Source organism: Myotis daubentonii, chromosome 5 (assembly GCF_963259705.1).
Source record: "Myotis daubentonii chromosome 5, mMyoDau2.1, whole genome shotgun sequence".
NCBI lineage: Eukaryota > Metazoa > Chordata > Mammalia > Chiroptera > Vespertilionidae > Myotis > Myotis daubentonii.
In genome coordinates this window covers 91,436,085-91,716,371 of record NC_081844.1, presented here as the reverse complement: position 1 = coordinate 91,716,371, position 280,287 = coordinate 91,436,085, and the positions used below count along the sequence as shown (strand labels likewise).

Sequence of the window (280,287 nt, the reverse complement as noted above, 5' to 3'; positions counted from 1 at the left end):
CGTCTTTAAAAGGTAACTTGTCAAACTCCTCTGTGGACACCCCCAGGATTTCCCGAAACAGTTCAAGGGCTCAGCGGCGCGCCGGCCGCGTCCAGTCCACGTCTCTGAGCCCATCGCTGGGCCCCCTGTTGGTGACCAGGAGCATTTTCCATGGAAATACAAAAGCACGCCTGGGGCCGTTCGCATTGCAGGCATGTGACCCTGCGGGAGGGGGGCTCCAGATAAGACATCGGATAAGTTTTGCAGAGCCACGTGGAAGGGAAGCACGTGGAGCGTCTCTGTTGGGTCAGAAAGGGGCGCGGGGCAGCCGCTCGGTGGCATCCGGGCGCGTTCCAGTTGGCCCCCCAACGCGGGCCTGGCCCCGGGAGCCAAGTGAGAGCGCCCCGCTGCCCCCCACCCACTCCATCCCCAGGCCTCACTCCGGCAGCGTCCTCGCGCTTTCAGCAATTATTGAGCTGCAGGGGCTGGAATCAGGGATGATCTTCTAGAATCTAGATGCTGTCCCTGCTTGCTGTCACCCCTTTCAACAGACCAGAGTGCTGCGCTGCGCTGAGCTGGGCCCGGCGCTCCCCAAACCGGGGACAGGTGTCTTGAGGCTGTGAAGACACCAGAGGCAACTCAGCCCAGAGGAGAGAAGGTTTTCTGGAGTAAGGAACCTCCGGGATGGTGTTAGCCATGCTAAGGAATTTGAACTTTATTCTGAAAGCAGTGGAGAGCTACAGAAAGGTTTCTTAAAGTTGGACTAAGAAATTTGCATTTTACAAGATGACCCTCCAAATTGAAACGCTAAAGAGAGCAAATTGGCGCAACTTTAAATTCACAGGTTGGTCATTTAAACCCAAGTGGTCTGTGACAGGGGTCGAGGCTATTCTTGATTTCATCTGGGGGGAATTTTAAGTGATTACAGCTCTTTTTGTAAGGCTACTTGGCAGTCTCTATTAAATCGTGTATATCCCACTTCTTGGTTGATGGCCACTTCTTTTTTTTTTTACAAAGAGGCATGTACAGTGTGTACATTACAGTATTGTCAGCTTTGTTAGACTATTTACACTGCAAAAGTAATTGCTCATCAGTTTACAAACTGTTGATATGCATGTAATATAGAATACTCTGCAGCAGTTTAAATTTTTTTATTTCTTTATTTAAGAGAGTGAGTGTGAGCGAGAGAGCAAGGGGGAGAGAAGGATCTATGTGTTGTTCCATTCATTTATGCATTCATTGGCTGATTCTTGTATGTGCCCAACCTGGGATCAAACCCCCAACCTTGGCGTATGGGATGACACTGTAACTGAGCAACCCGGCCAGGGCCCTCTGCAGCAGATTAAAAGAGAACGAGATAGAATTGTACAGATATGGATCCGTATCCAATTGTTAACGGGGGAAAATCTAAGTGCAAAGGGAAATTTCTAAATTTACAACAATAGAAAAAGCAACCATGTAGGTTGCGCTGGTGTAAAATTAAGAAAACTAAATAAGTAAATAAAACAATAGCCATTTCCCCTAGGGAATCCCCTAGGTTGGAAGCAATGAGTATTTGAAAGTTTTACATTGAGACTGTGTGTTATGTACTGTGTTGAGCAACAGGAGGTAAGAAGACAGGAAGAAAAGGAAGGGAGGGCCGGAGGGATTACCGGAGAGGGAATGTGGACAAGACCTCAGGTGGCTGTTGCTGTCTTCCATAGGAGAGAGGGGGTTGACATCTTGTGATAGTTTCCCTACTCACATCCTAAACCCTTAGGACCCAGATGCTAGATGCTTAGGAAATGTTCAGTGAGTAATTTACCACCAGTGAATTGTCTGGAGCACTGTTCTCAAGGTGGGGAACGCGGGGAAGATTTTGCCCTCAAGAGACCTATGGCCTCGTCACAACTGGGTAGAGGTGCTACTAGCATCTAGTGGGCAGAGGCCAGGGGTGCTCAGGAGAGCCCCCCATGACCACCTGTTATCTGGCCAAAAAGTCAATAGAGAAACCCCGGTCTAGTTGTTACTGGCGAGACGATGAGACCTCAGTTCTTGTCTTCTTGGAGGAAAGATTTCCATCAAGAGACAACATGTAGAAAAGCAAGCCAGAATGTATTGCCTGTAGCAGAAATATACTCAGGGGAGTGAAACAAAGAAGGGCATGGAAGAAGCAACAGGAGAGCCCAGGCTGGGCTGCTCTGGCTTCGCTGGGAAGTCAGAGAAAAGGGGGCCTTGGAGACAGGTTCAGGGGGTTAGCCCGGGATGAGCTACTACTCCCATTGCTCCCCTGGTTGCAGGTTTCCTGGGGGTCCTTTGAGGTTTAGGAGATACATGCCTGTGGGGAAGGGAGAAGGGGAAGGGAATGGCACGGATGTGCTCCCTGGAGGGAGAACTCCCAATGGGTCCTTTGCTTGGGGGTATGTATCTCTCTGGCCGGTGGGAATCTTTGGGGAGGTCTCAGGGAAGAGTCTCCATAGGATATTCATCAGCTTTCCAGGTGTGTCCTTTCAGGGTCATGTCTCCACCGATTGGTCAATGAAGCTGTTCCTGAGGCAGCCATGGCATCACTTATCTGGCTTTTCTGGGCCTGGAGCTGAAATACAGCTGAGGCCTAGATGTTATCCCCAGGGAGGAAAAGGCCTGGAGGTCTAAACCACATGACTGGTGATACTGCATCAGTATTCTAGGCAGGAAGGGCAAGGAATGGTGTCTGTTCTCCTTGTGAGAAAAGCAAGACCTTTCCCAAAAGCCTCTTCTAAGCTTCTAGACTCCTTCCAGACTTCCACTTCAGACTCCGTCCAGAGCCGTAGCAGATGGGCAGACTGGCTGCAAGGGAGGATGGGAAAGCAAGCATTGAGAGATCTAGCCTGTAGAGTAGCAAGAGTAAAAAGATTGGAAATAAGTGTTGGATGAGCCAACCAATGGTTTCTGCCATAGGGGCTGGTTAAATAGACTATGGAACAACGAAACGATAGAGCACTAGGTAGCCAAGATAGTAAGGTAGAACGCCTAAGGAAGAACCCCCCACCCCCACCCACACACACACACACACCCAACCCTACCACCACCCCTCGGCTGAGATCCAGGCTTGGCCCACTGAACTCCCTGGTGGTGGAACTTGCTAGACATTCACCCTCTGGGCTGGGAAACCACCTGGGAAGATGCTGGGAAAAGTTCTTCACAGAAAGAGGCATCTCATCGGAGGCACTGGGCTCTGAAAGCACACAAGGGGGGTAGGTGCCGGGGGAAGCTGCTGGCTGCTAGGTGCTGCTGGTCCCCCGGCACAGGAGGAGCCTGGTGCTGGAGAAGCCATGCTCAGACGCTGGGCCTGGGGCAGCCACACGTGCCTCAGGGAGCACTGAAGCCAGGAAGGAAAACCTTTCCCCTCCCAGTGTCTCTACAAAAACTTGCCTGAGGAAGCTTAACATCCTGCCAGTGGGCAAAGGAAAAAAATGTAATGGCCCGGATCCATTTTCACAGAGTAGGCAAAAAGGATGAATTGGAGCTGAGAGACAATAACCAGCACGCTTTCTCAAAAAGGTTTCATGTGTTAAGATTATAGTTTTCTTCATCTAGTGGTTCCCAAAGCCAAAAGGAGGAGGGGGACTAAAAGTAAGGCCTTGAAAATTCAGGGGCAATGTATCCAGGGTGAGGCCTAGAAATCTGAGGGTTTTAAAAAAAGTTTATATATTGATTTGAGAGAGAGAATATTGATTTATTTCCCTTGTTGATGCACTCATTGGTTGATTCTTATATGTGCCCTGACCAGGAATCAAACCTGCAACTTTGGTGTACTGGGACAGTGCTCTAACCAACTAAGCTACCCAACCAGGGCTAGAAATATGAGGTTTTTTGATGTGTGTGTGTGTGTGTGTGTGTGTGTGTGTGTGTGTGTGTGTGTGTTTAATTGATTTGAGAGAGAGGATGGGAGAGAGAGAGAAAGAGATTGATTTGTTCTACATATTTATTCATTGGTTGATTCTTTTAAAAAAATAATTTTTTAAAAATATATTTTTATTGAGGAAGAGAGAGGGAGAGAAAGATGGAAACATCCATGATGAGAGAGAATCATCGATTGGCTGGCTCCTGCATGCCCCCCAATGGGGATTGAGCCCGCAACCCCAGCATGTGCCCTGACCTGGAATCCAACCATAACCTGGTTCATAGGTCGACACTCAACCACTGAGCCATGCTGGTCAGGCAATGGTTGATTCTTGTATGTGCCCTGACTGGGGATTGCACCTGTCACCTTGGCATATCCAGACGATGCTCTAACCAACTGAGCTGCCCAGCAAGGGCTCAATCTGAGTTTTTGATAAGCTCTCCACGAACTCTGTGGATGGAGAATTCTTTGAAACTACATAGACTGAGCCCCTTTGGCAGAATCCTTGGATTCTCCAAGGACAGAACCACCTTGGTAGTGTGTGTGTGTGTGTGTGTGTGTGTGTGTGTGTGTGTGTGTGTGTGTCTGAAGTTCCAAATGTTGGCCTGTTTCTCTGGAAGTGTCCTACAGCACCTGCCTCCATCTGTCTTCACCCATGGCTGTTGTTTCATTTTCCCAGCTCTCTGGGTATGCCTCTCAGTCTGAATATCTCCACCTTTCAACCCATGCTCACACTTGTCTTCCAAGTTTTGTACTTGCTATTTTGCCTGCCTCCCTCCTTCCCAAATTTCTCATCTCTTTTCATCATGTAGGGCCTCGTAATGAGTTACCCCAAGAAGAGCCTCTTTGACATGTGGATTATTTTCTGCTAAAGGACAACGGAGTCCTGTTACACTCAAGAGAAACTTCTGTGCCCCTGCCCCCCACTACCTAGAAGGATTTAAATTAGGGATCTTGCCCATAATAAGATTTATGACCAGAAATAACTTTCTATGACCTATCTATATGTTAGGGCAAACTTCTAATTGCTGAACTTCTGCTCTTTTTTTTTTTTTTTTTTTTCCTGCTCTTCCCATTCTGAGAATGACCTTCCTTGCCTTTGGAAGCCCCAAATACTTGACCTCATCCTTAGCTCAGAATGTCATAGATTCGGCATTTCCCGTATCTCAGAACGCCCATGGACATGGGGTCTCTGACTCTCTCGTGTGTGTGGGGTTCCCATACATAGATACGTTACTACATGGGGTTATTTCTCCCATTAATCTGTCTCATGACAACTTAATTATTAGACCAGCAGAAAGAACCTTGGAAAGTGGAGGGAAGGATCTTCCTCCCCAGGCCAGATGAAGGTGTCCTCACTCGTCCCTTCGCTCAGCAATCACCTCCTGCGCAGTCTCCCCTCTTCCAGAACCACCTGCTCCTCTCGTGCCCCCACCACGCCCACTCAGGTCTGCGTTAGCTTTTCCTCCTCCCATGACACGACTCCGTTCACACTGCAACCCCACGCACGCTTCCTTGGCTCCCTACTCGGCTGTGTCTTTTCCACTTCTGCACTGTGGATGCCTCGCCAGCTGGGGACTCATAATAGTGACCGAGTGAACACATGAGATTGTCCCTTTAGGGAAGGACGGGGCCTGTCCGGGTCCCTAAGGGGCCCTTGCATCCCAGCCCCTAACGCAGCCCTGGAGGAAGCAAGCTTTCTAAGAAAGGCCAGCAGGCGGCGGAGGGCAGCCCGGGTCGCTCGCCGCCTCGCTCAGAAGCGGCGGGTGTCCCGGCCGCGCCCGCCGGAAGGAGGCGGAATGGCCAACCGCGGCCGGGCAGCTCGGGGCCGGGGCGGGGGGCGGGGCCTAACTGCCCGGGGGGCGGGGGCGGGGGCGGGGCCTGGCCTGCGGGGCGGCTCCCCGGCGCGCACGCCGGAAACAGCAGCTCCAGCGTTCGGAACCCCGAGAAGCTTGGCCGCCGCCGCCCACCGCCGCCCTCGGTCATGCCGGTAAGTGGCCGCCCGCCCCGGCCCCGCGCAGCCCGCCGCCCCGGCTGGCGCCTCGGCTGCACAGCTGCTTGGCCAGATGTTGCTCATCCAGGGCTCGGGCGCAGCCGGAGCGAGCGCCCCTCTTCCCAGCCCCCAACCCAGCCCCTGCCTCGGCGCCGCTCCGGGAAATCGAATGTGAAAGGGGTTTTATGTGGAAGTCAGGCTGCAAAGCATCGGAACTGCAAGGCCTCCAGCGATTGCAAGCCCAGTCCTTCCCTGGAGAGACGGGGAAAGAGAGCAGCCCGAGCTCACCCGGGGGGTGGGTGGCGAGCCGGACCTGGTCCCGGGTTGGGTCCCGGTCCCTGCGCCCCCCACCTGGACACGCCTGTCCGGGGAGCTGGCTGGGAAACAGGGGCGGCCAGGGGTGGGGGGGTGGGGGGGAGGTGGGGTGGCCATTGCCTTTCGGACGCGGCAGGTTTTCAAAGGTCCGTTTTTCTTCCCTTCCCCGCCCACTCTGTATAGGGAGACACTGAATGGACCCAGTGCTTTTACCACTTTCTGAACTTGATCCCATGAGCCCCAGAGAGGGTCAGGGACCTGCCCAAAGTCTCCAGTTGCTCAGTGGCAGAGTTGGGAAGGAATGAGCAGGTCTTCGTTGGTCTGTGCAGCTCACTCAGCCTTTCCGCATATTTCAGGTTGCTCCTGGCCTCATTTTGTAGATAAGAAATTAAGATCATGCCTTGGCCGGTGTGTCTCAGTGGGTTGGGCGACTCCCTGGCACCAAAAGATTGCCGGACCCATTACTGATCAGGGCACATGCGGTTGCGGGCTTATCCCTGAGGGGGCTTGCAGGAGGCAGCGGATTGACATATTGCTCTCACATTGATGTTTCCCTCTCTCTCCTTCTCCCTTCCTCTCTCTAAAAGTCAATTTTTAAAACTTTAAAAAAAAAAAGAAATTAAGGCCTCTGGCTCACTTTCCCTCTCGGGAGCACACTCCCTGCCTTTCCCGTCCCTTTCTTCATCCCCCCCTTTCCCCCCAGGCCCCCTACCTTTCTCTCCTAAGCTCCAAGGGCCCTTCTTTTGCTTCTGTAACTTGTTTCAGAAGCCCAGCTGGCTCACTCCTACTACCTCTGTAACTTTCTAAATAAACTTTCTCTTATAATTTGAAAATTTTAAAAAAAGAAATTAAGGCCTTTTGCAAATACAAAAAACAAAACACCAAAGCCCGTAACTGACTCAAGGTCTTGGGAGTCAGATGGAGCCAGCATTAATCCCCTTATCTTCAGACTCCCAGTCTCTTGTGGCCTGGCCATGCGCAGACAGAAGTAGTCACGCAGGCCAGGGAGGAAGCTTCGATCCCAGTTGCATCCTCGGGATCCTGGTTGGGTCACGTGGTGTTCAGCACTTCCCCCCATAGTGCCTAGTTCTCAGCTCTGCCCCCAGCGAGCACTCGGAGGTGTCTCACAGATGCCCTGTATCTTAGCAGCTGAGCTTTGGGGAAGCTGGCAGGTGAGCCAGAGTCCCCCTGGGCCCAGCCACAAACATCTCAGGTGTCATTTCCCTTGGGTCTTGGCAGGTGCCTTGAGACAAATCCTCAGACAACACAAAGTATGGACTAAGAGCCTGACAGGATCAGCCCTCCCAGTTGAGCAAATGTTAGAGAACAGCACTAATCACCCTGGGACCAGGATCATGGAGGCCACCAGGTTTCTCAGGGGCGTGACAGTGAGAGGAAAGCCAGCCGGAGAATCACTATTCTGTGTTCACTTCTGGGGATTTTGACAAACAAAAGACCCTTCAGAGGGATGACCGGAACAGAGGGCACTTGGTTCCATGTCACGAGATGAACAGCTGAAGGAAGGAGGCGGAGGACTGTCACCCAAGAGGTTTCCCAAGCACTTGGGATCTCAGAAACCTTTCTGAAAATCTGTGCTTCCGCTTGCCAGCCAGATGACCTCAGTTAAGCTGCTTTACTTCTCTGTGCCTTGATTTCTTCATCTGTAAAATGGGGATAAAAACTGCTCTCCCAGGCCCTTGATGGTTTGGCTCAGTAGATAGAGCGTCAGCCTGCCGACTGAAGGGTCCCAGGTTCTATTGCAGTCAAAGGCACATGCCCGGGTTGATCCCCAGTGGGGGTTGTGCAGGAGATAGCCGATCAATGATTCTGTCTCATCACTCATGTTTCTATCTCTCTCCCTCTCCTTCCTCTCTGAAATCAATCAAAATATATTTTTAAAAAAACACACACAAAACAAACAAACAAACCTGACCTCTCAGGAGAGTTGTTAGTGTTAACTGGAAAAATGCCACTAACATGGTTGGCACCCACTGACATAGCTAGTCCACAAGAAATGGTAGCTCCTGTGTAGATTTGGGATAAGTAGGGTAGAACTACAGGCAGGCAGATTTCAAACCCCAGTTTAACACAGGGATCACAGTGGTTAAGTTTAGGCTTTGGAGGCTATGTCCGGTGGGTGTAGGCCCTGGTACTCACTAGCTATGTCACACTGAGTGAGTGGCCAAACTTCTGAACTTCAGCTTTCTTATTTGTCAGGAAGGGATAATTATAGTGATTAACTCATGGGATTCTTGTGACGATTAGACGGTGTAATTCACAGAAGGTGTTTGGCACAGAGGAGGCACTCAGGTATTACCAGTGGTAAGCTCCCAGGATTTGGGGTGTTCAAACACTGACTGTCTTGGAGAGTTGAGAAAGAATTCCTTCTGGGAGGGGAGCTGGACAAGGTGACCCCACTCTAGTCCCGCCTTCCCAGTTTCTGAGATTCTGTGAAAGAGTTGTACAACTTATTGGATTTTTTCATCGACTTTAAAGGACCCATTTTCAGGTGACAGATCAGAGGCTTTGAGGGGCTGGAACTGTGCAAAGTCAAGCGTTCGGTGGTGGGCCGGTCTTGGGATTCTCTGTGAAGAATTGCGTATGCTGCCCGTTAAGTAGATTTTCCACCACCCCCAAATTTACTTTTGCACTTCGAGTGGGGGGGAGAACACTGGGATGTCATGTTTGCCACCCAGAAGCCTCCTGCTGGCTTCTGGCCACTGCACTGTGAGGATGAAAGGAGAGCTGTCTGTGGTCTGCAGAAGAAAGCTTCAGCTATCTGGTGATTTAGACCCTTGGGCAGGAGAAACTCATGCTACCTCACAAGCTGTGCCCACTCCCAGAGCTCCTGCTAAGAGTCAGGGCTGGGGGTGAAGGTGGGGGGGGGGGAGGAGTGGTAGGTGGCAGTGCTGATTGCTGGTCCAGAACCAACCGGATGTCCCTGGAGCCAGGAAAGCCTGGGTTCACATCCCAGCCTCAGCACATGCTTGCCACGTGACTGTGGGCAGTTGAACCCCTGGGAACCTCCGTTTCCTCCTGAGTAAAATAAGGTGACCAGCTGCCTTTCCAGGCAAAGATCACAACTTGCTTTATTGCGACACCCGCCATACTGTGCTGGTCTGGAGTCCAACTTGCAATATCTCCGAGCGGTGCCTGTGTTGGGGATGCAGCAGTGAAGTGGACGAAGTCTCTGTCGTCTGAGAGTCCAGTGTGTTGGATACCGTGGAGACTGTGGGTGTCGGGCCTGCATGAAGCAGCCAGGAGCCAGGGTTCCCTCCGTGGTCTGCCCTCCGACTCACTGGGAGCCCGTGCAAATCCACTCCCCAGGCTTTAGGGGCTGCCTCTGAGAATGAGGCATTTGGATGAGAGCAGTGGTCACTGTATATCAGAATCACCAGGGGAGCTTCCTAGCCCTTGTAGACACCCCAGCCTCCACTTGCTGATTAGAACCTATAGTTTTTGCAGGCTCCCTGGTGATTCTAATGCAGGTGATATTCGATGCATAAGTAAGACCACCAGACCAGCATGGCTCTGAGGATGGGTGTCTACCCATGTCAGCGTCGATGGTCCTGAGATAGCCACATAATTCAAGAATCAGGATTTTGAAGGTGAGACTAGAAACCAACACTTTTTAAAATATATATATATATTTTTTATTGATTTCAGAGAGGAAGGGAGAGAGAGAGAGAGAGAGAGAGAAACATCAATGAGAGAGAACCATTGATCAGCTGCCTCCTGCACGCTCCCTACTGGGGATCAAGCCTGCAACCGGAGCACGTGCCCTTGATTGGAATCGAACCCAGGACCCTTCAGTCTGCTGGCCAACGCTCTATCCTCTGAGCCAAACCAGCTCGGGCGGAAACCGACACTTTAAACTAGCTTCCCAGCTGATTGAACTCATTGAGTGCCAGGCACCGCTAAAGGAGTTGTAGGGATTATCGCACTTAGTGCAGCAGCCTGTGAGGTACAGAAATCCTTAGTTACTCCATTTTGAAGAAACAGGCGATGGGTGAGTCTGACGACAGCCAGACCTTGGCCCGTGAATGGGCCTGCATGCTGGTGGGGTATGGGGGTCTCCCTGCAGGTCTTGGCTCATGGTCCCCTTTGTTTATTTCAGAAGCACGAGTTCTTTGTAGACATGACTTGTGAAGGCTGCTCTAACGCAGTCGCTCGGGTCCTCAACAAGCTAGGAGGTGAGTGAGCAGCCCTCGGTTGGGGGTGAGGTGGGGGAGGCCGATAAACTTCAAATGCATGCAGACATGGAGCAGGAGAAGCTGGGGTTGAAGCTGATAGATAATAACAGTACAACTAAGATGTATTGAGTGCTTAGCATGTGCCAGGTACTCTGCTTACTGGCTTTCATTTCATCCTCACCACCATTTAGGGAGCTTCTTTTTTTATTTGGTTAATCCTCACCCAAGGATATTTTTCCATTGATTTTTTTAGAGGGAGTGGAAGGGAGGGGGGAGAGACAAAAAGAGAGAGAAACACATGGATTAGTTGACTCCTGCATGGGATCAAGCCTGCAACCCAGGTACATGCCCTTGACTGGAATCAATGCTCTACCCACTGAGCCAAACCGGCTAGGGCTAGGTAGCTTCTTACACTATCTCTGATATAGCAGGAGGGAACTGAAGTTCAGAGAGGTTGAGTAATTTGCCTGGGATCACACAGCCAGTAGCCAGTACGTGGCAGAGCTGGGATTTGGCCTTGCCATCCAGCTCCAGAGCCCTTGTCTGTACTAGTTAGTATGTTGGTGATCTCCACTGGGATCACTTTGGTTATATGACACATTGGAGTGTCATTTTCATATTCATTTTCTTTGAATCAGTCATGTGTAGAACTCCTAAAGCACCTCTTTTGGACACATTTAGAAAACCTGTATTCTCATTCAGCTCCCTCAACTCTCAGCTGGGGAAACTGAGGCCCAGAGAGGACTGAGGGCTGGCCCTGGGGCTCCATGAAGTAATGACGGAGCTGCGAACAGAATTCTGGTAGTGCCGGGCAGTCAGTCTTCCAAGATTTTCACTTTTAAAACCCTAGGTGATGATAACACCCCATTTCCGAAGGGCTTCCGCGTGGATGTGCTCTGGGCAGCCCTCCCAGCAGGCCCCCTGCGGTGCATTCCACCTGTGGAAGGGGATGTTGACACCAGTGCCCCCAGGGGAAGTGACTTGCCCAGATTCCCACAGTGAGTCACTGGCTGGTTTCTCGTCCAGTAACTAGAATCTTAATTTGAAAGAAACGGTGGAAAGAACCTAGCTGCTGACTTGTCACCCGACCGGCCTCTTCTCCCCCCGGCCCGAGTTTCCCGGCTGTAACGTGGGAATGTCAGCTGTGTGTGCTTTGGCTGTGGGTTCCCTGAGTGAGCGTCTGCTCAGAAGGGCCAGTCTGGACATGAGGACACCTGGCCAGGAACCTGGGCGGCGAGGAACACAATTTGAAATCCACTGTGTTAGATGGCCCCAGGGCCTCTTCCAGCTCTGTTACACCAAAACATTCATTCCAGAGAGCAGGGAGACACTCCTGAACCAAAAGACAAAAGCCCAGAGTGCAGCACGGATACATTCTAGCGCCCACCCGCCCACCCCAGGTCTCATTAGATACAAATTCAGGCACTAAACCTTGTGCCATGTGATTGTTAAGGCCCGTTGACAGAGGCTTGGGGATCTGCTCTTGAATTTGGGCAGGTTTCTCCCCACCTTTCACTACTTTCCCTCATTTGGGCGGCCTCTTGTGATGGGTCCGAAGGCTTTCAAGTTGGTCGGGACCCTGAGGAATCACAGACGAATAGCATACTTGAACTTGGAAAGACCATAGCATAGCAGCTGGCCAACCCAGCTCCTTCAGTACAGAGGGGGAAACTGAGGCCTATACTGGGCAGGACCCAGCAAGTCAGGGGTGAAGCCACACCTAGAACCTGCCAAGGGCCCTCCCTCTGCATTCTGTTGTCTCAACAAGACCCATTCTACATACTCCCCTGTGCCGCCCGGGGGCTTTAAGTTGGCACAGCCCTCGAAGAGGGCAATTTTGCAATAGCAATTAACATCGAGAAGGTGCCCCACGATTTCGATTCTGTGAATGCTTGGGACAGAAATATTTTCACAGGCTGTATAAGTTACATTCAACTACGCTTACTATATCATTGTTGTGGGAAGAGTGGGGAACTGGAAGCAACCTCAGTGTCCTTCAGCGGGGGATTGAGTAGACGTGGGTACGTCCACACTATGGGACACGGTGTAGCTGTTAGAAAAAGAATGAGCCCTAACCGGTTTGGCTCAGTGGGTAGAACGTCGACCTGCGGACTGAAGGGTCCTGGGTTCGATTCCTGTCAAGGGCAGGTACCTTGGTTGCAGGCACATCCCCAGTAGGAGGTGCGCAGGAGGCAGCTGATCGATGCTTCTCTCTCATCGATGTTTCTAACTCTCTATCCCTCTCCCTTCCTCTCTGTAAAAAAAAAAAAATCAATAAAATATATTTTTAAAAAAAAAGAAAAAATGAAATAGGAAGGGGCGGGGACAGGCTAGAAGGGGTCATTGGGGGGTGGGGGAGGGGGACATATGTTGCTTTCAACAATAAAAGGATGAAGTATGTATGTGCTACAAGATATCCTGGCCATTGGAAGTGGAATTCAGCAAGACCTGTTTATATGGTATGATGCCATTTGGGAGAGTCCTTTTTTCCCCTTTGTCTGTCAGAGAGAAAGATGGGACAGTGCCACACTGGTTGCAGTGATCTCTAGAGGTAGAAGAGAGTAGGGGCTTTACACTTCCAAAATTTATTCAGAAATATTTGGCTTTTTTTTTTAATGGTGTGTCTCTATTACTTTGTTGTTGTTAATCCTCACCCAAGGATATTTTTTTCCATTGATTTTCAGAGAGTAGAATTCGGGGCGGGCGGGGGGGGAGGCCAGAGAGAGAAAGAGAAGCAGCACTGTGAGAGAGACACATTGATTGGTTGCCCCCTGCATGCACCTGGACTGGGACGGGGTAATGAACCTGCAACCGAGGTACATGCCCTTGACCGGGAATCGAACCTGCAACTCCTGGGTGCCGGGCCAGTGCTCTAACCACTGAGAAGACCAGCCAGGGCTGTCTCTACTACTTTTGCAGTTAAAAAGACACTTAAAAGAAGCCCTGGGCCCTAACCGGGTTGGCTCAGTGGCTAGAGCGTCGGCCTGCGGACTGAAAGGTCCCAGGTTCAATTTCGGTCAAGGGCATGTACCTTGGTTGTGGGCACATCCCCAGTAGGAGGTGTGCAGGAGGCAGCTGATGGATGTTTCTAACTCTCTATCCCTCTCACTTCCTCCCTGTAAAAAATCAATAAAATATATTTAAAAAATAAGAGTTAACTTTATAACTTTAAAAAAAAGAAGAAGAAGAAGAAGCCCTGGTCTAGAGCAGGGATCAGCAAACTGATGCCTTACAGGGAGTTTCCCGACCCCTGCTCTGGGGGAAAGGGGAAGAGTGGTTGTGAGTAAGATTTTCAGAGCCTGAACTCTTTCTTCCTCTTCCTGCAGGAGTTGAGTTTGAGATCGATCTGCCCAACAAGAAGGTTTGCATCGACTCTGAGCACAACGTGGACACTCTGCTGGAGACGCTGAAGAAAACAGGGAAGACTGTTACCTACATCGACCCCAAATAGCGAGGGCCTGGGTCCCCGGCCCGCAGGATGGACCAGAGTGGGCAGGTGGGTGAGGCCCCAGCACCTCGCCAGGATAGTTCATTATCTAATGCCAATCACGTGTCAGGGAACCCTAGCAGCGCCTGTGAGTAGAGGTTGTCCGCAACCAAGGTACATGCCCTTGACCGGAATCGAACCCGGGACCCTTCAGTCCACAGGCCGACGCTCTATCCCCTGAGCCAAGCCGGTCAGGGCAGCAGTGTGCTTTCTGCTTTGATAAGCTGACTGTCCATCAGGGGTGACACCTGTGCCCTGGGCCTTGTGCTCTGTGCTGACCAGGTAGGTATGTAGACTGAGGCCGAACAGTCGTGTGTCTAAGCTGCATATTCCCACTGATTTGCTGAAATCCGGGAGGCCAGTAAGAGGCACTGTGTCAGTGCTCTTCCCCAGGGAGCCAGGGAGACAGCACTCGTCCATCCAGCATGCCCTCTGTGCCCAGCCACAGCCTCAGAACCCTTCACGGCACAGCCTCCTGGTGTCACGTAGTGTGTGGGCTGCGTGAATGGCAGTGATTGCCACCCCTGTGATTAAGGAAAATGAGGCCTGCAGAGGGGAAGTGGCGTGACTAAAGCCCCATCCAGGCGAGTGGCAGAGGCAGGATGGGCGTCAGGCATCCTGAACCCGAGATCTGTAATGGCTGGTGGCATTGTCCCCAGTGGCCCGTGGAGAGCTCCCCAGGTAGGGTGGCCAGCACAACTGACCGGTGGGCCATGTCCGTCCCCTGAGTACAGCCTCCTTCCTAAAGGTGCCCATTGGAATCTGAGCCAGGGCAGTGTCCTGTGCATAGAGTGAGCTCACATGCTCATGGCTACAACCCACATTCAGGATGCGCACAGGATGAACGGCCGGAATTCCAGCCCCGCCCTCATTGCACACAATGACTTGGACACTTCTGCTTACGTGCCCAGACTCAGCCTTCCCTTCTGTAAAAATGGGGCTACAGCTCTCCTCTGCTTTCCTGCCTGGCAGGGGTTACTGTGGAATCTCTCGAAGAGGCTGGCGGCTCCAGGTGCTGCGGGCCAGTGTTCGTCATTATCCCTGCATCCCTAGGGTTCTGTGTGTGTGTGTGTGTGTGTGGAGGGGGGGGGGGGCAGAGGGATGGATGGAGGGAGGGAAGACAAAAGCTTCCCGAGCTGGTCAAACACATGGGGAGCCCCAGTGCCCACAATGAATTGGAACCTCCTGGCCTGCCAGTTGTAAACCATGCTTGGCTTAATGTTTTTCTCCCAGTATTTTTAAAAATTGAGGTGAAATTCACATAACACGCACTTAACCATTTTCAAGTGTATCATTCATCAGCATTTAGTGTATTCACAATGTTGTACAATCACCACCTTTCCCTAGATTCAGAGTTTTTTCATCACCCCCGGAAAAATTCCCTGTACCCATTAAGCAATCTCTCCCCACTGCCCTCTGCCCACCCCATCTCCTGGCAATCACTAATCTCTCCGCCTCTGGATTCACCTCTTCTGAACATTTCATAGAAAAGGAATCATACAACATGTGACCTTTTGTGTATGGTTTCTTACACTTAGCGCCATGTTTTCAAGATCCCTCCAAGCGTAGCATGGGTCAGTACTGCATTCCTTTCTGTGGCTGGGTAATGCTCATAGTTTTTATTTATTTATTTTGGATTTTTTTTTTAATCGTAGGAAGTGTCACACATCCTCAAGTAGAGTTGTAAAAATGAATCCCCATGTACCCATCACCCAGATCCAACCATTGTCTAGTCACTGCCACCATTATTTCATCTATGGCCTCTCCCCCCGCCCATACTGTCCCACAGAACATTCCAGACATAATGCTTTTACCTGCACATAGGTCAGTAACCGTGTGTAGTACTGGAAGGCTCCCCAGATTCGGGTCACGGCACTGGGCGAGAATCGCCAGTCAAGCGCTTTAACCTGCACACCCAGGCAGCATCCCGTCTGTCTGAGTCTGCTTACGAGTCTGCTTAGGGGCCCCCAGGGGCTGATTTCAGGTTTGGGAACAAGAGCTAGAATGGTTGTTGGTTAGGAAGCCACCTTGATCATCTCTTGGCAGGTTCGCTTGCCCGATTCTGTTCGTTGCCTTCCCAGTGTACGTTGAAGCAGGACAGGGAGTGCTCTCCCAGCCGCCCCCAGAGGTCCCCAGAAGAGGCCTGGGCTGTGATTGGCTTAGCAAGGTTACCGGGCTCCAGTCAAGCTGGAAACCACAGATTGGGAGCAGTGAGCAGGGCCAGACACCGAGCTTTTGGGTCTTGTCCAGCACCTGGTTTCCCACCTCCCCTCCCACAACCGCCTCTTAGGGAACCTTTACTGCTTCTGCAATGCGTCCACGTGCACAGCAGATGGCGCCCTTGTCCCACCTAACGTCTCATCTCTTCCAGGACCCTGATCCTCTCCTGCCTTCCAGACCGATCTGGAGCCTGGCACCCCTGCCCAACGTTGGGAGTTCCTGCGGAGACCCTCCCTAGCTTCCCTGCAATAAAGTCAAACTGCTTTTGTTGATGTTGTCTCGTATGTAGTCCTGATGTCACCGGCTTACGCGCTGTGCTGTGCTGCTCACACGTTGCTATGAAGGAGGTAACTGCAGTGTTTACTTGGGTTGGAGCTCTGAGAGCTCCTAACTGGGAGTAAGAAACCCAGTGGATCTGGATGCTTTGCTGTGTGATATTTTACAAGTCACTCACCCTCTCTGACCCTCGCTTTTCCTCATCTGTAAAGTGAAGGTGTTGGGTCAGATTGGTGATCTTATTTCTTTTCACTACTTCCTTGGACTCTGTATTTTGAAAATCTTTTGTCCTATCAATGAATGTCACATCTTAAGAGAGAAAAAGTGGGAAGAGGCAGTGAAGACAGACTGCCTGGGACAGAGTCCAAGCACATGTGCTCCTCAGCCGGGCCACTCGTCCCCTCAGTGTCCACAGGATAAAATGTGATAATAGCATCTCCTGCAGATGGTGGTTGGAGATGAGATGAAGCGACACATGTAGCCCGCCCGTTAGAAATCACTCAGTAGCCATTCTCTACTCACGTGTGTGCTTTCCATTAATCTGTAGAAACGTTAGTTACAATTTCAGTCAGCCTAAGAATTAGGATTTCAATCAATGTAAAAATCAGTGCCTCGCCGCATAGAGTTGGTTCACCTAGATCAAAACAGGGATGTTTTAGTTTGGGTAACTTTATTTTTTGAAATATTTCTTTAAACCAGCAGTTCTCAAACTTTTTTTTATCCTAAAGCCCATTTATCCTCTTAAAAATTATTATCTCAGAGGGCTTTTGGTTATATATGAGCCATGTTATATTAGAAATTAAAACAGGAATTTTTGAAACACAAGAGAACAAGAGCATACATCCCATCAGCCATTGGGACAAGATGAGGTCACTGCACAGCACTTAGATTCTGGTAATTTCACTGTATGATTGTAGGAGAGAAAAAGGTATGTTGTGAAAATGGTTTTTACCTCCTGGACCTTCTGAAAGGTCTTGGGGACCACACGTTGAGAATCACTGTTTTAACCATTAACCCTTCATTGGGCAGAGACTGGGGGCCCTGGGGTAAGACCTGGCCCTGTGCTTGGCCAACGTGTGACCTTGGACCAGTCACCTAATCTCTCCAGGAGGCAGTTTCCTCATCTGCACAATACACAGCACCTGCACCTCAGGGACCCTGGCAGCCAGAAACAAGGCTTGGTTTTGACGCTAAAATGTATGCCGACATCACTTTGGTTCCATTGTGAAATTCAGTCCCAGCCATTTCTGGCTGTGTGGTCCCTCAGGGGCACAGGGCCTTTCCCAGCCTTCCTGGTATCTGGGTTTCTGGGCCACGAGATGGCAGTGTCCTTTGGATTTGCACATCCTGGGAGAAGTCTGTGTCTGCAGGCTCTGGGAACAGGAACTTGGGGAGGTTTTTCCATTTTCACAGCTTCCCCCGGAGACCTGGTTCAGGCTGGCTGGCCCGTTGGGAACGCCTGAGGGTTGAGACACCGGTGCCTCTTGGGGCGAGTGGTCTTGGGAGGAGCTCCTCTCCTCTGGCTCTTTGAATCCAAGTTTCCAGCTGAGGCCCCAGAGGAGCTAGAGACGCTCCCACGCCTGCCAGCAGCCCAGCTGGCTGTCCACCGAGCAAATGCGATCACACAGCAGGACGAGCGCTTCGGCAGGGGCAGGGGCAAGGGTGGGAGTGGGGCAGATGTGTGCTTCCCCCAGCCTGACCTGGCCCACCTTCCCGCGCCTCCTGTGTCTCCCAGGTGTCTGCCTCTCGTTCATGCTGCCCCACTGTGTGTGGAATGGTTCCCTCTACCCTCCCCGCCTCGGCCTCAGCCTTGTCTCCATGTGCAGATTCCTTTCCCTCCCTTGCATTCCACGGCCTCCGTGAAACGCTCCACAACTGGAAGTAATTTATTTCTCCTCTTGGCCCTCCCAGAGCTTGTCCCACCAGCTTGTGTTGTGGCAAAGCTCTGGTCCACGTGTCTTTCCCCGTCTTCAAGGATCAGGGCAGGCGCCTAGTCCCTCGGCGCACAGAACAGCCACTGAGGGGTATTGGATGGCCGTGCAATAACTGCCTTTGGGGGACATTTGTCCCTCAAGCCCTCGCATTAATCTCATCCCATCCTGTCTGGTCCCCAGGAGACAGTGGACCAGCCCAGCGACATCAAGCCTCGCTCCGACGTCAGCACATCTGTATTCAGTCTGTTTCCACCGCTTAATAATGACGCCACCTTGGAAAAGTCACCGATTCCTTTGTGCAACTCAGTTTCCTCATCGGTAAAATGGGGATCATAACAATAGCTAGCCCAGGCGACTACTTCAACTTAAGAGCCATCGCGTGCCTCATGCTTGATGATGGCATCCCACACATCAAATTTGAAAACCGAAACATCCAAATCTGGATCTGTTCAACCCTGGCAAACTGAGCCTTGGGCACTGCGCCATGAGGGGGGTGGGGGGGGGAGAGGGGGGCAGGGGGTGAGTGGTTGTTGTTCGGGACGTGGCCCTCTGGTGGCATTCTCCTTTAATTGGTGCCAGTCTCTTAAAAACCCCAGGTCTGTAATTTCTAGGGAGTGTCCCTTGGAGCCGCTTTTAGAATGCTTTGGGGGCTGTGGCCACATAGTTTAAGTGGACAAGTTTCTGACCTGCTTCCTGAGAGGGGAAGGTCTGCAAGTCTCATGACCGCCCACAGCAGCCTTGAAATAAAACATCAAAGCCTCTGGGAGTAGGAACATTATCGCCCTGGGTCTCCTTATCATGGGCTCCCAGCACCCTAATCCTTTAGCACTGTGGAGCCCAGCTGGAGGCAGGCTCTGCAGGCCGAGGGTCAGTCCAGCCCGCTGTGCACCAGCTGTGTGAGCTCGGGCACATCGCTTAAAGCCTAGGGTCTTGTTTGCTTGACTGTAAAATAGGAACAATAGCAACTAGACCTTCTTATTAGACTCAAGTGAGAGAATGTGTGCACACAGCGGGTGCCCAGCTGGGCTGCTGTCGTTATCACTGCAGGCTCTTAGGGACGGAGAAGACCTAGCTGGTCATCCAGCCCAGTGTGCACACCCCTCCCTCCGCCAGGTGGCCCTCAGTCTTGACCTGCATGCCACTCCTGAGAGAGTGCCAGGAGCGGCTTGCTGTACCCTGGGCAGCCCTGTGAGGGAAAATTCTGGCATTGAACTCACCCCTGTCTCCCAGGTACTTCTCACGACGGGGCTGGGGTTGTCGTGACACACGGGGCTTCCATCTGGCCCAGTGACGGCGAACCTTTTGAGCTCTGCGTGTCAGCGTTTTGAAAAACCCTAACTTAACTCTGGCGCCGTGTCACATATAGAAATTTTTTGATCTTTGCAACCATAGGAAAACAAAGATTTATATTTTTGATATTTATTTTATATATTTAAATGCCATTTAACAAAGAAAAATCAACCAAAAAAATGAGTTTGCGTGTCACCTCTGCCACGTGTGTCCTAGGTCCGCTATCACTGGTCTAGCCCTTCCCCATGGTGGTTCCTCGGAGGCCAAACAGCCTTCCCTTTCTCCTCCCACCTCCCTCTCCGCTCTACGCCACAGGGAATCCCCAAATACCCTCCTCAGCCCTCCCTCAGAGGCCGAGCCGGAGCTACCAGCCACCCCATCACTGGCCTCTTTGTCGAGGCCCTTTAGATAGTGGGAGCCGAGGAAACTGGGCAAAGGGCAAGCAGCCTGGGCGCCCACTGACCAGCTCACACGGTTTCTGACTCAGCATGGAAAAGCCGGACTAGTCCAGGGCACAAGGTCACCGACAGAGGAGCCTGGGCAGGTCGCTCAGCCTCTGCCCCCCGACGGCACCTGCTTCCCAGGCGCAGAGCACCAGCACGGGCTGCACCCAGGCAGGGCCGGCGCTCCATGTCACAGTTTGAGAAGGTGTCTCCGAACCCTGCCACTTGGCGAAAGGACCCTCAGCAAGGCCGCACCCCACATCAGACCAGGCCCTGCTCTGCTGTCCCTGCCCCTCCCAGGGCCCAAGTTGGAAACAGCCCTCACTGAGGCCAGCGCTTGTGGGTGTCTGACTCCTGGGTGTTTTTTGTTTTGGTTTGGGTTTTTGTGTGTGTGTGTGTGTGTGTTTTTTTTTTTTTTTTTTGGTCTAAACAGAAGCTGTGATTCTCTCTAGGTTCCTAGTAATTAGAGAGGCCAGAGAAGCCAGGGAGGGGGTAGGAAGGGCTGGAGGAGCAACCTGGAATCGCCAAGATCTCCAAACTCCCCTTCCTGGCCGGAGACCCCCTCAGGCCCTCCCACCCTCACCTCTTCCTCAGACCAGATACCTCTAGAGATGGCAGGTGCTAGAGGAAGTCTAGGAAGTGAGAGCTGGACAGGTCTCTCAAAAGAAAAAGACCTCTACCTCATTTGTTGGTGCTATTAGTAATGGGAGTAGCTAACTTCTGATGATACAGGAGAATTATAAACAATTTTAGAACCTTATTTCTAAACCACCCCTCCCCCATTCTCCACATAAGAAAGGAAATCCTTTTACTCTTTGGTGGATGTCCTTCCAGGTCCTCCTTAGGCTTGTGCAGTATGTATAGGTAAACATAAAAGGCAATGCAGCTTAGCGTTTCAAAGTTCAGGCTCTGGCGCCAGACTGGGTGGCTTCAGCTCCTCGCTCCAGATCTTACTGGTGAGGCATTTAAACCATCTACGCTGCTGTTTCCCCACCAGTAAGTTGGAGATCATTGCATTTCTATCTTGGAGTGGTTCTGAGAGTTAAACCAGATAATGCGCATAAATCATTGGGCCCAGTGCCTGGCACGTAGAAGTCTCAATAAGCATTAGCTATTCTATTAGTATTGATATTTGTAACTGGCTTCTTTCACTAAATAGTTCATGGACTCACTTTCATCTCAGACGCGTGTGTTATCTGGACCTGCTGCTGCACTACAGTGGCTCAGTTGATGGGGCAAAGACACCATGTGGCCCAAAGCCTAAAATGTTTACCATCCTGACCTCTACAGGAAAATTTTGTTGATCTGTGGTCTACGTTAGTGATTTCAAACTATCTTCTGTGGAAACCATACAGGTATCTCAGGGAAAAGAGAGGAGCAGATGATGGAATCCAGGCTCCCGGCACCTTCCTACCAAGATTGATCCTCTTATTGATTCAAATTAACTAATTGTTCCACCAAACACTTCAGGAAGAAATTATGCCAATTCTGTACAATCTCTCTCAGAGAACAGAAGCAGAGGGAATACTTCCCAACTCATACTATGAGGCCAGCATGATCCCCAAATCAAAACCAGGCAGACATTACAAGAAAACTACACCCAATGTCTCTTATGAGCATACACGCAAAAGCCTCAACCAAAGTAGCAAATCAAATCCAACAATCTTTAAAAAGAATTATATACCACAACCAAGTAGGATTCAGTCTAGGTATGCAAAGCTGGTTCACCCTTTGAAAATAAATTAATGAAATCCATCACATAAGCTAAACCAGAAGAATCACACGATCATGATTAAAACTCTTGGTAAACTAGGAAGAGAGGGCAACATCCTCACTTGATAGAGAATATTTTCAGAAAAAAACTAAAAGTAACATCATACTTAATGGTGAGAAACGCGAAGCTTTCCCACCCACCCACTAAGATCAGGTATAAGACAAGGATGGCCTCTCTCACCACTGCTTTCCAACATCGTACTGGAAGTCCTTGCTAATATAAGGCAAGAAAATAAAATAAAAGGTATACAGATTAGGAAGGAAGAACTAAAACTCTCTTTGTTTGCAGATGAAATGATTGTCTCTGTAGAAAATCCGAAAGAATCAGGGTCTGGAGACCTTCCATTGATGAACACATCCATGTACCAGAAGGTGTGCACCCCGACTCTATGGGGACAGAAGCCTCTGTGCTTGGGATCTGCCCAGACCCCACCTGTGGGCCTCTTCATCGGGCTGTTCAAGTGTGTCCTTTATCATTTCCTTTAATAAACTGGGAAACATAAGTAATGAGTTCTAGCAAATGATCAAATACAAAGGGGAGACGGTCATGGGAACCTTGTAGTCAAGTCAGAGAGAAGTTGTGGGCAACCTGGGGGCCTTCTACTTGCGAGTGGCATCTGAGTAGGGGGAGTCTTGTGGAACCGAGCCCTGAACCTGTGGGGTCTGAGTCTATCTCCAGGTAAATGGTGTCGGGAGTTCAGTTAAAGTGTAGGACGCCTGGCCAGCACTGCAGGTTTCCTTGGTGTGGGCAACCCCCCCCCATCTGGTGAGCAGGAGGGTCAGAAGTGTTCTGTATGGAAGTAAAGGGGAAAGACACAGGTGGGAAACTGCAGGCTCTCCTGATACAACCATCTATGCAAAATGGGAAGATTTGTCAAAGCCAGCAGGTAGATACAACGGTATTAACTCTATTATCCTCACTTTGTATGCTTGAAATATTTCATAAATAAGAAAAACAGACTTGCTATATAAACATGGGAAATATTGCCAATAGTTCAAAAGAGCACACGATGAAAAATAAATATCCCATTCATTTCAGGTCCCTGGTCCTTCTCCACACAGACACTGATTATTACCCGTTTCATACGTATCCGGATGAGTCTGCAAACGTGAATTTTAATGCTAAAAGAGCCACTCTACTGAGAAGAATCATGAACCATCCCCACCCATATGGCCTGCACACCCAGGCCTTCCTCTGAAGAGTCCACCTCGTGACCCTGTATTTAGGACGTTCACTGGAAACCACTCGGTGTCCTCTGTCATTGGACCTGAACCCACCGTGTGTGTCTTTTCCAGTGGGCAATTATGTGGGCTCTCTTGCTTAACCAGGGCCAGCTTCCCCAGAGCAAGACTGCTTGTCTCTCTGACACGTCCTCCCCCGGCTCCCCAGAATGAATTTTCACCAGCCAAACAACCTGTATTTTAAGTCAGACCATTGCAAACATATCTTCAAATCTTGGTGCAAATCAGTCTGCCATTTTCTTATGATGGGGTGCACAAGTAGACAGAAAGCCACGAACTTCACTTTGTTACATGGATGAAACCCCACTGTCCCCTGCTCTGACCTTTAGGAAAAATGAAAGAGAGAAACTTTCAAAGTGAGAGCACGCTTAGCACACGACTCTGTACCCTGCCTTTTCCTTCTTGCTGATCACTGTGTGTTGAGATGGTTTTGTGCCACACAGATTTGCCCTTGCAGTTATAGTATCCATACTGGTTCAATTCTGTGTGTGAATATACGGGGAGCTAAAATGAATAGTAATTTTATTCTTTCTAAAATAAAGTCTTCAAAAACAGAAAAAGAAATAAAAACGAATAGCTCTGGCCTCCGTGGCTTAGTTGGTTGAGCATCACCCCATGCACCCAGAGGTTGCCAGTTAGATTCCCAGTCGGGGCACATGCCTGGGTTGCTGGGCTCGATTCCCAGTAGCGGGGGAGGGTGCAGGAGGCAACTGATCGATGCTTCTTATCTATGTTTCTCTCTATCTCCCTCTCTAAAGTCAATAAAAACATTTTTGTTAAAAAGTCTTCGTTTCTGTTAAGTACAGTGTGAACAACCCATCCCTTTGCCTGGGGTTTTCTCAGTCTTCTCACTTAAGGTCCTGTGTGCTGGAAAGCCCTCAGCTCTGGGCGAACTGGGATGTTTGTCGCCATGTTTAAGGTCTATATACACATTAACCAAGTTTGAATAGGAGGTGGCACATGATCCTCATCTCTGCCCTAAAATATTTTTTAACCAGCTATTACCCACATAAAGTAAGGATTTACCTAGGACTTTCGTTGTTATTGTTGGAAATGGCCTCATGCTTTTAGGAGGCTGCATAATATTCCATTGTATGACTTCACCATAATTGTATTAAACTTGTTCCCCACCGATGGACATTTCGCTTCTTTCCAGTGTTTTGCTGGAATAAATAACTCTACCAGAAATGTCCTTATTTATTCTATAAACTGGCAAATCATGCAGAATCATTTGTTTAGAAAATAAGGTTTTCCTGCTAAAAACAAAACTCAGAAGGCCACGGGATTAAAGACCCTTTCATCTGGGGCCTTCTGTGAGTCTCTTTCTCTTCAGGTGACTGACTGGGCTGAGGATGAGTTTAAAATGGATTGGCAGCCAATGCCTGGGAAGGAAGCCAGGCCCGGGGCGGGCTTCCTGGGGTGCAGGAGGGAGAAAAACAGCCCGTGCTGTGGCTCCCAGCATGGAGGGGGTGTTTATCAAGGCGGTGGGAGATGAGTTGGCCAGACTTTGAGGGGTCCAGTGTTGGCTGGGAGCAGGGCCGAGAGACTGGACCTATTCAGCTATGTTCTAAAAGAAGCAGGGAGAGGAAGGAAAAACAAGCCCAGGCACACACTGGGTGGCTGCCGGCTGGCCAGGGCTCTTGGTACAACAAGCCCAGTGCCAGGCTGTGGGGCCCAGCCAGCTCGCCCCCCAGAGAACCCACCCCAGACTGGGCAGGTTTAGGTCAGTTCCACAATTGCTTCTTGGGCTGTTAGGAATGGATTTTTACAGAGGATGGGATAATTCAGTACTTTTCCAGAGAGATGGGCGACCTGGGCCAGAAGGGTGATTTTCTACCGTGTTCTATACGTGATGCTTGTGTATTCATGCATCTGCATCCATCAAAGGGATTGCAGCGTCACTTGCCACACTATTCTATGCAGAATGCTGCTAGTGAAACTCAAGGCCCCAAAGACAAAAAAGTTTGGGAAATGCCAGGTCATCAAAATTAAATGTAATGCTTCACTGTGGGAATTCTCAGACCCTTCAACATGCTAATACTGTACCTCATGAATTTTCAAAAAGGAGATCTATATGTGCCCTGGCTGGGTAGCTCAGTTGGTTAGAGTGTCGTCCCAGTACCCCAAGGTTGGGGGTTCGATCCTTAGTCAGGGCACATAAAAGAACCAACCAATGAATGCATAAATGGATGGAGCAACAAATTGATGTTTCTCTCTCTCTCTAAAATCAATCAATAAAATAAATAAGTAAGTAAAGAGTCTTAAAATAAAAGGGGATCTATGCGGAAAGAGCCAGGTCTGTTGTTGGTGGAGGAGGGAACATCTTGTACTAGAGGCTCTATGTGCAAGCCTTTCCCATCCTTCAGTCATTGGGTGAGGCTGGCACCTTGTCTCTAGGGTCCCTTCTCCTGGAAGAACCAGAAAATGAGATGCTAAAGAGTCAGAGAGAACCTGAGTCTCAATTAACTCCGCCACTAATTTGCTGATGGATGTTAGAAAGTCCTTTCCCCTCTCTGAGCCTCACATTCTGCCTCTAGAGCAGCAGTTCTCAACCTGTGGGTGCGACCCCTTTGGAGGTCAAACGACCCTTTCACAGGGGTTGCCTAAGACCATCCTGCATATCAGATATTTACATGACGATTCATAACAGTAGCAACATTACAGTTATGAAGTAGCAACGAAAATAATTTTATGGTTGGGTCACAACATGAGGAACTGTACTTAAAGGGCCAGAAGGTTGAGAACCACTGGTCTAGAGCATGAGGTGTTCAGACTATTTCAGTTATTTCCTAACTTTTTGATAGGAGGAGGCCTTCTGTCAGTCTTAAGCACCATCCCCTATAAAACAGATAAAAGTGGACTTTAACCAACGTGCTTTTAAGGTAATATTACATTATTCTAACATGGAAGTGTTTGCCATAAAAGTCAGGACGGAGGCACTTTCAGGAGCAAGGGGGCAGTTGTGATTGGGGCAGGGCACAGGCAGGGCGTCCAGGTGGCTGTACAACTCTGTCCTGACCAGAGGGGAAGTTACAAGAGGCGTTTTCCTTAGAATCATTCAGTAAACTATAAAAATATTGTATTGCTAATGCATTATAGAGTCCATCACTGAGACCCCCGAATGTGTCAATTAAGTTTAGCTGCAAAAGGCAGAAACTCCAAAGTAAGAGCTGCTTAGAGAAGATAGAAGTGTATGTTTCTTTCGTGTGAAGGATGTGTCGGGTGAGCAGTCCAGAGCACCCAATGAAAGTGAGAACCCAATGACCATCAAGGACGCCAGGCCCCTTCTCTCCTTTGTCCACCACCTTCAACATGAGACTGCCAAGGCCAAGGCCAAGATGCAGCCTGAGCGCCACCGTCGCGTCCACCCGGGAACCAGCAAGAAGAGGGATGAGAAGGGCAGAGCCTTTCCCGTTAAGGCCCCCAGAAGCAGCACTCACAGCCTTTACTCACATCCCATTGGCCAAAACTTAATTACACAGCCTGGCTGCAAGTGAGGCTGGGAAATGTAGTCTTTGACTTGGGTGGCCATGGACTCACCCAACTGCAGTATTCCCAAGGAAGGAAAAAGCGAAGGGTAGATTTGATGACAACCAGCAGACTCTGCCACAACACATTAATGGATCTGGGTTTCTGATGTGCTGAAATTTAATGGGTGACCCATGTCAGTGTCGTTGCTGCTTTTCAGTCACAGTTTGAAATACAGCTTGAGGTAGCCCAGCTGGTGTGGCTCAGTGGGTGAGCATTGACCTATGAACTGGGAGGTCACGATTTGATCCAGGTTAGGGCACATGCCAGGGTTGTCAGCTTGATCCCCATTAGGGGGTGTGAAGGAGGCAGCTGATCAATGATTCTCATCGTTGATGTTTCTATCTCTTTCTCCCTCTCCCTTCCTCTCTGAAATCAATATAAAAACCCATTAAAAAATTAATACAGCTTGAGGCATGCAAACCAAGAGGAATACTATAGTCTGAGGGACTGCAGAAGCACTCGCAGAATGTGGCTTACCCATCCCTGAACGGGAAACTCCCACAGAGCTTTCCAGCGTTGACATTCTAGAACGCCATGAGGGCCCTGCGCCTTCCGCGAGCTCGCAGAGGGCTTTCTCCCTGTCTCCCTGGGGACGGGCAGGGGACTTCAGTTACCTTTGGGACAGAACTGTGCTCATTGTTTCCTCTGAGTCAGCACAGCCCCAGCCAAATATCTTGAAAAGCTCTCTGTCACTCAGCAGCCTCCCCTCTCGGGCTGGGAGTTCCCCAGAGGAGGTGTAGTTTACTGAGGCATTGAAAACCAGGCTTTTAAAGCAGTGGCTGCTTCTCAGCAGGGAGTGGCTCAGACTTCTCCAGATCCTCCCAGATCTTTATGGCAGAAGGGCCCACCTTTGATTCAATCCTTTCATTTTGCAAAGGGGGAAGTATGGATCCTGAGAGGCTGAGAGATTTAATTAAGTCATCAGCAACTTAGAGCATGGCTGGGCCACATGCTCACTTGTCCTGATACATTCCATTGCCCCTAACGATAATACCTGAACTTAATGTACACTTTCTATGTGGCAGGCTCTGGGCTAAGCTAACATCACATGCATGATCTCATGTCACCCTCACAATAAACCTGAGAAGTAGTTACATTTTCCACCCTTTTTTGGTCATTTTGCAGATGAGGAAACTGCAGCCTAGACTTGGCCAAGGCCACATTGTCTCTCGGTGTGGATCAGAGCCCAGGCAGAGCAATGGCAGAGGCTGCCCTTGAACCTCTATGCTAGGAACTACTGCACCCCCTGGCTTGGTCTGAGGACGGCAGATCCTACTGTCACCGGAAAGGAGACGGGGCCTGGAGCGGGTCTGCCTCAGGCCTCGGGGCTGCCGGCAATGTGTGAGTTCTTCACTTCGTTCAGGAAAGATCTCACAACGCGAAACCAGGTGATTTTGAGAATATGTTTATTTATTTGTTTTAATTTTATTTTCTTGTTTAAAGTATTACAAATAGTAGTACATATGTCTCCTTTTTTCCCCATTGATCTCCCCCTGGCCTCCCCTACCCACCCCCCCACTCACACACACATGCCCTTACCCCACCCCCACCCCCCAGTGTCCTGTATCCATTGGTTATGCTTATATGCATGCATATAAGTCCTTTGATTGATCTCTTACCCCCCCCCCCCCCACAACCCTCCCCAGCCTTCCCTCTGTATTTATTAAAGCGGGACAGTGAAACAAAGGAAGGGCCTGGGAAGAAGCAGCAGGAGGTAATCCTGGGCGAGGCTCTGTCTGGCTCCCCAGAAATGTTCTAGGGAAGAAGTGGGCTGCTGTCAGCTCACTGAAAAGTCAGAGAAAGGGGGGCCTTGGAGGCAGGTGCAGGGCTGCAGCCCAGGACGAACTGCCGCTGCCATGCACCTGGGTCACTGCGAAGTGCAGCAACTTAATTATCTCCAATCAAAATAAGCAACAAACCAGTATGATCTCATTTCTGTTAACCTTTGAAGTTTACAGCAGTTGAAGTATTTTTGGCTTCTATGTATGAAGGTTAAAAAAGTATTTTTCATAAAATACAAGAGCAACCAATTTCACCACAGAGACGATGAGAAAAATCCATTGTCTCTTCCTTGGTATTCCATTCCCTGGGAGTCTACTCCGTACCACAAGAGACTCCAATTCCACCACGTCCTTTCGCAAACTGGGACCCTTCTTGTGACTTATCCGTGACAATTTCCAAATTTTTTATAGTTGTTAGCAAACCATTGCAGCAGGGGCGTGCTCTCAGTGAGTTCATGTCCCAGTCCTGTCTCTTTCCTGTGAAATGGGATTTGTCCTTCTCTTGTTCTGGAGTTAGATCGAGAATTTTCTCCTCTTCCATGCCGTGGCAGTGAAGAACGTATCTCATTATATCCAGATTTTCATAGACTATTAGAATTTCTACAGCTCCCGTTTCTAAAGCCTCTAGTGTATCTTCAACTCCAAAATAGTATTTGCCCACATCCTGGCTGATTTCATCAAAGTATCACCCTATTAATTTCTTCTCTTGAATGAATTTCACATTGGAGAGGACTTCAGTAGATAACTCATTAGCTCAGTTGAATCCATTATCACCATCATAGGCTATATCAACTAATTTTATAACTTGAAAACAATTTTTAACATTTTAATCCAGATCAGCCTGTCTCACCACTACTGAGCAGGTCCACTTCACCACGCCACTCGGACATCACACCCCCTCAGAGCACCCTTTGCCCCAGTGCTATGCTCCTTCATCAACCTCTTGATTCACAGCTTGGCCCAGGCAATACTATACCCTGCGCTGTGGATACAAAACTTTCCCTAGTATAAAAGCCCGCCCCCAGACGAAGTGGGCGTATTGGCATTTACCATGAGCACCTGTCTCACCCTGTGTGTGAGGCAATCAATCCTCCACAGTACAAAAAGGATCCAGTGGCTCTTCAGATCCTGCACCGGTTCTGCCACCGGCTCTGGGGACTACACTACAGCCCCCACCCCTGACACAGGGCCAGCAGCCACTCAGGTCTCTTGCCTGGCCGTGTCTGTGTTGTATACACAGTGGCGTTGCAGCAGAGGGCCTTTCTTTCTGCCTGTGTCACCCTTCCTCTGGGCAAAGAAGCAGAGGGATCGTCCAGCCTGATGGCCAGCAGGGCGCGCTCAGGATGAGAAGCACTGTGCAGGCCGTGTGCAGGCCGTGTGCAGGCTGTGTGCAGGCCATGTGAAGGTCATGTGGAGGCCGTGTGGAGGCTGTGTGGAGGCTTGGAGATGGGGGGCGGGGGGGTTGGGCTCCCTCCCAGCTCTGCAGGCTTCTCCTCCTCTCCTCCTCCTCCTCCAGCACCCGAGGATTAGCCTTTAATCTGTTCCAGAGGTGAGGAAGAATGGGATGAGGTAATGGGCCTGTATCTTAGAGAAGGTTCTAGAAAGGCCCAGGGGCAGAAGGTACTGCTTTTGTCCTTACTCAGACAGTTCTGCGAAGAATGTTGGCGGGGGTTGGGAATGCTGGCAGCCTGTTCAGAGGGCGGCGGTGTTGGGGCAGGGAAGGGAATCAGCACAGCTGACTTGCCTCTGTCAAGAGCGTAGCCCTGGAAAGCCCACCCCAAAACTCCATGCGGCCCAGGCTGTGCAGAGCCATGCGGAAGAAAACAGCCTCGCTGTCCAAGGCATTAAAAAGCTCTTAACCTTTACATTTATACCTGAAAGAACATTAAAAAGCTCTGATTACTAACCCATAGAAAACTCCATCTCCATTCTCATCAAATTCACTCATCTCCTCACTTTACTGTCCAAATTGCTAGGAAAATGCAAAACCCCACACCCAGAACTTGTGGGGTTTTGTCTCTTTCTTCCTCCCTATTAATTAAAAAAAAAAATGTTTTAAAGAATAGTTTATTGATTTTTAGAGAGAGAGGATGGGAGAAAAGAGAAACATCTACATGAGAATGTAACATCAATTGGCTGCCTCCTATTTGTCCCCACTTAGGATCCAGCCCACAGTCCAGGCATGCACTCACTCGACTGGGAACCAAACCAGCGACCTCACGGTGCACCGGACAATGCCCAACCAACTGAGCCACACCAGCCAGGACTAATTAGAAAAGACATTTTAAGAAATTTTAAAAAGTTTTTAATAATAGATTCACAAGAAGTTAAAAAGATAGTAGTATTCAGAGGTTCCCATACACCCTTTTCCCAGTTTCCCAAAATGGTTCCATCTTACGCAATTTGTTCCTATTAAATTCGAACAGCTCATCTGATCCTTGTAAGGACTCTGTGAGATGACAATTATCACCGCCGTTTTACCGGAGAAGAAACTGAGTCTCAGAAAAGTTAAATACATTTCTCAGGACCCCCCTCGACTCAGGGCTTAGATTCACGTGTACGGACTCCTAAGTGTGTGCATGCTCACACGAATTCTCATTCTTCCCCCATCCCGGCCCCAATCCCTCCAGGAAAGAGGAACAGTCCTGAGGAGGCCCAGCCGCTGAAAGAATGCAGTTCTCCACATGCCTCCGGAGAGTGAGGGCCAACTAGACTTTGCTGAAAGTTGGAGGAGCCTCCACTACATAGCTCGGCTGTAGAGTCATCAAAATTATGCTTGTGACCCAGACAGCAGCCCCAGACAGTACTTTAGCTCCTCTCCGAAGGTGGAACAAGCGCTTTGCTCCCCTGATGGCTGCTCGCCGCCCCTCCCGTGACTTCTCCCAAGCTCCCCTCCTGCGTGGCGTTCCTCTGAAGCCAGGGTGATGCTCCTCTGCCCCCTGGAAGGAAAGCATCTCTTCTGTCTTAAAGGCTGTAGCCCGTCTTGTCTCACAGACATGAGGAAGAGCTGTAGGCCCGCTGAGTAAACAGGAAATCTTGGAGCCAGAAATCTGATTTCTTCTGTGGAACGTGACAGACAACCCAACCCAAACCAGCGTAAGCCAAGCAGGGGGTTGACGGGCTCCTGTAAGCAATTGTCCAGGAGTAGGGCTGCATGTCACATAGGAACGCGCTCTGCTGGGCGTCACAGAAACGTAACTCGAAAAGCTTTCATCTCACTTAGCAAAGCCATCTGCCACCGTGGGGGGATGGAGGGTGCGAGCAGTGGGGGCTGCTGCAGGCCTCCCCGTCAGCCTTCCCAGTGCTATCTGTCCCTCTGCTCTGCTTGTAGTCTCCTTCCTGCAGCCCAAGGAGGAGGAGGGATAAAAGACAGACGCCCCTCCTTTCACAAGCTTCCCCAGAAGCCCCAGGCACTGACTTCTGCCTACACGCCATTGGCCGTAACCTGCACGGCCAGGGAGCCTGGGAAGCCAGGAATGTTCAGCTGGACATAGAGCTCCTGAGCTGACTAGCCTGAGGGTCTGTTGATTACATGGAAGAAGAGGATACAAGTAGGTGCGTCTCCTCCAGGCAGGCTTAGGCTCAGGACCAGTCCCTGTCTCTGTCAGTCTCTTCCTCGCTGTCTCTGTCTCTCAGTATCTCTCCGTGTTGGCTCCAGGCTCACGCGGGCCTCCCTGTGTGACTCAGGGAGGCTGCTGGTGCGCTGGCTCTTACATTCCCTCCTAGCTAAGCCTGAGGAAAAGGCCAGGTTCTTTACTGCCTTCCTGCACTCCAGCTCATGCTCCTCTTGAAGGAGTTACTGTGGCCATGATGAAAGGGAGGGCGTAGACTCGTCTCTTGCACTTTTTCTAAGCTGGGCTAAAAGGGCAGGAGAGGGTATTACCCAAAAGGGAAAAGCAGGCACGGTTCCCAAAAGAGGGGGAGAGGAATGCTGGTGGCTCCAAATCAAACACAAACTGTATGCTGGTGGCCCCACCCAATCATAAACTAATATCTACTGCTGAGTCTTAGGCATCATCATTTTCGGAGTTATTTTCCCCATTAATTTTTAGAGAGAGTGGAAGGGAGGGAGGTAGGCACGGGGAGAGGAGAGAGAGAAACATCGATATGAGAGAGACACATGGATTGCTTGCCTCCTGCGCTCACCCCCGACTGGGGCTGGAGATCAAACTTGCAACCCAGATACACGCCCTTGATCAGGAATCAAACTGGAGACCCTTGGGTGCTCGCTTCAGCAGCACATATACTAAAATCGGAACGATACCGAGAAGATTAGCATGGCCCCTGCACAAGGATGACCTGCAAGTTCGTGAAGGGTTCAGAGTAGTTTTTAAGAACGCAAGGGGGCCTTGAGACCAAATCTTTGAGAACCCCTGGAAGGGTAGTGGATAGGCCACCCCATTCCACTTTGGTAGGTTTGGGAGTGGCCTACTCTGCTACCTCAGCTCTTTTTTAGATATTAAGTTTACTTGGAAATCTTGAATAAGGAGCAGTAGACCCACTTGTAAGTGTCAATAACAAATGTTAATACATTCGAGGACATCATTAGTTCAGCGTTTATGTCAGTCAGGTTCGGGTAAAACCAATGTTGAAGCTTGTTTTGCTCTCACATAAACAGCATGTGCAGGCAAGTCATCGAGGGCTGGGAGAGTGGCTGCAGGAGTGCCTAAGACCCGGCCTAGATCCCTTCTCTTCGGGTGCTCGGTCACACTCAGCATGGGGTTTGTACCTCATGGTTCCAAGTGGCTGCTCCAACTCCAAACACCCCAACTGCATTGTCAGCAAGGTCTTTCCCAGGAATTGTATTTACAACTACAGTCCTGTACCGCTTAGCTTAATGACGGGATACATTCTGGGAAATGCATTGATAGGCAGTATATTTTATCCTGAGATGAAGCACCATAGAGTGCACTTACACAAACCCAGATTGCGTAGCCTACCATGTGATTGTAGGAGCTACACTTTCATACCACTGGCGTGCAAGAGGCTTGTTTACTCCAGCATCTCCACAAGCATGTGAGCCCTAACAGTAGGTTTTTCCTTTTGTAAGGCATTAAGAAATGTCAAATGTAGAGAACTTTCATGAGTATTTGAGCTAAAACTGACAATTACCAGTGTGGACGAAAGGGGCCACATGCTAACCTGACAGGCTCAGCGGAGGCCTGCATGGCAGTCTTGCAGACCCAGAGACCTAAAGTAACCACAAAGCATGGTCTGAAATTAAACTTTAACTAAAAGCAGTTATGGTGGGTAGTCACCTCCTAGGCCGGTATCTTCACTGACAAGGTCAACATTTACCTTAACTGAGCCTATCTGTCTTTTTGCATCTATAATAACATACCCTTTGAAATGTCTAGGTAACTTGTAACTTCCCTTTTTCTGGACCCCTTGGGGCACAACCCACAAATTCCTTCATTATCATGTTAATTGTTCCTGCACCCACCTAAGTATGTGTCCATCATTTTACTTTTTATCCAACCCCAGGGGTTTCCCTGCTTTGCTTTCTCCTGCCTCTCTAGTCTATCACCAATGGATTTCATGTAACCCAGCTATGTCCCTTTCCTTTGATTGAAATGTATAAATACAGATGTAACCTGCCAATCTCCGGAGCATTATCTCAATTCGTTGAGGTTCTGCTTCCTGGCATATGTCGACCGTTTGGCTCAAATAAACTCACAAAAATTATTTACAGGTTTCAATGGTTTTTACGTTAACACCAGGAACCAAGATCTCAAAGGCTCCGAAAAACGGCAATTTTGCAGTTACTTCTTATGCATTGGAGGTTAAGGAGGAAAGGTAGGAATGATTACATGAAGGTGATAGTTAATAAGGTTATGTGCTCTCTTCAAGGTGGTTAAGCTTATTTCAAAGGGGTGTTAACCTTGATGCACAGAAAACAATGGACAGGGCGTGGCAAAGGCAAAGATAACCTTCATATACTAAAGCAGTTCTATGCTGGGGCGTGACCACCCACCATGACCTGCCCACCCACCATGACCTGCCCTGTTAGGAATGTATGATCAGATCACCCTGTAAGGTAACTTTCAGTAGAACTCCTTTTTCATCCACATGCAAATCCACTCCAGCAAACCATCCATTTCAAGAAGGCTTTCCTGAACTAGCAAATGGCCGGGTACTCCATCAAGAGCCACAGCCCCTTCCTCCACCTCAGACTCCTTTGTTGTAGAGATTTTGGTTGAGTTTGATAACGGACCATTTGGGCTACTTGTTTTTTCCTTTTTCTTTCTGAGCTTTAAATTCCCATTCTTATGTTTTAAATGCACCAATAAAGAGTGAGCCCACTATGGCCCTGGCTGGGTAGCTCAGTTGGTTAGACCATCATCCTGATACACAAAAGGTTGCGGGTTCGATGTCCAGTCTGGGCATATACAAGAAGCAACCCATGAATGCCTAAATATGTGAATAACTGGAACAACAAAGCACTGTTTCTCCCTTCCTCTCTCTCTCAAATAAATAAATACATTTAAAAAATTTTAAAGAAAAATAATAAAAGCCAGTATTAAACAGAAAGAGTGAGCACACTAAACCCTAGACCCCCACCCTCAACCCCAATAAACACAGAACCCCAGGACCGGTGCTCGCCCTCCCTCTCTGGCCGCCACCTCACTGTGTGCCTCTTGGCCAGCATAGTCTGCTCCAGGGCCTGTCGGTAATAAACTCTTTCTCCAAATTTTCCTGAGGGTTATAGCTGAAGGGCTTTTTGAAATCGTGATAAGAAGAACTGCAAGGGTCTGTCCAGCCGAACACTGGGTTAGAAGGAGAGATGTCTGTGGGAAGTACACTGGGGCCCAGGTGAGTGTCCCTGGGCACTTCTAGCTGACAGAGTTACAGGAAGGCCACCTGGCCCCGGTGGGTCTGCCTCGGGCCGGCCGGCAGTGTGTGGGTTCTTGACTTTGTGCAGGAAAAATGTCACAACTCGAGTCCAGGAGATTTTTAGAGGATGTTATGAAAGCTGGGGACAGTGAAACAAGGAAGGGCTGGGGAAATGAGCCTAGGCTGGGCTGCTCTGGCTCACTGAAAGTCAGAGTGAAGAGAACCTGGGGACAGGCTCAGGGGGGTTGCCCGGGATGAGCTGCCACTGCCCAGTGCTGCCCTGGCTGCAAGCCTCATGGGGTCCCTTAGAGTTTAGGAGACCCATGCCTGTGGGGAAGAAGAGGGGGGAGGCACAGGCATACTCCTGGGAGGGAGAGCATGTGCCAGACCTTCGTTTTGAGGGGTTTTAAAGGCTGGGCGTTTAGGGCAGGTCTTAAGGGAGGATTGCCAGGAGTCTTGGAGGTGAGCTGAAAATTTTCACCTTGGTCATGTGGGAGGTGGGGAATCGCCGACCTTGAGTTTTAAAGGATTTGGGTTGTTAGGGAGGTTCTAGGGTGTGCCTCTTTAAAAGCGAGGGTTAAACAATTTGTTCTGAGGATGAGACTAGGAGAACAAGGGCAGGTTGAAACAGGCAGGTAGGAGTGGCCCGGGGTTATCATCAGTGGAGAGATGGACTGGGGAGTCTTCTAGGGAATTTCGGAGAGTTTTCAAGGAAAAAAGTGGGTCAGATCTCTCTCAGCGTTTAGGCTGTTTTTTATGGTTATTAGTTTATTGAGTTCCAAGCACAGCTCCTTGGGCCTTTGAACCCGGAGAATGACTCAGGGCCGTAAGGTGAATGACCAGGGTCAAGGTTGTTTGCTGGGCCTGTGGGGAGGCTGGAGCAGATCATCAACTGGAGGTCACATTCCAGGAAGCCTGGGCAGGACAGGAAGTTGCTTTCTGAGTCTGACGAACTGGATTGAGTGGACAACAGGTAGTAAAATAGTTGCCGTTTTGTTGAGCCTTTTTTTTATGTGCCAGCCATTGTGTTAAGCTTTTATATATATTGGTTTCAGAGAGGAAGGGAGAGGAGGAGAGAGATAGAAGCATCAATGACGAGAGAGAATCATTAATCGCTGCCTCCTGCACACCCCACCCTGGGGATTGAGCCCAAAACCCAAGCGTGTGCCCTGACCAGGAATTGCCATCCGTGAACCTCCTGGTTCATAGGTCGACCCTCAACCACTCACCCACGCCAGCTGGGATCTGTTAAGCTTTTTATATGAATTATCTCCCTGAATCTTCTTAGCTGCTGCATGGGGATAAATACCAACATCCCCATTTTGCAGAGGAGAAAAATGAGTTAGAAAGGATAAAACAATTCTTTGGAGTGATTCCTATTTGATGAGCTGAGTTTAAAAGTATAATTGGATTTCTTTTCTTTTTTTTTTTTTGTAATCCTCACCCAAGGATATTTTTCCATTGATTCTTAGAGAGAGTGGAAGGGAAGGGAAGATAGGGGGAGAGAGAGAGAGAGAGAGAGAGAGAGAGAGAGAGAGAGAGAGAGAGAGAAATCATTGATTAGTTGCCTCCTGAACATCACCCAGGGCTGGGAACAGAACCCTCGACTTTTTGATGCACAGGCTGGCGCTCTAACCACTGAGAAGCACTGGCCAGAGCTGGATTTCTTTATGTCACATCTTCTCAAAGTAAATGGAAAGTCTGGTGTGTTTATGCTGGTACTTGATGTGAGACGAGGAAGGCTGTGGGCTGTGGTGTTTTGTCCCTCAGCGTCCATTGACCCTTTCTCCACTTACTAGTATGGTGCCCTAGTTTTCCGCTGGAGGACTCCTCCTCCCACTCTCAGCACCTGTGTGGGGTGGAAAGACTATAGGTCCTGCTCCAAGGATAAGAATGCCCCTCACTTTGGTCAATCAGAGCATCGCACCCCCAGTCACAGGAAGCCAACAGCTGTTCTGTCAGCTGCTCTGAAATGCAGTTGGTCTGAAGAGGAAGAGTCAGGACATTTGAGTAGGCAGGAGAACAATGCTTCAGATTCCTCCCAAATGTACTGCTGGGCCAGTGTCTGTTCTTCAGAATAGCTGACATTCTCCTGGACATGGCAGCTCCCCGCTAGACTCTACGCTAGCTCTGTGAAGGCAGGGACTGTGTCCACCTGCATCCCAGGGCCAAGCTAGTCCATAGTAGGTGCTTGATAAATGACCGTTGAATGACTGAATGAGTTGTTACACACATTGATCATTCACTGAATCACAGCTTGACATAATTTGAGGAGTCCTAGAGATGTTTAGTTCGATCTCTCCCATTTTAGAGGAAGAAACCAGAACAGGGGGCTTCCAGCGAGACCAGACTGAGAGAGAATTAGATTCCAGGCCCCCAGCCCCCGTCCTGGTCTCACTCTATGATACCAGAGCGTCTCAAGGTGGACGCTTGCCATGTTTTTTGTTCTGAAGATGATTTAGCATGAAATGACACTTAATCCACAGGGTAAGTAAATTATTTCCTGTTCCAGTCTTTTCTTTTCTTAATATTTTTATTGATTTTTAGAGAGAGAGGAAGGGAAAGGGAGGGAGAGAGAGAGAGAGAGAGAGAGAGAGAGAGAGAGAGAGAGAGAGAGAGATGGCTGTGAGAGTGGAATATCGATCGGCTGTGTCCTGACCAGGAATTGAACCGGCAACCTTTTGGTGCATAGGAGGACGCCCAACCAACTGAGCCACACGGGCTAGGGCTCCAGTCTTTTCAAGCTTTCTGACCGCACAGAGGAGAAAGTTTTAGTTTGGAGCTATTAAACTGCTACCACCTTTCTAGCACTTGCTAATCTTTCTGTTTTTTTAACAAAGGAGCTGACTTTGGCTCAGAGCCTTCACAAGTAACAGGATTCATTTAAGGTTTTATGGAAATTTTCAAGCATACTTCAAAACAAATAAAATAACATATTAACCCCCCAGTACCCATCACCCAGCTTTAACTACTATCAATATTTTATCAAGCTTGTTTTACATAGCCACTCCCATCACACACCCAATCTCCAGTCAAGGCCCATACAAGAAGCAACCAATGAATGCATGAATAAGTGGAACAACAAATCGATGTCTCTCTCTCTCTCTCTCTTTCTTCTCTCTCTCTCTCAAAATTCAATAAAAATAAATGTAGTAGTTCCAAAGTTAGAACCATAGAACAAGGTATAGTCACAGAAATAGCTTTTAGCAACAACCTTTCCCCTCTCACTAAGGTTTACCTTTCCATTGGTTCTCTTTGAAAATATAAGCAAATACATATACCTATTTTTAGTTCTCTCTCCTGCACTCTGAACATTGTTCTGCAACCTGGTTCTTGTTGCTTGTTTTTCACTTGCTATGTCCTGGAGATCACGTGATAGCATCACATAGACATTCTTCCTGCTCCTTAGTAGCATACTTTGATTGGCACTGTGTCAATTCCTTTCTATTTGTGACAAGTATATCGGTCAAGGTCCTGGCAGGAAACAGATTGCATTTTCAAAATGGCCAACCTGAGAATTCAATCAAGGGGCTGTTTATGCAGACGTGGCCCCATGTGGGGAAGCCAGAGGAAGAGTGCCGTCCTGGGGGGGGCGGGGGATGGGGGGGATGAGGGGGGCGCGGCGGCACTGCAAGGGGCCTGAGGGGCACGGAAGCTGTGAGCTGTGGTACTAGAACCAGAGAGGGGCCTGGGGAGCAAATACTCCAACCTCGCTCTTCTTCCCCCTCTTCCCAATCTCCTACTGATGCGCCCACTGCCAATCCCAATGAGAGGCCACGGGGTCTCCTGGACACAGGGTAAAGGTCAGCCCTGGTGCTCAGAGCAGATGGGGAGGGTGGAGAGTGGATCCCAGGGGCCAATAAGACGCACTGGCATGGCAAGGGATGTTCTTTTTCATGTACTAGTGACCTATGTTTTCCTTTAAATGAAATGTACTTACGTTTTAGCCCAGCCCTTATGGCTCCATGGATTGAGTGTTGTCCCAGGCACCAACAGGTCACCAGCCTGGGTGGTGGGCTGGTCCCCAGTAGGGGCATGCGGGAGGCAGGCCATCCATCTCATCTATGTTTCTATCTCTCCCTCTCCCTCTTTCTAAAAAATCAAGAAAAACATATTCTAAAAACTGTATTTATGTCTTAAAAAATAAGTTTACATAGTACTAGGGATATGAGGATATGACGAAACGGAGAGGGTGGTGTGAGATGAGTGAGGCCTGGAGGCCCCTGAGCAGGACCACACTGCCGCCTTGTCTTTAGGTAATGGGCTCTCCCGCCGGCCCCTCTGGACCCGTGAGGGTTGCTAAGAACCATTAGGCAAATGGTTTAATTGGAAAGAGCAGGAGAGGCCCTGGCAAGTCGCTGTGGGACGGGGTTGGAGAGCCCCTGAAATGGAACCATCTCTCCTGGGGTGGCACCTCTCCCCACCCAGACCACTGCCTTGGCCTCCCTCCCGGGGAGCACAGGGCCCTCTTTCTTAGCCCTTGGCCAGCTGAGCAGCTGAGGGAAGCTGGACACTGCCTGTCCTTGGGCTGCAAGTCTGGGTTGGAAACTAGAGAAGGACCTTAAGGGGTGGAAGGATCCCAGGCCTGTATTCCATCCAAGACCCACCTGGCCCCGGCTCACAGCCAGTCATTCCTAAGGGCGAGGTTATGACCTCCAGATGCTCCCCTTTCTCTCCGAGGACCCGGGGCCTGGGGAGGCAGGAAGCTGTGCGACTGGGAGGTGAGTGGAATAAAGGAGACAGTTTTAACAGGAGGCATCCCTCTGCCTTTCCTTGCCTCCATCTCTCGAGCTAATGGCTCACTGAGCTGAGTGACTGAGCCTCTCCTCTGGGCTGGGCCCTGTGCAAACACTAGTGCCGGGAGCCGGTCCATCCTTGTGCTTGACACAGTCGCTGCAGGGAAGAAACATCTGCACAGCATATGTTTCAAGGGACCTGGCGTATATGGCATACTGTTCTTAATATGTTTGCTCCCCTTCTTGGCGCTATGTGTTTTAACCAAGGTCTCCTCTCTGAGAAAGGTTGTTTCCCCAGGTAGGGATTTTTCCCTGAAGTTAGGAAGGGAATAAAACCCCTTAACTAAGTGCCAGGCGGGTAATTAATCACTTTAACTACAAACAATCATGCTTAGGCTACACAATCTTTACTCCCTGGAATGGAAAAAAGAAACGCCCTAACCTTTGGAATAGAAATTGATAGGATTAAAATCAACTGGTATAAATACAGATGTAACAAGACAATAAAACACAGAACCTGGCTAGACTGCTGATCAACTGAACGCTGTCTCCGTGTCATTCCTTTTTCGCCGACTCCGTCCACACCTTTGGGAACCCCTGGACCTGCTGGGGTTGGACCCCAACACACTAGAGCAGGGGTGGGCAACCTTTTTGTGAGTGCGTGCCCAAAACAGCAAAATCTCTGACTCAGAATTCTTCTGTGTGCCAACCCTAATTTTTTGAGAACATGTTACGCCTGCTTGATATCTCTTAAGGTGTACGTATGTGAAGAACCTTGAAGAAATAATAAAATTCATTCGAGCGACAAAAACACAATATATGATGATGAAAAATACATTTATTTTTTAATGTATACATGTACACTGATAGTCCGACAGAAAACTTTATGACTCTGTTTGATGTTATCAGTGGGACTTTTGCTGCTGCATCACCAATGACAGAGATTTTACATCAGGTTTATATTTTCATGACATTCAGAGATATGCACGAGCTACTACTTTCATCCGTCAGGCTACTCCTATTACGAGACTTAACAAAATTCATCACTGAGAACAAAGATTCATAAGCGTATGTGGATGAAACCAAAACACTGGTCGGATCTAGGAAGGCAGGGAGAGTTAAGGCAGAGGCATAGAAATTGCTCTTCCCCTCTCTCATCAATCCATGTCTATGGTCTTTAAGATAACTTGTTATGTAAAATTATTTATTTATCTAAGATGCACCTAAACTGAATTTATCTGAAAAATAAAAAAGTCGATATTAAGAAAAAAATTGTAAATGGAAGATTATAAGAGAGGGTTTCGCGTGCCACCAAAGTTACTGGTGTGCCATGTTTGGCACGTGTGCCAGGGGTTGCCCACCCCTGCACTAGGGACACAAGGGAAACAGGTACCACTTCTCCCTGCATGACACTCCCAGTGCAGTGAAGACAGATGAGAAAACAGTGTGGGGCCTCCAGGGCAGGTACCTAACCCAGAGCTGGAGTCAGAGAAGCTTTCCAAAGGAAGTGATGTCTCAGCTGAGAACGGAAGGACGGAAGGACGGTAGGAGAGAGCAGTTTAAGTCCCCAGGGGAACTGCTTTCAGGCAGGGAAAACAAAGGTAGCAGGAGCATCCCCGACTGGCATGGCTCAGTGGTTGAGCATCGACCTATGAACCAAGAGGTCACGGTTCAATTCCCGGTCGGGACACATGTCAGGGCTGTAGGCTCAATCTCCAGTGTGGGGTGTGCAGGAGGCAGCCAATCAATGATTCTCTCTCATCGTTGATTTTCTATCTCTCTCTCTCTCTCTCTCTCTCTCTCTCTCTCTCTCTCTCTCTCTCTCTAGATTTGACTGGGTCTCAGTCCCTCTGCCTTCATCTCTTTCTGTTTCTCTGTGTCTCTTTCTTCTGCCTCTCTCTCAATGTCTCTATCTCTTTCCCTTTCTCTCTCTGTCTCTGCCTCTCACCCACTTCCTCTATCTTATCCCTCTCTCATTCTATTTCTGCCTCTTGTCAAAATACAGTTCTTTAGAAGTTAAAATCACCCTGGCCGGGTAGCTCAGTTGGTTAGAGCATCACCCCGATATACCAAGGTTGCAGGTTCAATCCCTAGTCAGGGCACATACAAGAATTACCAATGAATGCATAAGTAAGTGGAACAACAAATCAATGTTTTTCACATTCTCCCTTCCTCTCTCTCTCAAATCAATTGAGAAAATATTTAAAGTTAAAATCACAGCTCTCATACAAATAAAACATGAGTGCATGTCAGTCAGTGATTTCTTTACGCCATGAGGAATTGAGCAGAATGGTAAAACTGATTCAGAGAAGTCAAAGAGAGATCCTATATAGTAGGGTGTCCCCCCAAATATATATACACACCTTGAATAATTATAAAGACAGTGTTTATTAAAATACATTTCATTTTCAAAATTAAGCTATGAGCTGTTAGAGTGTGTATACATTTTTGGGGCACGCTGTAAAGGGTCTGAAAGAATGCTGGGGAAAGACTGCAAGATCAAATGCAAACCTGGTTAATGTCCTACACGGCATTACAACTAACCTCTGGGGTTCTTCTTCAGCTGGACAGAAACCTATGAGTTAATGTGTGCTAGTAACTGTAGCTTCAGTTCCCTAATCAACAGTAAGCAGAAGCCAAACAAGAATAAGAATGCATCCCTAGAGAAGAAGCTGGCCTGTAGGCCAGGCTCCAGGCTGAGGTCGGAGGACACGCAGGCAACTTTTGTCCGATTGCTAAGATCTGGGAACGTTCTCTCCACATCTGATTCTGTGTGTCTGTCTCTTCCTTTCGGTATCTCCTCACCTGTCTCTCTCTTGACCATGCCAGGCTCTGTCAGTGTCTCTGTCGTGATCTGACAAATGCACTTTAGTACCTTTTTCTGGGAGTCAACCGTGAGCCCGGACCTGGGCTCGGAGCTATGGGAAAAAGACAGCCTGATCCGACATGCCCTTGCCACTCTGTCTGCATTTCTTTCCAGGGCTGGAAGGAACTCAGATGGAAATTCTGAGCCCTTGGAGGAGAGGAGCTGAGGCTGAGGGACGTGGCAGGGCGAGGGAGGGCCAGCAGCTGCCGTGGGCCGCCCTGAGCTCCCGGCTTCAGCTGGCTGGGGCGGAGGTGACTTCACACCACAAGAATGTCTGAATCAGGAGTGTAACTCAACTTAGAATGGGGCTGGGAAGCGGGCAGCCTAGTGGGGGAGGGGAGAATTGGAGATCTGTGTTAGGACCAGGGATCAAGATGGGTGGCTGACTATGATCTATTGTGGCTCTTGGGTATCCCTCTCTGTTCTTGGATTTCAGGAAAGAAAGTTTTCTTTTCCTATGTTGCAAGGGAAAGGGCAGAGCCCGGCGGGATAGCAGGACAGGCTCAAGACTCGTAAGACTCCGCTGGCAAACCTGAGGATCGGAGTGGGGAATCCGAGGGAGGGAGAGAAGCAGGAGACAGAGAGGAAGAAAGAGGAAACCTTGGATTTGAAGGCTTTAAGTTAAATGACTTAGTGGTTTGCAAGTGGTTTGTTATTAGCGGCAGAACCCTTTGTTTACACGAGAGAGACCACTATTATTAAAATAGCCAAGCAGCTGCCTCTGAGGGCCCAAGGGGCACCCTGAGCCCTCTCATCTCGGTCCTTGGGAATTATGACCTAACCCAACACCCTCATCTTACAAATGAGCAAACAGAGGCCCAGAGAGGGGACGCAATTTGCCCAAGTCCTTTATGGGGTGGGTGTGGAGCCCCGGTCTCGTCCAGTGTTCTTTTCAAAAGGATGGGGAGGACAGAAAGAACAGGTTCCAAGCAAAAAGGATGGAGAGAAGAGAAATGAGAAGATGGAGGAAGAGAGGAAAAATCAGGAGAGAGAAGGAAGCAAGGGACTGTGTCTCAAGGGGCTGTGTGTCTTCCAAGTTTTCTAAACTGGGAGGTTGGACATTAGCCTTTCTTTCAGAAGAATACAGAAGAGAGAGGGTCAGTGCCTTTAAAGAAAGATGACTCCAACCCCTATCAGTAAAGGTACCAAACTGGTGGCTCGAGGAGAGATTTCCCCAGCAGGTGGGTTTTGTGTAGAGAAGGGACCCAAGCCTCAGGTGGGCACGCCCTCCCCCGCTTGGCACAGGCCCCATGAGTCCTGGTGTATCGCCTTCTATCACCTGCCTGCCCCTGAGGACGCTGAGTTTGCCTCCCTGGGAGCCCTGGCCTCTCCTCCAGGGATGTACCAGGCTGGTGGTGCAGCCCCTTCCTTTGGCCTGGGGAGGAAGCAGGGACTGCTGGCTGCTGGCCAGGCTGAGCAGACTGCACGCTCCCAGGGAGTGGGCCTCACATCCTCCGGGACTCCCGCTTGGTTCCTTCCCCTTTCCCATGGTGCCCGAGACGGTTTTCAAGTCTGTGATACTCCGTGTCCTTGAACAGATCGCCCTCCCTCTCCAGGGTCATTTTGTTTCACTAGTAAAGCCAGTGGCCTGAACATAACTTTGTGCATTTCAAAAAAAAACAGTCATTTTTTAAAGTAGTAAAACCATTGTAATAAACAAAATCTTGCCCGGCAGGTGTGGATCAGGGGTTGAGCATCAACCTATGAACCAGGAGGTCACAGTTTGATTTCCGGTCCGGTCACATGCCTGGGTTGTGGGTTTGGTCCCCAGTAGGGGGCTTGTCGTAGGCGGTCAATCAATGATTCTCTCTCATCATTGATGTTTCTATCTATCTCTCCTTCTCCCTTCCTTTCTGAAATCAATACAAATATATTTTAAAAAACATTTTTTAAAAAAGAAATGAAATCTTTAGCAAAGCCCAACATGTCAGACAGATAAATGTAGTTTTGCTCTGGTTGAAGGAGGGGTGGACTGGGGGCCTGGAGACGGCCCTCCTGGCCTTCCTGCTGCCCCCTCAGGGCTCCTGCAAGGAACTCCTAGAACTCAAGAGGGCTGCCTGCAAACCACTGACATGAAGAATCTCAAAGATTCATTACAAGAAGCTCCTGTCTTCATTCTCTTATCATTAATGTTTCTCTCTCTCTCTCTTTCTCCCTTCCTCTCTGAAATAAACAATATCCTATGTAATAAAAGCCTAATAAGCTAAGTGTCCGACCGTTCAACTGTTTGACCAGTCACTATGGCACACACTGACCACCAGGGGGCAGACGCTCTACCAGTAGGTTAGTCTGCTGCTGGGGTCCAGCCAATTGGGACTGGGCGAGAAGTCCTGGACACACCCTGGAGCCCTCCCTGGCCCGATCGTACACCGGTGGGGTCCCTCAGCCTGGCCTGTGTCCTCTCACAATCCAGGACCTCTCAGGGGATGTCGGAGAGCCTATTTTGGCCCTATCCCCACAGGCCAGGCTGAGGGACCCCACTGGTGCACGAATCCATGCACCGGGTCTCTAGTATATATATAAAAAGAAGAGGGCATTGAGGCCTGGCTTGTCTAGGAAATGGTGCAGAAAAAGACTTGGGTTGGAGAAGGAGGTAGGGGATCAGCTGCTTAATCCAGGTCTCCCTTCTCATTCCCCACCTACCCCAGCCTGGGGACCTGGAGGAGACCAATGGACTGTCCAGGCTGCCTCCCAGATCGGCTAAGTCAGCGCCAGCTGCCACGTCGCTGGACTGGCAGGCTGTCGTGATTTCTGGTTCCACAGCTGCTAAAACTGAAGAGAGGTTTGGCTTGTGGGCCACGTCAGGGGACAAGTAAGAGCTGCCACATCGTAGGGGTGGGTCATTAGGCTTTCCCCTCCTTCAGAAAAGATATCCGGGCGTGTGGGGTTTCAGAAGAAAATTGGTGCCTGCGTGTGAGTGTTCCCTGGACCAGGACCAGCAGCTGCAGTATTACAGAGCCAGGATGAGAGGAGACAGAACCAATCCATTGCTGAGCTCCTCCAACCCTGCCCAGGGCTGCGAGAGACAGCTCAGGCCAGGCCGGAGAGAGCGCTGCACTCTCAGTCAGAGATATAGAACCCCAGAGAAAGGCAAAAGGCTATGAAGCCTGCAATATAAACCTTTAACACTTAGGAGTGTGTTTCCACACCAACAGCAGAAGGTGTTTTCTCAGAGCAATAGGCCAAAGAATTCATTATCTTGAGTCAAATCTCAGCTCTGCCATTAACGTCCCAGGTGACCTAGGACAAGTCACTTCACCTTCCTAGAGAAGGGTGTTGGATCAAATAAACATTTCCCAAAGAGTTTTTCACAGAATGCAGGTTATATAGGATGAATGCAGAAGCTCATAAAATGGAGGGTCGGTAACAGTTAATTGGGGTTAATCAAGTCTCTTTTCTACAGAACTTTTCCGAGCCTTTAATGTTTTAATATCCCTCAGGAATGTATATCCGTGAGGAAGGTGATGAACGCCACATTAACCGGACTCACTTGAACCTAGGGTCCCCCCTTTTTTCTGAGGACTCATATTTGTGGAATACGCTTTGAGAAAGATCCAATGATTTAATGATCTAATGATAAGATAGCTAACATTGATAGATTATGTCACAATATGCAACAGTAAGCCAAATGCATTATACATATGATCTCATCTAATCCTCTCAAGAACCTAAAGCAGAAAGTTACACTTGATACTTGAGGAAACTTAGGCTGGAGGTTCAATGAGATGCCCCGAGTTTTCCAGAATTAAATAACTTGCTGCAGGACCCATTCCCAGAAATCAGATTCCAAAGCTGAGCCTTTGAACTTTGGTCTTGTGTTTACTGATTCTCTCAAACGCATGCTCACTTGAATTTTACACTGACTTTATACCCAAGAGGGTCAAGTATAATAATCATGCTCATTTTATAGGTAAGGAAGCAGAAGGAAGGGAGAGGTGAGCTGCTAACAACAGACTATAGGCAGGGCCTATGGGCACAGACCCTACTGAGGGCAGAACTGAACTCAGAATTCAAATCAAAGCATCGCTTGGGGTAGGTTTGCGTCAACACGAGAAAGAACGACGAACACATTATAAACCAGTCGCCACCTCAGTGACGAAGGGGGCTCTGTGAGAAGATGCCTTGGCAACTCTCACTGGAACCTGGATGGAGGCAGCAAATGCAGTGGGAAGAGTCTTGGACCAAATGTTGAGTTTGGACTTTCCATTTCCGATCCACGTGGGCCAGCTGGGTGACCTTGGGCAAGTTCCCCAGGGACACTGTCGACTCAAGCCCAAAATGTACTCGGTGAATCCTGACTTTTCTACCTGATGGACTAACGGTGCCACTCAATAAGATTATGGGTCTAAAGGTCCTTTGTGAACTGTAACAAGTGGAGGGCATAATCTGAAGCCACTCAATGGGAGAACTGTGAGTGGGAGGGAACTGCAGTGAAATTTCATCCTCCTCTCTGGCCTTGGCCTGGTCAGTGGCCACTCTGCCCAGGGGACCAACGGCCAGAAGACAATGAGGTCTTTGTGCCCTTCAGCCAATGGGAGGGTCCCCCTGGGGAAAGATACAGTAATAAGACAACGGGCTGAGCCAGTCTCTATACCCCAGCCTTCTTAGCTTGGCAGCCTTGACTTTGAGCCAGACATACAAAGGGTACATTTCAGAGTTTTGATACATCATCGTCAGCCTAAAGGGAGCAGCCAGTCCAGTTCCTGCCTCCACAGGCTAGGGGCAGCTAGAGCTGGACCTGGGAGACCAGGGCTCCAGGCCTAGCTGTCCACACTGTGACCTTGGCTCTAAGATCCTCAGTTTTCCCAGCCGTACAAAGAAGGTGTATAACTGGGTAGGGCCCAAGGGCCCTATCAGCTCTAAGCTTTGAGAGGATAGGAATTCAGCCTGGATTGAAGGATGGGTAGGGTTGGGGCAGATGGGGAAGAGGGCAGCCTTATCAAGAGTGGCAGAAGCAGAGGTATGCACAGGGAAGTAATAGAGCGCACGTGTGTGTGTGTGTGTGTGTGTGTGTGTGTGTGTCTGTGTGTGTAGAGTTGAGCTACTCGTGTGGATTCCTGGCTTCACCAATATGGGACTTTGAGCAAGTTATTTAGTTCTCTGAACCTCTGTATTCTCTTTAAAATGGGAATGGGACTCAGCAGGTGTGACTCAGTGGTTAAGCATCGACCTATGAACCAGAAGGTTATGGTTCCATTCCTGGTCAGGGCACGTGCCTGGGTTGCGGGCTTGATCCTCAGTGTGGAGCATACAGGAAGAAGCTGATCAATGATTCTCTCTCATCCTTGATGTTCTCTCTCTCTCTCTCTCTCTCTCTCTCTCTCTCTCTCTCTCTCTCTCTCTTCCTCTGTGAAATCAATAAAAATATATTTAAAAAAAATAATAAAATGGGCCCTAACCCATTTTGGCTCAGTGGATAGAGTGTTGGCCTGCAGACTCAAGGGTCCCAGGTTCGATTCCAGCCAAGGGTATGTACCTTCGTTGCGGGCACATACCCAGTAGGAGGAGTGCAGAAGGCAGCTGATCGATGTTGCTCTCTCATCGATGTTTCTAACTCTCTATCCCTCTCCCTTCCTCTCTGTAAAAAATCAATAAAATATATATATTTTTAAAAATAATAATAATAAGATGGGAATGGGCCTGGCTGGCATGACTCAGTGATTGAGCATCGACCTATGAACCAGGAGGTCACAGTTTGATTCCCATTTAGGGTATATGCCAGGGTTGTGGGCTCGATCCCCAGTGTGAGACATTCAGGAGGCAGCCGATCAATGATTCTCTCTCATCATTGATGTTTCTGTCGCTCTCTCTCCCTTCCTCTCTGAAATCAATAAAAATATTAACAAATTTTTTTAATGGGAATGGGAATTGTACCTACCTATGGTAGACCCAAAAAAGCGCCCGCCCCCCCCCCCCACAAGATGTCTGCATCCTAAACCCTCATAACCACAAATATATTACCTTAGATGGCAAAGAGAACTTTTCAGATTAAGTTAAGGAATCTTTTTATTTATTTATTTTTAATCCTCACCCAAGGATATTTGTCCATTGATTTTTAGAGAGTGGAAGGGAGGGGGAGAGACACAGAGAGAGAAACATCAATGTGAGACAGACACATCAATTGGTTGCCTCCCATGGGATTGAGCTTGCAAGCGAGGTACATGCCCTTGACCGGAATCAAACCTGGAACCCTTCAGTCTGCAGTGAGATGCTCTATCCACTGAGCCAAACTGGCTGGGGCAACTTAAGGATTTTGAGATGGGAAGATTCCCCCAGATTATCCAGATGGGTCCCTATACAAGAGTATAAGAGGGAGGCAAGAGGGTAAAGTGGACAAGGAAATGTGATGATGGAAGCAGAGGCTGGAGTGACGTGCTTAGAAGATGGAGGAAGAGGCCGTGAACCAAGGAATACAGGTGGCCTCGGGAAGCTAGAAGAGGCCAGGAGACTGATTCTCCCCTCAAGCCTCCTGGAGGAGCATAGCCTGCCAACACCTTCATGTGCGGACGTCTGACCTCCAGAACTAAAGGGATAAATGTCCACTTTCAGTCACCAAGTTTGTGGTAATTTATTATAGCAATAACGGGAAGCTAACATACTACCTACGTTTACATAGTAAGTGAAGATTAATTAAGATAATAAGTATACTGTGTTTTACCAAGTGTCTGCTCAATAACATTGGATATTATTTCTCTTCCCAGCTTAGTCATAATCGTTTCCACAGGCCATCAAGTTCCCACATGCAAAATGTGTTGTTGTTTTTACCTGTGAGGCCCACTCAGGATTTATGGCCTGGAGAGCTGCACCAATGAGCTCATGACAGTTTCTAATGTATGGCCTTAGGGGATGGTTCCTGGCACTGCTTTTATTTATTTGACTTTCTGCCTGGTTGCGTTCCTTTTTGCCAGAAGCCAAATCAACAGCCTCGCTGGTCTCTTTCCAGAGTTCAGATGTCTTGCTCCCTGTCCAGGTAGTCCTGCTCTCACAGGGAAACTGGTAGCCCACCTGGCCCCAGTCCAGCTCCCAGAGAGGGTCCATCAGGGGGTCCAGGTGACAGACTCGAGTCACCCAGCAGAAAGACAAGCAGGTTCCCAGTGGGGTTGAGAATCTGCCTCGTAGCCAGGAGTGAGGAGACCTGGTGTTATGCCCTGGGTGATTGGGGCCTCAGTTTCCCCATATCTACAATGGAGGTTCTAAGCCCCACCCTGGCTCCCTCACAGACTGCTCTGTCCTTCACTGAGACAGTAGACAAGGAAGCACTTTGGAATGGCCAAAGGGTGTAAAAATGGTAGGACTAAAGAGGAAGGAGAAAAGGAAGAGGAGAGGCAGGAGTCGCCATGTACCTTCCTGGGTTAAAGTCACCCATGCTTCAGAGGCTCCCCTTCCCCCAGGGGTGCTCTGACCCCGAGATATAAACCTACCCCGTTTTCCTCTGAGGGATCCCGGCCCAGGTGTCCCCACAGGGGCCTGGAAGTGGTCCCCAGATGGGATCACTGTCCCGGAGCTTTAGCTTAGCCCCAACCAGCTTTCCAATTCCTGAGCCAAAGGCCACCTTGGCACTCCAGCCACACATTAGACATAGTTCTGTCGGCTCATTTTCATCAGAATCATTATCTTAGTTTATGAAGAAAACACAAAGTTTCAGTTAATTTTAGTCCCCGCGATGCCTGGAAGCTATAGCAACCAATCCTATAAAAATATACATCTGTTCAGATGGCAAAACAGATCTCTGAGGAATCTGCCAGCACCCTGTATGGGCAGCCGAGCAGGGCATCATTAGCTCTGGCTTTGGGCCAGGGAGGGGCCTTGGTGGTCACCCAGAGCAGATCCTTCCTGGGATTTCTGACTAGTCTCTTTGAGGACCTGGAAAAAGCCAGGGACCTTCTCTGCCGAAAAACGCACAGATGCCCAAAATTTCCATCCAATTTTTGTAGGTTTGAGGATCTCTGAAGACCAGCGTTCAGCACGATTCCAGGCTGGAGCCCTATCAGAAGACAGTGCCCTCATTGATTCGAGCCAACCTTGTGTCGGCCACTGTTCTGGACACCGGAGCACTGCCGTGAGCAAGGCACGTGAAGCCCCTGCTCTCATGGAGCTTCCGTCGCGCGGGCGGGGAGCGTTCCTCACTGTGACAAGTTCCAGGAAGCAGATAAAACAGCGTCAGGTGATGCACTGTGCCAGTGAGAGAGGGAAGGAGGCTGATTTAAGTTGGGTGGTCAGGAAGGCCCTCTCTTAGATGACATCAGGACAGAGGCCGGAAAGATGAGGAAACTGGGGGCACAGGAAAGGCAGATGGAAGAATGCTCTTGCTAGAGGTGAGAGCAAGTGCAAAGATCCTGGGGTGGGAGTAACGTTGGGGCTGCTGAGGAACTAAAAGGAAGCTAGTGGGACTGAAGTAGAGTGAGCAAGGAGGGCAGTGAGGAGGCGAGGAGACTCTTATGAGAACGTTCTCCGCCTTCTCCCTTTGTATGTTATTCAAACCCAGTCCATGCTTCAAGATCCACCTCTTCCAGGAAGCCTTCTCTGCCCCTCCTCCCTGGCAGCCCTGCCATGAGCCCCCATGGATCCGCCTCAGAGTCTGTCCCACTCATGTATCCATGGGGCATGTCCTCTCAGCAAGACCCAAAGCTCCTGGAGGACAAGGACCAGGTAGTCATTCTGGTTCCCCCACCCAGGACCGAAAGCACTGAGAAGTCCATGGAGCACCAGTCTGAGTCACGCTGAATGTGGAACCAGCCTGCCAGGTGGCCTTGGGCAAGTGACCTACCCTCTTTGAGCCTCTGTTTCCTTATTAGTAAAACGGGCATCATAACAATATCCAGGTCAAAGAGTTGCTCTGAAGATTATTCAGGCCTCAGAGAACCTTGGCTACTGTTACTTCTCTGGTTATTTTCAATACCATCGATCACCTTATCTGTTCTATACGGATGACACAGATCTCCCAGCTAGAAAGCCGACCTCTCATGTGTCTATTTGTGATGTAACTAGAGTTAACAGTGATTTTTTTTAAGACCATATACCAAATCCTCAGCGAGGATGCCACCAGTGGCAGCTTCTCTTGTCTGTACAGAAGCCAGTCCTCCTGGCCTTGCCTGTGTTGCAGACACAAGGCCTTTCAATTGCTTTGCCCTTCTCGGCATGGCCTGATGTTGGTTGGGCTCCTGTGAAGATTGTTGTCATAAAATCAAGACACTTGGCCTTGGCTCTGCCCCTGGGGCCCTTGGGCAATCCCTTGCCCCCTCCCGGCCTCGGTTCCCCTTTGAACAACGGGGAGGCTGTTCTAGGTGACTCCTGAGGCCCTTCCAGCCCTGGCACTCGGTGAGTCCATTTAGGCAGCAGCCCCAGAACCCAGGAGGCAGGCGGCGGCATTGGGAAGTCTGGCCAGGACAGCCCACCACAAGGAGAGGAAGAGAGAAATGGGAGACAGAGACAGCTTTGGCTGGGGGTGGGGTATGGGCGGGGGAAGGAGGAGACAGAGGAGGGGGAGGGACCTCCCCAGCCCCGAGCTCTGAGTGGTTTCCTGTTGCCCCGCTCTAAACCCCTCCACATTCCCGCAGACCTTCAGACTGCCGGACCGCACTCAGCCTGCTGCCTGCCTGCCACTGAGGTATGCACGACCCTGCCCTGCCTCTCCCTTCTACATTCGACACCCCGGTTCACCCCTCCAGTGCCTGCACAGGGAGGGGAAGCTGTGCTAGGGATCTGGGTCGGGGAAGCGGGTGCGCATCTTCTTAGGGCTCTCCTGAGGGCAGGGGCTACACGGACTCCCTGAAAAGCCTGTTGCTTTTCAGGTGCAATCAGTGCAACTTCCAGGTTTGCAGGAAATAATCTCACTGGGTCCTGGAGGGGGTCGCCACTCTGTGTGGCTCTGGTTTGAGAGGCTGCCTGCCTGTCCCCTTTGCTCCCTTTGCAAATGTGGCAGCCGCCTCCTTCCCTGGGAATCTGATCTGGTCACAGCTGCAGAGGGGACCGGCCGGCAGCCAGGGTCTGCCCGGCTCCCCGTTCCAGGGGAAGAAACTTCCAGGACTCGGGTCTTGGTCAGGGGCTCTGTTTTCTAAAAGGGACTTTGCATGAACAATAAACTAATCTCCAGAAGGCTAAAGGGGGGGAGGGGGGTTACCTTTAATTAGCACCTTCCGGAAGGCTCCCGTTTCCTTGAATTCTCCCTTATCCACATCCCCACTCCCAGACACAGACACTGATTCCAGAGGCCCCCGTGTCTTGGGCTGGGCATTGCTCCCCCCTGGGCTCCTGGGGTGTAAACACAGACAACCACTAGCAGTGGCGCTTAGAGAGTCTAGATCTGAAGACTCAGGCGTCTGGTGTGGTCCAGCCAGGGTGCTGGGCCTAAGGTACGCTGCTGGGTGTGTGTGTGGGTGAGGGGGTGGGGGGTGGGGGGGATGTGCTGAGAAGGGGAAAGGGAAAAGGCAAGACCGAGAAGGTTCCAGGGCAGTCTTCCCACACCTCCCGGCTTTGAGAAGTCCAAACCCTACAGAGGACCAGTGCTTCGCCTTCAGGGTGTTAGGTCTTTTCCCTGCTGGCCCCGCTGGCTGGTGGAGGGGTGGGCTTCCTGAGTCCAGGGGGCACCGAGAGAAAAGGGGCCCTGGACTGAGGCAGGTCTTCCAGGAAGCCCAGTCTGCTCAGAAGTGCACAGAGAGGCGCACATTTCCCCCCGGAGAGGACCGTCTTCTGCACAGAACACAGAGGGACAATGTTCTCATCAGCCACACTCTAGGGCTGAGTGTCTATACACCCCAAGTGCTGATGGTAGCGTGAGGAGCTCATCGGAAGCAGAACAGCAGACGTTAGGCACACGTTCTGTGTGTGGTCGTGGGTAAGTGACTCCTCTGGACTGAGTGTCCCTGCCTGTAAAGTAAGGGTTGGCCTTGAGGGGCTGTGGGGCACCTGACATCCCATCCTGTGAGACCCTCAAAGGAAGGTCTCTCACGCTGGGATCCACAGAGTCGCCTGGGAATGGGCTTCAAGGTATCGGCAAGCCCCTTAAAACACTGGGCAGTGGTGTGGGTGTGTGTGTGTGCGTGTGCGTGTGTGTGTGTGTGTGTGTGTGTGTGTGTGTGTTAGAGAGAAATAGAGAGAGCACAAGAGGGTGTTCACAGCCTGAAAATATTGTCAGATGGACGCACGGCCTCCAAAATAGCCAGAGGGCATGGTGTGGGAGGTGGAGTGGAGGAGGACTGGGAGCTCATGTATATTTGCAGGAGGATGAAACAGTTTGAAATAGAAATGGTTGGGGGAAGAGAGAGTTAACTCAGCCATCAGCTGCCACATCGACAAAGCCTGGAGCAGAGGGAGGGAGGGAGGGAGGGAGGGTGGGGTGGAAGCGGGGGTGCCTGGAGAAGGAATCAACTTTTGAAACTTTCTCCAAGTCCCACCCACTGAAAGGCTCTTCTCTGCCTGACTCACTGTGGGAGGAATGCGAGTTGCCACGGTAACCCCTTTCAGGGTCTCTGCCTGCTGGCTGGGAGGGGATGCTGGGAACACTCCAGAGTACATCAGGCTCAGTCTGAATGTCCCCCACTCCACTGCAACCCCAAAACTAAAAAAGCAGGCTGAGGCCCTGCCCTGCTGCTCTCCCAGGACCCCAGGGCAGCTATGGGGCTGTGATACGCTTCCCAGTCAGGGTCTTGAAGACCTGAGTTTTAGTTCCACCTTTGCCCAGAAGATGCCATTTGATCTTGAACTAGTAACTTGTCCTTTATGAGCCCCCGCTTCCTCCTCGGTTAAAGAGCAGTAGCAACAGCCACCTGGCAGGGAAATTATGTGGGCGAAATGGGATACGGCGCAGGGAAGCACTTGCTAAAATGTGGCCCCCCACCTACTGCATGGATTTTTAGAACTGATGGATTTATGGCATCCAAAGGGTTGGTGAAATCGTCCCCAGCTTTTATTTTTTTGTGTGGCAGCTCCATCATCCTGGGGGTTGTATACAACTTCCCTTTACTAAAAGTTCAGACAGTCATTTTAAAAATACACTATTTAGATTCATTTTGATTTAGGCCTCTTCTTGAATATTTCCCAAGAGTATTGTATCCTCCAGTGCTGACCGAGCATTGGTCCAGGCACCAGCAGGGGTGGGTCCTAACTCACAATGAGTGACATTGGGACAGATCCTTCCCATCCCTTGGCCTCCGTTTCTCAACCTGTTAAACGGGAAATCTAGCCTAGATGGTCTCTAGTAGCCCTTCCTGCTCTGAAGTCCTGCAAAACGAAATCCAAGATGCTGCCTTCATTAGAAGGAAGAGCTGGCCTACATTTTTAACACCCTCTGTTCCCAAAGTTGAAAAGGAAACAACAGAGGAGGGGCTATAGCATCTTGGGTTGCATAACAATCCTGATAAAATCTTTATCCATCTGTAGAGACTTGTCAGCCAGTAGTATGACTGGGGCTCGCTATTCACAAGAGCAGCTTTTCTTGCTGAAAACAAGCTATAAATAGGAAAGGATGGTGGGAGAAAGGCAGGAGCTGAGGATGTGACATAAATAGGAGAGTGTTTGTTTTTGGGTGTTATTTAGATAGTTAGCTAAGTATGCAGAGATAAACAGGGACAGACACACGCACACAAGGATGCAGAGTATACCCATTATTTCATCAATAGGCACCTATTGGCACAGCCAAAAATAAATGCCGATCAATACATGAGCAAACCCAGAGGTCATGCACCCAAATCCCTGATACCTTGACTCACAGACAGGTTCCAGGTAAATATCCTGATGCATATGCAAACCCTACCCTCACCTGGACAGGCCGAAACAGACAGACGCTGTCAGGCAGACACACACACAGGCACACAGGGGCAGCTTCACACAGAAGTCCCCAGTCCATAGGAAACTTACACAGACACACTGGCAGGCGTGCAAACACAACTGCCATTTGCAGCCACATACAGATGTGCGCAGCCAGACACAACTATAGGGCATGATGGGAAGATAGACACATTACATCCATCCATCCATACAGCACCAGATCACTGTTACATTTCCCAGGTAGAGAAACTGAGACTCAGCAAGGGAAATAACTCACTCAAGGTCACACAGCAAAGTGTCTGAGCCAACCTTCCAGATGTTTGGAAATATCCAGATGTTCACCTTGCTTTTTTTCTGTTTTTCATCTGATCAGTGTTGTCACGTCTACACACCTCCCTCTAGGCAACAAGCCCCATGGATAATGAGCAGTATCTCCTCTCCTTTGCTGCCTGCCATGGCCTATCCCAGCCCCCACGGCGTTGTCACTGGGGCAGCCTGGCCATGTGGCTAATCGGCAGCTGCTCTTTGCTTCCTGCTGACTCCCTCCCCAGCCTCTGTCTTTAAAGGAGAGAGGGAGGGAGGCTGGAGCTGCTGAGCTTTCACTGACCAGGGGGATTCAGGAAGCTACCGTTCCTCTCCATCACAGAGCCTGACTCCCAGCCCCAGTCCTGAATCAGGGACGGCCGGGCTGAGCAGGGCCAGAGTCAGCAAGCAGTGACTTGACACAGTTATTTAGAAAAGCAGCCTCCTCTTCACCCAGGAGGAGGTGTCTTAGACAGGAATTTAACTGCTCTCACTCTTCAAGCCATAGAGCCTGGAGTCTGGAGGGGCAATATGGGTGGGATACAAACTCTCTCTGGACCTGGGTCCTTTCAGAAGCTTGGTATGAACCTCCCTCATCAGGAGGTCCCTCTGAATCATCTTGTGTTAGCTGTGGCATTAGGATTCCAGACTGACCAGATGAAAACGGAAACAAAACCAAACAAGGTTAACATCTGGAAGTTTGGCTCAGCCACCCGCTTGCTGTATGACCTGGAGTGAGCTGTTTTCCCTCTCTGATCCTCAAGGTTTCTGTTGCTAAAACCAGAAACATGACAAAGAGGTTTCATCACAGGTTTCATTATGAAATTCACAAGCCATGGGTAGTGGCTGCCAGAAAACTGTTCAGGATTCAGATGCCACTCTGGACTTCAGGGGGAAAGGTCATATCATTGATTAGTAATGTCTGCCACATGCACAGGAGGAGCAGGTGGGGGCATATATGTCACGTATTTGCCATCTTTAGGACTGGACATTTGGATGTTATTTCTCATCCCCTCCAGTTGTGATCACAGGGATACAGCAGTGGGCCCTAGGGGGAGCCAAGGAGCAGAGCCTGAAGCTCCACCCCTGGGCTCCTCCTAACCGTGGTGAAACGTGGCATGGTAGACGCCTGATTTCCAGGCTCAAACCCCAGGCCTATTTCTGAGTTGCCCCAGAACCTCTTCAATCCTAAGCTTGAGCACCCATCACACCCTAAAAATGTCCCTGCCTTCTTCCCTTCCAGCAAGAAATATTAGGAGTGGAAGTGGAGTTGAGGGCAAGGTGGGAGAGGTGATATTCCTAACCCGCTGCCTGAGTTGACTCAGAAGTCAAGAACCTTAGGGACCACCTTGCCCAGGGTGTTCAAACTGTGTTCATAGGCACCCCGAGACGCTCCGAGGCACCTCAGGCGTGTCCGAGTGTGCAGGGCTTCCGGCCCTGTCTCCACTCCACTTTTACTGGCTTTTCTAATTTCAAGCTGATTTAGTGAATAGATAATAATACATTCACATGTTTCAACAAAAGCAAAGGGGTTTTAGCTATTTCCTATGTTGGACTTCAGCAGGGAAGGAAGGGCTCTCTGAGTCACTGAGAGGAAGGGCTCTCTGGCAACCATAATTCTGAACACCACTGATCTAAACAACCTCCTCATTGTGCAGATGAGTGGGTAGGTGTGGTCCAGAGCATAGGGCAGCCTTCCCTAAGTTTGCTGGGCCACATCGTCAAGACTCGATCTCAGGACTCCCGGCTTTCACGTGGCCTCCAGTGGCTGTGCAGCTCCCCGGCCTGTGAGTGTCAGTGTGGCCTCACGGGCCGCTGTGGCGCCTCTCTGGCATGGCTCGGCTCTCTTTCCAAGTCCCAGCTCCCTGGCAGGCCTGGCTCACGGGTTCCTTTTTAGCCTCTCGACTTGTTTTCCTCTCTTTGGGCTTGTTTACCGTGAACGTGTGTTTTTGGAAGCCTTGTTTCCAAGCCAAACAGTGGGAGCGAGATGCTCCTTTTGCGTCAGCAGCCCAACGAAGAGGCCAGCCTGGAGGCGGGGCTGGTTTCCCCTGGACCCCGAGGAGCAATGTCTCCTTTGTTCCACCCTGACTGCCTTTCTCCCTGGGCCACAAAGAGCTGGGATTCCTGCCCTGGATTCTTGAGGGGGATGGAGATTTTGGGATCCTTGGGTTTTAAGATGCTTTTCCAGATGACATTAAGCAAGGGACTCCCTCATGAGTATCACCCGGGAGTTTTCCAAGGTAGGTGGTGAGCTACTTCCATTTTACGGATGGAGAAGTGAATTGAGGCCCAGGGAGCGAAGGTCACTCTTCGAAGGTCACGCAACTGCTAAGTAGCAGAGCCAGGATTTGAACCTGTATGTTCCGTCTCCCAAATCCTACGATTCTGAGATTCCCCCCAGTTCTGACGTTCAGCAACTTTTCGGTGTCCAGGGAGACCCGGAGGAAGCCCTTTATGTGCGAGGGAGATGAACTGGGGGGCTGGCTGTACTTTTCCATCCCCAGAGTCCTTTCAAAGAGAGAAGTGACCTCAGCCTCAGGTCCTGCTGGCAGCCAGGGTCGGGTTCTCAGCCATCTCCAGAGCAAATAAAGGCAAAGGAAGGGACTTGATGTACCGAACAGGAGGTGGCGGCCGCGGTGGGGTGGGGGGAGCGGTGTCTGCACTTGGTGACCACCCGGCCAAGGGAAACACACCTCCTCTGCCTTTCCTGGCCTGGGCCACCTTTCCTCCTTGCACCTGGGCCAGTTCACAGCCCAGCTGGGCCCCATTCAGGTGAGCACCCGGGAGGGAGCGGCCGCCAAGGGAAACTGAGGTGGAGAGCAGCCAGTGGTGCAATGGGGCCGTGGGTCCTCATTCAGCCCCGCCACTCACTACCAGGGGCTCTTGGCAGGTCCTTCCCGCCCTGGGCCTCAGTTCCCTCGCCTGGGCCATAGGGTAGAAAGACAGGCCATGAGGCCCCAGTGGGATGCTGAATTGTGAAAAGATGAACAGAGGCATCGTCACAAACTCAAGAGACGCACAGAAGGGAGTTTTCACTGACTACTGGCCATTTATATGAAGGGTTTATATTTTCACCAGGCCTCGGTTTGATTAGCAAAGGAGGTTGCACAGCTGAGAAGCTGAATGTCGGGGTTGGACCCTGTGTCCTGACCTTGCTGAGGTTACTGTGGCACCCCATGAGCTCTGTGGGATGGGCGCCTGGCCTCGTTGGCCAGGGGTGCCTTAGAGAACCTCGGAAATGGACTGATGGCTCTGCAGGGGGTGCAGCTGTGCATTAAGAACAGCCCGGCTGCTCCCCTTCCCTCGGTCCCATCGCCTGGGACTGGTGATGTGGCGCAGGGCGGGACCCAACATTTGGAAAACAACTCGTTCTCCAAGATTGTGGGTCCTTTTCTTTTTTAAAATATATTTGTATTGATTTCAGAGAGGAAGAGATAGAGGGGGAGAGAGAGAGAAAGAGAGAGAGAGGGAGAGAGAGGAACATCAATGATGAGAGAGAATCATTGATCGGCTGCCTCCTGCACACCCCCTACTGGAGACTGACCCGGTGACCTTGTGGTTCATAGGTCGACGCTCAACCACTGAGCCACTGTGGCCAGGCTTTCACTGTCTGAACTCCTCCCCCACCTCTACGCCAGTTTCAGAACATCATCCCTATCAGGCCCGTCCAACTCCATGACCTGGATGTTACGCGACTTCCTCTCTCTCAGCCGCAGACTCCCCACCAGGAAAGTGGGCCTAGGACCCTCCCATACCTGTCTGCCTGCCGTGTGTCGGAGGCTCTGAGGGGACAGCGTGTAAGTGAGCCTTTACTATAAAGCACGGCAGGATTTAGAATCCTTTTCTCTTCTGGCTGCGAAGCCGGGGACGGAGGAGGCAGAGAGGGTGAGCGTGCCGCTGGGAAAGTGCAGGAGGTGATGAGGCAGGACAGGTCCCACAGCCTTCCTCTGGTCGGAGAGGCAGCAGGGTTCCTCCGCTCAGATGAAGGACACGGACTCTGGAGACAGTCTTCCTGCCTCTCCAACCCGAGCTTATTGCATTTCCAGCCCTGGCTGAGCTGTCTCCAGTGACCGCACCCCTCTGTCACTGGAGCCCAGACACGGTGCCTTTTGTGCCCTAGCCACAGTCTCACGGTGGCCTTCAACTTCAGACAGCTCAGACAAGTCCCTCATTGACGCTTTCTCTCCTGCTCCGTCCGTCAGAAGCCACATGCAGGAGGTGTTTGACTTGTGTCTTCCAAATGGGGAGGCAAGAAGGGAGATTTTCCACCTCTAGGCCTGGAGGAACAAGCCTACACTGTGTGCGGGGGGAACGCTCCCAAAACTGCCTGGAAAGGGAAGACGGGACTTCCCTGGGAGTCGGGGCCATGGGGAAGCAGAGCCAAGGCCCCAGGTCCATGCCTTTACGTTTCTGTTAGTTTTCTATTACGCACACCCCAGGAAATAGGAGGTGAGATTTGTGTTTATTTTAATCCAACGAAGGAGCATTAGGGACTCTGCTCTCTCCTGCCTGCTTCTGCGACTCACAGACTGTCCGGGAGTCCAAGGGAAGATGCTGGTGCCGGAGCTGACGCTGGGTACCAAGCCAGCGTGTGCCTGTGGCATTGTAAGGGCTAGTTGCCACCTCCAAGGTCACCTAGTCCAACTCTCTCAGTTAAAGGAAGGGGGCAACAAGGCCGAGAGAGGATGAAGGACTTTGCCAACACACCAAAACACCATTGGGGTAGAATAAGAACCCCTGAATTTCATTCCAAGCCGAGTGGTTTTCCCACACCTCCAAGGTGGTTGGCCAGCTGAGAGGCCTTGGAAGGAACCAGGGATGATCAGCCTGAGCTGGAGGTTTGGGGGGACGGCAGAGGGAAGACAGGGCAACTGCTCCCCTTGTCCAAGAGCCGCTTGGGGCTGAGGGGCTGTGCTTGCTCTGTTTGGCCACAGGAGGAGGAAGAGAGTAGAACAGGCGAAGCCTGGGGGAGGCGAATTTAGATCAGTCTAAGGAAGAGTTTGAAAATGGAAGCACGTTTAGTGAGAAAAAGAAACAAAATGTCTTCACCACGGACCCGCTGTAGGGGTGGCACAGCTGGCATGGAATCGCTGGAGGGGGTCCTGCTTCCAGATCCTACCAGTCACGGAAGTCAAGAGTTGAGCATCGAAGGGGTGAGGTCTTAGTAGCGACCGTGGCAGGAGAGCTTCCCAGATCCAACGCGCACCCTTCAGCTGTGAAGGGGGAAGAGAACATGCAGCACATGTTCGCATTTGGTCAGCTTCCCTACAGGATCCAGAGACAAGCTGTCCGTTCTGGGAAGAACGGAGAAGAGTGCGGCCACCCTCACATTCCACAGGCCCAAGACTATTGTTCTTTGTTTTACAGTGTAGATCTCATTGTCCCAAATTGGCAAGAGGTTGCTGCCTGCTAACTTCTCCCATTGCAGAGGGAAAGGGAGGGGGGAGGAAGTGAAGGGAGAGGAAGAGGAGGAGGAGACAGGAGACTAATTCTAGAACTGCAGGACTGAAGGTCCCTTGGACAGGATCTGGCTCAGCATTGTCCAAACTGGCCAATCATCTTCCTGATCACCTTTTAAAAACTTAAAATAAATGTAATGAGAAGGGAGACTCTGTATCATTACTATAAATGGAAAAATCTGTGTACTGTTGTCATCAGTAGAAGGAAGCGATAAAAATAAATACAAAGAAGACAAAACGACTTTGTTGAATTCTACCTGGAAATAGTTTCCTGTGGAGGCTCTGAGCCAGGGCCTGCTCTCTGGTCAAAAGGAAGGTAGATGAGTGTTAGGTGCTAAAGATGCCTCCGCATCAACTAAGACGTTTCCATGTAATCAACGTGGAAAGAGAACTGAGTAGAAGCAGCTTTCTCCACGTCTTTCGCTATCATATAACATGTACATCCAAAATTATCTCGTAGGCCTGGCCGGGTAGCTCAGTTGGTTAGAGCGTCGGCCTGTGTTTCTCTCTCCTCTCTCTTCCTCTCTCTAAAAATCAATAAATAAAGACTTAAAAATAATAACAAATTATCTTGTATGTCACTGGAATTCAGCAACCGAAGGACCCTCCATCAGAAGCCTCCTACTCACTGAAATCTCTCTCCCGCAGGGTTCCCAGCACCATGAAGGCGTGGGTCTTCTTTCTCCTCTGCCTGGCCGGCAGGGCCTTGGCAGCCCCTGTAAGTAACTAAAGATCATCTCTGCTTGGTCTCACCTCCCACCACCAGCTCAGGGCCATCAAACCTGCCAGCCTGGATGCTCAGAGGGCACAGGCACTTCCCCATCTCAAGTTACTTATTTTATATTTTTAAAAGATTTTTTTAATAGGCTCAGGATAAAACTTGCAATGAGGACCACTAGTGGAGATTCTGGAGAAAAGAGATTTCCGTGTGATGAGATGAACTTTTTAGCGGTCAGTTTCTCAGAAGCAGACAGGATTGCTTTAAAAGGCGGAGACCACTGTGCCACATGAGCAATTGTAGGGGGAGCGGTGCTGAGGGGATGATTTAGAAGAGAGTCGAGCCACAGAGAGGGTGTGGGTCAGTTTCCGGATCAGTGAGAGCTCTTTGGTTGTAAGCAACAGACTGCAATCTGACTAAATTAGGGGGAGAAAGGATACAGAGGTAGATTATAAAATCAAAGGCCTTGGGGAGGAGTAGAAAAAGGAAGTTCCAGGACCTGGGAGGTAAGAACTAATGGACAGTCTCAGAGAGGTTGCCATCTGAATAGATCTGCTCCAACATTTTTCACTTTTTGGGAGAATGTGCCAAGATTATGAATGAAAAAAAAAAAGAGGAGCGCCAGTCTGGCCGAGCTCGGGTCCTGGGCCTGTCCTGGCCAGGAGGGTGCGGGGCCCCTTGGCTGATATGGTCCCTCCGAGAACTGCATGCAGAGGGCCAGGGCGGTTGTCTAAAGCTAAAGGGGAAGCCTTGGCCAGGGGAGGGACGGAGAAAGGTGGGCAGGCAGAAAGAACAGCTTCTTTCAACCCGGGACTCCCTTATTCTCTCGTCATGAGTGATGGCAGACTCTGGTGATCCTGATCGGGTGGTAGATTTTGGCAAACATTTTGACAAGGTTAACATTCTTTTTAGAAGCAGCCCCAGCCAGCTGGCGGTCTCCAAGTCATGTTATCTTGTTTCTGCCTACTCCAAGCTGACATGGCAAGAAGGAATTGCCTAATAATCATCACATCATATCACACTTGTGGGGAAGAGAGTGACATCTGTGCAGATCCACGGTGCCCTCCATCCCCTCGGGGTCTGCTTCCCCCTCTGCCATGAGAGGCGGTGCTCTGCCCCTGTGGTTTGCAGACTTTATTGGAGTCGAAGCAGTGGGAATGCGTTCCAAACCAAAGCTACACAGAGACTTCAGATAGCTGGCATGACCAGGAGGCGCTCGGTGTGCCATGGGGTCCGTGTCTGGCTTCTCCTTTGCCAGGTTGTCCTACCCGGGGCGGTCTCTGAGGCACGGCCTTGGAAATCTCCAATGAGCTGCTCCCAGCTTCACTGCTCCAGGCCAGAGGCAGTGCAGAGGGGAAGCTGGCCTTGGCTTTGGCCTTGGCCTCTCTGAACCCCATTTTCTCTTCCCAACAGCAGCAGGAAGCCCTGCCTGATGAGACAGAGGTGGTGGAGGAAACGGTGGCTGAGGTGTCCGAGGTAGGTGGGTGGGGGCCCCCGCCCCTCCCTGCTCCACGTGCTTTCCCTGAGGAACCCAGACGGGCTCTGTGGGTCTCCCGCTGGATCAGGCCTCCCCACTGTGCACACAGTGCAGATGGAAACCCTATACATCCTCCAATCTCGACAGCCTCCCGGGTGCTTCCCAAACCTTCAGTGGAACCCTGCAGGGGGAGCTATAATTTCGAAAGCTTTAATTTCTGAAGCTGTGGGACCATGTTTCTTAGATGATCACCCAATCTCCCCGTACATCCAGCTTTTGAAAGGGGAGCTGCCCGTGTTGCTGGCAGGGGTAGAGGGCTTGGCACTGCCTCTTGCCCTAACACTTGGCACTGCCTCTTGCCCTAACACTCCAGTGGCCCCAGATGCCGCTGGATAGAATCCAGGGCACAGCCAGCACAGCGGTAAGGTTGGGTCTAAATTCTGGAGCTGGCGTTGGTGCTCTCGGTGACCTGGGCCCAGCACAGCTCTCCGGCTTGTCATCTCACCATCCCCTGTGGGAACCTAAAGCTTCAGCCAAGTCCCCTCCAGCCTTCAGCCCTTTCTTCCAGGTCTGGGGTGGGGGTGGGGCCAATGGTCTCATTCTTCTCCCTCCAACCCAGGTACCCGTGGGAGCCAACCCCGTCCAGGTGGAAGTAGGAGAATTTGAGGAAGGTGCCGTGGAAGCTGAGGAGGAGGTGGTGGCTGAAAGTAGGTCCCTTCCCCATTTTTGTCACATCCAGTGTTTGCCCTCTGCCGCCTGGTCATGGGGACAGCCCACATGAGGTTCCTTCCCAGGGAAATGCAGGGCGGGACGGGGTGTGTGTGTGGGGGGGAGGTCCTCCCTCCAGGTTGGGCTGTGGAGGAGAAACGGCTTGGACTTGAAGGTTGGGAATATTCTCTGGAATCTGGGAAAGGTCTTTACAGCCAGGCTGTCCATGCTGGGAGCGGCAGGAAGGGAGGTTCCTCGGCTGGAAAGGGCCACTCCCTGCTCAGCTCTTCTCCTTGATTCCAAAGGAGGGTTCGCATTCTCACGGGGTCACTGGTCCACCAGCTCCGCAATGGCATCTGTCTGATCCCAGGCCCCACACAGGAGCAGACCTGAGCACACCTTCCACACTCCTTAGCTTATGTGATTTTCACGCAGGCACGAGGCCTGGATCCCTGGCATAATATCTGGAGGGAGGGAGGGAGGGAGGGAGGGAGGGAGGGAGGGAGGGAGGGAGGGAGAGAGGGAGAGAGGGAGAGAGAGAGAGAGAGAGAGAGAGAGAGAGAGAGAGAGAGAGAGAGATATCTAGGGCCCCTGGCTCCAGGCCACTGAACTGGCATCTCCATCTCCAGCGTGGACTTGGCAGACAAAACCACCCAGGTGTGCATTTCGAGTTGCAGGCCCCTCTGCGAGCACCCTGGGGCTGCTTGCTTAGCTCCTTGCCCGGCTTTGCCAGCCCCCACAGGAAATGATGCAGACGCAGCCTGGCCCCGGGGTTGTGGAGGATGGGAGATAAGGCATAAGAACACTTGGCCCAGTGCCCTGCAGAGCAGGCATCTAATAAAACGACTAAAATCCCCAAGTCAAGCGTCAGGAGGAAAGGCTAGATGAGCTCTCATCCTGAGGACACAGAGCTTTGCTGGGCGCAGGGGCGTCCACTGAACCCTGTTCCTTCCCCTCCGCGCCCACCTCCTCCGGTCTTTACCAGGCACTGCGGCTCCATTGTTCCCTGTGGCCTCGGGGCCCTTCTCCCTTTTCCTCTGCAGCCTCTCCAGCCGTGTTTGTTGGGCCTCGCAGCTTCCTGGCTCCATGATGGTTGACTTCCCCCATCGTTCTAGAGAGTCTATTCTAGAATCCAAAAATGCCTCACTGTGATCGATCACCCGAGAGCTCAGAACACAGTGCTTGCTGCGGTCCTCAGGGGAGCCATATGGCATCCCGGGGTCCTAGACTGAGCCTACAGCACCTCCAAACTGTGCCTGAACATGATCTCCGACTGACTCTCTAATCCCAAGACTGAGCTAACTGCTCCCCTAAATGCCAATCCTGGGCTCAGCAGAAGAGAGGGGAGGGCTCAGCTGCCCAAGGCCCAGGGTGAGGGGGCACAGGCGAGGGCTTCCGCCCAAGGATAGGACTGGATTGGGTTGGGGAGGATGTGCTAGGCCGGGTGGTGTGACTACATGCTCTGCACTCCCAGACCCCTGCCAGAATCACCACTGCAAGCACGGCAAGGTGTGCGAGCTGGATGAGAGCAACACCCCCATGTGCGTGTGCCAGGACCCCACCAGCTGCCCTGCCCCCATTGGCGAGTTTGAAAAGGTGAGCAGTGAGGGGTGAGGTGGGGCCGGGGGATTGGGCCCTTCCCAACACACCGTGTCTGACCAGCAACCTGTTGGCTTGGTGGTTCTACTGAGAAGCTCCAGTCTCAAAAGCCTCCCGGGTTAACTCTTCTGCACACTCTGCCTTTTTGCCATCTCCAGCTTTACTTCACCCCATCCACATCCTCCAGGTTTCCCATATCTCAGCCCTGACTCAGTCGTGCCTCTGCTCAGAGACCAACCATGGCCCTCAGCATGGCCTGAACATTGGCCTGGAGGCCAAAGACTGGGTTCTTTTTTTTTTTTTTTTAATAATTATATATATAACTTTTATTGATTTCAGAGAGGAAGGGACAGGGAGAGATAGAAACACCAATGATTAATCATTGACTGGCTGCCTCTTGCATACCCCACACTGCGGATCAAGTCCGCAATCCGGGCATGTGCCCTGACCGGGAATCGAACCGTGACCTCCTGGTTCACAGGTTGACGCTCAACCACTCAGTCACGCCGACTGGGCAAGACTGAATTCTTGTCGCAGCCCCACCATTAACTCACTGTATGACCTTGGACTAATTGCCAAGGTTCCTAGCGTGGCCTTCAGTGTCCCCATCTCTGAGATAGGCGAGGAGGGTGGTACCAGCAAAAGGCTTTGGGAGCGAAGGTGAGGTGCTCTATGCTTTGCCAACAGGTGTGCAGCAACGACAACAAGACCTTCGACTCTTCCTGCCACTTCTTTGCCACCAAGTGCACCCTAGAGGGCACCAAGAAGGGCCACAAACTCCACCTGGACTACATTGGACCCTGCAAATGTGAGTCTCCTTGGGCCCTCCAGCCTCCATCTGGGGAGAGAGCACTGAACTGGCATTGGTATTGACTCTGCCACCCCTGTGCTGTGAGATCTCCGGCAAGTCTCCCCTCTCTGAGCCTTTGGGTTTCCGTTTATGAAATGAGGTGATTGTCCATGAGCAGGTTCCTCTCAGCTCTGCATTCAGGACATCGCCCGGGAACGACTGGGCCGTTGTGAAAGCTCAAGAGCAGGGAGAATGTTTTTTCTCCAATGATGAGGAAGTTCTTCTGTAGGGCTAACCCGAGTCTCTCCTGCTCCAACATTGTAAAGCAAAAATGATGTCCCACCTGGTTCTATAACGTGTTTTTAAAATATTGAGTGCTTACAGAGGTATGCCTGTCAATTCCCCTTAGGCCCCTGCTACTCAGTATTGTCAGACCCTTGGCCCTCTTACTCCATTATATTCCTATCTGCTGCTTAAGACACATGATTAACCCATTCTAGAAACCTGGGAGTCAGGTGTTTGGGGGAAGAAATACCAGGGGGTTGTCTGGCTTTCTGTCAGTGATGCCGGTGCAGATTCAGCTGGCTCAGGTGCCTCCTTCAGTGTTGGCAGCTTCCCTATCATTTGAAACACCCAAGGCCACATCTGCTCCCCGGCCAAGACAACATCCACGCTGTGTGTATGTACATTCTGGCCCCAGATGGCCCTGGAGAGAGCCATGCACCTGCCGCAGGTGTGCAGAATGCAGACAGGCGGAGGGAGACCCAGGCTCTCCCGTGGTCAGCCCCCCTCTCCAGTTATGGGGCCCAGGGTGAGACATGAGAAGGCACAGGCCCGGACAAGGGGGAACGTTGGTAGGAGTTTTGGGCAGTGAGACCGAGGAGTGTGCCAAGGAGCCTTTTACCAAGTGGCTCCTGCTGTCCTCTGGGGCCTGCTGCTCGCTCGCTCCAACTCCCAGTGTTTCCATCACCGAGCTGCTCTTCCATCCCCAGCTGCGGGTGAGGAGACAGTGGTCCTAACCACCGAGGGGCTCTCCAAAGGCCCAAGGATGAGGGAAAGGCCCCTGAGCCCCAGGCAACCACATGCCCTGGATGCTGGATGAGGCTCTGATAACATGGCCTTGAGCAAGTCCCTTCTCTCCAAGCTCACTACTAATAAGTCACGGAAGAGGGGAGACTTTGATGAACTCTCCAGGTGCCACATTCTGGGATTCTAAGTTCCGAAGACCAGGATGGAATAATTATCACTAAGAATGTTCTGGTGGTTAAACATTCCTGACACCCCACTCCCCCCACCGCCGCTAAGCATAGCCTGTGGACAGATGTTATTCCTCAGCCTCCAGCTTCAAACACCTCCCAATGGTTGTCATCACCAGCCTGTGTCCTAGGCCCATCACTCAGCAAGGTGCAGGAGCCACTGGAGTGAGCCATTACCCTCAGAAAGGTCAAGGCCAAGGTCAAAACCAAGGGAGCAGCAGACATGCCTTTGAGCTTTTCGGTTTGCAGAGCGCTCTCCCCACACCTGGCCTTTGCTAGTGTGGTGTGCAGAAACTGACCCAGAGAGGCCGAGCCACTGTGCCAAGGTCACTGATAGAAGCAGTTGTAGGATGAAGGCATGAGGTGGGGAGAGCAGCCCAGCCAGCCTGTTGGCCCCAGGCAGGGAGAGTTGGAGTCTGTGCTGACCACCCTGGTATTCTGGACCCTAGACATCCCCCCCTGCCTGGACTCCGAGCTGACCGAGTTCCCCCTGCGCATGCGGGACTGGCTCAAGAACGTCCTGGTCACACTGTACGAAAGGGATGAGGACAACAACCTCCTGACCGAGAAGCAGAAGCTGCGGGTAAGTGGTCTCTTTCCAGGGCGCCTGCCTGGCCCTGCGCTGGCCCCAGCCTGTCTGAGATCCACAGTCCCAGTGCCAGAGCTAGGCCAGCAGGTGCAGGCCTACATCCCTGCTCTGGCAGGTGCCTTATCCTGGGCGCTAACGCAGACTTTTCCTCGCTGCCTGTGGAGGGTCATGTGCACAGTCCCCCCTCAAGGCTCTGAGAAGTCCTGTAATGAAGAGACCTGCTGCTCACTTGGCTTAGCTCACTGTTAAACAAGAGACACAAACAACCCTGGTACATTTCCCTCTGGTCTGTGGCTCTTGAATTTTAATGGACACATCAAGCATGCGGCGTATTGGCAAAATGCAGATTCCCAGGCCTCCTGGATCAGTGTCTCTGTGAAGAACCCTTGGGGATCACCCAGGCCCCCACCTTCGTGGATGCGATGCTGATACCCCGTCTATGCCACTCCCCTCATTTTGACCCTTGGGCTTGGCCGGTCTCTGCCTGCTCTGGCCTCCTGTCAGGGTGGGGGACCCTGCCTGGCCCAGACAGTGTCGCCAGGCCCTCCGTCACACAGTGTCTCTGCCCCGCAGGTGAAGAAGATCCACGAGAACGAGAAGCGCCTGGAGGCTGGAGACCACCCCGTGGAGCTGCTGGCCCGGGACTTCGAGAAGAACTACAACATGTACATCTTCCCGGTGCACTGGCAGTTCGGCCAGCTGGACCAGCACCCCATTGACGGGTAAGGCCAGGCCCCGGAGCGCACAGGCATGGGCCAGAGCTGGCAGGAGCATTAGGGATGGCCAACAACCCTCCCAGCCTCCTCTGATGCTCCCAGCCCTGGAGCCCACAGTGTGCCCTGGGGCTGGGGCAGGAAGGAGAGGCGTCCTGAGAAAGGATGCAGAACTGGGGGGACGAAAGCAATAGACACCCCGTAAGCCAGGAGAGGCGGAAGTCAGCGGAGCCTGACAGTCCTTCCTCAGCCCTGTGAGTGCTGGCCTCAGGCATGCATTCCTCCAGGGAAGGAGTGCCAGACTCCAGAAGGGTCCGAGGGCTGAGGTGGGGCAGTCCTTCAGCAAGACCCTGAGACCCAGCCCCACAGGGCAAACTGGCCCTGGGGGTTCGTAACAATTCACAAAGGCAATCCCGTCGCATCGCAGCCTGTGGTTTGATTGTTCCTGCCTCTCCTCCCAATGAGTTATGAAGGCTGTGCAACCGCCCGCAGAATAGGCAGGCAGCGGGCCAGTGAACAGCCGCTCCTGGGGGTCCATGTGCCCCGGTCTAGGCGGGGGCCTGAACGGTAATCGGACTGACACGGGCCCTGCCCCCAGGAGCGCACACTCTGGGGATGGTCTAGCTGGACCTCACAATGGAAGGGAAAAGGTAAAGACGCTCCGGAAGGTGCAGGCGGGGGCTTGACCACCTGCAGCCAAGCAGGGGTAGTCACCCTCACCGAAGCTCCTGGCCCTCCCTTGCTGTGCTCCTGGAGAAACACGTGGCCTGGGGAGCTCGCTGTGCCCTGGGATGCTCGACTCCGGGAGGCTCATCTCTCACTCGGGCACCGGCCCTTGTGCCCGGAGCCTGCCCGCCCTGTCGGTGATCTCCGTGGCTGGGGTCTCCTGAGCTCTGGGAACTCCCTGCTGCTTCTCTCCCAGGCTCTTCCCGTGGCTGGGATCCAACTGTGTCACTCCCCGGGGGAGGGAGGGGAAAAGTGAGGGGAACATCTGGAGCTGGGGCAGAGTGACCGGGTCCCACCACAGGGAAGGGGCCGGGAGGGAGGTTTCTGGGTGGGGCTGCAAGGACTTGCATCTGGAAGAGCAGTTCAGCCTGGGCCGGGGCCCAGCCTCCCCTCTTCCTGTCCCGGAGCTGCGGGGTGACTTGCCCGGGACCCTACCCTTCCCTGGGCCTCAGTTTTCCTGCAGATACACAACAAAGGGGAGGGGTGTTCCTTCCAGATCAGATGCTGTGGTTCCTTCCATGAGTTGGGTGGGGCACCGAGGGTCTGGGGATTGGAGAGAAAATTGGAGCCCCGTTGCACCCCCTTGGGAAGAGTGTTCTGAGGACAACCAGTTGAGGGCTCTGAGGAACGAGGGAAAATCCTACATGAGCTCTGGAGTCAAGGCCAGCGGGAGGAAGAGGGGCGGGGACAGGGGTGAGAAAGAGAAGGCCTCCCTCTCAGTTACATCCTACATAAACAAAGCTCTGTGGGGAAGGTTAGAGGCCCTTGGCCCTCCCTGCCAGTCCCAGTCCCTTCCCACGCTCCCCCCAGAAGTCAGCACTGTCATCGGTTTGATGACTCTTTTTAGACTCTTTCTGTGCATTTGCTGTAGAAATGTGTGTCCCTAGAAAACAGGCGTGGCTTCATACCAGACTTTGATCTACCAATAGCAGAGCTGCTGAAATTTTCATCTGAAGTTTCTGTGCCCCCGATTCTTGGCCAATTAGGAAACAAACGCACCCAGAGACCTTTGTTATGAGCCCATGGGACCTCAGAACTGGAAGGGCCTTAGACATTGTGGTCAACGCCTCCCCTTCTGATGGAGGGGGAAACGGAGGCTCAGGTGGGGCCGTGCTACTCTGCAAGTCCCACAGCAGACCAGTGGCTTTCTCACGCCTAAGGCCCTTCCCACCTCCCTCCTCCTCACCCCCTGCAGGTACCTGTCCCACACCGAGCTGGCCCCACTGCGTGCCCCCCTCATCCCCATGGAGCACTGCACCACCCGCTTTTTCGAGACCTGTGACCTGGACAACGACAAGTACATCGCTCTGGATGAGTGGGCCGGCTGCTTCGGCATCAAGGAGAGTGAGTGTCTGAGCAGAGGGGCTGCTGTCCTCCGCCTCCCTCCCCTCTTCTGTCATCTGTGTGTCTGTCCTCTGCCCAGCTCTGCTCTCTGCCGTACTGGGCCGTCTCTTTCTCTCTCCCTTCCTCGAGTATTAGCATTAGTGCTCACTCTGCCTCGATTAGGGAACTGGCAGGTACCTAGAGAGGAAAGAGGAAACATAACGTGGCCTGTGTGTAAGTGACAGGGACAGGGAGACTAGAGTGCTCAGTCACCGACTTCCTGGGTGACCTTGGGAGGTCACCTGGCCCTGGTCCTGGGGGTGGGGGATCCCCGACTCCTCGGGAAATGCGCCTTGTGCTCACGGCCTGGTGTCTAACTCTGTTCTCTCTTCTCATTTGCAGAGGATATCGACAAGGATCTGGTGATCTAAGTCCACACCTCCGTCCGCAGTACCGGATCCTCTCTCTTTAACCTTCCCCTCCCTGTTTCCCCCCAAATTTAAAATGTTTGGATGGTATATTGTTCTGCCTGGGGACAAGGTGCTAATATAGACGTAACTGAACACATTAACGGTGCTAAAGATGGAAATTGTAACCCAAATCATGACATTCTTAGCGGTAACTCTGCCTCTTGCTCACCCACTAACGGTCCCATTTTCCTCTGCCCTCATCGTCTTAGTGGCAAATGGGTGGGGACTTTGACCTGTTCACATCTGCCTTCAACACATATTGCATCTTCAGATTTGCTCTGAGTTCTCTGTTTCAAACTCATGCTCACCAATCAGATTTTGTGTCAATTTTATTTAGGGGTGTTGGCTGCCGGTGGGGTGGGTGGGGGTCTTCCCCACGCGGCCTGAAGGTGGCAAAAGGAAGTAACAGACACGTGATGTAGGCAGGAATGTTTCTGGGACTAGAGGACCAGGGGTGGGGGAAGTCCTGGAAACCCACCCAGGGAACAGCAGATAACCAGTCTTGCTTGCCCGGGGCTGTGCAGGGAGAGCCCGGGGCTGTGTTTGATAGCATGTAAGCTCTCACTCAAACGCGGCTCCTCACCATTCCCCTCATCTTTCGGTGCCATTTCCCCCCCCACACACACCTTAGGCTGTTTATTCAAACTTTTGGGAGCAGTGGACCACCAGTTCTTTGGATCCACCCAGCCTCTGGGGGTGAATCACCACATGCTACAGGGCCTCTCCCCTCCTAGCTGCTGGGAGAGGCAGGACTGGGATGCTATTCAGCCAGGCAAGCCAAAATCAGGAGTGAAGTGTAGAACGTTGGAAAATAGAAAAAGTGGAGTTAGTGAATTGGTTTTGTTTTCTGAGGTTGTTTTTTTTTTCTTCTTTTCATTTTTGAATGAGGGGTCTTTCCCTTGGTTTCTAGCATGTTTCTCCTTTTCTCCCCTCCCCCGTTTTCCATCTACTAACCAAGAGAAACTTCAAAATCAATGGATGGTCAGATCTCACAGGCTGAGAACTCGTTCACCTCCAAGCATTTCATGAAAAAGCTGCTTCTTATTAATCATGCAGACTCTTGCCCTGATGCGGAGTTTGACAAATCTTTCAAAATAAAAGTAACGACTTAGAAATTGCCTTCCGGAGTGATTGTGTATGTCTCAGTCACCTCACTACCCCAACATGCAGACCCGTGGACATGCGTGTGTGTACACACGGCTACACAAATGCAAACTTTTGCAAACACACATGCTTTTGAACACACACCTGTACACACACAGAGGCTTATTTATGCACAGGGAATGTATGGTTCCTATAAGCACGAATTTGTCTTATTTTTATGACTTGTGGGCTAACTCTTTTCATTATTGCACTTCATTATCAGGAACACCAGGCTATGCAACTATCTCCTTTCACTACTTAGTTATTCATCCATCCATTTATTTAACAAATGTTGATGATGAACCTGCTAGGTGCCAGGTCCCATGCCAGGTGCTGGAGATATCTGTGGGCAATGCAGACAAAGCATTTGTTTGTCTGGAACACATAGTTTATCGAGGAATAGATTAAACAACTGCACAACTAAATATAAATTACAAGCTGTGGTAGGTGCCGTGAAGGAATATAAGAAACCATGAGTGTAACAGGAGAGCACAGAATTATTCTGGAGTCACGCTGTCCCATTTGGTGGCCACTACCCAAGCGTGGCTATTTACATTGAAATTTGAATTAATTAAAAATTCAGCTTCTCGGTCACACTAGACACTTCAAGTGCCAATAGCCACAGGTGGTTAGCGGTTGCCTTACTGAGCAGGGCCGATGTAGACTTTTCATCACTGCAGGAAATTCTATTGGATGTGCTGTTCTTAGGGCATCTGGGAAGATTCCTTGAGAAAGTTTGAGTTGCGTCACAAAAGAAGGGATTGAGTGTGGGGGGTCGGGGAAGGGAAAAGGGAGGGGAAAAGCATTCCAGGCAGAGGGAACATCATGTGCACAGGCTTTGAGGTAGAAGTGGAGCGCGATGAGTCTCAAGCCAGCGTGGCTGGTGCACAAAATGTGAGGAGTAGGTCATACCGGGTGAAGCAAGAGGTGGGCAGAGGCCAAACCAGGCAGCCGCGTAGGCCGTGGTAAGGAGTTTGGATTTTATTTTTTGTGCAATGGAAGTCTTTGGAAGCTTTTAAGCCAGAGAGGAGTGGGTATTAAACTTTGCTTTAAGAAAACACCGATTCTGGAAAGATAATGGCATAAATCTGCAGAGCACTTCACAAAGCTCATGCATGCCATGATGTGATTTTTCAGGGTGGTGTCCCAAGACGCCCCTTAGAGCGACAGGCCCCAGATGTGGGCTCCACTGCAGGGGCCACACAGTGGGTCTTCAGGTGCCCAGCTCAGAGTTGTTTCTCCCCACCTCTTATTTTGAGTTGTTTTCAAATTACTAAAATAATACAAACTCATAAAAATCAGACTGTTTTCTGGTGTTCTTTTTTCTGCATAACAGGAGAGAGAGGCATGAGAGGGATTGGCCAGCTGGGTCTTGGCCATTTGTGGAATGCAAACCAGTCTCATAATCTCTAGGATTATCTCTCTCTCCAGGCAGAGAGACAGATAAGGTAAATTTCAGTGTTGGCTTAGCACTCATGCTGTGACGTTTATGAGGTGCCTGCAGTATGCTAGACATGGCCTGTGTTCTCGTCAGCAAGCTGGGCCGTGGTCCCTGCTGCCCTGGAGTTGCCATTAACAACCCCTTCAGGTAGAAAACATCATCATAATAAAAGCTTAATATGCTAATTAGACCTGAGGACATTCCAGATGAAGCCGGGGCTGCGAAGGAAGCCTGGGTCCCAGGTGCCTGCCAGCAGCTGGAGGGAAGCCTGGTCCCAGGTGCCAGAGGGAAGCCAGTGCCGGCAGCCAGGGGAAGCAAGGCCTCCTCTTGCACAAATTTCGTGGATTGGGCCTCTAGTAGAAACATAAAGCACAGGGCTATCGGGGAACAAGGACAGAACAGGTATCCCCTCAGGTCAGGAGGGAGATGTGACATTTGCCCTGCGGACTTTAGGATGCAGTCCCGGGCAGATCACCCCTGCGATGCCCAGCACCCATTATCCAACAGCTTTGCCACCACCTTACAGATGAGGAAAAAGGTTCAGGGAGGTTGAGTGACTTGGTCATGCAATGGGGCAATAAAAAACGGGGAAGGGGGGAACTAGAACCCAGAGCTTCCCCTCCTTCCCCTCCCCCAGCCCCCCACCCCCTATATCTGGGTGCCTCCTTCTAAGGAGCTCCTCAGAGTTTGCAAGGAAAAGGCAGCATCAAAGAAAGGCAGTCAGCCCGGGGCTCTGGGGGGTGGGGGTCGGGGTCGGGGCAGGGGAGGGCTGCACCGTGCTGGCTGTGGCCAAACTGATCAGCGGAATTAATAGGGGCCCTCAGAACCCAGAATCCTCCTATCTGTGCTTTCCTTCCCTTTAAATCAAATCACTTATTTGAAACAATTAAAGGAAACTGCATCGTTACTTTACGTGGAAAATCAGTATCATTTACTACAAATTGAGAAAACCTTAAAGATAAATACAATAAGCCCTGACTGGTTTGGCTCAGTGGATAGAGTATCCGCCTGCGGACTGAAGGGTCCCAGGTTCGATTCCGGTCAAGGGCATGTACCTTGGTTGCAGGCACCTCCCCAGTAGGGGGTGTGCAGGAGGCAGCTGATCGATGTTTCTCTCTCATCGATGTTTCTAACTCTCTATCTCTCTACCTTCCTCTCTGTAAAAAAATCAATAAAATATATATTTTTTAAAAAGATAAGTACAATAAAAATGTAAATAAAATTATGAATGTGCCCTGTGCCCGAAGGATCTCTGTTTCTTATTTAAAGGAGAAATCTAAGAGACTTTCTCTTTGATAATCAGATGGTCCAAAACAAAATTGAATTATGATGAATTCAATGCTAACTCATGCCTAATCTGCAACTCTCCCAAAATCATCCCTGCCTCTGGGCAATTCCTCTTCACCGGAAAGTGGGTGAGGGTCCTTTGGAGACCATCTAGGTCCTGGTAACAGGAGCCTCCCTCCTTCCCAACATCTGCGGCAGAACGGGATTGAGCCCTGTTAGTTTCCTCATCTGTAAAATCCTAATGACAGTGGTCCCTGCCTCACGGGTTGTTGTGTCTAGCATAGAGGAAGATCATCATCATCATCATCATCATCCCAACTTAAATATGAAGGGCCTGCTCTTCCCCCAGTGCCTAGGCTGGTCCTTCACCCCTGTCCTCTCTCGGCTGTAAGGTTGTGAGGCCACACTCCCTTTGTGAAGGGCCTCAGGCGCATCTCAGCCTTAGGCTGTGCTGGGCCACCTGGTGTCTGCACTGCTTACAGGACTGCAGGGGTTAAATATGTCCAGCAGGAAACAGAACAATAGGGCCCCCTACGGCAGTCTAGGCCCTGGACAATGACTCGGGAGTCCAGTTTCCAGGACAGTGTGTGAGCCTGAACAAGCGCCTTACCTCCCCAGGAGCCCAGTCTCCCTTCTAAATGATGGTAGAGGAGGAGCTGGGTGAGACGGTCCCTCTTCAGAGACCCTAGGAGAGCTCCCCTTCTCTCCTTCTGAATAGGTTGTCCTAGGAGTGAGTAAGACCTGGGGCCACGCAGGCCTCATAACCTGGTTTCCCGATGGCCCCCGGGAGCCAGAGGGACCAGCTTCCTCCCCAGCCACTGCCTGCGAGGCCGCGGAGGAGGCTCAGGACACCCCCTGGTGGGGACGGGGAGAAAGGTTCCGGAACTGTGGGATGCCTCTGAACTGACTTCTAGACCCACAGGCCCCAGAAAGTCGTCTAGCCCAGCCTCCTCATTTCCCAAGTGGGGAAACTGAGGTTCCCAGGAGGGGAAGGTACTCCCGTCAGCAGAAAATCAGTATCCTTTACCACAAACCGAGAAAACCTTCAAGATATATACAATAAAAATAGAAATACAAGGAAAAGACAATGTCATGCGATTATGAATGTGCCCTGTGCTTGAAGGATGCTCTGTTTCTTGTAGGGTTGCCAGAAACCCTACCAGGAGTCCCAGTTAAATGTGAGTTTCAGATAAACAAGGAATGATTCATTTTTTTTTAGTACAAGTATGTTCCGTGCACCATTTACAACACACCTCTATTAGAAAATTATTCGTCAAGTATTTGAAACTCAAGTTTAACCAGGTGTCCTGTCTTTTTCTTTGCTATATCTGGCGACTGTACTTCCAAGCCAACCCTCTGAGTTAAGGTCTGAGCTCGGACTGCAGCCCAGACAGGAGTCAGGGCTTCTTAAACTTGGTGAATCCTTTTCTTTTATAAAAAATATTTTTTTAATTGATTTCAGAGAGGAAGGAAGAGGGAGAGAGAGATAGAAACATTAATGATTAGAGAGAATCATTGATCAGCTGCCTCCTGCATGCCCCCTACTGGGAACTGAGCCCACAACCCCGGCATGTGCCCTGATGGGGAATCCAACTGTGACCTCCTGGTTCATAGGTCAAAACTCAACCACTGAGCCACGCAGGCTGGGCTTGATCAATCCTTTTCACTCAGCAGGAGCGAGGGGGAAGTTTGTTGACATTATTCTGGGAGAGCTCATGGAAGGATATCTGAGTACTGACTGTGATGATCCCAGGAGTGTTTAAAAGGAAGAAGGGAGATAGGTCCCCTCCCCCCTCCGGCACCATAGAGCCTGGACACCTGCATTTCTAAAAGCCCTCCAGGTAATCCTGATGCATAGCAAAGACGGAGACCCCCTGGGTCAGCTCTGAGGAAGAACGGAACACTGCCTGGATGGGGCAGATGGTAACTGATAGAGATCAGTAACCGTGGGTCTTCACTATGCATAGGAATCCGTGGGTGAGGGAGGAGGGCGGAGGATGATTGTTAAAATGCACACCCAGCTCTAGTTCTAGGGGTTCCGATTGAGTAGATCCAGCCTGGGGTCCTGGAATCGGCACTTTGGATAAGCACACAGGCTTCACCTTTCTTTCCCTCCCTCCCTCCCTCCCTCCCTCCCTCCCTCCCTCCCTCCCTCCCTCCCTCCCTCCCTTCCTTCCTTCCTCCCTCCCTCCCTCCCTCCCTCCCACTCTTTCTTTCTTTCTTTCCTTCTCTCTCTCTCTCTCTCTTTCTCCTCATCTGAGGATATTTCTTCCATTAACTCTTAGAGAGAGTGGAAGGGAGGGAGGAGAGGAGAGGAGAGGAGAGGAGAGGAGAGGAGAGGAGAGGAGAGGAGGAGGAGGTGGAGGAGGAAGGGAAGGAGGAGGAGGAGGAGGAGGAGAGAGAGGCATCAATTGGTTGCCTCCTGCACATGCCCTGACCTGTGCCTGGAATGGAACCTGAAACCCAAGTCCATACCCTTGACCGGGAATCTAACCTGCAACCCTTCGGTCCTTGGGCTGATGCTCCCACCACAGAGCAAACCCGGCTAGTGCTGTACATGTTTTATTTCTTAAAAAACAGAACCAGAACTGAAACAAATAAGGACATATGGTAAAGTTCTTAAAAATAGACAGGATACATTATTCTATTTGTGCAAGTTAAATATTTCACTAAAGTATTTTTAATTTTGAGGAGCATTTTTGAGGACTGTGATGCAGGTGGTCTAAAAGCCATTCCTTGAGAAGCACTGGCTTAGGAGGTGAGAGAATGGACAGAGCTGCCCACTTCCAAATACGTACCCCGCCCTTCATGTCTAAGAGCTGAGAGAGTCAGGGAAGTTTCTAGAAGGAGATGGGCAGGAGGACCTGGTCTTCAAGGGCAGGGGAGGTCCAGAGAAGTGGAGGGAAGTAGCATGGTAAGGAAGCAAGCAGTCTGAGCAAATGGGAAAGTAAAACACTAGGCTGTGTGTGTGTATACATACATACACACATACACACATACACACACACACACACACACAATGAACTATTACTCAGCCATAACAAGAAGGAAATGCTGCCTTTTGTGACAACATGGACGGACCTTGAGGGCATTATGCTAAGAGAGATCCATCTGACAGAGAAAGATAAATACTGTGTGTTCTCATTCATATCTTTTTAAAATATATACTTTTTTGTTGATTTCAGAGAGGAAGGGAGAGGGAGAGAGAGAGAGAGAAACATCAATGATGAGAGAGAATCATTGATGGGCTGCCTCCTGCATGCCCACACTGGGGATCGAGCCTGCAACTCAGGCATGTGCCTTGACCAGGACTCAATTGGTGGCCTCTTGGTTCCTGGCTCAACACTCAACTGCTGAGCTACACCGGCTGGGATATATATATATATATTTTTTTTAAATCCTCACCGAAGGAAATTTTTCCCATTGATTTCTAGACAGAGTTGAAGGGAGGGAGAGTAGGGAGAGAGAGAGAGAAACATTGACATGAGAGAGACACATTAATTGTTTGCCTCCCACACGTGCTCCTATCAGGCTTGGGGAACCTGCCATACGTGTCCTTGACTGGGAAGTGAACCTGCGACACTTCTGTCCATGGGCAGAAGCTCTAACCACTGAGCAGGCCAGCCAGGGCCTCACTTATATCTTGAATCTAACAAAGCTGAATTCATAGAAGTAGAGAGTAGAATGGTGGTTGCCAGGGGCAAGGTGGTGGGAGAAACGGGATCTTGGCCAAAGAGTACAAGCTCCCAGTTATAAAATAAGTTCTGGGGATGGTGACTATAATTAACAATACTGTGTCATACACTTGAAAGTTGTTAAGAGAGATTTTAAATGTTATCATCATGCACAAGAAAAGAGGTAATTTTATGAGGGGATGGAGGTGTTAATGTTATGTGGTAAGCATTTTGCAATACATACATGTGTCAAATCATCACACCATACACCTTAAACTTACATATGTTATATATTTTTTCCAGCTTTATAATACCGCTATAAAGCTGGAAAATAAAATTTTTAAAGGTGGTTTTTTTAATTTTAATTTTTAAAAAATATTTTTTATTGATTTCAAAGAGGAAGGGAAAGGGAGAGATAGATAGAAAATTCAGTGATGAGACAGAATTATTGATCAACTGCCTCCTGATGCCCCCCTACCAAGCCTGCAACCCAGGCATGTGCTGACCGGGAATCGAACCATTGACCTCCTGGTTCATAGGTCAATGCTCAACCACCGAGCCACGCTGGCAAGGCTTGTTTTTTTGTTTTTTGTTTTAAATACATTTTTATTTATTTCAGAGAGGAAGGGAGAGAGACAGAAGCATCAATGATGAGAGAGTAATTGATTGGCTGTCTGCTGTATGCCCCCCACTGGGGATCGAGCCCGAAACCTGGCATGTGTCCTTGATGGAATCAAACCTGGGACCCCTCAGTCTGCAGGCCAATGCTGTATCTACTGAGCCAAACCAGCTAGGACTGGAAAAAAATTTTAAAATAAAATCTCCGCATTTCATATATCTCTGATAATTTAGTAATGTTTTGCTCTCCATTTGTTAAAAGAAGTCTCAGGTCTTTTTGGTTACATATTTGCTAGGGGATAGGGCAACAAACGTGAGCAATTCAAGCAGATAAAAATGGGGACTGCACAACCACTCCCACGAGATGGTGAACAACTTGGTGAAGCTGTAGACAAAGCAAAGTGCAAGCATCGCGATTACTGGTTCGCTGCAGTCCAGTATATCTCGAAGCAAAACCCCAAACCCAAACAACTTTGTTAATGTTTGTGAAGTTCCATTCCAGGCTCAGGTCATTATAAACAGGATTTCTTTTCCTTTTAAAAACTAGACTTATTGTTTTACATATTGTTATTGATTTTAGAGAGAGGAATAGAGAGAGAAACATAGATAGAAACATCGATCAGCTGCTTCCTGCACGCCCCCTACTGGGGATTGAGCCCACAGCCAAGGTACTCAAGGTACATGCCTTGACCAGAACTAAGCCTGGGACTCTTCAAGTCCTTGGGCCTATGCTCTATCCACCGAGTCAACCTGGGAAGGGCTAATCAGGACTTCTTCATTTGTTCATTCAAGAGTCATGTGGGAGGTGAGACAATTCCTCACTGTGCAGGTCTGTCTCGTGTACTGCAGGACTTCTGGTCCCTCAGTCCCTACCCACTCACTAAATGCCAGCTGTGTCCCCACAGCCCCAAAGAACTCCACATGTCTCCAAAATGACCCCTAGGGGGCGCCACCGCGCCACTGAGAACCCCTTTCTGAGACGCTTACTGAGTGCTACCTAAGAGACCAGCAGGGGGCAGCCTGACGCAAGAAATGGGAACTCCTAGGCCTGTGCACCCCAACTCTGGAGATTGGCCAGGCGTGGCCCTTCCGTTCCAGAACATTGAGGGGTCATCGGCCTCCACCACACTCCTCCCACATACACCATTTACAAGTGGGGAAAACAGTCTCAGAGGAAAGGAGATGTGAGATTTGTTCCATATCTACTGAGTGGCAGTCAGAAGCGGCATTCAAGAAGCAGAAGCCCAGAGTCGTAGAATCCCTGTGCCCTGAGAAACACCATCATCAGATCCCCAGTTCTCAGCCAGAGGACAGACAGACGGGGGCCAGGGCCCGCGCATGCCCCAGGGCTGCCGCGGGGCTTGGAGGGAGGGCAGGGTGCTGGAGTGGGGAGAGACCAGCAGCCTGGTCCTGGTCCCCGCCCTGGTGGGAACTGGAAGACTACCCCTTCCCAGCCGAGGCCTTCCCGTCTGGAGCCCCCGAGTTCCTTTCGTAATGAAAATTATACACACGTGGTAAAACCTTTAAGCTGTGCAGAGAAGCTAAAATGTCTCCTCTTCAGCTCCTATTTCATTTCCTAAAGTAAACTGGTAATATTCCTTATGTCTTTCTGGAACTATATACACAGATTGGATTATATTATAAATTTTATATGCTGTTTTTTTAAATATATATATATTTTATTGATTTCAGAGAGGAAGGGAGAGGAAGAGAGAGGTAGAAACATCAATGATGAGAGAGAATCATTGATGGGTTGCCTCCTGCATGCCCCACACTGGGGATCGAGCCCGCAATCTAGGCATGTGCCCTGACCAGGAATCGATCTGTGACCTCCTGGGTCATAGGTCAATGCTCAACCACTGAGCCAGGCTGGCCAGGCTACGTGTTGTTTTTAATTAAAAATGTTGCAAGTAATCTTTCCATAACAATGATATATATTTGCCTCCTCCCTTCTGGTGCCTGCACAGCAAGAATTCCATAATTCAAATGCCCCTGTTTCATGCTGCACCTACTGCTAACCATGCCCTAGGCTTCCTTGTGAAGTGTCTTGCGTGACAGCACGGTATGGGAACAGCCTTGTACACAGATCTGTGCACACGTACAAGGATTTCTGTAGGAGGAATTCCAGGAAGTGGAATGCTGAGTCAAAAAATATGTGTGTTTAAAACATTGACAGCTGTTAGCAAGGTGTCCTCCAAATGCATCCGTTTCCCGTTTCAACTTTGTCCTCAGGCATAGGGTATGGCCATCTCTCCTCCAGGCCAGCAAGGGGAGGGAGTCACCTTTGGGGCCTTGATCTTTTCATCCATGTACTAAGAGGCTTGGACTGGGTGATACCCAGGGTCCCTTGCAGCCCTAACTTTCCAGGTCTGTGACTTGTTCCTCCAATGTCCAGCTTGGGAGTGGAACCGGGTCTCAAATTTGAGTAGCTCATGCAAAGGCCCTGCGATCTCTCTTCTTCATTCTTCCCTTGCATCCTTTCCTTTCTTTCCCTTTTCCTCTCCTCATCCAGTCCCAGGAAGAGTGGAAAACCAATGATGAAGATCAATAATGATTTTTTGTTACACTCATGAGCCACCTGTTAGCAGATCCAGTTCTGAATTGCTATGGGAACCTTGCAGGTCCTTCCCACCTGCCCATCCATTTTCCCACCTGGTTTAGAAACCTCAGCCTTCCCTCCCAGGGATCCCATGCAGGTCTCTTGAGATAACATCTTACAAAGGCCTTTGCCAAAAGCATGCCTTTTTCTGCCCCTGGAAGGAATTATTTTCACTTGTTCTGAAGAAGAGTCTCTGCATGTACTTGTAACTCCTGCCAAGAAACCTGAGAGGCCCCGAATTCCTCAGCGCCTGGATTCCAGAATCGCTTAATCTGCTGGCTGCTCCCTTCCAAGGGGCGCTGAGATGATGGAGTTATGAGCTGCTTAAAGGCTTAGAGAGTGTCAGTTTGAAGGGAGAGAGAGTGAGGGAGCGTCTGCTGCCACTTGGCTCGACCTCTCAGATGAAAGAGTTTGGGAGAAGGGCGTGTTTACAGGGATCACAGCAGACACCCTGGAGGGGCCAGAGTTCCCCTGGGACTTCTCAAAGATGACAGAGGATTGACATCATCAACCCCCCCCCCCCCACGCCACCCCCAAGATGCGAACTTGGGATCCTCAGAGCCTGAAGGCTCATGGGGGTTGGGGAGGGTGATGGGGGCTGCTTTGTGTTGCACAACTCCAGGGGGCTCCATTTACATTGGCTACACAGTAAATGGTGCCCCGGAGAGGTACAAAGTATTGCTGATGACAATAACACAGCAGCCAGCATGATCTTTTTTAAAATGCAAACCCCCCCCCCCCCAAAACACCCCTAATGACTTCTTGTTACAATCAAAATAAAACCCATAAATCTCTCTGCATGATCTAGTCCCATTTTCTTCTCCAACCTGTTGTCCTACCATCACCCTGGTTTACTAAGTTCCAAACACATTAACCTTCTTTCTCTGGACTCCAAACAGGCGGGCAGGTGGGGCACAGTGGCCTAGTTAGTTCCTGCCTCAGGGCCTTTGCACAAGCTGCCACCAGACCTTCCCAAGGCTGGCTGATTCTTGTTATTGAATGCTCATCTTACTTTCAGAGCTGGGCTCTTTCTATTCACTTCCAACTTCCATGCAAAGTCCCATCTGCAAGGAGCTGGGCCAGTGGACCCTAGTGTCTGTTGTATCGACAATGAACAGAGCGGGGAGCGTACTTTGAGCGGCAGCCTGATCTGCCCTGACAGACCTGTCACGGTGCCTGAAATTCCCATTTTTCTTTCATCTGAGTCCGGGCATTGTGTCTCTAGAAGACTCCTATTATTAACACAGAAATACTTCATCAAAATCTCACCCTTTAGGAGAGATTTGTTTCTCAGATAAGCTGAGGTGAAACAGCAAAGAATGGGACCCCGCGGGAGGAGGAAATTCCCAGGGAAGCACTGGTAGTACATTATAAAGGGGGAAGGTTGGGGGGCGAGGCTTGGGGGCAGCAGAGTGGAAGAGAGGTGTGGCCCCACGCCAACCTCTGCCAATCTCATTTTGCCTCGGGCTGGCCTCAAACCTGAACCACAGAGAGCCATTCAAATGCCAACAAACAAACATGACAGCAAACAAAGAGCTGTTTGTGTTGGGCTCACCAGTCCCACGGGTGGTTTGGGTGTAGTGGAGAGCAAGACCCGGGGTTTGGAACAGATGGCGTTTAGAAAGATGGCATTTAGGGGAAAGAGGTCCATCCCCTACCTCCCTGTACCCCTGCCCACTGCCCCTGTGGTGAGGACTCCACATCAGAGGCACTCCTGGGGGCTGGACCACACAATCGGAGCCCCTGTTCACTGGTCTGCCCTCCTGGGTGGGGGCCCCGGGGGCTGTGTGCAGTGCTTGGACAGCTGGAATGGGCAGAACACAAGCAAATCCAGCAAGACTCTGACAGTCTAGCTAGACTATCGGTTTCTATTGGATCAGCAAACTGCAGCCTGCTTGTGCAAAGAAAGCAGGGTGCCCACACCCTGTTCCTGCAGTCAGCTAGGAACACCCACAGGAAACTTAACAGAACGACCAACAGTGTCGCCAGTGGAACTATTCCTGAGCACCCCATGGTTCTGTCGGCAAGGTTTGTTCCATCCTTCCTCTGTTACTCTGGGGGGCAGGGGGTGTGTGTGGGGGGGTGGGGGCAGAAAGCCAGGGGCTGCTGCCAGAGCTTATTTCCAAGGCTGATGAGCAGGCCTCCAACGTGCAATCGTTTCCCTTTCTCTCCCTATTCAAAGGCTATCTGTCCTCCCCCCTCCCCCTTTATTTTTATTGATTTCAGAGAGCAAGAGAGAGGGAGAGGGAGAGGGAGACAGAGATGAAAATATCAATGATGAGAGAGAATCATTGATTGGCTGCCTCCTGCACACTCTGTACTTGTGATCGAGCCTGAAACCCAGGCATGTGCCCCGACCAGAAATCAAACCGTGATCTCCTGGTTCATAGGTCAACGCTTAACCACTGAGCCACACAGGCTGGACTGAAGTCTATCTGTTCTTAAAGGCTCAGCTCAAGTCCCGTCGAGTCCACAGCAGCTTTCTTTCCTTTGAGCTCCATTCGCCATTTGCTTCACCTGGTCCTTTGCACAGGCAGCCCCATGTCACTCCTGTTTATCGGATGCCTAATGTCTCTCCCCAACTCATCGTCAGCTCCTCGAAGACATAATGCTGAGCGCACAGTATCAGCAGGAGGGGGGTGGGGGGGAGGCGAGACACATGACCGCGCCTGCTCGCCACACTTCAGTTTATTGGTTTATAACAGGATCAGCCAAGTGCAGCCTGCTTGTGCAAATAAAGTTTTATTGGAATACAGCCACTCCTGTTTGGTTATAGGTGCTGTCTACGGCTGTTTTCATGGCACAACAGCAAAGTGGGGCAGTTGTGACAGAGACCGGATGGCTCACAGAGTCTAAAGTATTTGCCATTTCTGTCCCTTCACAGAAAAAGTTTGCTGACTCCTGGTTTAAATCCTGGCTCACCTCCAGCAGTCCCTCGGGGCCTGACCTTGAGCAAGGCCCTTTGTTCAGAAGCCCCTGCTTCCTCTTTTGTAAAGTGATGAGTTTGGGCTGTGCAGTCTCCACCTCTTCCCAGCTGACTCCATTTGGCCAAGCTGTTCTACAATTGAGTTGGTACAAAAGTTTGCTAATAAATAGTCTTAATTCACACCCACTAGGGTGGCTATTATCGAAAAAAGGCAGAAAATAATAAGTGTTGGTGAGGCTGCAGAGAAATTGGAACCCTTGTGTACTGTTGGTGAGAATGTAATATGGTGTAGCCACTGTGGAAAACAGTATAGAGATTCCTCAAAGAATTAGAATTACCAAGTGATCCAATTCCACTTCTGGGTATATACCTCAAAGAAGTGAAAGCAGGGTCTCAAAGAGATATGTGTATATCCATATTCATAGAAGCGCTACTCACAATAGCCAAAAGGCAGAGGCAATCCAAACGTCCATTGACAGGTGAACAGATAAATAAAATGTGGTATATACTGCAATGGACCATTACTCAGCCTTCAAAAGGAAGGGAATTCTGACACATGCTCCATCCTGGATGAACCCTGATGACATTCACTAAGTGAAATAACCAGGCCCCAAACCATCAACACTGTACGATTCCACTTCCATGAGGTACCCAGAGAAGTCAAACTGATAAAATAGCTGGTGATTGCCAGCCGGAGGGTATGGCAAAGGGGAGCTGATGTTTAGTGGGTACAGAGTTTCAGTTCTGCAAGGTGACATTGACTGGCTGCTCAACAGTCTAAACATCCTTAACACTACTGAACTGCACACCCCCAGATGGTTACAATGGTAAATTTTATGTTCTAGACCAGTGGTTCTCAACCTTGGCTGCACATTAGAATCACCTGGGAATCTTTTTAAAATCCTGATTTCTGGGCCTCATCCTCCGGAAATTCTGTTTCTTTGTTATGGGGTGGGGCCACAAGATTAGTAACAAAGAAACAGAATTTCCGGAGGATGAGGCCCAGAAATCAGGATTTTAAAAAGATTCCCAGATGATTCTAATGTGCAGCCAAGGTTGAGAACCACTGTTCTAGACCTAAATTTTTGTTTTGTTTTTTAAATAACTCTTTAAAGCTGTTGTGTGATTTAGTGACTGTGGAGGCCTCCAAGGGCAGCGTTAGTCTGTCTACCTGCTGTGTCCCTGGCCCCTAGAACAGTGCCTGGCGTGGAGCAGGTGCCTGGTACTCGTTCAGGACATGAGTGAACCCCAGTCCCTGCAGTGCTATTTTATGCACAACCCCTTTCAGTGTGAGGGTGACATCATAAGCCAAACCCCGAGGGTCCTTCTGGAACTTACTCTTTCACCTACTTTGTGCCGCCAGATGAATTGGCACAGCTGGCACTAGGGCAGGGAGCTAGCTGTGCGTGGGCTGTGACATCCCCATACCTACCCAGCGCCAGACCTCACCAGCACGCTTACAGGGAACTTAAATAAACAGCCGTGTCTCAAAGCACTCTTAGCAGATTTGCTCCACCAGACGTGAACATGTCAAACGAGATCTGAAGTTTAACGACGCCCTAGACGTGCACTTCTCCTCGTTTCTGTTCCAGTCACAACTGTTCTGGCCGTGCTGGGTCGGTTCCGTTTCTCCTCTGACATGCTCGACTCAAGAAGTGGGGAGCTAAGCTAAGACTTGCCTTTAACCTTTCTTCTGCTTTCTTACACAATGGTGGGAGCTACTCAAATGGGAGCATTTTAGAGAAAGAGGAGCTCTTATTTCAACTTTTGCTGTGGAAAATTAGAAGCATATGCAGAGGCACACAGGAGGCCATCATGAGCCCCGCCATATCATGCCCTCAGCTTCAGCAATGATCAATTCACATCCAATTTAGTTTCCTCTCTACTCACCCCCGTCCGCTCTCCTAGCTCTCTTAGGGTTTAAGTACATGTTTTTATTGGAGCAAAATATACATTCAGAAAAGTGCAGAGGTCATCAGTGTACAACTCAACGGATTTTCACAAGTGGAGCACATCCGTGTAAACTACCCCGCTCGAGAGCTAGAGCGCTCATTACCAGCTCCCCAAGGGCCCTGCGTGTCTACTGGGAAGATTCTTACTGATTTCTGGTCCAATATCTTCATTTTGCAGAGGAGAAAACAAAGGCCCAACAGGGAGAATGACTGTCCGAAGATGACAAAGTTCAAGGCGCTGCTACTACTTTGTAGACTTGGAAATGCGATGCCTCCCGCACAGAACACATCCCTCCGGGCTGTGGCCACAGTACCTGGGGAGCAGAGGGCTCAGGGCACCTAAGTCCCCTGGACCTGGAGGACGCTAGCTTCAGGGCGTGGTGCACCTGCCTTTGTGGGCAGTTCCCACACCCTGGCTGTTCCCAGAGTTCTGCAATGACCTCTTCCCTGATCACACGCTCCCAAGAGGCTTAGAAGACTGCGCCAGAGGGGCCCTTTGAGATATGATCATTTTACAGTTTGCTGAAAGAAAGAAAGGAGGAAAGAAAGAAAGGAAGAAAGAAAGCTATAAAGCTTTATTTTTAAAATTCCCTAAATTAGCGGCTTGTTATTGAAAAAAAATAATAATTCTAAAAATAGAGAAATATACCAAGCAAGCATACACTATTCCCTTGCCTGAATAGTGAATTAGTCAGGGCTACAGGTGGCTACATGGTAGATGGGCTTTATATGTGTATAATTTAACAGCTAGAGGAGAGAGCTGCCTTTTCCCCGTCCCTCCTCCGTGGCTTTCTCTCAAAGTCATATTTCTGCTGCCACAAGCAGGGGGAGAAGGAGATGAGAAGGGGGTAGAGAGACTGCCCCTGGCCATGTACCACAGAAGCCTAGCTATTTCTTTTGGGTTTAGCGTTGTGCCTCTGTGTGTGATAGAATCACGGAGCAGTGGGAGTATTCCCAGCACCAAGGTCTCTGTGACAGGATCAGTTCCTAGAGACATGGAAGGTTAGAGTGGGATGCAGCCCCGTGTTCAGCCACGTCGTCCTGTGTATGCATGACAGTGGGGAAGGCCAGAGAAGCTGTGTAGTTTCCTGGGGTCTCCCCACCAGCGCGTGGATTAAACCCAAGTCTCCTGACTCCCAGGGCAGTGCTCTTTGTACTCTTCCACTTGTACCCCAAACATACACATGTGCTCCCTGGGCTGAGTGTCGACTGTGGGTTTGTGAAACAAGGTCATCGTGGCAACAACTCAAAGAGCCTGCCCTTGGAGAATTGAGTTGGCTAGGAACATCCTGGCTAGTAGGTGGGTGTAGCACTCAGAACCAATTAGGTTGCAAGCGACAGAAACCGAGATGAAATGCGCTTTAGCAAAAAGGGAATTCATTGGCTCATATAACCAAGAGACTTCAGGCATGGCTGGACCAAGGGCTCTCTTCTCTCCACCTCTCGGCTCACTCGGCCTGTTGGCCGCTCCCTTTGGCTGCAGCTGAGCTTCCTTTGCATGGATGGGTGTGGTGGGCTGGACAAGGGCCCCCAAAGGTGTCCACGTCCTAATGCCTGAGTCATGCATACGTCAATGTACATGGTCCCAGTGATTTTACATGGGGGATTAAGTTGAGGATCTTGAGATGGAGAAATGATCCTGGATGAGCCCATTGTCATCATAAGGGTCCTGAGGGTGGGTCAGAGTAGATGTGAAGACAGAAGCAGAAGTGGAAGAGGAAGGGGTGGAGAGAGAGAGAGAACACTTTGAAGATACTGCCTGCTGGCCTGAAGATGGAAGAAGGAGGCATGAGCCCACAGGATGGAGTGGCCCCTGGGATCTGGAAAAGCCACGGAAACGTGTTCTCCTGAAGTTCTCAGCCAAGGAAGAAAGAATGTGACTCAGCCAGCACTTTGATTTCAGGACGTCTGACCTCCGGAGCTAACTGGTTACCACAGCAATAGGAAACTCATACAATGGGCTACGTCCCCAGGGTTCTATCTCCTCACTACTAACCCAGTGGTGCAGGGAGGGAAGGCTCTTTCTCCCCAAGTCCCCACCAGACCCCCACAGGAAGATTTCCACGGGACTGTCTGCTGTGATACCAATCACGGTGGCCGGATAGGGAAGTGAGAAAGGCGGCCCAGCCTGGGGCATGTGCCTGCCACAGCGGTTACCATGGGGACAATACAATCAGTGGGCCTCTCGGAGTCACATGGAATGGAGAGAGGAAGGCCTGCTGGCCAAATAAAAAAATAACACCAGTATCCTACAGTCAGGACTATTTGGAGAGCCACGTGAGGAGCAGAAACCAAAGACTGGAGGGAGTAGGAGAGAGCTGACCAGAGGAAGGGCTCACAGAATTGCCTGAAAGGTTCTAGAAGACCCTCTGGGAATTTTTGTTGCTACATTGCAGGGTTGTCAGTGTGGATATTGCTAGAGAAGAAAAGATTAGGGGTGTGTGTGTGTGTGTGTGTGTGTGCACGTGCATGTGTGCAGGTGGGGGATGGGCATACACAGGAGGTAGCAGAGTGCAGTGGTTAAGCTCTGAAAAGCTTGGGTTCCTTCGCTCAGCTCGGCCACTTCCTAGCTGAGCAACCCTAGATGAGGTTCTTTAATTCTCCCAGCGCTCAGACTCCTCATCTGTAAAAAGGGGACAAGAGTAATCCCGACCTCGTGGGACCTTTGTGAGGAGGAAATGAGATCAGGAGTGTAATTGCTTAGTTAGCATAGTGTCCAGCAGAGTAAATACCACATGTATGGTAGCTATGATTATTATTGTTATTATTATTATTATTACTTTAATTAAGGAGAAACACATTTGAAGAATGAAAGATGGTGAGGGGACCACTTGCTTGTGTGGTCCTGGAGGGCAAAACCAGAGCCAAAGGGTGGAAGCCAGCATTCAACAGAAGGGACTTTCTCTGGATCCTTCGGGGAAGGGCCAGGCTGCGGGGAGCTAGTGAGCACCGTCACTGAGATGCCCAGGTAGGGAGTGGGGGTCCCTGGGAGAGATGCCAAGGAGGGGGTAGACATTAAATTGGGGGGTGCAGGGTTTGCCTTTAAGTTCTCTCCTTGCTCTGAGAGTCCGTGGCTCTTGCCACTCAAGCCTTCCCCACGTGAGTTGGGCAGCTGTGGTTTCAGAAAGGCTCCAGGCTCCATCAAGTCCGCACACATTTGGGCTCTGACATGCCCAGCCTGGGCCTTCTTCCAGGCTTCCCGCTTGCAGCCCCAGAGCTGACTCTGTCCCTAACTTGTTCAGCTGGAGTTTAGGAAGCGCAGCAATTGGTCTGTGTTCAGAACCACGCCAGGGCTCCCACGGGGGAGGCTTGGGAATGTGGCTTCTGCTTCAGGGATAAATCCCGCACCCCATCGGAGAGCTGAAATTATCAGCTCCGACTCTGACCCCTCCTAAGTACCCAGCTCTGTGCTATGCATTTGAGAATTCAGCTCAAAGGCACAGCAAAAAGCCAAATAACTGTAGTTTACACATGGAAGTTTTGTGTCTTATGCATAAAAGAAGTTTGGACACGAGCAGTTCTGGTTGACGTGACGGCACCAGGCACATACCAGGGACCCAGGTTCTTCCGTCTTATTCTCTTCAGGGCAGATAAGTTTGGGACACACGACAGACTATAACCTCTTTGGAAATTCGCCGGGCAGCCCAGCACGCCCAGGACCTACACTGCATCCTCGGCACTTTTCATGGATAATTTTTTAAAAGTATTTGCTTTTCCACTCAAATAGTTCATATTTGCTATATTAAAACTAATTACGTACAGAGCAGAATAAAAGAAGACAATGTCCTTATCTTTGTTCCCAGAGAGCACCCTTACTAGGAAGCTGGTATGTTCTTTCAGACTAGATGTGGATAAGGCTTGAATCCTTTCTCCCCCACCCCTTACCTCCTGCCCAGTGCCCCTCCCACGGCCTCTCCACCCGGGCATCGCCAGGCCAGACCGAACAGGGTGTGCTGCACGGGGCACTTCGGCTCTCACCCCTGAGCAGGGGGCACAGGGCAGTGCAGCCTTTGCTCCAGCACGCCCGGGGAGGAGAGGTGGGTGGGAGGTCCCAGGGGGCCCATTCCCAGCGCTCCGTGATGCCCACTGGCGTGCTCTGTCCCAAGGGACAAGAGGGGCACAGCACTCTGGCTGTGCTGACGAGCTCAAACCCTTCCTAGTTCTAGAGACAAAACCTACTGCCACACAAAATCCACAAGCCCCCACACTCCTGGAGAGGCAGTCACTGCAGGTTCAGGCTGCTGCTGGTTGAAGTGTGAGACGAAGGAAAACGACAAGCAAAAAGCACAGGCGTCTGTAAGCTCGCTGCCCGAACGCCGTCACTGGTTGAACAGGCACAGGCTGCGAGAAGAGGAGACCCCACTGACTGTCCAGCTGTGGAAACCGAGGCCGGGCTGGGGTGGGGCGTGCTCACCCTCCCAGAGAGGCTTGGAGACGATGTGTCATGAATTTCAGAGCAGCCCGATATTGGTTTTTTTTATATATGATGTTATTTGGTCTAATTCTGTAAGAAATAGGTAACATTTGAAGACGGAAAAGTCTGAGATGCCACATCTGGTGGATTTGCTTGCTGGATTTCCTGCTCTGAGAATCTCCAGGGTCCAGGTGGCACTCTCCTCTCTGCCGCACACCTGGCCCTTCCTGTCCTCCAGCAGCCTGGGCCGGGCTGGGCGGGGGCAGGGCAGGCGGCACAGGGCAGGGCAGGCAGGGCAGGCAGGCAGGGGGGAGCTGGGCTCTGTTCCTCAGCGGTGTTAGATGACAATCAGCAAAACGCCCAGGCCCTGAGCTTCCCTGATGGCTCTTTCTGTTCCCTCCACGTTGGGAAGTTGGGTTGGGTCTAGTCCAAGGACTGGAGGTTACGTTTGCCACTAGTGGAGCCTGCCTTTCGGGGGCCCAGTTTGATTACCCACTTGTGCATCCACATGTCACAGTTACTGCTTCATTCCTTTGACTTAAGCTTGGGCCACGTTTCTCAGGTAGCCATGCCCACCTCGACAGTTCATCAGAAGATTGGGGTCGTTCTGTTTGTGGGAAGGGGGAGGGGCCTTCCTGCTTTTCTTTGTCTCACTCCCCAGAACCCCTTTGTTGCTTTTGTCAAGTGCACACCGAGCTCTCCTCGGGGCTGTCCCTGATGGGCCTTACCGTGATCACGAGGTGGGGCAAAGTGAGAACCTCTGAGGGCAGATACATTTAAGTTGTTTTACCAACTAGAACAGAAATAGCAAGGAGCCTAATGCTTACTGAGCTGTTTGGGGGCTGGGCATTCTGCTAAGTGCTTGGCATGCATGACTGCTTTTACTACTGCTGTTACTGCTCACGATGACCCTGAGAGGCGTGTGTTTCCTTCTCCCCGGTTCATTCCTGCAGAAGATCTGGCTAGAGGGCTTAGATTACATGCAGTGGAAAAGAGGAGGGTGGGGCGTGGGGGAGAGAAGGGCCAGGGATACAGACCCAGGTCTGGCTCTGCGGGGAGGAGGTCACCGTTGCGTCTGGAGATTGGACACCCACCAGCTCCTAGACCTTCTCTTGCACTGTTTCTTGCATTGGGCAAAGGCTTTGGCTCCATCGCTCCTCCAGCCCCCGAGCCCCACTCTCCGCTCAGACTGCTGCCAGGAGAGGCTTGGAATAGCCCCCAGGGCCGCCAGGTTGCGCAACTTTGGCGCATCATTTCTTGTATTCCCTGTGAGCGACTCTACTTCCTGCAGTTATGAAAGGCAGGGTCTGTGAGAGACAGGCAGGGACTAGCCCAAGTCACAAGGCCACTAGGAGAGCCAGCACTTGAACCCAGAGTAAGGCAGCCCTGTCGGTGTGCTTTGGAGAATGGGGAGGAGGGTAAGTCTCACTGGATGGATAGCTAGGAGGCTTGGTGTCCACTCCAGCCATTCCTTAGGGCAGCGATTTTCAACTGGTGCCACAGGAATTTTTTAAACGTGCAATTCCTGATTATTTAGTCAGGAGACATTGACCTCTTTTCCCTTAGATTTGAAAAAAAAGACAACAGCCAATAGAATGATTGCCATCTGGTGTGAATGAATGAAAGTTATACCTATTTTTGTGTGTCAGATCGGGGGAAAAATGTTTTGGTGTGCTGCAGAATTTAAGTAATTAGTGTATGTGTGCCATGAGATATAAAAGGTTGAAAATCGCTGCCTTAGGGGGAGGCCTTCCATGCAGGATCCACAGCCTCCTACACCTGGCCCCAGAGCACAGCTGCACAGCCTGACCGGGAGCCCCACTGCCCGGGCCTGGACAGCAATCCGGAAGGCTCAGCAAGCAGCAGGCAGTGAGGGCCTCCTCCCAGAGCCCGGCCCTGGCCCGTCCTTTCCCATGCCGCCAGCCAGCACGGCAGAGCAGGTCACTCCTCCCTTACAAAACCTGCCGCGGCGCCCACGGCCCGCAAGATGGAAGAACCCAGACGCCTCAGCCCGACTTTCAAGGCCTTCCTTCCACAGCCGGCTTCTGCATTTGCAGCTGCATCTTGGGCCACAGCCCTCTTTCTGCCCACCAACCCCAGACCACTCACAACTGTTATCAAGCACCTCGACCTTTCCTGTCCCAGGCCTTAGCGCAGGTTGTCCAAACAAACACTCCTCCTTTCTAACTTCTTCTTCTTTCCCTGCTGAAATCCTGCCCACCCTTAAAAGGCTCAGTCCAAACCTATCTGCTCTAAGAAGTGTTATCTTAGGCTGGCCGGCATGGCTCAGTGGTTGAGCTTCTACCTATGAACCAGGAGGTCATGGTTTGATTCTTGGTCAGGGCACATGCCTGGGTTGTGGGCTCCATCTCCAGTAGGGGGTGTGCAGGAGGCAGCCAATCAATGATTCTCGATCATCATTGATGTTTCTATCCCTTTCTTTCCCTCTCCCTTCCTCTCTGGATCAGATGATAGATAATAAAATGATCTTTTCTCTGGATTCTGAAAGTATTCAGCTGTCCATCCATCCATCCATCCATCCATCCATCCATCCATCCATCCATCACTACCACTAGTGATGTCTTAGATTAAAGCAGTGGTTCTCAACCTTCTGGCCCTTTAAATATAGTTCCTCATGTTGTGACCCAACCATAAAATTATTTTCGTTGCTACTTCATAACTGTAATGTTGCTACTGTTATGAATCGTAATGTAAATATCTGATATGCAGGATGGTCTTAGGCGACCCCTGTGAATGGGTCGTTTGACCGCCAAAGGGGTCACGACCCACAGGTTGAGAACCGCTGGGTTAAAGGATTAAATAATGCATACTGCTTGGTCAGTGCTCTCAATTACTGGTCAGTGACGGAGGCAGACAACTAAGCAAGGAGTGTGGTTAAGTGCTGCCCTGGGGGAAGGGAAGTCTGTAAAAGCCTCAGGAGACAGGACAGGTAATTCCCCTTTAATCAGTAAGGGAGACCTCCCTGGATCCAGCCCCACACCACACTGGACTTGCTGGTGATAGGCAAGTTGTCTAGCATGCACTGTTTGTCACCAACACTGCTGTGTGCCCTTGATTCCCCATATTAATATTTCCCTTTATTTATTTTGCAGCGTGATTTCTTATGCACTCTCCGGTGGGGCCCACAATTATCCTGCTGTTTATAGATGAAGACACTGAGGGTCAGAGAGGTGAAGTGACCTGCCCACACCACATAGCTAACAAGAGGCAGAGCTGAGACTAGAACTCAGGTCCCTTGATTTCTAATACACTGGCCTTTCATCTGTATCTCAGCTGTCTCCTTTTGTGCTTCTAGCTATACCCACTGCCTCCCTCTACCCCACAGCTGTTGAGGGACCACCTTTCCACAAAGCCTAATCTTGTGATGGCTTATTTCCTCCAACCCCAATCAAAATGGCCAATTTCTATTGCCTCCCATCCTTACTGGGGAGTTGGGGGCAGAAGGAAATCATGGCAATTCTTCTGCCATAAAAAATGGATCATTAAAAAATGTCCTCAACCTTCATGTCCAGTCTCCTTATAACTCCTTATGGGTCCAGTCTAAGTAAGCCCCTCCCCATCTCTGGCTTCAATTTCCCTGTCTGGCCTAGCTGGTCTACAAAGCCCTTTCTGGGGGCGATCACTGGTCAGCATTGTTATTCCTTATTCCTCTCTTCCTTCCAAATTTTCCAGGTGGTCAGCATGCACCGGACACGGGCCAGGAACTAGGGAAGCAGTCAACAGGACGGACATGGTCTCTACCTTTATAGAGTGGGAATTACAGTCTTCCACCTCTAGTTTTTGAGGAGCAGTCTCTTTTTTTTATATATAATATATACTAGAGGCCCGGTGCATGACATTCATGCACTGGGGTGGTCTCTCTGCCCGGCCTGCACCCTCTCACAGTCCAAGACCCCTCGGCAGACATCCCCTGAGGCAGTGGTCGGCAAACTCATTAGTCAACAGAGCCAAATATCAATAGTGCAACGATTGAAATTCCTTTTGTGAGCCAAATTTTTTAAACTTAAACTATATAGGTAGGTACATTGTTATTAACTTAATTAGGGTACTCCTAAGGCTTAGGAAGAGCCACACTCAAGGGGCCAAAGAGCCGCATGTGGCTCGCGAGCCGCAGTTTGCCGACTACGACCCTGAGGGGTCCTTAGTGCTGCTGTGGAGGGAGGCGAGAGAAGCTGTGAGCCTGGCTTCTGCCTGAGTGGCCTCCCGCTGTGGGGCCCCACTGAGCACCAGGGAGTAGCTCCTGCGTTGAGCGTCTGCCCCCTGGTGATCAGTGCGTGTCATAGCGACCGGTTGTTCCGCAGTTCAGTAGATTTGCATACTAGGGTTTTATTATATAGGCTATTTTTAAATATATGTTTTTAAGTGATTTCAGAGAGGAAGGGAGAGGGAGAGAGAGACAAAACATTAATGATAAGAGAGAAGCATTGATTGGCTGCCTCCTGCATGCCCTCCATTTGGGACTGAGTCCGCAACCCAGGCATGTACCCTGATTAGAAATCCATATGTGACCTCCTAATTCATAGGTGGATGCTTAACTACTGAGCCACACTGGCCAGGCGAAGCAGTCTGTTCTACTGGGAATTTGGAACTATAGGCCCCAGCGTCTGTTCATCCTTTATAAGGATTCTCTTTCTGGTTGGTCATGCTTTGGCTGTATGACCTTAGGCAAGTAACTTAACCTCTCTGAACTTCTATTTCCTTACGTATAAAGGAGAAAAAAATCATAACTTCCTCCAAAGGGAGTTGGGAGTTTTAAATAAATAAGTATTTTTATTTAAATGATTAACGATTCCTTTACATTTCATATTTTCATCAATTTAAATGACTATATACACACACAAAATACACTGATTTCGAGTTTGAATTCTGGAATCACCCAGATGTAGGTTCAAATCCCAGCTCTGCCACAAATCAGCTCTGTGACTCCAAGAAAATCACATAACCTTTCTGTGACTCTGTTTTCATGTCAACAATGTAGGGGTAATAATAGTAACCACTCGCAGGGATGCTGACAAGATTAAAGGAGATAATGCTCATAAAAAATTTAGCTCAGTGCCTGACATTTTATAAGCCCTCAAGCTTTCTGGTCCTTATCTCCTTGCCCTTCTCACAGGCTCCCACTTGCCCCCTTCCTTCTTCTATTAAATTTTAATTGTATTCTATGGACCATATGAGTAGTTGATTAACACAAAAGCACATATGAATTCCCCACTACGGACACTTCAATCTCCATGTTACTGGTTCTTTATCTCTCAAATGTGTGTGTGTGTGTGTGTGTGTGTGTGTGTACATAGATGAATTTGTTCCCACACTCTCTCTTTTATTTTTACACAACTGAATAGCTTTCTATAACATATATAGTTTTGCACTTTGCTTTTTAGTACTTAATACTGCAATATGGAGGCAATTGCATAGTATATATAAAAAGCTTTCCCCCCTCCCATAAAAAGCTGCACAGTGTTTCATCAGTGGACGCCACACTGTTGATCTAACCAGTCCAGCAGTGATGGACATACAGGCCATTCCCAGTCTTTCCCAGTTACCTAGAAAGAGTGCTGTCCTTCTGAAATTCCTTTAAGCCTCTCAGCCATGAGCACCATGAGAGAAGGGACGTGGGGACTGCAGGACACAGGCAGCACAGCTGGAGGTTAGGCGGGAGCCAAGAGCAGTCAGAACAGCATCTGAGTCCTGGATCTGCCACCTGCCGCTCTGGCACCTGGGGCCCGGTTCTCATTCTCTCTAAAGCCACGGAGCCTGGGAATTAGCATCTCTAACACATTTACATGCGACGCTGCTGCTGGTGTGGGAACTGCACTTCGATAGGGGGCTGCTTAAGCCACCCAAATGGGGAATCTGATCATTCCCATCGCATAGGCTTATTGTGGGGATTAAGGTATATAGGCCCCTCAGCGCTGTGCTAACACCAGACTAAGAACTTAATACGTCTTAGCAATTATGACTATATCTGCCGCTCACCGCAGAGAAGAGCGAACTAGACACAGGGATGGTGCAGAGCAATCCGCAGAGCCCTGGTTTAGGGAATGCTAGAGCTACTCCCCAAATCTCCTCTAAGCCCCGAGTCTGGAATGCTGGGGAACTCTGCCGAGCTGCCAGAAACCTTCCTTTTTGCCAGGCTGGTGTGGCTCAGCAGTTGCGCATCGACCTATGAACCAGGAGGCAACGGTTTGATTCCCGGTCAGGGCACATTCTCAGGTTGCAGGCTCAATCCCCAGTAGGGGATGTGCAGGAGGCAGCCAATCAGTGATTCTCTCTAACCATTGATGTTTCTATCTCTTTCTTCCTCTCCGAAATCGATAAAAAAATGTATTTTTAAGAAATCTTCATTTTTATGGCAGCTGGGAATGGAGAACTGGGGCAGAAGCCCAACCCAAAGCCCCAGGATTGACCATGGTGATGGATGCTTCTGTGGGCACCATCCTGTACCAGCTTGTTCCTTCGCGAAGGGGGTTGCACAAGAGGACAGAGAAGGGCCCCATCCCATCCCAGCCCCCACCCCGTGGCCATCAAAGGCCCCTTCCATCCTCAGAGCCCTTGTAATTTGCTCTCATTAACCACGCTTTGTTGGGGGGCGGGCAGTAGAGAATCCCAGGCGGCCACTGCAGGCCTGGTCATGTTCCCACTGCTCTTTCCTTCCTGCCCTGGGATGGGAAGCCTGGAGTGAAGGCACTGCCTTGCTCCTTCCCACGCCACCCTCTCTGCAGGGAGCCAGGGACTCAGAAGAGCCAGCCACGGCAGAAGTGTGTGAGTCTGTTAGTCAAGGCAGGGCACTAAGTGGAGACCAAAATTACTGGGTTGGGAGCAGGAGCTGGGCTGGGCGGGGCTCTAACTTGCCGTGTGACCTTGGGTAAGGCCTTTTTCCTCTTGAGCCTCACTGTTCCCTTCTGTGAAATGAGGTGCCCTGAGTCAGTGTCGGGTCCCAGAAATAAGAAGCCAGCAGTGTTTTCCTTTGGCTCACCTCTGCCCAGTCCCTTAGACATCAAACTTCCAGCACTTGGGCCTCCTCTGCTGCCTGGCACCCCAACCTGCTGCCCTCCCATCCCAGCTCCTTCCACGCTCCCCGGTTTGCATTCTATTTCCCAGGACTTTGGAAACACAGCACCAATGCTGTGCCACTTGCTGGTGGTGGGACCTCAGACGAGTCACCCCGCTCAGAGTCCCCACGTGTGAAATGGAAATAACACCATTATCTGCTGACACGGGGTGTGAGCATTCACAGAGATGTACATGCAGAATGCTGAGCATGGTGCCAGGCATGTGGTAAGCTCTCATTCATACCAGGGAATGCTATGCAGCTGTACAAAAGAAGGATCTCTTACCCTGAGAGACAGCATTGAAGGCACCTGGAGAGGATCATGCTAAGTGAAATAAGTCAGAGAAAGACAAGGATCACATGATCGCACTCATATGTGGAATCTAAGTGACAAAATAAACTGATGAACGAAGTGGGTCCAGAGACATGGAAGCAGGAACAGAGTGCAGAATCTCAGAGGGAAGTGAGGGAGGGTGGGAGGTAATCAACCAAAGACCTTGTATGCATATATGCATAACCCATGGACACAGGCAACAGGGTGCTGAAGGCCAGGGTGCGAGTGGGGGGCTGGAGGGAGTCAATGGGGTGAGAAGGGGGACATATGTAATACTTTCAACAATAAAGAATTATTTAAAAAATAAATATAAAATATCTTCAGTACTAATATATATATATATATAAGCCCTCTTGTGATCATTATCCCTATGATTCCTTTCAAAGTTAAGCAGACCCAGGGCTCTGGGGGGACAGCACCCTAACTCTTGAGACCATATGTCCCTGCCTGATTTTCTGTTTTAACATTTTGCCAGTCTCTTCTCTTCTCTCCCTAACATCTAATTATCTAGAAAAGCTGTCCAAGTTGTCTCTCTCTTTTTTTTGTGTCAATAAAAAGATATAATTTTATTTCTTTATTCCCTCAACAAATGACCAAATGCTTATACAGCCCCTACCACATCCCAGGCACGGTGGCCATCAAAACAAAAAAGACCAAGAGGGCCCCTCAAATAAGTGAATGTGTAATTTTACACCTAGAAGTGCTCTCTGGATGGCACGTTAGAGGGAGGAGAGTGCTCAGATAGCTTAAGCAGGGGTCCTCTGCAGCCACGAGACTGCAGATGTGGTGCACTTCACAGGGGACAACATCAGATACTGCAGGGATCTCCACCCACGTGTGCTCGGTGAGTTCGGATGCAGCTGCGTGTGGGGGTGGAGGAGGACGGAGGTCAGCTACTGCAAGCAAGCAGGGCTTGCGGAGTGCCTTGGAGGAGTCACTCGGCCGCTCTGATCTCTTTAGCTTATTTAACAGGGGCAAGAAACCCGACTTTACAGGAAGGGCTGCAGATGCTCTCACATGAGAATTGTTCATGTGTGCCTTCACTTACTTGTGAAAGATTCCTCGAGTGCTCTCTCGGTGCTCTGTGCTGGGGGAGAGATGGATCCATGGGTATTCTTTTTAAAAATATATATATATATATTATTGATTTTTTACAGAGAGGAAGGGAGAGGAATAGAGAGTCAGAAACATCGATGAGAGAGAAACATGGATCAGCTGCCTCCTGCACACTCCCCACTGGGGACGTGCCCGCAACCAAGGTACATGCCTTTGACCGGAATCGAACTCGGGACCCTTCAGTCTGCAGGCTGACGCTTTACCCACTGAGCCAAACTGGTTAGGCCATGGGTACTCTTAAAGGCTCATAGGAGCCGCCAGGATTTATTGAGCTGTCACTACGTTTCAGGCACTTTACCCACATTAAGTCATTTTATTGTCATAAGAGTCTTATGATAAGTTATTACTATCTGTATTCTATAGGCAGGAAAAGGGAGACACAAAGAGATTGACTGACTTGCCCAAAGTTCCCCCCAGTTTGGCTTCAGTCACTGCACACTGGTCTCCTGGGGTGGCCGGGGGACCAGGGGAGGCGCACCCTTGTCTGTGGTGCACAGGTCAAAACAATTTTCATGATCACTAAGAACTCCCTGGCCTCGCTCACTCTCATTCGCTCACGTGTGCACAGTGGTGTTCTCCTAAAGCAGTGATGGCGAACCTATGACACGCGTGTCAGAAGTGATACCCAAACTCATTTTTTTGGTTGATTTTTATTTGTTAAATGGCATTTAAATGTATAAAATAAATATCAAAAATATAAGTCTTTGTTTTACTATGGTTGCAAATATCAAAAAATTTCTATATGTGACATGGCACCAGAGTTAAGTTAGGGTTTTTCAAAATGCTGACACGCCGAGCTCAAAAGGTTCGCCATCACTGTCCTAAAGCCACATGCCTTGTGACAGCACAACAAGCAGCTCAGAGAATCAGATATTCGCACAGGAGAACAATGCCTATCTTTGCACTAGTTTTTCATTCTGATATTATTTTTTCATAAGAATATTTTATGTGACTATGTGATAGGCTTATGATTATTTTTAAATGATCACATAACTATTTAGAAGGTTTGTCTCATTTTAATTTCTAATAAAATAATGTGTAAAAGCTTGACAAACGCTGTACAACACCAAGCAGAAATGCTCCCCAGTTGCTATAACCCGGGTCCGATTCTCCAGGAGGGGCCTGTGGGGGGTGTGGCCTGGGTGCTGCCTGCCGGCACCATTAGCATTATTAAGAAAGAGATCCCTGGATCACGCCACATGGAGTGGCCCCTGGGAGAACCAGCCCCACCATAAGTCAACGCCTGTGATTCAGAGTGTCTGCCCCGTGACCTGCGATATGGGACTCAGATTTTAAATCCTCCTCGTGTTCCTTTCCTACAGCTTTCTGAGAGCTGTGGCATCTCGCTCCATCAGGCACCCCCTGCAAAATAAATTTTGTTTCCTACACAGCCTATGTTTCACACAAGATGCTCACAAACAGACTCTCCAAATTTGGCAACAATCCATCCAGCCGCTTTCATCTGATGTGGTGACCGATAGAAACTGAGCAATGAAAATGACAATAATACTATCGGGAATTTGGTCAAAATGGGTGGCATGGAGGTGAACTGCAAACCATGGCACATCTGGAGGAAATGTTGTTTACCTGTCCGTTCAGAGCTCCGTGGGAAGCTTCTTGGAGGAATTCCAAAGGGGATGGAGATATATGAAGAATTTCATTCCAGAAAGATTAAGTTACCATCTGACACAAACATGCTTCTAACTTTCAGCGTTTCTATAAAGTTTTCTTCAAAAGATGAAAATGATGTTTCTCTGCTGGATAGTTAAATGACCACAGCCGTGGGTGGCGGGGCGGGGCTGTGTTAATTCTCTGTACAGACCCCACAGAGCACTCTAGCCTATAGCATGCTTGGCAACTTGGCTCCGCTTGGCCCCACTTTGCACTCTGCACCCCATTCCGAGGTTTGCCTGAGAGCTGGTCTTGTTTTGGAAGCTCATGCTGGCATGGGGTCAAAAGGAATGAGCTTCAGATCTGACCTGAAAGGGTGGTGCGGGCCACAGATTTCTGCTCCTGAATCAGGATATTCCTGTGTGATCCTGGCTGAACTGTTGGACATTCTAGAGCTTCAGGTCCTCAGCTGTAAAATGGAAAAAGAAATCTACCCTCTTGCCTTTACAGCTTTGTTCTGAGGATCAGATAAGGTGAAATACTTTGAAAAACAGAAAGAGCTTGTCTCTCGCCTGAGGCCTTCGCGCATGCTGTTCTCCCTACCTGGAACCCTCTCTGACCTTTCCCTGTAGCTGGGTAACCCCAAATGGTCCTAAGACATGGCTCGCTCCGCTCCAGCCACGCTGGCCTGCCCCTGCAAGCCCGTCAGGGCCTTTGCACCTTCCATGCTCTTTGCATGGAACACTCATCCCTCAGATAGCTCCATGGCTGACTCCCCAGTTTCCTTCAGGTCCCTGCTAATCAGAGGCCTTCTCTGGGGACACACTATTTGAATTGACATCCAACCCCCAGGAGCTCTCCATTCCCTTTACCCCACGTCAATGTTTTTCAAAGCAAGTATGCATTTTATAGTTATTCATTTACCTGTTGATTATCTGACTAAAATGTCAGTTCCACGAGAGCAGGGACTTTGCTTTGTTCTGCTGCAATCCTAACGCTCAGAACCTAACATGCATGCCCCCCTCCACCCAAAATAAAAGACAATCAGCAGAGAATGGGTCAGGGCAGCAAGGGCGTCGAGAATGAAGAGGAGGAGACCCCATGCTCCTCCTGCCCCCACTCCCAGCTCCAGGCTTAGATGTATGAGAGTGAAGCCTCAGTATAATTATGGGCATTTGGATGGTTTGCTCCTTGTTAACCATCCTCTTTGCTCACTTAATTGATCCAAAGCCTGTGGCATGAGCAGCTAACTGTGCGGCGATTTGGCATGTGTGAGCCAGCGGCAGCGGCATGATTGCAGAGTGCTGCGCTTGCAGGAACCGTACTCTGGGCAATCCTCACGAGTGAGGAGCTCAGCCGGCTGCCGCTGCCCACAGCACCTTTGATGTTCTGGCAAACACACCCGTGGGACTTGCTCAACCCCGGCATCTTCGCTCTGGGCTTCTCACGGTGCCTAATTGGTCTCCATGCTTTCTATGCATTCCACCCAAGTGGGCAGAGCTTCACATCGTGGCTCCAGGGAGAATAAAACCCTAGCTGCGGAGGCAAGGTCTGGCCTCTGCCTATCTGGCTACCTCACCTCACATACCTCTCCTTCTGGGTTTGCTTTAGTTCCACTCATCTCCTCCCTGCTTTCTGGTACAGGTTCTGCCCCAGGCCTTTTGCACTAGCTTTTCCTCTCATATACTCACATGGCTACCTCTTCTTATCTATGCATCGGTTTACATGAATGACTAATAGTACTGTAGGACTTGATGCAAATCTCTCTCTTGATATCCATTTTCCATCAGATAAATAAAATGGATTCAAGCTCCGCGGTTCTCTCCAAAATGCATGTCTTAGCATTGTGCCCACCATTCAATGAGGCCACAGCAATTTTGGAGACTGAGCCCTGGGTTCTAGGGACAAGGTAAATAGTGGTAAAAATAATAAGCTAGATGGAGCATTTGAGGTCTTGCTCCCCTGCATGTGTTGCTAACTTGGCTCAAATAAACTCCTATAACATTTTTAAAAAGTCACACACACACAAAAAAATAAGATAGAAACCCTTCCCTCAAGGGGTGCACATGCATTCTAGAGGGAGGACACGGACAGACAATAAACATAGAAACAGGTAAACAAAATAATTTCAGTTACAATAAAAATAAAGGCATGTGATGGAGAGTGAGCGATGGGGAGGGGGCGGGCTTTGGTTAGAGTAGTCAAGGAAGACATCTTTGAGGAGGTGACTTCTGAATTGAGACCTGAGCGAGAGTGAGCTGGGACAAACGTTCCAGGAAGGAGCAGCAATTGCAGGGTCCCAGGGAAAGGAACCAGCATGTCATCTCCCAGGAGTAGAAAGAAGGCCTGTGCAGAGGGGAGGATGTCGGCCGCAGGGGACAGAGGATGAAGGTTTTGTTCAGGGGCTGTGAACAGTGTGTGTGTGTTTCATGCCCAGGGCCATGGATGCCCACGGAGGGTTTTAGGAGGAGAGAGACTTACATCTTAGAGCACATCATGCTGGCTGCTACTTGGGGAACTGACTACGGGGAGGTGAGAGAGGAAGCAGGGAGAATAGCCCCCCAGGGGAGAAAGGGTGCTCTGGGTCAAGGGCAGAGGGGCTGTGGAATTCAGGGTGGATGGTTTGGAAGCAGAGCCCAGAGCACTTGCTGATGGATTGGATGATGTGCTCAGGAGAAAGGGAGAAGCATGTGGGGCGCAGTTAATACATGTCTGATGAATAACAAACTGGCTCAGTGATCCCGGCGGGGTGCGAGTTTGCCACAGGGCTCAGCATTGGGGTTTGGGCACATGTGAAACGATAATAGAGTCATCTTGGTACTTCCCGCTTGTCATTGTTCTTGAGGGCGGGAGCCATGTGGGTTTTGTCACTTCCCTGCCGCCTAGCACTTGCCAGGTGCCGAGAGGCACTCCTAATGGTCACAAACAGTCCCTGGAGCTCGCATTTCCCCAGGGACCTCACAGGGAGGCTGGGCCAAGAAGACATTCCTGGGCTTGAGAGCCTCCTGCTATCCCATAGTCCCATCACCACAGTGAACCAATCCTGCAGGGGAGGCAGCTCCCTCTCCAGGCTCTGCCCCTCGATGGCAGCAAGAGCCTAGGCTCCCAATTTATTTTTTTAAGAAACTATATATATATTGATTTCAGAGAGGAAGGGAGAGGGAGGGAGAGAGATAGAAACAGCAATGATGACAGATAATCATTATTGGCTGCCTCCTGCACACCCCCTACTAGGGATCAAGCCCACAACCCCAGCATGTGCCCTTGACTGAAATTGAACCTGGGACCCTTCAGTCTGTAGGCTGATGCCCTATCCACTGAGCCAGATCAGCTAGGGCCAGGCTCCCAATTTGATGCAGTCTAGCTCCTTTCCCAGTTCAAAAATATGCCCACTGATGAAAATTCACCAACATTCTGGACCCCACCCCCTTCTTCCCCTGTAGGTCACAGAGGCCGTTGGGAGACCTGGGGGTCGGTCTGTTTCATACTAAGGGTGGAATGTCAGTTCCACGGAGAAGTGTTAGAGGTGGGGGGGGGGGGGGTACTTCGGGGAGGAGGAGGGTGATCTGCGTTCATCCAGACTTCTGTCGGCGAGGGGCTCCCATGTGGTCTACGACTAGGGCTGGTGCAGAAAAAGATATTCCTTCTCTAGAATGTGCCACCCTTCCCCAGGACGCCCTAGAGAGGAAGTGTGTTGCCGTGGAGCGGAGCGTCTCAGGGAAGGGACTCCAGCCCGGCATTCTTGGCTCGCCCTGCGCCCTGCGTGATTATGCAGGCTGCACCCTGTTCCGGGGCTAATAAGAAAGCACAGCCCCAAGGCACTCGGGCCCTGCATTAAATTTTTAATAGCCCTGGTGGGTTTGATCCCACATCCCTGGGAGAATTAGTCACTGCAGGTTCAAGTGAGGAATTTCTGAACAGGCCTCAACAATCTGCTCCTAATTTGAGGATGGAAACTTTGATTTCAGAATCCTAAAAGGCAATATGGTATCGACAAGGAGGCCTCGGTTTCTGCCATTCCAGTGGCATTAATTGAGGTGTCTGTACTAGTCCAGGCTCCCTCCTGTCCGTCGAAAGCTGTGTGATCTTGGGCACTCATAACTCAGCCTCCTCCTGACTTATAAATGACAGAGTGGGGCTCCTCCCAGCTCTTCCCGGCTCCCACGCCCTGCGTCTGGGGCTGTGGAGGACAAATGGCATCTCCATCTGCAGCTGCTCCCTGGGAGGCCTCCCTTATGGAAAGTTGGCTTGGAGGCAGAGCAGTTCCCTGAAGCCCTAGCAGGCCCTACCCTGGAACCCTGCTTGCCCTCTTGCTACTGGGGGAGGCCTGGAAGGGGTTAAAGTAGGCTCAGTGAGGCCAGAATAGACTAACTCAATCCCCTCCCTCCGCGGGTCCTCTGAGCTTTTGTTCTCAGGGATTTGCTCAGCCCGCTGAGGTTAGGTAAGCCTCCTCACTGGGCTGGGAGCTAGGCCTCTCGGCCGCCGCTGCCGCTGCTCCCTCTGCTCGGTGAGAGCTGAATTGTAGCAACTTGCCCTTGCTCTTCCCGCAGGCCAGAAATCTGAAGCTACCGCAAGGGGTGGAGATATCTTGGAACCTGGGACAATGAGTCTAGCTGGAGCCAGAAGTGGCTTTAGAGATTACAGAGTCCAACTAACTCCCTATGCAGAAGGGGAAACCGAGGCCCAAGAGGAGGGGACTTCCCTTTGGTTCACCCAGCGAGTTCGGGAGAGACTCAAATGCAGGTCCCCAGATTCCCAGGCCAGATCCCTTCGTTTGGGTTGATCGCTGGAGTTTGGGGACAGTCTTTCGGGGTGGAACTGTCAGGAACAGATAATGTTGCGGGTCCAGAAGGAAAGTGGAGGACGCATGGTTCCAGGTGTCGTGGAAGCAGGAAAAAGGGCCCGACTCTTTCATGATGCCTCCTGAGCTGATGCCCATCCCTGCCTTCGCCAGGTTGCTCCAGGTGTCCCAAATGTCGACCCCCTCGGATCCTCAGATGGCAGCTGGCAGTTCTGTTTTTACTACGAACCTGACTTGGATGGAGGCAACTTCGTTTAGGGCCTTGTTTTATAAACAGACCGCTCTCAACTCCTTAGCTTCTCTTATTAGCTGTGTGACCCTGGGCAAGTTGTTTAACTTTTCTGAACCTGAGCTCCCTGTCTGTGAAGTGGTGGTGCCAATAGCACCTTCTTCCTGGCGTTGTTGAGAGATGAACGAGATGACACAGAGTGGGCCCAAAGCAAGAGCGGGAGAAATGACAGCGGCGACTCGCCCCTCAGCTGTGTGCTTCCTCCCCTTTCTTACCTAGTCGGCTCTTCCCCTCCTGGCTTCCTCCTCTTCTCTTCCAGCAGAATGGACCTATTTCTGGGCCTGCCTTCCTCGCAATGTGAAACTCTAAGAGGACAATGGAGGGATAGGAGCGTTATAAAGGCCTGTGTGGAACAGTGGTCTCTGGTGCTGGTCCCTGTGGCTAGTGACCCGTGGCTCCATGGCTCCTGGATGATCCCTGGGTTGACCAGTTGTCAGTCAGCTCAGGCTGTGCTGTCGAGGAAACACATGCAGCCTAGACGTCTGGGATTCATCCTAGCCGCCTGTGAGCTCGATGGCTCTAGGCAGGTCACTTCACCTCTCTGACAGTTTTGCCCACTGCAAAATGGGGCAGAATCGCTGCTTTTCCCAATTCATATGTCTACGTTGAAAACCACGAGGCTATACCCGTTCTCCTTTCTCTGGTTCCACACTTGATTTTCATGAGGGATCCAATGCACTCTAACCTTCAGTTGTGACTACTGGTTTGGGGGCAGCTGACCCAACCTATGCTCCAGTGGCCTGAGACCTGGCCTGCCGATCAGAGCCCTGAATTCCCTATTGTCCACTGTGGTTGGTTCAAGGATGGGCCTGCTACCCAGTCACAGCCAACCAACCTTCATCCTGGGACTTTTGCTTTTAGTGACAGGGAGAAAGGGCTCACTCCCTTTTCTGCAGGACAGGAGCCTGGGAGAACGAGAGATTGGCGAGCCTAGGGACCATCAGGTGAGGAGAATCTACCTGATTATTAAGCAGATGCAAAGAAAAACAGAGAAAGGGTGGAGAAGGGCTTTCTTCTGCCAATGTTGTTTGCATATTTGGCCCTAGACTTGCCTAAAGCCAAATTATTCTTTTTATATTTCCTTCCTTTCTACCAGATCCTCTACCTATCCAATCCTTTATTTTTGCTTAAGCCAGTCTAATTTGGGTTTCTGTCACTTGCAACCAAAATTTCTTAATTAAGACCCCCCCCCCTAAAAAAATGATGATAGTTACTAGGATAAGCAATATGAGCTGCTGACCCAATACCCATTTTGCGCTCTTCCTCGCTAAAAGAACCCTTGATGGGGAAAGGGAGCAGGGAGAGACAGGCAAGTCCCAGCAGAGACGTTGCACTTGGTCTAAGTCAGTGATGGCGAACCTTTTGAGCTTGGTGTGTCAGCATTTTGAAAAACCCTAACTTAACTCTGGGGCCGTGTCACATATAGAAATTTTTTGATATTTGCAACCATAGTCAAACAAAGGCTTATATTTTTGATATTTATTTTATATATTTAAATGCCATTTAACAAAGAAAAAATCAACCAAAACAAGGAGTTGGCGTGTCACCTCTGACACGTGTGTCATAGGTTCGCCATCACTGGTCTAAGCTAATCATAACACCCTGATTCTTGTTTTTCAGGATCCCTTTCACTGACAGTGGCCATTGACCCACTTCTAGACCAGGAAACAAGGAGATATGTTTGCAAAAGGAAACATAAGGGGCATCTGGGAAAGCAGACATAGCCAGCATCACCCCACCTCCCCCTTTATGCCTTGAAAGAGGATGTGATGGCTGGAATTGCAGCAGCCAGACAGTGACCATGAGGCAGAGGCCGAAAGAATTGCAGTGCCACCAGTCCAGGTATCACTGAGCCACTAAGTTCATGCCAAAAGCCATCTGCCCGTGTGTTTCTTATAACATAATAAAAACAAACACCTACTTGTTTAAGCCACTGTTAGTTGGATTTTCTGTTATTTGCAGCACAAAACATTCTTTACAAATGAGTCATTTCACTCGGGCAGAACTCAAATAGCTCTCCAGCAATGACCCTGATCCAAAACTCGGGCAAGAATGCTAGTTAAGAATAAAACAAACAAAATCTCCTGAGTAGTTACCAATGCCAGTCACTGTGTTAAGTGCTTTAGTTGCATATAACCTTATGTCTAGTTGCAATAACTTTGTGAGGAAGATATTATTATTAGCCCCATTTTATAGGTCAGAAAACTGAGCCACAGAAAGATCTGTTTTAGGATTGCAGAGCTAATAAGATAACAAGGTTTATGAATAGCCACAGTGGATTCGAGCCTGTATTTCACTCATAGGAGAGCCCCTTGCCCACAGATGACACCCGGATGTTCTACACAATGTGGACATGTAGTTAACGGACAGATTCACTATTATAGAGAATAGAGAGAGAAGGGCTTCTGAAATAACTGATGTGCTGTCAATGAGCAAAGATAAAACATGAGGAAGGATAGCCTGGTCCTTCAGTATAGGGGCAAATAGCCTAACACACCTTCCCAGGCCTTGAGAACACCATGGTATTAAAACTCAACTCACTCATTCATGCTTTCGAATGGCCCTGAGTCATCGAATAAACATGAAATCATGCTTAGCCTTGTTTGAGGAGGCAGGGAAGCATGCAGTACATCTAGGGAAGATTCCCACCTCAGATACTTTGTAAAAATTTAGCATATTCATCAGCAATACTTCTCCCTCGCTGCTCCCCAACCCAGCTCTCTGGAAAAATGAGCTCAGAATGCTTCCTCCCCCAAAGGCCCAGAGGCCAATATGTTAAAGGACTGCATTTTTAAAATTATTATTATTTTCCCAAGATGTTCCCTTCCCAAGTCTATAACTGTCAACCAGCATGTTTTTAGCAAAAGTGATCTTAACTATACTGCCTAGGGGTTACCAGTGGGCACTCATGGCGGAGAACCTAGCGACAGCGTTGGGACCTCTGCTGACCTCCTGGGCTGGGATCAGGGGAAGTTGCACAGGAGCAGGAGAGGGATCTGACAGAGGAAACTGACCCAATGTCTAAATGGGCAGGGACCACTGGACAAAAGGCTTGAAGGCAAAAATCACATCACGCTGACCGGATGTGGCCTTGAGGTCTGTACATTCAACTGCTCTTTGAACAGATAGGGAAACCGAGGCCTAGAAAGAGGAAGTGACTTACTCAAGGTCACACAGCAAGGTTACGGCAGAGCTCAGGGTTTTGTTTCCTGACTTTTGACCAGGACAGAGGGGACACTAAGAAAAGGTCTGAGAGTTGGAGAGGTCAGCTGAGACCTGAGTCCTGAGCTAGGAATGGGATGGATTTGGTTCCTCTCCCACACGAGGCCTCCTTTTTGGGACTTTTGGAGATTCCTAGGGAGCCGGGCCAGATGAGGGCCTCTGAGACAATAATTCAATGTATATACACACTTTGAGTAATTATAAATGCAGTGTTTATTAAAATATATTTCATTTTCAAAATTGAGCTATCAGCTATGAAAGTGTGTATACATTTTGGGGGGACACCCTATTTGCACTGAGTATTTACTATGTTCTCACAATAGTGAGAAAAATCGGGCGTGGTGCCTGTCCTCAAGGGGCTGACAGTCAAATGTAGTGGTTGAGACGATAGGTCTGGAATCATTTGCCAACGCCAAGCTTGGGGAGCCCCCTGCTTGCTGCATTTAGACACACCCTAAGTTACAGAGGCAAAGACACAGACCTCCCCCACATTCGCATAAGCAGAGCGACCTAGTCATGCACACAAGATGTAGATACTGCACACTTCATTCAGGCAGAAACATGTAGATCTATGTATAGACATGTGCCCACATCAGACACACATCACACACAGATATGTGCACACGTGAACATGCACATGCGCGCACACACACACACCGCCTTCTTACATTCTCTTCCATAAGCAAATTGCAGTCTCAGCAACACCGGAGGCGACATCTACACAAGACTTTCTCAAGCTGCCTGACCCAAGGCCAGGGGTGCCTGGGTCCCTCCCCCACAGCCCTTGCTACTGCAGGCATTTGCTGAGTAGGGGCCGGATATCAGGGTGGGAGCCACTCCTGCCTGATTCACTCCTATCTGGGCTGCAGAGTTCCTCTTCCCAGGGCTCAGAGCCTGACTCATCCTACCTTAGCACAATGCAGAGGCCTGTGGTTTGCACAAGTCGGGGCAGGACCCTAGGTGGGGATGGGGTGATTTTGATGGGGGTTGGGGGGTCACTATTAAGTAAGGGCCAAGGAGGAGGTGTGGCTCTATGTCTTGTAGGCACCCAAGGAATATGTACCAATCAATCCATCTGGAAAATGGGCGTATGGGGCAGAGAGAGGGTCCCCGGAATTGTCTGTTGTTAGGATCCCCCTCACAGTGGAGGTACTGGGCCCGGTCCTGCCCCTCCTCCTGCTGCACTCTGCCCATGGGGCCAAGGGTCTCTGCAACCAAGGGGACAGTTCACCCAAGCCTGTGACCCCCACTTCCTGATCACATTCTGGTCACCCAAATCCAATTTCATGCCCAGAGGCCCCCAGCTAGCTTCCTAGGCCTGTGCAGCAGGCACCTTCCTCCAGGGGCAGGCTGTGCACCCCAGGAGTACTTGAGGGGGGTCAAGTTGGTGCTGTTCACTGGGCAGAGTTAGGGTGAAAGGTATAAGCCCCTTCCTGTGGGAAGGAAGGGGGGAGGAAGGGAAGGCAGGCGGGCCAGAGCCATGGGTTCTCCTTGGACTCTTGCTTGGTGCCCTGCAATATCAGGGGTGGACCTGCCCACATCCAGTCAGTCCTGGAGGCCTTCACAGGGGGATGCCAAGCTGAACTCCAGGTCTAAGGGCAGAAGCAGGGGCTGAATGTCAGAGAACCTGGGTTCTTGCCAAGTTCTGCCAACGAGTCCCACTGGATAGGAGTGTAGGCTCTGAAGTCAGCCACCTGGGTTTTAAATCTCGGGGAATTTTTAGCTGTGTGACCCTGGGCAAGATCCCTACCATGAGCCTCAGTTTTCTCATTTGTCACATGAGACCAATAATTGCCTCTACCACATGTTGAATAGTAAAGTGCTTAGCACAGTGGCTGGTACATAGTAAGTGATCAATTAGCATGATTATCTGTGATCTTGGTAAGTCCCTTGATTTCTCTGAATCTCAACTCCCTTTCAGAAAAGGAGGGATGATGCTAAATTCAATGAAAATGTAAAGTTTCTTTGGACGCTCTTAGTCTAGGATGAGGGCCGAGGGAGACACCGCTCAGTGCCCTGAAAGCCCCATGGAGAGAGCACAGCACGCACACTGGGCCTCCTAGCACCAGCCCTCTGCTCCTGCTGATGGTTCAGACCTGACCTGCAGATCCCCGTCAAAGGGCTTGGAGAGGAAAATGGCTCTCAGAGAACCATACTCCCTCCCACCCCAGGGCCGTTGCACAAGCTGGCCCCATCGCTGGGAACACTTGTCTTTCACTTCTCACCAGTTAACTGTCACTTACGTTTCAGATCTTAAATCAAATATCACTTCCGCAGGAAAGCTCAGATCCTCAGTTACAGGTTCTCATCGTTCCTTGTGTCTGTTCCCATTTATAATATACATCTGTGTAGGTGAGCACTGGATGCTGCTTCCTTCAAGAAGGCTTCCCTTAAGCTTCCACCCTAACCCCCAATATATTGATTTTTAGAGAGAGTGGAAGGGAGAGGGAGAGGGAGAGACAGAGAGAGAAACGTTGTGACACATTGATTCCCACAGTGCCCTCAACCAGGGCCTGGGACTGAGCCTGCAACCGAGGTGCGTGCCCTTACTGGAATCGAATCCAGGACCTTTCAATCTGAGCCAAACCAGCGAGGGCAAGAGGGCTTCCCTTTAATCCCATCGAAGTTTAGTGCCCAACTGGTGCACTCCCAAAGTGTCCTGCACTTTACAGTTCACATTTCATCTCTGAAATGTTTGCATTGCATCTTTGAGGGATGGATGAAATGTCATCTCATCCTGGAGACGCCAGATATAGGTTCCCAGCTGCATGTTCCCTCAGTGCTCCTTCCTCTCCTTTCATAAAAGGCCCTGCACTTGTCAAACTTGTCACGACTTATTCAATATCTGTCTTTCTCACCAGAACAGGAACTTCCTGAGGCAGGAACACACTTGCCGTATCCACAGTCGGTTGTAGCCCCAGCATTCAGAACAGTACTTAGCACACGGAAAGAATTCATAGCTAAGTGCCTACTCTTTCCCCTCTGCAAACACGCACACTCGCGCTCACACTCTCTCTCACAAACCTGCTTTTATCCTCGGCGCCTAAGACAGTGCCTGGCACAAGGTAACATTCCCAGCACTTGGTAGCTGCGTGAGTGAATAAGTGAGTCTCCTCTACTAGAGCTGAAGCTCTGGGAGGCCAGGGGTCATGTCTTCCACCATGTTGTGTTCTCCCTCCTTGTGAAAATGGGATCGAGTGAGTCCCCAGAGAAATGTCCCCGTCCCAGGACCAGGCCTTCTGACTTCCCCTCCAGGCAGATACAGCAGGGCCTCCACATCCTCACGTGTCAGCTGATTACAAGCCGTCCTGTTCTGCCATCCAGCCTCCATCTTTTTTTTCTTTTCTTTTCTTTTTTTTTGTTTTGTTAATCCTCACACGAGGGTATTTTTCCATTGATTTTTAGGAAGAGTGGAAGAGAGAGGGAAAGACAGAGAGAAACATCGATGTGAGAGAAACACATCGATTGGTTGCCTCCTTCATTCGCCCCAACCGGGCCTGGGAGGAGCCTGCAACCGAGGTCTATGCCCTTGACCCGAATCGAACCCGGGACCCTTTGGTCCACAGGCTGACACCCTATCCACTGAGACAAACCGGCTAGGGCCAGCCTCCATCTTTCTTGCGAATCATTTTCCATAACTTCCTTTCAACCTTGGGTATCAGCCACGGAGGTGCCCACATGGCACCTGACGCCACCTGGTTCTCTCCATTGTCCCACAGCCACCACGGAGGGCCTCATGCAATAGGAATAAGGGCAGGAGGGGGTGCACAGGTTCAGTGCAGAGCAGGAAACCTCACTGAAACAGTGACGTTGAGCCTGGCCTTGAAGGTGGGTGTTATCCAGCCAGGCTGAGAAGTAGGGCAGAGCAAGGGAGGAAAGGCATTTCAGGCAGAGAGAACGGTCAGCAAAAGCTCAAAGCAGAACCCGCGGAAATTCCTGGCATAGTGACAACTTCCTAAAAACACTGGGGCCTGGCATTTCAGGGGGCACAGAAAGGCTGCCAGGGCTGGAAAAGAGCCCGGACCTGGTATCGTTTCAGTGAAAGGAAGCAGGGGTATCACCAGCAACAGGAAAACCAAGATATGGCCTTTCCTTGTAAAGAGCCCATCGCCCGACCACGCCTGGGCCTTGCCTTTCCTGGGCCACAGTTTCCTGATCTACAAAATGAAGGTTTTGGACAAGGTGATCCCGCCAGCTCCTTCCAGCTGAAGTCCTGTGACTGAAACTGAAGTCTCCCCTTGGCTTCTTGGTCCAGGCTTGGGCCGGCCCCAGGACTTGTGACCAGATATGAGGTCAGTCTTGCAGATTTCAAGACAAATGAGGGCTCTGTCTGTGCAGCTGGTGCCCATTTCCTGTGCCCGGGGTTCTGCCCTCGTGCTTGGTGTGGCTGGCTGTCACCATGTCCATGGCGTCACCGGCCCCTACCAGCCTTTGGTCCACTAGGCTCCTGGAACACCCCCGCAGCTTGGCCAGGGGGAAGGTGGGACAGCAGGTCAGGGAGGACAGGTGGGCAAAAGGGAGCCTCTGGAGCCTGGCAGGGTACTGTGGGCATCCTGGCGATCCCTGGCTCGGTGGCCCAGGCTTCTGTCTTCCTTTCCTATACCCACATATGTTTCATGCAGCCAATAATTTGGGAATGAGTCAGACCTGGCTTTGAATTCCCTCCTTGACACAAGCTGTAGGCATCTGACCTAGTTAGTTTCACTTATTTGTTTACTAGTTATTTCATTTGTTCATTAGCTCAATTTGCTCATCGATTCATCCATTCATGCATTATTCAATATGTGTTTATTGAATACCTACTATTTGCCCACACAGTTCAAGGGGTTTTGTGGTAAACGAGTTGACTTCGTCACTGCCTTCATGATACAGGAGGTAACAGGAGTGTTGGCCTGCGTGTCCAATGAGATAGTCACTAACCACCCACGGCTACCAAGCATTTGAAATCTGGTTACTATGACTGAGGATCTGAATTTTAAATTTTATTTAATTTTTACTAATTTAAATTTAAAAGCAGATACTTGGTTCACTTTTAGGTATGTTTTTTTTTTTAAAAAAAAAAACCCCAAACCCTGGAATGGGAAGCTACTTTTTCAACTTGTGAAATCTATATACAGGTCAAATATTAATGATGAAAATTTAGCATTTGAGTCAAGATATGCTGAACATGTATAAAAACACATTGGATTTTAAAATGTTAGTAAGAAAAAAGAATGAAAAATATCCCACTAATAAATGTTTAAATATTGATTACATGTTGAAAATGATAACATTTTGAATATATTGAGTTAAATAAAAATATATTACCAGCATGAATCTCACCTGTTTCTTCTTACATTTTTTATTTGGCTCCTGGAAATTTAAAATCACATGTGTGACTCACATGATATTTCTATTCGACAGTGCTGTGTTAGGCAATTAAACAAGCGCCTACAACGTGAACTCAAGACTGTGGTGAACTCAAGACTGAGTTACCATAAACGAGATGCTGCATGCAAAGTGCTTAGTTCAAGGTAAGTACTCAGTCAGTATTTGCTACATCTGAACATCGGACATGGGCCCGGGTGGGCTCCTCCATCCCTCCTTGATGCCATCGTCTTCTTTCATCTTCCCCTCCTCCTCAGCAGTGCACACTCTATCCTACCTCAAAATCAGGCCCATTCTCTGCCGGGAGCCGGTCCATCCTTGCTGTTTCAAGGGACCTGGCATATATGGCATACGGTTCTTAATATGTTTGCTTACCTTCTTGGCGCTGTGTTTTAACCAAGGTCACCTCTCCGAGAAAGGTTGAATCCCCAGGTAGGGATTTTCCCCTGAAGTTAGGGAGGGAATAAAACCCCTCAACTAAGTGCCAGGCGGGTAATTAATCACTTTAACTATGAACAATCATGCTTAAGCTACATAATCTTTACTCCCTGGAATGGAGATAAGAAACGCCCTAACCTTTGGAATAGAGATTGATAGGATTGAATCAACTGGTATAAATACAGATGTAACAAGACAGAGAGAGACAGAATTTAGAAGAGAGCCAAGAAGACAGAACCTACACAGAACCTACAGACAGAAGAACTTCGCTGGAGAGAACATGGCAAAAGATCCTGGACTGAACCTGACTACAGAAATATGGCAAGAGAACCTGACTAGAACCTGGTGACCGAACCTGGCTGGAGATCTCAGACAGAACCTGGCTGGAGAACCTAGCGAGGGAACATGGCCACAGAACCTGGCTGGAGATCCAGACCAGAACTTGGCTGGAGATCCGGGCTAGAGATCCTGGCTAGGCTGCTGATCAACTGAACGCTGTCTCCGTGTCATTCCTTCTTCGCCGACTCCGTCCACACCTTTGGGGACCCCTGGACCTGCTGGGGTTGGACCCCAGCAATTCTCCAGGACTTTCTAAGTCACTTTTGGATTTCATAGACTGGCAGAATTCCCCACAATTTTTGGGGCCCAATATAAGATTATTTTCTTTGTCAAATAAGGTAATTTAGTTATTGTGTTCTATTACCTCTTTCATAAGTGAAAGAACTCTCTTAAAAGTGGGACCTAAATATTTTTTTTTGCAGAATTTAATAATTCTAAAATTCATATGGAAATGCAAAGGACCTAGAAAAGCCAAAAACAATCTTGAAAAAAAAAAAAAAGGAACAAAATTGAAGGGCTCATACCTCCTCAATTCAAAACTTTCTACAAAGCTGTAGTAATCAGGATGGGCATATAAGTCACTGGAAGATAATGGAGAGTCCAAAAATAAATCCTTACATCTATCATCAATTGATTTTGACAAGGGTACCAAGAAAATTCAATGTGGAAAAAAGAGTATTTTCAACAAATGGTGCTGGGACAATTGACTATGCAATGCAAAGGTGAATTTGGACCCCTGTATCTCATTATATACAAAACTTAGCTCAATATGGACCATAGACCTAAATTAAAGAACTATTAAATACTTAGAAAATGTACGGATGAATCTTTACAAATGTGGATTAGACAGTGATATCCTAGATACAACACCTAAAGAATAAGCAATTTTAAAAATTGATATATTGGACGTCGTCAAAATTAAAAACTTTTGTATTTGTAATGACATCATCGAGCAAATGAAATGACAACCCACAAAATGGAAAAAATATATCTGCAAATTATTTATATGATAGTAAAGTTGTACCAGAATTATATATATGATAGTAAAGTTGTATCAGGATAAAAACTTTTATAACCTAATTTTAAAATGGGCAAAAGATTTGAATAGACATTTCTCCAAAGAAGATTCAGGAATGGTCAATAAACAAATGAAAAGATGTTCAATAGCCTCAGTCATTAGGGAAATGCAAATCAAAACCACAGTGAGGTACCATTTCACACCTACTAGGATGGCTATAATCAAGAAGACAGATAATGACAAGTGTGGCAATGATGTAGAGAAATTGGATCTCTCATACACTGCTAGTGGGATTGCAAAATGGCTGCTTTGGAAAAAGTTTGGCAATCCTTCAAAACATTAAGGATAGAGTTACCAGATGACCCAGCCACGTTACTCCTCCATATCTGCCCAAGAAAAATGAAAACACACGTTCTCAACCCCCCCCCCCCAACAAACAAAGAAACAAACAAAACCCGCATACACAAATTTCATGCAACATTATTCCTAATGGCTAAAAAATGGAAAAAGCCCAAATGACCATCAACTGATGATTGGATAAACAAAGCAGGGTATACCCATACAGTGGGATTTATTTAGTCATAGAAAGGAATGAAATACTAATACATGCTACTGCATGAATGAACTTCAGAAAACATGATGCCCAGTAAAAGAAGCCAGTAACAAAAGAACACATATAGTATATGTAATTCCATTCATTAGAAATGTCCGGGATAGGCTAATCTATAGAGACAGGAAGTAGATTAGTGGTTGGCAGGAGCTGGAGATAGAGGGATGGGGATTGGGCAGTGACTGGTAATGGATATGAGGATTCTTTTTGGCATGATGAAAATGTTGTACAGTTAGATTATGGTGGTCATTGGATAACTCTGAAAATAAACTGAAAGTCATTGACTCGCACACTTCAAATGGGTTGACTTTATGTTATGTAAATTATCCTATATAATAAAAGCCTAATATGCTAAGTGTCTGGTAGTCTGGTCGGCCATTCAACCAATCAAAGAGTAATATGCTAATGATATGCTAAGACCGCTTAACCGCTCGCTATCATGTGCACTGACCACCAGGGGGCAGACAGTCGACTGGTAAATTAGCCTGCTGCTGGGGTCCGGTGGATTGGGACTGAGCGAGATGGGCTGCATACGCCCTGGAGCCCTGCTGCAATCCCTCCCCGCTGGCCAACCTCCCACATCCCTCCCCGACCCCAATCCTGCACCAGTGGGGTCCCTCGGCCTGGCCTGCAACCCCCCCCCCCCCGAGTGCACGAATTTTGTGTACCAGGCCTCTAGTATCTCAATAAAGCTGTTAGGACAGACAGCATATTGGTCAAGAGCGCAGAGCTCTGGTGTCCCAACGTCTTCAGTGTGAGTTCTAGCTGTGGACCTGAGACAATTAGGTGACAGTGCTGGGCCTCAGTTTCCTCAATGATATGGAGATGTTGTGGAGATTAAACGAGAACATTGTGTAAGGTGTACGGGACATAGCGAGTGTTCAAAAATCACCAAGCATTTTTACTGTTAGATGGGTTGTCATCTCTGATTCAAGGACAATCCTTTAAATGAAATAAAGTGAGCTTGATGAAATCTCACTGACTTGTCCTTTTTCTCATTTTGTAAAAACTGGCAGAAATGTCTTTACTGGCTAGCACTTCCCAGGAAGTGGGGTGCTGCCCGCCCACAGCACCATCCCTCCCTTTGAGAAGGTGACACTAGGGCTGGAAGGTCTTTAGGAATCAGCTACTCCAGTTCTTCCCAAACACATTTTAGAAGTGGAATCAGTCTTCACATGAAGTGAAAATGCTAATAATCATAATAATGGCTAATGACTATTGAGCCTTTACCATAAGCCATGTACTATGTTAAGCATCTCATGTGCATTATCTCCTTCAATAACCCCCGAGGCACTCGAGGGCACAGTGTTAGTACAAAGTAGAGCCCCCACGAGCCTGTCAGTTTAATACAAAGCATCTGTACGATTAATCAAAGGAGGGTTAAAAGTGAAGATTCAGGGGGCTCACTACAAGCATTTGTATCACAGATCAGACTCTAAATAAGTTACTTAATGGCTCAGTGCCTCAGTTTCCTCATCTGTAAAATTGAGATACAAGTACTTGACAGGGTTATTGCGCTAAGCATTTCATATGAATTATCACATATAATCTGCCCAGCAACGTGTGAGGGCTCAATATTTATTTTCATTATCATTGTGCATATCACCTGCTTATGAAGAAACCCAGCGTGTGAAACAGGTTCCAGTAGGGCCATTCTGGCTGAAAAGAGTGGGGTGTCACTTCTATCTGTCCCATCTACCTTCTACTGCCCCTTCCCCCAAAGCAGCCCCTAAGAACCCCTCTTTGGGACTCTAAGGCTTCATCAAGCATAGTTTGAAACCACTCTTTAGCCCACCTCGTTCATTGCACAGATGAGAGAAGAGAAGTGAGGCCCGGAGAGGGGGGGAAACCTGTCCGAGGTCACACGGTCTCTCAGGAGCAGGGACAGGACTAGAACCTGGCCTCCAGGCCTCCCTGCCTCCCCGACCTGACTGTTTTCCACAGTTGGGGTCTCCCTGTTGTCTTGGAGGAGGTTGTGCTGCTGCCAGAACTCCCAGGTCGGCCTCCACCCCCCTCCCATCTTGGGATAATCCTTTAATGAATTAAGTGGAGCAATTATGGCAGCTAAGAGGGGGGCTTTGTTACTTTTTGGTAACCAACTGGCATCTTGCAGAGTCTCATTTACTGTCAGTTGAGTACTTAGAGGTAAACACTCTTACTTTCCACATCTTCACCAGAATTCCCTCCCCTACCACTTTCCCCCTCAATTCACATCAACGCATGCCCAGTTGGGCAATGGGGTGGCGTGGTGAGCAAGACCCCACAGCGCCTCCTCTCTCAGAGCGCCCATCTAGTACAGCCCACGGACACCAACCGAGCAAAAACCAGAACAAAAACCAAAAAGGTAAATACCTCAAGCTCTCTTCCAGGCTGTGGTTCCCCAGGTTCGGAGTGGAGGAAGGGGTTGGGTCTTGGACGTAGCGCGAAACATGGCCTGGCTGCTGCTCTTCCTTCCGCCCGGACTGCTTCCTCTCTGACCGGTGTGGCCGGCTCCCTGTCACTCTGGGTGCCCTCCCGGGTCACCTCTCAGAGTGGCTTTCCCTGACCACCCTGCTGGAGCAGTTCTGAGCTACTGTGGCCCTTTCTCTGCTCTTTTCTCTAGAGAACACAGCTTGCTCAAATCATGCAGATTGATTAGCTGGTGTGTTTGTTTTCTGTTTCCTCCCAGTGGAAGGTCAGGAAGGCAGGACGTCTGTCTGTCTTACTCCTGCACTGCCTGCGCCCAGGGCAGAGTTTGGCCTCTGCAAGGGGCTCCATAATATTTGCTGAGTGAGTGAGTGAAGGAAGGGATGGAAGAGTAAAGTGCAAAGAAGTGTAAGCTGGGAAAGGATTCTACTTCCATTTTTGTCACTAGCTTGCAGTGTGGGGGTCTTGTTTACCACTCCCCCCCATTGCCCAACAGGGTGTATTGACGTGAATTGAGGGGCGAGTTTCTTACCCTCTCTGGTTAACCACATATTCTTCATTTGCAAAATTAAAAAACTAGAGCAGTGGTTCTCAACCTTGGCTGCACACTAGAATCACCTGGGAATCTTTTTTAAATCCTGATTTCTGGGCCTCATCCTCCAGAAATTCTATTTCTTTGTGATGGGGTGGAGCCACAACATTAGTAACAAAGAAACAGAATTTCCGGAGGATGAGGCCCAGAAATCAGGATTTTAAAAAGATTCCCAGTGATTCTAATGTGCAGCCAAGGTTGAGAACCACTGAAACTAGTCTCACCCCAAAGCTGCAAAGCTCCACAGGTGATTCCAATGAGCCGCTAGGCCCGAGTGAGCTGCTCTCCACCGGGTTTCTGTGGGCACTGAGCAGCTCGACTCCTCCTGCCTGGCCCCCAGGGCTCCACGCCTGGCACTTCAGTGTAGGCATCAGTGTGGTCTCCATCTGGGCAGCAGCCAGATGGGAGGAGGAACAAGAACCACTTATCTCCATTAGGCCTCCCTCATCCCCTGGTTTTCAACGATCCCAGCAGCAGCCCGGTGAAAGCTGGAGGGCTTAGCTCGAAATCCCCAGGCAACTGGAGCGGCTTGTGTCTGGGAGCTGCTGAGGAGTCTGAAATCCCTGAGCCTAAGGCCATGGAGAGGTCATTTGGGCCATTTCTTTGCCTGTGGGCAGGAGGCCCTGGCATAGGCAGGCAGCAGGAGAGCCAGGTTCAAGTCTCGACCCTGCCAGACTCCAACCAGTGAACCTGGGCAAGCAGCAGCAAAATGAGCAGGTAGTTCATGAACAATCACCGGGGACTGTGGTCTCATCAACCTGGGCATGTCAAAGTACTCTGATTTAGGGGACAGAGGTGGGACCCCTGAACCGCATTTGTCAGGCTCTGGATACTGACCTTGAGGCTGGGATATCACCATGATTTTGAGGAGGGAAGAAGAGCTGAGAATCCCAGCAGAAGGTGCTCTGTTCAGGGAGGAGGGGCGTGGTTTGGATGATGAGATAAAAGTAAGCCAGACACTGACCTCAAACAACCCCAAAACATCAGGCCCTCAGTTTGCTCACCCGTTACTTCATGGAGTAGGAGCTACTGTTGTGTAATATAAATTCCAGCTCCTACGTCTATTCCTCTATCAGTCACGTTACATACAGTTGTGAATCTCCTGCATTGTGCTACTGATGTATATCTAGGGCTGAGAAGTCCTTTAGATTTGCTCCCTCTCATCTGCTAATTACTCTCATAATTTTCTGGCCATCCCTTGTTTTCAGCACAAAATCCTTATGGTCACGTGGCCAGTACGAGTCAGTAAGCAGAAGGGCCCCAAATCAAACTTGGACATCTGACCCTAAATCCAATGATTCTGGACCAAGACTATCTGTCTGTCTCTCTGCTTGCCAATCCATTTGTCCATTATCTTCATCCATCTATCCATCCGTGTGTCCATCCATCAATGTATTGCTAGCTTACTTTCATCAGCTAATTTCTATCTGTCATCTGTTTAACACACTCATCTATTTCTTTCTGTTGTTGTTGTTAATTCTCACCCAAGGATATTTTTCCACTGATTTTTAGAGAGAGTGGAAGGGAGAGAGAGAGACAGAGATACATTGATTGGTTGCCTCCCACACATGCCCTGATCAGGGCCAGGGATTGAGCCTGCAACCAAGGTACGTGCCCTTGACTGGTATTGAGTCCCGGACCCTTTAGTCTATGGGTGGACACTCTATCCACTGAGGAAAACAGGCTAGGGCTCTATTTCTTGTATCCACTTATCATGATTTGGTCCCTATAATAATCTGTCTATTCACTTTAGCAAACATTTATGCAGAGCCTGCCTGTGGCACATGCTCTTCCCTGCTTCCACTCTCCATATACCCCATCTTCCCACTGATGCTTTCTCCTCTGACCTCTTTGCAGGACCCTTAATCTGTGTGACCATGACCTCCACTTGCCTCTCTCCTGATTCACACTCTTCCCTGATCACTTGTGAGTGGACCCCTTGTCTTTCTTTACTGCCTTGACCTGGCTCCGCTCCTGTCCCATGCTGAACTGCAGGGAAATATTCATCGACTGGATGACTAGACTGTTTGCAAGGAGCATGTCTTTCCCAGGGTTCTAACCCCCTCAGTTCCCAGTCTAGGGCTACGCACATGGTATGCATTTTGTTCCACTGGTTGGCCTGAATGCACCGTCCTTAGGAATTGGAAGACTTTTTAACTTTTATTCATTCTACAAATCTTGCATAGATTTGCTCACTAGATGCTCTTTCCAGGCATAGAAATGAAGGAGTGCCATCTTACTTTACAGACAGGGCGAGGAACACCCAGAGAAGGATGGGGGCTTGTCGAGGTCCCACAGCTGTGGACAGTGAAGAGCATGTCACTACGCAGGACCCAGACAGCTCCTGGGTTCCTCACAGAGCCTGAGGGTTTGTGCTTGAAGGTCCCCAGAGAGGAGGTATTAGGAAACCAGGCCCCCACTGCCCCCCCCCCCCAAGCCAAACCAGTCAGGCCCCGTCCAAAACCAGGGCAGCTGCCCTCGGGGTGGCAGAGAGAGCCTGAGTCAGCCTCACCTGCAGAGATGACATCAGAATGATCAAGGGCTGGCAAGGGAGGAAGGGAGTGGCCCTGAGGGTTCTAAGGAAGGGAAGTAGGAGGCCCTAGCAGCTAGGCTGGATCCCAGGGGACCACACCCTTGATAGGGACTATCTGAGCAGTGGAGACCAGCTTCAAGCGCCAAGGACACTCCATTTAGGTAGGACATCCTCTCATCCCTGAGAGATATCCCATTCCCCCTCCACTATCCTGTGTCAAAATCAGACTCATAAGATGTGATGTGAGAATTTATCTAGCTCAGAGGTTCTCAAACCAAACCCAGGTGAGCCCCAGAATAACCCTGGGGCTAGAAGAGTAAAGTGGATGTACGTGTACTCCATGAAAACGCTCTTGTCCAACCCTGTTGAGATACTGTTGAGAGAAAAGTTGCAGAATGACACACAAGATACTGTCTTAACAACCACCTCCCCCAAACAAACAAACCCCCAAATGCTATATACAGGGTGGGGCAAAAGTGGGTTTACAGTTGTGAGGATGCAAAACATAGAGTTTATTCTTGTATATTGTTTATTGATTATTGCATTATTTTCTATATGAACAACTGTAGACCTATTTTTGCCCCACCCTGTATTTCATACTGGTGGTATATTTGTATATGAAAACGATTACATTGGTTGCCTTTGGAGAAGGCAATTGGTAGCACCGGCAAAGAGAGTTTTAGCCTTTAATGTAATGTTTTATTATTTTATAAGGAAACTATATCATGTATTACTTGTCTAAATGCAAAATTTAAATAAGAAGGTTTCTCCAAATTTTTCCACCCATTTTATCTGATTGGAAGTCTGAGAATCTGCATTTTAGCAAAGTTTCTGGGGGCTTCTGTGGAGCTGATCCATGAACTGCACTTTGAGAAAAGCTGCTCTAGTCCACCATTGTGCAGATGAGTAACTTGAGCTCAGAGAGGGTAAGGAACTGGCCTAAGACCACCCAGCACGGCAGTGACTCAGTTGTCACTTGAGCCCAGGATGTTTTACTCCAAGTAGTGCTCTCTCTTGTACACAGTGATAGGAAAAGGAAAGCCGCTAGAAGAGAAGAGATGGAGGAGGGATGGATGTCCAGAGGTTGTACACGTTGCAAGATGGTAGAGCTGTATTTGAATCCAGCTGCCTAACTTCAAGAACAACCCCCACCCTATGCTCCACACCCCTGATGAGTGCAGTCGGGGGTGGGGGGTCGGGGAGGGAGGACCACACAGTGATATTCAGAGCCAGAGTGCCAGAGGCTGGGGCTCCATGCCCCCTGAGTTAGGCCAGTTAGCAGCCTCCGTGGGGGAGGAGGCACGGGGGGGAGGGGGGAGGATGGGAGGAGAAGGGGCAAATACTCCCATCTTTCTAACTTTGAGCTGCTCTGCTCTCAGCCCTCCTCCCTTCCTGGATTCCTCTGCCCTTGTGCAGTTTGCCTCTGAGCCCCTCCTGTTTCCAGCAGGGCAGTGGCTCCTCGTTGCTGGGTAACTGCGGGCAATCCCTTCCCTCTCTTGACCTTAGCTTCCTCATCTATCATTTACACGGTGGACTGAATCAGCCTCTTGGAGGCTCGTTTAGAAATGCAGAGTCCTGGGCCCCTCCATGGTCGGGGGGCCAAGGATGAGCATTTAGCCCCTGACCTCCACTCCCACCAGATGATTTCTACAAAGTCCGCAGTTAGGCAGCTACTGGGCTACTAGTCTATTTTCCCTGCACAACCCTCCCGGAATCTTGGGCCTTGGGTGGGCCTGAGGCCGGCCCAGTGAGGAGGGCTTGAAATGCCATGGCATCGGAGTGACCAGCAATCCCCGCTCAGCTCCTGGGCGACAAAGGCCTCTCTCCCGGGCTAGGCCAAGGTTCCGGGGTTTCCTCCCTCAGGGCCAGCCTCTTTCTAGCCTGGGCAGAATGTCTGGAATGTGCTGCCGAGGAGACAGGGCTGGTGGGGCTGCCAGAGCTGCCTCCGGAATTGGAATTCAGGCAGCAGAGAGCAGACCCTGCTCCCCAGGGCCTCTGCCCTGCTGGCCTTGAACTGACCCAGCAGGACCCAAGCACCCAGTGAGGGGGGAGAGGGAGGGCTGCGGGGCCTCAACAGGCCAGCAAATCTCACTGGGCCTCAGTTTCCTCATCTGTAAAACTAGGTCTTGTTTCTCCACACACGTGACACTGTGGCACTTCCAAAGGAATTTCACATCTATCCATCCTCTGCACCTATCACATTTCATTAGCAGGATACAAAGAGCTGTAGGAAATTCATGGATAAATTAGGTACTAAACTGATCCAGGAAACTGCCATTTTGCCCCAGGCACTGTGTTTAGTGTTTTACTGATTCATCACCTATTTAATCCTGAGGACACCCCCACCCCTGCAAGATAAGAACCGTTCCCATCTCCATTTGGCAGATGAGAAAACTGCTTCCCAGAGGGGTTAAGTAACTGAGCCAAGGCCACATAGCTGCAAGATGGCAGAGCTGGGTTTGAATCCAGCTGCCTAACTTTAAGAACAGCCCTCACCCTGTGCTCCACACCCCCCATGAGTGCAGCCAGGGGGGTGAAGAGCACACGGTGACAACCTGTCCTGACCTCACTGTGAGGCCAGAACAGAGCAACCTGTGTTCTACAAGGGCACAGACTCTCCACAGTCCCTACACTCATGGTGGGGAGATGAGGAGATGCTAACTGAGCAGTGCCAGGTAAGTGTGGGGGAACGGCGATCTGGGTAGACACCTCGCATGAGCAGATGGAGGGTTCTGGGCTGAGGCTGGGGAGCAGTAAACTGGCTGATCTGCAGTTTGACAATGTGAGAACCGTATTTAAAATTGAGATTTGCAAGGTAGAGACAACAGAGCATTGAATCAAGTGCAGGGCCTTCCAGATGCCTGTGGCCTGCTCATGGATCCCACTCCTGTGATCTGGTTGGGGCATAACACTAGGGTGGAGGCTCAGAGCTCAGGTTTGGGAGCCAGAAAACCTAGTCCAAATCCTGGTGCCGTTTAAGGGGAGGATGACTGTGGACAGGTCAGTTAAGTCTCTGACTCTCAGTTTCTTCCTCTGCAAAAATGAGAATGATGATAATAATAGTACTTCATTAGGACAATCTACTTGAGGATTAAATGAAATGATGTACCTAAATTATAACAAATATTAGTTATTAGCACCACAGTTGTTATTGTTGTTGCTACCATACAATAGGGAGAAATGGGAGATGATGCTGGAATGTAGTTCATGGTTGTGGAGAAGAGGACCAGGGAGGGTACTGGTTCCCTGGGCCAGGGCCACATCAAAGCCCCAAGTCTGGGGCAGGTCAGGGTGGGGATAACATCAGAGATTCTGTTTTAAGTCCACCTTCCAGGCTTCCTGTTGGGATGACCTAACCAAGGCCATTGACAAGACCTGCCGGGCTCCATTAGCTCCCACCACAGAGCCCCGCCCACCAGCACCAGCTTGGGGCAGGCCGAGGAGGGCGGGATTGGTGGCAGATGAGCTCATGCTCACCAGCCTGGCCAACAAGGCCGGACACTTCTCCTGGCAGGAGCCTGTCAGAACTGCCAGCTGGGGGTCGGGATGAGCTGGAGGGCCCGGTGGTATCCAGATGCCCATGGCCAGCGGGTCTGCTGGGTGTTTGATTACATTCCCGGGCACCCCAGGCAACGCCAGGGCTGGCCGTTCCCACTCCTGCTGGGTCCCGTCTGTCAGCGCAGAGCTGACATCCCAGGCTCGGCCCCCACGTCCCACCTGCCTTCCACCTTCTGCCTCTCCCTCTCGGCTGCAGCCTGCAGCCCTCAAGCAGCCAGGTGGCCTCAGCCTCGATGACTTCATCCTCCTTAAAGGCTTCATGTCCCTTTGACACCCAGGCCTCTGAGCCTTTTCTGTCCACAGAGCAGACTCCAGGGTCTCTGTTCTGGACTTGTCTCCCAACCTCACTCCCATCCTGTGGTGTGACCCTCCCCGGGGAGAACGCAGTCTGTCGGAGGAACCCTGGCCCTGGAAATGACAGTTTGCATTTCATGTTCATTGAACGCACCGTCTCAGTGTCACCAGTCCATCAGCCCACTGTTCCCAGTGAGCTGCATCTTCTCTCAAGGCTGGTCTTCCAAGATAGACCACACACACTTGGCACCTCCGCTGGGTGTGCAACAGGTGTGGGTAATGCAGTAAGGCAGCAGGTCCTGCCTCTAGGGTCACGGACTAGACCCCTTCCCCTGGGACCCTCCCAGTTATAGCACTGGAAGTCCCACGTCCTGGGAGCCCCCTCAGTCCTGGGCCAACCAGGCCATTGGCCAACCAACCCTGCACATGCATCTGTGATGTGCTGTTTCTGATGATGGGTATCTGAATTTCACCAAATAAACCTGAGCCTTTCGCCTGCCCCAGAAGGACTCAAAGGGGTTCAGTCTGTTAAAACTGAAAATAATACTATCGGTGCTTCCAGACTCTATGGGCACCTCAAATTTGCCACCTGCTTAGAGTTTTCATTGCTGCTCAGGCTCTCATTTATGCTCTCCACCCCACAATGAGAGTAGGAAAACCTAGGAGGCAGGGAGGGACAGCTCGGCCAGTCCACGGGAGAGAGCGGCTTTCCTAGGCAAGCAGGGGAGTGGATGGCGACTATTTGCTAGGTCTTTCGTTAGAAGCCTACAGCATCCTTGCAGGGAACAGTGGAACTGTGGAACCTCAGAACTAGATGTTAAAGATCAGAGTTTAATACCTGCTTCACTGAACTCAGGAAATAGGTCCGGATGGGGCATTCAGAATCAGATGTAATTCTTTAGTGCCTGCAACATGCCTGCCCCTGTGTAGCAACCCTGTGCGGGGCCCACCCCAGAGAGTTCCATGCAATTGGTCTGGGGTGGGGCCTGGGCATCAGGATTTGTTGAAGCCCCCACCCCCACCCCCACTCCCTGACTCCCAGGGGTACAGCCTTGGCTGAGAACCACGGGGTTGGACAGAGATACATTCCTGAGGAGGTGAAAATAAAGTGGGGCTGGGCTTGAAGGGAAGAGAGGAACACACAGACATGAGACACAAAGCAGAGGGTCACACAGGAAGTGCGGCCAGAGGGTTGCAGGTTGGAAGGAGAGACCTAGGAAGTGAAGCTCAGTGCTTAGATTCGGACAGACTAGGGTTTGAAACTCAGCTTAGTTGAGACCAGCAATGTCGGGTCAGTGGTTAAAACTTTTGTGAGCTTCAGATTCTTCATGTGAAAAACAGAGACTGATAACAGCACCTAATCCATTGTGGTGGTGTTCAGAGAAAGTAGATAATCCCCGCAGAGTGCTGAGTTGAATGCCTGACATAAAGATGGTTAATTATTAATATTACTAGAGGCCCAGTGCACAACATTCGTGCATTGGGGGTGGGGGGATGGGGGCATCCCTCAGCCCGGCCTGCACCCTCTCGCAGTCCGGGACCCCTCGGGGGATGTCTGCCTGCCAGTTTAGGCCCGATTCCCCCCTCCCCTCCACCCTGAGATCAGGCCTAAGCTGGCAGTAAGACATCCCCTCTTGCAGTCTGGGGCTCTCACAGTCCGGGACCCCTCACTCCTTACCGCCTGCCTGCAGCAGAGGTGGGAGAGGCTTTTGCCACTACCACTGCCACTGCGCTCACCAGCCGTGAGCCTGGCTTCTGGCTGAACAGCACTCCCCTGTGGGAGCACACTGACCACCAGGGGGCACCTCCTGCATTGAGCATCTGCCCCCTGGTGGTCAGTGCGCATCATAGAGACCGGTCATTCCGCTGTTTGGTCAATTTGCATATTATGTGTTTATTATATAGGATTATTACTAATCAATCAGATCTGGGGCATGGTCAGGGGGAGCTCACAGAGGGGAGGTGGCGTATGATTGTACCGAGACAGATAGGTACAATTTCGGATACCCAGGAGGCTGTGAGCAGGGGCCTGGGAATGAGAGGCTTCCAAGCATGATGCGGGGGGAGGGGCACTAAGGAGTCCATCTCCTGGTGCATGAGGGACTAGAGGCCAGCAGATCCCCAAGCTGGGTCCTGGGGCCAGCAGGGAGGAGAGGGATTAGGGCGTGGGTCAGGAGAGGAGAGGAGAGGATGAATGCTGGTAGCATTATGGGATTCTGCAACCCATCCCAACACTCACCTCCCCCTTTCCCCTGCCCCCCAGGGGGACAGTCCCTGCCCTGGGCAGGCTGGAGGCCACCCTTGGCCCAGATGAAGGCCCGAAGGAAGACAGTCGCCTGCCACTCCACACATGACTAGTCAGAGGGCTCGAGGGGCCGCTCAGCCACCCTCCCTCGGGTTAATGCCTAACCGGCCCAGACTCGGGGACTTGGGCGGCAATCAGCCAAGTGGATAATTACCCAGGGTGGCCTTCCCGCCGGAGTGCAGGGTGGATCGCAGTAGCTCCCCTCACACTGCAAACCTCTCATGCAGGGCTGAGGCAGCTTCGGGGAGGGGACCTGGGAGAGTCTTCCTCGAAGGGAGCTCCTCTGGGCACCTCGGGCAGCACACCGCAGCAGCCTGCTTGACACCTGTGGTCATCCCTGCTGCTAGTGACAGGTCGGCGGGGCACAGCCCACAGAGCCGCAGCAGCTCGGGAATGAACATGTCCCAAGAGCTGGGATGCAGCCAAGAGCCTCATGAACCTTAACGGTTCCACTTATCCATAGGGTCCGGCTTGAACTTCTAGGAAACCAGTCTGAGACCACAGACCCAGCTTCAGTTTCTGTCACATGGTAGAGGAAGTAGATCTGTTCTGAGTGGCCCCGGCAGTTGTGAGTCCATTTAACAAATAAGGAAACAGAGATTTTGCAAATGTAAGTCATTTGCCTTGGAACACATAATTTATACTAATAGTAATAACATGTAGAATTCTTGAGTATTAACCGGGTTCAAGGATGGCTGCTCACGAACATCAAGCAGAATTACTAACAATCAGAACTGACCTCTGGGAGAGGTAATGAGCTCCCTGTAATTAGAGGTGTGCAAGCAAAGACTCACTTATTTGCCAGGAAAGCTGCAGAGGGGCTGCAAGTCCTGAGGGAAGAGAGGGAATTAGACAGGATGGTTGCAGAGCCGATTTCAGCTCTGTGGGGCAGGAACTATTTCATTTCCCTCTAAGTCCCCAGTTCCTGGCCCAGTGCCTGGAAAAGGGGAGGTGTAGGGCCTTACCTGTGTGTGCACAAGAAACAAGCAAATGAATACATCTATAACAAAAAGAATGGCAATGAGAGAGAGAGAGAGAGAGAGAGAGAGAGAGAGAGAGAGAGAGAGAGAGAGAGAGACAGCGCTATTTTCTGTCTAATTCTTCTTCCCTTCCCTTAAAACATTGGTTCTCAACATGGGGAGCACATTGGAATATTTGGGAAGCCAGAGCAGAGAGGCAGCCTGTAAAATATGTCAAAACTAAGATGTCTTCGTTCCCAGCGCGATGCCAGGCTTTGTGCTTTGCCCTTTACGCACATCATCTGTCTCATGAATCTGCACGACCGGAGGAAGTAGAGATTCTTGTTCCCCCATTTCAGAGACAGAAGGGAAGCCAGCGCTCAGAGAGGCTGTTGTTTATGGAGGGAGTCACAGCCAATAACAGGATAAGAAGAGTTACCTTTTATGAGGGACTTTCTCTGCTACATGCTTTCCACCAACTTTATCTCGTCCAACCCCCACAACAACCTCGTGAGGTAGGAGTTACTGCCTCCATCTTTTCCAAAAAAGGAAACTGAGGCTCTGATGAAGTCACTCACCCAAGGTTACTGAGACAGGACATGGCAGTGCCAGGGTTTGGAACCAGGTGCTGGGCGGAGGGGTGACTGGTTGTCTCTCAGATCTGTAGCGTGGGGGAGGGCAGTGGCCCGAGAGCTAGCAGCCTGGGTCCTCTCCCAGTTCCGCCATGGCCTCTGTGTGTCCTGGGGCAAGCACTACCTGTCTGGGGTCTCCCTTGGTCCCTGTAAAACTGAGAAGGGAGGTGGAGATGGGCCTGATTTCTCAGCAGCTTTCCAGCCGTCATTTTCCATGACTCGATTCCCCACCGTGAGTTCTGGGCCACAACCCAGTTGGCTCCCTCCCTCCCTCTCGGTGAGACAGAGAGCTGGCAGGAGGGGATGATCCGCCTCAATTCTCCCACCTCCTTTTCCCTCCTCCTCCTGGGCTGGGACACACCTACTCCAACTTTCTCAGCAGCCTCTTCAGAGTGCAGTGCGCGCCTTCCTGCTCCCTCTCCGCACCTCTCTTCGGAGCCTGTCAGCCCCTGTTGCTAGCAAATTGCTAGCGAAAGGGGCTCCAGCCCAGCAGCCCAGCCGGGCACCCTCCCCTATCTGAAGGGCACAGGTAAGAACTGCTGGCGGATGGCAAGTTGGGGGAGGGGGTGCAAAGCAAATCCGTTCTTGTGCCTTGTCCCAGAGGAGGCGGGTATTAGGGACTCTTGGCAAGTGGGGACAGAACCAGGATGTGACCGAGGCCGGCATGGAGGGGTAGGACAGGGACACCTGGGCCTTAGATCGCCCAGGTACACTGAATGAAGCCAGAGATGTAGCAGCCTGAGTCTGGGGCCGGGGGATTGGGGCTCAGGAATGGACAAGGCTAGGACTTTGATCTCATGGAGGAACAAGGTCATATTTGCATGAATGGAAAGTTGGACTCCTGTCCCCGGAAGAATGGAATTCCCTACTTGGGCTTTCTGGGGATGAGCCTTCAGGGAGATTTGAGGGCCATGTTCTCCGTGGTCTTAGGGGAAATGCTGGGGCCAGGGAAAGGAGAGGTGCTGGCTGCTGTGTGTGTCCAGGGGGCACAGGGGCCCTATGACAGATAAAGCCACCTGGTAAGGCGGGGGGGGGGGGGGGGGACGGTTGGATAACCTGCCAGCCCTGGCTCTCCTGTGACTCTTTAGCTCACCCGGATTAGAACCTCAGCTTTCCTGGCTGTGAAATGGGGTGCTCACAGGGCTGTGAAAGGCTGTGAGTCTTCAAGGCACCAGAGGCAACACTGGGGTTGGGTGGGGGGAGTGGGGGCAGCTCTGTTCTCCCATCCTGGGGGAAGCAGGAATCCGATGCATATCTTTGGAGGCAGGAGAGCTGGAGTGGAACGCTGAGCAGAGCCACCAGGCCAGAGTTCAGCCCTCTACTGGGGAGCAGGGGGGGTGCTACCGGCCCCACCGTGGGGAACAGTGGGCTGTGCAAAGGTGTGCTGAGGGCTCGGAAGGCTGCCTCTGCCCCCAGCCACACTCTGGAGTTGGTGCCTGGGCTCAGGACTCCAGTGTTTCTGTGCCTCAGCTGGTTGCACAGATGGGAAGCTGAGCCCGGGCAGGTTGGCAGTGCCCTCCACGCAGGACAGTTCTAACAGCTATTATTACAGCTGACATGCGCTGGATGCTTTCTGTGCTGGGGGCCTGGGCCTGCACAGTCATTTGAAAAATTTGAGTTTTCAAAGCAGGCAAGGTGAAAAGAGAATTTCATTATTTGCGTCTCTGTGACTCACAGGCTCTGTGGCCTCGGACTATTTCTTTGGGCCTTTTTCCTTACTTGTAAAATAAAGGTGGTTGGATTATTAAGAGCCGGAATTAATCGATTCACCCTGACAAGCCTGTTAGGTAGGCAGAGCAGGAATGATTGCATTTTGCGGGCGAGGAACCCAAGGGGCTTAACGTCCCTAGTCAGTAGCGGCAGCTTGGGTCCCCCAGGAGCCCAGGTTACTCTCTGGCAGGAAGGAGCTGAGTGTACGATGTTGGCTAGCCCGAAGAGAGGGGCCCCTATTCCGTGAGCATCCGGGGCCTCAGTTTCCTCATCTGAAAAATGGGGGAATAACTAGAGGGAGTGAAGGTCTCTCTTGGGCTCCCCACTGATTCCATGACTCTTAGCGGCCTCCTTAGGGACTCAGGGAACCAGACCCAGAAGGACACTGATGTTCCCAGTGTGACACGTCAGCCGGGCCTGTGCTTTCTATGGGAGGGGCTGCCGGGCTGCCCCTGTTCCTGAGCTGCCTCTACACCCATCCCCTGCTCCACTCTCTGCACACTCTGCTCTGAACTCACCTCCGCCTGGAAAGTCTCCTTCCGGGTGCCGCACGACAGGCCATGGCACCGGCATTGCTGCTGGCCACGTGGGGTCAGGCGAGAGAGAATGTGGCGCAGCTTGAGAGAAAAGCAGTGTGTGCTGGGGCAACAAGGTAGGTACACTCAGGGGTCTTCCTGAGCTCCGGACGGGCCCTGCCTTTTGGATTTCTTCAGGATCGGACGGGCAGAGCCTCTGGGAGCGCCCCTGCTTCGTGGGTCCCAGCACAAGCTCAGCTAGCCCAGAACCCCAGTGCTACTATTTCTATGACTATTGGTATGAATGCTTCCATGCATAATGGGGTTCTAGACAGGCATACAAAGAAAAGTGTGGGTCCAAATCCTGGAAAGTATTCGTGTGTGACCTGGGCCACAGCTTCTCTAATGCTCAGCCTCCTCACTTGAAAAATGAGGATAATAATAGTCCTTTTCTCAGAGAACTGGTGTGAGAATTAAATGTAGTTCTCAGGGCCTTATTCACTATGTTCGCAGTCATCGGTGAAGTCATCACGGGGCTCCCCCTGCTCCCTCGGGGGTGGAGATCACCCACAGCACCCTAAAGTTCTTCCTCAGACACATCACAGTTGGAATTTTAGTTATTTGTATATTCTTTGTTTGATATTTTCTCTTCTACTAGGTGTTGCTTAGGCATGCATGTGTGTCTAGCATGCCTGGCACATACAAGAAGCTCATTGCATATCTGTTGAGAGAATGAATGAATCTTCATTTCTAAGTCATAGATGAGAACTGTCACTTACAGGGACTAAGCATTAGCCCAACCCAATCACAGATAAGAGCTGGGTGTGGAAGGGGCCCTAGAGACAATGAAATCAGACAGATGGAGACACTGAAGTCTCACCAGAGAAGGCTGGTAATTTGACTGAAGTCACACAGCAAGTGAGTGGGAAAGGCAGGCCCATTAGCCAGATCTTTTCACTTTCCTCTGCCTAATCCAGGTAATGAGATGATGCTGTTTTCTATAGGGGTGATCAGTCTTGGAGGCCAGTCAATTGTCCCCATATACTCTGGAGACAATTAGGGATTAGCAACAAGGTTAAGCTGCCCTTCAGAGGATAGGGGACATCAATCAGACCATTCCCCCAACACCCACCAACACCCCCTCACACACACACACACACACACACACACACACACACACACACACACACACACACCACTCCATACCTATTGCCAGCAAGTCTGCAGGAATCTGTAACTGTACAACTGCAAGGTCCTCAGGAGTTCCCTGAAATCTGCCTTCAAGAATAACTGGCCCCATTTTACAGATGAAACATGGATTTTGAATTTTTGCCTAAAGTCACTAGGCAGTTAGTGCTGGTGTCCTGGGTGGGTGTGTCATTTCTGGGAGCCATTTCTAAGCATACGATTTAAATGTTGGAAAGAAAACCTGATTTACTCAGCCCCTCTATGCACCTGCCACCAGGTTAGACTCACAGATAGCTGCAGCCATCTGTCACTGTCCACTACCTTTTCTTTTTGTTGTTGCTATTGTTTTCAGTGTAGAGACGAATAGACTCAGAAAAGCTAACCCACTTCCTTTCAGTCACACAGCTTCTGATTCCTCAACAAGCAATTCGTTCAATAGACACCGAGTAAGCACTTCTGAAGTGTCAGGCTCCCAAAGATGCACATTTGGTGGAGGCAGGCCCGTAGTAGGTGGTTAAAATGCCTTGAGGTAGGGGGTAAAATAGAGGCAAACTCAGGCTGGCATGGGGGCCCAGCGGAGTGAGTGAGCCCAGTTATAGAATCAAGGGAGGCTTCTGGGAGGAGCTGTCACTGACCACCCGTTTTGAAAGCCGAATAAGGCTTAAATAAGGAAAAGGCAATTCAGAAAGAGAAAGTAGCATGTGCAAAGGCACAGTGGTTCAGAGGTAGCGGCAGGTGTGTGCAGGAACTATCAGCCAAGCAGGGCCAGGTCATCATAGGCCTCGTGTGCCGGGCCAAGAAGTGTGGTTTAAAAAAAAAAAAAGTAATTTCTATGTAATTTTTTATTAATGGGAAATTTTAGAAATATACAAACGTAAGCAGGATAGTATTAAAAAAAAAAAAAAACCATCACCAGTGTCAACAATTACGCTTTCTCTCTCTCCCCACTGATCCTTGCCTCACCAGATTATTTTGAAGCATGTCCCAGATATCTCATTGCATCTGGAAATATTTCCATGTATAGCTCTAAAACATAAGGATTTCATAAAATCATCATAGGAGCATGGCTTTTATTTTGTAAATATTGGAGGACCGTGTTGAAGGAGTTACGGCAAAGAGTACCTTGGCTGGGTGTACGTGGCTATGAGTGGAGCATGCATTTAAAGAGAGGGGTTGGAATAGAAGTTTAAGATGTCCTGTCTCCCCTTGGCCAGTTACAGAGCCTGATATTCTACCATTACCCATTGATTATCAAATTATTTCCTAAAATCCATCTCGTTTTGAAAGAGGTGATGCCTTCCAGTTTGGAGCCTGCAGGAGAGAGAAACCCCTCCCTGCCCCCTCCTTGCCCCCTCCCTGCCCCCTCCCTGCCCCCTCCCTGCCCCCTCCCTGCTGAGTCTTCTTCCATTCCTGAGACTGGTGTGGCCCCTGCAAGGAGGAGGTGGGGACAGTGAGGTGGCAGGGCAGCTGTCTATCCCATGGCTGGGAGCCCACACTGGAGAGTTCTCCAGTTCCCAGTTCCCGTTCAGCTCCAGTGCCCACAGTAGTTGGCCTCAGAGTAAGCTGAGCAGGACTATACATGCCAGCTGTGGGGTAACGCCAGCGTGTGTGTGCGTGTTGGCCTGTGTGTGCTCACATGTCCCAGGTCAGAGCTGCTCGCTGTCTACCCCTGCAGCATCCCCTTCCCTCTGGGGTCCTCCCAGCAAATGCATGGCTAGATGGCACAGAATGCGTCCTTTAGACATTTAGAAGTTCAGCCCTGGGAAGGGGCAGAGCTAATATTAGTAGGCTCCATGGTTGGGTGCATGAGCTCTGGAGCCAGGGGTCAGCGGTCCTGTCCTGACTGTGACTTTGGGCCCATCCTTCCACCTCCCTGAGGGGTAGGGGTGCAGCGTGCTCTTCACCTCACAGGGCATGTAAAGCCGATAGTCACCACGCATTAAGAGCTCACCAAATGTTAGCTACTTTACAGATTTGGGCGCTCCTGAAATCTTGGGACTGACTCAGAAATCATAGGCTCTTGGGAAATTTAAATCCCAGAATCTCAAACTCTTGGAAGGGGACAATGAGAAGGCCCCTACTGGATTCCTAGTACAGCTCTCTACTCTGTGCAAGGACTCCTTGTACAGTGTCTCAGACAAGTGGTCAACCTTGATTTTTTTTTTCTTTTTGTAAATATTCCAAACCAGAGTGCATCTGTTTAAGTTACAGCGTGATGGATGTTTACCAAGTGAACAAAAACAATGGCCTCGCCAGCCCCCAAGAGCCCTCCTGGGATCCCTTGTCAGTCACCACCCCACCCCAAGTGTAGCTATTGCCCAGCCAGCCCGGCTGTTCCCAAAAACCTTCCTGTGGGGCGTGTCCCCTCGCTAGGAGAACTCTGATGACTGCAGAGGCTCAGTGAGTTAGTTAATTTGGAAGTTGCTACATTAAACTTCACCTTTAAATTGTTTTGTTTTCACTGTCATATTTCAGGGGTAGCCTCGTTAAGAGCTGAGCCTCCCAATGCCTAGGACTGTTATAAAAAATACTGGTTTCTCAGACCTATCCTAAGTCTACAAAATTGAAATGTGGGGTCTGGGGTGGGGTCAGGGAACCTGTATTTCTGCAAGTTCCACGGGAACTCCAGGTGAGATCCAACTGGGTTTGGGAGCCACTGGGCTAGTGGTTCAGGGCTCAGACTCAATTCAGACAGACTGTTCCAATCCATGCCCAACTCCCACCGGCCATTGACCTGGGACAAGGCATTGCGACTTTCTGACTCTCAGTTTTGTTGTTATTTTCATTTGTGAAACGGGGATGAGATAATAGTACCTACTTCCTTGGGTCCATCCACAGAGAAGGTGCTCTCAAAGTGGCAGGTGCTACAACCAGCATGGCTATTGCTGGGAACAGCACATATGGAAGGGTGGGATCTGGAAGTTGAGCCTGGTGTTTGAGTCCTGACAGGGCGACTTGCTTAGCAGTATGACCTTGGACAAGTCTTCTGACCCCTGCCTCTGGGTCTCAGCTTCCCCATCTATAAGATGAGAATACTCCTTGCTCCCCTTATAGGGTCTCTGAGGGGATCAAACAAGAAAATGGACCAGAAAACTGCTCTTAGGACAGAAAAATGCTGCATGCAGTGAACCCCAATGACCAGGAACTCAGCGGAACCTGGGAACCTAGTGGAAGTGGGCCTGCCACGGTGCTTGCGGTTCTGCAGAGGGCGGGCCCGGTGGGGGTGGGGACAGGGAACTGCTGAGGCTTCGGTTTTCCACAGCCCTGGTGTGCCCTGGCACGCCTCCGCGCTTCTTGGTTTTTGAGAACTGTCTCCTTCCTGGTTCCTGGGGCAGAAAGAGTCCAAGATCCCATAGCTATGAAATCCTGTGCAATCTGCCTGTCAGATGCTTTTATTATTTCAATGTCTTCCCTCTTTTTACAAGTCTTCTTTGAAGTCCTCTACTAGCACTTTTAGGAAACATTCTAATCAAGTATAATATGCATACAGGAAAGTGCGCAAATCCTGTGTCCTTACTTGCTCAATGAACTTTCCAGAAACTAACCAGCTTCCAGATAAAGAATCAGAACATTACCACCATTCCCTACACCTCCTTTGTGCAACCCCCTTCCAGTCACCACCTGCCCCACTAAGGGTAACTTTATTCTAACGTAATCCATAGCTTTTGCCTGTATTTAAACTGTATATAGTTGGGATAGCACAGTATGTATTCTTTGTATATGTGCCTGCTTTCACCCACATTATGTGAGTGTGATGCATCTATATTGCTGCCCAGAGCAATGCCTGTTATAAGGAGTGCTGCTCTGAACGTTCTCGTGCAAATCTTTTGGTGAATGTAGTAGGTACACACTTCCGTTGTGTGTTTAACTAGGAGTGGAATTGCTGGGTCACAAGGTATGTGGATGTGGACGGATCCCTTTTATTTTCTGGTTCAGTTCTATTCACTGCAAGTAGAACATGGTTCCTGGGGCTGGTGTCTATCTGGGAAGAGAAACAGCTGCCTCTGGGGTTTGAGATGCTGATGAACAGGGAGATTTTCAGACTCAGAGATTTCCAGGTGAAAGTCAAGTGCAAGAATCAGATCTACTTCTTTCCCTCTCCTGCATTCTTCTATTTGACCTAGAGATGACCTTGAGTCTGCTTTGCCTGAGGGCTAATGTTCCCCTAGGAGCGGTTAGTGGACCACCTACAGGGAAACGTGCACCCGAACCCACAGTGGCCCTACGAAATCATACATCAGACTTCTCCAGGACGCCGCCGTGATTTTTAACACACTGACTTTTGAGAAACACTTCTCTAGCCTATAAACGCCATGAAAATTGTGTTTTTTTCTTAACTTCCCACCCCCTCTCCACTGGGGCCTAGGGGAGTACCACATATGGGTCTGAGGTAGGCATGGTAGAAGGTAAGATCACAGAGAAAGAGATTCCCCTTTTCAGCGGATCCCAAACACCAGACGCACCAGGAACTTGTTAAACATCTATTCCTGAGCCCCGCCCCCGAGGATTTTAATTCAGTAGATCTGGGGTGGGGCTGGGAATATGTCTTTTGAAGCCCCACCCCCACGCCCTAGGGGATTCCCAATGGTGGGAACCGCTGGTTCAGGTCAATGGCCAGCCCTGTGGGTGAGAACATAGCTTGGCTGAATTCTGTGTCTGCCTGTGGCTGGTGGAGCAGTTACCCTGGGTAAGAGGAATCGTGAGGACAGAGCCCAGGGGGCTTAAACGTGGACTTGGGTCTGGGCCTGGAGCTCACCATTCAAGGTTTGTTTGCATCTCATTAGTATGCACCTTGATGCTCCCAAATCAGCCCTAACCCCTCTAGTGCCTCTGGCCCTCAGTCAGGTTGGGCCTGCAAAACGGCAAGCCCGGGTGCCTCAGACAGTCGAATTGCCTGCCTTGCCCCACAGATACTAGCCGCTCCCACCTGCCCGGGCCTGCCCGCCTGCCGGCTTTGTGCCCCTAAACTGTTCTGCTCAGAGGGGATTGGCCTTGGATTGACAGCCAGGCAGCTGGGCCAGGCCAGACCAGAGGGAACGGGATCCAGAGGGAGGACTAGAGATGAAGTCTTTGCTGAAATGCTGTGTTTGCTGATGTTGGAGGACCCATCATTATAGGATCCTGTTGTGGGGGAGGGATCATATACCCCTCCCTCCTCCCAAGCCCTCTCTCTAACCTGAGGACACAGGAGGCGGGTGAGGAACTGTTAGACACACAGGTGATCTGAGTTTTAATCCTTGCTGGGCCACATGTTGGCTGTGTGAACTTGGAGGTTAGGTAACCTCTCTGAGACTCATTTATCCCCCAAATGAGCATAATTATAGGGTTGCTGTAAGCTAGCTTACAAGTGATAATGTGTGCCAAGCGCTTACCGCAGGCCCTGGCACATAGTAAATGTTCAATAAAGGCCAGCTGTGACCAGTGCCTGTGCCTCTGTGAGCCCTTCATAGTCCCCAAACCTCGCCTTCTTCAGGGCACCATTGACAATAGCTCCATGGCGGGTTACTCAGTAAGACAGGAGAGCAGGGACTGGTCCCAGTGCCCAGGGGTCTCCCAGTTGGTCCCCTGCTGGGCCCTCTGATATGTTACTGAGGCCTCCTGGCACCAAAGGAGTAGGGCCTCCAATCCCTGCCCCTTCCTCAGCACAACAGTTACCGCTGAGGGCTCACAGGCTGGGCCTTGTGCCCACTGTCATCTTAACGGATCCTCACAGCAGCCCGATGATTACCTTCCTCAGTTTATATGTCAGAGACTGAGGCTCAGGGTCAACGATTTGCTCAAGGCCAAGCCCAGCAATGGGCCAAGACAGGACTCAAGTACAGACGGCCTTCCTCCAGAGTGTGAGCGGGTGGCCACCGTGCTATGTGGCCCCTGTCGTCTTGCACAGCTCTCATCTGGCTCTTATCGTGACCTCCCCACCTCCGGGGTGCCTGAGTTACAGGCTGGCCTGGCTGGGGTGGCCGTGGGTGGCTGATGGTCTCAGGCACAAGGAACTAGCAGAGGCTTTGGTCCCAGCAGCTTCTCAGCTAAGAGGAGCAGGTTCACCTCACGGGTGGCCACAGGGCCAGCGAGCTCCCTGGGAAGGAAGTGTGTTTTGTCCTGGATAGAGAGGGGACTATGCTGAATGGCTTCCTTTTACAAATCACGTTAAGATGAGGCCCAGAGCGGTCACCCCGGCAGCAGAATAAAAAGACCAGGAAACCCATGTTGTTGCAGGGTGTGCACGCCATTCTCTACCTCCTGTTTTTTCACTGCCCACCCTCTTCTCCCCACTTCATGCCCATGACCTGCCCCTCAGACTCGGGATGAGGTCACGTCTGTGACCTCTCTGCACCCACAGTGTGACAGGAATAGCAATTATTTTAATGCTACATAAGCTGTGGCTTGAGCTTTATTACAAATTGTTTAAAGGAGAGAAGGAATGTCACAAAACCCCACAGGTAGGGGTGTGTGTATGTGTGTGTGTGTGTGTGTGTGTAGAAGGGTGCTCCTGCAAGGGGCATGGGGTGGGGGTGGGGGGATCAGTACACATATAGACATACAGAGAATAGTTCCCTCATTCCACACATTTTTTGAAAACCTATTGTAATAGTTAATAACATTACTATAATTATTACAATAGCAATAGTAGTAACTAATAATAGTAATAACATTAACGATGTTTTGTGTTCCTGGCACAATGCTAAATGCTTTCCATGCATAAACTCACTAACTCCTCCAGTGAGGTAAGCATTGCTAGCCTCACTTCACACATGGGGAAACTGAGGCCAAGACAGTGGAAGCAAGGCCCTTAGATAAAAGCAGAGACAAGATTGAGGGCAGGTCTGACCCCGAAGCCTGGCTCCTTCCCATCCACCCTGGCTAATGAGTAGAAGGACCATGGAATTGTGGGCTCCCAAGGAGCCCCCAGGTTGGGAGAGGAGCTGGGTAGGGGGAAGCGGGCCCGTGCAGAGCCATGAGGATGGGAAGCCTGGGTTCCCATTCCAGTGATCCTGGGAGTCCATCTCTACCACCACTTCCCTCTCTCCTCTGTTCCTCACTAATCATCATGTAAATCCTGCAGTGGGCCCCACCTCACTGCAAGTCTTTTCTTTACCTGAAAGGACCTGGGCCACCTCCCTGATTTCCCTCCTTGCTCCTTTCTAGTCTGTCTGCATGACCTCCTTTTCCTGCCTCAGGGCCTCTGCGCTGCCTGTTTCTTCTCCCTGGAATTCTTTCTCAAGAGGGCTTTGTGGCTCTTTCCCTGCTCAGATGTCACCTTGTCAGGTGGGACTCCCCGACCACCCTTTCCAAAACAGTATTTCCCACACATCACTCTTTAACCTTGCCCTGCATAATTTTTCTTCATCTCACTTTTCACACCTGATATAGTGATACAGTGTATACTTTTTATTCTCTCTCTCTCTCTCTCCCTCTCCCTCCCCCCGCCTCCTCCCCCAGAATACAATCCCTACAGGAGCAGGAACCTCATCTGTCTTGCTCTCTGTTCTAGAATGCCTGTCACAGGGCAAGCCCTCCATTAAAAAAGTCCTGAATAAATTCACAAATGACTTTGGTATCGGAGGCCCAATAACAAAATGCTTCTCATCATCTCCCTCCTACTTTATCCCTTTTCTTCCCCAAAGCCCAGGCCCCTGGAAGCTCTCTGTTTCCTTCAAATGTCCATCTCCCAGGGTCACATTGTGGCTTTTGAGGGTCCTAGGCATTTTAACCTTTGCAGGTCCCTTCCTCCATGAAAAACAATATTAGAAATGTTTCCTGATGACATTAGTATAAGGGTGAATATCCTATCTAATAAAAGAGAAACATGGTAATTGGCGTACGACCGATACCCTTTTCATTGGCTAATCAGCGAGATATGCAAATTAACTGTCAGCCAAGATGGCAGCCGGCAGCCAGGCAGCTTGAAACTAACATGAGGCTTGGTTGCCTCAGTGAGGGAGGAAACCAACGTTCCCCGCCTGCCGCTGCCTCTGAGCTGGCAGTTTAAGAAACATTGTAACGAATACGCCCAACTTCAGCCAGCAGATTCGCAACATTGTAAGCAAAGGCCAGAAACCTACTTTCAGCCGGAGGCCTAAGAGCTGGAGCCAAGCCTCAAGCTAAAGCTGGCCCAGAATTAAAAAAAAAAAAAAAAAAAAAAAAAAGGAAAAAAGGAGCGTTTGGGAGTTCAGTCACCCCCAGCCTGAAAACAGCCCTCAGCTCCTCACCCAGACTGGCCAGGCACCCCAGTGGGGACCCCCACCCTGATCCAGGACACCCTTCAGGGCAAACCAGCCGGCCCCACCCGTGCACCAGGCCTCTACCCTATATAGTAAAAGGGTAATATGCCTCCCAGCACTGGGATCAGCGGAGCCGTGAGGCCTCCCGGCACTGGGATCAGCGTGACAGGGGGCAGCGCCCAAACCCCCTGATCGCCCTGCGGCTCTGTGTGTGACAGGGGGTGGGGCCACAACCTCCCTATCCACCCTGCTCTGTGCCTGATAGGGGGGAGCTCCCCCCCCCCCACGGGCCCTGCTCTGTGTGTGACGGGGTAGAGCCATAACCTCCCCATCAGCCCTGCCCTGAGTGTGAGAGTGGCGGCGCCCCAACCCCCTGATCCGCCCTGCTCTGTGGGTGATAGAGGGCAGCACCCCAACCCCCTGATGGGCCCTGCTCTGTGCGTGACAGGGTACAGAGCCCCAACCCCCCTGATGGGCCCTGCTCTGTGTGTGACAGGGGGTTGCTCCACAACCTCCCCATCGACCCTGCCTTGAGTGTGACAGGGGGCAGCGCCCCAACTCCTCAATCAGCCCTGCTCTGAGCCCGACCAGGGGCTGCACTTAGGGATTGGGCCTGCCCTCTGCCACCCAGGAGCAAGCCTAAGCCAGCAGGTCGTTATCTCCCGAGGGGTCCCAGACTGCTAGAGGGCACAGGCCAGGCTGAGGGACCCCCCCTTCCCCCCTGAGTGCACAAATTTTTGTGCACCGGGCCTCTAGTATTATTATATATAAAAACATTTTCTTCAACCAAATTGTTTGTTTTCTTTCTTCTGAATTTAGGAGACATTTTCATGGGCCCTCAAAGTACTGTGGGCCCTGGGGGTGCCTGCGGGATAGGGGGCCTGACTCCGCCTCCGCGCCTGTGCACGCTCGCCTCCTGTGCCGGGCTCGCTAGAGCCGTGCTGGCCATGTGGTAGCCACTAGTCGCATCTGGCTATGTGAGTCCAAATGCAATGCGATTACAAACTCACTTCCTCAGGTGTACCAGCCATGCTTCAAATTCTGGACAGCCCTCCGTGGCCAGTGCCTCCCACCTGGACAGCTGAGCACTAGAACACGGCCATCACTGCCAAGGGCTGTTGGAGATGCTGCTCTAGGGGTTCGCTCCAGCCCCGCCCGCCTTCTGAGTCTCTCTTCTGGGAACATGGGTTCAGTGACAATGAATGTTGGTACAGTAAGACTTGTACTGAGTGTATTCCAGCCCTGGGGGAACCTGGGCAGAACCTTCAAATGATCAGAGCCTCAGTTTCTCATTTACAAAACAAGAGCAACGATAAGCGTCATAATAGGATGACGTTGGTCCAGGACACGTGTGCTGAGTGTACCCCAGTCCTGGGAATTTGCCATGCGCTGACTCATTCAGCCTTCTCAACCACTCCATGAGATCAGGTGCTGTTATCCTGTCTCTTTTTCTGGGACCAGAAATGTTACACCACTGCCCACGGTCACACAGCTGGTGCGTGGTAGAGCTGGGATTTGAAATGAGGTCTATCTGACCCCAGAGTCCACTTTCTTCCTATTCCTTCTATCCAGGACTGTGCCTTCTATTCAAAGGCCAAGTGAGATAATCCATGAAGACTTCTTTTGAAAACGTATAGACTACCATACTGATATAGGACAGTATAACTTTTTTTGTCACCAATAATGATAATTGGAATGCTGATAAAGAAGGGGACCCCCAGTCCCAGCTCCCTTTCGCCCATGCCTAGGCGAGCACTTCCTTTTCTTTTCCCTCTAATTCCAGGCTGTGCAGGCCTGGCTCTTACAGACTCGCTCCTAAGGCAGCCTCTCCAGCTGCTGGTGGTGTGGCTGCCATGTATCAAGCCATTATTGGGCTTGATAAAGTGTATTCTGTGTCTTTCCTCCCTGTGCTCTCACCTATCATATGCCTTCCCTGCAGCCCCGGGAAGAAGGTAGGAGTGGCTATTAGCTCCACTTTACAGACAGGGAAACTGAGGCTCAGAAGAGGCTCTGTGGCCTTCCCGAGGTCACACGACCCATCACGGACTCAAGGCATGACTCTTTTCCAGTTCATATCCAGCTCTTTGACTTGTTTTGTTACATGAGAACCTAGCAGTGGCTGCTGCCTACAAACCAACAAATGACCCCAGTGTTCACCCAAGTTTCTTGGAGGGAAATCAAGTCCTCCCGTTCACAGTGAAGTCCAGTCGGCCTAAACCAATAAAGCTGGTGTTCAAACCCGGTCCACAGCAGACTGGGAGTCTTCAATGGGAAACTCTCCCTTTTGATCTGATGTCAGATTACTCTTCCCAGCATGTGGTTCTGTTCTGATCCTGCTTCTTCTCAAAAACCACCAATGGCTCCCTACTTCTAATGGGGAAATTTCATTTCAGTAGCTAAAGACTTCTATCTAGCAGCTACCTGGAATGTCACCATTCTATCACTTACGATTTAAATTCTGGTTCAATGGCACAATCCTTCCCAATCCCTCACCATCACTACCACCATTGCTACTTTTAAGCTTTTCTAACAAACTGAATATGTTTAGGATTCTTTCTTGACAGTCACAAAAGCCAGCCCTAACACTGGATGCCTGAGGCAGATGCAGTGGCGGGAGGAGAGCAGGGTCAGAAAATATGTACCGAGGTACCCAGGTCCACGGTCATTTTACCTTTAGATGTGGGGAGGGTAGAGTGTGAACATTCTCCAATCCAGAGGAATGAATCCAGTGGCTCTTTACTTCACGAAAAGCTCTCCAAACTTTAAAAAATATCTTATCACCCTGGCCGGTTTGGATCAGTGGTTACAGCATTGGCCCGCATACTGAAGGGTCCGCGTTTGATTCTGGTCAAGGGCACCCACCTCGGTTGGAGGCTCCTCCCCAGGCCCGGGCCCTGGTTGAGGCCACCAATCCATGTGCCTCCCTCACACTGATGTTTCTCTTTGTCTCTACCCTTCCCTTCCATTCTCTCTAAAAATCAATGGAAAAAACATCCTCAGGTAAGGATTAACAAAAAATAAAAATAAAATAAAAAATCTTATCTCATGCTTCTCCCAGAGCACCCAGGTTTAGGAAATGTGTCTGTCTTTTCAGTTCAGCCACCGCCTTCCTGGGTGGCCTTGGGTGTGTCATGCAAATCTCAGTTTTCCTTATCTTAGATATGGGAGTACAAGGGCAGAGGTGTTTCCCAGGAGTAATGTGTGGGTTATTAATTATCATCTGTGTCATGGCTAAGAAAAGGTACGGTGTTGGGCCACGAGAGAGAATGCCGTCGCCGAGCTGTGCCTGGGTACTTCTGGGAGTGACAGGAGGAATTTCATCCTCAGAAACTAAGCCTGTTGTTTTGAACAAATCCGGAAGAAGCTTCTTTAATTCAGTTTGGTTGGGTTTCGAATTCCTCCAAGTACATGTGGTTCCTCGTGGAGGGATAGAATTAGCCGGAGTCATAGACTTCTAGAACCAAAATGCCTGAGCGACTGCACGGGGACCAACCCTTACGAACACCGACCATAGAGCATTAGAATCTTAGCATATCCAATCGCACGTCTTAGAACCCTCCATGACGGGACACGGAATGTTAGACTAGCAGGGCCCCAGCTTCTCAGATGGAGGGGGCTCTCACAGGCCTTTACTCCAGGTTTTTAACCTGTGCTTCCCAGGGGGTGCGCACCAGGGGGATGAAGGTCTAGCCTGAGGGCAGAGGCCTCCAGCCCTGCTTCTAATAGTGCAGCTCTGCTTTGATCTCTTTATAGATTGTGTACAATTTCATGAGGGGAAAAAAAGACTCTGCCTCTGAAAGCAATAGGAGGGTTTCAAGACACTGATCCATCCCAGCCACTCCCTAACACACACATGTCATCACAGATGAGGAAAGAGGGCCTTGGTGATGAACTTGACCAAGGCTACACAGGGAAGAGTGACCTTAGATCTAGGTCTCCCCACAGCCAGGTCAGCTTACTGGCCTGATTGAACAACCCTGATCCACAGCCACAGGAAATCCCTTCTCTGCCTTTGAGAACCCAGTTAGGGTCTAACAGAGACCATAGGCTCGCACAGGCCAAAGACCTATACCTGCATAAGATCGAAGGCACTTTGGAGCCCTTCTCATCTTCCCCAAGGGCCACCTAGACTCTGCTTGGATGACCCCAGGCAAGGGGAGCTCTCCACATTCTGAGAGGACTCGTTCCAAGATTGCACCTGAGATCACTAACCAAGAAAACAGGGAAGGTCTCAGAGCCCTGCTCCTCGGAGCTCTGCTCAGACTCTCATCAATGACTTGGGTTAAGACATGGATGTTACAACCGCCAAGTTTCTGAATATCAGAATCGAGATTCTGAGGAGCGGGAGCAGTGGGCTGAAACACAGAGTGAAATTAATCAGGGTCTCACTAAAGCCCTACAGCAGTTACCTGCAAAAACCAGCCTGCACAGAAACAGAGAGGGGGTGACTTGATAATACGCCTGACAGTTTTCATTACCCACAAACTCAACAGCCAATAGTATGAGCCAGCTGGCTAGAAAGTAACAGTACTTTGTATTTGTTGAAAACCATGTTGCATACTATGTTTAGCTTTTGTGTACATTAACTAATGTCCTTATCAAAATGGTATTATGAAGAAGGGAAATTTAGGATCTGAGAAGGTAGCCATTTGCCCAAGGCCACACAGCCAGAACCTGTGTGTTGTGAACCACCTTCTGCTGTCTTCCCATCTTTGAAATGGGGTTGGAAGTGACAAGGAGGCAGAGTTTGAGTCACGCATATCCTAAAAGGGTCCATTCATGAACCCCCACCTGCACTTGCTCACACCTGTGCACACACAAGCCCCACCCTATCAATTTATTTACTCACATCATACTCATTCTGTCAAGTAGGCATGTACAACTAATGAACCCACAAAAATTATTCAAAATTTGCCCCCTAAGTGTGTGTGCCTCTTGCAAACGTGCACATTCACCCACATGCAGATCTCTCTCCGGGCCTGGGGAGCCAAAAGCGTGAGGCCCCACCCCAGACAAGCGCCTGCTCGCAGCTTCCCAGAACAGCCTGTGGCAGGGCCAGCAAGCTCAGACTCGACCAGCGACCAGCGACCAGCGGCTTCCTGCTCTGCCAGGGTGCAGGCTGGTCCTTCCCAGAGGGTTCAGGGGCCCCCACCCTCACCCCAAACAGATTCACTGAGTGCTTTCCTATGGGCCAGGCACTGTGCTAAGCACATCCAAGTGCATGGCCTTATTCGGTCTTCATAAACCCCATGAATAGTCCCATCTTACAGCTGAGAAAACTAAGGTTCAGAGATGTTGAGCAACTTACCCGATGTGATGCCGTTAGCAAGAGCCCAAACAGTTACATTCATGTGACTACAGCTTCTCTTTCTGGCAGCATGGTTGGGAGGAAAGAACCTGGCTTTAGTTCTCACCATGTGACCTTGGGCAAGTCCCTTTCTTTTTTTTTTTTAAAAAAAAATATTTTTATTGATTTCAGAGAGGAAGGGAGAAGGCGAGGGAGATAGAAATATCAATGATGAGAGAGAATCATTGCTCGGCTGCCTCCTGCATGCCCTCCACTGGGGTCTGAGCCCACAACCTGGGCATGTGCCCTGACCAGGAATCAAATTGTGACCTCCTGGCTTATAGGTTGACGCCCAACCTCTGAGCCACACCAGCTGGACCTTTTCCTTCTTTCTTTCTTTCTTTCTTTCTTTCTTTCTTTCTTTCTTTCTTTCTTTCTTTCTTTCCTTCTTCCTTCCTTCCTTCCTTCCTTCCTTCCTTCCTTCCTTCCTTCCTTCCTTTTCTTTCTTTCTTTCTTTCTTTCTTTCTTTCTTTCTTTCTTTCTTTCTTTCTTTCTTTCTTTCTTTTAAAAATATATTTCTTTATTGATTTCAGAGAGGAAGGAAGAGGGAGAGAGAGATAGAAACATCAATGATGAGAGAGAATCACTGATCAGCTGCCTCCTGCACGCCCCCTACTGGGGATCAAGCCCGCAATCCAGGTATGTGCCCTTGGCCGGAATCAAACCTGGGACCCCTCAGTCCGCAGGCTGACGCTCTATCCACTGAGCCAAACAGGCCAGGGCCGGACCCTTTCTTTCTTGAGGACTATTTTCCAGCTTCAAAAAGTAAGAGATGCTTGTTAAAGGTTCTTTCCGCTTTCATTCTGTCATTGCTTTTCCTAAGTCCAAATAGTTCAATTTTTCAACTAGTTCTTATACACCAGGCACTGAGCTAGGCACTGGGAATTCATTCATGAGTAAGATACACAAAGCTCCTGTCTTCGTGGAGCCCAATGTCTAGTGCAAGAGACAGTCATTAAACAAATAAGCAAGAACATACTGTGTGGTGATAACTGCCCTGGAGAAAACGGAGTGATGTGATAAAGAAGGGAAGGACACTGCATCAAACGGAGGGTTAGGAGGTGACATCTGAGCTGAGAACTGGGTAACAAGAAGGAGCCAGCCATGTGAGAATCTCAAGGAGAGGGACACAGCAAGTGCAAAGGCCCTGAGGCAGATCCCAGTTTGGTATGCCTGCGGAGGAGAAAGGGCCCGTGTGGCTGCAGCTTGGTGAGCAATCACTGGAGAAGAAGGTAGGGCCCAGATAGTATGAGGCCATCCTGGATATAGTAAGGAGTTTGGATTTTAACTGAAATACTATGGGAAGCTACTGGAAAATTTTAAGCAGGAAGGTGATACAAATTGACTTATGTTTTCACAAGGTGTTTCAAAACAGCGGTGCTAGGTGGTGTGGGCCAAAAGGATGCCTCAGGGAGCCCAACGGGCCTTGCACCCTGCAAACCTGTCCACTCGCCTGGACCTGGAGCCAGGAAACTGATATCCAGACATAGGTCCTTTCCTCAGCAAACCAGTCGCCAGGTCTGCAGGTCCCGCAGCTGGAATACAGCCATGGGCACCCCACCCCCACCCAAGGGTGCATTCTCTTTGCATCTCATCCCCCTCCAGGGAGACTCCGCCCCTGCTCCCTTCCCTACAGTTCACCCTAACGCCTCCCCCACTCGGCAAGCCGCCTGTGCAGCTGCCGAGCGGGGCGTCTTGTTGGGGCCTGTCTGACACGGGTGCTGACCTGGTGAACAGGAAGCTTTCCGCAAAGCAGGGCAGGTGGAGCTGGAGGCTGCGTGCACCCTGGGCTCGCTGGGCCGCGCATGGAGTGAGTGGACCTGGGAGTGGGGTAAGCACTCATTTCCCCCTGGGCTTCAACTTCCAAAGCAATGCCATCCCTGGAGAGGGGCGGGGGGGTGGGGGCGGGGGGAAGCCAGGTGTCCAAATAACTCAGGGGACCCTCCTGCTTGCAGGGGACTGTATTGGGTGAAGTGAGCATGGCTTTGGCCTCAGCAGGCTCCAGGAGGGTGCAGTGGGAAGTAAGGAGCGTAGGGGCAGGAGTGGTGGAGAACAGACAATGCTTTTTTCTGTAACTGGCGTTAGGACTCAAAGTGTAGAACCTGCCTCCATCCTGCCCTCCCTTTCCTGGGGTGCCCGGGCTTAGGGCACCACCAACAGGGTCTGAAGTGAGGAATGGTAGTGGGGAGGCCAGAGAACGGGCATATTCACATCCTTTTCTGTCACGGTTTTCAGATCCCGCATTAGGCCCTTTTTCCATTCCTGCCTCCATCCTGCCTCCCATCCTGGGATGGACCTGCAAGGTCTGAAAGAACCTGCACCGAGTTCCCTCCCTCAAAAATCTGGAAAGAGGAGGATGCAAGACTTTCCCTTTCCCCCTTGCCCTGGAAGTTTAACTCTTCCTCGCCTTTGAAGAGCAGGCAGCTGGAAAAACAAGTCGTGCCTGTTTCATCCAGGAATGCAGGGCCCAGCTGTCGGCAGCCACAGCGCTCAGCTCCCATGAGCGGCAGGCACCAGCTTCTAGGAGGCCCCGTTTGGCAACCAACTCTGCCCTCCTCCCTGCCCTGTCCTGTCCTTGCCCCATGAGCCTCACATTCTGACCCAGGCTTGAGTTCAGGGACAAGCCCTGTGGGGAATGGAAGGGAGAGAATGGGGACTGCAGCAAGTGTTTGAGGGGCAGAGCATTAGGCCAGTTCCGTCTCACCTGGCCACCCGCCATACGACATGGGGCAAGACCTTACCCTGTCCAGGACTCTATTTCCCCAGCCGTGCATGAGGAGCAGGATCAGAACTCCATCATCCCTAGGGTCCATGTCAGCTCTGACATCCCAGGCATTGAGGAGTTTTCTATGTTCAAGGTTACAAGGTGAGTCAGAGTCAGGTCCTCCTGTCCAGAGGGACTCATGCTGGGACAGGGACAGGTGAGCTTGGGATAGGGCAAGCAGCCCTGGCCTGTGCTGCAAGGAGTTCCAGATCTGACTCTTGCTTTGCTTCTATCTTGCTGCAAGGCACTGAGCAGTTCCTCTCCCTGGGAAAGTTAGTTTCCTGTTACTAATCACAACTAGTAAGTGAAAACCTACTATGTGTCAGGCACCCAATGAGGTAGATAATAATCCTATGCCCATTCTACAGAAGAGGAGATGGAGGCTCACAGAGATTAAGCAACCTGCCCAGGAAGGCTCCCAGCTAGTAAGCAGCGGAGCCAGGGCTGGTGGCCAGGCAGCCTGATGCCAGGCCCGTGACCCTGGCCGCTTGGCTTTCCTGCAGCCCTACACATGCCGACGGAGTTCCGTTTGACTGGAGCTTAGCCTCTGGAAGAGACAGATTGCTGAGCTGGTTGGAACTATTTTACCATCACTGGGGAGCCACTGAAGGTTTGGGGGGAAAGCAGAGGAGGGGTCAGGACTGTTGTATCTGCCAGGTGCCCTCGAGATTTAAACTAGTCCGTTATTGTTATTTCTCAAATACAGGGTTTCTCTACCTCAGCACTATTGACATTTGGGGCCGGATCATTCCTTGTTGTGTGTGTGCGTGTGTGTGTGGGGGGGGGGGGCGGGGGGGGCGGTCTATGCACTGTAGGACGTTGAGCAGCAGCATCCCCGGCCTCTACCCACTGAATGCCATCAGCACCCCAACCCCAAGCTGGGATAACTGAGAATATCTTCGGACAATGTCCCCTGAGGGCCAAAATCACCCCCAGTTAGGAACCACAGCAGTGGAAACCATTTTCTTCCTAATGTGTACTTTTTTTTTTGCTTAGGGCTTTGGGAGTTTCCACCATGATTATTGCCTCGCTGGGTTTTGTCGTCTTCTTGCTCCATTGCACAGCCTGTGACAAGCCCCTGGAAGGGATCATCTCGTCCTCCTCCTTGCGCTTCACACACACCCTTTATAATGCGACCATCTATGAGAACTCAGCTCCCAAGACCTACGTGGAGAGCTCCGTGAAAATGGGCATTTACATCGCCGAGCCCCAGTGGGCAGTGAGGTACCGGATCATCTCCGGGGACATGGCCAGTGTGTTTAAAACAGAAGAGTATGTGGTGGGCAACTTCTGCTTTCTGAGGATCAGGACGAAGAGCAGCAACACCGCCCTTCTGAACAGGGAGGTGCGAGACAGCTACACCCTCATCGTCCAAGCCACGGAGAAGACTTTGGAGTTCGAAGCTTTGACCCGTGTGGTGGTCCACATCCTGGACCAGAATGACCTGAAGCCCCTCTTCTCCCCACCTTCATACCGAGTCACCATCTCCGAGGATATGGCCCTCAAGAGCCCCATCTGCAAGGTGACCGCCACGGATGCTGACCTGGGCCAGAACGCCGAGTTCTATTATGCCTTTAACACAAGGTCAGAGATATTTGCCATCCATCCCACCAGCGGCGTGGTCACGTTGGCTGGGAAACTCAACGTCACCTGGCGAGGGAAGTATGACCTCCAGGTGCTGGCCGTGGACCGCATGCGGAAAATCTCAGAGGGCAATGGGTTTGGCAATTTGGCTGCACTCGTCATCCATGTAGAACCTGCCCTCAGGAAGCCCCCGGCCATCACCTCTGTGGTGGTGGCCCCACCAGACAGCAGTGAGGGTGCCACCTATGCCACTGTAGCGGTAGATGCGAACAGCTCAGGGGAAGTGGACTCACTGGAAATTGTTGATGGTGACCCTGGGAAGTACTTCAAAGCCATCAAGTCTTACGCCCGGAGCAGTGAGTTCAGTCTGGTGTCTGTCAGAGACATCGACTGGTTGGAGCACCTCCATGGCTTCAACCTCAGCCTGCGAGCCAGGAGTGGGGGCAGTCCTTCTTTCTATTCCCAGATCAGGGGCTTTCACCTACCCCCTTCCAAACTGGCTTCCCTCAAATTTGAGAAGCCCATTTACAGAGTACAGCTTAGTGAGTTCTCCCCGCCTGGCAGCCGCGTAGTGATGGTGAAAGTAAACAGGGCCTTCCCCAACCTGCAGTATGTTCTAAAGCCATCCTCAGAGGGCACAGGGTTTAAACTCAATGCTCGCACCGGGCTCATCACCACCACGAAGCTCATGGACTTCCATGACCAAGCCCACTACCAGCTACACATCAAAACCTCCCCGGGTCTGGCCTCCACCACTGTGGTCATCGACATTGTGGACTGTAACAACCATGCCCCCGTCTTCCACAGGTTGTCTTATGCTGGCACCTTTGATGAGAACATCCCTCCGGGCACCAGTGTTTTGACTGTGACTGCCACAGACCGGGATCATGGAGAGAATGGCTATGTCACCTATTCCATTGCTCGTCCAAAAGATGTGCCCTTTTCTATCGACCCTTATCTGGGGATCATCTCCACTACCAAACCCATGGACTATGAGCTCATGAAAAGAATTTATACCTTCCAGATACGGGCATCAGATTGGGGGTCCCCATTTCGCCAAGAAAAGGAAGTATCTGTTTCTCTTATGCTCAATAACTTGAATGACAACAAGCCTATGTTTGAGGAAGTCAACTGCACTGGGTCTCTCCGGGAAGACTGGCCAGTAGGGAGACCAGTGACGGCTGTGTCAGCTATAGATGTGGATGAGCTTCAGAACCTCAAATATGAGTTTGTGTCAGGCAACGAGCTGGAGTATTTTTATCTAAATCATTCTTCTGGAGTGATATCCCTCAAACGCTCTTTTATGTATCACACTTCTAGTCAACCCATCAGTTATTCCCTGAAAATTACAGCCTCAGATGGGAAATACTATGCCTCGCCCACAACTTTGAATCTTACTATAGTGAGGGACCCCCGTCTTGAGGTTCCTATAACATGTGAGAAAACAGGGGTACTGACACGATTCACAAAGACCATCCTCCACTCTGTTGGGCTCCCGAACCAGGACTCCGATGATGAGGACTTTACTTCCTTAAGTGCATATCAGATCAACCATCATGCCCCACAGTTTGAGGACCACTTCCCGCAATCCATTGACATCCTTGAGCGTGTTCCTCTCAACACCACCCTGGCCCGCCTGGCAGCCACTGACCCTGATACTGGTTTTAACGGCAAACTGGTCTATGTGATTGCAGATGGCAATGAAGAGGGCTGCTTTGACATTGAGCTAGAGACAGGGTTGCTTACTGTAGCGGCCCCCTTGGACTATGAAGCCACCAGTTTCTACATCCTCAATGTCACCGTGTATGACCTGGGCACGCCCCGGAAGTCCTCCTGGAAGCTGCTGACAGTGCATGTGAAAGACTGCAATGACAATGCACCCCGATTTCCTCCTGGTGGATACCAGGTAACCATCTCAGAGGACACAGGAGTTGGAACCACAATTGCAGAGCTGAAAGCAAAAGACGCTGACTCCGATGACAATGGGAGGGTTCGCTACACCCTGCTAAGCCCCACAGAGAAGTTCTCCCTCCATCCCCTCACTGGGGAACTGGTTGTCACAGGGCACCTGGACAGGGAATCAGAACCTCAGTATATTCTCAAGGTGGAGGCCAGGGATCAGCCCAGGAAGGGCCACCAGCTCTTCTCTGTCACTGACCTTACCATCACATTGGAAGATGTCAATGACAACTCCCCCCAGTGCGTCACAGAACTCAGCAGCCTGAAGGTCCCGGAGGACCTGCCCCCCGGAACTATCCTAACATTTCTGGATGCCTTTGACCCTGACCTGGGCCCAGCGGGAGAAGTGCGACATGTCCTGTTAAATGATGCCCATGGGACCTTCCACGTGGACCAGATGACGGGTGCCCTCACTCTGGAGAAAGAGCTGGACTTTGAGAGGAGGGCTGGGTATAACCTGAGCCTGTGGGCCAGTGACAACGGAAGGCCCCTGGCTCGCAGGACCCTCTGCCACGTGGAGGTGATAGTCCTGGATGTAAATGAGAATCTCCACCCTCCCCGCTTTGACTCCTTTGTGCACCAGGGCCAGGTACAGGAGAACAGCCCCCCGGGAAGCCAGGTGATCGTAGTGACTGCCCACGATGATGACAGTGGCTTGGATGGGGAGCTCCAGTACTTCCTGCGGGACGGCACCAGTCTTACAGCCTTTAGCATCAACCAAGACACAGGTACCGGGAGTGGGGCAGGATGGGAGTGCCAGGTGCTGGGAGAGGATGGGGCTAAGGTAAACCAGGATCTGTCCTGAGCCATCCAGTCAGACTGCAGGTGAAAAAGAAAAGCTATAAATAGGAACTCTCCTTCCTGTCCCTTTCATTTGATGTTTAATCTATTTTTATCATAGTGGGGCTACATATATACATGCATATGTGTGTGCATCCATTTAAGTAGAATTAACCATATTACTAGCATCTGTATATGTAAGTATATATATACACACACATACATACAAACATACATTACATATATTTGCTTATAAAAGGAATATATCATGATTACACATCTTATATATAATTTAAAAATGAATGTTTCTCTGTGACCCATCTCCCCAGATACAATATTTATTAACAATTTGGTCTATAATCTTCTAAAGTTTTGTTGTTTGTATCTGGGATATTATCACTATTCATGTCATTATTATGAAAACATAATAGACACTAATTCTGGAACTTATTTTTTTTTTTTCACGTAATGTAACTCCAGGATATCTTATATGTCACTACATATAAATATTGTCATTCCTTCGGAATGGCTACATTTTATCCTATCGTATAGGTGTAACATCCTTGTTCATATACTTTTACTCATATGCATTAGTGTCTATAGGAAAATCCATTAAAAATGCAGTTGTTGGGGCAAAAGATAATGCATATTTTCAATGTGAATAGATATTTCCAAATTGCCCTCCACAAAATGTGGAACCAACTTATTTATCCCTTTCAAGCTTCATAGAAAATAAGTGCTATTCAGCAAACATTTACTGAGCACCCTCTACTTGTGAGGCCCCGCATAGACACCTTAGGGGAGATCCCTGGTGAATAAAGGTAGGTCACTGCCCTCAAGGACTTTACAATCTGATGGGTGATGTATTTCCAGGGTAAAGGGCAGGGTGATGTGGTGGAAAGAGCATTAGACTGAGAGTCAGTTCAAACCCAGCTCTCCCACCTATTGCTACATAATCTTGGTCAAGTCATGTTCCTTCTTTGGGCCTTAGTTTCCCCATCCGTCAAAGGAATAGGTTCCTTCATCTCTGACATGCTATGACTGTGAACAGGGATGGGGAGCTCCCTCATATTGGCCCTTTCAGCTGAGTGTGAGCCATGAGAACTTAGGGTGCAAGCCTCTTTTGCTCACTAGTGGACTCCCAACTCCTAGAACAGTGCAGGCCCAGAGCAAGCAATTTGTGGAGCTAAGTCTTTAAAATCATGAAGATACTGCAAAGGGGAACAGCATTTATTTGTCAAAGTCCTAACCCTTAAATTGTATCTATAATACTTGAAGCTTGAAAGAACCAGTTTGAGGACAACTGTAAGGAAATCCCTTCGAGAATGTGAAATAAAGCAAACAATGGCCTTGGGTTGAAGTGGCCAGGAGAAAGTAGGTCAACTACCACCGTTTTCTGGAAACCTGCAGATGCCCATGTGCCAGAGTCTTGGGCTATTTTAGCAGAGAAAGGCCCTGAGAGGTTCAACAGTAAGGATATGGATTTCCCGTGTTTAACTCAGCAGCTCCCACACCATATTGCCAACAGTTTCCTTTTCTTGTGGAATATCTCTCAGTTTCCTTTCCAGAGAACTGTTTGGGGAGTGTCAGGTAAGATGATTTCTCAAGCTACTTTGAGCTCTAAAATATTTTGGGGTTTGGCAATCAACTGTCCCTAGGAATGATTCAGACCCTGGCAACCCTGGACCGAGAATTCGTGCCCTGCTACTGGCTGACGGTGCTGGCAGTGGATCGGGGTTCCGTGCCCCTCTCTGCCGTAACTGAAGTCTACATCGAGGTTACGGATGTCAACGACAACCCACCCCGGATGTCCAGGCCCGTGTTCTACCCCTCCGTCCAGGAGGATGCGCCCTTGCACACTTCTGTGCTTCAGCTGGATGCCTGGGACCCCGACTCCAGCTCCAAAGGGAAGCTGACCTTCAACATCACCAGTGGGAACCACATGGGATTCTTTGCTATTCACCCTCTTACAGGTAAGGACCTCAGAAATCTGGTGAATGGGATTCCTTAACGCAGTGCTTCCCAAAGTGTGGTCCCAGACCAGCATAGTCAGCATCACCTATGAGCTTGTTAGAAATTCACATTCTCAGGTCCCATCTTAGACTTACTGAATCAGAACTCAGGGTGGGGCCCAGGAATCTGTATTGTAACAAGATATCCAGGGGATCCCGATGGGTGGTAAAATTGAGAACCACTGCTCTACAAAGTCCGTCTCTATGGGAAAATAAGATATGAAAGCTTTCTTTCTTTGGGGCCTAGGAATGTTAGTAGGTTGCCTGGTGACTCCAGACTTCCAAGTCCTCCCAACTGACCACTCCCCTGAGTCACAAGCCACAGGTTGAATTTCCTAACCCTAGTTCCAAACCGATCTCGAGCCTGCCCACAGAGTGGTGGAAATAGAGACCCACTTCAGCAGAGTCAACCACCTCACAAATACCTATCCTAAGCCCAAGGCCCTCTGGGGCAAGGATGGTGTGAGGTTTAGGGGATGCAGGGGTCACCAGCTTGCAGCAGGGAGCCAGATGGAGCCCACGCAGGGGTTTTGTGTGGCTTGCACAAGCTTTAAACAATGATTTTTCAAATTGTTTTGAAAATTGGGAAATTCCACAAAACATTCCAGGTTTCTGGTTGTCACTAAAAGATCTGGTAACACTGTCCCCCCTTGTCCCCCATTGCTCAGGACCACAGTTGCCTAGAGGTGTCAGTAGCTCCCTAGGTAAAGCAGGTGCATGTCCTCTGGTCCCCACAGTCCCCTCATTCCCCATTGCGTTATTGCCAGCCTGCCTCCCACATTTCTGCTACCTGCCTGGCTCCTGTTGGAATCTGAGAGCCAGCCCCCACTGCAGATACTTCTCCAGGGCCACATCTTCCTCTTGGAGGATGAACAACAACCTGATTGCAGAGAAGGCTGACATTCCCTCCTCTGAACCGAGGATTCTATTCTCCAGCGCTAACAACTCACCCTGGCAAGACTGGAGGAGGGGGAAAGAGAGAAAGTTAGCAGACAGCCTCCCCATCCTTAAGACACGGAAACCAGGAAAAGCATAAACCTGGGGGTCCTGGGGCAGACAGTGGGTGGGGATACACGTGTCTACTTGCACAGTGGCATTTGCTGGAACCTTTCCTGTTAACCTTTGACCTCGGGGAATGGATTCATCTTCCTAGAAAGATGCTTTCAGCCTAGAAAACAGGCCTAGCTGGCTCTCTACCTGGTTCTACCCTTCCCTCCCTTTTCAGAAGAGGGAAGAGATCTCTCACCTAAGGTATTAGCTTCTCAGTGTCTCCAAATCCCTATTCTGTTTACTGTCAATAGTTCCCTGGCATGGGGTCTGGCAAAATGCCTCCGAGAGCAGAGATGTTCTTAGTCTTCCTGCAGTTGAGGAAGACACTATTACCAGAATAAACATCTAAAAATAAAATAATCAGCAATGAGCTCCCAACCCAGCTTTCTTAACACCACCATGTATTGTTCTGTTTCCCTGCTTGGATCCCATGGATGGTGTCCCTATGCCCTTAAGTTAAAGCCAGATCCTGCTGTGTCCCACAAACTGGTGCCTGACGTGGCCCCTGCGCACCTTTCTGGCTCTGTCTGGCCTCTCTCACCCTGCCACTCTCTGAATCGAGCCACATGGCCAGCTTTAGTTCATACCCTTTCCTGGCATCCAGCCTTTGCCCATGCTGTTCCAAGCCATGAGTCTCTTCCTCTCCTTTTTGTTTTGTTTTTTTAAATATATTTTTATTGAGTTTATTTATTTTAGAGAGGAAGGGAGAGGGAGAGAGAGATAGAAACATCAATGATGAGAGAGAATCATTGATCAGTTGCCTCCTGCACGCCCCACACTGGGGATCGAGCCTGCAACCCAGGCATCTGCCCTGGCCGGGAATTGAACCCGTGACCTCCAGGTTCATAGTTCAATGCTCAACCACTGAGCCACGCTGGCAGGGCTCTTCCTCTCCTTTTGTCTGGCTAACTCCTGCTCTTCTTTCAGGTCCCAGCCCAGCTGTGCTTTCCTTAGAGAAGTTTTTCCTGACACTGTAATATACCTCTCAGCACCATCTACTTGCCTCCTTTTTAAAAGCATTTATCACATAGAACATTATATTCATTTGTGTGATTATTCCATTAATTTATTCATGTCTTTTACTAGACTTCAAAGGCTTTCTAGAAAAGGAATGTTGATTGTTTTTGCCTACTATACCATCTTTAGTGCCTGGCACACAGTAAAACCTCAATAAATAACTGAGAAGTGAATGAATGAACGTCAGCTAGTATCCACAATCTTTTGTTAAGCCCAAGATTCATTCATTTATTCGGCAAAGGTTAAAGATGTTTGCCCTCACGAGGCATTTAAACCATGTGCTGTGGCGAGATGTGAAGAAAAACACAACACAATTTTAGGCCTTGAGAAATTCAGTCCATCAGAAGTCTGAAGATCACATATAAAAAACTATAGAGCCAGTGCAAATGAGCACATACTAGTGTATGTGTAGGCATGATGCTGTGACTGCTTGGAGGAGAGGGTCATGGGAAGAGCTAAATCATACAATAGGAACAGAGGAGTAAAAAGCTACCACTTTGAATAGCTGGTAAGGGAGGTCTCTTTCAAATCAAAGCAGACCTACTTGTTGGAGTCAGTGGATCAGCCGAAAACGTTCAGGAGATCCTTGTAACTCCTGACAAGCTGCCTTTTTTACGCAACAAAATATTGTGCACAGCAGCCTCCTCATGGTGAAAGGGGGATGTCGGTGTCTTCTCCCGCTTCCTCCCTTGCCCTTCTCTTCCTCTCGAGTTCTATTTCCTCTTAAAGTTCTCATTCTCCAAATATCAGAATTCTGATCAAGGATTTGAATGTAACCCTCCAACTTACCCCCAGTGAAGTGGCCCTAGGAGCCCTGGGAGCTCAGGTCTCCCTCCTACCATCTCTCCCCCAGGTCTGCTGTCCACGGCCCGGCAGCTGGACCGAGAGACCAAGGATGAATACATCCTGGAGGTGAGTAATGGTGGTGAACCCACTCATTGGATTTGAAACCTCCTGAAGGATGCCAGGCTGGAGCCCAGCCAGGCCTTGGGGCATGTGCAGATCTCCAAGCACTGTGGCTGAGAAGGGTGCGAGGCTCAGGGAGGAGTTGCTACTTAAGCTGGATCTTGCTGTGGTTGGTGGTGAAGACTCTGAGAGTCTCTGCTGGCTCGTTAGCACTGTGAGGGGAAAGAACCTGAAACCATGTCCAGGCAGCACTGATTGATTAGTAATGCCTGTCGTGAGTGCAGGAAGAGGGAGCAGTTGCACATGTGCTATGCACATTAGTCTGGTTTCCAGCGGGTCCCTATGATCCAGAGAGAGGGTCACCCAAGGTTAAATACCAGGTCAGTAACAGGGCCAGGATAAAAACCAGACCTTTCTAAAATCCCATGAATGTCACTGCCTGGTGCCCATTTCAACTAGAGAGGTCGATCTTGACCTAGTCAGAATTCAATCAAAGGACTCCAGCTATGCCCCTCCTGAGCTATCCATACCAATGAACAGGCACCTCTCTGCTAGTCTTAAAGACATCAGTTGTGAGGGACACATACTCCTCAACAAAACGAAATAAACTTGCCTCTGTGCTCCCAGGCTCTGCACATACATTTGTAAGAAACAGGTGTTAGCAGCAGCTAACTGGCCTTCTAGAGACTGGAGCACTCTCCAGAGTCCAGAAAAGGCATTTATCTTTAAACAGCAATGTATTTTTAAAAATGGGAACCATTTAGAGTAGAAATGTCCTGTCTCATACCCTCGGGGTCACTGATACAAGGGACCATCTGCCCCTTCAGGAAATACTCCCTGGTTCTAAAATTGTCTGTCTTTTCTCTAATTCTGGATTTCATTTCATGCATCGAGCTGCCTGTCTGACTCAAAAGGTACCACCCCCTCCTTTATAAACATCTTCTCATTTGTTTCTTCTATCCTCTAGTAGCTTGAAGACACTGGAGAACAAAGCTTATGAGAATTATGAGCAAATAAAAAGTCAGTGGACTCTGAGAAATGGCCCACAGGCCTCCTGAGAAAGGGCACCGTCTATTTTTTTAGAGCCTCTGTGACTTTGTCTTCTTCCAGTTCTTTCTGGTTCTTTCTCTGTTCCTGCTGGCTTCCCTGTGGGTGAGGTTGCCAGAGAGCTGGGTTCCAAGTAGGTGAGGTTGGGATAATAAAAGTCACATGCATACTCCGAAGAACAGACTGATGTTTCCAGGCTGTTGAAAGCAGGGGTAGTGGTTGCAGTGGGTGGCAACACATATTTCCTGCTTTGTATTTGGCAACTCATGCTGGATTCTGTCCCCAGGTGACTGTGCTGGACAACGGGGAGCCCTCCCTAAGGTCCACCTCCAGGGTGGTGGTATGCATCTCGGATGTCAATGACAACGCCCCTGTGTTCTCCCACAAGCTCTTCAATGTCCGCCTTCCAGAGAGGCTGAGCCCGGTGACCCCTGGGCCTGTGTACAGGCTCGTGGCTTCAGACCTGGATGAGGGTCTCAATGGCAGGGTCACCTACAGTATTGAGGAGAGTGACAAGGAGGGCTTCAGCATCCACCCGGTCACGGGCATGGTGTCATCCAGCAACACCTTCGCTGCCGGAGAATACAACATCCTAACGGTGAGGGGGCACGGAGGCCTTGGAGGGGTGTGACATAGCCCAGCCGTGGGTGGGCAAACTACAGCCTGCGGGCCGGATCCGGCCCGTTTGAAATGAATAAAACTAAAAAAAAAAAAAGACCGTACCCTTTTATGTAATGATGTTTACTTTGAATTTATATTAGTTCACACAAACACTCCATCCATGCTTTTGTTCCGGCCCTCCAGTCCAGTTTAAGAACCCATTGTGGCCCTCGAGTCAAAAAGTTTGCCCACCCCTGGACATAGTCGGTTAGGGATTTTCTCGGATATAGGAGGAGGGAGGCAGCCACCAGGCCTGATGAAGGTGCTACTCCCAGAGAGACTGGGAACCCCAACATCAGACAAAGGGTCAGAATTCTGGGCCTTTCTCTTTGAGGGCAATAAGGTCCTATTCTTAGAGATAGAGATTTTGGTGAGAGTAGCAGGGGCTTTAGAATCAAGATAAGCCTGAGTTCTAATCCTGGCTCTTCCATGTTACACCTCTGTGGCCTTGTACAAGTCATTTAACCCCTTTGAGCTTTTGTTTTATCATCTGTAAAATGGGCCTTGTAGGAAGCCAATATAGCAAGTGGTTAGGGCATGGGATCTCATGTCAGACAGCCTAAATCCACCCCAGCCTCATTGCCGGCCAGGCAGAAAACCCCAGGCTATATATTCACCATGCTGAAACCCATTTCCTCCTGCAAAACTGAGGTGATAATGGTGCCTCTCTCAGGGCTGTCATGTGTATTAAATTAGACATGGCACATATGGCTGTTAGAGCAGGGCCTGACAATCGTGAAAGCTCATAAATTCTAGTTTATTATGTTTACAGTTGATGGGAGGGTAAAGGGTCCATGTGTGTAAAGTCTGGTTTGGAACCAGCACATAGTAAGTGTTATTTTGTCACTACTCATGAGGTTCTTGAACACAGGTTCTATGTTCTGTTCACCACTGTGCCTGCAACCACTAGCATGTACCTGCTTACAGTATGCCCTCCACTGTGTGTTGAATGAGTAGACGAGAGGCCAGCTCAGTCAGTCACAGGGCACCCTGTGTCTTGGATGGTCACCTGGATCTTCTTGTTTCTTGGATCTTCTGGCCCTACAGACAAAGCCTCACTCTCATTTTTGGCCTCTTTTCAGATCCAGGCAACAGACAGTGGGCAGCCACCACTCTCGGCCAGTGTCCGGCTACACATCGAGTGGATCCCCCAGCCCCGGCCCTCCTCCATCCCACTGGCCTTTGACGAACCCCACTACAGCTTTACAGTCATGGAGACAGACCCCGTGAATCACATGGTAGGGGTCATCAGTGTCGAGGGCCGACCTGGCCTCTTCTGGTTCAACATCTCAGGTGAGGCCCCCCCTTCCTTATAGACTATCCCTAGTTCTCAAAGTATGATCCTTCTGAGTCCTCTCAAGGTCATGCTCCGTGGAAGCCCCTTTTGGGGCCACAGGTGGTTCTCTGAGGCAGTGAGTAGTAGGGGCACCACTTGTGCCAAACTTCCACACCAGGTAGTTCTCAGGTAGAACCGCCTAGTCTCACTGGTAAACACAGCCAGAGTTGGACAGTGCCTCAGCTACCCCAAGTGCCTGGGAGATCTAAAAGGGTGGTCCAGAGAGACCCAGCAGAGAAAGCACAAGTTTTATGTTTCTTCTTCTGCCTCCATGTGAAAAGCAGCGCTAACTTAATTGACCATGAGCCTGAGGCCAGCTATATGTTGTGGTCCCAGCTATAAGTTCTATCCTCAAGATCAGGGCAAAGTGTCCATTCTTATTGTAGAAGATACTTGGGTCCAAGCTCTGATGGCCTGCTCTGAAACTCCTTTCTATCCTTAATCCAAGATTTTAAAAAACATCAGTGGTAGACAGTAGGGGGTAGGGGAAGCTGGGAGAATGTCAAGGGGGGAAAAAAAAGGAGACATATGTAATACTCTTTGTAATACTTTAAGCAATAAAACAAAATAAAAAAGACACACACACACACACACACACACACACACACACACACACAAAACATCAGTGGGGCGGGGGCGGGGGGCACAGACCCCTTTGGGCACCTGATGAATGCTTGGGACCATATTCCCACAAAGTTGCACACACAAACATAGATTTACATATAAATTTCGTGGTTTCATAGATTCTCTGAAACCCAGCTGGGGATTCCAGGTTAAGAACCTTTAACCTAAGAGTTTCAGCACAGCACAAACCATGGATTCCTATTACAGTTTCCCAGCCTGGTTCAGAGGTTGGATGTGCACTTGTCTTAAGCTTTTGGCCTCCTGCAATTACTTCCAGTTCTGATTCACTGCTCTTTTTCATTGTTTGATTTTCTTTCTTTTATACAAAATGAATATATGTACTCTAAAGACCACTGAGAAAATACAAATGAATGCAGAGCAGAGAATAAAAATCACCTAAACTCTTACCAATCAGAAGCTAATCCACTGTTACAATTTTGATGTGTTTTGTTCTGGTCATTTTTCTACACACACACACACACACACACACATGCACACACACACAGGGTTATATTAAAATATTACTTTCTAAGTTTAAAAAATGTAGGATGAACATATTTCCATGTCACTAAACAGATCTCTATTTAGTAGACATTTAAATAGCCGCATGCTAATTCTATAGATTCTCAGAATTAATTGAATCAATTTCCTCCTGATGACTAGAGTTATTTTCATTTTTTCCTGGTCATAGGCATCATTAGGCCATGCAAACTGCCTGGAAGCCACAAAGTAGAGCTCCATTACTCTTGCATGTTTCAATCCTAGTTGCAGAATATGTTCTGTGAATAATTTTGGTCTTCCTCTGGGACTCTTCAGTTCACATAAGTTTACCTTTTTCCATATCATTACTTGGATCTTAATAAAAATTTGACAATAATTTAACAAGATAAATGACAGCTTTTTGGACTCCTGGGGAATAAACTCCAGCCTGTCACCCAGATATAGCACTGTTTCTGAACAGTCTTACACCCCTGGTACAGTTTCTTCCTTGAATACCTACAGTCCCTCCAGCCAAGGTTGGCACCTACTCCCAACTCCTCTAAATCTGCCAGTCAAATCCCATGTCGTGCTTCTGCTGCCTAAGTCACTGAGGTTGTGTGCTTCCCACCCACTCGCACTCCAGGTGGGGACAAAGACATGGACTTTGACATTGAGAAGACCACGGGCAGCATCATCATCGCCAAGCCTCTTGACACGAGGAAGAGGTCGAGCTATAATTTGACTGTGGAGGTGACCGATGGGTTCCACACCATTGCCACCCAGGTTAGAAGCTTCAGTTGGGAACTCTCAAGTTGAGAGGAGATAGGAGTCCTTCTTAGTTGGGATGAAACTACAAATGGCTTTACCTCAAAGAATGCTAAATTGGAGTAAAGGTTCTGTATCCCAGTCTTACCTGACACACATCCTACTTCTGTGTGTGAAGGATCTTGGAAGGATCCTTCTTCCCACTGTGGATCTCTGTATATTACGGGGTTTGTCTAAATTAGTAGTTTTTGTTGTTGTTGTTTCTTTAATATATACTTTTTTTAAAAAATTATTTCGGAGAGGAAAAGAGAGGGAGAGAGAGAGAGAAACATCAGTGATGAGAGGGAATCATTGATTGGCTGCCTCCTGCACACTGCCCACTAGGGATCAAGCCCACAACCCAGGCATGTGCCCTGACCCAGAATTGAATCGTGACCTCCTGGTTCATAGGTAGATGCTCAACCACAGAGCCACACCGCCGGGCTAAATTAGTAGTTTTTAATTAAAGATAGAGGGCCATGGGGCTACCATGGGCATGAGGAATGATAGCCAAGTAATTGGGGCTCTGGATTTCTACTTTGGCTTCAGCCAGAATTTTATCTGTTTCATATATTGAGATTGCACATGAAATTTCATTTAAAGAAAAGACCCTGTAAAAAAAATTTGTTTTTGAAAACCACTAGATTGCATGTTAACTGAAAGATTTATGACTTTGAAATGTTATCATTCATTCAACACATTCTTAAGTACTGTGTACCAGGCATGGTGCTGGGCACAGATGATATGGTGGGGAACCAGGCAGATAAGGCCCCTGACTTTAGGGATCTTACAGTCTATCTTCTGTCTCACTCTCCTCCCTAGGTCTACATTGTCATGATTGCCAACATTAACCACCATAGGCCCCAGTTTCTGGAAGCTCATTATGAGGTCAGAGTTCCCCAAGACACACTGCCTGGGGTTGAGCTCCTCCGAGTCCAGGCCACAGATCAAGACAAAGGCAAGGGCCTCATCTACACCATACATGGCAGCCAAGACCCAGAGAGTGCCAGCCTCTTCCAGCTGGACCCAAGCAGTGGTGTCCTGGTAACTGTGGGGAAATTGGACCTGAGCTCAGGGCCCTCCCAGCACATGCTGACTGTTATGGTGAGTTAACTGAAAAATCAGGTAAAAAATCTACTTGCATAAAGATGTGTGGAGGTGGAGGCTTGGGGGCATGCTGAAAGTTCCCTTTCCCCCTGATGGGCCAGGTGTACTGATGCTCATAATGATAATTCATGAGATGAGTTGTGACATTTCACAGCCTGCCAGAAGTATATTCCATAAAGGATGCCTGGGAGTGAAGAAAGAGATGGGACAGCTGCCAAGAAAACTCCTGCAATCTTAGACTTGCTCCAAATATCCCCTGACAGTTCTCTCCCTGTTCCATGAACTGCATGACCACAGTGTGGATTTATATAGTGTCAGAGCTGGGAGGGACCCAGAGACCCTCTCACCCAGAGCAAACACTAGGGTGAGGTGATCCAGTTATATAGGGCACAAAACTTAAGAAAGACTCACTCTCAAGGTCTTTTGTCTGCCCTTTTATGACCCTGAGAGTCAGTGTCTCCTTATATTTATGCCCTACTTGTCTCACTTGCCTCACTCTGGTCCAAGCCCTGATCCTACCATTTCTCTTATACCTGAGGTCCACAGAGGAAGAGAGATGTGCTCACCATCATATAGTTCTTTCTGATGGAACCAAAACTAGATTCCAGCCTTCCTGAGTTGAGGTTCAGGGATCTTATATGTTAGTATATCATTCTCTAGGCATATTAATATATATTAAAGGCTCTGAGAAGTCCTGAAGTAAAGAAAACTTCAACTTCATTTAATTTAGTGCTCCCTAAATTTACTTAACCATAGATTTTTTTTTCACCCCTGCACAACATGTTAACAACTTGAAAAACTAATATTCTCTGAGACCTAATTTGGCAAATACTGTTTCTCTGTTAATTTCTGCCTTTTCCTAAAGTAAGATTATCCATTAAAATGTCTAAGCCTAATAATCAATAATCAATAATTAATAAACTTATTTTAAAAGAAAAAAGAGCATAAATGGGGACAAATTGAAAGGAACAGAGCTACAATTGGATGTATTTTTCATTGGCATTCTACTTTATTGACCTTAATCTAACCAAGCCTCTTCCCATTCCATTTGCTACTCACCCCATTACCTCCTCGGGCCCATAGGTCCGAGACCAGGAGATGCCAATCAGGAGGAACTTTGTGTGGGTGTCTATTCACGTGGAAGATGGAAACTGCCACCCACCCCGCTTCACCCAGCTCCACTATGAGGCAAGTGTTCCTGACACCACAGTCCCAGGCACCGAGCTGCTCCAAGTCCGAGCCATGGATGGTGACAGGGGAGCCAACGCTGAGGTCCACTACTCCCTTCTGAAAGGTGAGAGGCCTGGCTATAAGTCCAGAAGGGGGCAGGGTTTTGGTGATAAGGAGAAGCACCACAGGCATGAATTTGGAATTTACTCAAGGGCCAAGCTCTCTAAATTTTGGCAAGCTATCACTCTAGAGCAGGGGTGGGAACATCCGGCCTGCAGGCCATATAAAGCCTGCAAGATGATTTGTTCTGGCCCTGTGAAGGCAACCCAGGCAAGATGCGAAATTCAATAAATCTAGGAGCTTTTTTCATAGCAACATAAATTTATATTAAGTGAATTATATTAAGTGAACGATGCCATAAACATCCAAATGGCCCTTGGCAGAAAATAAGTTCCCACCCCTGCTCTAGAGCAGCAGTCACCAACTGGTGGTCTGCGGACCACTGGTGGTCCATGAGGTCGAAAAGTTTGGCGACCGCTGCTCTAGAGCATTCCCTAGAACTATAGTGACCTAAGATAATGTACTTTCAAAGATGGTAAGAACAACTAAGGGACTACTGGTGTTACAAGAGAATTTGCACATCCTATATAATAAAACCCTAATATGCAAACTGACCGAAGGGCAGAACCACCAGTCGCTATGATGCGCACTGACCACCAGGGGGCAGACGCTCAATGCAGGAGCTGCCCCCTGGTGGTCAGTGCGCTCCCACAGGGGGAGCTCTGCTCAGCCAGAAGCTGGGCTCACAGCTGATGAGCATAGCAGCGGTGGTGAGAGCCTCTCCCGCCTCCTTAGCAGCCCTAAGGACCCCTCAGGGGATGTCTGCCTGCCGGCTTAGGCTCACTCCCTGAGGTGGGGAGCAGGCCTAAGCTGGCAGACAGATATCCCCTGAGAGGTCCTGGACTGCAAGTGGGCACAGGCCGGGCTGAGGGACCCTTCCCCCAACCCCCACACGAATGTCAGGCACTGGGCCTCTAGTATGTTATATAAACATACCAATGACTATAGAGGATGCTTATATGTGTATGCAACATTTAAAAATAGAATATCTTTGTGCCTATATAATAGAAGGGATCTATAATACTTTATAGGATGTATGGCATAGTTTTAGGAGTGATTTTCATTTCCTGCTAATGCCACATCATGATTTTGTATCTGTATCTCTTAGGTAGTTTTCTTCATCTCAAAAATTGGATAATATTACCTATGCCAGAAGGCTTTTGTAAAGATTGAAAGAGAAAATGTATGTTAATATATATTGTAAACTGTAGAATACTCTACAAATGCCAGTGATTATTGCTATCACTGATAAGTGTTAATTATAGGTAATTAATGTAACAAAAATGATAACATCTAGTATCTAATTGTAATGATAATTTGTAATGTTTAATAATTCATAATTAATGATATTTAATAATTACCTTTCATAATAATTAATACTTTAGCGAGCTGGATGCTGTAGAGGAACAGAGATGACATGACTTGCTGTCTTCCCTCATAGAGCATAATGTTCATTTATTATTATATATGTATATGTTTACACATATATAATAAAATTCACACATACATTATACATATATATACACACACCCTATATCATAACTAAACCCAGGTGGTACGGGATGTGAATTTTGCTCTGTCCAAGTTTTGTGTGATAGTCTCTTTACCCATGTAGAAAGCTTAGTTTGTACCTCTTGAGGGTATAATTAACTTCAATTTGTCTTATCTTTTGTTTTAGGGAACAGCGAGGGTTTCTTCAACATCAATGCCCTACTAGGCATCATCACGCTAGCCCAGAAACTTAATCAGACAAATCATGCCCGGTATACTCTGACAGTGAAGGCAGAAGACCAAGGCTCCCCACGGTGGCATGACCTGGCTACGGTGATCATTCATGTCCACCCTTCAGAAAGCAGTGCCCCCATCTTTTCAAAAGCTGAGTACTTTGTAGAGATTCCTGAATCAATCCCTGTTGGTTCCCCAATCCTCCTTGTCTCAGCTACAAGCTCCTCAGAAGTTACCTATGAGTTAAGAGAGGGAAACAAGGATGGTGTATTCTCCCTGAACTCATATTCCGGCCTCATTTCCACCCAGAAGAACTTGGATCATGAGAAAATTTCATCTTACCAGCTGAAAATCCGAGGCTGCAATATGGCGGGAGCATTTACTGACATCCTGGTTGTTGTTTACATCATTGATGAAAATGACAATGCTCCCATGTTCTTAAGGCCGACTTTTGTGGGCCAAATTAGTGAAGCAGCTCCATTGTACAGCATGATCATGGATGAAAACAATAGCCCCTTTGTAATTCGTGCCTCCGACAGTGACAAAGAAGCTAATTCCTTGTTGGTCTATGAAATTTTGGAGCAAGAGGCCTTGAAGTTTGTCAAAATTGATCCCAGCATGGGAACGCTAACCATCATTTCAGAGATGGATTATGAGAGCATGCCCTCTTTGCAATTCAGCATCTATGTCCATGACCAAGGAAGCCCCATCTTATTTGCACCCAGGCCTGCTCAGGTCATCATCTATATCAGAGATGTAAATGACTCTCCTCCCAGGTTCTCAGACCAGATATATGAGGTAACAATAGTGATGCCTGTCCATCGGGGTATGGAGCTCCTCACAGTGTGGGCCAGCGATGATGACTCGGAAGTCAGTTATAGCATCAAAACTGGCAATGCCGATGAAGCTATTGCTATCCATCCTATCAATGGTCGAATATCTGTGTTGAATCCTGTTCTCCTGGGACACTCCCGGGAGCTCACCATTAGGGCTTCTGATGGCCTGTATCAGGATACTGCACTGGTAAAAATTTCTTTGACACACGCTCTTAATACAAGCTTACAGTTTGACCAGAATGTCTACAGGGCAACAGTCAAGGAGAATTTGCAAGACAGAAAGGCACTGGTGATTCTTGGCGTCCAGGGCAATCATTTGAATGATACCCTTTACTACTCCCTCTTAAATGGCACCGATATGTTTTGTATGGTCAAGTCAGCAGGTGTGTTGCAGACAAGAGGTGTGGCCTTTGACCGAGAACAACAGGACATACATAAGTTGGCAGTGGAACTGAGGGACAATCGGACCCCTCAACGGGTGGCTCAGGCTCTGGTCATAGTTTCTGTTGAAGATGTCAATGATAATCACCCTTTATTTAAGCATCTGCCTTATTACACAATCATCCAAGATGGCACAGAGCCAGGGGATGTCATCTTTCAGGTATCTGCCAGTGACCAAGACTTGGGGGTAAATGGTGCTGTCACATATGCATTTGCAGAAGAGTACACATATTTTCGAATTGACCCCTATCTTGGGGACATATCACTGAAGAAACCTTTTGATTATCAAGCTTTAAATAAGTATCACCTCAAAGTCATTGCTCAGGATGGAGGAACCCCATCCCTCCAGACTACAGAAGAGGTACTTGTCATTGTAAGAAATAAATCCAACCCACTGTTTCAGAGTCCTTACTATAAAGTCAGAGTGCCTGAAAATATCACACTATATACCCCAATTCTCCACACCCAGGCCCGGAGTCCAGAGGGACTTCGGCTCATCTACAACATTGTGGAGGAAGAGCCCTTGATGCTCTTCACCATTGACTTTAAGACTGGTGTGCTAACAGTAACAGGCCCTTTGGACTATGAGTCTAAGACCAAACACGTGTTCACAGTCAGAGCCACAGACACAGCTCAGGGGTCATTTTCTGAAGCCACTGTGGAAGTCCTGGTGGAGGATGTCAATGATAATCCTCCCACTTTCTCCCAATTGGTCTACACCACTTCGATCTCAGAAGGCTTGCCTGCACAGACACCTGTGATCCAACTGTTGGCTTCTGACCAGGACTCAGGGCAGAACCGTGATGTCTCCTATCAGATTGTAGAGGATGGCTCGGATGTTTCCAAATTCTTCCAGATCAATGGGAGCACAGGGGAGATGTCCACAGTTCAAGAGCTGGATTATGAATCCCAACAGCACTTTCATGTGAAGGTTAGGGCCATGGACAGAGGAAACCCTCCACTCACTGGGGAAACCCTTGTGGTTGTCGGTGTGTCTGACATCAATGACAACCCTCCAGAGTTCAGGCAACCTCAGTATGAAGCCACTGTCAGTGAGCTGGCAACCTGTGGACACCTGGCTCTCAAAGTCCAAGCTCTTGACCCCGACAACAGGGACGCCTCTCATCTAGAGTACCTGATTCTCTCTGGCAATCAGGACCGTCAGTTCTCCATTAACAGCTCCTCAGGAATAATTTCTATGCCAAACCTTTGCAAAAAGCACCCGGGCCCTTTTTACAATTTGAGGGTAGGTGCTTCTGATGGGGTCTTCCAAACAACTGTGCCCGTGTATATCAACACCACAAATGCCAATAAGTTCAGCCCAGAGTTCCAGCAGCATGTTTATGAAGCAGAGTTAGCAGAGAATGCAAAGGTAGGAACTAAGGTGATTGAGTTGCTAGCCATAGATAAAGATAGTGGTCCCTATGGCACTGTAGATTATACCATCATCAATAAACTAGCAGATGAGAAGTTCTCCATAAACCCCCATGGCCAGATCACCACTCTGAAGAAACTGGATCGAGAAAATTCAACAGAAAGAGTCATTGCTATTAAAGTCAGGGCTCAGGATAGAGGAGGAAAAGTGGGCTTCTGTACTGTGAAGATTATCCTCACAGATGAAAATGACAATGCCCCACAGTTCAAAGCCTCTGAGTACACAGTGTCCATTCAATCCAATGTCAGTAAAGACTCCCCAGTTATTCAGGTGCTGGCCTATGACGCAGATGAGGGTCGAAATGCAGATGTCACCTACTCAGTGGACTCAATAGAGGATTTGCATGAACAGATCATTGACATTAACCCAACCACTGGTGTTGTCAAGGTGAAAGAGAGCCTGGTGGGCTTGGAAAATCAGGTCTTTGACTTAAAAATCAAAGCCCAAGATGGGGGACCTCCTCACTGGAACTCTCTGGTGCTGTTACGACTTCAGGTGGTTGATAATGAAGTATCCTTGCCCAAATTTTCTGAACCTCTGTATACTTTCACTGCATCTGAAGACCTTCCAGAAGGGTCTGAAATTGGTTCTGTCAAGGCAGTAGCAGCTCAAGACCCAGTTATCTATAGTCTAGTGCAGGGCACCACACCAGAGAGCAACAGGGATGGTGTCTTCTCCTTGGACCAAAACACAGGAGCTCTAAAGGTGAGGAAGGCGATGGACTATGAGTCCACTAAATGGTACCAGATTGACTTGATGGCACATTGCCCCCACAATGACACTAACTTGATTTCCTTGGTGTCTGTCAACATCCAAGTGAAGGATGTCAATGACAATAGGCCTATATTTGAGGCTGATCCATATAAGGCGATCCTCACTGAGAATATGCCAGTGGGGACTGCAGTCATTCAAGTGACAGCCAATGACCAGGACACTGGGAAGGATGGCCAAGTGAGTTATAGACTGCCCATGGACCCTGATAGTAATATCCATGAGCTCTTTGCCATTGACAGTGAGACTGGCTGGATCACCACACTCCAGGAACTTGACTGTGAGACCCGCCAGACCTACCACTTTTATGTGGTAGCCTATGATCATGGCCGGACCATCCAGCTATCTTCTCAGGTCCTGGTCGAAGTCTCCATTACAGATGAGAATGACAATGCTCCAAAATTTGCTTCTGAAGACTACAGAGGATCTGTGATTGAGAACAGTGAACCTGGAGAACCTGTGGCCACTCTTAAAACCTTTGATGCCGATATCTCTGAGCAGAACAGACAGGTCACCTGCTATATCACAGGTAAGAATACCTAACTTGGAATGGAGGCACTGGGGTGCACGGAAGTCCAGTAAGAGTTGCCCTAAGACATGGGTTTAAGTCTTTGCTCTGCCACTTATTAACAGTGTGACCTTGGTAAATCACTGACCCTCCCAGAACCTCAGTTGCCCCATCTACAGACTTGGCATGCCTGTTTTCATTCACATGACAGGGATGCAAGTAAAATGTAACTTGAAAAAATTCTGAGAGCCCCTTATAAGTTGGAAAAGTCTTTGCAAAGAGGATCTTTTATTACTTTAGGTGGCATAGATAGTGTAGAAATGAAATACTGTAACTGTTCTCAGCTTCTGGGAGATGGAGAAGGCATCAACAGTTAAGTAATCCACGAGAACTCTCTCACATCATGACTGTTCTTGTAAAATAGTCTTTTGCCTAGAGCAAGTTGTGGATAGTAGAAAATGCTTCTTATTCAATCACAATACCTAAGTGTTGCAATAAAAACAGCCCAATCCCTTCATTTCACATATAGGAGAACCAAAGCCCGGATAGAGGGAGAAACTGGACCAAGGTCATACTCCAAGCTTCCGTCTGGGATTAAAATCACCCTCTACAAACTGCTCTCCTCAGTGGATACCTATTGCAAACTTAAATTACCCCAATTCATGTCCAAGGGCTAAAGCTGTCAATTAGTGACCAAAAGAGTTTCTTTACTTCTCAATGTCCCTTCCCCCTCTTCCAGGTGTCATGTCATCCCATTCCCATAGATATGTTTCCTTCGGCTATCACAGCTTCTGGAGGAGAGTCTGAAGTCCCAATCAAGAATCATAGATTCCTGGAGACAGATCCTAGATCAGAACTGTTTGAAATATGGAGTCTTAGGGAATAAAATGTTGTCATCTTATGTAAGACTCTTAAAAACACAAAAGTCTTTAAAGCTCTGATAATAGAATGTTATCAACTCTTAGAATAATTGAATCTTTGAACTCTGGAATCTTAGAACCTCAGAAACCCATCTCTTCTACCAGTGGATGGTGTCAAGGGAAGATGACTCAGAAGCAAATCTAGTAATCACCTGACCCTCAACTTAGTCTGTGTCCTCAGCTGTAAAATAAGACCTCAGAGAGTTTAGTATTGTTGGTCGCTCTCCACACCCCCTCTACTGTTGAACAGATACTAGAAGGTTCCTGTATAGAATTAAAATGCCTTCCCTTTAACTTCCTCCAATTCCTTCCAAAACAAAAAATAAGAAACCTGCCTTAGGCACATATTTTGGAGTGGTGTTTCTGGCACTAATAATTCCATTACACATGTGGCCCCTGAAGTTGGAAGACATGGTTATGCTTCATAACAATAAATAACTGACTTAATGTAGAATTGTGAATCCCTAGTTAAGGGCCAGCAATTCTAAAAGTGTCAGGTGGGCAGCCCCTGTGGCACAAAGCTTGGTTCATTTGAATTGCTCAGCTTCTGGAATCTCTGTCTCATCTTTTTAGAGGGAGACCCCTTGGGCCAGTTTGGCATCAGCCAAGTGGGAGACGAATGGAGTATTTTCTCAAGGAAAACCCTGGACCGTGAGCACATAGCCAAGTACTTGCTCAGAATCACAGCTTCTGATGGCAAGTTCCAGGCTTCAGTCATTGTGGAGATCTTTGTCTTGGACATCAATGACAACAGCCCTCAGTGCTCACAGGTGAGAGCCTGGTAAAGTGTTGGGTGGGTGGGAAGCTGGAGTGAAGCGCAAGAGGAAGGAGAAGGACTCAGGGGACCGTCTCTGAGACAGGCCATCACTGACTACACCGGTCCTTGCTTTTCCCTGGCTGGCCTCAAACTAGTGCCTTGAGCAGGGATCATTCTAAGTAATTCCTTGGTCTTCCCATAGGGATGTCATCAAGCTCTTTAGGATCCATGGTCTATGCCTCTGCCCCTACCAAGGATTATTTCTCTGCAAAACATGCCCAGAAATAAAGTAACTTCTTCACTCTCCAAGCACAACCTGCCATGCCGAATGGGAAACCCCTTCCATGGCTCAGTTTGTTAGCATGGATTCTTATTATCAAATGCATCCATAAAGAAAAGACCTGCCTCCCAAGAAACATTGCACTGCCCACTCCCCATGCTCATATATGCATATATGCCCACTTCTGCATGGGTAATACATGCCAACACAGATAACTTCCTCCTGGTTAAAGGTATTCACAAACATGCAGACCGGGCAGTTACTTTTCTTTTTTAAAAAAATCTCACCAGAGGATATATTTTCCCATAGATTTTTAGAGAGAGTGGAAGAGAGAGGGAAAGATAGAGAGAAATATCAATGTGAGAGAAACACGTCGATTTGGTTGCCTCCTGCACACGCCCCGACCAGGGCCCGGGCCCAGGCCAGGGAGGAGCCTGCAACCTAAGTACTTGCCCTTAACTGGGATCGAACCTGGGATCCTTCGGTCTGCAGGCCAATGCTCTATCCACTGAGCAAAACTGGCTAGGGCAAAGGCAGTTACATTTTTGATAAGGGATATTTCCCTAAGGCCCTCATATAATTAAACCCTAAACTCTCTCTGTGTGTGTTTCTGTCTCTCTCTGTATCACCCTGCCTCTCTCTAGATCTAAATGAATCTCCCACAATTCCCCTCTTCTTTGTCTTCCATCTCCAGCTTCTCTACACTGGCAAAGTCAGTGAAGATATATCTCCAGGACACTTCATTTTGCAAGTTTCTGCAACAGACTTGGACTCTGATACCAATGCTCAGATCACATACACTCTGCATGGTCCTGGAGCAGATGAATTTAAACTAGATCCTCATACAGGTGGGTTTCCTGAGCTACAGCATTGAACCATTTATTTATTGAATACCAAATGCCCAGTATTATGGTAGGCTCCTTGGGGAAAGAAACAGGAATTAATTTATCCATCCATCCATTTATTCAGCAAACATGTATACTGGCACAATGTGCTGAGCATTGAACTAGATGCTGGGGACATAATGAATAAACTAATAAGACAAAGATCTAGGCTTTATAATCTAATAGGAAAGGCAGTCATTGAATCAGTGGTTTGAAATGTGCTGAGTTAAGAAAATAAAATGCAGGGTTTTAAGAAGAATTTTGATAGGAGAACTTGACTTAGGCAATTAAGTAAAAGCTCTCTGAAGAAAGGCCATTTTATGTGAGACTTGACATAGAGGAATTAGCCAGGGGATAAAAGAGTAGTAAGTAGTAGGGACAAACAAGACAGAAGGAGAATTTACACAAAGACCTAGTTTTTGCAAAGAGCATGCACATCAGGACCTTATAGAGGGCCAGAAACTGGTGCACTGAAGGGGAGGAGAGAGGGCAAAGGATAAGACCCTCAGGAGAGGGGCGCCAAATCCACCTTTAGAGCCACTGAAGGATTTAGGCAGGTGAGCGTCAAGGTCAAAGATCTGCAGACTGGGAATAAAACCTGTATTATTGTAAGGATCAGAGATAAAGTATGTGGAAGCCTAGCCCAGGTCTGGCGCATAATAAGAATTCAACAGATGTGGCTGCCATTGTCATTATCATTCGTTAGGGGACAAAGCAGAGAGCAGGAAGCTGAAAGTCCTGAAGGACAGACTGGGAATCCCTGGGAGAGGCTGGGCTGTGAGAGTTTGGTAAAGACAGGATGGGGTCTGCTTCCTTTGGAAGAGCAGCCCACAAAGGTAGGATCCCTGTCCTGATGTAGGGGAGAGTGTGGGGATGGGCAGCACAGAGGGGCCGGTCACGATGGGCCAGCTGCCAACACTTGGCTTGGAACCAGTAGCTTTGGAGATTCCTGAGCAGGGAGGTGGCGGTGAGAGTGGTGTCCCAGGAAGCTGGCTGAATAGACAGGAGACAACATTGTCCTTCCTGACTCCAGAATGGGAATGCTGAGTCACCCCAGGTGGGTTACCTGATCTCTTTCTGCTATTGTTTGTTCAGCTGCAGGATGATTAGCGGAGCAAAAAAAAAGTGGGGGGGAGGGGCTGGTTTTTCTCAATATGGAAATAATACATGTTTATTGTACAAAAATTCAAACAATGTAGGCGTATATTATGCAGAAATTGGAAAGCCTACATAATAATTAGCCTCTCCCCCAAAGATAAGCACTCTTGGTGTATAGTCTATTAGATTGGTTTTCCATGCATCTCCAAAATCTCTATACAGAATTCTATATTGTGACTTGCTTTTTTTTCACATAACAATATCTTGGAGAAATTAGCAAGACAGTATGTAAAGCTCTATTACAATTCCTTTTTGGTTGCACAGTATTTTACTATATGGCTAAATCATAATATATTTAACCAGTCTTTTTTGAAAAACATATAGGATATTTTCAGTATGTTGTTATTATAAACAATATCTTTATTGGGTTGAATATTCTAGAGGATATATTCCTAGAAATGAAATTGTGGGCTAAAGGGTAAACACAGTTTATGTGTTGTTAGAAATTGTCTAATTGCTCTTTTGAAATGTTATGCCTCTTTGCAGCTTGTTGGTATGTATGTCAAGTTGGTGATGTGGTGGTGGAGTGTGTTTGGGAGGATTAGGGAAGTGAGCAGGTACTGGGGGAGGGGAGTGGCTATAGGCTGGCCTTCTTTTCTCCCCAGAGAAAGCTTACCTGCTGCCATTTCTCTGGACAGGGGTGCTGACCACACTCACAGCCCTAGATCGAGAGAGGAAGGATGTGTACAGCCTTGTTGCTAAGGCGACGGATGGAGGCGGCCAATCTTGCCAGGCAGATGTGACCCTCCAGGTGGAGGACGTGAATGACAATGCCCCCCGCTTCTTCCCCAGCCACTGTGCTGTGGCTGTCTTTGACAACACCACCATTAAGACCCCCGTGGCCGTGGTACTGGCTCGGGATCCAGACCAAGGTGAGAACAGGAAGGCTTGGAAGCCATTTGCTCATGGGGTCACCTTGAGTGAGGGTTTGGCTCTGTGTGTTGCTCTGGGATTGGTAAGGACTGTGCCTCCTCACGGAGTTTATGGACACTTACAAGTGGAAAATATTCACAAACTGTATACCTCAGTGTTAGATGACAAAAGATTTTGGCAATTTTTTGAGGCTAGTACAGAGCATTTCAGCCTCATTGTTTCTCATTGCCACTTAGACCTGGAGCCCTTTCAATCCTGCCATTTAACCCCAAGGACATTTTGAATGTCCCTTATTGGGTTGATTATTCTAGAGGATATATTCCTAAAAGTGAAATCTTAAGCATACTAATTTAATCTGAAGTATACCAATCAGAATTATTTAACTCTGATAAATTTGCTATAAGAAAGGAGTTTGGGGCACAGACTTCATTAAGCCTACTAAATTCCTTGATCAATTTTCTATACAATAATGTGGAATCCTTTTCAATATCTTACATTTTCATTTTAATAACATCATTTTCATTAGATTTAATCCTTTTCCTTTTAAAATTTACAAGGGCATATTGGAATCATCAGGGAGTATTTGTTCCATATTGTTCCAATTATAGCTTCTGCCAACAAGTGTTTTATTGTGATTCTACACACACACACACATATACATGGGGTGTCATGTATGTGTGTATGTATGTATGTGTGTATGTGTGTGTCTCCAATTTTTCTTGAGTCAAATTTTATAATTGAGGTAGGATAAAAAAATGCCCTGGGGTCAAAAGTAGTCAGATCAACATAGGATATGATAATGATGATGATGATGATAAAAGTGGGATCAAAATATTCTCTTTTGTTTGACCCCAGCGAAGTAAATTGAAGACTTCCTAGAGGAAGTGAGCTTTAGCTTGGCGATGAAGGAGGTGAGAGATTTTGGGGGGATACAGGGGTACTAGGAAGGGCAAATAGTGCAAACGCAGCGAATGGCTACAAGGCACTGCAAATGCTCAATTAGCCAGTGCTTGCTCACCTCCAGGGGCAGGAAGCTCCCTACTTCCTAGGCAGCCCTTCCTTCCATGGTGCCTCAGATAATGATCAAGTGCTACCTATTTGGAGCTGACAATCATTAGTCCTGGTCCTGCCTCTGTGGCCACACAGATCTCCCAGATCCTAGCCTACGACAGCCCTTCAAAGACTAGGAGGTGGCGACTTCAGCCCCTACCTGCTTCAGCCCCAACCTCCCCTTTCAGGGTGGAGGAGCCCTAGTGTCTCCAGTCACGTGTTTCCAAACCCACCACCCTCACAGGACACATCCTCTGACCTTGCACCCGTTTACCATGAACTGTCCAAATGCCCTTGGTCTCCCCGACAGGTGCTAACGCCCAGGTGGTTTACTCCCTGCCGGACTCTGCCGAAGGCCACTTTTCCATCGAAGCCACCACGGGTGTGATCCGACTGGAGAAGCCCCTGCGGGTCGGGCCGCAGGCAGCACTGCAGCTCACCGTCCGTGCCTCTGACCTGGGCGCCCCGATCCCGCTGTCCACACTGGGCACCGTCACGGTGTCCGTGGTGGGCCTCGAAGACTACCTGCCCGTGTTCCTGAACACGGAGCACAGCGTGCAGGTGCCCGAGGACGCCCTGCTTGGCATGGAGGTGCTGCAGCTGGCCACCCTCACCCGCCCGGGGTCTGAGAAGACTGGCTACCGCATGGTCAGCGGGAATGAGCAGGGGAGGTTCCGCCTGGATGCCCGCACAGGTGAGAGGGCGCTGGAGGCAGCCCTGGCCCTGGTCTTGGGGAACTTTTGATCCCTCACATACAGGGTGTATCTGCCCCACGCAGCTCCTCCCAGTCCAAACTCCTTTGGCCCTTTCTTCACTCTGCATCTCTCCAGATACCAGGTCCCTTCTGCACCCCAGGGCCAGCTTATGTGGCAACCTCCCTTATTCCCCACATCCCCACCCAGCACCCTAAGCAATCCACTCACCTCCCAGTTTTCAGCTTCAAGATTTCAGCTCACACCCAGCCATAGGAGGCTGAGGCCACCCTCCATTCTTGGCTGCAGAGGTAAAAGCACTTAGTGAAATGTGGGGCTTAACAGCCCAGGACAAGGCTGCCAGCTTCTCTCCTGGAGCCCTCCCCAAATATCCTGGCACCCCTGATTTCTCCTTATTCTAGTGGAGAGAGAGAGAGAGAGAGAGAGAGAGAGAGAGAGAGAGAGAGAGAGAGAGAACTAGGAAACGGTCTCCCCTCTTTGCTCCTAGCTATTGAAGAGTCTAAATCAGGCTCACAGAACCTCATGGAAGGGCCTGAGAGGTTCCCAGGGCAATCCACACCCATGCGAGTCCTCCCAATAGTACCCCTGTAGTAATGCAATCTGCCTCCTAAAGCAGCCCCTTATTGTTGAGCAATATTTTCTTTTTTAAAAAAATAAATATATTTTTTTATTGATTTCAGAAAGAGAAAGGGAAAGGGAGAGAGAGAGAAACATCAATGATGAGAATCATTGATCAGCTACCTCCTCCATGCCCCACACTGGGGATTAAGTCCAAACCCGGGCATGTGCCCTGACCAGGAATCAAACCATGACCAACTGGTTAATAGGTCGACACTCAACCACTGAGCCACGCCAGCCAAACTTGAACAATATTTTCTTAAAGATTGTATTAAGACTTTAAACAAATACAAAATAGAAAACAGTATAAACCAGCGGTCGCCAACCTTTCGGACCTCACGGACCACGAGTAGTCCGCGGACTTCTGGTTGGCGACTGCTGGTATAAACTACCTGTTCCCATCACCCAGCTTTAGGAATTTTTAACACACACCAGCTGGTTTCATCTTCTCCCGTCACCCTCCCACGTCTACCCATAGCTGAGTTATTTTAAAGCAAATCCCAGACATTATATCATTTAGATACTTCGGTGTGTATATATAAATGATAAGAGCTCCTTTTATAAACACAACCACAATACCATTATCACACCTAAAAGGTAATTCCTTAATATAGTCTAATACCTAGCCAGATAATTTTTTAGATTATCTTATAAATGTCTTTTGAAGTTAGTGTGTCTGTCAACAGCCCCCAAATGTTCACATGCATTTCATTTATATGCAAAATCTTAAGTCTCTTTTAATATCTGATGTTTTCCTTTCTATCTTTATTTCCCCCTGCCATTATTTAATGAAAAACTTGGGTCATGTGTTGGTCAGAAGTTTTTATATTTTGGGCTGTACCCTTATTATGTAATAATCTAACACATCCCTCTAGCCCTTATAGGTCTTATAAATGACATTTGGATCAATGATCTTCATCAGGTTCAAGCTCAATTTTTTGGCAACAACTCTTTGTAGACAATGTTGGGCTCTCTTTTCACTATGTCTGGAGGCTGACTGGTTCTTTTTTCTGAGGTTAAGATTGACCATGGGCTTGAGGTTGTCAGCCTGATTCATCCAATATAGAGTTCTTCATCAGTTCTTCCTCTAAGGGTTTAGCATGCTTTGATGATTATTTCCTAGGTACATTATTCCATTTGGAGCTGCAAAATGGTGATTTTTCTAACCCAATCATTCCTCATTCATGTATAATTGGAATTCTTTTATAAAGAAGAGTTTTCCACCATTAACTATTTGCTTATCCAGGAATGGCAGGAAAACCTTGTTCTTTTATTTTCTGATTTTTCAGAATAATACGTCTATGCCCTAACAATTTATTGAACAACTTTGGGTATTATATGGCTCTTTATAATTTAACTTCTGTTGTTCACTAGCTGAGTGAGTTTGAACAGGTCACTTAGCTGTTGGGAGAATCAGTTAACTCACCTACAAAATGGGAATCACGCTTTTATGTTCCATTGGGTTCTTATAGATATAATATAGGTAGATTTAATACTTCAGACTTAATGAGGTCTCAATGAAATATTACAGAAAGAAATGAGGGACACACTGCCATTGAGAACAATAATAGGAAAAATGAGAGAAGATGGAGGGAGAGAGGAAGGTAATGAGGGAGGGTAAATAAAGAGGGGGGTGAAGGAGGGGATGAGAGATGATGGAGGGACTGAAGGAGGAGCGGAAGAAGGAGACGATGAAGGAGGTGATGGAGGAGATCTGTCTCTCCTGACCTACCGAGCTGCCTCTCCTAGGGTTTGGCTCAAGGCCTCTCAGCCCTCTGCCTTTATGTTCCCAACTGCCTCGGCGCTCATCACCTTCTCCCTCTGCCCCATCTCCCCCACCAGGGATCCTGTACGTCAACAAAAGCCTGGACTTTGAGACAAACCCCAAGTACTTCCTGTCCATCGAGTGCAGCCGGAAAGGTTCTTCTTCCCTCGGTGACATGACCACAATTGTGGTCAACATCACTGATATCAATGAACACCGACCGAGATTCCCCCAGGATCTGTACAGCACGAGGGTCTTAGAGAATGCCATCGTGGGTGACACTGTGCTCACAGTAAGGATCTACAATTTTGTTGTTTGGGGTACCTAGACTCTGGGGTAACTCTTATCTCTCTCTCTCTCTCCTGGTCATTCATGAGCATGAATTACTTTATCAATTAATATACTACAGGCTTGACTCTGACTTGCAGCCACTCAGTCAAACTGTTTCCCACGACAAAATGTCTCAGGGACATGTTTAATAAGATCTAGATCAAGTACTGGTGGAAGGGGGCTCGGGAGAGGTCCCAGAAGACTATTAGAAGGTCCAAAGCCTGAGAAAGGCCTGGTCACAGCGCATGACAGGGAGTGTTAGTATAGGAGGGGAAGGAGTGGACATTAAATAACACCTCTTCACATCTAAGCGTGTAATTGTTCCCAATGCACGAGTGAAATTCTTTATGCCCATAGTCAAGGTTCTCTATGACCCCTCTTCATTCTGCCTTCCAGTCTTATTTCCTTCTACTCCCTGACATGAACCCTATGCTCCAACCACCTTGGAGGATGTACCTTTTCCCACACACCCTCTGCACTTTCACACCTCTGGGCTCACATTGTTTCCTCTGCTTGGAATGTGGGCTCCACTCCCAGAAGCCATCCTTTCTTCAAGGCTTCATGAATCCTCTAATCTCTCCAGATGGAATTTATCACTGTGTTTTCTAAGCTGATCAGCTTTCTAAAGTTGATCATATCTTGCCCACAAGTTAGAATTAGCCGTAAAATTAGGTATTAAGCTTTTTGTGAGCATATTTCTTTTGCAATATTCCTCACCTCCTAGCACAGGACCTAGCAACCTATTGGTATGGGTCAATGAGTAAATGAATTAATGAATGGATAGAAGAATGAACCATGGCATGCTAAAGTCCATACCAAGATATAAATAATGAATTTCTTTGGCAAGGATGACTGTGGTCCAGTCATTGGGGAGGGGACATATCTGTTCCCCCTATACTCCCAGAGGCCAAGATTCCTTTCTGGTCCCTCTTGTCCCTCAATTCACAACCATCACCCCCTTCCACTGCAGGTGTCAGCTACTGATGAAGATGGACCCCTAAATAGTGCCATCACCTACAGCCTGGTAGGAGGGAACCAGCTGGGGCACTTTGCCATTGACCCCAAGAAGGGGGAGCTACAGGTGGCCAAGGCCTTGGATTGGGAACAGGTGAGTCATGTGGGAGGGGCCCAATCTGAGCTCATCAAAGCAGATTATAGCCCTGCTACAGGTCCAGAGTATGAATTGTGGTCAACAACCCTTCCTGACACTTCTCCAGACCTGCCCCACTTGTTTTCTCAGTGGGGCCTCTATGGCCTTTGAGGCCAGAGGCAGGAGAGGGACTGAATGACCCTTAACCTTCCCTGGAGAAGCTCAGGCCAGCTTCTCACCACTGACCAGGGGTCATCAGATCATTATAACAAGTTATCATTTATCAAGCACCTGCGCTGTGCCAGCAACTTTGCTAAGTGCTTTACATTCATTGTGCCATTTGATCCTTAAAATAATCCACGGAGGTGGATCCTGATATCATCCTCACGGAAGTCTGGTCACTTTCCCAAGGTTTCACAGCTAGGAAAGGGTTGAATTGGAAATGAATGTCTGCCTAATTCCAGAACCTAGGCCCTAAAATGTTATGGTTGGGCAACGGGGGATGGACATAGGAAGTGTCTCTATCTTATTTTTCTGAAAACGTTAATGGTAAATCAGGGGGTGGAAGTGAGGGGTCTCATTGCTAGCTCTTCACTGGGCATCCTGCTATGTAGACTTCCAGCTACTCCCTGAGGCTCCGAGCCACAGACAGCGGGCGGCCCCCACTGCATGAGGACACAGACGTCGCCATCCAAGTGGTTGATGTCAATGACAACCCACCAAGATTCTTCCAGCTAAACTACAGCACCTCTGTTCAGGTACGCGCGGCCTTCCAGAGGCACACGGAACCCACCCTCCCCTCACTTCCCTCCTGGAGGAGAGCACGCACCACTGGTATCAGTCTCCCCGAACAATGGCTGTGACCGTGCACTGGTCTAGATCGACACAGTCAGCAACTAACTCACAAGCAGGCAGAATGCATGAATGACAGCTCAGGGTGCAGGCATGGCCTGGGAGCAGCCAGAGTGCTGAGGACACATCCCAGAAAAGGGGATGCAGAAAGCTGTGAGAGGAAGAACTGGGGCTCATCTTGCTCTTTGATTTCCTGTTACTCTCGGTCTAGGAGAATTGCCCCATCGGCAGCAAAGTCCTGCAGCTGATCCCGAGTGACCCAGACTCCTCAGAGAATGGCCCCCCCTACTCATTTCAAATCACCAAGGGGAATGACGGCTCTGTCTTCCGAGTGACCCCAGATGGATGGCTGATGACCACCACATACCTGAGCAGGAGAGTCCAGGAATGGTATCAGCTTCAGATCGAGGTGAGGGGTGTGTTGGGCCGGTGGTGGTGATCATAGGGACAATAAATGTGCTGGCAAAATCACTACCAGGCTTCAATTATTAGAAAAAAACGAAGAGCTCTTATTATGTGCCAAGCACTGGGCTAAGTGCTAAACATGGATCATTGCAATAAGTCTTCACAACATGCTTTAGGGCAGGTATTGTTATAACCCCACTTTATAGATGTGATAACTGAGGTGCACAGAGGCTAACTGACTGGCTCAGAATAATACTACATGTAAGTGGCAGAGGTGGATTGCTTCAAACTAGTAAGTGGCAGAGGTGGATTGCTTCTGACCCAAAGACCCAAGCTCTTAATTTCTGCTCTTCTCCCAGGCAGAACACCCTCAACCTGGCTCTCACTCCTTAAGGTTGGTCAGGACAGCTCTCTGAACCTCAAGTCTTGTTAAAGACCTACCCCAGAGAATTGGTGTGGGGTCAAATGAGAGAACATATATACATATGTAGGAGATTTTGGTGTTATTGCTATGGGTTGTATGAGAATTACCCAGTGATAGTGGCCAAGATGGTGGTCAAACACTACTCTCTCATTTCATTCCCCCCAAATCCTTTTCCTAAATCTCAAGTCTAGTGGACCCTGATATTCTGTGAACTTCTCTAGGTTCAGGATGATGTATTCATCCATTCAGCCAGTCAACTAGTCATTCATGCATTCAGTCTTTCAACAAATATATTGAGCACCTATCATATGCTGAACCCTATGCTAGCTTCTAGTAATACAGCAGGGGAAAGAAGTGAATGGTTCCTGCCTTTGTGGGCTTTTGATTCTAATTGTGGAGATAAACAATTAGTAGATGAAGAAAGTGATGAGAGGCTCCTAAGGCACAGGAAGATACATATTCAGAGGGTGGCTAACCTCATGAAGAAGGGGCATTTTGAGCTGAGACCTGAGGAGCCAGCGATGTAAAAAGTAGGCAGGAAAGTGTCACAGACGTGAAGGTCCTGCGTTGGAAAAGAGCTTGCAGTGACCTGAGATGTGGCAATGTGGTCAGAGCATTGTGAGCAATGGAGGGAATAATCCTGAGGAGATGCGCTGGGCAGGTGATAGAGGCCTCATAGCTTGAGTGACTGTATTATTTAAGATCCAAACCAGGATGCTCTTGAGAGTGAGAGAGGCACTAAAAATAATTAACTGGTGATAACCGATTGACACCAGGTGAAAAATCAAACTGTCCTGGGCAAACAAGGAAGTATAATCATCCTAATTACAACCCTTGACAATACTTTTAGATTCCAATCTAAGTGCAGTGAGAAGTGGTTGAAGGGTCTCAAACAGGGAAGTGACCCATCTTGTGTCTCAGGAGTTCTTTTTGCAGCTCTAGAACAGCGGCGGGGAACATCTGGCCCATGAGCCGTATAAGGCCCAAGAAATCATTTGGTCTGGCCCTGCCAAGACATTAGGGGTGAGTTATTAAATGTTTGACCAAATAGAGCAGGCTAATTTTTAAGTTGATAATTTTGTATGGCCCGAGGATGATGTTATAAATATCCAAATGGCCCTTGGCAGAAAAAAAGATTACCCACCCCTGCTCTAGAAAGAGCAAATGAAGGGAGCAGGAGTGGTTGAAGGACAACAATAAGAAGTCACTGTTATAGTGGAGATAGTGGTGCTGAGACCTTGAGATGATGATGAAGTGGATAGATTTGGGACAAGTTTTGCATGGAAATAAACATGAGTTGGTGAAGGGCTGGATATGGGGAGAGAGAGAAAAGAGAGGCATCAGGGATGAGTTCCAGGTTCTTGGCTCCATGAAGACTGGGTGGTTGGGCCATTTCTGAGACGGAAGAGATTGAGGGGGATGGGAGAAGTATGCGTCTATGGGGTAAAGTGAGGGCTCTGTTTTGTGCATGTTACTTTTTAGGCGTCCAAGAGACATCTAAATGGAGGTGTGCAAAAGGTAGTTGGGAGTTGGAGTCTGTAGATCAGAGGACAGGTGTGGGTTAATGTAGAGGATGCTCAAAGCCAAGGGCATGGACGTGATTGACCTCTGTATCTTGGCCCAGATAAATCTCCCAGTAACGATTGGCAGCATCACTATTTCTTTGACTTGTCCTGCATCTCCACTCCATTCACTGGGAGGCACTATAGCCAGCAAAGAAGCAGGCTATGAACACAGGCAGGAGTTCAGATTCTGTTCTGGCCTTAACTGCTGTATGGCTTTATATATTATACTTGGTAGTAGTATTGTTGCTAGCATTGGAGTGCAAGTGGACAAGATATTACTGTAGGGAAAATTGGAGAACCTTGTTGACAATTGAGAAAAATGATAATGTTGCTGAGGAGAGGAAGGAAAATTTCATCTTTGCTAAGTCTGGGTAAAAAGTTGCAGGGACAGCTTGGTAACATGTGAAAGGAAAATGCATTTTTTATTTACATTCTTTTCCTTGAGGTCATGTCACCGCCTTGCTTAAAACCTTCAATAGTTTTTCATGGCTCTGACATAAAATGCCACCTTGTGCTCCTCTGCCCATCAGTGACCGGGTCCCTGCGTTTCTCTCTCTCACCTTGTCTTCTGCTCTGCCCACTCCTCTGGCAACAGTGGCCCCTTGCTGTTTTGATAAGCACATCACATTCTTTCCTACCAGAGAGTTGTTCCCTGTCCGTCACCTCTTGTCCTCCCCTCTTCTCATCCCTCAGGACTCAGCTCAAATTTCACCTCTTCCAAGAAGAGACGCCTTCTCTTCCGCCTGGTCTTTCAATCTTCAGATGTCTCTGTCACTTCGCTCTGTTTATTTCCTCCATAGGACTTAATCCAAGAGTGACATCCTCTGGTTTATTTGGCAACTTACTTATTGCTCTTTTCTCCTCATCACAGCAGAGGGCCTGGCCCATAGAAGGCACTCAACAATTGCTCGCCCCAACCCTGAGCCCAATCACAGAGTGAAAGGGAATCCCAGAGAAAACCTCCTGAGGCTGATGGGGGCCATGAGGGATGCACACTGGAATCGCTAAGAGACCTTTGATGACTCACTTAGACAATGAGAGAAGTTCAAGAGGGAGGAGGTGGATCATGTGGCTGGAAGGGTTGAGGGAGACGCTCAGAGCAGTGTCCAATGAGGAATTCGAGTTTAGTTTTACTGTGTGGTGCAGGATGTAACTCCCTCCACAAAACCTTCAGTGCTAGTATTTTCTTACTCAGATACGACAGCATGCTGAGGCTGCCTCAAGCAGAGAGACATGATTCCCCATGGAGGCAGGCAGCCTGTTGGGGCCACAGTCCTATGGTAATGCCGTGCTTCCCTCGCCCACAGGTATCAGACAGTGGCATCCCGCCCCTTTCATCTTCCACATCTGTTAGAGTCCACGTCACGGAGCAGAGCTACTACCCACCCTCCGCCCTCCCATTGGAGATCTTCATCACCATCGGGGAGGAGGAGTTCCAGGGCGGCATGGTGGGCAAAATCCATGCCACAGACCGAGACCCGCAGGACACGCTGACGTACAGCCTGGCAGAGGAGGAGACCCTGGGCAGGCGCTTCTCAGTGGGTGCGTCCGATGGCAAGATCATCGCTGCGCAGGGACTGCCCCAGGGTCGCTACGCATTCAATGTCACAGTCAGTGATGGGACCTTCACCACCACTGCTGGGGTCCACGTCCACGTGTGGCACGTGGGGCAGGTGGCTCTGCAGCAGAGCATGTGGATGGGCTTCTACCAGGTCACCCCAGAGGAGCTGGTGAGCGACCACTGGAGGAACCTGCAGAGGTTCCTCAGCAACAAGCTGGACATCAAAAAAGCCAACATCCACCTGGCCAGCCTTCAGCCTGCAGAGGCCACGGCCGGGGTGGATGTGCTTCTGGTCTTTGAGGGGCATTCTGGAGCCTTCCACAAGCTGCAGGAACTGGCAACCGTCATCGCTCACTCAGCCAAGGAGATGGAGCACTCAGTGGGAATTCAGATGAGGTCAGCCATGCCTGTGGTGCCCTGCCAGGGGCCAAGCTGCCAGCGTCAAATCTGCCAAGAGACAGTGCACCTGGACCCCAGGGTGGGGCCCACGTACAGCACAGCCAGGCTCAGCATCCTAACCCCACGGCACCGCCTGGAGGGGAACTGCGCCTGCAATGGTAAGGAACGGGCCTTCCCCAGGGCAGCCAGCACTGCAGGCTCCACCAGCCTGACGCCAGGGCTGGAGAGCCCAGGGAGGGTCTGTGGGATACCAAGAGGGGAGCTTTAACAGGGCTAAAGACCAGGGACCACCAGAAGGCAGGTGTGGCCTCACAAACTCTAGTCAGAGGATAGCACCCTATTCCTGGCCACTTTTTGGAATTTTGAAGATAATGGTAATACAAGAGGCAGTTTAGCATCATGGTTAAGAGCATAAACCAGCAGTGGGCAAACTACGGCCCGCGGGCCGGATCCGGCCCGTTCGGCTGTTCTATCTGGCCCGCGGAGCCGAAAGAGTGGAGGGTTCTCTTGCTCTCCCCTCCGCTCCTTCACCAGCAGCAGTGTTAACATGTATTAGTTCACACAAACACTCCATCCATGCTTTTGTTCCGGCCTTCTGGTCCAGTTTAAGAACCCATTGTGGCCCTTGAGTCAAAAAGTTTGCCCACCCCTGGCATAGACTCTGGTATCAAGCTCCCTGGGGTTCAAATCTCAGCTCTGCCACTTGCTAGCCACGTGACCTTAAGAAAACTACTTAACCTCTCTGTACCTTAGGGCTGTTATAGAAATTAAATAGCAAGTGTTTGCTTAGAAAAGCGCTTGATACAGAAAGTGGTCAATAAACAACAGTTCCTAATACTACTACTGTTATTACTGTAGCCTGATTGTTACAACTTCAAGGTTTAGACTAGATGGCTCAGGTTCAAGCCCCAGCTCTATCACTTACTAGCTGTGTAAACTTGGGGGTTTATTAATATCCTCTGGGCTTTAGTTTCTCATCCATAAAATAATGAAAATATCATCATCTGCCTCCTTGAGTTGGTTTGGGGAGTAAATTACTTATGAATATAAAAGCACTTAAACCTTTAAGTGCCCATTATGAGCACCGCATGAATGGCAGCTGTCATTCAGTGTAGCAGTTGTTGCTATAAGTCAGCGGTTTTCAACCTGTGGGTCGCGACCCCCTTGGCAGTCGAACGACCCTTTCACAGGGGTCGCCCAAGACCATCCTGCATATCAGATATTTACATGACGATTCATAACAGTAGCAACATTACAGTTATGAAGTAGCAATGAAAATAATTTTATGGTTGGGTCACAACATGAGGAACTGTATTTAAAGGGCCAGAAGGTTGAGAACCACTGCTATAAGTATTCTGCTATGTGCCAGGCTCTTTGTAGGTTACCCAAACTCAGTATCACCACAACCCTACGAAGCGGGGTTATAGCTCCATCTACAGTTGGAACTGAAGGATGGGGATTATATTATACTAGAGGCCCGATGCATGAAACTCGCGCAAGAGCAGGCCTTCCTTCCCCTGGCTGCTGGCACCAGCTTCCTTCTGGCACCCCAGATCCAGGCTTCCCTCGCAGCTCTGGCTTCGTCCGGAAAGATGTCCGGTCTAATTAGCATATTATGCTTTTATTACTATAGATTGGTTTGCCTGAAACTGTAGCCTCCCATAGACTGGTTATTCAAGTACCTGTGCATCCCACTCTAAAGCCTGAGCTCTTTGCCCAGCTCTTCGGGAACTCAGTTTTCTGATGGGCTTCACCCAGTGCCCTGGCATTAAGACCAATGCACGTGAGCATTGGCAGCAAGAGAATGACCTTGCCCCAGCTCACATCGCCCCCTGCCTGGCATGGCCTACCCTCCATGGGTCCACCTGGTTTGCACTAGGGAATTCTTTCTCAGACGTGTGCACTTTCTCTGGGCCCACTGGATTTAGGCTAGGTGAGCTACTCTCGGGGTGGGGGGTTCCCTTCTGTGTCCCTTGCCCCAGAGTGGGTTGCAGGGAAAGTGAAGGCTAAAGCTTCTCTCTGGACCATCTGGCATCAGACAGCAGAGGTTCTAAAAGTAAAGATTGTGCAAGTTCACCCAGAAAGGGTGTTTTTAAAGAGACCTGCTCCTGGTGTCACCTCCAGACTCTTATTTAGAAAGTCTTGGGTGAGGCCTGGCATTGGCATTTTTTTTGTGTGTGTGTGTTTTTGTTGCTGTTGTTGTTTTTTTTGGTCACTGTTGCTGTTTTTCATGGCATTGCCATTTTTAACCTGCACCTCAGTCGATGCCGAAGCCAGTGGTCCAAGGGCTGCGCTTAAAGAAATACTAGATGGGCTGGCTCACACATCACCAGAATCACTTGGACAGAAGTTTTAGGTGATTGAAAAAAAATCTTATTAAAATAGGGCATACAGAAAGATCCTTGTGTCATAAATGCACAGCTCAGCAAGTTTTCACAAGCCAAATACACTGGTGTAACCAAAACCTAGATCAAGCGTCAGAACATGACCCGCACAGAAACCTGCCCTGGCCTCTCTTCCAGTCGCTACAGCCATCCTGGGGAGAGGTTGAAAACACAGACTCCCGCATGCCAGCAGCACCACTGCGCGTACTCTCCGAGGGGGGAGCCTGGCATTCCGCGTTTTAAAAGACTCCAGTTGAGGCTGATATTCAGCTAGGTTTGGGAATTCCTGACCTAGATTACCTTCAATATCCCATCCAATAATGAGCTACCACAATGGAACTGCCAGCATCAGAGAGGATTAGACCTACAGTATGATGGCCTCTTAGGATTTTATAATCCCGCATGCCTCAGGCTTTTGGGTTCTTCCTTCTCCTTTTGGCCTTGTTCCCTCTCCAACAATTCCTCTTCCCTCAGTCTCAGGGTCTGTACCACTAACCCCTTCCCCTGACAATGATAAGCTTATTCACAGGGACTTGATATCTGAACTCAGTTCTGGGGAGGGTGGAGTTTAAAAAGTGTCAGGAGGGCAGTGCTTAAGATTGCACAGCGTTTCCCAAAGGGGGTTCCACAGAATGTAGCTGCCAAGGGCTATGGAGAGGTGGTCCACATAAGAGGGTCCCATGGCCAGATGAGCTTGAGAAATCAAGTGTGGGTGAAAGTTCAGGCTCCTGTGCAACTGCATATCAGCAATTCTGCAGGGTTTGGAGTATGCAAGACTTCACAGAAGTTCTAGCCACGTGATCTATCACTTCCTTTATCACAGTGTCTCCTGGCCTCGCAGTGGCATTTCATTTGGGAAGTGCCTACCCAAATGGTTACACTCCTAATGGGGGAGATCTCTTCAGGCAAAAAAGAAACAAAACCAAAAACACCATATGGTGTTCCTGAAATCACACAGATATGCAAAGTCCTCTCCAATTCTACTTCCTTCTTCCCCAAGTGGTATAGAAATGACACAGAAACTATATAGAATAGAAATTTTTATTTCCACACATTTGAGTGATTATATTTCTGCCTTGATTCCTGCTTTGTTAATGGTTTGAGCTCACAGTTTCTGACCCAGGCTGGCACCCAGGCAAATGTTCCTGGCGCCAAAGGAGGGTGTGCAGGGTGATGGCCCTTATCTTGCTGTGTGACTCAGGACAAGTAACCCCCAGCTTCGTTTCTCCATCTATTAAATGAGCAATGACTCTGCTGGCCACCCAAGGGTTGGATGAGGCAATCAGTGCCAGGACTCCATGGGGACCATTTTATATGGAGGTGACACCTCTGGTTGCTTTCACAGGTACTGCTGCAAGGTTCAGCGGTCAGAGCTTCGGGCGGTACAGTCTCCCAGAGGCTCAGAACTGGCACATTCGTTTCCGTCTGAAAACACACCAGTCACAGGCCATTCTCCTGTTCAGCAATGGCACAGTGTATGTTTCCCTGAAGGTAAGGCACCGACGTCATGGGAATGTGCCAGGCTGGGAGGTGGGGGCAGCATGAGCATGGCCAAGAAGGCCAATTTCTGCAAAGAAATCCCTGACTATTGTGTCAGGACACGAGACTTTCCAGTCATGATGGCCAAAGCCACCCCACCTAGATATATGTCCAAGTACAACAACAGAGGTCGGGCTGTTCTAGGAGTTAACAGAGAGTCTCTGAAGATAGAGAGATGGGTGTGGCCACCTAGCCCTGGTGCTTTTATCACCTTTGCTGAGTCATAGAACAGTGTTTACCACTGGGGTGCTCAAGATGGCAAACACAGATTATATTACATGGGAGAAAATGAGTTTCCTTTCTAATGGTCTTTCAGTCCTTCTGCTTATGTCATCTAGAACATCTCAGTTTACCTTCCTGATTTTAACACCTCTAGCACACATTTCAGTCTCCCACGCTGACAAAGAGAAACAGATTTGGGCTAGTTAGAATTTAATTCATCCAATAAATATTGACTGAGCATCTGCTATGTGACAGGCTCTGTTCTAGGTGTTTGAGTCTCATCGGCGAATAAGACCAAAAAGAAAAAAATCAACAACAACAAAAAACAAACCCTTAGAACTTTCATCCTACAGGGCAGACTGACAATAACCATAATAACTCAGAAAATTATAGAGTTTATCCAAATATGATAAGTGCTTTGGGTTAAAGGGGGGAAAAGGTGAAGGGAAATCGGGAGTATGGGGAGTTACAATTTTAAATAAAGTGTTTAGGAAAGGCTTCATTGAGGTGGTAATTGAACAATAATTTGAAGGGGGTAAGGGAGTTAGCTTAGACAGCTGGGGGAACAGCATTCTAAATTGAAGGAATAGGGGAGAACCAAGATGGCGGCATAGGTTAACGCCGGAGTTTGCTGCTTTGAACAACTACTTCAAAAGTGAAACCAAAAAACGGAAGGGACATCACCCAGAACCACAGGAACGCTGGCTGAGTGGAAGTCCTACAACTAGGAGGAAAGAGAAACGCACACGGACACTCAGAGGAGGCACAGTGGTGAAGTCAAATTCTGAGGTGCGGAGTGCGCGGAGCGGGCTGGCGGCGGAGGGCGCGGTTGGCGTTTTCAATCGGGAGGGAGTCGCAGACTCTGAGCACCAGATCCGGGCGAGTCTTTAGGGACCCAGACTCAAACGGGAGAAGCGGGACTGTCTGGCTTCGGTCAGAGCGAGTGCAGCTTTCTCTCCGAGCTTTGCAGCGGGTGCTGGGACTCAGAGAGGCAGAGCCCCTGGGGACAGGACTGAGAGCCGCCATAACTGCTCTCTCTGGCCCACCCTGTTGATCCTGTGCGACCCGCCCCGCCCAAGCCCTGCACAGAGGCATTTGCCGGATAGCCTCAGGCAAAGGCTAGATTAGCACCGCCCTAGAGGACAGAAGTTCTCTCACTGCTGACACAGCTGATTCTCATAGCCACTTGGCCTGGAGGTCAAACCCTCCCTGGAATTAGCTACAACAATCAAGATTTAACTATAAGACTGCGAACAAAGACCACTAGGGGGTGCACCAAGGAAGCATAACAAAATGCGGAGACAAAGAAACAGGACAAAATTGTCAAAGGAAGATATAGAGTTCAGAACCACACTTTTAAGGTCTCTCAAGAACTGTTTAGAAGCTGCCGATAAACTTAATGAGATCTACACGAAAACTAATAAGACCCTCGATCTTATATTGGGGAACCAACCAAAAATTAAGCATACACGGACTGAAATAACGAATATTATACAGACACCCGACAGCAGACCAGAGGAGCGCAAGAATCAAGTCAATGATTTGAAATGCGAGGAAGCAAAAAACATCCAACCGGAAAAGCAAAATGAAAAAAGAATCCAAAAATGCGAGGATAGTGTAAGGAGCCTCTGGGACAGCTTCAAGCGTACCAACATCAGAATTATAGGGGTGCCAGAAGATGAGAGAGACCAAGATATTGAAAACCTATTTGAAGAAATAATGACAGAAAACTTCCCCCACCTGGTGAAAGAAATGGACTTACAGGTCCAAGAAGCGCGGAGAACCCCAAACAAAAGGAATCCAAAGAGGACCACACCAAGACACATCATAATTAAAATGCCAAGAGCAAAAGACAAAGAGAGAATCTTAAAAACAGCAAGAGAAAGAAACTCAGTTACCTACAAGGGAATACCCATACGACTGTCAGCTGATTTCTCAACAGAAACTTTGCAGGCCAGAAGGGAGTGGCAAGAAATATTCAAAGTGATGAATACCAAGAACCTACAACCAAGATTACTTTATCCAGCAAAGCTATCATTCAGAATTGAAGGTCAGATAAAGAGCTTCACAGATAAGGAAAAGCTAAAGGAGTTCATCACCACCAAACCAGGATTATATGAAATGCTGAAAGGTATCCTTTAAGAAGAGGAAGAGGAAGAAAAAGGTAAAGATACAAATTATGAACAACAAATATGCATCTATCAACAAGTGAATCTAAGAATCAAGTGAATAAATAATCTGATGAACAGAATGAACTGTTGATTATAATAGAATCAGGGACATAGAAAGGGAATGGACTGACTATTCTTGGGGGGGAAAGGGGTGTGGGAGATGTGGGAAGAGACTGGACAAAAATCGTGCACCTATGGATGAGGACAGTGGGTGGGGAGTGAGGGCGGAGGGTGGGGCGGGAACTGGGAGGAGGGGAGTTATGGGGGGAAAAAAAAAGAGGAACAAATGTAATAATCTGAACAATAAAGATTTTATTAAAAAAATAAATAAATAAATAAATTGAAGGAATAGTCATTGGTAGGAGATTACAAGCCCGAAATCTGTACAGCTTGAAGGAAGTGAGCAAATGGGATAGTAGGAGAAGTTAAGGTCAGCGATGTAATGAAATGGGGGCAGATCTATAAAGGTCACACAGGCCATTGAAGGACTTGGGCTTTTATTCTGAGCAAGATGGAGGACCTCAGAAGGTTTTGAGCAGAGAATTAACATATGCAGAAAGGATCCTCATGGCTACTGTGCTAAGAATAGACCTTAGAAGGACAAGGCCAGAAGCAGAGAGACCCAGCCAAAGAAACAATAATTCAGGTGAGAGACGACGGTGGTTTAGATCAGGGCAATGACAGTGGAACTGGGAAGAAGAGGTCAGACTCTGGATAGATTTTGAAGGTAAAGCCAACAGGATTTCCAGATGAATTGAATAAGGGCTGGGAGATGAAGCAAGGAGTAAGATTTTGGCCTGAGCAACTAGAAGGGATAGAGTTGCCGCCAACAGACCCGGGGAAGAATATTGGTAAAACAGGTTTTGGTGGGAAGATCCAGAGTTCAGTTTTGGACATGTAAGTTTGAAATGCCTATTAGACCTCCAAGTGGAGCTGGATAAACAAGTCTAGTGCTTGTGAGAAAGGTCTGGGCTGGAGATGAAGATCACTAAGGAGTGTAGATTAAAAAGAGAGTAGACCAGAGACACTCTAACACTGAGATGTAGGGGGAAGAGGAGCATCCAACAAAGGAGACTGAAAAGGAGCAACCAATGATGTTGAAGGAAAACCAAGACAGTATTGTATCCAGGAAACCAAATGAAGACCATGTATCAAGAAGGAAGGAGTGATCAGCTGGGTGATATGCTGCTGAGAGGTCAGCTAAGATGGGAAGTGATATTAATCACTGGATTTGGCAACACAGAGGTCACTGAATACCCTGACAGCAGTAGTTTCAGTGTTGTCATGGGTGAGGGTGGAATTTTGCTGCAAAAGAGAAGCAAAGAAAAAAAATCATATTTGGCAAGAGAAGTGGGTTGAAGCCAACTTTAAAAAAATAATATTAGAGCAATAATGTTTGTATGACAAGTGGGATGATCCAGCAGAGAGTGAACAAAGATCTAGGAAAGAGAAAGGAGAGTCAGTGAAATCTTGTCCTTGAAGAAGAAAGGGAGGGGGGAGATCTAGTACATGAATGGAGAGATTGGCTTTCACCAAAGTGGATCCATGTGACTATGAGTGTCTTCAAGTCCCCATCTGATTTGTAGAATAAGAATGGGGAGGGAGGCATTAGGGATCTGAGGAGAGAGAAGTTGTAAAAACAGGCACATGGGAGAGTAAATGGACTAAGGAAGATAGTACAACTGTTGAGCAGCATGAAGGGCTCATTGGAGACTGATGGTCATGAAATTAAAGGGAGACCAATGAGTAAGCCTGTGTGTTTCTCTCCAACCAAATTCAGCTCCATGATGATCATACAGAATAAGGGAAGAGTTGAGTTTTACCAATTTGTGGGTTTGCCAATTGAGTTCTACCAAGTGAGAGAGGGACAGCACAGCTGGATGAGGAGAGGAATGATGGCTTTGCTGAGGAGAAGAGAGACAGTGAAAAGATGGTGGGATCAATGGATTTGTGGTCCTGAGTAAAGTCAAAGGAGTGATTTAAGGACAGTGTTTTGAGTTGTACTTATTTTGTCATTCTATTTTTCTATTTACTGTATATAAGTTTCCTTTTTAAGGAAATAATGGTATAGACAGTGTTGAATCAGGGAAAAAATCAGGAAGGTGATGTATAAATGGCTAACTCCTGAAAACACTGGGTTGTATCTTTAAATTTCACCCAGAAAAAGCACTCCCTACCCTACAGTGACAAGAAAAAGATTTAACCTCAAATCGACCAACTTCGTAGGATGAGGTGAACTAAAATGTTTTAATCCAGTGGGATTTCAGATTTTTTGATTTTGGGACTTTTCACTCTCTTTAAAATGACTGAAGATCCTAAGGAAGTTTTGTTTATATGGGTTATATATAGCTATCAATGTTTCCAATATTAGAAATTAAAACTGACAAATGTTAAAATCTTTATTTGCTAATTCATTTAAAACCAAGGAAGTCATTACATGTTCACATAAAAACCATATATTTAAAAAATAATTACATTTTCCAAAAAAATAAAAAAGGAGCAGTGTTTTATAATTCTCTCTGATGCCTGGCTTAATAGAAGACAGCTGGCTTTTCATATTTACTTCTGCTTTCGTCTGCTGGGATAGCACATATCAGAAATCTCCACTATATATTTGGGAGAGTAAAAAGGGCAAATAATGTCTTAGGATTATTATTAAAGTAGTTTCCATTTGCAGAGCTCCTGAATAGATCTTGGAGACACTTCAAGAACTGCTGAACTGTTGTGTAAGGCAGTGGGAGTGAGAGGGGGGTTTGGTATCCTTGAAGGCCAATGTTTAGGAATGCAGAACACTGGAGAGGCCTGTGAACAAGAATCCAAAAGACAGCAAGGAATCTCTGGGTCTCAGTTTCCTCATCTGTGAAGTAGAGATGTTGTCCCTGCCCAGGCCATCCCATGGAGTGCAGTAAGGGAAAAATAAAACCACAGTCAGAAGAGCATTTTGAAGGTTTTTATTCTCTACAAACACAAAACTAAAACTGCCTTAAAAATCACCAAACACTACCCCTCCCACCCATGAAAATACAACCAGCATGCTTTGCCCGGCAGCCTGTTGCAGGGCTTTCTATAAGGACTCCTTGGCTTTGCTGATGGCCATCTGGGTTTCCTTTGCAGCTGGTCCATGGAGTGCTCCAGCTGGAATACAGTTGCCCACGTGGTTTCAATGGAACTCTTTCCTCCTGGCCCCATGTGAATGATGGCAAGTGGCACTCAGTTCTGGTGAAGGAGACGGACACTTCCACTCAGCTGTTGGTTGACAGCTCTGGCAACGGCTCCCTTGTGCTCCCAGAGAACTGCCAGGGCCTGAGGCCCAAAAGAGACCTTTTTCTAGGCGGCTTTGTCCTCTCTCACTCTCCCCCGAACGTCTCCCAGGGCTTTGAAGGCTGCCTAGATGAGGTCATGATCAATGGACAGGCACTGGAGCTGATGGCCCATGACAAGAAGGTGGCAGGCTTGCTGGAGAGGCAGGACCTCACCCAGTGCTGCGCCCACAGCAAAGACTGCACCCAGAACCCGTGTCTCAACGGCGGGAAGTGCTCACAGGCCCTCGGGACAGGTAAGCACTTTGTATTTTCTGGCTTATTCACCAATAGTTAAAAGAGGTATTTTCAATAACTTTTTGCTGATTGAGTAGCTAAGGCCCATGAAGACACAGTATCCTGTTCTAATTCACCCAACTATTCAGTAGCAGGGACACAGCTGCAGATCTGAGCACTTCACTTTTTTGCTTGGAGCCTTGCAATGTATTCCCCCTGCTGTTCGATAGAGTCCCAATTCCTAATTCCTGCATATGGCTCATACCTCCCATGCCCTGACCCCTCCCACTCCCCCTTTTTCAGCAGGCTTGCCCACCCTAGCATCATTTTAATTCCTGGGACTTGCCACACCCTCCGCTCTAAGCCTTTACACACTTTCTCCTCTGCCTGAAACACCTTCCGCTTTGTCCCTCTATCTTTCTGCCTGGCTAATCTTTACTCATCCTCCAGGTCTCAAATGAAATAGTGTCTGCTCCAGGAAACCTCCCCCAACACTTCCCTTCAATAAACTAATTTTTATGATAATTATTATTAGTATTGATCCCAATTTTGCCACTTACTGGCTGTGTGGCCTTAAGCAAACGCCATACATTCTCTGTGCCTCATTTCCTCACCTGCCATCCGCTTGTACCTTCCCCTGATGAGGAGGATAACAGAAACCAATCTTGGAGATGTCGTGGGGGTCAAATAAGCTCATCCACGAAGAGTCTTACTTAGAATCAGTGTTGTCTGGGTGAATGAGGAGGATAGGCAGTATTCCTGAGATGCCCACTCTCTGCAGGACTATAAGCTGTTTGAGGGCCGGGATCAAGTCTCCTTGACTAGCAGGGCATCAGTGGTCAAGATGGTGTTTGCCCTCAATAAATAAATGTGCACAGGGGTGCCTGCAGACATGCTGAGGCCTCCCCTCGTCCCAGAGGGCCTCTCCACCTGGAGGCCTGACTGCCAGGCCAGGTGCACTCTCTCACCTCCCTTCCCTTCCTCCCAGGCTATTTCTGCGAGTGTCCCCCACAGTTCTCTGGGAAACACTGTGAACGGAGAAAAAACTGCACTTTGACACCTTGCCCGGAGAACGGAAACTGCAGCTCCTCCCCTGAAGGAGACAGGTAAGCACGGGAGAGGCCTCCTGCCATTGGCTCCTCACCCTGGATTTGGCGCCATTAGGGAGTGAGCTCTGCTCTCTGAACTCTAGGGAGGCCGATGGGAGGCAAGAGGCTGAGTGCTCCGGGACCTGGCTTCTCCCTCCGACCACCTGCAGCATAGCCTCTGGGAGAGGGAGGTGCTTGTTAATATTTCCCAGGCCCTATCTGAACCTGCTGAATCAGACTCCCCAGGCTGGGGCCCAGGAACCTGCACTCCTAACCAGCTCCTCAGGCGGCTCGATCTTTGGTAAAGTCTGAAAATAGCTCAAGCTCTCAGTCTTTTGCTCTGGACTGACTTCCCAGAAGCGACCTGGAGACAATGACCATTTGGTAGAGGTACTGCTGTGATCTCAAACCCCACTGCCAGCCACCTATACCTCGTATTATGCTGGGTTGGGGGAGAAGGTGGAGGGTCTGCAAGAGAAGGCGAATCAGCTAAGAATCCTAGAGGCCAGAGGCTTTGGCAATGTGGTTTTATGGCTTCCCAACTCTTGAGCCTTTAAGAAAAATCATGAGTGCAACTGATGAAAAATGTACATTCCTACACCAATTAAATCAGAATCTCTAAGGAATGAAACCTGGGATTCTACTTTTGTTTGTTTGTTTGTTTGTTTTTTACAAACTCCCAAGGGAGCCCCTGCTGTCAGCCTGTGCATAAGGGAGCCACTAATTTTACAGATGGGGAAACTGAGGCCCAGAGAAAGAAAGGGCTTACCCAAGATTCTCCTGTGTGTTTATAACCCAAGTCCTCTTTCTTGGCAATTGACAATTCCAACCCCACTTCACTTGCTGCTCTGCAGTACACAATGCTCTCCAGCCGGCAGGTGTGTTGGGAGAACACTCCCTGGCTGACAGTGGTGTTTGCATTTTAACAGAGGAACTTGGGGAGGACAATATTAAACCCCAAAGGGTAGTTTCAGGTACTGGGGGATGTTCGGGATCAGGTGGAATGGAGGGAGCCTCTCCCAATATCCCTTCAAAAGTGGACAAAGCCAGCCACAGATGTCTCCTAAGAGCCTTCCACCATGGAACACTAAGCTGAAGGTGACCTGAGGGGTCGTATAGTTCCAGGTGCTCTCTCTGAGAAGCTGCCCAGTGTAAGGTCTGTGCAGAGCCACGCTGGGTCCCTGTGACCTGCTGGTGATGCCCGGCTGGCATTGCTGGGTAACTGCTGACTTGATTTGGGACCCTGATATTATTGCTGGAGGACAGCTAGGTATGTTGGCTGCCTCTATCGCCATATATGGTTGGAAATTGGACCATATTGGTGAAGAGTATATCCAATGTCGAGATCTCGTGGGTGAAAATAATGGATGTGCTCAGAGTCCAGATCCAACCGGTCATAAATGAGGGTGTAGCTGAGTCCTATGTGTTACTGGTAGAGGATGGAAAGTTCTGAAGTTGATTTGTTGGTATGTTTGATAATTATCTTTTTAAAAAAATATTTTAAAATTGATTTTTAGGTAGAGTGAAAGGGAGAGGAAGAGAGAGAGAGAGAGACAGGAACATTGCTGACAGAAACATCGATTGGCTGCCTTCTGCATAGACCCAACAGGAATTGAGCCTTGCAACCGTGTATGTGCCCTGACCGGGAATTGAACCAGCGACCTCTTGGTGCATGGGTCGACACTCAACCACTGAGCCACACTCAACCACATAGCCAGAGCCCTTAGCCTTGGGGACTGGTGGAATGGAGTAGCAGACTTAAGCACTTCACTACCTCAGGCACAGGGGTTTTGACCACCATTCAGTTCATGCTCTAGGAATGGGGTGTGAAGGGGTGTGTTTTTTTGGTGGAAAATTGGAGAGGATAGCCTTGAGTGCGGGGTTTCCATCCACTGATCTTTGTAAGAGGGGAGAGGGAAAGGGCAGTGTCTCAGCCCCTTCCTACTTTTCTGTCTCTACAGGTGTGAACAGGAGGAAAGGGCCTGCTCAGAAGTAGAATGCCTAATCACCCCGATGATCAAAACGGGGGCCTGGGGTCAGCAGGAGCTTCTGATCGTCACAGGGGCCGTATTGATCATTATTGCCACCATCATTGGGCTTTTCTTCTACCGCCACCGTCGCAAGTCTCACAAGCCCGTGGCCATGGAAGACCCAGACCTTTTGGCTAGGAGTGTTGGTGTTGACACCCAAGCCATGCCTGCCATCGAGCTCAACCCCCTGAGCACCAACTCCTGCAACAACGTGAACCAACTAGAGCCCAGCAAGACCTCAGGTCCAAATGAATTCGTCACTTTTGGACCCAGCTCTAAGCAGCAGCCAATAGTCTGCAGCGTGCCTCCCAGGCTCCCACCAGCTGCAGTCCCTCCCCGCTCTGACAACGAGTCCATCATTAAGAGGACCTGGTCAGGCGAGGAGATGGGTCAGTATAGCCAGAGCCCTTAGCCTTGGGGACTGGTGGAATGGAGTAGCAGACCTAAGCACTTCACTACCTCAGGCACAGGGGTTTTGGCCACCATTCAGTTCATGCTCTAGGAATGAGGTGTGAAGGGGTGTGTTCAAGGTCACAGTGAACTAATGAACAGGAACAGAAGCCAGGTCTCTGGACTCAGAGCCCATGGCTCATTCTGCTGCACCATGATCCACTCCTCTAAATTACAAGACACTCCATAGGCTCGATGTCCATGGCAGAAACCTATAGACTCCGGAAAGGAGTGGGTAGGATCCCTGGGTGAAAGGAGGCTTCTGCACATCTGTGCTCTTCTGGGAAGCGAAAGAGAAGCAGTCACCCAACCTTCTGACTGCCCAATCTTAAGCCAGACCTAGCTGTCTGCGGGGAGCCATCTTTACCCCTTTCTTATCTTTTACTCAAAAGGAGGTGAATATGTAAGCACTTTATCTTTCCTGGCTTATTCACCAATAGTCAAAACAGGTATTTTCACTAACTTTTTGCCAATTGAGTAGCTAGGACCCATAAAGGTGCAGTTCTAATTCACACAACTATTCAGTAGCAGGGACACAGCTGGGACCAAAGATGCCTGGTCTCCAATCTTCCAAGGCACATCTCACTTAATCACCCTCTGTGATGTATACCTCACATGTACTCCGAACTATGTGTCTGTTTCCTTCAAATGAGGAGACAAAACCCACCAGTAAGACTTGGCAGGGAGCTCCTGCCTCTAGCACTGGGGGTGGGCTGCATGGAGCCATCCATGTTCTTCCCTTTTCCATTGACCCTTTGATCAGTGGCAAAGATCTGCAAAACGCGCTGGCTTTGGGTTAAGCCTCTGGCTTTAACCTTGGCCCCATTGGATTCTAGATATCAACCTAAGCTGCAAGAGACAACATGTAGATGGGCCACATATCCACCACATGCTAAGTTATCAGTAGTAGCTGTCAGGCCAGCTGGAACCTTCACCAGGGAAATTCACTCTATCTTACTGTTCTCTTACAGTGTATCCAGCCGGAGCCACGGTCTGGCCCCCTACTTACTCCAGGAAGGAACACTGGGAATATCCCAACTCGGAAGTGACCCCGAGCCCTCTGCCACCGTCACCTCAGCACCACCAGAACCCAGCTGTGATGCAGGAGCCCAATGGCCTCTATGGGGGTTTCCCCTTCCCACTGGAGGTGGAAAACAAGCGGGCACCCCTCCCACCCCGCTATAGCAACCAGAACCTGGAAGATCTGATGCCCCCGCGGCCCCCCAGTCCCCGGGAGCGCCTGCTGGCCCCCTGTCTCAATGAGTACACAGCCATCAGTTACTACCATTCGCAGCTCCGGCAGGGAGGGGGAGGGCCCTGCCTGGCAGAGGGGGGCTACAAGGGGGTAAGGATGCGCCTCAGCCGTGCCGGGCCCTCTTATGCCGACTGTGAGGTGGTGGGTGGGCTTCCCGCAGGCCGGGGCCAGCCCGAGGCACCCCCCAACTATGAGGGCTCTGACATGGTAGAGAGTGATTATGGGAGCTGTGAGGAGGTCATGTTCTAGCTGTCCTCAGAGGAAGGAAGGTGGGAGGCCAAGGACTTGGCACCTTCTTCCTGTCATAGAGAGTGAGTACAGCGTGGCTGGGAAAGTGGGAGGGAAGCCCCCATACCCATTCCAGGCTGCCATACATTGAAATGTGCTCTTCCAGACCCCCAGCTAGTCCCTGAGGATGGAGGGAAGCTGAGGGTAGGACTCGATAAACAGCATCAGGGCCCCAGCAGAAAGGGGATGCATAGGGCAGCTACGCTGGAAAACCAGGAGAAGCCAACTCCTGAGATGGGCAAGAGGCAGTCAGTCTCCCAGCGCCCAGGGAGGCAGGGCCTGAACTACTGGGTCAGCCCTGTTGGGGCACATCCTTACACCTGCCAACAGCTCCATTCTGGAGGCAGAGGCAGGCTCATGCCCCACAGGCTACCACTACATCCACTAGAGAGATGAGGTCCCAGGGTCTCTGACCCTGGAGGGCCACAGGGTGTCCTCCTAGGGGCTGACAGGTGAGCAGAAGGCGAGCAGTTACCAAAAGTCACCTATGCACCCTGCCTCATGCATATGTCCATTGCAGCATCTGCTCCGTGTCAGGTGCTGTGCGAGGCATTGGGGATAAGATGGTGAATGAGGGCAACAAGGGTACCTGAGGAGCATCACTATGACCTCAGTCTCCTGGAGGTCCCACTCCTCTAATCCAGATTCCAACTAGGCAACTAGCCCCGCCTCTTTAAGTCACGTGACTTTCTACCAGCCAGGGCCAGTCAGGATTCCTGCAGCCCTGGACTTTCTTTGTTAAAGAATTCAGACCTCATGGAACTCTGGGTTCTTCATCCCAAGTTTCTCAAGCACTTTGGGCCAAAGGCAGGAAGGCTATCATTCATCATTTTTTAAAAATTTTAGGCACTTTTCAACCTTGCTGTCTGGATGAGGGATTTTTCTTCCATAGACACAAGGAACTCAGAATGTCCATTCAGGGGAGGGTGGAGGCAGGGAGCCAGAAAGCAGGACACCCTGCCCTTGCCCCTCCATCTGAGAAGCCTGCCAATCTAAGTGTTACCTGCAGTGACTCAACCCTATGCATGGAGGGTCAATGTGGGCACATGTCTGCACATGTGGGCACTCATGTATAGTACGTCTGTACACATGTGTAGAGTGTATGTAGCCAGGAGTGGCAGCGACCAGAGAATTCTGGTGGTCTTGCTATTCCGCCCACCCCCCGTCCCTTTCTCGGGTCCACTACGTTTTCATGTGTTGTTTCTGGAGACAAAAGTCAAAAGGAAGAGCAACAGAGACTCTCACCCCCAGAGTTGCTGCTTACAGAGAGACGGAGGCTGTGTGGGTGAGAGCATGTTTGTGTGAGTGGTTCGTGACTGTGTGTGTGACTGTGAGTGTGAATGATGGTATGAATGGCCGTTTGTTTTTTTTTTTTTAACAATAAAGTGTCTTTTTTACTGTTATTTTCTGTGTCATAAGGGTCTACAGGCCTTTCCAAGTTGAGCTTCACAGAATTTGGGAGCTGGAAGGGACCCTAGAAGTCATTAAACACCGTGATCCCCAAATCTAGCAAAATGGCCAAAATAAAAAACCCTGAGCCTTAGCTCAGACTTGCACAATTAGAACCTCTGGGGATGGGACCCAGGACAATACTTGGGGGAAAATGGCTCTAATGCTGAATCAATGGTCCACAGTGGACAAGTTCACTAACCAGGCCGGGACCAGGCTCAGGACTGCCGACCCAGCCAGCACCCTCTGCACCACAAGCACTGGTTGGGGAGAGGGGCTTACTGTCCTGGGTCTTGGGAAGCCAGGCACGGCCTGTCCCTCCTTTCCCCCAGCCTGAGTCAGCCTGTGGCCCCTGAGGCCCGCTGGATGTGAATGTCACCAGGCGACCGTGGTCCACACAAGCATTGTAGGTAACACTGAGACTGGAAAGCCCAGTCCCTGTCCTCAGGCTCCCTCTGCAGACGGTGGCTCTGGGGTCAGACAGGCTCAGTTCCAAACCTGTTCTGCCACATCCTAACGGGCAGGTATGACTTGCCTCTCGTTTTTCAGTAAAACTAAGATAATAAATAATAGTTACATCATAATACTATCCTGAGAAATAAAAGTAAAAAGTTTATAGCTGCATAAGCCATAAATGGTGATTATTATGCTAAGATATAATACCAAGTAATACACAGGTAGAAGTAACTTCTCAGAACTGTGCAGGAAATCACAAATAACCTAGTCCAGTGTTGCCTAAACTGTTGTGCTTACCACTTTTATGATTTTTGCCCTGACAGAAGACCACCTGTACTATTATTTACTTAATATTTTTATTTTAGATTTAGATTTTTAAATTTTTTACTCACTTTAAAACGATAATACCCATAAGCTAAAGGATTTGAAAGTTACTATTTCTACTAGCACACATGAAAATACACAACGATTCAGATTTTTAAAAAATGATTGTCCAGGGAGCCCCTAAATCATCGTTGGGAAACACTGATCTCGTCCATTTCCATTCCCAATATTCCTCTCCCCAAGGCCACAGAGGAGGAGGGGCTTGTCCGAGGTCTCACAGCTAGAACTTCACAGGGATGAGACCCACATTCAGGCCCAACACCCAACCTTGGGACCTCCCTACAAAACCACTCCCTCAGCCTCTGTTCACCCAGCCCACCTCTCCAGGAACCAGGCCCCTAGACGCTGGAGCCTGCACCTTCATGAATCAGCCACCAGGGGGCTCTCTGAGATCAAGACCTAGCCCAACAGGTTGTGGAAGACCCAGAGATTTTCAGGGAAACCCTCCCACTCAGGCCACTGGGGCTCTAAACCTGAGAACGACAGCGCTTAACAGTGGCAGAGAAAAACAGCGACCTGGGTCTCCTGACTGCCAGGCTGGGTGATTTTGTAGTTCACCATATTCATCCTCACGACCACCTCTGACTGACACTGGCTGTATGTCAGGCACCGTGCAAGCACTTGGCACGTCTTGTCTTATCTAATCCTCACAAGAACCCCCACGAGGTAAGTACTGTCATCTCCATTTTACAGACGGAGGTGCAGCGCACACAGAAATTCAATAGCTTATAGCTTACATTGGTAACTGAAAGTGAGGCCACCCAGTTGATGAGTGACTGAGCCAGGATTCAATTCAGGGCTGCCTGACTCCAGACCCATGCCTTACATTTGGGTTCATAAAAAAAATGATAAGTACAGGGCATTGAAGGATTGAGGAATAGAAGCAAGGACTGAGAGGGCTTAGTGCAGTGGTCCAAGAACGTCACTATAATTCTAGGTGGTATTACTCAGTGTCTGGATTTGGGAAGGTGGAGTCTGCTCAAACCTGGGGCTCAACCCCCGGCCACTCCTATAATCCTGGAGCAGTTCTGAGGCTGGACCTTAAGAGGGTCGTCAGGAAGGTGTAGGGGTCGGGGCAGGACTTACAACCAAGTCCTGTGAGGAAGGGCAGCTGGAATTCACCAGGACAGACAGCAAAGAGACAGAAGACTGCTCCTCCAGGTGACGGTGGAGTGAGGGTGGGACAGCACAACTGTGCCATCACATAGGGTTTCTCAAAGCCTTGTACAGAAGGCAAATGTATCTTCCAGAAACCGGAGCAGTGCTGGAGGGAGACATGTGAGGTCGCGGTGGGGAGACTGAAGCCATGGATAGAACCTCAAAAAAATCAGTATCTGGAGCATAAGAAGGGCAGAGACAAGGCCTTGGGAAGAAAACCACTCTCTTTTGGATGAAGATTATGGAGATTATCAAAGGTAGAGGCGGGTAGGGAGAAAGACATAGTTTATACAATTTTCAGATACAGAATGACTTGCTGTGGGCCCACAACTAATTCAATATAGAACAGTGGGCCCGTCTTCCTGACTTCCTTCACCACATGAGGAACTGGTGAAATGCCACCTCTGAGGACACTGGGCCCAGTGCTCAGCAATAACCCACACTGCAGTGCCCACGGACAGGCTTTGGAAGTCCTCAGACGTCCTCTGCCAGCTCCATCTTGAGGAGAGGCACAGGCTATCTCACCAAAGGAAGAACAGGAACTTTCTCTCGGACCAGGCTGGAGAAAGACGAGCTTTAGAATCGTCTCAAGATTCCTCAACAAATCTATAGGTTGCACCGAAGGAAAGTGCTTAGACTGGCACAAAACTCAAAATGAATATAGTGATGTCAACTCCTTGCAGGACATGCCACCACACTCCCTACTGAAACTACGCTGAATTTGGTAACCAACCAATTCCAGATACATGAGTATTCAGAGCAGCTTTATTTGCAATTGCCAGACCTAAAAACTATGTAAATCTCTTTCGATTGTGACTGGTTAAGCAAATTGTGGTACCTCCATGTCATGGGATACAACTCAGCAATAAAAAGGAACAAGTAATTGATACAGGCAATAACTTGGATAATCCTCAAGGAAATTGTATCTACTGAAAGAAGCCAATGTAAAGGAAACATACATCATAATTCAATTTATATAACATTTGTGAAATAACATAAGAGATGAAGAATAGATTAGTGGTGCTGGGAGTTAGGGGTGTGGGAGAGTGCAGGTGAGTGTGTCTATAAAAGTGTAGAATGAGGAGTCTTGTGGGGATGAGAGTTAATCATCTTGATTGTAGGGGAGGAAGCTACACATGTGATAAATTGCTTAGAGCTACACACACATACCACACACACAAATGAGTGCATATATAACTGGAAGAACCTGAATGAGCTCTATGGATTTCGCCAGTGTCCGTTTCCTGGTTTGGATAATGCACTACAGAAGGGGTGGGGGACCTTTTTTCTGTCAATGGCCTTCTGGATATTTATAACACTATTCATGGGCTATAAAAAATTATCAACTTAAAAACTAGCCTGTTATAGCCCTAGCCGGTTCCTCAGTGATTAGCAGCCGTGGGCAAACTACGGCCCATGGGCCAGATTCGGCCCGTTTGAAATGAATAAAACTATTGAAAAAAAAGACCGTACCCTTTTATGTAACGATGTTTACTTTGAATTTATATTAGTTCACACAAACACTCCATCCATGCTTTTGTTCCGGCCCTCCAGTCCAGTTTAAGAACCCATTGTGGCCCTCGAGTCAAAAAGTTTGCCCACCCCTGGATTAGAGCATCAGCCCATGGACCAAAGGCTCATGGATTCAGTTGCAGGTTCAATCTAATCCTGGGCAGGAGGCAAACAATTTCTCTCCCATCTCTCTCTCTCTCTCTCTCTCTCTCTCTCCTCTCTCTCGCGCCCCCCCCCCCCATAAGGGGTTAAAAATAAAAAGTAAAAACAGTTTATGTGTACACGTGTGTAATAAGCTCGCTCTAAGGAAGCCAGCCCACCTAGCAAAGAGCCCCATGTGTAGCTATGGTCCAAATTCAGTCCACTGTCACTCTAGTTTATGCCTCCAGCAGTGCAGTGGGCTTACCAGGTTGGCCCTGGTTACCCAGAGGGAGGGATCACAACCAGAATGTGAGCAGAAATAAAAATGTAAAGAGGTAAACAATCTAAGGTTGAATGCTCTATCCAAAGGAAGTGAGCAAAACATGACAAACACACACACACACACACACACACGCGCGCGCGCCTAAGTAAAATTGCTCTAGTCTTGGTTTTCTTCAATTCAGCTAGGCACTTTATAACATCTAATCCTCACAACAATCCCTAAGGAGACCTCCCTGCTAAGGCTGCAAGAGGGGGAGGCAGCCAGGACCCTGGGAAGCGCTAGGGCGCTGTAATCACAGGGCTTGCATGTGCACCAGTTCTGCCACTTACTAGGCAGTGACCTCGAACAGTCACTGAATCTCTTTGACCCTCCAGTTCCAGTAATGATACTGATAAGTGAAAATGGTCCTAACACATGCTCTACCTTCCTCTCTTGGGAAAGTGTTATACTTAACGGTGTCCCTTGAGGGCTCTGCTTTTTGAACAAATCTAACTCAGTAGCCAGCAAAGATCAGTTTTCAGACCCTCTAAGGGTCCATGAGATGGTCTTGTTTTTCTTCTTAAATGTGACAAAAAGACAAGGGAAGTCATCTCTTCCACTGTCTTGAAATCAGTCCCCCAATTTTTTAAAATATATTTTATTGATTTTTTACAGAGAGGAAGGGAGAGGGACAGAGAGTCAGAAACATCGATGAGAGAGAAACATCAATCAGCTGCCTCCCACACACTCCCCACTGGGAATGTGCCCACAACCAAGGCACATGCCCTTGACCGGAACTGAACCTGGGACCCTCCAGTCCACAGGCCAACGCTCGATCCACTGAGCCAAACCAGCCAGGGCCAGTCCCCCAATTTTAAGAAAATTGGGTGTTACCTCTCATATCAGTCAGGGTTCTTCAGAGAAACAGAGCCAATAAGATATATATCTAATCTAATAAAAGAGAAACATGGTAATTGGCGTATGACCGCTACCCTTCCCATTGGCTAATCAGGGAGATATGCAAATTAACTGTCAGCCAAGATGGCGGCCGGCAGCCAGGCAGCTTGAAACTAACATGAGGCTTGCTTGCTTCAGTGACAGAGGATTCCAACGTTCCCCACCTGCCGCTGCAGGCCTCTGAGCTGGCTCTGTGTGTGACAGGGTGCGGCGCCCCAACCCCCTGATCGGCCCTGCTCTGTGTGTGACAGGGTGTGGTGCCCCAACTCCCCCCTCCCCCACGGGCCTTGCTCTGTGTGTGACAGGGTAGAGCCATAACCTCCCCATCAGCCTTGCCCTGAGTGTGAGAGTGGTGGCGTCCCAACCCCCTGATCCGCCCTGCTCTGTGTGTGACAGGGGGCGGTGCCCCAACTCCCCTATCAGCCCTACTCTCTGAGTGACAGGGGGGAGCTCCTCAACCCCCTGATGGGCCCTGCTCTGTGAGTGACAGGGGGTGGTGCCGCAACCTCCCCATCGACCCTGCCTTGAGTGTGACAGGGGGTGGTGCCCCAACCCCCCAATCAGCCCTACCCTGAGCGTGACTGGGGGTGGCATCGCAACCTCCCGATCCACCCTGCTCTGTGCATGACAGGGGGCGGCGCCCCAACTTCCCAATCGGCCCTGCTCTGAGCCCAACCAGGGGCTGCACCTAGGGATTGGGCCTGCCCTCTGCCACCTGGGAGTGGGCCTAAGCCAGCAGGTCGTTATCTCCTGAGGGGTCCCAGACTGCGAGAGGGCACAGGCCAGGCTGAGGGACCCCTCCCTTCCCCCCCGAGTGCACAAATTTTTGTGCACCGGGCCTCTAGTGTGTGTATATATATATATATATATATATATAGAGAGAGAGAGAGAGAGAGAGAGAGAGAGAGAGAGAGAGATTCAAGGAATTGACTTATGTGATTGTTGAGGCTGCTAAGTTAAAAGTTCATAGGGTAGGTTAACAAGTTGAAAACTCTTGAGCAAAAACTGATGCTGTAGTCTTGAAGCAAATTTCTTCTACCTTAGTGAAATCTGTTTTGCCGTAAAGGTCCTTCAACTGATTAAAGGAGGTCCACCCACATTTTGAGGATAATATCTTTTCTTTAAAGGTGACTAATTGTAGATTTTAGCCACATCTACAAAATATCTTCACAGAAACACCTAGGTTAGTGTTTGAATGAATAACTGGGATTATTGAACGCTATAGCCTCGCCGCACTGATGCATACAACTAACCATCACCCTGGTTTGTGTGATCCTCTGATATGCAGAGGGGGGTTGAGAATTCCTACTCAAGTTTTTGGGAGAAGCAGGAGCAGACAGGAAGGGCAGGACTGTCTAACAGGAAAATCACTACCTGGCCCCTTTTTGGGGAACTCTCAATTCCATAGATGGTTTTATTATTCACACTACTCCCCAGATGAGCTCCATGAAATACACCAGAAACATTGTGACCTAGGATCAAGGGGATCTGAGTGACTTTTTTTAAGTGAAAACAAAAACACAGACTACAACCTTCAAAAATAAAAAATAAAATTCATTTATTGAACAGGAAAAGTTTAACACACGATCCGTATGCAGAACCCCAAACAAGATCTTCTATTAGCTCCTGCATGATCCTCATCTCTATACATACCATGTGGGAACACACATTCATGTAGACACACAACATACACAGTACTGTGTGGTTATCAAGATCTGCTGGACGGTAGTTTTTCATACTCCTCCTATTCACACATCCACTGACACGTTTTACAATAGTCACATAATTTTATCATTTACTAAAATAAAATAGCTTCCCCAGTATCACCTTGATTTAAATAAAAGAACACAGACACCCTCCACCTTATTCCCCCCGCCCTCCTACCCCCCACCCTACACACACACACTCTGATAACATTATATCAGCACCATTTATGTCCCCTGGCCAGGGAATGACCCAGTGGTACAAAGAACAGGGAAGAAATGCAACATGCTGTCAGAGCAAACAACCTTGCAGCCAGCAAGGCCAATTGCCTCAAAGTATCGACCATGATTTCAAAGACAAACCACACTGTCTCTTCTTCCCCTAACAGTCTTGGAGATTTGTAATGTACTTTGGAAATTTTAATTCAAAGGCAGACTTGGAGCTGCCTAATTACCAAGTCGCGCCTCTTGTACTTTGTGTCTCCACTGTGAGGAACCAGCTTCACGCTCTGACCAGGGCCAATGCTGGGGCCCGCTGATTAGCTATGAAATAAAACCCACCGATACAACCCCCCTTGCTGTGGACGGTGAACTGAGAGAGCTGTAAACAGACATTGAGATTTTGCACTTCAAAAAAACATGAGGCGAACATGTAGTGTTAGACAGAAGTGATATTCTACAATTTTGGGAGAAAATGGCAAGACAGGAATATGGGAGTAGGGGGAAGATTTTCCTAACATTCCTGTTTGGTGGGATCATCACTTTAAGACCACTGCTAATATTACAAATTTTACCTTTCGTGAAGGTAGAGAGTGAATAGTGAGCATCAGCCAGTGAAGGTGGCTGGGGAGGTGAGTGACAGAGGAGGGCGGGCATAAGCTGCAGATTCTCAGCTATGACCTGCCATACATTCGCAGATATCTGGCCAGGGTTTGTGCAGATGAAGGAAGGGCTCCTAGTAGCCGGACAGCAGCACACTATAAGTAATGCCACTTGTGAATAATGACAACTCTAGGCAAACTGAATAGAAGATGCCAGGTCATGCGCTTCCCAGCAAGCACCTACATTTAAGGGGAGGTACACTGCCGACAGGGAGCTGGAAACATGCTCCCAATAGTGGCGTTTGCAGGACAGAACAAGGGGCTCTGAGCAGCTACCTCTGAGCTAACAAAAATCTGGGACTGCATTGGGGGAGGGGCACAGAGCCTAACAGTATTGGGCCAGAAAATCCAGGATTCGCCTTTGGTTTGGCAGATGCGGCCTCACACTCCAGAAGCCTTAGCTCTGCTGCTCCTGATCAGACTGCTACTTATGCTGGAGCTTTTTACCAGCAAGGCACGGGAAGAGGCTGGGCAGCTGTTCCTACAGGAGGCCCACAGGCAGCAGAAGAGGAAGCCTCCCTCAGCTGGCCCAGAGGGCTGGTTCCAGAAGACGAGGAGGGGTCCCTCCCCCTGCCATCCTCTGGCTGACCCTTTTACTCAACACCTAATTGCAGTGCAAGTACACAACCGGAAAGGCCCACTGACGGGTTCGCCTTGCCTGGTCTTCTGAAGCAGCCATTTGACCAGGCTGTCAAAGCAGGAGCCAGGAAAGAGATCCCAGGAAAGAGATCAAACAGGGTGAAGGCCATGCCACAAAGCTTACAGAAGCCCCAAAGCTGGAGCCGCCTCTCCTATACACCACGTTCTCTAGGTCAGGGACCCTAAGGCAATAGCCTGCACTGTGCTAAGACCAGGGGCCAGGGGACCTCAGTATTGTGCTATCCAGTCCTCGTGTCCCAGCATCACAGTCCCAGTGTCACTGCCCACCTGGACAGGGCTGCTTCCCGCAGCTCCCTGCATGCACAGAAGCCTCTACAGCAGCTGTGGGCAGGACACTCTCCTGGTACGCACCTTCTCACTGAAAACAGCTCTCAGGCCCACGGTGGGGAGACTGCTGGAGCCCAGGCTTGCAAACAGGATATGGCGATTCTTGAACCCACTTTGATAACCTCTAAGCCTGAAGCTTCAGAGGGCAGGCCCGTTGCCACCTCCAGTAGAATCTTGGTCACGAGCACCTGTTAGTGATCACCAAAGAGCAGGAACAGTGGATGAAAAGTGTCATTACCCTAAGGGAGACCAAGACACCACTGATCTCATCTTCCTAAGTTAGGTAGCACAGGAGTCACTGCAATGAGAGTTTGGCTTTGGAAGAGAAAAGAAAGAAAAAACTGGGGCTATTAAGGTGGGTCATAGCCCTTACGAGCTTTGGTGAAACACAAAAACAAGAACCCTGATAAAATTGTGCTGCTCTCCCAACTTTCAGGATGAACGGTAGCTTCAAGTAAGGAAGCAAGAGCCTGGTGACAAGAGTGGACAGCAGGATCCTACCACATATGCATGAACACACACATACATAGACACAGTTCAAGAAGTGGTGTTAATGACCAATGCCCCCCGAGAGACTTCTCACACCAAGAGGGAAGGGGCAGCCAAAAGCCAGGCCTTCTCTGCGGTTTGTTCCCAAATCTGAAGGCTGACCTTGAGGTGTGCCAACCCTGAGGCCATTTCTGATACTCAGGGGGAGGGACTGGAGTCACAATTAGTGTTTAGAACACAGGAGACCAAAATCCCAAGCAAGTGGTTCCTTTAGAGTCCAGGTCAAAAAGGCAGCCAGGACGGGACGGCATCTGCCCTATCCCCCGCTGATTGTAAACAACCAAGCACCACACTTAGTGTCAGACCAGCTGCTCTCAATTCTCTGAACTTAATTTCACACTCTCTGTGCACAGTGACCTCATCGTCTCATCCATGGCAACAGTGTGGGTGTCTTCCCAGCACGACAGCAACTGAATGCTGCCATGCTGTTTGCATGGCAGGAGCTGAGGCTCAAAAACAGGCCTGAATGCACAAAGCAACCATTTTATAAGCCTCCGTGGGCAGAAACATACCCCACTTGGCTGTCCTTAACCTTGGCCTCGTGCATTGGCAAATATTTCCCCGAGTCCTTCATGTCTTCTCAGTATGAAATCAGGCTGGCCGATGGGAGGCAAAGTCCATGCCTCTCACAGAGGTTCACATTCAGATGATCCTGATTAAAACCTTTGGAGTGCTCAGCCACGTGTGCTGAGGACCTAAGCAGACATTTCCTGCAGCAAGTTTCTTTTCAGCAGGAGAAGCTCAGTACCAGTGTACTGAGGAAGGAACCAGTCACAATAACCCCCGATATAGAGTCTAAGAAAAAAAAGCTAATTTTAAATAAAATATAAATATCTTCCATTGAGGCAGCACTTGATATTTTTCGGGAGCTAAAGCAACTAAGAACATAGTATTGTGACCCACACAAGGAATTAGAGAGGAGGTGTTGCCAGTCATAGCAAGCCAGAGAGAGTAAAAATTAAAAACTCCAGCTTTGGGGGCTGGTTTTAAACTACTAGGGACATCCAGGCACCTGCTGGAGACTTGAATAGGTAGGTGAATATTGAGGTAAAATATTGGGGAGAGAGATGAGAAAGAGATAGGCCCGGCTTTCTAAAGAGAGGGAGTTCTCACTTATTTCATCTAGGCCTGGACCAGGAAAGGAGACGCTAAAATTTTTAAATAAAGTGAGCTGTGCAACAAGAATAATTTGGGGGAGGTGGGTCAGAGAAGAGTGCAAGTAAGGGAGGAGGCATGATGAGGGAAAACAGTTGTAAAGTTCTGAGTTAAAATAAGTACAAATGAACAATGATGGCACTGCCACTAAAGGTACCTCCTGCATATCTGCTACCCACTCTCCACCTTGCCCTCAGGTCAGGTCCAGAGCACCTAGGTGCCAGGTAGCAGGGTTTCTGAACAGCAACCTTGATTTTCCCCAGAGCCTGGACCCTCCCTGAGGCTCTGGAGCCAGGTGCTAGGGAACACACAGAGGTGGGGTGGGCAGGCGCAGGAAATGTACCCAGAAGGCTATGCAAAGGCACTGGTGGAGTTGATAAAACTGGGAGCAGGACTTGGCTGGATCAGCTCGTAGAGAGCCTCATACGTCCCCACCACAAAGCCCACGAAGCCCAGGATGCTGATCAGGGCGTCCTTGGCGATGGTGAGGGGGCTCAGGCCCTCTGAGTAGTAGGTAGTGATCTCCAGGAGGGGTGGGATGATGAGAGCCAGGGCACTGCTGCTCACGGAGCCCACTAGGGAGATGACCAGGTCCAGGCGGGGGATGAGGATGGCCAAGATGCCTGTGGGAGAGAGGACAGGGATATTCAAGACTGCCCAGAGCTGGAAAAGACCTCACTATTCTGCTATTTTTAGCAAATGTCCTTCTCATAAAATGGAGAACTTAGGGAAACTTAGACATTATCCAGCCCAATCTCTTAATCCACAGATGAGAAATAAATGCCCAGAGAGGTGGAGTAACCTGGGTCTCAGTGCAAGATCAGCAAAACTGGGACTGGAACCCATATCTCCTGGCTCTAGTCACCCGGCTTTCAGCTTTCCTATCACCGTGCATCACTTCCATCAAATGATATTCCAGGGCAATCTGGTCCTACCAAGGGAGAGGCAGTGTAGAGCAAAAAGGAAGTGGACCATATCTGAGTGACTGCTCCCTCGCTTACCACTGAGGATACCTCAACACAAACATCTCTACTTGACTGAAAGAAACAAAATAGGGAAAAACCCTCCTTCTTCTGGAATGATACTATGATAAACCCCATTTCACAGAGCATGTCCATACATGGAAAGTAGAAGTACAGTCAAGCCTCAGTTCTCAAACATCTCCGATCTCAAACTATTGGGTTCTTGACCAAATTATTCATGAAAAAAGTGTCTCCAGCCCTGGCCAGTTTTGGTCAGTGGTTAGAGCGTTGGCCCATAACAGAAGGATCATGGGTTTAATTCCAGTCAAGGGCTCCAGTTGGGGTAATGGGGAAGGCAGCCAATCAATGCCTCTCTCACATCTCTCTCTCTCTCTCTCTCTCTCTCTCTCTCTCTCTCTCTCTCTCTCTCTCTGCCCCACCCCCTCCCCACTCCTCCTCTCCCTCTCTTCCCTTTCACACTGATACCTAAACATGACAAAAAGCATCTCTCAGGCACACAGGGATGGGTAGGTGCAGGGGATGCACCCAGATGGCTATGCAAAGGCACTGGTGGGGTTGCTAAAAGCATGTTGCTAAGGGTGTGAAAGTGCTCACAAAACAACAATCACAGGCAACTAAAGAGGTAGAAAAATTGTTGATTTGAATAGAAGTAAAGCAGTTAGCTGGTGATAGCATTTTGGAGGGAATGATACGTGAGAAAGCAAAGATGTTGCATACTGACCTCCTGAAAGACACCCCTGAAATGAGTGCTGAGAGAGACCTGTTTAAGACTAGAAGGGGGTTGTTTGATACATTTAAGAAAAGAAGTGTTTATTAGACATATACTGTATATAAGAAAGGTTAAAACACGAAATCATTTGTGAGTCTGGAACAGATTAATTTAATTTATATTATTTCTAATGGGGAAAAAATAATTCCGTTTTCAAACAAATAACTTTTCAAACAGCCTTCCACAACGAATTAAGCTTGAGAACCGAGGTTCCACTGTAGTTCTGTATGCAGGCTGACTGCATACACAATGACCACGTCCCTGTGCCAGGACAAGCTAGTAATGGGCTCCCACACCTGAAACTTAGGCCCACGTGTATGTGAGGAAGGTGGAACTGACAAGGATGAATGGGGGCTGCATTAGGAAATGCCATCAGGTTCACTGCCATACCAATGACTGGACCACTGCTAAGCTGGTCAGACAGTGCTGTTTAACACCAAGGGGAGGAGGCTTCACTGACCACACTGACCCAGTGCCCAGGGACCCCACTATTCCCATCTAACTCAGCTTTCCATTGGAGGGGAAGGCCAATGTTTCACGAGGCTATGCAGTGGTTCTCAACCTTCTAGCCCTTTAAATACAATTCCTCATGTTGTGACCCAACCATAAAATTATTTTTGTTGCTACTTCATCACTGTAATGTTGCTACTGTTATGAATCGTCATGTAAATATCTGATATGTAGGATGGTCTTGGGCGACCCCTGTGAAAGGGTCGTTCGACCGCCAAAGGGGTCACGACCCACAGGTTGAGAACCGCTGCAGAGGATTATGGTCTCTGGAATTAGGCTCTTGTGTGTGAACCCTGGCTCTACTGAGTGACATTGGGGAAGTTATGGCTCCTTTCTAATCTCCAGTTTTCTTGTGGGAAAAATGAAAATACTAATAGCTCCTAAGTCACAAAGATGTCATGATGACCAAGGAGGTTGATTATACACGCACCTAACAAAAGGCCTGTTGTACAACAGGCATGCAATACAGTTAATATTATCATTAGCTTATATTTTGCTGCTTATGAAAAATATATCTTTAACTCATTAGTAATCAAATGTATTTTCATGGATTGTCTTCCCCGTTGCTGGCCTCCAACTGACAACGATCGAGGGCACATCTATTATCTCCCTGAGCCCTGAGAGGTACCTTTGCCATGGGGGGTTTAGTTCTAACTTCATAAAGCAACAATGTAGTCAAATTGCCCTAAGAGAGGTGTCACACAGGTGAGATTGTCAGACCATCTCAGTTCAATGCAGCCAATTTTACCCTTCAGATGGACTGTCTAAGTCAATCAATCCATCGCTGCCTCTTTGGCTGAGCATCAGATGAAAGTCCTGGGTTTTATTTATTGGCCAGGTTTTGTGAGAAACACTTACTTTTAAACTGGAATACCATTCCCTGCAGTAAGAGGAGAGGCCCGTAAGAACTGAGATTTATCAGGGGAGAGGCAGATTCACATTTCCTGTCCCATATGTACTCTGCAGCTGTGGGGTCCCACACGTAGTCGCCAACTATTTAAATTTAAATGAATTCAGTTCCTCATTCACACTGGCCACATTTCAAGGACTTACCAGCCACCTGTGCCTAGTGACTACTGTCCTGGACAGCACAGACCAGAATACTTCCAACACAGCCGAATGTCTAGTGCAGTGATTTTCAAGCTTTTTCATCTTATGGTACTCATAAACTAACTAAAATTCTGCAGTACACCAAAAAATATACTTTTTGCCACTCTGACAAAAAAATAGGTATGATTTTAATTTATTCACACTGGACAGCTATTGTTGTGTTGGCGCTCCTCACTTTTTTCTATTAATCCTCACCCAAAGATATTTTTTCTAGTGTTTTTTTAGAGAAAGTGGAAGTTGGGGGGGGGGGGGGGGAGAGACACATCAATGTGAGAGACATATCGATTGGTTGCCTCCCACATGCAGGGGATCGAGCCTACAACCAAGGTATATGCCCTTGACCCGAACTAAACATGGGACCCTTCAGTCTGTGGGTAGACGCTCGAAACACTGGCTAGAGCTGTTGTCATTTTTTTATTTGACGATCTAAGGAAAAGAGGTCAGTGACCCTGACTAAATAGTCAGCTATTGTATGTTTTAAAAGTTCTTATGACACACAGGTTGAAAATCACTGGTCTACTATAGTTTCTAGCAGACAGCACAGCAAAGCATCTACTCATTAAGCTGAATTTGCCTCGGCTCCATGGGTATGATTATTGTTCCCATAGAAAGAGAGGCCCAGAGAAGTCACATGATATAAAGTGACAGAGCTGGAACTAAATCCTGGACCTCAAGGTCCTGGTACAGTCACATCATAGACCTTAAGAGTAAGAAAATACAGACTAACATACAGACCCACAGAAGGATGGAGAACAGGGGACCTGGCTGATCAGCAGAAAGCTCCTGTCTGGGAAGAACTGGGGGAGTCAGATGTTGAGTTAGCTTTGCCAGGGAGGCACCACAATGGTTTGGCAGAGAATCTAGCACATAGTCAGCCCTGACCTCTCTGCTTTGTAAAGGGTCTTAGGGCCTGATAACAAGAATAGTGCAGGGGTTCTGAGTCTCAGATCTGGCCCTCCATGGTTTCACAGCTTTGGGACAATCCTGTTCTCTTTCCTTCTTCCAGCAATCAACCATAGAGGCAATTATCCATCCATACCTTTCACTGTTCTGGAGCCTTCAGAAAGTCTACCAAAAATGTAGGCTTTTAACAATAGTCTGTTTTGGCCCTTAGCTATTTTCAAATAAACAGAGTTGGTGATACTCCTCATATCTTCAGGGTTAAATTTGGAGGGAAAATGTCTTTAGGCTGATGGCCAAATGGCTTTCTCATCATGGATAACCTAATGCTCAGTAAGAGTTGATCTGCTGTGTGCCATAGAATAAGACACTTGCCCTCTCAGGCATCCGGGTCTCCATCTGTGCATACAGGTATGTGGTTGAGAGTTCAGGCTCTGGTCTGAGAACCTAGGCTCCAATCTCAGGTCTACCACAAACCAGTTATTTAACCTCCTTAAGACTCATTTCCCCTACTGCTAAATAGGGATGGTCAAATGTAAAGATCTTAGAGGACTAAGCACAGAATGAATGCTGCATAAATGGTACCTAATATAATTACCAGTCCCTGCTTAACAGCATACTGTGATCCAGGGTAAATTGGCTCACCATTCTAAGACTCAGTTTACCCATGAATAGGTGACTGTAGGAATACTGAATGACTGCTGAAGTCTCAACCAACTCTGAATTTTAAGGAACTGTTCAATGCAGGTTCAGTAACTTGGGAATGTGTTCTGGGAGATGTACCTCAACTCACTGTCAACTGAGAAGCACTGTGTGCTGCTCAAGAGCGGCACAGCAGAGTGAGGGATGGGACGCCTCTCCTCGAACACACGGTTGTGTCAAAACAGCTTCTAGCCCTGGTTTTGTACCATTAAAGGGAGTGTGTTATTCCTCTGGTGCCAGTTCCTGTTTCCATGGCTGCTCCAGCTTGCTTAAGAGAAGGGAGGCTTTTATCAGGGACAGTGAGTCCCAGGAGGAGACAAGACAGATGACCTGCCTGGCCCTTTCCCAGCTCTGAGTCTGTCATTTCCTCTCCATCACTCACATTAACCTGAAGGACAGATGGACATTCATGATATGAGTGTGAAGTGAAGTCAGATGTGCTCCATCCACTCTGAGATAAGAATTAAGCGGAAAGAGAAACAGAAGCTTATGTGATCAGAATCTTTCCTCAGACTGGACAGAGATGCTACACTTCATCATGACATTTTTAAAAGCAATCTAAAAATTTGTTCTTGTTTTTACTGCAAAGGATATATAAGATAAGTATACTTAACACAGATATCCTTAACAGGGATTTTTTTAAACAGGCAAAATTTTTTCTTAACGCCAGGACCACAGGGCTACAAAAGACTCTCTTCCTGTCCTAGATGAACCAGATACCATAACTGAACCCTAAATAAAGCCTGGCATTGGGGAAAGATAATGGGGGGAGAAGGCAAGAAGAATGAGCCTCCCACTCATATGAGGGAAGAGAAAAAGAAGAGGACCCAAAGTAGCACAAAAGCCCCAAGGGTTCAACAGCAAGGATATCTGTTTTGTCACCATGCAAAATGTGGCAAACTAGTTTTAACTAATTCCAGAGGTAGGAATCAGGTACTTAGCAAATATATGGGAGCAACTAAAACTTTTAAATGTTCTTATGAGTTAAAGCTCTCTAGAAAGAGAAACTCAAGAAGGTAGAGATCTCAGGAAACAGCCAACTGGAACCACCCTCTCCCACTCTCTGCACTTTCCCACAAAAGAACACTCCATAAAAGAGGAAGATAGCACACTCCCAACTGCAGGTCGATAGCCCTCTACAGCAGCAATAGAAAGCGAGGCTGAGGACAACTCAGCTAGGCCACGTGATAAGTCAAGAGGCTCCAATGGTATTACAAAACATCTTCCCTTTGGGTTAAAAAGACTACAAATGTGATCTTTTAACAGCTGAAGCAACATGAGGCAAGTGGCCATGTTCAGAGAAGGAACTGATTGGGATTCTGGAGTCTGTGGTTTTAGGCCAGCAATGGAAAGAGCTGACTAATGCACAAGAGAAGAGAAAGAATAAACACACACTTACAGAAATATGATCTAAAATCATATCCCAATTGGACACTTACAGCTCCTGGGTCTGGAAGCTCTTTCTGCCATTTTATTACGATTGATGGTGGGAAAGCCCACCCGTGTTACTCTTAATCTAGAAATTTAAATTAATTAATTTAAATCTACCTTTAAATTAATTATAGTCTTAGATAGAATATATCATTTCATTTAGTTGAAATACAAATTTTAAAAAGTACAAAAGCAAGAGAAACAACCTATATGTCTAACACTAAAGGAGTAGTTTAGTAAATATGATCCAGTAATATAATAGAATATCATGCAAATATTTATGAAGGATATGTATATTTATGATATAATATTCAATAAAATGCAACAAAGTTATGTGTATACTATGACTGAAACTATTTTTTAAATTCACCCATGAGGATTCACGCAGAAAATGCAAAAGAAAATTAAAATTATTCTGTTAGTCAGTAGGATATTGGGAATTTCTTCCTCAATAATCTCAGATATAGACATTCTCCAAATATCTTTACATTAACTTTATTTTTTCAAGCAATATTTTGGTCAAAATCTAAAATCAGGCTTAAAGTAGTTGTGCAGAATCACAGAATTTTAAACTTGAGAGAAACCTTAGTGATCGATGCCCTTCATATCTTTAGTTGAGGCCTAATGAGGGTTCCTGGAGCTGGGACCCAGGCACAGCTAATTTATGCTGCTTCCTTCTTCATTTAGCTGCAAGGCCAAGAAGTGTGAAAGGCCAAAAGTTGCTGAGAAGCCACTACGGATTTGGAAGCTTTATGCTCTAAACGGTCTGGCTTCTGGAATGTTTTACAAGTATGCACTGTAGACTGAACAGGCCTCTCAGTTGATTTGGTTTTATGTTATTACACTTCAACAATAGGTTTCTGAAATTCTCATAGCTAACTGAAGTGAAATGTTTCACAAGGCAAATGCCACAGACAATTAGTACCAACCACTGAAGGACAGGTTAGTGCCTCATGGAATCCTAAAAAAGTATTCTTCCTGCACCTCTCGGCTCCCCAGATGGTGCCAGCCTCTTCCAGCCTCTCCTTCTACAAAAGCCCTGGACATAAGGTGACCTACAGAGTTGACATTTCTAAACATATGGGCTGGAAGTAAATACTGAAGTCATAGCAAAATGAGCACCACTCCCTGGCATGCATATTTTCCCAGCCCCTCCTTTCCAGAAGTTTAAAACTTAACATCAAAAAGTAGAGCACCCAGCAGGTGTTGCTCATTGGTTCAGGTGAACCAGGAGGTTGTGGTTTGATTCCGGTCAGGGTACATGCCCAAGTTGTGGGCTCAGTCCCAATGGGGAGTGTGCAGAAGGAAACCAATCAATGATTCTCTCACATCATTGATGTTTCTATCTCTCTCCCCCTTCATCTCTCTGAAATCAATAAAAACTCTCTCTCTCTCTCTCTCTCTCTCTCTCTCTCTCTCTCTATATATATATATATATATATATATAAAGTAAAGCAATCTTTGGGGGATAAAGGAGAGTGATGAGAAGTTTAATTTAAATTGGATAAAAAATATGAGGCTGGCCCTGACCGGTTTGGCTCAGTGGATAGAGCGTCGGCCTGCAGACTGAAAGGTCCCAGGTTCGATTCCAGTCAAGGGCATGTACCTTGGTTGTGGGCACATCCCCAGGAGGCAGCTAATCAATGTTTCTCTCTCATTGGTGTTTCTAACTCTCTATTCCTCTCCCTTCCTCTCTGTAAAAAATCAATAAAATATATATTTAAAAAATATATATATGAGGCTGGACCAAACTGCCCTGCTCCCCTTAAGGAAGAAGAGGAAAAATTGGGGGAAAGACACGAAAACACCAAAAATAAAAATAAAAAAGTTGCCATTAAAATGTATGGGTATAACTGAAAATAATGAGTTACATCAAAGCTCTAAAATCACATACCAATCAACCTTATGCAAAAACATCTGAAAGTACAAAGAAACAAAAACAAAATGAACTCACATAAATACATTTAAATTGGTGCTACAGTGAAAGGCCTCTCCTGAATCCCACAATTACTTCAGAGTCTCCAGGGAAGGCTAGGGAAGCCAGAGTGCTCAGAGATGAAGGGGCTTCATCCCTTAATAGGATGACAATGCAATGCTAAGTCACAAGAGATCACAGAAGGGAAAAAACAACTGAACGCGCTTAAAGATCAAAAGCAACTTGAGTCCTTTGAGCATCATCCTGTAGAAGAAAGGTGAGAACCCACAGACAGCCAGGAAAAGTGAAACTAAAAACCAAAGGCATCTAAGGACAGCATGAGGTCTGTGAATCAGAGACTGGTGACTCCTACAGGGAGGAGCAGAAAGAAATCTGGCAGGAAGCAAGACATATGCTACTGAAGGCTAAAGCCAGACTTGAGAAGGAAATGAGGCCGTGAGAGGAATCAGGCCCAGCATCACTGCCCAGCTCTTTGGTCAGAGAGAGCTACTATCTATGCAGTTACAGCACATTTCACCTAGACAGACCTAGTTTTCCTAGAGGAACCACTTTGAAACAAAGAATATCACATGAATTATCCCCACCCTTTCTACCAATGCCCTTTGGATCAAAGAATTGGGGCCCTGAGAGTTGACATTATAAACGCCTGCATGTGGAATCAGTCTCCTCGATGCTTAAGGCTAATCCAGTCACAGAAAAAAAATATACATATCTGAATCAAAGCATCTGCAATTGCTGGCAGAAAACAGGGGTAAAATCTAGAGTCCAAGAATCCTATCAGCACACATTAAGGCAATTTACTGCCTTAAAAAGCAAAATATATCACCTTCCCTACTTTGCAGTAGCTCTGAGCCAGCAGTGACCTGTGGACTGCCCTGGATTAGCTGCTGAGTGTGCTGTTTCTACTGAGCTGGACTAGAGAGAGACTGAAGGTCTACCAAGTAAAGGCTACAAGGACAATTCAGATTCGTGGTTGCCATCAGCTCTCTGGGCCTGGAAAAATCAAGGTGTCCATTCTCTGCCCAGTTCCTTTCCAGCTCCACCCAGATATAAATCCTCCGGAGTGCTGCCCGAGATTAAATCAGAAAGCATAACGAAAGGCCTTTACTTCCTTACTCCAGTGAATTCTTTCCACACAGATATCCAGAATGATAAGCTTCTACCCACTATCCTTGAAGAACATAAAGAACTACAGGTGGCTTGAGGAGGTCCATCCTACAATATCACTAGTGACTAGGCTATTCTCTTGAAGAGGTCTAGCCTCAGGTAGGCACTAGTACAGTGATGGCGAACCTTTTGAGCTCGGCGTGTCAGCATTTTGAAACACCCTAACTTAGCTCTGGTGCCATGTCACATATAGAAATTTTTTTATAAACAAAGACTTATATTTTTGATATTTATTTTATATATTTAAATGCCATTTAACAAAAAAAATCAACCAAAAAAATGAGTTCGCGTATCACCTCTGACACGCGTGTCATAGGTTCGCCATCACTGCACTAGTCTGTTCCCTTGAAGGGCCCTATCCTGTGATAGGCATTTATTTGTTCCCTAGTCTGTTCCCCTGACAAGGTCCATTCTGTGATAGGTACTTGTCTATTCCCTTGACGAGGTCTATTCTTGGAGAGGCACTAGGCTATCCCCCTGAGGAGTCCATTCTGAGATAGGCACTAGGCTGTTCACAATATTTTGCTTGGGTAGTTGAAGAGCATGGATAATCTCCTGCCTACCCTTCTCTTCCTAACAGGCAACCAATAAAATAATTTCTGATTTTCCATACTATGAATGAAAGCCAGACAACATCCACATAGTTTATCCCTAAACATTCAATTCTGGTTCAATTAAAAAATCATAGAGACCTATATTTATTCCAAAGACAAAATAAATAATAATAAAATTTCTGGGGAAGTCTCAATGTATTATGAAAAACATCTTGTCCCAAAAGAATAAAAATTTTTAAAGTAAAATAAAAAGCCAATATAGCCTAAAGAGAAATATGATTTAAGAATTTCAATTTGAAAAGCAATTGCAAATCTCCTAGTAATTTAAATTAAATGGCACAGATCAATTCATTTGGGGTTCTCTATTGTATCAACTCACATAATCTGAAAAAAAATAGAAATAACTTTTGTTTTAAATTTATATCAGTTTCAACCAACAGCAAAAAGGATGAAATTTTATCTCTTAAGTCACACCCCTGGATGTGTGGTCCAGAGAAGAGGAATAAAACACAAAGTGATCAAACACCTGGTTAAACGACAGAAAAATTTCTAAGAAACATTTATGTAGACCAACATCCAAAAATGTCTAGAGTATCATTCAGCTGAAAGGAAATCTAAGGACAGACTGTCACACTGCAAAAGTGATCATTTGAAAAAACAAGTAAACATGTACCGACTATCACAGTAACCTGTACTCACTCATTATGAATATGGTGAAATGGCTCTCTTTTAGGCTTTTACTGTATTTTATATGGAATAGTAATTATACATCTTTACTATGACTTTCGACCACCTCTGTAGCATTTCACACCATACTGATAAATGTCAGTCCCCATTCCCATGTTCTGTATAGTACATATGTCATTAATTCATCTAACATCTGGACACACCTCAACTCTGAAACAGGAGCGTGCCCAGCCTCCCGTTCACCCACACTGGCAATTTCACTACAACGTAAACTCTCCCTCATGAAAGCTCTGGAGGCTGGGTGTCCTTGGGAAAAAACAAACAAGGCAATTCTCCCATGTTCTACTCACAAGTCAGGCAAACCAGCATGGTGCGCACCAACAGGTCCACCGCCAGCTCCCAATGCTCAGGCACGCGGGACACGAAGAAGGGGATGATGATCTCGGCTGGGACAAAGAACTGGATGGCATAGGTGAAGAAGATGCCAATGGAGTACAGCAGCTTCACCGACTGGTACAGCCTGCAGAGAGAGCCCAGATACATTCAAAAGCCGTTCCGCACACTCATATACTAGTAGGAATAGTGCAAAATTGTCTGGTCCCATTGTGATTTGACCATATCTATCCAAGCTACAAATGCATGTGTTTTTTGGACCCAGCAATTTCATATCTAGCAATTTATCTGGCAGATATATTTGCACATATACACAAAAACTTACATTCAAAATATATCATTGCAGCGTTATTTAAGTACAAAAGACTGAAAACGGTTTAAATGTTAATCAGTGGAGAACTGGTTAAATACATCATGGTGTCCCCATATAGCAGTTAAAAAGTGTGAGGCAGGACTCACATGGGATTAGCTTTATGATATACTATTAAGAGAAAAAATCATGAAGCAGTACAGTGTCTACAGTGTGCTACAATTCGTTTTAAAAAGAGAAAAACCATTCCCCCTCACATACACACGTATGTGACACTCTTACATACATGAAACATCTCCAGAAGGAAACACAAGAAACTGGCTGATACGGTTGCCTTTGAAATGGAAAGTTGTAGAACTGGGGACTAAAGGAGGTGAGTGGAAACTTAACCTTTTCTGTATACCTTTGAACATTTGGAATCTTTACCAGGGGCATATATCCTTTCAAACATAAAAGCAATTAAAAATACAAATAAATGTAACAAGCCTGTTTATTTATATCCTCCCCATACAATACAGAGTTCCCTAGAAACAGATGGTGACCAGCAGGATCAAGAGGCAGGAGCAGAATCCATCTTTCCACCCCACTGCAGCCATCTTCCTACCTCTGCTTCATGTGCAGCTTCTCAAGAAGACCATTAACTCGTCGGTAGATACCTCTGTCTACCCCATGCTTATGCAGAGTAGAATAAAAGCCTTACAAGCACTTATAGATCTCACATGACCATTAAATGGAAGACCACTCTGTCCCTAAGCAAAACTCCATGTCAAACAAGACCCTCATGGGTTGAGGAGCGAGAAACACTGGTATCCCTCCCTTTTTGGAAATCTATTTATAAGTGATGATTATATTGTATATAACATGTACTAAATTTCTCTGTGGTTGAACTTAATACCTGGAACATGTTCTATGCTAGAAGCAGAATACCCCAGGAGAGACTGAGTTTGACAAAAGGTCTTACTTGCTCTAAGAATAGATGATAAAAACTCTTTGGAAAAATCAGCTGGTGGCTCTATAATTAAACTCGGGGCAGCACCAAAGCTTGCTGGAGTTCAGGGAAGTCTGGAATCAGGATACCCACCTGCAGGCCAAATAAATTGCACCTGAATTGAGGCAGAAAGATTGGAATAGCTGGGTTTAAGATCTCAGAGGAAAGAAGACAGATGCTCATCTATGGCTTTAGATTACACACATATATAATGTGGGCTGCTTCTGCTGCTCCTGATCCACTTATCTTGTTATGCCGAGCTACCACCTGATTCTTGATCGGGCAAGGACATTTGGAAATGTAAAAGCAGGCATCAGAGGGAAAGATAGAGTTTCTAAAAACAGTGACCCATTTCAGGTCTACCAGTTGGCTGGCCACATAACAAACTTAGCCCCCAGACCCCTGCTGACTAGGGTATCCTTTGCTAAACACAGACAACACTATTGAATAAACATTTTTATCAATTTTCTCAAGCTGCCCTTGCACAATGCCTCACCAATCAGAGCTCTAAAAAACACATAGGCAGATCAATGGGCCAGCTCGAAAGGTTATTCTGATCCCCAGGGCACTCAGCAAGCATCTGTGTCTGTTGCAGCTGCTCTCCATAATGAAATTTTAATCTTCAAAAACAGAACTGTTGCTTAGGATACACCCTGTGACATCTACCTTTTTAGGAAGCATTTCAATATGTCTGTTTCCCTATAATTCAGCAACCAAGAGTTAAGGAAAGTGAAATATAGAAGGGCCCCAACAAGCCTTGGTCCAAGGTTAGTGGCCTCCATGTGCATATCAAGTCAGTGACTGCATGGGAGAGGCGCAGGGGAGGCTGGGACTAAGCAGAGTGCCTTCGCTCCCCTCTATTTGGACTGCTTTAAGGGGAATGGACTAGATACTTGACCCTTCTAGGCTCATATTTCCAAGGGAGAAATATATCAATCAGCTGATCAACCAATCCATTCAGGATATGCCTCCATAGGAATTACTCATCCAAACAAAGAATAAAGCTAGGGCAAAATCCTACTTGTCCATGACACCAGCATACTATTACAAAGCTCTTTCTCACGCATATAATTTGATATTTATGGAAATCCTGGCAGGAAGAAATGACTATTCCTCATTCCCAAAAGAGGGAAGTGAGGCAGCGAGAAGCTGTGATTTGTCCAAGGCCACAGAGCTAGGACATGGCAGATCACCTCTGTCCTCTATGCCCCAGCTGCTTCATGATAACATCTCCTCATGTAGAAAATGCTTCGGTCGCAGCATTTATTCCTCCTTTTTGTTCAAAATCATTCCCTGGGTGATGATCATACCAAGTGCTAGGATAAAATGGAGAAATAGACGGTTGCTGCCCTCATACAGCTTAGAGTGCAAGGAGATCACAGTACAGGTAAACGAACCATTACAACACAAAGGATAAAAAGCCTAATGGGAACTTATGGGAGCAGAGAGAAGGGGCATCTCACTGAGATCTGAAGTTGTGGTCAGTGAGACATCAGAGAATTTCTCAAAAAGAGCAACTCCTAGACCAAGTCCTCCTGACTGAATGGGAATTGGCCAGGGGTGGGCCCAGAGCCTGAAGGGCCCTGAGGCACATTAAGGAAGGCAAGGGGAAGCCTTTGAGGAGTTCTCCACAAGGTATGATTGGACTGAGTGTTTTCTCCAATGCATGATTGCACTGACTGTTAGGCAGCTCACACAGGTAGCAAGGAGGAGACCTGATGTGGAGAAAGATTAAGACACAGGCAGTGCGCGATGGGTCTCCTCCTCCACTCTAGCTAAAAGCAATGGAAAAATATCTCAAGTGAAGATTCACACACACACACCAAAAAAAAAAATTAAAGTGAAGCAGGCTGACTTAAGAGATAAGCAGGAGAAAGAATCTACATTCTGACCTATTACAGTGATTTAAGAAAATACTAGTGTTCCCAGGCTTCCATCCTCACCCACTTACCAGCAGTTAGGCAGGTTGAGAGTTATGCTGCCTTGGATATCAGCTCCAAATTGCAGGTACCCCAGACATCCCAGGCTGATGTAGAGGGTAGTGACAATGCCCATTCCCACATACAGGATGACTGGAAATTTCCGGGGATCCTTCATTTTGTTTTCAAGAGGCAGAACCTATGAGAGTAGTGAGAGAGAAGAGAAAACACAGCAAAGAGCAATATTAATAGCCAAGAAGAAAATGTAATATTTTCAGAAAAAAGTAATTTCTTTATCTTTAGAATTCCCCAAAAGCAAATCCATCCTTTATTAGACAAACAAATAAATGCAAGTTGTTTCCTCAGAAGCTCTCCTCTCAGAGCTTGAGACATAGAGCCCATAATCTCAACAGAGAAGTCCTGAGAGGTTAGGGTGGCAAGACTGGAACCCAGGACTAACACTCTGCCTCCTGCTCTGAGATCTCTTTGTCCCTTGAATGCAGCCACCTGGCAACTAACAGACCCTTGTGTATCATGCCCACCTGGAACAGATGCTGGTGGTGGCACAGGTCAGCTGTAGTTCACCTGAGATCATAGCTTTTCTAATCTGTCTAAAGAATACAACACACAGGTCAGGGGAAATGGCCATTCTACTCCACAGAAATGATTTCCTTACCTCAAAAGGGGTAGACACCAGCAGTGACAAGTTAAACCTCCAAGTTAGAGGAAACTGTGGTGCTGGGGGTAGCATGACTTAATAGATCTTGCGTATTAAGGATCTTGAAGATATATAACAAAACCCAGTTTCTAGACTCCTATTTCAAACCATTGACCCTTGCCGTCCCCTCCCTCACAACGCAGAACATTCTTTAACCTTCGCTAAAGGAAAGATGAGGTAGACTGGTTCACTTAGGAATAGGGAAGACAGCAGGTATGACTGTGACAATCTTCACAATCTGCCATCAACTGCTTCTGGCATGACTGACAAGGAAAAGCAACACAATGCAATGAATACAAACTATCTTTGACTTTGTCATTACACTGATTTGCCTCCAGTGCCTGTGGCCATGAGGCAGAGCAGGTCTGTGCCAGACACACCCCAGCAGACACCACGAGCCAAAGCCTGGTGCTCTGAGGGGAGCAACAGCTCTGCATTTCCAACTGGCTTTCAGCAACCCCATCCTACCAGCTCAAGGGTCTCAAGCTACAATTGATCCATACACAGTAAGAGTCAGTTTCTAAGCTTTCCTTCAGCTTCCTCCTATGGAGAGTCTAAAGAGACAGAGGGCAGGGAACCCTCTCCTCCATGTCCGCCAGGCCTGGGCCTGCGGTGCAGAGAGAGCGCACAGTGAGCAGTGGCACTTTACCCAGATATGCTCAACAGTCCTCAAATCCAAACTAACAGTCAAAATAGCAGTGTTCTCTCTATTGTAAAAAATAGAAACATCTTGAAGTAACAGATGATCATGATTACAGAATGACTTCATATTCAAGACTTGGCTAATGAAATGAAGCAAAGAATAACTTCTGCGCTGTACTGTTAAGGAAAACTGATAAACTCAGTACAATGCTCCTTGAGAACCCAGGATCTCCATGCATCCTTCCACACTAACTCAACCTCTTCTTCCCCGTCCTGAGTACTTGGGGGCCACTTTCTCACTGCTGCAATACGGGGCCCTTCAGGCCTCTGCCCCAGCAGCAGGAAAACCACTGGTATTTGTGAATCAAGGTGAGACACAAACTGAGTACTGAGAAGGAACACAGGAGAAGTTTAAAACCTCAGGAAAACCTCTACACAATCACTCAGAAAGCCTCCCCCCATAATGTTAGAGCCGTCACCCAGTCCATCAACACTACAGGGACAATTCCTCTCTATTTTGACAAAAATTTGTCATGCTCCTAGGTTTTCCCAGAAGCATACAGAACATGATTGGGAAATCAAATGGGGACAAAAATAAATTCTATGAAAGGACAAGTGCCTTCTCATTTCCTAAGCCCTTGGCCAGGGAAGCTAATAATTTTTTTCGGAGAATTCTCTACCTTTATTATGAAAAATCAAAATCAAATTAGGTACAACTGACTGGCAGACTTCTCTCTTTAGGAGAAGAATTTGGTGAAATCACAGCAATAGTGAGAGGAAGCTAAGCTAGGAGTGAAGGCTACTCATTCATACAAAGAAAATATGGCACACCCACGATCCAGGGCAGAGAAAGTATTCACATGTTTATTGATTTAATAATAAAATCAATATAATTAATAAAAAAATTATTCAATGCTCATATGTCAGGGACTGTGTGAGGCACTTTACATATATCTCACTTAATCCTAATAATTACTAATCATTAAAATCACTTTTCAGAGGCAGACAGTGAAGGTCAGATAGATTAAGTCCTTGCACCAGGTCACGCAGCTACTCCCTGGCAGGAAGACTCTACATTCCAGACCCTACATTCCTAATTGCCATGTACTGTTGCTTAGTGCACATACAGAAGATGGGTGTGCAAAAGAGCTGGTTTGAATATAAACATTCTCAAATTACATACAATTTATTTTCAAAAGTTGGAGCTGAGGAACTTCAGTGGAATCCCTGAAATGCTGTTCACTAACTGGCCATTAAGTCTCAGAAGATTATTTCCAATAGCATTTCCTCAGCATTCCTTAAAGCAGACCTTAAGGACACCCAAAGATACCAGAGAATCACAGTGCAGCTCTTACCATCCCGATGCCTTCAAATGCAAAAATGGCTGTGCCAAAGAACAGAGGGTAGGTCTTCCAGGGTGCCACCAAGGGGAGGCGGCTGGGGTCTGGGATCCCCTGAAAGAGAGAAAATAAAACAAAGCAAAAGCAATATAAACAGAGCTTTGAGCTATCATCAACAAATCAACAAACGACAAGTGCTGGAGAGGATGTGGAGAAAAAGGAACACTTGTGCACTGCTGGTGGGAATGCAGACTGGTGCAGCCACTATGGAAGACAGTATGGAGTTTCCTTAAAAAACTGAAAATGGAACTCCCATTTGACCCTGTGATCCCACTTCTAGGAATATATCCCAAGAAACCAGAAACACCAATCAGAAAGGATATATGCACCCCTATGTTCATAGCAGCACAATTCATCATAGCTAAGATCTGGAAACAGCCTAAGTGCCCATCAGTAGATGAATGGATTAGAAAACTGTGGTACATCTACACGATGGAATACTATGCTGCTCTAAAAAGGAAGGACCTCTTACCATTTGCAACGTCATGGATGGAACTGGAGAGCATTATGCTAAGTGAAATAAGCCAGTCAATAAAGGAAAAATACCACATGATCTCACTCATTCATGGACAATAGAGACCATTATAAACTTTTGAACAATAATAGATACAGAGGCAGAGCTGCCTCAAACAGATTGTCAAACTGCAGCGGGAAGGCCAGGGAGGGTTGGGGGGCAGGAGGTAGGGGGGTAAGAGATCAACTAAAGGACTTGTATGCATGCATATAAGCATAACCAATGGACATAAGACACTGGGGGATAGGGGAGGCTAGGGGACTGTCTAGGGCGGGGGGATAAAATGGATACATATGTAATACCCTTTGTAATACTTTAAGCAATAAAAAAAAAAACTAAAAACAAAATAAAAGCAAAGATTATAAAGGTGAAAAAAAAAACAAAAAACAGAGCTTTGAGATTTGAATCCCAACATCAGACAGGTCACACCTTTCCTAAATCCTAGATTCTCTGAAGGTAGAAAGTCTGACACCTGACAGACGATTGGGGAACACTTAGTCTGTGTATATTTTTCCCTTCAGGCTGAGAAAACCCACTTTGTTAGGGGGAGGACTAGCCCAATGTACCCTACAAAACTCAAATGTTAAAAAACAACACTCAAATGTTGAAGCCTACATAAAAAATCCCATTCTTTTCATAGGTACTCCCATCCCTAGAAATTTAATCTGAGTAGGAAGAAAAAAGCAAAGGATAGAAAAGTTGAACTAAAAACGACCTAAATGTTCCCAAACAAGTGAACATTTAGTTTACTCAGATCAACTATGCCATAAATTTCACACTATTTAAAAAGTAAAATCTAAGATAACTAAGTAGCACATGAAAAACTGTTTATGAAATAATAGTAATTTTTTAAAATTTCTATATTCGCTATGATACAACTACATAAATACTTCACACAGATAAAGCTGGAGGGAAGATGGTAAATTTTTAGATGCGTTCTTTTTCCTTTTTTTCTACATTTCTTTATTTTTTAAAAAAAATTCTTATGAATAAGTTTGAGTACTTGGAAAATACTGACAGGCACATGACAAGAGTATTGAAACATTTGTGGGGAAAAGAGCAAAAAGAGCATTTAAAAAACAGGCAAATAAAAACCAACGATACTGGCAACTACAGGTGTAATGTAAGGATGTATAAGCAAGGAGGTGCAGACACAGAAATCAGTTAGATCTCTTCACAAGAAGCATTTCAGTAACTGGAATGATGACAGACAATGAATATTTTTGCTCTACAATGAGACAAGAGAGTGAGAGTGCCCTGTAATTATTCCTGAGTCACAGTGCAGCTTAAGTTCCTAGAAACAGGAGCAATCTGTTGGTTAGGGGATGACTACTGCTCAGGTTCATACATCAGATCAAGCTGACGTATCAGAGAGGGAATTTCAGAATGTATGTCTGCGGATACTGTGTGAATGAGACCAGCCAACAGGAATTTAAAATTCTACACAGTTAATTGCTATTGACTTATAACACAGCCAACTAAATGAAAAAAGCTTATGCAAAGAAATGTACAAATTAAAATCAGTTCACTATCAACATATCTCCATAATTCTACACTACTATCAATGATAATAACAACAGTTTTTTGAGAAAGTGCTGTTAAATGTATGTAAGGATTGCAAGGTGTGCTCCAAGTTTGGGAACAGTATAAGTGTGGAAAAAAACGCATCTCAGAATTCAGGATATGCAGTGATAAAATATTTATTGGGCGTCTCTTCTCGGCAAGGCATTCTGCTCAGAACTGTGCTGCCACCCGTTCATTCCAAGAAAACGTGCTCAGGTGGAAGACCTTGGTCAGCTTCCTATGATTGCATGTGCATGAGGAGCAGGAGCACCAGTCACAATACATGCTAATTGCTAAGGATTATGTAAAAAATCAGGAATATCAAACAGCAGTGGAATCCTCATGGTAAACAGAGCAAAATGCCAGGACAGGACAAAATTAGCAGCAGCAGCAACAACAAAAAGGACCCAAAGGGAACATCTTTAGCTTTGTGCCACGTCAAAATGAAGCCGCTCAACACAGCACTCTCCCATGCTGCACCCAGGGCAGATAGCCCTACTTCATCACAACACACCTCCTGGCTGAGCCAAAAGGCAGGCGCAGAATTGCTCTCAAGCAATCAGCAGGACTGCCTCACCAAAGTGCAGGTTGCACTATCCACAGACAATGCTCCAGACAGACACTTACTGCAGTTGGGACTGAGATGCTATCACAACTCATATTCCCATCCCAGCCTTCTGATCGTGGCATCAACCACAGTCCAACTACCTACACTGGTTTATAATTAAATGTGGTATGTGTGTCACTCACCTCATCTTTAATGTCCACTGCAGTGTTTCCTAGGCAGTGATTGAGATCTCTAATTACGAAGTTAAATCAAGAATTTATCTACCCTTCTCTGCTTTAACTTAATTTGCCAGAGGTGGGGCGGGGGAATGCTCTGGAAACAATCCATCGTGCATTCACAGGCCCTTCTTCCAGTCTCATAATAAAATAGGACATGGAGAGATGTTTATGCTTTAAATAGTAATTCTGCAAAAGAGTTAGCATCTGCCATTCTTCTGACTTACTAGGACAAGGAAAAAACAGTCAATACTCATTAAGTCCAATCTAAATTCACTGTCATTTCTTCAGTACCGGAAGTCCCTCCTTTTTATGACCCACTGTTTTCCTAGAAACCACATCTGTAGGTAACTGTTTGAAAATGAGGCAAAGTTCACCTGTCAAACTGTCCAAATTAAAACAATTGATATGTCCAGTGTTGGCTAGAATAGCCAACTCCCATGGAAGGGAGTCAATATGAAATCAGTAAATAGTGCTTAGAAAAAGCATCTTGGCAATATAAAAATTTCAAAAGTGCAAACTCTTCAGCAATTGCTCTTCTGGATAAATATCTTGGAGATGTACTTATACATGCCCACAAAATGGAAGGCGTAATAAAATGCACTGTCATAATACTGAAAAAATACTAAAAACTATAAATGACCTGACAGCCCGCTGACTGAGGACTGGTCAAATAAACTAAGGCAACATCTAGTTTCTGAGATATTATGTAGCAATTTTAAAAAATGAGGTAAAATCAGGGTGATACGGAAAGCTCTCTGCGGCACTATTGAGGGAAACATACCAAAGTAGAAGAAAACTACATATAATAATCTTTGTAAGTATGTTTAAAAAATAACAAAAGTATACTTTTGTTTTATATATTTCTGTACATACTTACATAGTGTGTAATGCGCTCTTAGGACCTAGAAGGAGACAGACAATAACACCAAGGGTGCCTGAGTGGAGGAGACTCAGGATGAGCATGTGGTGTTCAACAAGCACTTGTGTTGTCTGCACTTTAATGAGTATTGATGAGTTATTGGGGGAATTAAAATTTTTTTGAAGAACAGTTTATTGATTTTTTTAGAGAGAGGAATAAAGAAGAGAGAAACATCAATGTTAGAGCAAAACATCGATTAGCTGACTCCTGCATGCCCCCAACTGGGGATCAAGCCCACAACCCGGGCATGTGCCCTGACCAGGAATGGAACCAGCAACCTCTCGGTGAAGGGGATGATGCCCAACCAACTAAGCCACACCGGCCAGGGAAGGGGAATTAAATTTAAATACTTTTGAAAAAGTTATGCTTTTATTCCCCTGCTGTCACTCTTTTCCTTTTCTCAAGTTTTGGCAAAATGCAATGTATTGCCCACAAACAGCCACAGTGTTTAAGGGCACATTTTTCTCAGCATGATCTGCTACCCATCTATATACAGATGTCCTCTTGTGTATTACCCTGCCCGCAAGGGCTGTGCGAGGAGGAACAATGACTGGATTTATAATTTTGACAAATAAATATAAAACTGGAGTGGTAAGGAATTATGTTATTTAAATATAGGTTAGATAATTTGGTTTTTATTTTTCTCTTAATATTTTTCTCTATTTTCCAATCTTACAAATGATCCATGTAGTAACTATCTAATTAGGGAAAAGTTTAAATCAGTGATGTCAAGGGGAGTGACTTTACTCCTCCCCTCCCTGATGTTTGGCAATATCTGGAGACATTTTTGTTGTCACAGCTGGGGAGGTGGGGTTGCTAGTAGCACCTAGCAGGTAGAGACGAGGGAGGCTGCTAAATGTCCCATAAGACACAGAACAGCCCCCCATGACAAAGAGTTATCTGGCCTAAAATGACAACAGTGCTGCAGTTGAGAACCCCTAATGTAAACATATCACACATAAGTAACATATCCCTATTGATGCTCCACTTACTTTTTTTTGTTTGTTTCTTTGATTAGTTAATAGGTGCAAGGAGAGAGCCTGAGCTCATACCTGAACAATGAACTGGTAGATCATGAACAGGCTGACCAGCATGGTGATGTTGGCCAATAGGGAGAAGATGGACAGGACTCGAAGGTTCCTAACAAAAACCAGCAGCACCAGGAATGGCAAGAAGGTGAGCATGTAGAGTCTCGAGTCCATGGTGGGCATCAGAATCACCGTCTCATTGTTGTGGCAGTTGTTGGTGGTTCCATTGGCTGCTTCTATCACCTAGGATGAGGGGAAGACAAGAAACAGAAAAAGCCTTTCAAGTGACAAAAGCCTGACTAACGGTTCAGTGTGTGAAAAGGGCCATACAGAAGTCTGTGGTTGGTGAACTATCTTTGGAAATCTTCATAATTATCATAACTGGGTTTGATCATATCTTACCAAAAGATAGGAAGACGCACAAGGCATTCTGAGTTTCTTGATACCCTAGGTCGTTATATGAAATAAAACAAAAGACGCTGTTCTATGTAAAGAATCTTAATTCTTTTGTTGATCAAAACTGGTTTTAATAAAAAGAAATGGTTTTTAAAAAATCCTGAACAGAAAGTCCACTTATCTCTTGCCATTGTCTCCCCCCACCCCCTCTCTATCCGTCTTCCTCTCCCAGCCCTACCTGTTTAAAGTTGTCAGCCAGAAAAACAAAATAGACACAGCAGAATCCCAGCTGCGTGACAATCAGGAAGAAGTCCACAGTGTGCCTGAAGGTGGAGAAGGAAGAAATACGAAGATCATGATAAAAAGCAAGACTCCCTGAGAGACGTTTGAACACACTTTTGCCCCAGTTATCACAGACCCTTCTGATCAGGTGACAAGGATGAGTGAGCCCTGGTGAAAAGAGACACTATGCTAAATGCCGCCAGCCTAGAGCTTTGGAGGAAGGTGAAGCAGGCGCTGCCTTGTGTGGTTTCCAAGGTCCCCTTCCTGGCTTCTTGTTGGGATTGCTGCACAAGGCCAGGCGAGCCTGAGACTGGAGTGGCCTAGCAGAACACATCAGGACCACTGCCCAGCCCTTGGCCTCCCCTCCCATTGGCCCGCCTGTCCCCTCTCATACCATTTGTTCTACAGCGACAGGGAACCCTCAACGTAACAGCCAGGAAGTGTGGACCCCTTCACTCTCTGTCTATAACTTGAATCCAAGAACCAATCTACTCTCACATAAGTACACAGAAATAGATGTAACCAACAGACTGCTGGTTGAATCACTGTTACAACAACAACAGCTGGTAACAACTCAAAGGGTCGTCAAAAGAAAAAGGGTTAAATTATAGACCATTCTTAAATAGAACAGTATACAGCAGGTAAAAAGCATATGTTAAATCTATATGGGCTGACAGAGAAATGACTAACACCCTTTAAGGGAAAAAATAAGTTTCCAAAGATGTTTGAGAACATGTACATGTTTGTATACATACAGATATTCCAAAAGACACCCATGCAACTGTGACCAGTATATATACCTTCACTTTACACTTTATGTCCTTTTATCTTGTTCAAAAATATATTTTTTTAATTTTATTAAAGCAAGGAAGGAAGGGAGTAAGAGGGTGAGTAAGGAAGGGGGCAGGATGAGCCATGGGAAGAGAGGGGAAGAGGGCAATAAACAGAGAAGGAAGAAAGGAAGAAAGGAAGAAAGGAAGGAAGGAAGGAAGGAAGGAAGGAAGGAAGGAAGGAAGGAAGGAAGGAAGGAAGGAAGGAAGGAAGGAAGAAAGAAAGAAAGAAAGAAAGAAAGAAAGAAAGAAAGAAAGAAAGAAAGAAAGAAAGAAAGAAAGAAAGAAAAGAAAGAAAGAAAAGAGAAGGAGAGGGAGAGAGGTGTGGAGGGAGGGAAGGAAGGAGGGAAGAATTAATCAACAACCAACCAATCAACCAACAGTGGTCACTTGGCAATCTGGGTTCTCCCAAACACAGAAAATGATTCTGCTGAAAGAATTACATAAACCTGCATCACAGGAGGAAGTTAATAATGAATGCATGAAGGTGAAAGTCTCCTTGTAACCACAAAAAGGAGTTTTTCTGAAGAATATAGTTTTAATGTGGTTCAATTTTTTTTTAAAGGACTCAGTCCTTGATGGTATCAATTCTCTACATCTAAATGCACCGTTTCCTCAAATAGAAACAAAAAGTAGGATATTTCCCTTCAGGCATCTGACAAGTTACCATAAGGAAACATTTCCAAAATACTCCCCACCTCCTGAAATGTCTCTTTCCCTCATAAATCCATTTGTTCTAGGTAACCTCACCAGGTCACCTCACCTCCTCCTTGAAGCCTTCCTTCTCCTGCCCAGTGCCCTGCCCTTAAAGCACCTACCATGTACACTTCTCATCTGGCACAGTGGACAAGAGAATCTGGAAAGCCTCTCCCCTCTGAGTGCCCAGGATGTATTTATAGCTCAGGACACTCTTCCTGCTGGTTTGTACTTATTCCTGATCTCTTGGGCACAAGCTTCTCACGCACCTTGTTCCTTAGAAAAACTGTAAGCCCCTGGAGTGCCGGGACCACATAGTTTACCTCAGAGAATCCCCCCTACCTATACCTAGAATTGTTTTGTACCACTTACGAGAGAGCACTTATATATATGTGTTGAATAATGAGAAAAATGAATTAATATAACCCCTGCTCATAGACTGTCAAAGCTGGAACAACCTATAGAGCTCTTTAAGACCAGGACCCTTGTTTTACCAATGAGCAAACTGAGGCCCAGAGAAGGGAGGGTTCACACAGCCCAAGGTCACAGAGATTACCTCTAAAAGGCTGAACTGGAACTCAAGCTCCTGACCCAAAAAATGGTCTTTCTACTGCCGTCTCCTACCTCTCACACCCATATCTGAAGGCCTTACCACTGGGCAGCCACACCCACAATAAGAGAGGAAATCAGTTACCTTCCCCAGTGTGCGTGGTTCCGGAGCCAGGAAATAGGGCTGGATTCCAGTCCATACATCACTGTCTCCCCATAGTCCACAAAAGGCTTGTTCAGTCTGGGAGGAGGCAGGGAGAGCGGAGGGCAGAGTGTGTGAGTTAGACAATGACAGAACAAATGCAGCCCCTTGAGACGTAGGCCAGTTTCCCATTTTTCACCCTGGAGATATTACTGAGTCCTGGGCCAAATACTTTCAAGGATCAGAAGTAGCAAGTCAATGGAACAGTTACTTTCATTATAATTAACAACCATCTGGCAAAATCATTTCAATGGGTAAATATAAAATTATAATTTACTTCTGTCCATTGCATATAAGTAAATTTAACAGATGACACACGATGAAAAAGAGGACACAAAAATAACAGGGCAATGTTAATCAGCTAGCATAAAAAATTTAGAGTGATCTGTATAAGTGCTCACTTTCAGGTAATGAGACCTAAAAGGACAATCTGTCACTCAAGAGGCAGCTCATGCCCTGGCCGGTTTGGCTCGGTGAATAGAGCATCAGCCTTTGGACTGAAGGGTCGGGTTCGATTCTGGTCAAGAGCACATGCTAGGGTTGCGGGCTTGATCCCCAGTGGGGTGCATGCAGGAGGTAGCCAATCAATGATTTCCTCTCATCACTGATGTTTCTATCTCTCTCTCCCTCTCCCTTCCTCTCTGAAACCAATAAAAATATATTTAAAAGAAAAAAAATGGCAACTCAGAAGGCTCTCACCTGTGGCAGAAGTGGTGAGCACATTTCACCAGTATACCCATGCAGTGCACGGCCACGATGCCTATCACCAGCAGGCTAAGGGGACCCATCTGGGGCCAGGTGTTGCGGGCAAGAGAGGGAGAGACAAGCAGAGACAATTAGGAGTGAGCCAACAGAGACTGGATTTGCAAATGATCACAACGCTACTCTACTAAGGTACTTTCCAATGACAGAAGTTCTGACACAGCACTGGAAACAGAAATGTGAGCATGGAGATTAGCTCAGTGAGATGAGCATCATCTGAAACTTAGCATGCCTTCCAGAGAATTAATCTTGTGGAGAATGACACAAGATAAGGCTGTTTCAAGACTGTGGCCAATCAGCAAAACAGAAGGCTCCTGTGACTGTTGGGGGGGGGGGGGGGAAGAGATGGGTTTAGGAGTGTGGGAGGAAGGTGAAAGTTCTTTTAAGAGCAGTATCAGATCAAGAAAGGATAGCCTTTAGCTAAGGACAACCCACATCTCTGAGCTATCTCCAACTCTAACAAAAACCAGAATGTCTTTGGACAGTCAGTCTATAGGGAGTGAATCATAAAAGAAAAATATTCTCAGAGTTGGCCATCTAGAGACAGAGTGTGGAAGAACTGTGTAGAAAATGGACAGACTTCTGTTACTAATTCATTAGTTAACATTATTGATAAAAACTGCCTGAGACATTTTAAGTACATCCTTCTCACCAGAAAGTAAGCTCCCTGAGGGTAGTAATCTTTGTCTGTTTTATTCACTGATAGCATCTTAAGAGCCTAGAACAGTGCCTGGCACACTAAAGGCCCTCAATAAATATCTTTAGATAAATGGACATCTGAATTTTGTTTTTTCTCAGCTGATATTTTTTAAAGCTTCCCATTACAATGTTTTAAATAAAGTAAAAATATTTTTTAAAGATCCACTATATTCTAAGATTGTCATGAAACTTCCCTCCACCAATGCGGGCCCTTACCAAGATGCCTGCATTTTTCACTGCCAGGGGCAGCCCCAGGAGTCCTGTGCCAATGTTGCCTTTTAACAGGTGGATCAAGGTCTGGAACCATCTGAAGTGGGAAGAAGGTAGACAAGCACATGTTAAGAACAAGAGCTAACATTTATTAGGCATTTAGCACTGTGTTAAGTGCCTTCATATAGTATTACCTCATTCAATTCCCACAACAACCCTATGAGACATATTTTAACTTCATTTTATGGTTGAGGAAATAACTTGCCCAAGGTCACACACCTGGTAAATAATTGAACCAGGTTTCACACTCAGGGAGCGTGATCCCCAAGCGGACTCTCCTAGCCACTGGGCTATAAGGTCCACTCCCTGTGGCATCTCTGAGAATCCTCTTTCTTGGAGATTAGACCAGAGGGATGGTAGGGATCTCTCTAGGCACTGTATCCTTTCCTAGTGTATCTGGGCCTGGTTTTCACCACAGACCTGTCCACTGTAAAGAATCAGAACCCACACTGTAACAGGATGACAAGCTTAACTGTGAAGGACAGACACTAGTATCGGAGAACAGAAAAAATAAAAAAAGAGAAGCCCAAAACCCTTAACAGAAAGTTTTATGGAGGGAATTTTCATGCTTAAATGAATTTTCCTTGTGCATGTATTGAAGTTTTTCTCCTGTTTAAAAAAAAAAAAAAATTGTCCTGGCCCATGAAACAGTGGTTAGAGCATTGCCCTATGAACCAGAGGGTCTCAGGTTCAATTTCCAGTCAAGGGCACATACCTGAGGTGCAGGTTTGATCCCCCACCCCAGTCGGGGGCATGTGCAGGAGATAGCTAATCAATGTCTCTGTCTCTCTCTCTCCCTCCCTTCCTCCTTCCTTCCAATCTCTCTAAAAATCAACGGAAAAAATATCCTCGGGTGAGAATTAATAAAACAAAACAAAAAGTTTATGGAAAATGAACAGAGTAAAAGTCATGCAGTACCTCAACAGGCCAGAAGTCCCTGGCATACTTTACTTTAAAAAACAAACAAATAAAAATAGTCAAATGCCATAGAGCCGTGGTCAGCAAACCGAGGCTCACGAGCCACATGCGGCTCTTTGGCCCCTTGAGTGTGGCTCTTCCACAAAATACCACATGCGGGCGCGCATGTACAGTGCGATTGAAACTTCGTGGCCCATGCGCAGAAGTCAGTATTTTGTGGAAGAGCCGGTATTTAGTGGAAGAGCCACACTCAAGGGGCCAAAGAGCCACATGTGGTTCGCGAGCCATGGTTTGCTGACCACTGCCATAGAGCAACGGTTGTCAACCAGTGGTCTGTAGACCACTAGTGGTCCGTGAGGTCCGAAAGGTTGGCGACCTCTGGTTTAAGGGAACCTTTGGAGCAGTAGTCACCAATCAGTGGTCCACGGACCACTGGTGGTCGGTGAGGTCCGAAAAGTTGGTGACCGCTGCCATAGAGTCCTAGGGTTGGAGAAGCCCTCTTTTGTCACCTAGTTTATCCTTCTGCCTTGAGGGCAGTTTTTCCTCACCTATTATACAGACTGTTCCCCTTAAGGTACAATTGTAAAACCTCTTACATCCTCATTTATCTTTTCACTCAGCAAATTGCTATCGTGTGTAAAACACTGTGTTAATGCAGTGATGGAAATAAGAATCAGATATGGATCTCAGTCTCTAGAAACTAATAATGTCTCAAGGTAGAAAGATCCTGATCTGAAGAAGAGCCAGGAACAAAGCCCGGGGGGGGGGGGGAGGCAGGGGAGGGCTCAGAAGGGAGAGACCTGAGCAGAGTCCAGCAAGACAGGCAGGGTCTGTACGTGCCAGTAAGGAAGAAAGGCCTGGGAACACGAACCTAGAGAGAAACACAGGGCACCAACACAAAAGAATGCCTTGGTTCTGAGGCCCCTCAGGTCGGGGTGAGGATGGACAAGGGATTTCTACAAATCCCTTTTTGACGTTTTCCCTAGGGAATGGGAACTCGTCAAAGGACTGACAGAGCAGAGGCCTCATCTTCAGCATTTTCTATTCTTCTGTTACTTCCAGAAGGACCAGGTCATATATGGTATGGCTTTCACCCAAATCACAGACTCACTCAAGATTTAGCCCTTGGCACTGTCTTAAAACTCTTCTGTACAAATAACCTAAATCCCTCCTAAATGCTGCTTACACACACGTCTTCAAATGTGCAATTCAGGAGAAACAGAAAGCAAACAACACGTTATTTGACCATATTAGACTGATCTTTACCCTCCAGAAAGGAAATTTTATTGTTTGTAACCTTTCTCCTCCTACCTCCAGGAAGAAAACCTCTCCAATGTCCTACTGTCCCCAAGCTTTTCAGGAAAAAACAAGGATCCTGCTTCGAGTCTAAAAACAAGAGGCTGAGCGCTCTTCTGGGCTATTGTGCGGAAACAGCTTAAGGACCAGACTGCAAGGTTCCAGGAGTGACTCTATCATCAACAGCCAGTCACCAGGAGATTATGGACAGGATGATGGGCCAATCAAATTTCTATCTTGACAAAATAACCACCTGCCTCCCAGAGCCCTCCCCTAAATGCCTAAGCTGGGTTTTATGGGAGATCAGGTCCCTTTAGCCCTGGCTCTGCCACTAACTCCATATGACAATTCCCTTGTCCATCTCCTAGCCTGTTTCCTCGTCTGTAGAGTGAGGAGACTGGACTAGGACAACATACTCTCCAAGGTCCCTTCAGCTCTGAAACACCAGGATTCGAAGCAACTGACCAAAATTACTTTTTACTCAATGACCCCAAGCTGGGATTACTCAAAACCCTATCACAAAATCAACTGTAGGGGCTGCAAAGCCTTAACTATGGGGGTGAGGCAACAAGGAGGCAAATAACATCTTAATAAGCCTTACAAATCTTTATGGTTCTGTTTATGCTCCAAATCAGTAGTTCTTATACTTTTGGTCTCAGGATCCCTTAATATACTTATAAGTTATTGAAGATCACAAATAGCTTTTGCTTAATTGGATTATGTCTGCTGGTATCTACTATATTACAAATTAAAACCAAGAAATTATACTACTTATCAAATTAAAATAACAATAAACCTATTACATGTTAATATAAAAAAATACAGACTTTTAATGAAAAGTAACTATTTTCCAAAAAATACAATGTGAGAAATCTCTTTCATGTCTTGCTTAATAGAAGATAGCTGGATTATCTACTTCTGCATTCACTCTGCTGCAATATGTTTTTGGGGGTTTTTTTGGTTGAAGTATACAGAAAGTCTATCCTCACACAGACATGTAGTTGGAAAATGAAGGAGTATTTTAATTACCTCTTCAGAAAATTGTGGCGGTTTTTCTTTGATACTACACCACAACTCAACATGTGGTCATTTCTTGGAAGTTGTAATGTGGAATGTGAACTTTTCATCCTCTATTGCATTAAAACCCACTGGTGATTTCGCTCTTTGAATGATCTTTTACCTATGCAAAATGTTCTAACATCACACTTCGGTCATTTGGAAGATACTGGTTCTCTGGGTTATACAGACCTTTCAAATGCTGACATATTACCTTATATAATGTTTTAAAAAATCACATGTATTAATATCATCACTGATCTCATCAGAAAATCTTTAAGTAGAGAGAAACTGTCCAGGTCATAGTGCTGGAGACAAGTTTTTTTCTAATTTTGAAAGCTCAAATTTTATTGTGGGCAACAAATACTACTGACTGTTTTTCTTGAGGTGACAGTCTCCTTGTGATGGGACTGTGATACTTGCCATCACTTACATATGGGCTTTTGGGTCACCTACCTTGTATCACAATATGAGGGCAGGATGCCCCTCAGAACAAAGTATACACCAGAAAATGTCCCAATAAAAAACCCAAGGAAAGTATCTCCTGATTTGCTCAATTTCCAATAATCAAGGGTAAATAATGTGAGGTTGATTACCAGCTATAACCCAATGTGAATAAAAGAGATATTCAGAATAGCTAACAGGCATGCATTAGCTTCAATACATATAAAACCTATCAGCTACCATCCTGAAGTGGCTAGCTAGTTGGTGTTGAACGTCAGAGACATCCCTTTAAAAAATGAAAATCTAGATCATCTGGCAAGCATTGCATGGACAACAATTGAGCACAAGGAGCAAAAACTGGAAGGGAAACTATAGAGAGAGAAGCTTGGAAGAAATATTTCACAATAATGAGTGTGATCTCTGAAGGGAAGCCATCACATGCCATTGGCTGCATTTGGAGCACCTTCTGCCTGGGGGAAGCCAACTGGGTGGAAAAGGTTAGGAAGAAAGAGAACAATGGTCTTCACTGCTCCAAGTTGTGCTCTAAGTATCTTTTCCATCACCTAACAATGTGAGGAGAGAGAGAGAGAGAGAGAGAGAGAGAGAGAGAGAGAGAGAGAGAATGGGAATATATTACATTAAAGAAGCTGTAGGGACTGAAGCTTCCTAGCTGAAATCAGCTAGTGGTGGAGATCCTCTAGTTCCATCCAGTTCGCTGCAGAAAGAGCCCTACACCAGGAAAGACTGCAGCCAGAGGGCTTCACTAGTAATGGCTTCCAAGAGAAACTTCTATGGTCCCCTTGGGCAGTCACAGGAGATAGAATAAATCTAGGATACAAAGGCTGCCTCAGTCATACTTAATCCACAAAGGAACACAAAAAGGGTGATGGCTAAGCTTGAGGAATAAACGGAAGGACGGCAAAAGATGGGATGCTGGGATCCCAAGAAAATGTCAGGGGTCTGCTGAGGTTGAGGATCTAGTTGGAGAATTTAATGGAATAGATGCTCCTCTGAATTTTCTAATTGGAGTGGAGAACACCAAACAGTGAGCATAGCTTCACAGTGAGGTCCTCAATTTTATCTTACATTTGGGGGAACTGAGGCCCAAAGAGGACCAAACTCAGCCCAGATGAGATGGGATTCAGTTTCCAGGGATGAAACCTAAGCCCTTCTTAGAAATGAAAAGCAGATCTCCTCTTCTCTATAAACCCCCTGATTTTTTTTAAGTGTAGGAGAAGTTATTCTTCCCTTTTCCTACTTCTTCAGCCAGATGAATTGGCTGTTTGGTGACAGGGACAGAAGTCTGGAGGAGACTTTGCAAAGGAGGCTTCCAATTGGGCTCGGAGGTACTTGAGGTTCTAGCACAGAAGACCCATAGTTCTAAATTAAGAGAATGTTCTTTCTACAAATTTTTCTTATGTTTATGATCTTAGTCTTCTAGGACCAATACAGCTGTAATGTACAAAGAATAAGAAATAGACTACAGAGTGACAGTTAACTGCCCAACTTCTTATTTTCATCTATAAAGTGGGGGAACTGGTAAGATGGGAAGCAAAAATAACTCCATCCTTTCCCAGCACAATAGGAAGGGTTTCTTCTTTCTATATTACTGATACAGAACTGAGGGCCGTGAATCTCCCCCAGGAAGATAAAGGAACAGTTACTTACGTTGTGCTGCTGCTTTCCCCAAAGCGCTGGTAGGAGCCTGAGGAAGAGAAGTTGTTCAGACCTTCAGATGGACTCTCATCCGGACTCACGTCAGTGGAGCTGTAGTCAGCATAGTCCTCATTCCGAAGTCTCTGTGTGGACATGGTAGCTGTGGGGACAGAGTCAGTGCTAAGACCTCCAGTGGCTGGGGTCTTTAGCTCCATGCCTGGGGTGGGCTCTGGGGCAGAAGCAGCCATCGTCATAGTAGCTCAATGCGGCTGCACTATATATTAAGTGCAATGCAAGTGCTTGTACTTATGAAAATGAAAAAGGTGCAAAGTTCACATGGGTAGGCTGAGCTGACTCAGCTTTTACCTCTCAACCTTCCCAGTTGGTGCCACACTCATATGTTTCTAAATTTGTCGCAGCACACCTGGACAGCAGAGGTGAGGCATACTTGGGAGAGGTAGGGGAAGAGGCAAACAGATGATTCCAGGAAGCCTTCCCTGTTCCTTAGGTCCAGATGAACCATCCTTTCCTTTGAGCTAATTTCTTGGACCTTGAACAACAGTTAAATTGTATCTATTTCCATCTTCCCCAAGAGCAAGCTCTCAGAGGACAGAAACCTGAATATTCTTAACTGTATCCTATTTTTCCTCTGCATTCATTAGAGAAAGAACCTTGCTGCATTCAAAAAATGCCCTCCAGATCATCCAGTTCTGCTCACACTCACTAGATCCCAGAGCCACAAATGACTTTCTCTTTCTCTTTGCCACGACCTCTGGCATATCCTATACTCTTTGGAGGTCATCAGTGACTCTCATCCCCTGAACCTAGGCCTCTTTGCTTGCAACCAAACCTGAATATTAAGAAATGGCAGCTAAAAGCAGCACAGAAGAAAACCAGGCGCATGAGAGGTGCTCACCACTGGCCTTTGTCTCAATAGCTGCCCTCCACGATGCTTCTTCCTTTTTATTTTACAGATTTGCCAATTTTTTGAAGATGGTGAAAGAAGAAACCCTTCCTATTGTGCTGGGAAAGGATGGTGAGGGTGGTGTTCCCTGGGTGGACTTTCCCAGTAATGCTACTACCAAAAAGAGAACAATGACTTCCCTAAGATACATAATGAGGATACATTTTGAGAGTCGTATAGACTCTAGAATCCTAGAGACTGTTGTTAAAAGAGACTTCACTCCAACTGCTTATTTTACAGATTAAGAATCAACTCCCCCCTCACCCCCAAAAAAGATGAAGGGGCCTGCTCTGCTAAAGCCAGGGAGCAGCAAAGCAGTAAACCTATCTCCTGATACTCTGCGTGAATCTGAAAACACCTACTGAATACAGTGCCAGTTGCAGTAAGGGAATATTATAATGAAAAAGATTCAACTTCCTGTCCTCCAAGAATTGCGATCAAGTGATAAAAGAAAGGTATATGGATATTAAAATTACAAATAAAAATCCTTCTGACGCTTTGCAGACTGGCACAACTGCCTGCCCATAAGGGGCTCCCCCCAGCATGTGGCTGGATGCTCACCCTGAGTCTGATGTGCTATCTCAGACACAGGACCTCTGACGGCCATCACAACATGCCTTCCACCTGACGCCCAACACTAGCTGCCAAAGGATAGCTCTGTGAGGAGTGCTCCCACAGGTCCAGTCCCAGGAGACGTTTCAGAAGACTATCCCCACCCCAGCACCTGAGTGATCCAGGGTGGCCTCATTTTTCCCACCAACTGTAATTACATGGAGATGGGATCCCATGTAATCTCACAAGGAAAGTGCTTGTTAAAAGCCAGTAAAGGGCTTGGAAGTCCCAGAGAGCATCGTGCCTCGCTTCACCACCAGAGCAACTTTGCCAAGTATCTAAGAGGATGTCCTTCATTCACAGGCTGGAAGAATTCAAGAAAGTCATCTAGCTCTGGGGCAGTTAAGCTCATAAAGGCGGGGGGGGGGGGGAGAATTATTAAGTAGTTGAAAGCTACTATTCAGGCAAAAGTAAATAAGCTAGTTTCTATGTAATTTACAAGACCTGGGTTCTAACCCTGCCTCTATCACCAACTTGCTTAGTAATTTGGAATAATTCTCTTTATGTCTGTGGTCTTTTTTCCAAATATGCAAAAAGGGGAAGGGGTGAACTAAAATCTCTCTCAGTAACTCTCTAGTTCTAATATTGTAGGAATCAACTAGTCTAATTATTTATGCAAACAACAGCTAATTTCCAGTCTCCTCCAATATACCAAAAGTGTCTGAGGAACAGGGCTTTCCAAGCGAATCCTGCATGTTACTGAGGGAGAAGAGACAGTATACAAACCTTCTCCATCGGGTTCCCCAATCCTTCCCCATCAACCAAGAAACCACTCTGTTGCTTACTTGGTACAGATGCACATTTCAAACACTGTAAAGGTGACTTTTCATATTGTGTATAAAAACTGCAGTTACCCACCCACCGCAGATTATTGTTAAGAAGCTGCTCAAAAAGAGGGTGACTTCTACAGATCTAAAGTCCAAGCAACAACGGCGGGATGTGGGAGATGTGGCTTGGCAATTGTGTGAATGTTGAAAAGGGGAAAAAAAACTGCTACTTATGTTTTAGTTGATAAGCTTCACAGAAGTCAGTGATATAATAATAAGGCAATGTAATTCTAGGTTGCACTAGGAAACCCCATGTAGATGCTATATATAGCACTGTTCAGTTTTGCCATGCATGGTATTTCAGGTAGCAAACTATAAAAGGCAACAATGGCAAACTGTGGTGCAGCCAGGAGTCAGCAGAAGGATAGGAATGGAAGCCAACTCAGTGAGGAATGGTTGGAAACACAGAGAAGGTTCAACCTGGAGGACTGGCAACGTGGGAGGCATAAAAACTGCCATTAGAAGCTGTCCTATGGATAAGACTTGTTATTCAGGGCCTCGAAGGCCAGTCAGAAATACAATCAGTAGGTGGAATGTACTGGACAGGTGTTTGGCTAGACATAAGGAAGAACCTCCTATTAAAAGGAGTTGTCAAGTTGGAATGGTTCACTCTGGGAGACAGCACGTTTCCAATCCCTGGCAAAGTCCAAGCAGAAACGCTTCTCAGAGATGTTAAGTAGGGATTTAAGCACCGTAGAGGGTGGGTGCAGTCACTCCCTGAAGTTCCTCAGGCAACTAAGTACTCCTCCTCTTGCTTTCTAGCTCTCCCCACTGAGTGCTAGCCTGCAAGGTCACCCTGCCCCTGCGCTCCCATTGATGAAACCTGGTTTTCAAGTCTACCGCTGCAATTGCCAGTTCCTGTTAGGTGGGAAGTTTTAACAAGAGAACCTGTTGACTGTCAAAATGAGGGGTTGTAGTGAGCGTTCATGACAAGCTTGTCCTTCACATCCTTAAGGACAGTGAACATTATATGTGGCCCATCAATGCAAAGTCATAATCTCCATAAGATATTTAGGTCCAAAAGAGTGAACTACTAAGTAAGAAAAGGCTAGGTGTTAGTGGTTAGTCAATCACCTACTTCTGGAAGGTGTTATCAGGACCATGCTAGCAAAAATAGACCCCAAAGTCTATTCACTCGACTCAGCTCTAGGATCTTGCTTCAGGTCAAGGTGTGAAGAAATGTATTATTAACAGCAACGACTCTTCAGCATCTGACCCTCAAAGACACAAGCATTTAAAAAAAGAGGTACTCACTGGGAGGGGGTGGAGGGGTTGAAAAGAAAAGAAAAAGCAGGAGTACTTACCTGTGAGAACAGTTATCTGAAGCAAGGGGGGAAATAAAGCCTTCCCAAAGGCGGACATCTATCTATTCTATTTCATATCCCACATGCTAACAAGTCCAGGCCTAGAACTGCACAGAACCTCTGAACTGGACGAACACTTAAAACTTTCTCCAGTCCGACCCTCTACCCAACACAATCTTCTCATCTACAACATCCCCAAAACTAACTGCCCGTGACAATTAGCTTCGGCGACAGGGATCTCCACGCTGTGCTGCAACGTGAGAGAGCACTAATTCTGTGGGCGTTCTTATGCTCACTCACAAACCACTTCCCTTCCGGCACTTCCATCCACTGGTCCTCGTAACCTCCGGACGATTGCAAAAGAAATGGAACCCACCTCCTTACACCGCCCGTAAAATGGACAAGGACAGCTCTGAGCACTTCAAGTTGCCACAAGGATGAGGCCGAATGAACAGTTGAGGGAAAATAAGAACCCAAGAGCAGGCAGTTATAAATGGCATCATCGGAAAACAAAGGGAGAAAAACTTAATGCCATCATCAGAGCAGCCTCCGCAGCTCACAGCCTTCATCCCAGGCAATGGGTCTCGGGCACAGAGCAGAGCCCGTACTTCCTGACTCCAAGAACATCTTTAAAGAAAATGTGTCCTGGCCCTGACCGGTGGTTCTCTTCCCACACACCAAAAAGCTGCAGGTCCAATTGCCGGGCCCGGCACATACCCAGGTTTTGGATCTGATCCCCAGTCGGGGTGCGCACGGAGGCAACCAATGGGTGTTTCTCTCTCATATCAATGTTCCTCTCTCTCTCCCTTCCTTGCTCTCTAAAATCAATAAACATATCCTTGGTGAGGATTTAAAAAAAGAAGAAGAAAGAAAATGTGCTGTAAATGTACAAGTTGATTACTGTTGACTAGACTCTTGAGAAGGGTCAAAGAGGGCCTTGATCATATTTAAAGAAAACAAGACAGTCCAACTCATTTTCTGCTGTCATCACTGAGCGTGGCCATCATAGAGGCAGGAAGAACGAGGAGAAGCATTTCATGGCAACTGAGAAAGACGCGTTAAGTAGGGAAACTGCTTCCTGGACGGCTGGGTTAAGTCTTCTTGCAATGCAGATGCTGATGGGGGGGGGGGGGGGGGTCTCTGATTAGGAAACAGAGACTGTCAGAGCCAGGAGGCCCTTAGGGACTTAACTCCGTCCCTGTGCAGCCTGGGAACCTAAACCCAGCGAGGCCGCTGCAAGTGTCAGGGCTAGCACAGACCTCCCATTCCCCAATCTCGGTTCTTCCCATCACGCTGCGTTGCTTCTTATTTCAGCAAGCTTCACATAACTGCGAAACGCCCCCCAAATAACCACTGTTCCCCCGAATCTGACCAGCTACAGGAAAACAAAACAAAACAACAACAACAACACACACACACACACACACACACACACACACACACACACACCCCGATCTCTCCAAGTTCATGCCAGGGCTCTCCACGGCCCCGCTGGGAGTCGCCTCCCCCCCTCCCTCCCTCCGAGCCTCGCTTTGTCTGACTTTACACAAAACTGCAGGGCGGCGAGAAACAAGCCTACAGAGCGATGAGTTTGCAGGAAGGCAGCCCGAACACCAGGCAGGGAACCACGCCCAGAGCCGACCCCACGGGTGCTGGAGGGTGCGGCGCGGAAGGGGGCGAGGAACCAAAGAGACGGGGCCGGGCACGGGCGCCTGCCCGCGACAAGTTTCTGCGGGCGGCGGCGGCGGGCAGCGAGCAGCTGTCGGAGCCCCGGGCGGCGGACTCCAGTCGCGGCGCGGCGACCTCCGCGGTGCCCTCAGCCAGCCCCTCCCCCTCCCGGCCTCGATTTCCCCGACGCTCCGGGGGGAGGGGCCGGGGGCTGCACCAGATGATTCCCAAGGTCCCTGCGGTTTGGGGTTCTGTGACCCACGGACCCGCTCTCGGCCAGTCCCCCCCGCGCGGCTCCCACCGAGGGCGGTGACTCGCGGGACACGGCCGGGCTCCTCTGGGAAGCGTGGCAGAGCCCCGGCTGGTCGTCAGGGTGAAGTTCCCCGTCTCCCGGCCTCAGTCTCTCCACCTGTCAAATGGGACAGGCAGGTCACGTGAGGCAGCGTGAGGGGCAGGGAGTCTCCAGGTCGCCTCATCCCAGGAGGGGTGCCCGCGGGTACCACAGCTGCGGCCCGGGAGCCCGGGAGGCTCGGACGGGCATCCCAGGCCGGTCGGCGCCTGACCCTGAGCATCCATCCGCTGCGCCCCGGAGGAAGGCGGTTCCTGAGGAAGGCGCTGCCTGGCCGCCACCCACAGCCTGTCAGCGCGCGGACTCACCGCGTCGGGATCCGGTTCTGGTTCCGGCGCTGGCTCCGGTTCTGGCTCCGGTTCTGGCTCGGCTCCGGCCGGGGCTCCCGCCTCAGTGAAGTGCGTCCCACCCCACCTCAGCGCGGAGGTCTCGCCATCCCCTGGGCGGCCCGGCAGCCGCTTCCGGGCCTCGTCACGTGATGCAGGCGCCCGAGCCCGAAGCCCCGGTCACAAACTCCCGCGAGCCGCAGCTCCTCCCCTCTCGCGGTGCTCCAGAGCGCGGCTGCGCAGCACCCCCTGGCGACCCAGTGCTGCCACTGCAGGCAAGACCGCGCTCCTGCGGCTGGGACTGCGAGAGGGAACTGCGGGGCGGGGCGGGGCGGGGCCGGGCGGGGACGGGATGGGGAGGGGGCTCGAGCATGCGCAGTGAGTCCCGAGTCTAAGCGTGCTGTACCGAGTGTGGGCTTGTGAAAGGTCATTTTTATTGTCGCTATATTTTCTTTAACACGTCCCAATGAGCACACATTGCCTTTATAATCAAGAGATAATACATCTTTTAAAAAACCATCTGGCCATAATTTTAGAAGTTGACACAAACTCATTTGTAGTTGCTACTGGAAATGGGACTGTGAGGTAAGGCAACGTTATCTTTTTAATATATTTAAAAGTGTTCAGCCGAAACCGGTTTGACTCAGTGGATAGAGCGTGGGCCTGCGGACTGAAAGGTCCTAGGTTCGATTCCGGTCAAGGGCATGTACCAGTAGGAGATGTGCAGGAGGCGGCTGATTGATGTTTCTCTCTCATCGGTGTTTCTAACTCTCTATCTCTCTCCCTTCCTCTCTGTGAAAAATCAATAGAATATATTTTAAAAAAAAATAAATAAATAAATAAAAGTTTCAGCCACATTTTTCAATGAATGGCAACATGTCAGTATGTTTGAGGTTTGTGTGTTATCTGTGCTTCTCTTTCCTCCTTTTCCTCCACAGATTTTACTTTTAAAAATTATGAAACTACTGAGCCAAAAAAAAACTATTTGGAGCAGCTGTAAAATAGTCAAATATGAAAATAATGATGCTGAGTGAGAGAAATCAGAGAAAACACATTCCATTTATATAATGTTCTAGAAAACTTAAAATAATCTATGGTGACAAAGAGCACCTCAGTGGTAGTTTGGCAAGGAGAGTAGAGTGATTATAAAGGGGCATAACGAAACTTTCCAGGCAAGAAATATGTTCACTATCTTGATTGTGGTGATGGTTTCACAGGTAAATATATATGTTGAAACTTATCCAATTTATACACTTTACATATGTGCAATTTATTATATACAGTGTCCCCCAGAAATGTATACATACTTTACAGCTGATAGCTCAACTGATGTTTCTTTCTTTTCAGATGTAACCCATTGGAATTAATAATTATTCAAATTTTGTATACATTTTTCGGGATACCCTGTATAAATTATATTCAATAGGCTTTTTAAGTATCTAGCAAAATTATATAAGCAATACATGACATATTCTTATTAGAAACATTAGACAATATATAAGTATATTAATAGTGGAAATTCCCCTTCTCCCAAATTCACTCTCCTCTCCAAAGATAAAGTTACTACCATGTGAGTATTGTTCACCAAGCCTTCCACTGTCTATTGATGGAAATACCTATATATTGTTTTGCTTAGGACTTGTACTCTTCACTGTCTATACTGTTTAAATTCTTTCATAAACATATATTACTTTACATATGTTTAAAACCTAGTTGACTTTTTTAAAAAAATAAATCTACTCCAGTTGGTTCATCTTTCCAAGGAGAGAGAGAAAAAATGGAGATCCATGCTCAAATCAAAATGTGAAGGCCAGTGAGTTTATCCCATCCTTGGAAGAATCCACCTGAGTACCAGGGGTAACTCTTGGAATACTGCTGAGCCGAGTCAATGAATGCACCCTTTACATCTTCCCCAGGCCTCGAATATCACTGATGCTATGGCTCTTCCTAACGTCTTACCCAAAGAAGCCAGATCTTGTGAGAACCACGCAGTTAGACTTAATGATGCAAGTGGGAATTTGCCTCCTTTAATCCATTCCTGGGATGCATTGACTATAAATAAGGATTCTTTCATGTATCTGACCTTCACACCCTGATTAGAGAGACCCTGGGAAAAAAGTTGCAGCACTTTCAGGTGCTGTTAGGATTCTTACCAGCCTTGTCAGTATGCAGTCCTAATTAACATTCAATAACATCTTATGGTGCCTCCATAACATGTCCCAAATACCCAGATCTCCACCTCTGCTCCCATCATTTACTCAGAAATAGAAATAAAAATTCCAGTTCAAAATGGATGCATACATAAGCATTTCGATTCTTTTACTCCTGGAAACTATGCAAAAGCAAAAAGGAAAAAACTCTGCAAATTCTATATTCAGCAAAGTCAGGAGATAAATAGAATACCAAAATATGTGTTAGGCCAACAGAAGCAGCTGAGATCAGACAGAAGCTGTGAAGGAGAATGAGAAAGAAATCCAGGGAATAGTTATGCGACCCAGTGGGGGCAGATCACAGAAAAGCACCGGTTAAAGACTTCCTGAGGTGAAGAGCTCACCCAGAGTTGCACAGCTATATCCCTTTTATTTGCAACAATGGGCGTGGAAACAGTTCAGCAAGACTAGCAACAAAAGCTCTCCTGAGTCTGGTTTGGATTAGGGAAGCCAAACTAGATGACAGAGGGGAAAAATCACACAGACAAACCATATTTACAGGAAGCAGTCCATCTGTGGCAACAGAGAAGAAAAGACTGGAAATACACATGTTGGTGAAAATGTGGAACAACTGGAAGTTTCATCCATTGATATTGGGAGGATACCAATGATACAACCACTTCGGAAAATTGGCAGGTTTTGTTTTGCTTTTATAAAGTTACGCGCATAATTATTCTATGATCCAGCAATTCCACTCCTAGGTATTTACCCAAGAAAAATCAAAACATGTATTCATACCAGGGCCCGGACTAGGATAAGGACCCAGGTGAAAAGCTTAAGGAGGTGCTCACTCTTGGGGATGTGCAAGTGCAGGATTGGCACTAATATGAACAAGAGAGTGGGTGCCTCCTTAAATTCTGTGACCTGAGCTTCCTAGCTTGCCTCGCCCTAGTCCTGCCTATAGTCCACACAAGGAATTGTTCTCAGCAGACAGGTTAATAAAGACAAACTAGTAACCTGGACTTTGGGGTTGACATAGGCATTGGCAGGGAGGCCAGCTGGGAGGCAGTTGCAGTCCAGAATCCAGGGTAAGATTGTGAGACTTACACAAGAATGATGGCAGTGAAGGTGACAAGAAGGGATCAGTTTCTGAAAATAGATTTATGGTAGATTGGAAAGTTTCAGCCTTGCCCTCCCTGAATCTGGTTACAGCTTCCACCCCACCCCCAGACCCTCCCTTAACTGCTTACTCAGCCAACAGCTTCCTTGCTCTCAGCCTTGGCACAAGACAGGACCAACTCGTAGATCCCCTGAAAGAAGGCAGAAGAGTGCACCATTGAATGAGGAATATTCCCAGAACTGGGTCCAGGCACTTCATGCGATCTGGAGCAAACCCACAAAGGCCATCTGCAGGGAAGGCAGGCCTTGGGGTTACCTCACAATGCTAACAAAGGGCCTGGGAGCGCTTTAAAGAGAGAAGGGGATCCTGTTGCCACTGAAAAAGCCCTGAAGCAGGCACCTAGAGGTAAGGGCTGTGGCCAGCTCTGCCGCTTACTAGCAAGTCCTTTTTAATGTGCACTTCAGCTCCTCGCCCATGAAGGAGGCAAGGACTCGGGGGAGGAAGTTCATCTCTCAAATCTTTTAGCACCAAGTCCTTCTTTTCCCCGCTTCTGCTACATTCCCGCTTCCGAGGATGACTGGGTGGGTCCTAGGTCAGCCAGGGAATCATTGTAGCTCACACTTTAGAGCAGCGGTTCTCAACCTGTGGGTCGCAACCCCTTTGGGGTTCGAACGACCCTTTCACAGGGGTTGCCTAAGACCATCGGAAAACATATGTAATTACATATTGTTTTTGTGATTAATCACTATGCTTTAATTATGTTCAATTTGTAGCAATGAAAATACATCCTGCATATCAGATATTTACATTACGATTCATAACAGTAGCAAGATTACAGTTATGAAGTAGCAACGAAAATAATTTTATGGTTGGGGGTCACCAAAACAGGAGGAACTGTATTAAAGGGTTGCGGCATTAGGAAGGTTGAGAACCACTGCTTTAGAGCTTCTTTGAGATGATCTGCTGCAACCCATTCCTTTTACACATGGGAAACTGAGCCTCAGAGAGACAAAGGTTTTTGTTCAAGGTCACACTTGGTAACAAATGTGAGAACCTTTGGGTTCTCCTCTGAGGCCTCCCTTAGACCCCAGTGGTCACAATTTTCCATATGAAGGTACAGAGTGGTACCTGTTTAATATGTAAATAAGTTGTGTCTGAGTTTTCAAAAAATATAAGATGCTGTTGTGGAAAAAAACATTATAGGCACCATATAAAAACGATGAGTGATTATATTAGGTTTATATTGCAGTGTAATAAATTGCTACAAACTTAATGGCTTAAAATGGCATGCATTTATTGTCTCCCAGTTCCTGTGGGTTAGGAGTTCAGGCTTGGCTTAACTGGGTCCGCTGCTTCGAGTTGGCCAACTAGTAGATGTGAGATGGACCAACAGGAGTTGACGAGCCACCCAGAGAATGGGATGCATGAAATAGAGATTGAAAGTGCTGCCATTTGGGGTAATGACAAGGTCTAGGCCTAGGGTATGATGGCGGGAATGGGTGACTCAGGTAGGGTGGAGGACAAACTATTTGAAAGCAAAGGCGATCAAGGGTATAAGAGGCTGGAGTACAGATGACTCATTTGTGGTGGCTGAAATCATCGTCAATGACCATAGTGAAATGGTGGAGGGAGGGAAAGAGAGACAGGGTGCCAAAGGAGCCAGCATTTTTAGAGAGGAGGGAGTAAAGAAACAAGGAGCAAGGGTTCCTAGCCATGTGGTATGAGAGGTATGGGGGGAAACAGCCCCCTCTTAGAGGTCTGCAGAGGAAGCAGTGGCCTCAGAGGGAACCACATTTAGTCAGACAAGAAGGTGAAGCAAACATGGCCATTCAGGAAGCTTCCCTCTTCCTGGAGGAAAACCTTCGCTGGCCCCCTTCGCAAGAGTAACTGCTTTTGCTATACACATGCAAGCCTCTTTTCATTCTCCTTCAGAGCGATTATCACAGTTGAAATTTTTTACTTACGTTTGGGAAACTCTGAATAACATTCATGGCTTCCAGCCAAGCTCCTGGAGGGCAGGGGCTGCACTGTCTGCCACCAGTGGGTCCCCAGCACCCAGCAGAATGCCAGCATAAGGCTATTCAATCAGTATTTGTGGCAAGAAGGAAGAGGGGGGAAAAAGAACAGATGGTTAGAGCAACTGTGAGGAGTCTGTGTGGGTGGAGAAGCCCATATTTCCACCCATTCATGTTTTGGGCCATTTATTCTTCTTACCCTCCAGGTGAGGGAGGTAGAACTATATTTTAACTCCTGAGCCATTAGGGCTCAAGCAGCTGTGAGCTGTGTCTTGCAGCTCCTCGTGCCTAAGTCATTCCTGCTCACGTTCCTGCCAAAGCCATGGCCACTCCCAACCCCTCATCCACCCAGTGCATGGAGCTGTAGAGCAAGGTATCTCCCTACCTAGAGCTGGGGCACCTCCATCAGCTACTAGTCCCTGGATGGTGCACCCCAAGGAATGCCCCAGACGCCCCCAGGAAAGGCCAGCAACTCCTCCACCTGGGCTTCTGCTGCCTGGGGGAGGCTGGTGGGATCTTGTAAATGTCCTTTCCTCCCAAGAGCTCCTCGGCCTGACATCTTGTACTTGGACACTGTTGTAGAAGTTTTTTCCTTCTTCCTTCCAATAACTCAAGGAGATAAATCTGTGCTCTCCTCCATTCTGGACAAACAGGCAAAGAGAGGTGTAGAGAAGTTGTGTTAGTGGCAAAGATAATGCTCCCTGAAGATACTGCTTTGAATCTTAAGTGTAACTCTTTAGGAGTGCATTCATTCCATTACCGAATGCCTGGACATTGTGAGGCCATAGCAATGAACACGAGGCACCGCGATGTCCTGGCCTCCAAGGGTCAGCCTAGAGAGGAAGAGATGTACACCTGTAACTAAAATTCCATAAGGAACGGCACCAGTGAAGTCAGGTGTTCTAGATGGCTCAGAAGAGGGAGGTGTTCTTCCTAGATGGTGACAACAGGGAAGGCTTGTGCTAGAGGTGGCATCTGAGCTAGTCCTTGGAGAAATGATGTTGCTAGCAAGAACATCCATAAAGTATTTTCTGCCTCCACTCAAGAAGGTAGATCAAAGTTTCACCAGCAAAATCAAAGAATCCAGGTTTCACATTGACCCAGTTCAGTCAAACATTGTAGAAATGAGCACTGGTCTTGGAGTGAGTCAGAATTGAGCTCAAATCCCAGCTCTGTCACTTTCTAGCTATATAACCTGGGACAAGTTACTGGACCTGTCTTATTTTCCATTTTCTCCTCTGTAAATGGAGATAATAATAGCACCTACCTCTGACATTGTTAAGAATCAGTTGAGCCCAGCTGGTATGGCTCAGTGGTTGAGCATTAACCTATGAACCAGGAGGTCACGGTTTAATTCCTGATTAGGGCACATGCTTGGGTTGTGGGCTCGATCCCCAGTGGGGGACATGTGGGGGGCGTGTAGGAGGCAGCTGATCAATGATTCTCTCTCATTCTGATGCTTCTATTCCCCCTCTCTCTTCCTTTCTGAAATCAATAAAAATATTTTTTTTTATTTCAAAAAAAGAATCAATAGAGATAATCCATGCAAAACACTTAAAACAATGCCTAGCATATAATAATTGTTCAGTAAAAGGTCAACTAATTCTAGCATGGAACAATCTAGCTGCTCAGACTGTGAGCAACCTGAGGTCAATGGCCAGGCCACATTTACTTCTGTATCCTCCCAAACTTAGCACAGCGCCTGGGCACAAGGAGCTCAGTAAGGTTTGCAAAATGAAGAAAGGAGAAATCCTCGTTATCAACCTCTCAAATTGCACCAGGGAAGATTGGGCGGGGCGGGGGGGGGGGGCATGAGTTTGATCAAATCTTGAAGGAGGGGTTCTAAAGAAGGCCAAAGGTCTTTTTAGAAGGTAAACTATCATCTGTCCTTAAAGGTTTAAGGGGCCAGTCTGCTTGAGGTTTATCTCTAGAAGTGTTGGAACACTGTCTGTAGTAAGAAAAATTCAAGCATTTTATAGGAGGAAAGGCAATGTTGAACTTAATAGCTTCTGGGTTTTCAGGACAACCTGTGGTTAAGACCCCAGAGAAACACATTCATTCCCATCCCAAATTTACTGCTCCCATAGGTGACCTTAGGCAAAGCTCTCCCATCTCTGAGCCATAGGTAAAATAGTGAGAATAAACCCTATTGCTTAGAGTTGTTGAGAGGGTTAAAAGAGGTGTGGGTGTTAAGACTCATGCAGGCAGCACTTCTATCCAGCATTTCTCCTCAGATCCTGTGCAGGGCAGGGTCTGAGTCTGCTGTTGGCATCCATGGGTTTTTTGTCACAACTTTATCCATTTCACGAGCAGCTTTCCCCTTAAGAGCTCACAAGGCAGCGAAGGGAGGAAATGTTTGTTCTTTACCATTTGTCCCCAGAACACCCCCAAGATAAGGTCAGGCCTCCTGTTCTGGAACCCTGAGTACAACTGAATCCAGAGTTAGTGTCAGTGCCAAGGGAACAAGAAAGAACAATGGATCTTGAAGAACCACTATGACATGTCAAACTCAATTCTGCTCCAGCCAGCCAGGGCCTGGAGACACAGCCAGGGGGATGAGATGGGAGCTGGGCCGCCCCTTGCTCCTCCCAACACCCCCTCTTCTCCCAGTAAAAACACCCAGTTTTTGTGGACTACTTTTCTGCTGTGGGACAATATCATGCAGTCATAGAAATTGAGAGTAGGAAACCGCTGTGGAGGTCATCTTGTCCTATTCATCCCTGCCTTCTCTCAGTCAGGGTTTAGGGTACGAAACTTAGTGTTTTAGACCAAAAAAATATATGCCAGAAATATATTTCATAGATTTAGGGGCTTACACAGCCATTAGAAGGGACTCATTAATCCACTTGGCTGATAGCTCCAGGAGAATGAGGCCCTGCCTATCTTATTCACTGATATGGATCCCTGTGCCTTGCACAGCTCCTGACACTCAGTAGCCACTCACTAAATATCTAAAATGAATTAGTGAGTGAGTTTTCAGAGCTCTTCAGGGAAATGAGGCACAGCGGTACCCATTATTTCTTCCAGGGCTCCCAACATATATTTTTCTATCCAGCCTTGTGTAGGGAAAGTCCTGTCTTGCTCTCTCCCCAGAATATACCTCTGAACCCAACAAAGTCCAATTTCCTGTGCTCTCTCCCGAAGGCTCAACAAGCCGGTTATGGACTGTGGGGACACAGTGGTGCAGCGGAGAAGGCCAGCCCTGCACCCGGCTTCCGGACCACACCCACTAGGAGAACTAGTTTGTTCTCTCTTTGCCTGAAATGAGATAGGATGGTGGGTCCCAATGAAGTCCCAGGGAGGCTGTGTTGATATCTGTCCTGCTGGAAATACAACCCTAATTAATACCAGTATTTTTGGATGTCCTAAGAAAGTTTTTCTCAACGCTGGTCCCCAGTTTAACTGCATTAGTATCACCTTGGAACGTGTTAGAAATGCAAGCTCTTCAGCCCCATCCCAGGCCTACTAAATTAGGAACTCCAGGGATACATCTTCATCTGTATTTTAACAAGCTATCCAGATGGTTCTGATGCATATGAAAGTTTGAGAAACACTGTCCTAAAGAAATAACTGTGCATTGTTATGCAATGCAGCTACTAGGAGCAAATTAATGTGTGGTGTTTTTTTTTAAAGACATTTCCTGGGCTTAACTAGAGAATTTTCTTTAATCATAAAAGGAAGTTAGCAATGACCAGACTCAGGGCTTGCACATGGGCCCAGTTGCACTATCACTGAGTCAGAGCTAGGTGCTTCTAGATCCACCTCCTAGAGTGCAGATGGGGAAAGTAAGTCTTTAAGACGAGCAACTTGCCCACAGGTGCACAGTGAGTCATGACAGGCTGAAAACCACAACTCTGAGTAAAAGTGTTATGTAAATGTGGTGGTCAGCTCCTAGTTATCCTGGGAAAGGATAACTCCTAGTGACTGTGAGTGTGGAGTAACTGATTCTGGTGGCTGGAGTTTGGAGCCACCTCTCTCAGTGGTCAGGAGACACTCTGACAGCTGAGCTGTATTGTTTTCTTCACCAGCTATCCCCAAACCCTCCTACCCCAGCCTCACCCCACTGCCCACTAGTCTGTAGTCGTTGGAAGTCAAAATGTTACACAATGGGACTATATTCATACTGCTCTCACGGTGTGAAATAAGTCATTCTCAATTCAACAGATGTCCTTTCCTGGAAAAAACGTACAAGGAGTTCATCTTGATGCCACTTTTTGTTGTTAACTGTGACTTGGAGTACGCTGTAAACACCTTTACGCACCCCTACCGACTCTCTTCACTGTAGACCTGCCTAAACAGAAAGAGTATAGGTCCAAGGCAAGCTGGGACCAAGCTGTAAGACATGGGTGGTGGAGACCCTCACACTCCAAGCGCTGTAGCAGCCAGGGCCAAGAAGCTAGGAGGTACATGTAAGCAAAAAGGGACCAGACTAAGGAGGCCCTAGGCCAGTCTGCAATGGTCCAGGACCCTGAACATCAGGGGATGCCAGCCTGCATGCGGTGACTCAAAAGTCAGATGGATTCTGTACTTTCTAGAAGATCAGTCCATTCACTGAGAAACCCGAGTTCCATTCACTTTTAATTCACTCACCCACTCACTGGACTAGTATCAGTTGAGTACCTACAATGGCACCATGCTAGGTGCTAGGGAGATAGGGGTAAATAAAATAAGTATGATCCCTACATTGATGGAGTTTCACAACCTAGAAGTGGAGATGGAAAATAAATAAGAGAAGAAGTAAATGCGTAATTATGAATTAGGGTAAGAGCTACAGGGAGACAGGGAAAACCTCTCTGAGGAGGTGAAGTTTAAGCCAAGATCTGTAAGAGTTAACCAGTTGAAGAGGTGTGGGGAGAACTATCTTAATTAAAGAAGGTATCAGCGAAAGGCTGCAAAGTGGAAGAGCTCAGAGTCCTCTGGAGACTGGAGAAGCATAATGAGTTGAAGAGGAGGAGATGTAAAAGGGAAGGATGGAAAGGTAGCAGGACCCAAATCATGGCTTAGAATGTTTTCCTAAGAGCGGAGGAAAGTCCCTTATGGGTTTTAAGCAGAGGAAAGGCATGATCTATAATAATAAAAGCATGCCGAAACCGGTTTGGCTCAGTGGATAGAGCGTCGGCCTGTGGACTGAAAGGTCCCAGGTTCGATTCCGGTCAGGGGCATGTGCCTGGGTTGCGAGCATATCCCCAGTAGGAGATGTGCAGGAGGCAGCTGATCGATGTTTCTCTCTCATCGATGTTTCTGGCTCTCTATCTCTCTCCCTTCCTCTCTGTAAAAAATCAATAAAATATATTTTTAAAAAATAAATAAATAAAAGCATAATATGATAATTAGACCGGACATCCTTCCGGACGAAGCCAAAGCTTTGAGGGAAGCCTGGGTCCTGGGTGCCAGAAGGAAGCCGGTGCTGGCAGCCTGGGGAAGGAAGGCCTACTCTTGCACGAATTTCGTGCATCAGGCCTCTAGTACAAGCAATAATTTTAAAAAGATCACTGGCTGCTAGGTGGAGCATAGATTAGAGGGTCAAGAGTGGAGGCAGATTCAGTCCATGGGCGAAGGGATAGTCATTTCTGAGCAGGGTATTGAGTGTCCAAGTCAAATGAGTTGGAATTTGCAGGCGGACAGAGTCTTCCTTCTCCAAGTAGATGAGAGTGGGTAGCAGGTAAAGGGACAGGGAGGCCAAGGCAGGCCCTCTTGACTCCATAAATACCTGCACACAAAGGTTTTGCCTGGAGAGATACCTGGACATAGGTGTAATGAGCCTGCAAGCGTGTTCCTGTCCCTTCTGGGCCTGGAGGAGATCTGAGGCTGCGACGAGGCTTCCTACCTGCAGCTGTGGGTAGCAAAGGCACCCAGGTCAGAGAAACAAGTCAGTAGCCAGTAATACCAGCACATCGGGAGGGCCCATCTTCTCTCTGCCTTCCTTTTTTTAAAAAAATAAAAATAAAAATAACAAACCATCTTCTCCCAATGCCCAGGTACATGGTGTTCTTCTTCCTGACTGTGGGCCAGCTGGACTTCTGCTGTGCATTTCATATGTTTCTGGCAAATAACTGTGAACAGGTAGGGCAGAGGGCTAGCACAGACATACAAGATGGCAAAGATAGCCCAGCTTGAGCTTGAGCAACTCCCTCCAAAGCAGCCAAGTTAGTAAAACCCAAATAATCCAACCTTTGCATTGGAACCTCCAGGTCCTCATCTCAGAGCAACAGAGAAAACTGAGCACACCTTTTCCACTTGAGAATCTTCAAGATCTTCCTATTGTTGAACAAGGTACATTCTAAACACCTTACTCTGGCTCAAAAGACTCAGTAGACAGGCCTCCATCTACCCTCCAGCCCAGTGTTCCACTTCTCTTCTGTATGTGTCCTGTGCTCCAACCCATCTGAGCCATCTCCCATTCTCAAAGCTATCCAGTCCTTTCCCACCACTGAGACTCTACTTCTGCTGTTCTTTCCACACACGATTTCCTCCCTCCACTCTGTCATCTCCAATGATCCAAATCAGCCCCATCATGAATGCTCATCTTCTTGGGTATTGTTCCCTGATACACACAGGGGAATCACCACTTTGTTTTTCCTTTCTCAAGTCAATACTCAGTTTTCCTTGGGTATTGTTATATGTGCATATTTGCTCTCTATAATTAGCCTGTGAGCTCACTGAGGCTATAAAAGTTTCTCTGCAACTATTAAAGTAACTGCTCAATAAATAGGTGTGTATTTTCAGCAAATAGATCGTCAAACCCTAATGCTGGAAGAAACTCAAGTAGTTTACATATGTACAAATATAATGTCTACTCTAAAAGGTTAACAGCAGTTGCCTCTCTGAAATGAATCTACAGGTGTGTATCTTCATTTTTTAATCTTTATAGTTGACTAGAGGCCTGGTGCACGTATTCATGCACCGGTGGGGTCCCTCGGCCTGGCTGGCAATCGGGACTGATTGGGCCGGCCGGTGAGGGGAAGGGACCATAGGAAGTTGGCCAGCCAAGGGAGGTTGGCTTTGGGAGCGCACTGACCACCAGGAGCAGCTCCTGCATTGAGCATCTGCCCCCTGGTGGTCAGTGCACGTCCTAGTAACCAATCGACCGGTTGTTCAGTCAACTGGTCTTAACGGTCACTTAGGCTTTATATATAAACTAGAGGCCCGGTGCACAAAAATTTGTGCACTTGGGGGGGGAGGGGGGGGTCCCTCAGCCTGGCCTGTGCCCTCTCGCAGTCTGGGACCCCTCGGGAGATAACGACCTGCTGGCTTAGGCCTGCTCCCGGGTGGCAGAGGGCAGGCCCAATCCCTAGGTGCAGCCCCTGGTCGGGCTCAGAGCAGGGCCGATTGGGGAGTTGGGGCGCCACCCCCTGTCACACTCAAGGCAGGGTCGATGGGGAGGTTGTGGAGCAACCCCCTGTCACACACAGAGCAGGGCCCATCAGGGGGGTTGGGGCTCTGTACCCTGTCACGCACAGAGCAGGGCCCATCAGGGGGTTGGGGTGCTGCCCTCTATCACCCACAGAGCAGGGCGGATCAGGGGGTTGGGGCGCCGCCACTCTCACACTCAGGGCAGGGCCGATGGGGAGGTTATGGCTCTACCCCGTCACACACAGAGCAGGGCCCGTGGGGGGGGGGTGGTTGGGGAGCTCCCCCCTATCAGGCACAGAGCAGGGTGGATAGGGAGGTTGTGGCCCCGCCCCCTGTCACACACAGAGCCGCAGGGCGATCAGGGGGTTTGGGCGCTGCCCCCTGTCACGCTGATCCCAGTGCCGGGAGGCCTCGCGGCTCCGCTGATCCCGGTGCCGGGAGGCATATTACCCTTTTACTATATAGGGTAGAGGCCTGGTGCACGGGTGGGGCCGGCTGGTTTGCCCTGAAGGGTGTCCTGGATCAGGGTGGGGGTCCCCACTGGGGTGCCTGGCCAGTCTGGGTGAGGGGCTGAGGGCTGTTTTCAGGCTGGGGGTGACTGAACTCCCAAACGCTCCTTTTTTCCTTTTTTTTTTTTTTTTTTTTTTTTTAAATTCTGGGCCAGCTTTAGCTTGAGGCTTGGCTCCAGCTCTTAGGCCTCCGGCTGAAAGTAGGTTTCTGGCCTTTGCTTACAATGTTGCCAATCTGCTGGCTGAAGTCGGGTGGTATTCGTTACAATGTTTCTTAAACTGCCAGCTCAGAGGCAGCGGCAGGCGGGGAACGTTGGTTTCCTCCGTCACTGAGGCAACCAAGCCTCATGTTAGTTTCAAGCTGCCTGGCTGCCGGCCGCCATCTTGGCTGACAGTTAATTTGCATATCTCGCTGATTAGCCAATGAAAAGGGTATCGGTCGTACGCCAATTACCATGTTTCTCTTTTATTAGATAGGATAGATTATTTCCCCTTCAGAACACAAAAGCAGCACAGCTCGCTCTTAGAGAAAATCAAACTAATATAGACATTATCAAGTTAAAAGTCCCCATAAATCTCTCTTCCTGCAAAAACATACCACTAAAAGTTATGTGAATAGTTTTTCCATTTTTTCATGAATATGTGAATATGCACATATAAGTTAGTTTCAAACTATGATATTGATCTGCCATTTCACTTTTTTTCTTGCTTAGTGATAAGTCATGGACTTATTGTCCATGATGTATTTACCAACTACTTATTGACAGACATTTAATGAGTTATTTCTATTTTTTTATGTTATTACTATCATAAACTGCTAAAAGGAGAATCTCCAAAGATAATTTTACTCTCTTTATATTTTCTCTTTGCTCCTTTAGTTTTTCTAAATTTTTAACCATAAATATTTTCTATCATCATAGAACAAAATTTTCATTAAAAAAAAATGAAGTGTCTAGCCATCTTTCTGTCTCTGTTCAGAGTTTAATTAAATGCTCTCTTTCAATTAATGACTTCATTCATTTATTCATTCATTCCACAAATAGAGTCATGTACCGCATAATGACATTTCTGTCAATGATGGACCACAAATACTACAGTGGTCCCAATGGAGCTGAAAAATTCCTACCACTTAGTCACTTCATAGTGCACCACATTACTCACCTGTTTGTGGTGATGTGGTGTAAACAAACCTGCGGTGGTATAAAAGTATAGTACATACAGTTATGCAAAGTGCATAATACTTGATAATGATAAACAACTGTTACTGGTTTGTATATTTACATATGTGTTATCATTACTTTAGAGTGTACCCTTTCTACTTATAAAATAAAGTTTGCCTCATCTCCTGTTTACATCTCTTGATTGCATAATTTTCTCTTGAGTTTGATTTAATCTTGTGTAGTTTTGTTCCTCATGGTCCCTAAGCATACAAAAGCAACTACAAATGTTGCCAGTTAAAGGCCAAGCTAAGTGCCCTAGCTGGTTTGGCTCAGTGGATAGAGAGTTTTGGCCCGAAGACTAATGGGTTGCAGTTCGATTTCGGTACCTTGGTTGCAGGCTGGATCCCCAGCCCTGGTTGGGGCATGTGCTGAAGGCAACCAATCAATGTCTCTCGCATTGATGTTTCTCTCTGTCTCTCCCCCTCCCTTCCACTCTCTCTAAAAATTAATGGAAAAAAGACCCTCGAATGAGAATTAACAAAACGAAATTTTAAAAAGGCCAAGCTATACTTGAACTGGAAATGGAATTAATGTGGTTAAGGATTACAAAGTGGAAAATCTGTGATGGTTACTGCTCACCAGTCAGGCTTGTCCCATTCCCCTACAGCTGCAATCTCGAAGAACAAGAACATAGTGACAAAACTTGTTAAAGAATCGGCTTCACTGAAGGCAATGAGACTGACAAAAAGTTGAGGAGGACCTGTATCAGACATGGAGAAACTTCTGATGACCTGAATTGAAATCTAGACACAGCATAACCCTTTCTCTGCACCATGACAATCATGGCAAAAGCAAAAAGCTTGTGATGTTGAAAGAAAAGGCTGGGCCCAACTACAGGATTCAATTTACTGCTGGCTCTGAATGATTTAAAAGATTCAAGAATCATTATTCGTTACATAATGTGAAAGTGAATGGTGAGTCTGTGAGTGCTGATGTGAAAGCAACTAAAGAATTTTTGGAAACTCTAGATTAGCTGACTGGGGAGGAAAACTATTTGCCAGAGCAAATATTCAGGATAGCTGAAACCTCCCTATTCTGGAAATGGATGCCTCCTGAAAGGACTTTCACCCACAAGGAGGCCAAGTCAATGCCAGCGTTCAAGGCTTTTAAGGACAGGAAGACAGTTTTGCTTGGGGGCAATGTTGCAGGCTACACATTGAAACTCTGTGGTCTGGCATGATGAGAACCCCAGGACCTTCAAGCATATCACTAAGCACACACTGCCAGTGTCCTACAGGAGCAATAAGAAGTCATGGATGACCCTGCTCCCCTTCCAATATGCCCTTCTGAATTGCTGTGCCAGAAACATGGAGAAGTGCTGTTTGGAAAATAATACACCATTTATCATTTTGCTTATTGTTGATCATGCTCCTGAACATCCTCATTTTATTGGTGATCTTTATCCCAATATCAAAGTAGTTTTTCTCCCTCTAAATCAGCGGTTCTCAACCTGTGGGTCGCGACCCCTTTGGCAGTCGAACGACCCTTTCACAGGGGTCACCTAAGACCATCCTGCATATCAGATATTTACATTACAATTTATAACAGTAGCAACATTACAGTTATGAAGTAGCGATGAAAATAATTTTATGGTTGGGTCACAACATGAGGAACTGTATTTAAAGGGCCAGAAGGTTGAGAACCACTGCACTACCTCTTTGATCTAACCAGGAGTTACAGTAGCTTTTAAGGCCTCCTACCTGAGGAGGACCGATACCCAGACTATTGCTGCACCCGAATGCAATTCTGGAAGGATCACATCTATGACTGCGTGAAGAATCTTGCTTGGGCTTGGGGTGATGTCACCAAGGAGTGTATGAGTGGCATCTGGAAGAAGACACTCAAAAGGCTCCATCATGAATTCAGAGGATTTGCCAAGGATGAGGAGGTTGCAAAAATCAACAAGGCAGATGTTGAGATAGCAAACAACTTCAACTTGGGTGTGGATGAAGATGACATTGAGGCGCTCCTGAGGTTGTTCCTAAGGAATTGAGTTATGAGGAGTTGTTAGAGGAATTAGAACAGGACTGTGCAACTGAAGAAGAGGCAAGAGGCAAGGAAACTGCAGGAAAAGAAAAAGAAGAACCCACAAGAAAATTCATGATGAAAGGTTTAGCAGAATCTTTTGCAGACCTCATCAAGCTCCTTAAAAAGTTGGATAACATGGACCCCAATGCCAAAAGGTTTTCATCAATAGAGAGGAATGTTCACTGGGCATTATCTGCTGACAAGCAAATCTACAATGAAAGAAGCAAACCACCATGGACATATTTTTGAAAAGAGTGACACCTCCTCAAGAAGAGCCTCAGGCAGGTCCTTCTGGAGGTGTCCCGGAAGGCATTGTCGTCATAGGAGATGATGGCTCCATGCGTGTTATTGCACCTAAAGACCTTCAGTGAGGCAAGATGTGGAGGTGGAAGAGAGTGATATGGATGATCCTGACCCTGTCCAGGCCTATGTTAATATGTGTGTTTATGTCTTAGTTTTTAACACAAGTTTAAAAAGTAAAATAATAATAATTAATAACAAAATAAAAAACAGTCAATAGAAAAAAGTAACTTATAGAATCTATATATATAAAAGCCTAAGTGACCAGCCGACTGTTCGACCGTTCAACTGTTAGCCGCACTGACCACCGGGGGTCAGATGCTCAACGCACACGCATGGAAACATGGAACAGACTGATGAATCTCAGAGGGAAGGTGGAGTGGGGAGGGGGGAGGGTGGGAAGAGATTAACCAAAGATTTTATATGCATACTAGAGGCCTGGTGCACAGGTTCATGCACTGGTGAGGTCCCTCAGCCTGGCCTGCGGGGATCAGGCTGAAACTGGCAAGCTGACATCCCCTGAAGGGTCCCAGATTGCAAGAGGGCACAGGCCAGGCCAAGGGACACCACCAGTGCACAAATCCATGCACTGTGCCTCTAGTAAAGATATAAAGAAATATTTTGTACAGCTGTACAATGTGTTTGCGTTTTAAGCTAAGTGTTGCTACAAAAGAGCCGAAAAGTTATAAATTTTAAAGTTTATAAAGTAAAAAAGTTACATAAGATAAAGTTAATTATGATTGAAGAAAAAATTTTTAAATAAATTTAGTATAGCCTGAGTGTTTGTCTGAACCATTATTCGGAGCTGATGTCCCACAGGGCTGGTTCAGAAATGAAGAATCGCAGGTCACACTGAGCTGGAACTGGAATAAAAGATGAGCTCATAGAGATTTTCTAGACGACTAAGTCAAACCACAAATAAGGAAATAGGTTTCTTCATCCTGGTGCCAGTACAGTTTATATTCCTATTCCATATTACAGTGTGTAAGACACTTTCCCCTCTAGTCCCCTCCCTACCTCACAAGCAGGAGGAATCCAAAATTACAATGCAGCCCGCACATGTCCATTATGCGGGAAGGTCACCTTCCAGACCTGAAATCAGCAATGGAGCGCCCCCTGGTGGTCTGAGTACAGAAGCACAACTCCTTTAGGGACACCAGCCTGTATATTTTAACTGTGATTTTCTGTAACGTCAATAATCATCATTAGCATCGTCATCACCATCCATGGGCCACAAAACTGCCCAGAGAAAGAGCCTTTCCTGAGCGTGGAATAGGATACTCAGGTATGGATGGCTGGACTGGAGGCCTTTCAAGTCTTTTCGGTCACTGATATTGTTATAATTCCTATTGATATACAGTATATTCATATTAACGATATAATTCATATTATTAATATACTGATAGTGGTATAATTCCTTATACCTAAAGTGCTATTTTTAGAGTTTCTTTCCTCTCTCAAGCTTTGTGACGGATGAGATGAATGAATTTAGAATAATAGACAATGGGATCTCCACATAAATGGGAACCACTGTGTAATTATGGCCCCTCCATTCACAAGTTTTGCGTCTGGAAAACAAGATGCAGGACCCTGCCCAGTTTCCACTCATCCTGTGCAGAGGGATGTTTGTGATCACCACCCTGTACATAAGCCCTGGGACTTGGGGCTACCTTAAGTTTTTGGTGCCACCACCTACACATGCATCATCTGAAACCTCTCTGATGGCTAGTGAGTGAGTTCAGGACTCAGAGCCGGAAAGATGACATGCAGGTGGGGCTGGCTTAAGTTTAAGGTCCTAAAGAACAGAAAATCATATTTTAATCTAATGTATAAACAATAAATATTTGGAAAAAATATAATATGATAACTTAGATTTATTAGTAGCTGTCTGAGTAACTCGCACATCATTAAGAAGAAGGAGAAGAAAGAATAGCAAGTATTTATTGAATATTTCCCCTGCACAAAGTGGTTTCCAGTCATATCTAATTCACCCCATCTACCACATAGGAGATAGAGTCCCAGGTCAAGGAATCCTGACATGATCTGGCCACATTCCTTAGCCTCATGCACCACCAATTCATATTCCACCTGAGAGGCTCTCTAACCTGGTGATGACTAAGTGTTATGGGAACTCAAAAGGAGAATTAATCCTGACCAGGGAATAGAGAGGCATCACAGAAGCCCCTGAGACTTGAACGACGAGCAGGAATGTGAGGGATTACGAATAGAGGGAAAGAATATTCTTGCCCTAACCGGTTTGGCTCAATGGATAGAGCGTCGGCCTTTGGAGTCAAGGGTCCCAGGTTCGATTCCAGTCAAGGGCACGTACCTTGGTTGCAGGCACATCCCCAGTGGGGAGTGTGCAGGAGGCAGCTGATTGATGTTTCTCTCTCATTGATGTTTCTAACTCTCTGTCCGTCTCCCTTCCTCTCTGTAGAAAAATCAACAAAATATATATATATATATATATTTTAAAAAAGGCTATTCTTGGCAGAGGGAACAGCACATGCAAAAGGCACCAATTGTGAAGGTGTATTGCAGGATTGGGGAATGGCTCTGTCTGATATGGTTGCAATGTTGAGCACATGGAGTGGAGACAGAGGAAGGGACTCTTGTGAGGTGAGATGGTGGGAAATTGGACTTGAAATATGATGGGCTTTGAATCCCAGCTCAAGTTTGGAACTCTTTCCTGTAGGCAATGAGATGCCATTAAAGGCTCTTTGAGCATTACATTGGCATAATTACTAATCTTTTCTCTGTGTTATGTCAGCTAGAAAGCATTTTTATTTTTTTTAATGAGTCCTATATGGTTAGTATTTCAGGAGCATAGCCTTTCCAAGGCCATCAGATGCAGCCCCTGCCTTTCAGCAGATGCAGAGGGTATCCCCATTTTACAGGTAGGCAAAGGAGGTTCAACAAAAGAAAGCGACCTAGGTAATTAGTGGTAGAGGCTGAGTTAGGATTCAGATCTCTTGAAACGCAGTCCAGTTTTTCCAACACACACATCATGCACTCTATGACCTCAAATTCAGTTATGAAAGAGCGAGCATACTATTTTTAAAGTGCAGGCAGTTTCACCCATCACCCACTCTTTTTTTTATTATTATTATTGATTTGAGAAAGAGAGAGAGAGAGAGAGAGAGAGAGAGAGAGAGAGAGAGAGAGAGATTTGTTGTTTCGCTTATTTATTCATTCATTGGTTGATTCTTGTGGGACAACACAGACAGGGCTCCCCCAACTCATTGAATAGATGTCCCTGAAGGAGTTGAGATGGGAAGCCTCACTCCACCATCTTCTCTGTAGGACTTGGTGCTTTTCACGCCCTTCCTGGAGCGAGGCTCTCATTGCTCTGAAGTGAGATTCTAGTGCCTGGAGATATGTGTATAATTTTCCCTACTATATGGCCTCTAAACACATTCCTGTATTTTAGGGCAAACCCCAGTTTCTGTCTTGTGCCCTGGTATGACTGGTCTCCCTGCTGTTCCTCAGCAGGTCCTCGGGAGGCTGCTGGTACTGCAGATGGGTCTAATGTGGAGGCAGTGCTGGGCACCGCTGCACGAATAGGAGGCCCTACCCTACTTAGTTCTCTATAATCTACTATCATCCTCCCAGGGGCATCTGGCTTGTTACTGGCCACAGTGAGCTGTGTACAGGGTATACAGGGCCCACACAGTGGAGTTCTTGGGCACGTTCCTCTATTTCCTGTGTCCGTCTGGTAGTTGGTATTGTTTGACCATCACCACTCTCTACAGTTGCAGTAAACTAACAGGTTCCTGGTTGACATTGCTTCTCAGTACTGATTTAATTACTTGTACTCGAAGGCAGACTTCTCCAATAGAGGTTTGTAAAGTCTGGCCTTGCAAGTGGTAAATGCCAGATATGTTCTCTGGGGACTGGGGAAATGAAGACCTCATACTCTCAGAGGGGTGGGAGGTAGAACACCCAATTTACAGAATTAGGGGACTTTCCTGACCATTATAGTCTGGCCTCTATAGCTGTCTATAGCACTAAGGCCGGGGGGAGGCAGATAATTCTGAGGATTTCCATGTATTAGGGTCCATTCAGAGCCAGTGTCCATCAAAGCAGTTACCCTCTGCTTATTTCTGGGAGACCAATGACTACTGAGTTCCTATTAAAGTTTCACTATGGCCCTCACCTGAGGATGAACTTGGTCTTCATCCTATACTCCTAGGGAGTGGGAAATCCCAGAGGGCCCCCTACGGCAGTGTTAGTAGGATTATGGAAGACTTTAAAACCTGAACAATAGTTCCATCTGACACTGTTGGCTCCCTTCTGGGCCCCCCTACACTAGACACTCTGCTACTCTGAGAATTTGTTCCACTTCCTCTACAGATTCTCCTGGTCCCCCATGCCCACAAAGATCTCCCTCATTTGGCCAAGTCTCCCTACATGATAGCATGACCCAATCTGTGAGAGGAGGTGTGCCATGAATTCTGGGGCACCATGCAGTCACTGTTGGAGAGTGGAGTGTGTAGTAATCTTATTCATTTTCTCCGATTCTCACTGGTTAGAGAAATATCATCACCCACTGTGTTCCATGGCCACACTGGCTAAGTGGGTATATGTTACCTGTGCTTTTGCTGAAACATCCATTAGTTCAGCAGATGTGTATTCCCTCATCATTAAAGTCTCTTGCTTGGAAGGTTGTCTTGCCTGTGGAGGTGATCGCTACTGCTGTGCTTTTGCTTTCCTCAGAATCAAAGGTCAGGTGGCATGAGGTATGTCATCTGTCTTACCATCTATTACTGCAGTATCCACTTTCTCACTGTCTTCACTTTCTTATGGGTTCCATTGCTTTGCATCCTAACCTGGCTTAGGCACAAGTGCTATGACTTGAGGTCATGACAGCTTGTAGCCTCCTAGGTATGCAAAGTGACAAGCTTTCTAGTTTATTATCATGTTCCCCAACTCTTATTAGCTAGTCCCAATGCTAGAAAATGTGTAAGACAGTCTTACATCCTTTTCTAGTTTTAATTCATTCTTCAATTTCCTGACCCTGGCTTCTGCCTCTAGCTGGGTGTCCATGGCCAGCTGAAATGCCCATAAGAGAGGCCAGCCCATAGCTACAGCCGTGTACTTTGCTTCTTGCCACAGCGTGCAATCCATAATTCCTTAAACAAGCGCATGAGACCAGCTGGTGTTTTTAGAATGTCTCCATACTCTCCCAGCGGCCCACATGCCTCTAAACATACAGGCACTGCTCCCCACATAGAAGTAGATGGCCAACCCAGGATTTCCACACTGATGTCTCTTTCCCAAGACCCATTTCATAGGTCTCCTGGCTGGCTCACCAATTATTACAATGCACAGACACAGGGAAAAGCCCTCAGACTGAAAATCTACCTTCAGTGAAGGGCAGGGGAAGACTGAAGAAAGAGGCTGTCTATTCCAATCTGGTAATTAGTAGCTTAGTAAGGGAAACTAACAAATGAGTTGTGTCTTGGACTACTGCAAGATGAAATGGGTCCCAGAACCCCTTAGCGGCTGCCAGAGAATGATATAGGGCAACAAGGGAGGAATACTCACGTGTACGCGTATGTGACTGCTACCAAGTATGGGAAATTGCTTTACATGCTTGACCAGGTCAGGACAACAAAAATGTTTTCCAGACCCAGGCTGTACCTGGAGGCAGGGAAGGAGTGTGGTTTGTGTCAGAACACAAGGTGATTAAGATCAAAAGTCTCCCAGGGAGGTCTTTGGGAAACAATCTCCCTTCTGGCCAAGGTCGGTCAATAGTCACAGCATGGAGCAGACTCTCCTCCACACTCATCTGCAAAATGGGTGAGAGAATAGTGCCTTTCTTATTTGCAATATTGTGATTTAGAACAAATGTAATCTTCTGATGGATGCGTAGTCAGACATGTTATTCATGGCACCACTAGCCCATTATAAGAAATCTATTGTTTGACCATTCAGGTGACCAAAACATTAATTTGGTCTTTGTCAACAATTTTTAACTTCCAGCTTTCAAAACTCTTGGAGTTTCCTAAGGGCTGAGAGTACCTTTTATGTTAATGGGTGACTTTTGGGACACACCGAAGGATGGGAGTTGGTTGTTGGTTGCCAATGGAACCAACCATGTGACTAGAGAAGTGGAACTTTCATCCCCATCCCTGACCTCTGGGGAGGAGAGAGGCGCTGGAGGTTGAATCAATCACGAGTGGCCTATGATTTAATCAAACATGATTATGTAATGAAGCCTTCATAAAAACCCAAGAGGACAGGATCAGGAGAGGGTCTGGAGTGGTGAACAGCTGGAGATGCAAGGAGATAACTTGCCCTACGTTTCTCTTCCATCTGACTGTTCCTGAGTTATATCTTTTTATAATGAACCAGTGATTTAGTAAGTAATATGTTTCTCTGAGTTCTGTGGGCTGGTCTAGCAGATTAATCGAACCCAAGGAGGGGGTTTATGAACCTCTGACTGAAAGCCAGTTCGTCAGAAGTACAGGTAACAACCCGGACTTGTGATTGGCATTCTGAGTTGGAGGATCATTGGAACCTCCAATCTGTAGCTGATTGGGCAGAAACACAGGTAAGAGTCTGCACTTTCCGCTGGCATCGGAAGTGGCGTGGGGGGAGGGTGGGGATGAAGGAGGGGGAAGAGGTACTGGTCCTGTAGGACTTGTTAAGGAGAACCACAGGCCCAAATTGGCATCTCTTGTGCTAAATCCCATGATATCAATCATAGATTTTACACCTGACCTAATTGCTGTTTTACCGTCTCCTAAAAATATAATCTTAATCAACCAGTCTGGAATTTTCTGGTCAACACCAAAACGATAATCTGTCACATGGGCCTCTACATCCCCCATAGAAAGAAACTATCAGCATAAAAACCATTGCCTTTCCCTTCCCCAAAGGATGTCCTGGTCTAAAATAATCCTTTCTTTTATTTTGCTAATAGCTCTCTTGTCCCCAACGTTCTTTTTATAAAAACCTTAAGTTTTGTACAACCCCTCCAATCACCCTTCTAGTTGCTAGATGAGATGCTGCCCAGTTCATGAATCACTTCATAAATCCAATGAGATCTTCACATTTACTCTGTTGAATTTTATTCTTTAACAGACTAACCCTTAACCTCTGGAATCTGATGCTAATTCTGGGTAGATAGTGTTGGAAATGAGTTGCATTCTTGGACTCACTGCTGGTGTCTGAGAATGTTTGGTCGTGATGGGGGGTGGATTCCCCACCCGCCCCACCATCGTGGAATTGGGTCAGGAAATCCAATTTAGTTAGTGTAGTGAAGTGGGATTTGCTATAACAGTCCTGGCTCACAGAATGATATAGTTTTTGAAGAGAAAGGATAAAAGGGTGAGGATGAGGAACCTTTGATTTCTCGGTGGCCATATGGTCATCCATGATATGAGGCAGCAGCTGTCTACAATCAGTTAGCAAAGGTAAAAGTTACCAATGGGGCTCAGAGATGGATCCAACTCTTGAGGATTTGGTTCGCTTGATGAGTAAGGAAACGCAAACTAACAGGAAAAAAGGCAAAATATACAATTCTGTGGTGGTTGTTATCTGTAATAGCCAAAATGACCTTGATGCCAGACCACACTCAGATTGCAGTGGATCTGAAGCTCAGGCATTTGCCTTAAAGCCACCCCAAAGGGGGGGGGGGGGTACATATATGCAGGGACAACAGAATACCTCTAAGATCTCTAGCCACCAAGAAGGTAATCAACATGGAGGAAGGGCAAAAGCAAGAAATTATTGAAGCCAGGTGGTATTGTGAAGGAATTATTTCATTTTGTGGACCAGGTTTCTGAAGAACCTTTATTTAAATGAATTGTGAGAGTAACCAGTTTTGGGGGCTGTGTGTTTGGTTTTGAATGCTAGAGAGTGGAAAGACATGTTTGGGTTGACTCAGGACCCACAGTTCCCTAAGAAATAAGCACAGATGGCTATACATGATCCAGAAAACAGGAGGTTAGTCCCGAGGGAACAGCAAGCCTAGTGGACTGGTTAAAAGCCACTGTAAAGCGTCTATCCTGAGAATGGGGACTTCCCACCTCCCCCCATAAATCCCAAGTGGAACATCCCAGAGGAAGCAGCTGATACGCTTCGTTTGCAAGCCATGTGGACTTTATGATAACCGGGATATTCGCCTGCCGAATATACCCATTTCCCAGGTGACGGTAAATGCTGTGGTTAAGGGGGCTCCTTTCTCATAGGGCAACCCAGGTAACCTCGTTGTTGCAAAATAGAAAAACAGTTCAGGAAGCCTTATCAAACTTGGTGTCTCAGCTCCCCCTGATAGATTTTACAGATGTTCATAAAAACAGGTTACTTAACAAGAGAGTGGGAAGAGGGGAGAGTTAAGAGGCTTCCCAACAAGATGGATAATGCTTAAAGGTTCTTAAGAAATAAGGGGAATAAAGAAAATATTGAAAAGGGAGGAACAAATTGGAAACCGAAGAGGGAGAGTCTTAGGACTTGTCCCAGTCGGGCAGAAATCTTTACATGGTTACTGATGAGGTTAAAACACAGGTTTTGATATAGCACTACCTAAGGTTGGGCAGACCAAAGGGAACCCCTGCTGGTAAAGGGCTTCAAATAAGTCTGCTCAATATACCTCAATTTGTAGAAATTTTAAAGCCTGGAGGCAAAAACGGCAATGAGAGACCTGACCAGCAATCACCTGGGGTAGCAGTTAGGCAATTAAAGATCATCAAAAGGGCCCAGGTTCCTTGGCTCAGCCCCTTGCAGGGGGACCCAAAGCCTTTTTGCACAGAGTGGGTAAAAATCCGGGGGTAGAAAAGAGGCCTCCTTAATATGGAATTCCCATGAACTGTGAAATCCAAACTTGTTCATTAAGTCCTAAGAGAGGCTACAGTTAGGAACGTAAGAGTTGATGGAATGAAGGTGAAAGTTTGTTGAGTTGGTAAGTTTGAAATAGACATTATGTGAAATGGTTGCAGAGCTTTAGTATAGATTTCCTACAGGGTTCTCATGTGTAGGGTTCTTGAGATTACAGAATGCAAGAACTTCCATAAGCCCTAGCTCCTCCCAGAGACCCCCCCCCAACTGATTGTTTGCTTAAAGTTCCAGTTAGTCTTTATCATAACTGATTGGGGGACACTGCCCCTATCTAGGTATTATAAAACAAAAGGCCTGTAAGTCCATCCTTCAAGCAATATTAGTGGGCCATGCTGATGGGATGGATAGGAGGATAAGGAGCTGGAGTGCTAGTAGGAACAGATTCTCTGTGCTATAGCCCTTTATTGGGCATAGACCGGGGTTTATGGCAAGAGCCTGGAGTGCCTCCTAGTGACAGCTATTGGGATTTTGGACTAGGGAATTGAAACTCTCTAATGGGTGGGGACGGCAGTGCCCAGAAGAGTTCCATAGTAATGAGTTATATAAAGCATAGAAGTGGTTTATGCAGGCTCATGCTGCCTGGGGAATGCAAAAAAGGATACTCACGAGCAGGGAGCGTCTTTTTGTCTTTTCCTCAGGACTGACTCTGGAATTGCAGGAGGCGATGCTGGATTCTATTGTCACGTGGGCAGTGTCCTGTAAACAGCTCTCATCATCTAAGCTGGTTGATTTGTGGATGGCAGTTCCTGGGTGAATGAGCAACGTCCTGTTTGGTAAGCTACTGTATTAAGACCAAGGGATGCAGCCCTGGCCGGGTAGCTCAGTTGGTGGAAGCAACCAAGGTTGCGGATTCCATCTCCAGTCAGGGCACATGCAAGAAGCAACCAAGAGTCCTGGCGGGGAGGTGGGGGGGTCGTTCAGTTGGTTGAAGCATCATCCCGGGCACCAAAGGATTTCGGGTTGGATTCCTGGTCAGGGCACATACCTAGGTTGTAGATACTATACCCGGTTGGGATGCGTACGGTAGGCAACCGATTGGTGTTTCTCTTTCACATTGAGGTTCCTCTCTCCCTCTTTGCCTCTGTAGATGCCAAGCAGTTTGCAGCCATCCAGTAAATCTTACGTTCCCTAAACCAGGGACGCTTAAGAGTAAATGCTTTGTACTTCTCCTCTCCAAACGGAGGGTAAAT

General features: G+C 48.1%; 4 protein-coding genes and 1 non-coding gene across 11 annotated transcripts; 4 read left to right on the top strand and 1 right to left on the bottom strand.

Annotated features, from left to right (window-relative positions):
- Positions 1 to 5,719: 5,719 nt before the first annotated feature.
- On the top strand, positions 5,720 to 23,802 carry ATOX1 (antioxidant 1 copper chaperone). Of its 5 annotated transcripts, XR_009453112.1 has the most exons (5): positions 5,720 to 5,834; positions 10,270 to 10,345; positions 13,672 to 13,841; positions 14,661 to 14,844; positions 16,204 to 16,324. XR_009453112.1 is itself a non-coding variant. In XM_059698971.1 (4 exons), the coding sequence occupies exons 1-3, from the start codon at positions 5,829 to 5,831 to the stop codon at positions 13,794 to 13,796; spliced, it is 207 nt and encodes a 68-aa protein (XP_059554954.1). In that variant the 5' UTR covers positions 5,720 to 5,828; the 3' UTR covers positions 13,797 to 13,841; positions 22,058 to 23,802. The 5 variants fall into 5 exon arrangements, 4 of the variants coding, with proteins under 4 accessions (XP_059554954.1, XP_059554953.1, XP_059554951.1 ...); XM_059698971.1 differs by lacking the exons at positions 14,661 to 14,844; positions 16,204 to 16,324 and adding an exon at positions 22,058 to 23,802; XM_059698970.1 differs by lacking the exons at positions 14,661 to 14,844; positions 16,204 to 16,324 and adding an exon at positions 18,443 to 18,729.
- An 8,742-nt stretch (positions 23,803 to 32,544) lies between these two features.
- On the top strand, positions 32,545 to 32,651 carry LOC132236223 (U6 spliceosomal RNA). The gene has a single exon (XR_009453189.1). It is a non-coding gene; the product is annotated as a U6 spliceosomal RNA (small nuclear RNA).
- Positions 32,652 to 52,258: 19,607 nt separating this feature from the next.
- SPARC (secreted protein acidic and cysteine rich) lies at positions 52,259 to 72,773 on the top strand. The gene is made up of 10 exons (XM_059698978.1): positions 52,259 to 52,365; positions 61,934 to 62,003; positions 63,417 to 63,479; positions 64,100 to 64,187; positions 65,663 to 65,784; positions 66,475 to 66,595; positions 68,283 to 68,416; positions 68,996 to 69,144; positions 71,057 to 71,205; positions 71,587 to 72,773. The coding sequence occupies exons 2-10, from the start codon at positions 61,947 to 61,949 to the stop codon at positions 71,613 to 71,615; spliced, it is 912 nt and encodes a 303-aa protein (XP_059554961.1). The 5' UTR covers positions 52,259 to 52,365; positions 61,934 to 61,946; the 3' UTR covers positions 71,616 to 72,773.
- Positions 72,774 to 131,567: 58,794 nt separating this feature from the next.
- Positions 131,568 to 205,332, top strand: FAT2 (FAT atypical cadherin 2). Of its 2 annotated transcripts, none has more exons than XM_059698949.1 (24): positions 131,568 to 131,733; positions 151,947 to 155,221; positions 156,932 to 157,246; positions 160,206 to 160,264; positions 161,592 to 161,903; positions 163,048 to 163,258; positions 165,049 to 165,188; positions 166,032 to 166,313; positions 167,400 to 167,610; positions 169,285 to 173,343; positions 174,816 to 175,012; positions 175,974 to 176,127; positions 177,960 to 178,193; positions 179,555 to 179,938; positions 182,418 to 182,632; positions 183,641 to 183,778; positions 184,375 to 184,518; positions 184,824 to 185,021; positions 188,314 to 189,124; positions 192,696 to 192,841; positions 198,397 to 198,838; positions 199,807 to 199,924; positions 201,868 to 202,178; positions 203,358 to 205,332. In XM_059698949.1, the coding sequence occupies exons 2-24, from the start codon at positions 151,966 to 151,968 to the stop codon at positions 203,888 to 203,890; spliced, it is 12,870 nt and encodes a 4,289-aa protein (XP_059554932.1). In that variant the 5' UTR covers positions 131,568 to 131,733; positions 151,947 to 151,965; the 3' UTR covers positions 203,891 to 205,332. The 2 variants fall into 2 exon arrangements, with proteins under 2 accessions (XP_059554932.1, XP_059554931.1); XM_059698948.1 differs by having other exon boundaries at positions 131,569 to 131,733; positions 201,868 to 202,325.
- A 6,449-nt stretch (positions 205,333 to 211,781) lies between these two features.
- On the bottom strand, positions 211,782 to 253,725 carry SLC36A1 (solute carrier family 36 member 1). 2 transcript variants are annotated; one of them, XM_059698945.1, is made up of 11 exons: positions 253,541 to 253,725; positions 247,521 to 247,668; positions 242,085 to 242,175; positions 241,107 to 241,195; positions 240,351 to 240,446; positions 238,087 to 238,171; positions 237,477 to 237,695; positions 232,598 to 232,696; positions 229,915 to 230,081; positions 226,623 to 226,792; positions 211,782 to 216,146 (listed from the first exon to the last, which is right to left on the bottom strand). In XM_059698945.1, exons 2-11 carry the CDS (start codon positions 247,661 to 247,663, stop codon positions 215,875 to 215,877), a joined length of 1,431 nt encoding a protein of 476 aa, XP_059554928.1. In that variant the 5' UTR covers positions 247,664 to 247,668; positions 253,541 to 253,725; the 3' UTR covers positions 211,782 to 215,874. The 2 variants fall into 2 exon arrangements, with proteins under 2 accessions (XP_059554928.1, XP_059554929.1); XM_059698946.1 differs by lacking the exon at positions 211,782 to 216,146 and adding an exon at positions 225,734 to 225,969.
- Positions 253,726 to 280,287: the final 26,562 nt, after the last annotated feature.

Bases quoted from the DNA above. Each gene is read 5' to 3' on its own strand.
- ATOX1 (XM_059698971.1), top strand. The intron at 10,346-13,671 runs GTGAGTGAGCAG...CTCTTCCTGCAG, and splicing joins GGTCCTCAACAAGCTAGGAG to GAGTTGAGTTTGAGATCGAT.
- SPARC (XM_059698978.1), top strand. From the start codon at position 61,947: ATGAAGGCGTGGGTCTTCTTTCTCCTCTGCCTGGCCGGCAGGGCCTTG. The intron at 69,145-71,056 runs GTAAGGCCAGGC...CACCCCCTGCAG, and splicing joins GACCAGCACCCCATTGACGG to GTACCTGTCCCACACCGAGC. The intron at 71,206-71,586 runs GTGAGTGTCTGA...TCTCATTTGCAG, and splicing joins CTGCTTCGGCATCAAGGAGA to AGGATATCGACAAGGATCTG.
- FAT2 (XM_059698948.1), top strand. From the start codon at position 151,966: ATGATTATTGCCTCGCTGGGTTTTGTCGTCTTCTTGCTCCATTGCACA. The intron at 176,128-177,959 runs GTGGGTTTCCTG...TTCTCTGGACAG, and splicing joins TAAACTAGATCCTCATACAG to GGGTGCTGACCACACTCACA. The intron at 189,125-192,695 runs GTAAGGAACGGG...TTGCTTTCACAG, and splicing joins GGGGAACTGCGCCTGCAATG to GTACTGCTGCAAGGTTCAGC.
- SLC36A1 (XM_059698945.1), bottom strand. From the start codon at position 247,663: ATGTCCACACAGAGACTTCGGAATGAGGACTATGCTGACTACAGCTCC. The intron at 240,447-241,106 runs GTGAGAGCCTTC...GCCTCCTCCCAG, and splicing joins GCTCACCACTTCTGCCACAG to ACTGAACAAGCCTTTTGTGG. The intron at 226,793-229,914 runs GTAAGTGGGTGA...CTCTCTCTGCAG, and splicing joins CTCAACCTGCCTAACTGCTG to GCTGTACCAGTCGGTGAAGC.